This window comes from Crassostrea angulata, chromosome 1, assembly GCF_025612915.1.
Source record: "Crassostrea angulata isolate pt1a10 chromosome 1, ASM2561291v2, whole genome shotgun sequence".
NCBI lineage: Eukaryota > Metazoa > Mollusca > Bivalvia > Ostreida > Ostreidae > Magallana > Magallana angulata.
Genome location: NC_069111.1, coordinates 10,366,196 through 10,643,393, shown reverse-complemented (window position 1 = coordinate 10,643,393; position 277,198 = coordinate 10,366,196). Strand labels below are relative to the sequence as shown.

The following is a 277,198-nucleotide window of genomic DNA, read 5'->3' as shown; positions in this document are numbered from 1 at the left end:
GCCAATGGGAGAGAAAGATAGAACTCTATAATATTTCTAATTTAAAAAAAATAAACTTATAATTACTAATACATAGACTTGGTTCCCCCTAAAACTGGAACCCCCTAAAGTCCTTTAGTTTAGGAGAGAATTGATGAGTCTGTAAAATGTTAATTGTGTTTTTGATCACACGTGTAAACGATAGATGTTATTTTTTTCTGTACCTTGTTCTTTTTCTACTTTTATTTTTTTCTGGTTCATATTTTTTAAAATTTATATTTACATTCAAATTCATACGTTGTATACATACCCCGGTCCCTGTTTATGCTTATGTAGAATTCACAGAGAATAGGAACTGAATGGGAGGACTGCAATATCAGGGAAAATGGTGATTTCAGCTGTCATTGCAATTGTCTGTGATAACATTACGAATCAATTTTGAACCCTAAAACCCGATAACTTCATAAAACATGAGCGACACAAAATGGGCGTGTCTTACAGCATAACCGAAAAACGGTATCAGCTGCGCCGCGTAGCAATACAAATGTATATATATAGCATATGTGCTTCATGGAAAAAGTGGTTTTAAAAATGTTGTTTTAAAGAATAAAAATTTGAAATAATATAAATATAAGTATTAAGGAATCATTCTTTGAATAATATGAGGAGATAATTTCGGTCGGAGCGTGGTCAAATCTATCATTTATCTGTCTATTTATTGGATTTGACCACGCCCCGACCGAAATTATCACTTCATAATCCTTAAAGAATGATTCCTTATTCCTTAAATCAAGCCATTAATAATTTACAGTAGCGAATGTAAGGGGAGGAAAGCCCGCCCCCTAAAATTGTCAAAATATAGTTAAATCATTGTCCTTCTGGCAAAGAAAATTAGCGATTGAACAACTTGTGAGTCTTAATTATCAACTTTTTGGAAACTCGTGGGATTTCTTTACATTAGACTGATTTCAACAGTTTATAAATAGCCGTGTGTTTAATGATGTAATTGTAAAAAGATTTTGTAAACCGAATTGTTGAGCGCATCAAATACTAGTATTGTAACTAATTGAAAATAGCAGGCTATCGTGTTTGTGTATAAACATTGCCTCCTTTGTTGTTTATGATACATGTACGTCACTTTTTCCTCAACGAGTTTTTAAAAAATATTGTGAAAATTGATCTCCTTTGCTCATTCGGTAAATAATGTATTAAAAAGAACAAAAAATACATGTAAATTTGTTTAATACTTATTCATTCAAAGAGTATCGACAAATATTGTCAAAATGATATAGGGTATAAAATTTGAACACAATCGGTGACTTCAATGTTATTGTTAGACAAGGGTTTCCTGAAATAGTTAGGAGATTCGTCACTATGCATGGAGCTAAGGCCTGTGTCCGAATTGGAATCGTTTTCGTCCATACTTTTCGTACATGCAAAAGAACAATCTCCATTCGGGCTGGTCAAACTTCGTATATAGTCGCCACATTTTCGGGGGGTTTTGAACGCATAAATCTCCTTGTGAATCCGCGTTCGATGATTAATTCATCGTTGTCCAAAGAGTTCGTGGCGGGAAATTTGAAGATAGGACGGTTTTGTCGGAACCTCTCTCGATCGGTGGTTGGTTGAACCGAACTAGGAATCGTTTGAAGTTTTGTCTGTACCCACCCATGACTGAAAACGAATCTTCGATGTCGAACAATTTTTTCTTGGCATTCGTTTCTTTCGAGTCTTGTTCACAGCTTCCTTGCTCCTCCTTGTCTTGCCATTCCATAATGGCGCCGATGTTGACGTAGTCAGCCTCGCTATCGTTTTCCCGCCTTGGCAAAGGAATTCCCTGTAAAATAAAATGAAAAAATAGGTTCTGAGGCTATCGGTTGTTTTGTGGGATTTTTAAGAAACAAGAAATTAGGATTAATAATATAAATTGGACAAAAATCATGAACAAAAGAACGTAGTTATAATAAAACTGAACCTTGCACCTTTCATGTGAGCAACTTTGGTGGCTTTTTGTTCTTGGTACATCCTCATGTATTCGATGGACATGCTTATAAACAGAGCCTAAATGGCTAACGTCTTTATAATACTTTTTATAGATATATGCTGAGCAAACAAACTCCAAGATATTTGCGAATTTTTCTTTTTAGATTTACTCGCACTTTGTTTTCCTGTATTCCAGAAAATGTATCTACAGTATCTAATAGTTATAATGAATATCAAAAGCATTGCACAAGCCATTTGAATAAAACTGGCAACAACAGGATTCACATTTCTTGAAATGAATCCAAAGATGCACAATCTGACAAATTCAAAATCATCGATAACGGAATTCCATATCTCGGAGAAAATTCCTGATGACTCTGTTGGATCTTTCTTCTCGGATTTCCACAGTTTTCTTCTGATTCATCCGTTATTAACTTTTGCTGGATGTGATCTAAAAAATAAATCAACAATGTATTGTTATCAATTACGCGACAAAGCGAAAACCGGGGAGCGAATGGAAGTTCTAATTTTAATTACATTGATGTTACTATAAATTAATTTCATATTGTTTTACATGTACGTAAAATTTGGACAGTGTACCTTATGGATATATAGTACAATTCTTGGGACTGAAATTGATTCAGTATAACATATTACAATTTATTGTTTGGGGTTTGGGGCCTTAGAAAATAGGACAACTTTATCATGCAATGATGTCAGCAAAAAGTAGGTTTGTGTATCCACAACTGGTTCGTTATCAGAGCTTTGACACGTAATTTTCTTGTATAGATATAACACATTAACATTATTACTACAGTATATGCCTTGTTGTTTCTTTTAAGTATTCCAAGAAGGTTTGACAAAGACAGCAAGAAAATTCAATAACAAAATAATACTTACAGTATTTCCAGATCAAGTAGAATGACATTATGAGTACGAAACCTACTACTGAGACCACAATGGGTTTATGTATTTCGCTGATTTAGAACTTGTTCCTTTCAATTTGATTCCTCTAGCCATTCTTGTTTTTATCGCTTTGCAAATTTTCCGACCGAACATAGGAACCTGAATAAACCTAGAAACCAGACTATGCAATATGATTTGTCACCAATACAAACCGTACCCCATCACGTTTTCAAAGAATCCGAAATGTTTTCAAAAGAAAGCATGAGTGTGTACTCTGAATGAATATACACTACATCTTTTCCCCTAAGCAGATAAATATGTACAGTGATGTACATAATAACCCCGTAAAGAAATCTTTACATGCTTTGTTACATGAACTGAATGATTGAAAACCATATCATTGAAAAGAAATATTCTGTTGGATATTCCAGTTGTTATCTATGCGATGCTTTAATAATAATAATCATAATAACGAAATGAAACTATCTCACCCTCCCCCTTCCCTAAAAGTCACATTTTAAAGATATTTTTTATTAAGATTTCATTCTATTTATTCCAATGTAAAATGGGGGTCCGTTTTAAAAGAAATGAATTTTAGAATTAAGGAGTCTGGCACAGGAAACTAAGTGATGGAGTAAATGCGAGACCGAATCACCCCCCCCCCCCCCCCCCACCTCCCTTTAAGTTAATTGAGAATATCCTTTATTTAAAGCTGCAGGTCTGTAACTTCCTGTCTGAAAAAATTTGGATGCACGATCTGGTTTAAATCCTGCAATAACCAGCTATTATCCTACGCCACTTAGGAAAAAAATATATGTATATATCATGTTCATGAAAATACCCACAAAACAAAATCAAAGTATTACCGAAACAATTCTAGCTATATAAATACAATGATGGTATCTGAAATTAAAATACATTGATAATGATAAATCTTGAAAATCATGTATTTTGAAAATAATTATCATAACATCAATAACAAAGATAGGATTCTAACGTTACATGTGTAAAGTACATGTACATACGTAAAATTTTTACATGTGAACATTTCTCCTGGTCTGCGCGCTTAACGACCAAACAGTTATACATGTATACATGTAGTCGACCTAAAGGTTACATGTAGTTGACTTTACAGTTACATGTAATTGACTTTACAGTTACATGTAGTTGACTTTACAGTTACATGAAGTTGACTTTACAGTGACATGAAGTTAACTTGACGTACACTTACACGTACATGGAGGTGAGCTATGTCAGTTACATATGTAGCTGACCTATAACAGTTACATGTGGTTGACCTTACAGTTACATGTAGTTGACTTACGCCTCGAGCCATCATTCTGTGCTTGATTTGTGCCTCCTTTTTTCATTCAAAGTCTTCTTAAGGGGGCCATTGCCCTCCTAAAGAAGTTAACGCCCCTCCTTATCCATGATGTCTACAAATTCACGTACAAATTAATTAATATATAAGTAAATGGTGGTTTTAAAAAGACATACAGATGTACTAGAGAAAAAAAAGTAAATGAAGCAGAATCCCCCCAAGAGTTTTGTACATGAGCACACAGCATTCAGTAGGTATGAATTATATATAAGATACATGTTTTGTCAAATACTTGAAAAGATGACAAACAACAATGAAATTATGTACAAACCTTCTTTTTTTGATATTCTATGTTTGTGGCATTGAAAAATGCCGTAACAATATCCCGGTGGGCGATGGGATCAGCCTGAATAAAATTATATCAAAATTAGATAATAAAAAATAAGACAGCCTCCATGATTAATACAAAACAACAGCTAGAATCTACCCCGCCATGTGCTACATTGTAGAATTTCTTATACAATATAAAACGAGTATTCTAAATGACTTGTAACACAATGCTTTGGGAATGTATTTCTAATGATCAAATGAAATTTGAGAGTCAGTCGTTGAGTTATAAAAAAGATATAGGGCTCACAGTTCATTGTCATGTAAACAATTCAAGGCGTGTGCCCTGTTTTTGTTTAACTAGGTTCAATATACCAGTTAAAATCTTTTTCAAGCTGATTAGTCTATCTTCTTTTTCATTTCAAGCATCAATAAACAATTTCTAACGTTTAACACACTCACTATAGGCCCAAAATGGAATTTTTACAAAACCTTTGTACATATTTTTTTTTTACAAAAGCTATGTTTACATATAGTCTGTCCCAAGTTATTGCTTCCATCACTTTTTGATGATTTTTAATAAAAAATTCACACACACGTGAAAGAAGTACAGTTGAAATCAGTGAAATGGAAAATATTCAAGATACATGCATCTTCATTGACAAATTATCCCTTTTCACTCATAAAAGTTTAGAGGAACGAAAACAAATTTCTTACGGAGATCTATAATGGGAAATGTTTACTTCTTTTCTCCATTCGGAGGTACTCGGGACGTGTCGCACATTTGTAAACGTTATCATCCGGGCTTATTAAAATGGCTGATGCAATGCAAAATCTCCGTAGACTTTCTATTTTGGGATGTGTATTGAAACCTGAAGTGGTAGAGGGGGCGTTTCAAAACAGATAATCTGGACATTTTTCATATTAGTGAATGAACGTAGTTTGGGCACAAAGGTATTTATTATTATCGAAATATCAAGCGAAAAGTGGTGGAAGCAAAAACTCGGGACAGAGTATAGCAAAGAATTGAAAGCTCTGTAACTTGCTTAAAACTCAACGAATGACACTCACATTATAGTTGCCTATTAAACATGCCTTACTGAAGCATTGTAAACATTAAAATCGAAAAATGATTTTTGAACAAAATCGTGACCATGACCCTTTAAGGCCTTTTTAATCGACAACCAAAGTTTGAGAGTCATTCTTTGAGTTATTATTTAGTTACAGAGCTTACAATTCTTTCCTTTGTAAACAAAGCTTTTGTTTACAGTTTGAATGTTGAAGTGAAAATTCCAGTTTTAGACTTAAAAGGCATGTGTTAAACGTTAAAAATCATCTTTTTCAACCTGATTTGTCTATACCTTCTAATACATTTTAAGCATGAATAGACAGTCTTTACTGGTAATTTGAAGTATGTAAACAAAAACAGGACACAATACTCGTTTACATGAGAAAGAATTGAGAGCCATGTATCTTTCTTATAACTCTGCGACTGACTCTCAAATTTCAATTTATCATTAGAAATGCATTCCTAAAGCATTGTAATTAAATAATAAAATCAGAAATAAAATTTGACCAAAATCGTGACCATGCCCTTTTAAATAATTATCTAAATGTGAAATATGTAACACAGTCACGAGTGTGTTTTATCTAAAATCATATTTTACATACTTTTTATTTGTTTGCATTGTTATCCTTTTTAATTCACATTTTTCTTATCTTTTTCTACAAGTGAGTGAAAAATATGTTGATGCATTGAAATGACGTTGGTATAAACTAGAAATCTACATGCAGTTCGAAGAAAGTGAATGTACATGCACAGGAAATATAGAGATTGATAGTTGAGTGATGTTTTGTCGTAATTTGGGGTGGGGTTGGGGATAAATACGGAAAAAAAGACATTGCCGCGCCAAAGGGAAGTGGGGTGCCAAGTATAAGAAAACCCAGGTCTGACTTGTCCAACAAAGGCGCTCTCTATTTGAATCAGTGAGTATAGAAATGATTTTTTTTTAAAAAACAACGTTGACTATATCTTATAGATATGAATATTTTTTTTTTCACTGATTTAAATGACGAGCGCCTATGTTTTCAAACCGCATATATATACAGTCGTTTTACCGGTAACGAATATTTGCCAGTATCGAATAATTTTTAAAAAATAATTATTGGTGTAAAACCAAGTTAAGGTTTTAATAAATCCAAGCTAGGTAAGTATAATACAGAAATAAATATTCCATCAGTGTGTGGAGTTGTTTGATATTTGCACGATTATTTACCGTATTGATTACAAATTAAAAAGGTGACCCAGATATGAACTGCCGGAAGTGCAAGGCAGAAAAAACGAAAGTGTTTGTTATTGAATCCTTTTTAGTGGATAATTAGTAATTGTAATCCATTTAATGAGATTATGCATCATATCAATTAATAATTGAGTTTTGAATGAAATTACGACTTCAGATAGAACCACGTGTAGTTTTCCTAGTGTCGGTTCATTGCGACAGAAGTATTATTTGGCTGGATATATTGATAGATATACGGGCAAAACAAAGGCAAATGGCAACTACTTATATTTAATTACTATTATTATAAAGTGTTTTCATGAAAATTCAATTTCATAAAGTAACGCAAAATGAAAACTGTTCAAGTCTAGTTTCAATTTGACGGGAAAACGGTACGATAAAAATAACGATCACATTATTTGTTTAAATAACATATTTCCACAATTATTTTTCCTTCTTCATTCTATTGACATGTACCTCTAGTGCATTTTTGAAATTAATTCGCTCCAAATTATTCGGTCAGTAGTGATAGAGGGCGCTTGATTCGATACTGAAAAAACGTATTCGAAACTAGGAAAATGGAGGGGGTGTTGAAATTACTATCTCCGCAATTCATCCTTTATATTTTCAAAAGTTTGATACTACAGTTTAGAGGGACAAACAAACGTGATTTAAACAAAAAATAAAAACATTTGGAATTCCGATAATAATAGTCGCATGCACGACGAAACCGCATACTGGTTCGTTACCGGTAAAACGACTGTATAATAGATTTATATTCTTACAATAGCTTCGATGATAATTTCCTCCTCTGCTTCATCAAGGATGTCTTCAAACCAATCATCCTGAAAACGATTATAATTCATAAAACGCCATTTTGAATAAATCAACAAATTAACATGGAGAGTTATTACGAAACTGTATGAATTAACAGTGAATAAAAAACAACTTACCAAATTTGATACGATTAAGAATTCACGAACTGGTCTTGGCTACAAAAAAAAACGTGCATTGTACGTCAGTGTATCAACTGATTGAAAATACAGATAAACTTTCATTAATATTTCATAGTTTAAAACTAACTGGCGATTAATTGATTAATAATTGCTCAGAATAAATTAGGTTACTTACTGGCTCGTGAGGTGGGAATTGGGGTCTGGGGCTGATTAAGTACTGTAAAAAAGTACAGAAAAAACATGTTATGATTCAAAATCCCTACCTAAAATTAGAATTTGAATAAAAATAAATTAAAGTATTTACCTGTTCAATCTCGGCAGGAGTGTATTGATGGGGAGGAACGTAGTAGCTTACGTCCCAGTATGCCTACAAAGGTAAGATATCGCTTTTAACTTTCTTGCGTATTAAGGTATAGTACGATAGTATATTCAGATATACGTAGTATATTTGTAAACTGAAATACTCACATCGGGGTATTGATTTGTATGTCTAATGATAGGCCCAGCCATCGTGGAAATCTGCTGAAATCTGAATCTATACAATAAGTATGACGTCACAACACAATAAAGATCTGACGTCACTATGACAGTTTCATCTATCCAATCAGAAAGAGGGATTTGTCACGTGTCTGAGTAACAGACGCAGAGTACTATGGGTAATACACGCGCGGATCCAACAATTCTATTTAGGGAGTCCGAGGGATATCTAAGTTTACCAAGAGATGAAATGGGGGGGGGGGGGGGGGGGGGCTATATTTTGGGTAAAGAACTATATATGAAATAAGTCAAATTTGTCCACCAAAGTTCGCTATTTTTAAAATGATTCAGGTACATTAATTTGTTGTGTTATTTTATAAAAGAGATAGCATGAAAAATGTTTTTCACCTATCTATTTGACTTATATGCACTCACTGGCAGTATATGACGTCAGAAGTGACGCTATTTTTATAATTCAATCAAAATCAATCAAAAATTGACATTTTTCTGATCTTTTTTTTCCGAATAGGAAATATAGAGCGACTCTTTGAACAAGAACGAACTTTTTGTCGCTTATAAGTATTGGAGAGATACTTCGTTGGTGAAAATATTTTGTTTGTTCAAGCAGTCGCTCAATGTTTTCTTAAAAAAACTGCCTCAAAACAAGCCGTTTTATGCTAAAAATGAGAAAATGGCGGAAAAAAGGTAAACTTTATGATGTCATATTTTTAAATTGTAAGCACTAAAATAAAAATGAAAATTATGAAAAAACTTCAAATGTATATTTGTACAAATAAAATAAAGAATTACAGTAAAATGACAATGTTCATTTTAGGGGACCATTTTAGGCTCAAACCATATATAGTCCTTTACTATAGTATTATGTAAATGTAAGAAATTTAAATTGTCACGGAGATTAGAGGGGGAGGAGGGCCTGGGACCCCCTCTATATCCGCGCATGTAGTAATGCCTTCAAGATAATTAAATTTAAATTACATGTATATAATCTTAAAAAGCCATATTGAACATTTTATTTGAAGTAAAAATTTCAAATTTGAATTTTAAATTTTAAATTTTCTGTTTAAGTGCAGATAAATTAATAAAATAGTATTTGAACATTTTTCGATAACCCACAGAAATACTACAGAACAAGTTTTAAAAGGATATGATTTGTATTTATAGGAGTAGCTCTATAATCCAAGTAATACTATATTCAATATCACAGTTAAAGGACGCTGTAAATTAAACAATGCATGGATTTATTCCTCGTATGAATATTACAAGGTAATGCAAAAGTTTTGTATATCATTTATGAATTATTTCAATTCAATTTTATAGATGTGATTTTTAGACATTTTTACCGGATTTATTATTTTTTTTTTTTGTTAAAAAAATATTGAGTTTTAATTTTTTTTGGTAAATACAGCATTAAAACAATAAAATGACAAGAAGCATGTAAGGGCGATTTTATATCAGAAGTCTTCCTAACCATGTATGCATTATGCTAACACAATGCCCATCTCATATCTTTCACATATATTTGTCTATAGATATCAGGTTCTGGCTACAAAAGAACTTACGGCAAAGTCGTTCATATTATCCGTCTCAGGGATTGATCTTAAACGGAAAAAAAATATATATTTACAACTATTTTGACTGCCATAATCATAATTCACAGCCATTAGAATTAAACATTGGTTAGTTCGTGATTAATCATCATTCATTAATTTGGTCTTTTAAAGTCGTAAGTTCTTTTGTAAAACGCAGCCCTGGCTACAAACTCTGTTACCTCCACCGACACACGAAGACTGACACCACGCACGATACACGATACGTGTACGTTCTGTGTCAAAAATACACGTTTGTTCCTCACTAATTGCTTTGGGTCAGTATTTCCAATATAAATATCATACAGAAAGTTTTGTACTTTCTGTATATAAGAAATACTCTCCATGCATATGTTCCTATGTCGAACTTTGCATCCCTCATGAGGCATCATCAAGGCAATACTGATCTAGCTTGAAGATTATTCATTTATACATGAGAAAGCCTACACATAAACATCGATAATATTGGCGATTTGGTCTCAGAGAATAGGACAAGGAACCCAATTTTCTGTATATTTTCCTTTTACACTATATTATCCCTTGAACAAATCAATCATGTTTTGGTTTTAGGGGGAAAAAACACTCGAAAGAATAATGCATTTAATTTGGTTGTTCAAAATCGAGCAAATAATCCCAGAGAGATGGAATTGGAAATGGCGACATCGACAGCAGTAGGGAGCTTCCTTCCCGGGTGAGCTGAAAACCATTTAAAATATGTAGAACTAGTACTACATACATTTGTATTACAAATATTTTGATGAATCCACGGGTTTACTAAAAACATAGAAATTAGAGTTATCCCCCTTCACTTGTGTTGGCAAACTCGGAGTTACTGTGAGAAGTTACAATTTAATTAAAGTAGTCCGAGTATCGCACTACGTCATAATACGGATTTTACAATATTGGTTCGACTTTTACAAAGCGTTTTTGATACCCGGTGTTATATAGTGCCTTTTCCCCCTAGCCATCTTTCCCCCCGGAAAAATGGCTATATAGCAGTTCTTCCCCCCGGAAAAATGGCTATATAGCAGTTTTTCCCCCACGGAAAGCTGACTATATAGTGGGCTTTCCCCCTTTTTATAGCCAGATTACCCCCACGGAAAACCTACTATATAGTGGATTTTCCCCCATTTTTACTTTCCGGCCATGTTTATTGCGGACCACTCGTGACAATAATTTGCAATAACTGATATGATATTAATTTCTCACAAAAAAGGATAATTATGGCATTTATTAATACATAGAATAAAATACATGGTTTTTCAACCCCAAATATGAACTAAGGCATGCGCCTTCATAACATGCATGTGTCATCATCGTTTATTTCACCTGTTCTCACCCCTTTTTGGAACACCTTTTACACGAATTTCGGAATACCTCGAATCTTTTTCATCTAATCGATGCTTATCCACAGTTTTGACTTTGACGTTATGAATACGCTAGTTTGGAAATTTAATTTTCCAATGTATTACCATCAATGTATAAGCTTCTCCCAGGGAACTAACTGACCAATCTTGACTTAATTTTGTAGAGGAAGGGAATAAAAAGTGGAAATGTATTACTCCCTTCGTCCAAAAGGTTATCAATTTTAAATTAATACCGTTAGAATTGACGATCTTAAAAACAAATATATATTTCTTCTGCTAAATATCAAACGGGAGACAGGATGCAATGATATGATGAGAAACTGAAATGTTTTAGTTTTAGGGGTATTTTAATTATGTATTAAAAGCATATGTGAAGTTAGTGTTTACCATTTCGTTTTAAAGTTACGCATATTCATATTTTAAAGCACATTTCTACTAAACGCGAGATATTATGATTTAAACATTTTTAAAAAAAATGAAATGTCTTCACAACCAGAACAATGTCGGTATCTTTGCTGGTTACTTTGGAAAATGTGAAATGGATCCTGAACTAACTTTATGTTTATATTGTCACTCACTATTTGCTAATTTTTTCACTTTTAAGTTTGCAACGTGATTTATAAATATACAATTTTGAAAACGATGCCACATAAATCAAGATGTACGATTCCATTACCTAAATTTATACTATTTGTTTCATATTTTTGCAATAAAGATTTACTTGTGTACCATATTATTTCTTCGAACAATTAAACAAGGGTAATTAAAAATACAAAAAAAAAAAAAAACAACCTCAAAAAACAACCAAGACATATATTGTGGTGAGCTGATTTTTTTTAAAATATAAGCTTGTTTTTCTAATCAACTAACAAGTAAAAAAGTCGTATATGCGCCTAGGTTATTTATTTTTGATTTTTGGTTTCTTCTTTTATGAATAAACGTTCATTGATTTATATCATTAGTCATCTTATGAATTGATTAAATGTTTTGAAGAATAATGAATTTTACCCGCGTACCTTTTTAAAAAATTTTGTTTGTAAATTTAAAAAAAAAGCAGCAGAATTAAAGTAATTTTCAATCATTTTGATAAAGAAATATATGAGTGGTTGTGTATTTTTAAATGATGGTTTTACTTTTAAATGACCGTAAAAATATGTTCATGTGATCATCTATAGTTTTTGAGATATGGGGCCCTAAAAATACATATTCTTTATAATTGGATTTCAAACATCGGGCTCGAAAACAACAAAGGCTCCTACCCTGCATGGGGGCTAAAATTTTTGGTGTCATCTACTAGTGGTATACCACTATCACTGTGAAAATATGGTTAATTGGTCATCTCTAGAATTTGAGATTCGGGTCACCACTCATAGAACACTATTCAATCATTATAATGGGGTTTTAAACATCGGGCCCTGAAACATTAAGGGCCCCTACCCTGAGGGCTGAAATTTTCAGAGTCATCTTCAAGTAATAAACATTTGCCACTATAAAAAATATGGTGATATGGTCATCTCTACAAATGTAGTTTATGAGACATTGGACCCTATTATAATAGGATTTTAAAAATCGGGCTCTGAAACATCAGAAACAAAATTTCTCTAAAACAGAGGTTTAGCTGGATGAAATTTTCACAAACAGTCTGATAGATTTATCAAGAAATTCTTAAAACATTCTCGTTTAATACAATTTCAGAACACAGAATTATGAATATAAGTGTTTAACTTGTAAAACTTTTTTCAATAAACTACCTAAATTAAGTTTTATGTGTAATTCCATTACACACATGTTCAACTTTCAGCATCGTCTATAAAGATAATAAATCGGCAAAACGAAACTTAACCTGTACAGATGAATGCAGATATACATGTATGCAACATGGGAGTGTAGAAACATTGATTTTAATCCTTACTGGATTTCCATAAATATTTTTTATAAAATCTGAACCAAAAACGTGCGGGAGAAACCCTACTATGGGGGAAAAGCTACTATATAGTAGCTTTTCCCCCCGGGGGGAAAGGCTACTATATAGTAGGTTTTCCGGGGGGAAAAGCTACTATGGGGGAAAAACTGCTATACAACACCGGTATTGATTTTGCACTACATCGCTGTTGTAAACAATGGCAATTATAAGCAATTAGAACGGTAATATATGTATTCTATGAGAGATAGAAATGATTAATGTTGAGAAACGAATGAAAAACGAAGTTTCTGATTAACCAGGATCTCAGGTATGCTTATATCTTCTTGGTTTTGACCCCCCCCCCCCCACCGAATTTTTCTTTTTCTTTTACTAAAACCGGTTTAAATTTAGAGACAGAAGCTATTTCGAATTTAATCAATCGTCAGTTAATTAATGTTTTAAATAATATCTAACATTGTTGACAGATCTAGGTAGAAAACTGTAGCAGAATGTAATTTTTACGGATTTTTTCGTCAGGGTCTACTTGGTTTAGAGCTTATAGCGTGAAAAGTAGTGCGTCAACATATAATTTATTTTATCAAATCTTTTTTCTAAGATGTCAATCTATAGAATAAACACCATGAATTTAAGTTTGAGTCCATAAAATAGTAAAAAAAATTACCAAACGCGATACTAGCATTGCATTTTGTGTATTCTATTTTGATACATCAGGTCCATAAAGCGCTTACAAAAATTTTCACAAAATTATTGATGAGATATGGATTAAATAAATATTTATACTCTATTTTGTATGTTCAGTTCTAATTTACCCAAATTTTTAGGAAAAACGGACGTCTGGCAAATTTCATAATTGTCAATAATTTTCGCAAGGGGGTACACCCGTCTGAGAGGTGATAACAAACAAACTAGCATGTAAACATACATATTTTCTTTTGTATATGTATTGCTAGAATGTATATTTATCATTTAAAGCTAAGCTTTTAATGATTGAGCCCATTTAGTGCCGAGTATAGGACTACCTTAAGACAAATTTAGTTAAGCAGTGTAACTTGTGAACTTCACGTGAATTGCACGTGGATACGTGCTACAATATACATGTACAAATTATTTATTCTGAATTAAAATTCACTTCATATTCTCTTCTTACGTGAAATTATAATTCCATGCATCAACAAAAGACGATAAGCGAATAAGGCTGGCAATACCTTAAAGGGACATGGTCATGATTTTGGTCAAATTTTATTTATTTACAATGCTTTATGAATGCATATCTAATGATCAATTGAATCTTGAGAGTCAGTCGTAGAGATATAAGCAAGATCAGGGCTCGCAATTCTTTGTCATGTAAACAAGGCTCGTGCCTTGTTTTTGTTTACATAGGTTCAATATACCAGTAAAAAATCATTTCCTAACGTTTAACACATTATTTTTGGTCTAAAACTGGAATTTACATTTCAGTATTCAAAATGTAAACAAAAGCTTTGTTTACATAGCAAAGAATTATAAGCGCTGTAGTTCACTTTTCACACGACGACTGACACTCAAATTTTGATCAACCATTAATAATATAGAGCGCGACTAATCTTATTCGATACTGGTTTAACAAGATTAAATCTGTACATAAGGGGAAGTTTCCCCGGGAAGAGAGTTTTTTTAGGGGACTTCAATAAAATTTATGGAGCTTGGTGTCTTTTGGGGTTAAATCAATATAAAACAGGAATTTATAACGCAATAAAGCGCTCCCATAAAGTGCATGCGTTGCACGCGACACTCTGTAGTAAAATCACCGGTTTTCCCATAGAGCGTTGCAAATATATTAAGATCTATAAAGAGCGACGACTTCTAAAGCGATTTAATAAGATAAAATATGTACATACGGACAAGTTTCCCCGGGAAGAGGGTCTTCTTGGGTGCTTCAATATCAGAGAAAACGGGGCTTGGTTTCTTTTGGGAGAATAAAGCTAAAATAGGTCTTACGACGAAATAAAGCGCATTTTAAGCGTTGCAAAAAAATAAAAACAAAAAAAGCCAGGAGTATATTTAGAGCCACGAATCTTATTCTATAATGATTTAACAAGATTTAACCAGTACATAAGGGGGATTTTCCCCGGGATAAGGGTTTTCTTTGGAGGGGGGGGGGGGGCTTCAATATCAGAGAACACGGGGCTAGGTTTCTTTCTCAAGCTAAATACGGTCTTTAGACGGAATAAAGTGCATTTAAATTTTAAAAGCGTTGCACGCAACGCTTCACAGTAAAATCTTCTAAGAAGCCCTTCGGGCTTCACTTGATTTGATCACGTGACCAACCAAGTTCATATCCCGCTGAACTCATAAATTTGACAATCTAATCAGACGTGTTTTTTTCATCTTCGACAGAGAAAACTTAAAAGTTTTCATTTTTGCTAGCGCTCTCGAGCGCTAGCAACTACGTTAGTCTTTTTCACTGGAATACGCATGCTCGACTCCATAGTAGGGGATTCTGGGAATACTGTACTACTGTAGATAAACTGTACCATTAGAATTTCGTTTTATCATTTTCACATGAAGTTTTGTGTTTTATTGTACATGTCAAAAAGTAACAGTAGCTTATGTCTTATTATGCAAAGTTATTTTCAATATTAAAATGAATTGCTAGCTTTATCTTAAATTTCTTCAAGCTCGGAAAACAACTTCGGATATGTTTTCCGAGCTTGACGGATAGGCCCGAGAAGATACGATTGCTACAACAGTATCTTGAAAATTTTCACTTCGAAATTGAAATTACAATAGATACATAATGATTAAGGCACAGTCAATGAGCTATGCCATGCCTCTAGATTCACAGTTCTAAATTGAGACCCTACTCCAGTACAATTCCAGTACACCACTATGCTTCCTATTTAATTAATCGATTCAGAAATATAAACCAATGTTTTAGAAATCTGCTTCTGTGTTTTATGATGGCTACAGCGCTAGCTCACCAATCTTTTTAAAAGATAAGCTTGTTAGACTATATCTTGACCAGTTTCTATATACGAATAGGAAGTATGACACATCCAAGCTGTCTAAATATATTTATATATCCATTGATAATGTTCTTTGATGTTTATTTTGGTTAAAAGACGTGTCGTTAAAAAACAATCTGTTTCAATAAAATTTGACGTTTGTAAGAAGAGATAAGTAGCCGTGTCCGTGTAATTTTTGAACGTGCTTCGCGACTGTCAGGTATGCTTGAAGTCTGCATGTGCATGCTCAATGAAAGCATAATGAATGGAAACAAAGCAATTTGAAGCAAAATTATCAATGATAATTTGAACGAAATGACCGGTATTACAAAAATTTGTATTTGCTAACCCATATATAAGTAAAATATGTAATTTGTAAAAACATTTGGAATGCATCGACAATTTATTTGGTGCTGATATGTATAGTATAACAAAAAATACACAATGAATGTTAATCTCTTACATAAAATCCACTCGGAATGCAGTTTGCAAAAAGAGTTGATACATGTACATGTAATATAAAAAATTACTTCAAAGACCTCAAAAACCAAGGTCAGGTACCAAAGTTTGAGCTGACACAATAATAAAACAAATCTCTCTGTAAATAATTAAATGATGTGTATCTTTACATCATTACAAGAGCAGACAATAACACAATACTTAGTATTCTTAACAGGATGCAAAACGACAATCAATATTATAATCGCACTTACATAGAACTTTGAATAGTTTTATAAGTTTACATCATTACCAGCACTGACAATACGGTAAACCAACTATTATTAGCGTCGATTCTATTTCACGATATACCCGAGATGAACTGGTTTGTGGCGGCTAATTTTTGCGACCAAGCCTTATCCACACCTGTTTTTTATTACAAGTATATGGCAAATACTGATCCGTGTTAAGAAATATTCACGAAAACTAGGCTTCCATGAACCTCTCGAAAATTTCTTGGTGTGAATAGAAGTTGGTTGACAGTACCTGGATAAAAATACCAATATTCGTAAAAAGATGATAACAATTAAGCAACATCTGGTTTCGAATACAAACATTCGTAAAGATTTAAAACAATTTTTACACTTTAAAACAAAAACACACGGCTATAGTTTTCATAAATGGCAAGAACTTGTATACTGTGTTTAAATAAATAAAACTTTGCTTAAAAAGTTACTATTAACTCTAAAAATTACCCAGTATTCATGATTGTAGTAAATGTAGTCATACCTCAATATATGCAAATGTACATGAACATTATGGTAAAATGAAGTACAGGTACTGTGAGCAAGCTCCCAAATGATACCCTCCACTTAGAAAGTATAATAACTCAAGTATTTCTCTATTGGAAATAAATGGGTGCCCATATTTTTCTAGTGACCTTGAACTTGCAAAAACTACCAAAGGTCATAGTCAGAACATATTTTGAGGTCATCAGCTATTTTTTTTTTAAGTAAGAAGTTTCTAATCTTTTTCCATTACAAGATATGGTCTAGACATAATAGACAAAAATGTGGACTTTTCCTTCCATGACAAACTCTTATGTCATACGCAATATTTGTGCAAAGTAGAAATTTCCAATGTTCCTCCATAAAAAGATATGGAACTAACAAGAATTATGCATTTTTTCTTCCAGTGACCTTGAACTTGCCCAAATGACCTTGGTTCAGAATCATTTCACACCCTCTGGTCATAAGCAATCTTTGTTTGAAGTAGGAGCTTTTAATGTTCCTCCGTAAAAAAAGATATGGAACTAACAAGAATTATGATTTTTTCCTTCCAGTGACCTTGAACTTGCCCAAATGACCTTGGTTCAGAATCATTTCACACCCTCAGATCATAAGCAATCTTTGTGTGAAGTAGGAGCTTAAATGTTTCTCCATAAAAAAAGATATGGACCAGACATGATTGCTGTGATTCCTATATACCTCACAAACTTTGTTTGCGGGGAGCTTACCTGGTAATAATTCCTGTCATACATAAAATCATGGTAAAATTAATAATGCCATAAAATATATCTAACATTTAAATGTAAACACATGTACATTTGGTTAACAACAATTGTTAGCAAAAATATGGTAATGCTTCACGCATATTTACTCTAATAATCCACAACTTATTTTTCATTTTTAATATAATTTTGTATTAAAAAAATAGAACAAAAATGCTTTGCTGGATAAAATCTTACATCTAAAACTGATAATTCAATCATAAAATTATTAGTATAACCGGCAAAAAACAAAAAACAAAACCAAGTCTGACAATTTGGTAAAACAAATATTTTAAGTACATGTACTTTAATCCACTTTATTAAAAAAAAATAATGAAAGCAAATAGCTATAAACAATAAAATGTCTGTTAATTGTTAAATTTGAGATTTCTTTATAGTACCCAATAACACAGCCATATATATTTATCAAATGAAACTTAATAAAGTTGATGCTTTTTAAATGCACTTGTAATATATAATATAGAAATTTTAAAAATCAATTCGATTTTATTTGATATATTTGATACTATTTTAATAATAAAAAATTTCAAAATCAACTAATATTATGCACCATAAAGTAAAATCTATGAATTTGATTATCAATATGTACAAAAGTCTTTTGGGGTATTTAGCACCATGCCTGAGTAAAAACTATCAGCTGAACCAGCTAGTACAACAATGTATATTTCAATACCCAGCTTTACAGAAAAGAAACTTAATTTGTTTGACTTGGCTTTTGTTTATATCTTAACATAAAGTACCCTGATATCCGAAAAAACAAAATAAACACAAACAAAGGCAAAATATATGCCCAGTAGGGCAGATCAATTCCATAGAAACGGAGAACTTCATTGGATGGGATATGGGTGGAGTTACTGTATAAACAGGTTCCAAACTGGGACTCAGATGTTGTAGATCTGACTGCGCATCTGCATGTAACAGAGATAAAAAAAAAGTTTACAAATATTCTAAACAGGATGAGAATTAAATTAGTGTTTTCTCTTAACTGAAAGAAATTAAATCATTCAATAGTGGAACAAGTACAATCCATCTATGATTGAAGAAAACAGAAAAAGAAATTATTACAAAATAGTGTTTTTAAGCAGAAAAATACCACAATTTCCTCACTGTGAAGAATCTTTTTATGAGAATGTTTGAGACAACATTGCTTACCAGTAAATTATGCACTAGGATGCTTATTAAAAATCAAAGTACTGAAGTACTGAAAGCCGGGCTCTTTTTGTGTGTCTTTATGTATATTGTGTAGTAAAGACTGAAAATCTCTCTCTCTCTCTCTCTCATGCTTTTAATGTCGGCAAAGCGTCAGAGAGCGACCAAATTTTGTAAGCGGCTATAAACCAAAATATGTCTGTCTACTGTCTAGAAGAAAAAAGTTCAACGGTTGCTGCCTTGAAATTCATGTGCATCGTATGTGTCCAAAATGCATAGTCTTGTTTTAAAACATGTTATTAATAAGAAAACTAAAAAAGATAGACAATTCTCTTCAAATTAAAAATAAGAAACAAAATGCTAACACTTTTGACAAACAGTGGCTCTTTGTGTAACTATTTGGTGTAGCGGAAGCTTTTAGTTTGACGCTGTTTGGTTTTTTGTTTACTTTTGAAGTTGTGCCATTTATAGTAACATTGGCGATTTGCCCGCCTACAGCCAGAACTCTGCTTTCAGCAGAGCCGAGCTAATTATAATCATAACAAAGAACAACCAAGTAACCCTTAGAATACATGTAAGCCAAATTAATACCCAACCAAAACACCAGCTATTTGATTTTTCAATTTATCTTAGAAGCAATCTCAATACAATTTTTATATCCATCTTATCTTAAAAATCCTTTCAATACAAACCTAATGTCCGGTCCATCATTAAACTCCAGACACATCATTGCACTAAATGTATACTGTAAAAAAGACACATACTTTATCCAGTCCAGCCAGAAAGGGAGACTCCTTGTGTAAAATCCACCTACAAGTACAGATAATACAATCACATCTCAATCTAAACTTGGTGAGATTTGTTGGGAGTGAAAAATTTTGACTGACCCTGGATGAGATGTCGCATCAAAATTTTTCAGTCTCAACAAATCTTGCTGAGATTATTGTCAATCTTAAGATGGATGAAGTCATTTACACTGTAGTCTGTATAAAAGATTATATAGCATACCGAGTAACATGGTAGCCATGATGTAGATTGTTGCCTGCGTCATCCCTTTTCTGATGTCCATACTTGCTATTCCAATAAAAAGTCCTACACTCTGTGACGTAACAAAAACAAATAAAAATCTTCAACAAGTCAAACAAACATTTGGTAAACAATAATGTGTAAAATTTGTTTATAGATATGTAATTCACAGACAACATATTTTCAAATTAAAACAAAAATAAAAGTGGGTTCTATATCAGTTGAATTATGTTTTATAAAATCTCGGTTAGATCACCTGTCCAGTTATAGCATGTATGAACAATGTCCCCAGCGTGGCAAAGTAGGAAGAGACCCCATTGAGCCCCACTGACCAGTAGACGACCGTAATAAAGAACAGAGGCTGTACAAGAATGAGCACTAGTTCACTGGTCATCTTGGCCAGGTAGTAAGCGGAGAGGCGGGTACCATCCAGCGAGCCGCTCTTTGTTAATAACCAGTCTCTCTAGTGGAACTAAACAACAGAAGACACAGGTGATAGAATGGAAAATACTGCAACAATGCATGTACAAATATCGAACAATAACTGTCAAAGAATTGACTGTACAAGAACTAGGTACAATTTCAAACAGATTTTGCCCTGTTTTAGAGTGAATTTTAAAAATATACAAATTTGAAATGTAACGTTTATTTACACAAAAATACCCATGAAATAAGAATCTGTAAATAGTTACGTGATTATACTTTCACAAGGTTAATTGTGATGTCATAAACAGTGCATTTTCATAAAACTGAGCAGAAGACACAAGTTTCTTAGTGTTTTTTTGAATAGAAAAATATGTTCGCAGCCGTCGCCCACGATGAAACTCATATCATAACTTTATCATGTGATTTCACATAAAATATATCAATATCGTTGTGGGCAACGGCTGCGGACACATTTTCCTCTTCAAAAAACTATTAGAAAATGTGCCATTTTTCATCATTTTTGACTAAATCTTAGAAATATGCCAAAATGTCTAACTCTTTTTAAAAAACAAGATAAAACGTTTTAACCTGGTAGTTTATATACACACAAGTTCAAGATGGTATATGTGTATTTTTATGAGATTTAAACAACTTTTGAATTTTAGGGCAAATATTGAAAGAAACTGTACCTTCCTCTTTACGAACTCCACAAGAACAGGCAATTAATATTGTAAAAAATCATATACAAATGTACATAGTACATAAATTCTAGTAACTTGCATGCTTTTCACTGTTAATTATTAAACTTACACGCAGTGACTGTGTCAAATAGAGGTGTAAACCCCCAATGCATGGACATGTAGAATAACTACAATTAAAGAACATATATCAGGTATTCATCTTATGATATCAAAGACAATCAGTACTACTGCAGATTTCTAATTAAATGCAAGGAATTAATATCCGCATTAAATCACAAGAAACACCCCATGCAGAATTTAAAATCTCACTTTTATATCCTAAGAGTCAAGAACTACAAGAAAGTTGAATAATAGTTCAGTGTTATTGATTTTACGTTTTCAATTTGATGCGAAAAGGCATAATCGTAGAATTAAGTACCCGCATAAAATAAGGAATCTACAGTATATGTAGTGATATAAAATTTAAAACAAAAACTTCAAGAATAAAAACAATTGATGATGCATTGAAATACAATGTACTGTATATCCCTTTTTCTTCTTGTGTCACAAAATTTGTGAAAATGGGGAAAATATGTAGCATTTTTAATTTCCGTCAGTCAATTTTTACAATTTTAAAAGTTTCTTACAGAAAATAATACAAGATATAATTTCTGCTTATTCAATATTTTGCAATTTGAAAGGGATTGCAAAAAAGCGAAATTAGATCAACACAAAAATTACCATAGCAACGGTAAACTGGCAGAATTACTCTATAAAAGTTTTGATGTCCCAGTACACCTGTACTTACCACTCCCATTCTGTCTCGGAGAGTCTCCTCTGTCCGAGGCAGCTGGAACCAAATCAAGCTGACTATGGCGGTGAGCACCACTGTCTCAATCAGTTTGAATTTGCTGAACATCTGGGACTTTGAAGTTTTGAATGTTCTCAGTGTAAGCTGTTTGTACTGGGTCAGGAAGCCTGTCGGCCATTTTTTGTCATCGAGCGGAGTTCTGGAGGATGAGACATTATCAGCTTTGTCTAACTCCATCAAGCTGACGCGTACACTGTCTGCTGATGAAGAGATATAATACATACATGCATAACATAATAAATGAAATTCTTGGAAAACAAAGATTTCTAATATATGTATAACATTGGAATGTACGCACTTGCATATACTTGTTTGCATCATTTAAGCATATGTTCCAATTGGGAACCAAATTAAGATTTTATGAGTGACTTATCTGTGTCTACTAACTTATAGGATTTCTAAACAGCTTGTGCTGAATCAGACACCAAAATTTTTTTAAAACTTTGAGATGGTCTTGATATCTTTGAGACCTCCCCTGTAATCCAACCTGAGCCAGTTAGAAATCCTAGAAGTCAGTTGACAAAGTTAAGTAACCTGTATCAAAATGCAATTACATTGGTCCCTCTAATAAACCTCCATGACATTGACTTTATAGCATGGTAGAATAAGCGGTCATTTCTTTTTCTTGTTTTACAGCTATAAAGTCAGATACAATTTGAAACATGTAAACAATCCACATAGTGCCAATGTATTAGATTTTATTTAGCTTAATACATATCTACTTTACATTATATGTCAAACAGTATGTGAATAATCCTACCTTTGGAAATTTAAGACCTTAAATAGATATCAAGTACTTTTCTTTATGTAGCATGTAACATGAGATTGGTTTGGCTAATAAGCCGGGTGTAAATTTCTGTACACCTGAATTGAGCCAGAGGTAAATGACATAACATTCACATGCAGATTTATTTGGTTTACATAAGAAATAAATTTGTTATTCAGGTCCAACCAAGGGTCTTTGGGAATTTACCCTGGGTTGTGTTCCATACGCCCTTTGTCCTCAGGTTGTATGAAAAACAACCCGAAATAAATCTCCGTACACCCTTGATTGAACCTGGATAACTAATACATGTAGTACCTTCTGCATATACATGTAGGAGAAAACATTTCATGGGGGAAAGCCATGTATCAGCTCAAACACCCATACCATTGTAGGTTTGCTCCGTGATCTCTTGAGATGGTGCTGGGTCTGTCTCACCCTCTTTACAAACTTGTTCAGACTTCTTTAATTTAGATGACCAGTTGGAACTGGTCCTACAATTGACAAAATTAGTCAAAGAATGCTTTAGGTTTTTGTTTTTGGTAACATTTCTGATTGTAAATATACAAGAAAAGAGCATTCAGATATCCATACCTCATTTGATCCATTGCACTTATGATTTTTAACCTTGTTTTTTCATCTTCTTTCAATTTCTCCACTAATCAAGTAAAAATATATAATTTATTAATTTCATTATTTGTAGGAAATAAAAATAAGGAATACAATTTATATAAATAAATATGAGCTGCGATATCATTAGCAGTCACAAAGGCTTAGTTTTGTGGATTTTGTAGGTGCACCTTACCCTACTGTAACGTTTTAACTTCTTTCATATTGCATCTTACTTCAATATGCATTGGCTTATTAATAATCATACAGTCAGATGTTAAATAAAGTTTAAATCAGAACAATCTGCATACTGTAAGGAAACTTTTATTCGCATACTAAAAGAAAATTCTGCGTGATTCACAAGAGCCTTGTCATGGCGAATATTTCTCACCGAAAAACACTCATTCCTGAATGGCTATAAAATAATGACAAAGGTATAGATATGGATTGATCACGAAAATTAGTCGCTGCAAACGAGTTTATCTCCCCTAAATCACGAATTAAAGTTGCAGTGAATAAAAGCAGGTTCACAGTATTCATTCAATGACATATATATTATAGATACATGAACTTACATATGAAATCTGCTGGATTATAATGGGAAGCCATGGGAACTCCCGCTTTGTGGAAAAATTCCACCACTTTCTCTGTATCACCAAAGTATGCCAGCTGTAATAATACAAATCATACTTTACACACATACAACATAGACAAAAAAAAACACCCCCCCCCCAAAAAAAAATAAACAAAAAAAAAACACCAAACTAACAATAAACAAAATAAACAAACAAAAGTAATGTTTCCCTCCCTGTCTGAAATACAGTAAATTGACAGTAATTTAATTATAACTTATATCTAACTTGTTATCTTAGTATCTACAGTTTTCTAAGGTTTTTTTCCAAATTTTCATAAGATATTCACCAAAGCCACTTTTAAATCAACTTTTGCAAGCAGAAATAGCAATGTAAAAACAAATGCAAACAAAACTAGGTCTTTTAAGTGTTAAAGCTAGGGGCTGTGTCATAAATACTGTAGTTCTGACCACAAGTATTTGATAAAGCATTGCCCATGTGATAAAGCAAAGGTTTACCACAAGTATACTGTATACAGGGAAATATTTGCCTTCCTTTTATTTTTGCCCTCAATGTCAGTGGGCGAATTCAAGTCTGGGCAAATGCCATTTGCTCAAATTATATCTCTTTTAACACAACTGCATCTGGCCATGGGCAAATTCAAGCCGGGGCGAAGTTGTTTGAAAGTGTAGAGGGGCAAAAATAATAAGGGGCAAATAAAACCCTGTATACAGTAATATCTACTACACGTATGAGTTAAATGAATGTTAGAATGTTACCATGAGGATGATACAGGTATACATGTATTAGGTGCTGTTAAATCACATGCAGATTAAGCACACAACAAGGGGTCAATATCTACAACAGAAAAAAGCAGTACAAACTTGTAAGTTATCAAAATAAAAGAGAATATTTCACACAATGTTAGTGAAAAACTGACTGAAACAGTGACTCAAATCAAGCAAGGCAAGCAAAAAAAAAAATTAATACAAGTAAATATACATGTATATCACAAAAATTGTGCATTATTTGAGATTTCTGTAAAAAGAGCATTCACTCAGATTTCATGTAAAAATTTTTATTACATAGCAAAACCATAATTTAAGCACCTAACACAAGTCAAATAAAAAAAAAATGAGGACTCTTTTCAGGGTTAATTTTTTCATGTAAGACATCTTTGTCCGAGTATATATAACACATACAAAGTCTGTGATGATTTTAATCTAAGCAATGGTAAGCATTACAACATTCATACAAGCTTGGTTATTCATTTCAGAAAAAGAGAGATATGAATTTAATCAGTTTGCCTCCCTACCTCTCCATCAGAGATGAGCAGGAGTTTGTGGAACTGGTAGAAGATGAAGCTGGAGGGCTGGTGGATGGTGGCCACTACAGTTTTATTATGGTTCCTGGCGTAGGTCTGTAGCATCTCTATCAGACTGAATGCTGTACTGTAGTCAAGGCCAGACGTTGGCTCCTGTGAACAATGGCAAAGAACCATGGATAATCATCAAGAGGCAAGAAAAGAAAGCATATTTTTAAAACAGTCCAAGTACTGATGCCTATTTCCTTAATGTTATTATAGATTCTTTTTTATCTACATACAAACAAGAAATCAAAAGAATGTAGTACCGGTACATGTAATTAATTAAGCATGCACACATTACAGATATCATAAAGACTGCTAACACCATGGGAGTTTTCTTTAATGAATAATGAAATGTAATAAAAGGGGGCGTTTGTAAAGACTTTACTGTTATTGTTTGACACAAGGTGTTTGTTAGAGACTTTACTGTTATTCTTTGAGAGAAAATATGTGCTTGTTATAGACTTTACTGTTATTCTTTGAGAGGAGGTGTCTGTTATAGAGTTTATTGTTATTCTTTAACAGGAGGTGTCTGTTATAGAGTTTACTGTCATTCTTTGACAGGAGGTGTCTGTTATAGAGTTTACTGTTATTCTTTAACAGGAGGTGTCTGTTATAGAGTTTACTGTTAATCCTTAACAGGAGGTGTCTGGTATAGAGTTTACTGTTATTCTTTGACAGGAGATGTTTGTTATTGAGTTTACTGTTATTCTTTAACAGGAAGTGTCTGTTATAGAGTTTACTGTTAATCTTTAACAGGAGGTGTCTGGTATAGAGTTTACTGTTATTCTTTGACAGGAGATGTTTGTTATTGAGTTTACTGTTATTCTTTAACAGGAGGTGTCTGTTATAGGGTTTACTATTAATCTTTGTCAGGCAGTGCTTGTTATTGACTTTATTGTTATTCTTACATCCAACAGAATGGTGACTGGGTCTGTAATTAATTCACAGGCAATGCTGGCTCGCTTCTTCTCCCCACCAGACAGACCCCTCACCCACACATCTCCCATTACTGTCAAAGCAACAGATCACCGATACAAACGATAATATACTAGGTCTATTTTCCTCATACTGTGGATCATCATTGTTCGTGGGGACAAATGTTCATGGCTTTCGTGGGCAAGGATTGCATCCCCACGAATGTATTTTCAATCATTTGTTTAATATTCATTGAGATTATCTCGATTAAACTACCAACGAAATTTCATCCCCACAAACCAGGAAAATTTGGCTACCCGACCCCAATGAATAAATATGGTTCCACAGTATCTTATACACCAAAAGATTAGCATAATTTATTACATACACATTTAATAATGACATTTAGCTTTGGTGACTCATAACTTGGAATTTTTCATATTAAATATTAAATAATGAATTATTATTACAATCTAGTGAAAAAGATTTGATGATTATTTAATCTCCTTACTTGTGTCCACACATCTCGACAAATCCAAATCTTGAATGATTTCATTCACTTTCGAAGTGATCTGTGCGTTTGACATTTTTTCTGGTAAACGTATCCGTGCTGTAAACTGAAATAGAATAAAGCAAATTCTCTAGAAAAAACAAATAAGAAAAATAAGTTACATTTAAAAATTAATTTTTAGAGTAAAAAGGTTTAGAGGTATTTGTGGTATTTTTGGGCTGTGCAACCTGTCATATCTATTCACTAAAGAAGTTTCTTTTTTTGAAATAACATACAACCAACTTCTACTCTGAATTTTTTTATTCTATCTTGTTTGCATAAAGTCTATCAAATTATGCATCAGATTATCCATGTTTTGGTTAATTAATCCTTAAAAATTGGAAGAGTCACAATTCAAGAACTGTATAAACTGTTTACAGGGTTGTCTCTAAAAATTGAAGTAGAAGGAAGAAATAAACAAGTAGAAGGGGGATCGGGGGGGGGGGGGGGGGGGGGGGGGGTAGATTATAGCTAGATTGTGTTTGAAATGCAATTATAATAGCTGGGTAAGTAAGGCATTATAGGCAGGGGAATTCCCCACCCCTGGGTCTTAGAGACAACCCTGTATAAACTTTAATGCTCTTTTATTGTTATACAATATTCATGTAACTCAATCTTGCTTTAACAAAATGGTCTCAAATCATAAAATGGTAGAACATGTTGTAAATGACCTGCAAGGTTTCCTTGAGTGTAAGACTTGAGAAAAAAATGTCCTGTTGTAAAACATAGCAGATCTTTCTTCTGAGGTCTTTGGTTATATTATGTCCATTCACAGATATTGTTCCTGATGACAGAGGAGTTCTACCAGCTAAGGTATTCAGCAGTGTGGACTTTCCAGCACCTGTCGTTAATTAACATAACGAGACAAAAATTAGGACATTCTGACAACACTGTTATATATTGATCAATAACTGTTTTAAATTTTGACCTTCTTTGGCAACCAGCCTACAAAATAATCACCTGCATTCTATCTAAGTGTTTGTAAACCTTTCCATGTATCCTACTGAGTACTACTCAATATCCACATATGGGAATCTTACACAATTTTAACTTTATTAGTTTTTAGATTTTCTTTCTTTTGAATATTGTTATCTTTTATGGCATGCTTATAAATTATAATACTGTGGACTCATCATTGGTCGTGGGGGACCAAAGTTCGTGGCGTTTATGGGTAACCCTTGCCAATGAATTTAAATCCCCATGAACATATACACAACCATTTGTTTAATATTTATCAAAATTATCCCGATAACATTACCAACGAAATTACCTCCCCACAAACCAGGGAAATTTTGCTACCCATGAACATTGACCCCACAAATGAAAATGATTCCACAGTAAACCTTATCGCATGGAGTGTAAGGAAATTGCTAGAAGATTTTACAAATTGTATGAAATAAGTATAATGTGTATTAAATAAAAAAAATAACCTCTTACCACTTGGTCCCATGACAGCCAGTAGCTCTCCTGGGCAGGCCAAACCACTCACATTGTTCAAAACGAGTTTCTTGTCCACCTCCACACACAGATTCCTGAAATCTAGCTCCATAGTGCTGAGCCTGAGTCAGTGGCCAGATCTATCAATAGAAATTAATAGTAAGTTAAGCCAGTAAAGAGGAAAAAGCCTGTCAGGACTGTTTAACTTGCTTTGTCCTTTTAAAGGGGATATTGGTCACAATTTGAGCTGAAAACATCCCATTATTTTTCCATTATTTTCCCATTCACTATACATTTCAATATTGATTGAGTTGGATACATGTAATGCCAGGGTTTTTTTCTTATGCACAAGATGTCAATTGTTCTTTTAGTGTCCACTTGTCTAAAGATTCCTTTCAATATTTATAAGGTGGCTTTTCTCAGATTACCTCTATATAGCAAAACTAAATGTCTAATGCTTCTGAAGCCTTTTTAAAAATGCTATATAAAACGAACCAGTATCGTTACATAACTTATCTTCTTTTCTGCTAACCATCTGACATAGGAACATAATTATTTTTCTAAGTGTATTTGATATGTAAACACCATTACAAGGTGTTGAAAATAAATACATGTACCGGTGTATTAAATGCTTTACTCGAAATCAAAACCATCCACGCAATGCCATTTACCTGAAGCAAAAGTAAATTTACAATAAACTTATGCAATGGGATCTTTTATGTACTGTCTGTTTGTCCCAAGGCTCAAGGTGTAATGAAGTAAGTGCATCAGGTAGAGAAACATGACCATGAATACTGGACAAGTACATTGATTTAATTAGGTCTATCACCAAGGTTTAGCTCTAGGTCTGCACATTTACAATGAATACACAACAAATTAAAGTGAACATACATATCTGCATCTGTAATCAATCACTCAGGCATCAATTTAATACATTGTACAAATTCAAAAATATTCAAAAAGTTCAATGCAACATAGAATTAAACTAACCTTAGACAGGTAAGAAGACCACCATTGTGTTTGGTCAGGTAAACTAGAGTGGATGCTTCTGTCCACCAGCCCATACAATACCTGTACCTGTAAGAGCATAAAGAAAGCTGACCTTATCCATGGAAATATAGCACAATGACCATTGATGATCTCAAGGACCATTTCTATACAATGAACACTAATTTAGGATACTTCTAGGTTTAAATAGTGACCAACCATTTGATGTAAAATGAAAAGAAAACTGCAATCTACATTTTATGTCTCAATTTGTAATCAATTCATGCAATTTCATTTGTTACTGAGATATAGTCATGATAATAGATGAAAACATGAAATAAAGGGATTTTATTTAATGTATCAATAGTTCTTATTTTTAGAATGTTTAAATCAATTAAATATAATAAGAGTTTCATAATTCAAAGGATAAAATGACAATAACTGTATGTAGCATAATGGATAAAATCAATAAAGCTACCATGGTAATGTATTCACTGTTTTTCAGCTTAACCATATTTAATAACTTTACAAAATCAGTATCAATTATGTGGATCCTGTGTTATCCAGAACACGTGTGTAGGATTTGGGATCTTTATACCGTAGATTAATGAAAACAAAACCTTGCTTTTGTATAACAAATTGTATTACATGTATAACAAATGTAAACCAATATAGCAGTACAGTAAGTAAAAAAAGGAAGAGAGGAGAAGTGTGTGCTACCCATTCTCTCATCCTGTATTTATAGCAAGCAAAGCAAGCTCTAAGAACCACTGCCCGGGAAAGACTTAAACCTACAGGTTCATCAAGAATTGTTTTTGGGAGCATCCCATAATGTTTTCTGAAAGTGTAGAGCTCCCATAGTTCTATGCCAAAATTGAAAAATGACTGACATTTAACTCGTAATTTATGGTTCCTGGAGGTTTGAAGACACGTTTTGAGAGTGAGACCCAAGAGATTTTTTACATGCTTCCATTTGTTCGTATTGATCATGTCAATACGTAAACAAATGATTATAGAATATAGATTTTAACATATGACGTCACAGTGATCATGCACTATATTTTTCTTGATAAATTTAGAGGTGGATCAAACATCTGTAATGCCTTTACTAGCTATTACAGTATAAACTGTGATACCTGCCTCTGATGATTTTTTTTGGGCTTAGATGGAGAGAGTATGTATACAAGAAAGAGCAATACTTTACCTTCATATCGATCCAATTTTACCTAATTTTGCATACATGTACAGTAAATATAAGTAGGGAGGACATAAAAAATATGTAATTTTTTCAGACCGGGAACTACTGTGATTTGTTTCTGTGATAGATCCAGAAGTTCAGATGTCTGTGATAAGTCAAAGAAAATCCTAGCTGCAATAATGTAGCCCTCTCCAATTTTTTATACAGTGCAGTCGCCAATTCCGGGTCACGTCAGACTGTTTCTTGATATTTTGCAAAGCTGTTCTACTTAAATTGTATACTATATGTATATTGAAAGTACATTTTGTGAGCTAGCAAGCATTCATTATGTTTTTGAAAATAAATTCCTGGAAACAATATTTACAGAGGCATTTCAACAAGGCATGGTTTTCCCACTTTCGAATCATTTTCTCCATTTTCGGGTCATGTGACTTCAAAGCGTCATATTTACGTCGGTATTGTTGAGTAATCGTCGCAGAACAAAATTTTTATAAACTTGCAGCATATAAAAAATAATGCCGATCAGAAAATACATTTACAACTACTGATACTCAAGTAACAGGGACTAATTTCTAAATGTAAATGACAGTCGTGATTCAGAATGAAATGATCATCATTATGTCATCATTGTGACAAAAAGAAAAAAAAAAACTTAAGAAAATTCTTATCAATGGAATCTGACAGGGAACTTACGAAATCCCAGTGAAAAAATTTGACTCCTTACGAAGTTGCGCAGGATGGAAGTTTCTCTCTTGATAATTTTCAATTCTAGAAGATATAACTAGTGCTTCATCTCAGGCAACAGACTCCATTCTAAATTCTACTGGCGTGCGACCAGATCTCGCCGAGTACCATTTTTCACCAGTACATTGTGACGTCATTTTATCAACACATAAAATTATAGATGAAAAATGATGTTACAATGTACTGGCGAGAAATGGTACTCGCCGAGAACTGGTCACACGCCAGTACTGTATTTCAAACAAGGATGGTTTATCGAATAAGTCCAACAACTCTTACAGTTCTTAACACATATAAGAAGGAATAAAAATAAACAAGTTTTGTAAATCTGAAAAAAAAAATCCATGCTGTATCTTCTTCATGATAAATTATATTCCTCATCTGGAATTTGATTTTGAATAAAGTCCTTGATTTTAGATAAATGATATAAACAACGTCAGTTTTTTACATCACACTGTTGTTTTGATCTCGGCCCTGAAATCAGCCCTCGGATGTTATCGGCCCGCGCCCTTCGGGCTTGAGCCGATACCAACCGCTCGGGCTGATACCAGGGCCGAGATCAAAACAACAGTGTGATATTCTATTAGTATCTGATGTTTACTCCCCAAAAAAAAAATCGGGAGAGGGCTACATTATTGCTTATCTCAGCGAGATTCGTCGAGACTGAAAAATTCGGAAGAGACGTCCGTCAAAAATTTTTCAGTCTCGACGAATCTCGCTGAGATTACATTATTGCAGCTAAGAAAAGCCAACTTCTTTAGCCGATCTACAGAGTGACAGTTATCGAACTACACGCATAACTGATATGTGCGTTTGAAATATGTGTCTTAATTAAATGACTTACAAAACAGCTGCATCCAGAAACATAAAACAGAAATTTCTCTCATCTGAGAGGTATAGAATAGGGTACTTTTTATATCCTATAACCAGGCACCTTAACCAGGATGTGCGCATGCGTGAACCAACTTTCCATCGGGATCGGTAAACGATTGGGAGGAAATTCGAAAGCTATTTGGAGGAACTTCGAACTGATATATGTGCAATTTAAAAATGCGATTTTTATATGAAGAATATGATCAGAAGTGATAAAAATGTTATGTACATTAGATTTTACACCAAAAAATTAAATAAATAATTGAGAGAACAATCAAAATCAATGTTACAGGAAAACAACAGGCACTTAGCATCGGAAGGGGGGGGGGGATTGGAATGGGGGCAGGGACATGGGGACGGGACTGCCCCCCCTCCAGCACACGTTTTCTCGCAGCAAATATTTTTCTTGAATTTACTTATAAAAAAGTAAATTAACATACAGTTGCCCCCCCCCCCCCCATGTTTTTGGAACCATGTAAAATTTGAAATGAAAGAGAGGAAATAAACTGTGAAATTGAAGTTAAAGGTACACTTAGCCCCCTACCCCCACGGATTAGGATTTTCAATTATTTAAAAAGTATTTTTGAGTTGGGGTTTTTTTTTTCAAGGCAAGATTGGATGAGTCTGCCCTCAACCCACTTTGCTACGATGCTAGGTGCCTGAACAAAATATCATGGTTTCATTACATACATGTATGCTAGTATAAAGACTTTATGTAAACCAATATTATCTCGTGCATTGTTCCATTCACCAGGTTCTACAAACACCTTAGTCCAAAATAAATAAAAAATCCAAGACTAGGAGGGGAAGAAAGAAGAAATCTATTTTCCTTTTTTTTTTCACTCAGGAGCTATTTTGTTGGTAGGGGGGTATTAGGGGTGAACAGGTCACTGACCCCTTGTAGATCTACCCATGACCTATCACCAGAATCTGTGTGTCCATCACCAGAGTCTGTACACCCATAACCAGGGCTAGTATACCCATCACCAGGGTCTCCATACCTATCACCAGGGTCAGAGTACGTATCACCAGAGTCTGTGTGCCCATCACCAGAGTCTGTACACCCATAACCAGGGTCAGTATACCCATCACCAGGGTCTCCATACTTATCACCAGGGTCAGAGAACGTATCACCAGAGTCTGTGTGCTCATCACCAGGGTCTGTACACACATAACCAGGGCAAGTATACCCATCACAGGGTCTCCATACCTATCACAAGGGTCAGAGTACGTATCACCAGAGTCTGTGTGCCCTTCACCAGAGTCTGTACACCCATAACCAGGGCCAGTATACCCATCACCAGGGTCTCCATACCTATCACCAGGGTCAGAGTACGTATCACCAGAGTGTGTGTGCCCATCACCAGGGTCTGTATACCCAAAACAGGGCCAGTATACTCATCACCAGGGTCTCCATACCTATCACCAGGGTCAGAGTACGTGTCACCAGAGTCTGTGTGCCCATCACCAGAGTCTGTACACCCATAACAGGGCCAGTATACCCATCACCAGGGTCTCCATATCTATCACCAGGGTCAGAGTACGTGTCACCAGAGATTGTGTGCCCATCACCAGGGTCTGGATACCCATAACCAGGGTCAGTATACCCATCACCAGGGTCTTCATACCTATCACCAGGGTCAGAGTACGTATCACCGGAGTCTGTGTGCCCATCACCAGGGTCTGTAAACCCATAACCAGGGCCAGTATGCCCATCACCAGGGTCTCCATACCTATCAACAGGGTCAGAGTACGTATCACCAGAGTCTGTGTGCCCATCACCAGAGTCTGTACACCTATAACCAGGGCCAGTATACCCATCACAGGGTCTTCATACCTATCATCAGGGTCAGAGTACGTATCACCAGAGTCTGTGTGCCCATCACCAGAGTCTGTACACCCATAACCAGTGTCAGTATACCCATCACCAGGGTCATCATACCAATCACCAGGGTCAGAGTACGTATCACCAGAGTCAGTGTGCCCATCACCAGAGTCTGTAAATCCATAACCAGGGCCAGTATGCCCATCACCAGGGTCTAAATACTTATCACCAGGAATAGTTTACGAATCAATAGGGTCTGTGTGCCCATCATTAGGGTCAGTATATCTATCACAACAGTCAGTGCACTTATCATCAGGGTTTGTACATCCATTACCTTGATCAGTAGACTTTCACCAGGATAACTGTACCTATTACCTATCACCAGAGTTAGTTTACCTAACGGCCGTGTCAGTGTACGCATCCGTGGGTCTGAGGGCCCATCTCCAAGGTCAGTATACCTATCACAAGAGTCAGTACATTTATCACCAGTATATCTATCACATTCTCTATCACCAGGGTCAGTATACCTATCGACAGAGTCAGTGTACGTATCACAAGGGTCTGTAGCCAATCACAGGGGTCAGTATGTATCCATCACCAGAGTCGGTATACACAAAAGTGTAGATATTATAAGGTCAGCATACGTAACACCAGAATCTCAAAATCTATAACAAGGGTAAGTATAACCATCACCTGAGACAGTATACCTATCACAAGGGTCATGAGTGTACGTATCTAAAAAGTATGTGTGTTCTTCACCAGGGTCAGAATACCTATCACCAGGGTCACTCTACTTATCAACAGGGTCAGTATTACCTTACTCAGGTAATGGATATACAAACCCTAATGATAAGTGCACTGACTGTTGTGTTAGGTATACTGACCCTGGTGATGGGCACACAGACCCTATGGATGCGTACACTATCCTGGTGAAAAGTATTAAGACCCTGGTGAAGGGTAAACTGACCTTTGTTATGAATATACAGGCCATGATGATGGGCACACAGACCCTAGTACTACGAACACTGACCCTACTAAAAGGTATAATGACCCAGGTGATATGTTTACAGTTCTGGTGATACGTACTCTGACTCTGGTGATAGGCATTATGACCCTGGTGATAGGTATTGAGACCCTGGTGATGGGTATACTGACTTTGGCTATGGATGTACAGACCCTGGTCGTGAGCACACATGCTCTGGTGATACGTATTCTGACCCTGGTGATAGGTATTGAGACCCTGGTGATGGGTATGCTGACCCTGGTTATGGGTGTACATACCCTGGTGATGGGTATACTGACCCTGGTTATGGGTGTACATACCCTGGTGATGGGTATACTGACCCTGGTTATGGATGTACAGACTCTAGTGATATGCACTCTGATCCTGGTGATAGATATGAAGACCCTGGTGATGGGTATACTGACCCTGGTTATGGGTGTACAGACCCGGGTGATTGGTATACTGACCCTGGTGATGGGTGTACAGACCCCGTTGTTGGGCACACAAACTCTAGTGTAGGATACAATGACCCTGGTGATAGGTATGGAGACCCTGGTGATGGGTATACTGGCCCTGGATATATGTATACAGACCCTGGTGATAGGCACACAGACTCTGGTGATACGTACTCTGACCCTGGTGATAGGTATGGAGACCCTCGTGATGGGTATACTGACCCTGGTTATTGGCGTACAGACCCTGATGATGGGCACACAGACTCTGGTGATACGCGCTCTGACCCTGGTGATAGGTATGGAGACCCTCGTGATGGGTATACTAACCCTGGTTATGGGTGTACAGACTCTGGTGACTGACACACAGACTCTGGTGATACGTACTCTGACCTTGGAGACCCTGGTGATGTGTAACTGACCCTGGTAATGTGTATACAGACCCTGGTGATAGGCACACAGACTCTGGTGATACGTACTCTGACCCTGGTGATAGGTATGGAGAACCTGGTGATGGGTATACTGACCCTGGTTATGGGTGTACAGACCCTGGTGATGGGCACACAGATTCTGATGATACGTACTCTGACCCTGGTGATAGGTATTGAGACCCTGATGATGGGTATACTGGCCCTGGTTATGGGTGTACAGACTCTGGTGATGGGCACACAGATTCTGGTGATACGTACTCTGACCCTGGTGATAGGTATTGAGACCTTGGTGATGGGTATACTGACTTTGGTTACGGATGTACAGACCCTGGTGATGAGCACACAGACTCTGGTGATACGTACTCTGACCCTGGTGATAGGTATGAAGACCCTGGTGATGGGTATACTGACCCTGGTTATGGGTGTACATACCCTGGTGATGGGTATACTGACCCTGGTTATGGGTGTACAGACTCTGGTGATAGGCACACAGACTCTGGTGATACGTACTCTGACCCTGGTGATAGGTATGGAGACCCTGGTGATGGGTATACAGGCCTTGGTTATGGGTGTACAGACTCTGGTGATGGGCACGCTGATTCTGGTGATACGTACTCTGACCCTGGTGATAGGTATGGAGACCCTGGTGATGGGCATACTGGCCCTGATTATGAGTATACAGACCCTGATTATAGGCACACAAACTCTGGTCATACGTACTCTGACCCTGGTGATAGGTATGGAGACCCTGGTGATGGGTATACTGGCCCTGATTACGGGTGTACCGACTCTGGTGATGGGCACACAGACTCTGGTGATACGTACTCTGACCCTGGTGATAGGTATGGAGACCCTGGTGATGGGCATACTGGCCCTGATTATGAGTATACAGACTCTGGTGATGGGCACACAAACTCTGGTGATACGTACTCTGACCCTGGTGATAGGTATGGAGACCCTGGTGATGGGTATACTGACCCTGGTTATGGGTGTACAGACTCTGGTGATGGGCACACAGACTCTGGTGATACGTACTCTGACCCTGGTGATAGGTATGGAGACCCTGGTGATGGGTATACTGGCCCTGGTTATGGGTGTACAGACTCTGGTGATGGGCACACAGATTCTGGTGATACGTACTCTGACCCTGGTGATGGGTATGGAGACCCTGGTGATGGGTATACTGGCCCTGGTTATGGGTTAACAGACTCTGGTGATGGGCACACAAACTCTGATGATACGTACTCTGACCCTGATGATAGGTATGAAGACCCTGGTGATGGGTATACTGACCCTGGTTATGGGTGTACAGACTCTGGTGATGGGCACACAGACTCTGGTGATACGTACTCTGACCCTGGAGACCATGGTGATGGGTATACTGACCCTGGTTATGTGTATACAGACCCTGGTGATAGGTCATGGGTAGATCTACAAGGGGTCAGTGACCTGTTCACCCCTAATACCCCCCCCCCCCCCCAACAAAATAGCTCCTGAGTAAAAAAAAAAGGAAAATAGATTTCTCCTTTCTTCCCCTCCTAGTCTTGGATTTTTTTTTATTTATTTTGGACTAAGGTGTTTGTAGAACCTGGTGAATGGAGCAATGCACGAGATAATATTGGTTTACATAAAGTCTTTATACTGGCATACATGTATGTAATGAAACCATGATATTTTGTTCAGGCACCTAGCATCGTAGCAAAGTGGGCTGAGGGCAGACTCATCCAATCTTGCCTTGAAAAAAACCCCAACTCAAAAATACTTTTTAAATAATTGAAAATCCTAATCCGTGGGGGTAGGGGGCTAAGTGTACCTTTAACTTCAATTTCACAGTTTATTTCCTCTCTTTCATTTCAAATTTTACATGGTCCCATAAACATTGGGGGGGGGGGGGTGCAACTGTATGTTAATTTACTTTTTTATAAGTAAATTCAAGAAAAATGCTGCGAGAAAACGTGTGCTGGAGGGGGGGGGGGGGCAGTCCCGTCCCCATGTCCCTGCCCCCATTCCACCCCCCCCCTCCGATGCTAAGTGCCTGTTGTTTTCCTGTAACATTGATTTTGATTGTTCTCTCAATTATTTATTTAATTTTTTGGTGTAAAATCTAATGTACATAACATTTTTATCACTTCTGATCATATTTTTCATATAAAAATCGCATTTTAAAATTGCACATATATCAGTTCGAAGTTCCTCCAAATAGCTTTTTCAAGTCATGCTAGGCCTATATTGTACTAAAACTCTTTTGTCTAACCAAAGTCCAACCCGTACATATAAACAATTACATGTACATATTTCCTTTAACAATGTGTTTCAAACAGGGTGGAAATTTAACGAGGCCGAGTACAGAACGAGTACGCACGCTTTCGCGCAGCGTTTCATTTGTATTGTGACGTCATCTTTTTGCTTTGTTGACGCCATGGCGGGATAGTTTCAACTGCAGATATTCAGCGAAATTTGTCGAAAATAACTCGTTTGAAGAGTAAAATTAAAGTTATATTGTGGAATATAGATAAATGTCTCGAAGTATAAGCTATACTTGGGCTCGGGTCGAAAAGGTGAAGAGGGTTCAGCAAGCCTAGCCCTCTGTCACGTTTTCTTAACCCGCCTAGATATAGCTTAATTCATATATTTCAAGACAATAACCATATATTTTATATTAATGACCCTTAATATGTGATGTTATATATTTATTTATTACTTAAATATGTCTGAATGTTTTAATAATACCATATATATCACATTTTCCGCCTTTGTCAAATAAAAAATAGCCATTAACTGACAAATCTTGGAAATTGGGCATACAAAAATCAACTTTGATAAGACCCCTGGAACAAACCAGGAGGTAAACGTTTTTTTTTATTTGACCATTTGATGCCTTTTAGCAATAACTTTAATATGTAGAACAGAAAAAGAAATCCCTAGGGCAGAAGTTTAAAAAATGTGCAAATTTGGTACATTTCAAGCAAAATCCCATAGGGTCCTATGTTAAAAATTAACACACTTTGAGATGACCCCTTAAACAAACGGTGTGGTAAATGTCTTATTTTTTTATCTTAAAATAATAATTATATCAGTAGTAATTCTTGTAAAAAATTTCATTCAAAAATCTAGGGCAGAAAAAATTAGACCCGGCCTCGTTAAGGAAATTGTCATTTTTGAAATCTTAATTTGTTTGCTTTTTTCTTTGTTTTTGTATTTTTTTTCGGGGGGGGGGGTTCACAAGTGATGACGATCAAGAAATCTTTGACAACTAATGAAAATTGTGGAATGAACAAGTTTTATCTGTAAAAATATATACCAGAAAAGATCTCGTAATAACACGAAAATATCTTGTTACACTGAAATACATTCTTTATTCACTTGTATATGAGGTTCAACATAAGTATATATACAAACGAACACAAAAAAAAAACAACAAAAAAAAAAAAAAAAAAAAAAAACCGGGCAAGGATCACAAGTACAAAGTACTGTATTGGTATTAAAGATAAAAAAAAAAGTTGAGCAGTACAATGCAGTAGATTGTGTAGGTTTGTTAAAGTATATAGTAATTATTTGATTTTTTATTGTGAAAAAATACATATAAATTATAATTATGATATAAGTGTTTATCAGATCCAGACCTCATGTCGATTGGTTCACCCATTCAGTCTAATTTTTCTTTCCAGAAACGTTAATTCAGTTTTGATTATTTTAAAATATAAACGATCATTATTTATTAATTTCTACATAAACTGATTGGATTTTACATGTTATCTTATTTTAATAAGTGGAAAAAACTTCATGTTATTTTACTTGCCAAAGTTTAATATTTGTAAACATTATTCAGTGTCTTTGCCTGTGATAACACTACGTATTGATTTAATACTATACACCCCAATAAATTCGAATGAGATGTGATGGGGGCAAAAGCGACCGGGGGGGGGGGGGCTGCCCCCTTTTTTTCTCACAGCAACAATTTTTTTAAAATTTACATATAAAAGATTGAATTATCATGGAGTTGCCCCCCCCCCCCTTTTGGGAGTATGTAAAAAAAAATTAAACTTTCAAAAACGATGCTACGTGCCTGTATCTGGATAATATAGTATAATAATGACAATTTCTGTGACGGTGAACAATACACCCAAATACGATCCAACCTTATATAGGAGACAGGGGCTACCTATCAAACGCGATTCTTCTTGAATTATGACACGTATCTTTTTAATTATCACATATAGTGGTTATCAATAACACAGATCCGGATTGCACAACATTAATTAAGCATGAAATAATGGGAAAATGTCAAGAAACTGAATAATTTCGCCGTTTTGAAAAACATGCTGGAATGCACAACATCCGGATTCAACAAGTTTTATTGTGTACTTAGATTGTTACATAATGTTGTTAACATTTATTTACTTTCTCTTGGTTTTATTACGAAGACAAGTTAAAATGCAAATACTTGTACTTTAGTTTTAAATTACGACTTAATGTATCAACCAACACGTGCACATATTTATTATCTTAACAAACCGTGAAACTATCAAAAAGAATGTACAACCCACATTGCAATAAATTAACAACAACAAAAAACCAAACCCGTGGTAACAGGATGTACAAAACAGGGACTGGGGGGGGGGGGGGGGCAGTGTTGTAACAGACGTATCATTCTTCTGTAGAAGGATTTCACATTCTAATTGCTGGTGATAAAAACAAGGACCTCCAAAACATCTAGCAATTGAAAACAAAAAAAATTTACTTCATTGGAAATGCACACATTTTAGAATATAGAACAATGGAAAAAAATAACCAAAAAAAAAAGAAAAAAAAGAGAATTGCAATCTTTATGCAGTTTGTAATAAGGATTTGAAAGCATTTTCTATTCACATACATTATATGCTATAACATAGCTGTGGATTGTTTTCGCTCCAAAAACCCCAATTCCAGCAGGTAGTAATTCTCAGTCCTTTTCAATTTTTCATTGTTTTTTAAAGAGGAAAACCAAGTAAAATTGTAATTTCAAACTTTCAGAAGTCTCAGTTATAGAAGTAATAGGAAGGGCAGTGCAGTGTAAATATATGCATCCTTGTATAGAATGACAAACAAATTTCAACTTTTTAATGATGTTTATCGGATTTTTTTTTAACAGTTCATCATTGAATTAACTCTCATCAATGAGGTGTCATTGTACTAAAAAAACTGGTGAAAGCAGATCTCAATTGTCCTAATAGTAAACATGGCGAACAAATTAGCTTGTGTTGATAACAAACACGAAATATAACCGATAATTGAACTATATATGATATTTTTGATTAATATTTGCCCTGCACAAGTATAATAGTTGAATTTAGGTCAGAAATGCAAAATATGCAAACTTTAATGTAAATACGATTTATTAACGATTAAAGTCGTAATTGTCACTGGAAATGCATTAAAACCAGAGATTTGTAGCCATCTGCTTCCATGAGAGAGAGAGAGAGAGAGAGAGAGAGAGAGAGAGAGAGAGAGATTTTGCAGAGTACTTAAGTATTAAAATTACAAAATTTTAGAGCAATCAACTTATAACGCAAATAAAAAAAAAGTTATAGTAATGTCATCTTTCCAAAACTTTGCATACAAATAAACATACAATTTATGTCTTATTTAAAAGTAAAAAAGTAGGGGTCACATCACAAAAAATTTAGATTTAGCATGAAATAAGCTAAATTTGCCAAAATTGGGGTTAATTTTTTCTTAACTTCTATGAATTATAAGCTGAATTTGCCAAAATATATCGAAAGAAAAATCAAAATATTGCTTAAATAATTTTTAGAACAACATGAATGTATCGTAAAACACAAACTATCTAGAAGTTCGGTCTGCGCTGCGTATTATTCCCTAATATTCCCAAAGAACAAACGATCTGCCAACTTGGTGACATTAAACTCGTCAGAATTTTTTGATAATACTAGACTAATAATTCAAAAACTTTCTAGGCGGTTTTGTTTTTTTTCTTGAATAAACAAAAACCTAATCATTGCGTATGGATTTACATGTAGTCTACTTAAACTAGTTCCCAAACATTGTTTATGTTACGAAATAAAAAATGTTATTCACACATGTTGATAAAACACCGTGCTCTAAAATTATTCAACTATTAAATTGATTTTATTGTTAAAAATAAATTTTCAAGAGTTATTTGCATGGATTAAAGTTTAAACCGGTTTTAGAAAACAGCAGTTCTTGCTGTTATTAATGTACCCCCTCCATGATATGCAATTTATATCGATTTATTTTGATAAAATAATTAATTTCATCAATTAGAGAACGTAAATATAAAGCCCCTTTCACAATTGATGCACGAATATTTTACAACACTTTGAGATCGAAATATTTCGACCCCCGCACGAGCTGTCGCATACGTCGCATGCATTTTTGTGGTCGCATCAAGTCTCCTCAAAATAGTGGACATGCACACTATTCAGACGCGACCGAATGAATACTCAGACATGTAAGAACAACACAAAAAATAACGCTGTCATACAAGCATAACCGGTTTGTGAAATCAATCTCTTAAAAGATTGAAAATTTGCGTTTCTTATTAAAAGAATCAATGTCAATTCATTGATGTCGAGAAAAAAATCCTGATAAATTAATGCTTGGTTGTATGGTTTATTCGCAATAAAGGTAGAAAACAACATTTGTCGAAACGCAACCATATTCCATAGGTAGTGATCCCAATTTTCAGCCCCGCCCTAAAACAAAAACCAACATTGATAATTGAATTGTTGGAAGAAAAAGAGTTATTTTTCTATAAACATATGTACATGTAATTAGCTAGCAGTTTACAAAGCCAATGATACTAATTATAATCTGTGTGAAACATCCAAGGAACAAATATTGTCAATATGATGTACACAGTACTGTTAATTTACTGTTTTGGTCGTTTACTATTAGATAAATATTAAGTGCCACTAAGTGCATGCTTACTTCTGTCACAGCATATACCGAACTGTCCATTGGTGAGTTTACAGTACTGGGTCGCCGAGCAGTGGAATCTATGTGAACACGGTGGATGGATGTAACATCTAGCTGTAATCCATCAATAATAAGATCATCAGTTACCGCAAATACAATAGAGTCAGAGTTTACTCAGATATTACAATACTAAATGTACAGCAACCGACGGTTCAAATCCCAACATTCTAGTTTCATGTGATTGAAAATCATAAAAGTGAAAGGGAAATGTTGACATAATGAATTAAAGAATGATAATGGAAGAATTATAGGAAAAGTTGAAATAAAAAACAAAGTTTTTTTTTAATCAAACTTACCGGACACTATGGTTGCCATGGCGACCACGCAAAGAACGAGGATGAGAGCTACCAGTAACTTTCCCATGTCGCTGTCAATTTCTATGACGGTGAACAATACACCCCAAAAAACGGTCAGACCTTATATAGAAGACAGGAGCCCCCTATCGATTTACCAAAGTAGGCGGCATTTTCCTGTAGTGTATGACCCGTATCTTTTTTCATTACCATATATAATGACTATAAATGATACAAAAAACTACGTAGAAGCTCTAAATCGGCGTTAACTCCAGAAAAGTTTCAAGTAATGTTTGGACTTATTCTTGTCCAATCAGATAGTAGAAGAAGGCGGAGTTGACGAGAGAGAGAGAGAGAGAGAGAGAGAGAGAGAGAGAGAGAGAGAGAGAGAGAGAGTTATTTGACTAAATTATAAATGACGCTCTAAGCTCCTACCTGCATTGTCTTTCTTTTTCACCATATCTTAATTCAATTGCATTTCGAAATATTTATTGCCATACATATACATGTATGTATTTTTGGACTCCAGGAAAATTGTTTTGGTGTGTTACTTCATCCCTATGTATAGACACTGTTGTCTTTTAACGCAGAATCCTGTAAGGTAATCATTTTAAGAAACCACTTAATTAACAATGTCGTAATTAAAAAACTAGAATCCTGGTGTACAATCATTTTATAAAGCCATTAAAACAATGTTGTAAATAGAAAATGGAAATTTCGCGCTACCTGCATGGTGAGAAAACTATTGACTAGTAACTTCTTGTTATTGTTTTGTTAGTTTTGTCGTTTATTTAATTCAATTTAATTTTGATTTGATTTAAATTGTCAATGGATATTAACTATACAATATACTTGTAATTAACACTTCAATTTTTACAAGTGATCACAAAACAATTAAGTTATAAGTAATTGGGTTTTTTAATATGTAAGTGATGGCAATAAGACTATTTAATCCAACTATATTTGATTATCTTAGCTATAATATATTTAATACAAGATATTCAACGCATTGCTACATCAAAATAAAACGGAATGATATTAAGAAATATAAAAACAGTGACTAATAGATGGAATTATTATTCAGGCTCTTAATAGCGAGGAGAACAATGAATCCTATAATCCTAATTAGTTATTTGTTTTAACAACTGCATATCTTGATTTCATTTCGAGTTTGGTATTAACATGTACATCCTTTAAAAACAAATCATAAACTATTAACTAAAATAAGCTGAGCTTTAAGCAAAGTTATCTATTTGAATGGTGATGTCGGCGTTCCTTTTTACACGGCAAGAGGGCCATTTTGAATAAAAAAAAATGTTTAAAGGTAAAGGACTTCCCATTCTGTTTAAACGAAGGATTTTTCCTTATTAAGTTCAGTCAGTCTTTTGTCATACATGTTGTTTTACCTTATTTTCATAAATATTTTTTTTTTCAATTTTCTCTGCCAATGTTGAATAATTTGCTAAATGCAGATTGTTAGTAAGGTGGTTTGAGTATTTTATAAAGCAAGATTTCATAGCAAAATATACATTTCTTATCGAATATATCAAATGTTTCCTTCTGAAAAAAAGCCCCATAAACATTTCTGTTTAGTACTTTTATAAACAACACTTCATATCGAATGACCCATTTTTTTCTTGATTGTCTGTTGCAATCAGTCTAAATTCTTCCACATGTACAGTATTGCCACAATTGCCCAAATGAAAATATAATTTGACCTGACTACAAGTATGTGTATACTTATTTAGGAGGTAAATTACGTGACAACCAACCTAGGTGTTTTTTGACGTAATGATAATGAATAATCTTAACCAAATTATCAGTAAAGATACTCGATAGATTTGAAAACATTAATTATACCCTTCTGTGTACATTTGAAACCATTATAAAAATACATGAATTGTGTAATGTATTTTACGAACTGACACTTTGTTCTCTCAAAGTTCGGACAGTACAAGTCATTCAATATGGGGTGCTTTATGCAAAACTGGTAGCTGCAAAGGTCAAGGGTCAAGGTCATGTCTAAAAGAAAGTTTTAGTTAGCGAGGAAGACTTTTTCTATTCACGGTGACTTTGACCTTTGTCGTGATCTCAGTCTTGTGCATAGGGATGCCAACGTAATAATTTTGAGGTTGTTTTCCGCTTGAAGATTCACATAAAACATACTGATCTATGTCCACACAGTACATCTGTTACATTAAAAGTTTAAAATCGAAGATTTCCAAACTAATCTATAACAGGTTATCGATTTAAAATTTACAAGCTGCCGTGAGAACTTAAGTTTATTTTTTTTCCTCTCAAATTAACTACGCAATTTAGTTTGTAACAAAAAAGGAAATAACCAAACAAACAAACAGAGATGCTTTCGTGTGACAAAAATGTTAATCCTCTTGTCACTAGTATTTGATATCTTCTTAACTTAATCTGCAGGCAAAGTAAATAATTTTTGGACAATAAAAGTGTGAAATTATCGTAACAGCTATATGTGTGAATGTTCACTTTTCTGGCATGCCATTAATATTCCTTTGTCATAAAAAAAGCAATGCCTGTCAAAAAATAAGTAAAAGGGAGCATGATTTAAAATCTGGAGGAGTGCGGTTGGGCTAACTGTGCTGGAACCCCGCACGGTAGCATAGAGTGTTATGTTGGGCTAACTGTGCTGGATTTCCGCACGTTAGTGTCGATTTTGTGCACAAAATTATATCGGATTGGAATATCCGCACGTTCTTAAGTTGTTATCTCGGAACTCCGAGAATCTGTTTTCATTGGAATACCATATACCGTTATTTCATCAACTTAAATACAACTTGTTGAACTTTTGTTTCATTTAGGAGGTTTTTTTATTCAGCGTAAACTTGAGCGAGTGAAACAAATTGAGCTCTCCCCTGAATTCACCACATGGATTTTAAGAACTTTTACATTACAATTTACAGTTTACAATACAAGTCAAATAAAGATACATTCGTGAAAGTTGGGTAGTATTTTAAATAGAAAGCCGATTGGCATGCTACCGGGCTAACCGCAACTTCACGGAAAATTGGCGATAGGAACTTTACACTTAAAATTCATTGGTGAAAATTCTAATAGATACAGAGAACATCGCCATGTTAACATCCAAGACCGAATACCAATTTTGCCTTCATATCTTACCAGGTAAAGAGTCTTGGACAAACCAAATACTTGGGTTAAACAGCCACCTACGTGTGTGGCTAGTCAGGCCAAACTGAGTGCTGTATGTGCAGTCAAGTACAGTTAAGCTGCATCACAATTGACTGGATAACACCCTAATAAGATTTACTGGCTTTGTTTGATCTCTCAGTAAATTTAAATATCAGCTCTTTGTATTCTCGTTAGATTTATGTGTCACATCTAGCAGAAGTAGCGATGTTAACATGAACAAACCGGTCGTCACATTGCTTTGGAAGTTCTCTATCAAAAAAGTAAAAAATGTTGTATTTTCAATAAGACATATTTATTTATTATACTTTCATGTTAAATACTGAAATCTGATTGGTTTAGACGCAGTTGACAATCCGTTTTATTACCCTCAGCGTTAGCAACACACTTGGCAACGGGTAACACAACAAATTGTTACATAAGCGTAAATAATGCGCCAACGGTTCGCCGTAGCATTCACGTCATTTCTATTTAAAAGCAGTAAAATTTTCTCTAAAATTAAGACATTCAGTATGATAAAACAAATAGTGCCTGTTTGAGAAGGTAACAGTTGAAATTGACACACCGAGAAAACCTTTGTCAACCGACGCGAAGTGTATTACCCTCCCAAACAGACACTATTTATATAGTGTATGATGTTTTAAAATACCCATACATACAAAAGAACAACAAAGAATATCGATGAAACATTTAGATGAAACAGTTAAAAAAGCCTATTCGCGCCTTGGTATGCTGCGAAGACTCAAGTATATTCTTGATAGGAAATCTTTGCAAAAACAGTATTTTTCATTTGTAAGACCAGTCTTAGAATATGTAGACATTATATGGGACAACATACCAGAATACTTGGTCAATAAGATTGAAAGTATACAATTGGAAGCAGCCAGAATAGTTACGGGAGGGAATAGACTGGCATCCAGACATCTCAAATATAATGAAAACGGGATGGGAACCATTATCGAAACTTAGGGAAAATCATCGTCTTATTCAACTTCACAAAATATGGCTCCCAATTACTTATCTACTATCATCCAATCACAAAAAAACCTCACGGACATAACTACAACACAAGAACAACGCACCCACTGCGAGAAATCAACAAAAACTAAGCTTTATTTTAATCCATTCTTCCAAGCTACAATAAGACAATGGAATGCTTTACCCCAAAATGTGCAATCAAATCCTTCATTACATTGCTTTAAGACATACTTACATACCAGTAGGATGAAAATCCCAAATTATTTTTATTTAGGTACCATAATAGGCCAAAATCTTCACTCCAAACTAAGACTAGAATGTAGTGGTCTTAATCTTCATTTGTTTCAAAGAAAGGTAATCAAATTTGCGGCGAAGTTGAAAGTACTGACCATTTTTCATTACACTGTAATACATATTCCTGAGTTAGGATCAATACAATCCTGAAACTTCCATATTTTCTTAATGTTGAATTATTGTTATATGGTAACGCTAATTTATCTGAAAGTGAAAACAACATTTTTTACCTTGTCCAGAAATTTCTAGTTTAAAAGTAAAAGGTTCTGAGTTCACCTGTTGTTTCACTATAACTATTGTATTACATTAAATATTATATTTGTATGTACCTGTATGTTCACAGATATATAATGCTTATTAAGAGTTACTTAGAATCATTATGTTTTAATATTAATACATGTATAAGGACTGTAACCTTAGTCTGTTGGTTTGATATTATACTCAATTCCAGCTATTCTTTTCTCGCCTTTCGTTTTCTTTTTTTTCTTTCCCCTACATTTTCCCCTAATCAATGTTTATGTGCAATATTATTGTATTTGAAAATTTTACCCACCTCTCGTTTGTAAACTGACGAGAGCGAGATTAACATAAGCCTTTTGGCTTGTTTCTCAATCTTTTATGTACTGTCATTATAATATGTATGATGCAATTTACTAAATAAATGTTGTTTAAACTAAAGAATATCGATGTCATACAACTACCAATTTGTTGTAAAATAGTTTTTTTTTAAAATTATCTTTTCTTATAAAAACAATGAATGCATTGATGCCCTGGGGAAACACCGTTATGAAATTTTGCTTTATGTATATATGGTTTAATATTCTCAATATTTAAAGAAAACAATGCCCAAAACACAACCATACTGTATAGGTAGCATTCTGAATTTGCAGCCGTTTGGTCCTAAAACAAAAATGAACAAATTGAATTTTTGGAAGAAAGTGTGAGCAAAACATGGTAATTTTTTATAAGAAATTATTGTGTTTTATTTTATAAACCTATCTAATATAATCAGCTAAGATTTTATAAAACACAGTTCATTCTCGTACTAAGACACATGTCCTTTTAATTATCACATAAATGGATTACAAATGATACAGACCCGGATTGTATAGCATTATTATGCATGCAATAATAAAAACATGTCGAAGGTCTGAATAATTTAGCTGGATTTGACTATGTTGAAAAACCACATCATCCGGATTCATCAAGTTTTAATGTGTAATTAAATTGTTAACTTATATTGTTTATATGTTTTGTCTAAGTTCTTTCGCCTTAAAGAAAGAGGTATTAAAAATTTAAATACGTGAAATCTTTGGGTTTTTTTTAGAACACGGCCTCGAAAAAATACACATATGGCGTTAAAGGGGTATGTTCACGATTTTGGTCAAAATTATTTATCGATTTTTATGTTTACAATGCTTCATTAAGGCATTTTTAATAGGCAACCAAAATTTGAGAGTCATTTGTTGAGTCATAGGCAAGTTACAGAGCTTACTATTCCTCGCTATGTAAACAAAGCTTTTGTTTACATTTTGAATGTTGAAGTGAAAATTCCAGTTTTAGACCTCAAATGAATGTGTTAATCGTTAGGAACTTTTTATCTATGCTTCAAATGAATAGGAATATAGACAAATCATCTTGAAAAAGATTTTTTTACTGCTATATTTTACCTATGTAAACAAAAAACACGAACCTTGTTTACATGACGAAGAATTGAGAGCCCTGTATCTTGCTTAAAACTCACCGACTGGCACCTAAATTTCATTTGATCATTAGAAATGCATTCATAAAGCATTGTAAATAATAGAAAAATAAAATATGACCATGCCCCTTTAAAACGCAAAGTGGACCGAAAACCCTTGGCTAGCGGAGATGCTTTAAAATAACACTTACTGAATCACCTAATACTTTATATAAATGACAGAATCCGTGTGTATGCGGGGCTTTTCTTTCTACCTCAACTGACCCAAAAGTTTACGAGAGCTTTTCTGATCAAATTTTATCAGTTTTTAGGTTAAATGTCATTTTTCTCGGTTCGACTTCTTCTTGGGCTAATGTCAACAAAACTTAGTAAAAACACCCCAATAACAACGTATAGAAGAAACATTTAAATCAAATAGTCAAACCCTTTATCGACTCACTCAGGAAGCTCTCTCCTACAAAGTTTTAGGTTTCAATCTAAAGAATTTTTCTTTAAAACAATTAAAAGCGATTTCATTTCTAAATTAATTTTAAATTTATACGCATATTATTGAATATGTAGAATATAATATTTATACATGTAAACATGGAAAACAGTGTTATTGAATTATAGGACGAGAGCAACAAAAAGAATAAAATGTTTTGTAAAGAAATATTTTGTAGTTTGCTGCCACCATGAATATCCAGATACTGTGAAGGAAAACTCTGATTATTAATGTTTAAACAATAATCTCCACAACGCATACATGCTCCATTGTAACTAATGATAATACTGCATGCAGGGAAAAATTCGTGCCCGTTTTGTTTTCCCCCTCGTTGTCAGTGGGGTAATTTAAGCCTGCCAGTGGGCAAATTCCAATGTCTCAATTACATCTCTTTAATCCCAACTTTGTCTGGGCAAATTAAAGACGTGGCGAAACCGTTTGCAACCAAACACAGGCGAAAATAACCCTGTATACAGTATCTTCGATCTGAAAAAAAAATTAATATTGTTTATTAGATTAAAAAGTAGTGTCAACGTCTTTTCAATCATGTGTATTTTAATGTTTGTATGTATGGTGATGTGTGTTAATTAAACAAATGTTACTCAATTCATCATCTGGTGGGAGGTTGGAATAGGAAAGGTGGGTTATTGTTTGATTTGTAGAAATTAAACGGCTCTACTTATTTTTTATTTACGAGAAGGCTATAAACCGTCAATAGAACACAGTCTGCCCCCCCCCCCCCCCTTAAATTGGACAAATATGACATAATGATGTGTGGGTTTGTATGTCTATCTGTCGTTGAATATAGTCAAAAGTCATCATATACGAAGAAATGTCTGGTTAATTATTTCAGATAAAGTTTAAAGTTTGCAGAATTTTTATTTAGGTTTCTGTTTTACTGAAAAATTAACTGTGCTGGAACCCTGCACGTTAGCATAGAGTGTTATGTTGGACTAACTGTGCCGGAACCCCGCGCGTTAGTGGAGTGTGTGTGTGTGATATCGGGATAGCTGTGCTGGATTTCCGCACGTTAGTGTCGATTTTGTGCACAGAATTATATCGGACAGGAATATCTGTACGTTCTCAAGTTGTTTTCTTGGAACTCCGAGAATCGGTTTTCATTGGAATTGTTAACATCCAAGACCAAATACCAATTTTACCTTCATATCTAGCCAGGTAAGGAGCCTTGGACAAACCAAATACTTGGGTTAAACAGCCACCTTCGTGTGTGGCAGGTCAGGCCAAACTGAGTGCTGTATGTGCAGTGAAGTACAGTTAAGCTGCATCACAATTGACTGGATAACACCCTAGTAAGATTTTACTGGCTTTGTTTGATCTCTCAGTAAATTTAAATATCAGCTCTTTGTATTCTCGTTAGATTTATGTGTCACATCTAGCAGAAGTAGCGATGTTAACATGCACAAACCGGTCGTCACATTATGAATCATGTTGAGTAATATTTAAAGATAGAATAAATTTAGTCAAACTATGTATCAGTGATAGAAACATTTCTGGAAAATTTATGGATTAAAGTAATATTGAACTCTCGTCTCGTTCAACCAAACGCTCGGCTCTCGCCGTTAATCCCCGACAAGCAAGACTCTCTGCTTGTCGGAGATTTACGGAGAACTTTTTTTATCTCTGCCGTAAGAATACATAGAACTACAAAAAATATCTAAATTGTTCGTACCATTTAAAGTTTGACTATTTTCAAGGTAATTATAAATATATTTCCTTAAAAAACAATGCTTTAGCATACATTATTTCGAATTTATCAATTATTCTCAAGAACTAATTCTTGTCAGCGGCGATGATTTGTGCTTTGGTCCAAACACTGTTTCACTTTCGGTTTGTCAGTGTAACTGCATAGGAGAGTTGATTAAAATCAACTCCCAAATATAATTCATACATGTTGTTAAAACATCATGTTCTACAATTATTTAACAAGTAAACTGATTTGATCGTTAAAAACAAATTTTCAAGAGTCATTTTACCTGGTTTAAAAAAACAGCTGTTTTTCCTGTTATTAATGTACTAGTATCCCCTTCATTAAATTCTAACTATATCGATTCATTTCTATAAAGTAATTTATTTCATCAATTAGAGAATGTAAATATAAAGCCCCTTTCACAATTGATGCACGAATATTTTACAACACTTTGCATTTGTCGACCCCGCACGAGCTATCGCATACGTTGCATGCGTTTTTTGGTAGCATCAAGTCTCCTCAAAATAGTGGATATGCACACAATTCAGACGCAACCGAATGAATACTCAGACATGCAGGAACAACACAAAGAATAACGCTGTCGTTCAAAACTGTTTTGTGAAATCAATCTCTTTTTCAAGATTGAAAAATTGCGTTTCTTATTAAAGAAATCAATGTATTGATGTCGAGAAAAAAACCCTGATAAATCAATGCTTGATGTATGGTTTATTCGCAATAAATGTAGAAAACAACATTTGCCGAAACGCAACCATACTCCATCCCAATTTTCAGCCCCGCCCTAAAACAAAAACCAACATTGATAATTGAATTGTGGGAAAAAAGTGCAAGGAAAATACAATGAAATCATTTTGATAAAAAAAGAGGTTTTTTAAATAAACATATGTAATTAGCTAACAGTTTACAAAGCCAATAATACTAATAATAATCTGAATGAAACATCCAAGGAACAAATATTGTCAATATGATGTACAAAGTATTGTTAATTAACTGTTTTGGTCGTTTACTATTAGATAGATATAAAGTGCCACTAAGTGCTTACTTCTGTCACAGCATATACCGAACTGTCCATTGGTGAGTTTACAGTACTGGAACGCCGAGCAGTGGAACCTATGTGAACACGGTGGATGAATGTAACATCTAGCTGTAATCCACCAATAATAAGATCATCATGTACCGCGAGTACAACAGAGGGTCAGAGTTTACTCAGATATCACAATACTAAATGTACAACAACCGACGGTTCAAATCCCAACATTCTAGTTTCATGTGATTGAAAATCATAAAAGTGAAAGGGAAATGTTGACATAATGAATCAAAGAATGATAATGGAAGAATTATAGGAAAAGTTAAAATAAAAAACAAAGTTTTTTTTTAATCAAACTTACCGGACACTATGGTTGCCATGGCGACCACGCAAATAACAAGGATGAGAGCTACCAGTAACTTTCCCATGTCGCTGTCAATTTCTATGACGGTGAACAATACACCCCAAAAAACGGTCAGACCTTATATAGAAGACAGGAGCCCCCTATCAATTTACCAAAGTAGGCGGCATTTTCCTGTAGTGTATGACCCGTATCTTTTTCATTACCACATATCATGATTATAAATGATACAAAAAACTACGTAGAATCTCTAAATCGGCGTTAACTCCAGAAAAGTTTCAAGTAATGTTTTGACTTATTCTTGTCCAATCAGAAGGCGGAGTTGACGAGAGAGAGAGAGAGAGAGAGAGAGAGAGAGAGAGAGAGAGAGAGAGAGAGAGAGAGAGAGAGAGAGTTATTTGGACGCTCTAGGCTCCCGCCTGCATTGTTTTTCTTTTTCACCATATCTCAATTCATTTGCATTTCGAAATACTTATTGCCATACATATACATGTATGTATTTTTGGACTCGAGGTAAATTTTGGTTTGTTACTTCATCCCTATGTATAGACACTGTTGTCTTTTAACGCAGAATCCTGTAAGGTAATCATTTTAAGAAACCACTTAAGGTAGCTCTCGGGTTTACCTGCTTGTGAGAAAACCTACCTTGAAAATTTGTCAACGTGATCCATAGGTTTTACAGTTTTATTTCTAAAATTTATTTAAGATTCGTCTGCGCGGTAATAATGTTATTGTGTTTCAAATACAGTGTCATTAATAAAATCAAACAACGCCATTTCAATGAAATATATAGTAAAATGCACATTTTAACCGAGAAACGCATTACAAAACTATGCTCCAAACTTTTTAACGATTCAGACGAAATTAATCATACTCATCACAAAAACTGAGGAGATAATTATGAATCAATTCATAAAAAAATATCAGTATGTGTTCTCGGCCAATTTTTGGCAAAAAAACTTTAAAGATTTAAAAGATTTCTCAAAACCTTATATTTTCATTACGACGTTAGCCTGACGTCATCATTTCCTTACTTCTTAGAACACCAAAATTGAAATGCATTTATTGACAAGACTAGCTGTTTAACACATTTTAGAACATGTAAATGCTTATTAGACATTATTGTGAATGTTATCAAATGCAATTAATGTAAGGCTGTAAAGATACAGAAAATTGCTATTTTTGTTTTTATGAAACTCTGAGTCAATCAATGCAAAAATAAAATGCCAGGCAACTACTGACATTATAAGTAAGTAATCGAATAAAACAGTTATCTCAAGCCAAAAGAAATTTAAGAATTTAATCGGTAGTACAGATTACGGAAGTCATAATTGTAAAAAAAAAGCGAAGTAAATGCATACATTCTATTTTAAAACATGAATTTAAATGGAAGAGTTCTAACGCACACTCAATCTTTATCTTTATAGAACAAAATGTGACAATGTATGTGACATCTTTAAATTTTCAGCACTTGATATTATAAATCTTTGTATAAACAGTCATAAACTGCATATAAGCTTTTTAAAATATTTTCTTTTATACTTCTAAATATCTCATTTGTCATTAAAAATTTTTTTATGAATTCACTATGACGGTCAACTCTTTACGTCGATTCCTATTGTGACGTCAGCAAACCCGCGAGCTACGTTAATTAACAATGTCGTAATTAAAAAACTAGAATCCTGGTATACAATCATTTTATAAAGCCATTAAAACAATGTTGTAAATAGAAAATGGAAATTTCGCGCTACCTGCATGGTGAGAAAACTATTGACTAGTAACTTCTTGTTATTGTTTTGTTAGTTTTGTCGTTCATTTAATTCAATTTAATTTTGATTTGATTTAAATTGTCAATGGATATTTACAATACAATATACTTGTAATTAACATTTCAATTTTTACAAGTGATCACAAAACAAATAAGTTATATGTAATTGGGTTTTTAAATATGTAAGTGATGGCAATAAGACTATTTAATCCAACTATATTTGATTATCTTAGCCATAATATATTTAATACAAGATATTCAACGCATTAGTACATCAAAATAAAACGGAATGATATTAAGAAATATAAAAACAGTGACTAATAGATAGAATTATTATATTCAGGCTCTTAATAGCGAGGAGATCGATAAATCCCATAATCCTAACTGCATATCTTGATTTCATTTCGAGTTTGGTATTAACATGTTCATCCTTTAAAAACAAATAAAAAACTATTTTCTAAATTAAGCTGAGATTTAAGCAAAGTTATTTATTTGAATGGTGATGCAGGTACGTGTGGCATCGGGGGGGGGGGGGGGGGGGGGGGGGGGCAAGGTGGGACTTTTTCTCGCAGCAACTAATTTTTTTAAATTTACACATAACAAATTGAATTATAATGGAGTTGCCCCCCCCCCCCCCGCCCAAATATTTTGGGAGTATGCAAAAAATTGGTATGAAAATAAGGAAATTAGGAGTGAAATTGAAGTTTTTTTGCTTGTCAAGATTTTTTGGATGAGTCTGCCCCCCCCCCCCCCCTTAACACTTTCAAAAACGATGCTACGTGCCTGTGATGTCGGCGTCCTTTTTAAGCAAAGGACTCCCCATTCTGTTTAAACGAAGGACTTTTCCTAATAAAGTTCAGGAAGTCTTTTGTCATACATGTTGTTATACCTTATTTTCATAAATATTTTTTTTTTCAATTTTCTCTGCCAATGTTAAATAATTTGCTAAATGCAGATTGGTAGTAAGGCGGTTTTAAATATTTTATAAAGCAAGTTTTCATAGCAAAATATACATTTCTTATCGAATATATCAAATGTTTCCTTCTGAAAAAAAAAACATAAACATTTCTGTTTAGTATTTTTATAAACAACACTTCATATCGAATGACTCATTTTTTCCTTGATTGTTTTTTATTTATAAAAAAATTCGATTACTAATCAGTATTTTAACCCATGAAAAAAAATTATTTTCGAAATCAATTTTTTAAGCACTTGTAAGTAAACATTTCTAATCTACCGAATCAAATGTTTTTTCATAGTATAAAAACAATAATAATTCGTCATGATATTTTTTTATACAATTTTGTAAATATCTAAAACAGTTCTGGCATTTGATGTATGCAGATTGTTCGTTACCAGTTAAATTATTGATAACATTTTGTAGCTTTCTTGCCAATATAAATGCATATACTTTGTAGTCAGTGTTTGTCAAGCTAAGAGGTGTGTGAGTTTTTTTGTTTGTTTGTTTGTTTGTTTTTTTTTTCTTTTTAAAAAGTAAATTTATCTTCTTTCTTGAAAAAGACAGTAATTGGTTTTTTTTAATTTCGAGGGTTTTTACTGCAATATGTATTTGGGGGCCATCGTACCCATTACAAAGATAAAATCTTTGAGATCCACAACCAAAAAAAAAGAAAAAAGAAAAAATAACTGAAAAGAAATATCGATTCTATGTCTTATGGCTTCAAGGAGTTGCAATCAGTCTTAATTCTTTCACAGTGCCAATTGCCCAAATGAAAATATAATTTTACCTGATTACAAGTATTTGTATACTTATTTAGGTATAACATTCCTTTGAATGAGAGGTTATGTCTTTTGCGTAATAAAGGTCTCATTGGTGATGAATTTCATTATATTTTAGAATGTTCGGCACTAGAAGAAATAAGGAAAAAACAAATAACCACAAAATATTGGAAAAGACCATTTTTTTAAAAAGTTTTCTGAACTCATGACTAATTGCAATTGTAAATCGCTAAGAAAATTATGTGTATTTATTTCAAAAATTTTTGATGCTGTCAGCTCCTCTTAGTTGTTTTCCTATTATGATCCTTTATACTAAAATCTAACATAAGTAGTGATTCTATAGTCTGTTCTTTTTTATTTATATTTTTCCCTGTATGAAAATGTACCTGTTTGTCAGTACCTCTGACGATTTGTATTTGTATGTATTATATATATGTTCCTCTTGTACCAAATTATTTGGTTTGAGAGAATAAACTGAACTTTAGGAGGTAAATTACATGACAATCAACGTAGGTGTTTTTGACGTAGAGATAATGAATAATCTTAACCAAATCATCAGTAAAGGAATTCCGATAGATTAGAAGACATTAAATATACCCCCCTTCTGTGTACATTTGAAACCATCATAAAAAAAATACACGAATTGTGTAATGTATTTTAAGAAATGACATTGTTTCTTTCAAAGTTCGGACAGTACAAGTCATTCAAAATGGGGTGCTTTATGCAAAACCGGTAGGTGCAAAGGTCAAGGGTCAAGGTTATGTCTAAAAGAAAGTTTTAGTTAGCGAGGAAGACTTTTTCTATTCAAGGTGACTTTGACCTTTGTCGTGATCTCAGTCTTGTGCATAGGGATGCAAACGTAATAATTTTGAGGTTGTTTTCCGCTTGAAGATTCACATATAACATACTGATCTATGTCCACACAGTACATCTAATAGATGCAGAGAGCATCGCCATGTTAACATCCAAGACCAAATACCAATTTTACCTTCATATCTAGCCAGGTAAGGAGTCTTGGACAAACCAAATAACTGGGTTAAACAGCCACCTACGTGTGTGGCTAGTCAGGCCAAACTGAGTGCTGTATGTGCAGTCAAGTACAGTTAAGCTGCATCACAATTGACTGGATAACACCCTAATAAGATTTACTGGCTTTGTTTGATCTCTCAGTAAATTTAAATATCAGCTCTTTGTATTCTCGTTAGATTTATGTGTCACATCTAGCAGAAGTAGCGATGTTAACATGCACAAACCGGTCGTCACATTGCTTTGGAAGTTCTCTATCAAAAAAGTAAAAAAAGTTGTATTTTCAATCAGACATATTCATTTATTATACTTTCATGTTAAATACTGAAATCTGATTGGTTTAGACGCAGTTGACAATCCGGTCTGTTACTTTCAGCGTTAGCAACACACTTGGCAACGGGTAACACAACGAATTGTTACATGCGCGTAAATTATGCGCGTACAGTTCGCCGTAGAATTCAAGTCATTTCTATATAATAGCAGTATAATTTTCTCTAAAATTAAGACATTCAGTATAATGAAACAAAGAGTACCTGTTTGAGAAGGTAACAGTTAAAATTGTTACCCTCCCAAACAGACACTATTTATATAGTGTATGATGTTTTAAAATACCCATACAATTTATAGAAAACAACAGTGCCCAAAACACAATCACACTGCATAGGTAGCAATCTCAATATGCAGCCTTTTGGTCCTAAAACAAAACATAATTGAATTTTGGGAAGTTCAATTCAATTCAATTCAGTTTATTTCGCTCACACCATGGAATGGTACATGAGGTCAATCATTATATACAGTTCAAAAGTCAGAGGTACATTGTATAAATGAATAGATAAGTAGTAGATAAATAGTAAATAAGCTTAAATATACAATATATACAATGAAGATAGGAAAAAATATAATAATGGAGGACAGCCTATTATATCAAACTGTATATTTTGATAATAAAATAACATAAATTTTTCAGGTTTGTAGCATTAGAACAAGACATGAGTTCACAAAACTTAATAGTATTTGGCGCTGACCAGTATTTATCATCAAGATATTTACGTCTAAATGTCAATAGTTCTTTACAAAGTGTAAGCAAAACATGGTATTTTAATTTTGATAAAAAATTAATGTGTTTTATTTTATAAACTTATCTAATATAATTAGCTTACAGTTTATAAAACACAGTTCTTTCTCGTACTATGACACATGTCCTTTTAATTATCACATAAAGGGATTACAAATGATACAGACCCGGATTGTACAACATTTATTAAGCATGCAATAATAAAAACATGTCAAGGGCCTGAATAATTTAGCCGGATTTGACAATGCTGCAAAAACCACAACATCCGGATTCAACAAGTTTTAATGAGTAATTAAATTGTTAATTTATATTGTTTATATGTTTTGTGTAAGTTCCTTCGCCTTACAGAAAGAGGTTAAAATTTAAATACGTGAAATCTTTGTTTTTTTTAGAACACGGCCTCGAAGAAATATACTTATGGCGTTAAAATATTAACACTTAATCAATCACTTAATACTTAATACAAATGACAGAATCCGTGTGTATGCTGAACTTTTCCTTCTACTGAGCCAAAAGCTTACGAAAGCTTTTCTGATCATATTTTATTAGTTTTTAGGTTATGTCATTTTTCTCGGTTCGACTTCTTCTTGGGCCTATGTAATCAAAACTGAGTAAAAACACCCCAATTACAACGTAGGCTATAGAAGAAACTTATAAATTAAATAGTCAAACACTTTAACGACTTGCTGAGAAAGTTCTTTCCTGCAAATTTTTAGGTTTCAATCCAAAGAATTGTCTTTAAAACAATTAAAAGCGATTTCATTTTGTATTGGTTTTAAATTTATACGAATATTATTGAATATGTAGAATATAATATTTATACATGTTGCTGTACACATGGAAAACAGTGTTATTGCATTTTAGCACAGGAGCAACAAAAAAGAATAAAGTGTTTTGTAAAGAAATATTTCGTAGTATGCTGCCACCAAAAATATCCAGATACTGTGAAGGAAAACTCTGATAATTAATGTTTAAACAATAATCACCGCAACGCATACGTGCTCCCTTGTTACTAATGTCAATACTGCATGCAGGGAAATGTTCGTCCCCGTTTTATTTTCGCCCTCGTTGTCAGTGGGGTAATTTAAGACTAGACAAATTCCAATGTTCAATTACATCTCTTTAATCCTAACTTTGTCTGGGCAAATTAAAGACGTGGCGAAACCGTTTGCAACCAAACAAGGGCGATCATAATACGGGGCGAAAATAACCCTGTATACACTATCTCCGATCTGAAAAAAAAATCAATATTGTTTAATAGATTAAAAAGTAGTGTCAACGTCTTTTCAATCATGTGTATTTTAATGTTACGCGAAGCGGAGGTTGACAATGTTGTTTTTTTTAGTGTCATTTGCAACCCTCCCAAACAGGCACTATTATTTTAATATACTGAATGTCTTAATTTTAAAGAAAACTTTACTGCTTTTGTATAGAAATGACGTGAATTCTATGGCAAACCATACGCGCATAATTTACACGCATGTTATAATTTGTTGTGTTACCCGTTGCCAAGTGAGTTGCTTACGCTTAGGGTATTAGAACGGATTTAAACTGTGTCTTAACCAATCAGATACCAGTATTTAACATGAAAGTGTAATAAAATAGACTGTGTTTATTTTGTAGGTTTGTTTTTATTTCATTTTCATAAAGCCACAATCAGGTCTTTGCCTTCTGATTTGATTTGAATCACTCTTTCGTGAAATCATTTTTATTAAAAAAAAATGAAAAAAATTCGTTTTTTTTAAAAATAAAAACAATAAATGCATTAATGCCGTGAAGAAAAACGTAAAGAACTTATGCTTGATGTATAATTTATTCCCAAAAACAACCACTCCCAAAATCTATAAGTAGTAATCTCAATATTTGCGATCTGAAAAAAAAGTGGAAGAATGTGTAAAAAATACATAGCAAAAAAACTGTAATAAGAAAAAGAGACATTTTAAAAACGTTAATTGATTATAGTAATTAGCTAACAGTTTATAGAGCCAATCATATTATTATCTTAGAGCAGCAATTAATGGCAACCAAAGAGTCGATGATATGAAATATTGTGAGTATATTGTTCATTTACCCTTAGTATATAGTTTTAGTAAACGCTTACATTTGTCACAGCAATAACCCCACAGTCCGAGGACATAATCACAGTACTGCCACGGATGACAGTGAGAGGGCACGTGACACAGGTTGTAACATTTCTTCTTGTGGTAACCATAGGAAGCTGAAATTAACCAATTATTAGATCAACAAGAAATCAGGTTGACTCAAAGTATCATAATACTAAATATAGTTTAATAACATACATTTTAATTTAAAAGAAAAATCAGTTTAGTAGCATATGATGAAATAAATAGTTAAAGGAACAGTTGTTATGAAGTGAAGATTGTTAGATGTACCTACAGTCTAGTAATGGAAAAAAATGTAAAAGAAACAGTTTTCTTTAGCAATCTTACCGGAAACCATGGACGCCATGGCAACCAAGCAAAGAATGAGTGTGAGAGCTATCAGTAACTTGGCCATGCTGCTGTTAGTGTCTGCTCTGTATCGTAGGACTATACCACCAAAGACGCTCAAATCTTATATAGGAGACAAGGATCGTCCATTAACCAACCAAAAGAGACGGCATTTCCTTATGGTGTCATGTCAGACATGTCTTTATGATTTACTACATAATATCATTATAAATAATTAAACATTGATTGTTAATTAACTTAAAAAATAAACCTCTTTTAATCACTCAACTGCACGATTTCATATAGGTTGTGTAGGTTTAACTCTGGGACCGGGACATACATTTTTACTGGCATGTTTCATCGTTAGAGGTTTCTAACATCATCCATCTCATATGTTTGCTTAAGAAAAAATGGTAAATTAATTAATATAACTTGATTCTGATTGTTTCATAAATTTGTATCTTGTTATTTAGATATACGAATGTTACTTCATATAATTATAATTGTAAACGACAGGGGGTGGGATGGGGGTTGGGGGTGCTAAACGTCTGAACTTTTATTTTTATTTGTAAACGGGAGGAAATATTTATCGATATCATGTTGGGCGTACAAGAAAGATCGGTTGATGGGGGCATTTATATAGATAAATAAGGTTAATACATGAAGCTACATATTATTCGAATTTATGAATTTGCGATAGCCAACATAATATCGCTGTGCTGTAAATTTGCACCGTTATACAAAATTTTGACGTTTAAAAGTATTTTGTCAGCAAGTGAATTGACATACGTCAAAAATGTTATGCAGTGTTGGGAATTGTGTAAATAAGGGTGTATTAAAGTCTCTAAATTATTCATGTGCTCTTAATTGCCAAATAGTTTGCCGGAACTGTAAGTGCACTATCTGTTAACCCAAATTTAACCGTAAAGCTAAATTTTATTTGGCCATACATGTATTTTTTAAATATTGCTGTGGTGTAATGTTCAAATAAGTAATTTGTGCTCCTATATTTTAATTTACAATATTATCTTTAGTTTGAAATTATGGTGTTTTTTTTCACATGATCAAGATATTGTGGGTTAACAGCCAGAAGATATCGTCATATCGTCAAAGATAACTATATTCAGGTACGGCGGAAATAGCAGATTAATTGTTTCGAATAAAGAGGAAAATTGTTTAATTCAAATGATCAATATCTGTCTTAAAGTGATATGAAAAACTCCAAACTAATAAAAATGGCTTGTACATTGAAATTGTTAATGACAATGTTTTGACAGTTTATACTATCTACATTTTTTGTTACAAAATCAGCGATTCAGACGATAATTAAATAATAATTAAATATGTTGATGATGATAGACACTGTGTCCAAAAGACACCTTGTCAAGGCCGGGAACTATTCATCATGGTTCTGAATAAAATTAATTCAGCTGAAATCAAGGCTAATCGACAGGTGCTTGGTTCAATGTCATTCTTAATATAACTGCATGAATTCACATGTACTCTTATCGTTAGGGTGCAAGATATACTTCCATTTTAACACAGGGTCGATATACGACAGTTTTGCTGGGACAGTGTAACCTAATACACCTTTAATAGAACTTAAAACATCGTTTAAGGATTTGGGACCGGTTGATTACGCATCAAATGAATTTGATGTACAAGGCCGATAAAGTGTACAGCTGGACTGGCCAAAATGAGAACAGACCATCTTAATATATAAGTAGATAAATCTGGTTGCCAAGGGGAAAATAGTTTTATTCATTGGCCAGACATGTAAATGTTATGTATTTATATAGATAAAGAATGCCTGATTTTGTTTACTAATAAATCAAAACAAAAAAGTTGAAAAGACAGAAAAATTAATTTGGTATTCTATTATTTCAATAATGATTAATAAAAAATATATGTTGAAAAAAAGGTAATGTATAATGCATGTTATCGTGACAATAGGTAATTAACTTATTTCGTAAATTGTTTGATTTTTATATTTTTAAAAGCCCCAACTCATAAAAAAATTATAATTTTAATTTGGAAACGATGCATGCATATTAGAGGACGAGAGGGGTCAGTGACAAATTAAATTTTTAGAAATTTTTTGTTTTTGCTTTAATCATAATGTCTGCATTGTTTTACTTTGTATTCAGGGGCGGAGTCGGTATTGTAGCATTAATTTTCAGCCAACTGTCAGCTGCTAGAGCTCTGTAATGACTGCTTACTGTCGAAATGCTTTTGCGCATGTGCTAAAAATGAAATTAAAAAACTGGCATCGAATATTCAGTCATTTGACGCACACACACCGCATGCATGTGTGTGTGTCTTTGTTACATATCGTGTCTCTACTAATGCTTTGATTTCAAGTAACCTCTGGTTCAAAATATATATACACTGTATGTACATATATTTGTTTGTGCAAATTTAAAAAAATCTAGTATGGTGTTTAGCTCACCTAAAGTAAAAATCATGAGCGTGTGGTAAATCTCTATAAATCTTCTTCTCAGAAACTAATCAGTCATTAAGCTTAAATTTGTGTGGAAGCATCATCAGGTAAGTTATTTTCAAGTTTGTTCGAATCATGATCCCTAGAGGTCGGTGGGGTCACTATGGGGGGTTGAGTTTTTACATATAACTATATAGAGAAAAATCTTTAAAAAAAACTATTTGCCTAGAAAAACTGTAACTTTGGTGAAAGCAACCTTAGGTGGTGTAGATTCAAATTCGTTAAAATTAAAATCTTGAGAAGTAGGGTGGGGCCACATTGGGGATTCAATTTTACAAAGAAAAACATTTTAATTCACGAAAACTGAAATGGTATAATATATGGTTTTACTTATATGCAATCATTTTGACATATTGCTGATTTTCAAAATTGTTTAGACTTTGATCCATGAGCGATTCTTGAGCCTCACAAAGGGTCCAGAGTTTGATGTAGGTTTATATCCCATATATAAACAATTGTTTAGGATCTTGTTGAGAACTGCAATGCCCAACATGTGATATGACTATAAAATCATCCTGTTATATGATATTATATTATATATGATTATAAACATAAAAACATCAAAGTGACAATGGATTTTTATTGATACAAAATATACATGTATTAAACTACATTGCCCAGATATTTTGTATTATGACTCCATTAAGCTGATTTTATCATGCTTATTGATACTCAGATAAGCGATGTGGCCCATATGCCTCTTGTTACTGCTTCATTTATTAGGGTGTCAGCGTATCCGTTTGATTGATAATCTGTAAGATCCACAACACGAATCGGGACATTTCGATTCCATGCCTTATATGGTTTTAAAAAAATAGCAATAAGAAAATTTACGCATGTTACAAAAAGAAATAACGCTGCATATTCTTGTACAGAGTAAGTTGTCTACGCGAAATTTAAATCAATAATGTACAAAAATATCTTGACCAAACATCACCTGTTAAGTTCTCCTTTAGACTGGAAGACCTTAATTATACCATTCTTTGTACATTTGAAGCCGTCATAAAAAATACACGACCTGTGTTACGCATTTATAAGAAAAGACCTGGTTTTCTTTGCTCAGCTTTAAGCAGACATTTATTACAATTTTAGCAACATGTTGCATTCAATCTTGTTTCGCCCAAATGCAGGGTAAGTTTAATACTGTGTCAGATATAGAATGAAGATAGTCATTATTATTTGCCGTGAAAAAAGATAGAATATTAATATATTTGTATTTTATTTATATATGTAAATGCATTTGATCATTTATGAAAATACAGTTTATTTCCAAATGTTTTCTACATTTTGGGCCCTAAGGTTAAGAACAGAAGTTGAATCGCCTTAAATTTTAATATTTGCTATTTGCTCAAGTTTATAGAAATACAGAGTAAAAATGTAATTATACGACATGTCCTCTTTCACGTTCTTATGTACACTTAGATAAATATCGCAAAAAATATTCCGTTTAATCGTTAACATCTTCATATTATTTATAATTAGGTATAAATTCAATGTGTAGCCCAATAGTGCAACAACTTGTTTGCGAGTGCTCGGAGATCACGTGTGCTCGAGAACTGTAACGTGATTACCTGCTCTTTGCTCTAATGAACTCGACATTATACCCAAAGCATAAGACGAAATTTATTCTAATATCTGCACTCAAAACAACTTTCATTTTTAATGTTAATGATTTTAAAACCAATATATTCATTGTAAACTGTATCGAGAGGTTGTACGTGGCATTGTACTTAAAGAAACGCGTACGACAAGTGTATTCAATCAGTGTAACTAAATTTTCTTTCACAATAAAAGTTATAAAGAGTGTCGGTGGGTTTTTTTTTATCAAAAATAATAATATATATATTTCGAGAATAACAGATGTTAAAAATCTGAAATACATGTACACACGTATTATATTTGTCTATCGAGGTCCTTCGCAGGAATTAGACTGCAAAATACGTGAACTAATTGAAAGAACAATAAATCATTCAACTGTTTGTATCAATCTGACGTCAGACTTTCATACACATGCGGAGCTGTAGTAACCTTGTACATAAAAGCATCGGCTACTCCTTCTGAGCAATGCGCTGATCGACAACAACCACGCGCGAACATTCAATTACATAAAATGCAATGAAAGATTAGAAGAGAGAAAACAAAACTGTAAATTTCTTTCTTCACGTGCGTATGAAGGTGACGACAATAGCAGATAATTAAATAACATAACCGGTGTTATTACCTGATCTAGTAATGCCATGCAATTTAACCTATATATACGTTCTCGAGAATTATTTTCAAAATTAGCAATAACGGTTATATTCGTGGCCCCATTTAAAGAAATGTTTAAAAACAATGACTATACACACATATAAAAATGCAATATGTAATGATCCCTGTCAATATTATCTTATTATCACCCGTCTGTTGAAAACTGTGTTTAATTAAAACATTTATCCTCTATGATTCTGCACTATATCAACAATGTGCACACCAGGTCACGTGATCCTCACATCAGTGTTAGCTTGATGACGCGACCTCTAAATATAGAATGCTATATCAATATTCACCAGATTTTTTTCAGAGAAAAAAGCTATTACCATGCAGTTATATAGGACACATGACGTACCCTCTAAAAATTGATCCTTCGAAATAAACTAGAGCAAAGCTCATTTCAAGCAACGATAAGGCCTTTTAGTCGCAAATGAGCCTGCAATATGGCAAAAAAGATTAGATATTATTACGTTGATTCGATGTAAGGTGTATGGAAATACGGTATAATAATCTTCACAGTACACTGTATGTAAATTAATCATTATTTTATAAATATTTAAATATTATTATATATCACCATTTTTCACAAAATATTCTGACCACATTAATCTCACAAAGAAATTTTATTTTAAAAAAAACCCCAGTCATTTCCTATATACCGGTACTGGTAATTGAAAAAGTTGTTTTTGGACCTCTGATAATATTTCTCATGGTATTTCTTAAAGGTATTTAAAAATGAAGACAGAAAAATAATTTCTCTATTTATTCATGAAGTAGTTTGGATGTACTTCATATAGCAAACTCCTATCTTGTGCTATCTATACCTTGAACATTCATACAAGATAATCAAATATGAGAAATAATTAAGATACATAAATGACTTGCAGTTTGCATACATGTGACTGAAACTTGAGCACAATCTCAAATGTACATAAAGGTTCATTAACAACAATAACAATTAAACAAGGCTGTCCCACCCCTACGTTCCTTGAGCGTTTTGTTTGTATTGCCTCAGTGCCTGGAGAAACACTGTCTTGGTTTCTTCCATCATCTCACCAAACAATCTAAGATCTTCCTCCTTTGCCTTCAGTGTGCTCTGTAGAGCAGCTTTCAAGGCCTCATTTTCGTCCATTTGAATTTCCAAACTAAAAGAAGGAAAGAAATCAGGTAATCTGGTATTCGGTTTAATTTGTATCGATTCTGGTACGTTATCAATCAAGATTCACATATTCAGTTCTAATTTCAAAATATAATTCAAAAGATGCTGGTTATCATAAAGTGTCTCAGATCACTGGGAAACAGAGAATATCTTACTTCGTTTTGACCTCTTCATAATCCTCATGATCATTCTCTTCAGTCAGACCTGCTGAAAAACTGGCCGAGACATTTGTCATACTACCAGCTCGGCCTCCGAGAACTCGTTTCTTCCCTACTGCAGCTAAAAAAATTATTGATTACTCAATAAATATATTTGATATTGTAGAGAAAAATTTAAGACTATTCACTGAATTAAAAATCAGGAGACATTAATGAATATCTAAAACTTGATTCTTCTTACCACTCCCTCCTTTACTGGTAGGTCCATTCTCAATCTTATTTTTCCCTGCCTGTTTTTCAAGCAATGCATTTTTACGTCTTTGTTGAACTAGTTCATTTTGGCACTCCAAATACTTTTTAGAATCCTCTTCACATCTTCAAACAATGGCAACATTTAAAATCTTGCTTAATTTACCACTTAGATAACCAAAACTTTAAAAATCATACTATATTTTAAAATCATTTTCTCCTACAGTGGCACATGGTTATAATTTGCACTGGGGGCAAGTTATTTTGATTCTTTATAACTGTAAATTGTTACATCCAATAAGCATGTACTACATGTTTAACAATTTTAATAAAAAGGGAATTAAACTAAAATATCAGAAAGTGTACCAATTCATGATTGCTGTTTTTACTGTTTGTCAGACAATAGGTACCTGCTTTGAAGAACTCGCACGAGTTCTGAGAACTTGTCCCTCTCCACCTGAGCTACCTGGTACAGAGTCCTATATTCCTGACACTGAGACTGAAGTTCTGCCAATGCCTGCTTGTCTATATTATTTCTGGAGAATGAAAAAAACCCAGCATTAATTATTAAAAAAAAACAATGAAAAAAACTTTCTTTTCTACATTGATTCTATGGAAAAAGAACAAAAAGCACAGTTCAATAAAGAAATTTTTTGTGAGTTTATATTTTTTCTTGGAAAATCTATTAATTACATTCATTGTTATTATAACCTAAAAATTGTGAAAACATGATATGCAGGAATAAAGATAATTCTTATCTTAATGTTTAAAAAACCCCAACCCATTTGTGGTACTGATAGATCTGAATAGAGTTCTTGCTGACTTACACATGAAATGAAGGGGTCCTGACAGCCCCTGACCTGGACGCCCCCCTCACTGCCTCTTGTGTATTGTTGTCTGCTTTCCTTGATGGTGCACGAGCAGTATCCACAGTACTGGTTACAGAGGGGCACCTGTCCAGGGCACTGTTGATCACAGGAGGCCGATCACTCATCCTGTGAACAGAGACTTAAATGTGATTGCTGAATCCTACATGTAGTTCCTGAACCTTTGTCAGAATCCACTTTGGATCAATTATTTAAAAAAAATTCAATACAATACATGCAGTAACAAAACTAAACTTACGAAAGCAATAAAAGTAACCAGAATGTAATGAATGCTGAAGCTTTATCAAAAGTATGATTTTTTTTTACCTATAGTGATGAATTTTTTTTAATATGATCAAAGGAATATGATCTGGGTCAGTACCTGGAGGCTGATGGAGTGTTTGGATCCAGTTGGAAGTCCAGCTGGATGTCTCCACTTCCTGCAGTTTCTGGACGGATTTCATTGAGGGCTGGATGAGCGGATGAAGATGGACGGGAGTCTCTTTGAGAATTCAGTGCAGAGGAAGGAGGCCTTTGGCTTCCTGGCTGAAAGAGCATATTGGCAGACTCTAACTGGGCCCTCTGTAGATGCTGAAAAAGTAAAGAAGAGACATAATATGTGATATACCGGTAGGTATTTTATTAATTACACAATATCTTATTAACATGAATTGTGAAAGACTGTACTGAGAAGTATCAATCCATATAACAAGCCAATCTAAATCTAGCCGACATTAACCTTCTCTCACAACCTCCATTCAAGATACTTCCATTAGTTCAAGATTTGTATACGTTTTCACTGTTTACATAATTGCTATGAAGTAATGCATCAAAAAGTTCAAAATAGGGCTAAAATGTACACTGACATTGAGTTTGAGTTGCTGAATTTCATCTTCGAGTCTGTGAACTTTGGCCTCCTTCTCAGCTACAATAGACTTTAGCTGTTCCACCACATTATTGTCCTGTTGAGTCTTCATGGACATCTGTTTGAGTTCCTGCTGAGATTTATTCGAGGTTTCTTTCTGTTGGTTTGCTGTCTGCTCAAGTAGCTGCTGTAAGTGACTTTGTTGTTTCTTTATAAAAAAAAAACAGCAAGAAAATTTAATTAATTTAATTAATTTCTTATCCTTAATATCACATATTACAGCTATCGCGTCTATTAATTAAGTGTGCAAATATAATGAAATTGAAATAACTATTTTGTTTATATAATTTTTTTTTAACATTTAACAAATACATGTAAATAGCATTTACTTTATTAATGAATTTAAATAAACATTCATTTGGCACAGAAAAAAGCCTTGTGTTAGCACTCTGTATGTGTTACTATGGTAACTACCATTAAAGCCTCAATGAGCTCATCGTCATGGCGCCCTTTGTCAATCAGCGTCTTCATTTGCTCTTTGAAGCCTTTGTTTTGGTTTGCTAGCACACTATTTCTGCAAACAACACATTCAGAACACAAAAGAATTAAACACTGGATAAAGCAGTTAAAACAAATGGCTTGCATGTCCATGCTGATAAATTAAGCTGCTATACATTTACTCAATGTTATAATTTATTTCACTACATATAGATTGCATTAACAGAACATCTGACAGTTAATTTATCCCAAAGTTCATTCAAATCTGAATTCTAAGGGATTTTATCAATGTCCATTGAATATTATTGAGTGAAGCAATATCTCAATTGAAATTAAGCTGCACTGTTTTACAAGTTATTGATGCTTACAAAAACGGAAATTTATTGCCAAAAAAGCCTGTGAGTAGTGAGACATATGTAAAATGAAACTATCAATACCAAACAAGCTATACATATAACATTAGAGCTGCTTATAAAGACACACAGATAAACATTGATCTGTGGATACCATTAGAGCCTCAATCAATTCATCATCATGGGCACCCTTGTCAAGTAAAACTTTCATGTGACCCTTCAGTGCCTGCATTTCACTAGATATTATTTGATTTCTGAAAATGTCAATTTAAATATGATTGATCTTCTTTTTTTAACTCTTATTAGGATTTGCTTGTAAACGTATGTAATATATATTATCAATGAATAGCATATTTTGCATCAGATGTTTTACAAACATTCATTAGAAAAGAAAGTGAGGGGTTTATTTCAACGATAACAGCAATAAACTGGTCATTTATTCTGGCAATTTAAAATTTTTCCAATAAACAAGCATACATGACCTTAATTTTGTTGACATTTGCTTTGGCAATTTGGTACAGAGAGAGAGAGAGAGAGAGAGAGAGAGAGAGAGAGAGAGAGAGAGAGAGAGTTACGACATGAACGTTTGTGGCTGATATGTACTATTTTAAAACTTTCCAACAAAAGAGCATACATTGCCATAAAATAAATTGTCATATTCTGCTTTTGTAATTTGATATCAACTGCCAAATTGGACCAAACCCTGCAGCTGTATAGTATTAGAGAGCATGTATATCTGTATGTATACGTATATGTATACACATTTTACCTAGTTTTGGCTGCATCAAGCTTTTTCTTTAAAGCAGCATGATCTTCTTCTAATGCTTTGAGCTCATTTGCAGCTTTCTAAAAATACAAAAGAGGTATAGTGTTTCTTTAAAAGGGGTTCAAAACATTTAAAAAGTACTTTTTAACCTGAGTAATGCCATAACTTATTTTTCAAAACATTACAAAACTTTGTTTATGAAGTTTATACTAATCTATTAAGTCTGTTGTCATTTGCACACCTCTTGAGATTCTTTCCGTTCTTTCTCGATCTTCCTGAGCTGTTCGCGGTGCTTCTCAACAGCAGTTCTCTGTCGCGCGGAGCTATTCCCGGTACCCAACATTTCCGCCTCTAAATCATACTCCTTCTCTTTCTGTGGCTTCTTTACCGCAATCTCCGACTTCAATTCATCAACCTGTCAATAATTACACAATATTCGTTGTCCATTTATCCTCATGATCAGGCTTCGATATACATTGAACATTTTCTCATGTTTTCCATTATCATTTTAGATATAAAGTTTAAATAATTAATAAAATTTCCATTAATTCCAGATAAACTAATCTGAACAACTTTTAAAACAAAAGCGTTAGATCAGAGCATGTATAAAATAACCAAAAAAAGAGTATAGTCATGATCAGGATGACTTGCCTTTTTCTGGAGCATCATGATTTGTTGAGCCCGTCCTTTCCAGTTGGTCTGGTTGTTTAGAATGGACTGAATATTGACATTTTCTCCGACCTCCTGACTGAGCACCTACAAATAATTGTCATGAACAGTCACTGTATCATTACAGCACAATAGCTGAAAGGGAACTATTTTTATAACTGATCATAGAGTTATTCCCCTTATCTATCAATTCTAGTATACCAGCTAAAAAATCAATGTACAAACATTTATTTGATAAAACTATAACACATACCTTGTGAACCATTTTAAGTTCTTGTTTTAGTAAGGAAGTTTGGTTTCTGTATTCAGCCATTTTGTTCTCAGCATACTTTAGTTTGTCTTGTAAAGATTTAACATCCACATAGTCATCCTGCTACAAACACACAAACAACAAAACATCTTTGATTAAAACTGATTTGAATTTACCGTGACAATGCACCATGCTTTAAGTTATGAAGAGTTTAAACTGATGATAAATTGTAGAGTCTACTCTAACATTATTTCAATTTATTAGAATAATGATTACCTTTTCATCTAAAGTGGACCGACTTGTGGCTGAGCTCATCATTGATCGGGTATCCTCAGGAATCTTATTGATCTGAAATATACACATTCAAAATCATTGCAATTCTCTTCTCTATAATACTGGTACTTACAAGTGTCTGTTATGAGCTGAAAGTATATCAAGATGTGACACAGGATATAATGTTTTTATTTAACATGTATTAGAAAATAATTTCTTTTAACTTCTTTGTTCTTGGGGATCTCCCTCTCCCTACCTGATTCATGTTAAGTCAACGAAAACAAACAATTTGACCCTGAATTTAGTTTATACCTGAGTTTGTAGATCAATGCATTTTTTGCCATATTGCCTGGCTTTTGTTCTTTCAGATTCTAGTTCGGCATTCAGATCACGAACTTTTTTTGATAATTCTACAATTTTTGTAGCTGCTGTTTCATTAGTCACAGCTCCTGCAACTATAGCAAGAAAATGTGCGTTAATTACAAGTACAAACTTCATAATGCTGAAAGACTAAATTACAACCCACTTTGGATGAAATGATTACAGAAAAAATATTGAATGAACCTGTATTATTATTCTATCAACTAAATTACCTCTTGCTTGATCTTCATGCTTCTTCTTAATTTGACGAACTTCAAAGTCTTTTTCACTGAGAAGTTTGTACACTCTTGCATTTTCATCTTTAAGTTCCTATGAAAGTGAAAAGATTTAATGATATAAACTATAAGTTTTAACTTCTAATAAATTAATTTGATTCATGTGTCAGCTAACATGGTTAAGGAAATGTATCACATGTTAATAAACTGTAAGTAGTGCACTGGTATTTTTAATTTGATTTATATGAAAGGATGCAACATATTAAAACACTGATTTTACATCCATTGTAATTTATGTACCGGTATTTAAAAATCAGGGTTGGCCGGGAAATACCAGTGCTGGGAATTACCGGTGGTAAATACAGGTATTTCCCGTCCCGGTAAATACTACTGTTTTCCACTAAACTGGGAAATACTGGGAAATACTGGGAAATACAAATTTATAATCTTTATTTCTTTAGTTTGTTCAATGTAAAACTTATGTTTATGATAAAAGATATTAACAGTAAGCATCAAAAACCAATTTTATATTATATTTCCCCATTTCAATGTCAGTTTATAAATCTTAAATTCACCAGATCACCTATTCCAAAAGATTTCTATAGCTGCTAATGTACAAATTTTAGTTCAGTTTTTTTTAACTTCAAGTTTTGTGTTTTACAGATTTATAATTTAAAGCACAAAATAAACTGTTATAATTAGTGTAGGTGTTGCAAGTAAAAATTCAATAATCACACATGTTGTTTTAATAAATAATTACACTTGACAGTTTTGTGCTCCTGTTTTGGGGAGATATATACTATGAGTGGGGCTAATTGGCTTCTTCTTAGGTGTGTTGCATACTGAGGTAGTGACACAGTCACACTTTATTTTTCACAATTTTCTTGCCCCATTTTCATATTCACCAAATAACCAGAAAATGGAACCTTTGATATCATGTTTATGATAACTGTGTAGATGCACCTATACCTGATTAAAGCCTTAAAAACAAATTACAATGGTATATGAATGAACCATGTTTTGAGTATTCATAAGAGATAACCAATGCATTACTGACCAGTCAAAACTTGTTAAAATCAAAGACCATTATAAAATGTCATTGCTGACAAGGTGTACTATTGTCTACATCCCTACAGATTTAATTAAGACTAATGTCTTAAGTATGAAGTACTATAATATGTAGTTGTACTTTATTTCCCAGTATTTCCCGGGAAATACCAGTAATTCCCGGGAATTACCAGTATTTCCCACCGTCCTGGGAAATATGAGTATTTCCCACTTTTTTGCCAACCCTGTTAAAAATGCTTCCTTACTCTGATTTGGTCGTTGAGATGATTCACAAGTTCCTCTGAGACGAAAGAAGATTTAGGAACTGGATCAGCTAACTGTAAATGAAGTGTTTCAAACTTATATAACTGGTATTAGTCAAGTACATGTATAATTTTTGGGGTGCTGACTCTACCTCCTACTTCATACTATAGGGCAATATCAACATACATGTAAATGAATAATAATACAACTAATATTCAAAGCCTGTTTTACCATTTTGTTTTCTGATTGCATTAAAATTCATAAAATATTTATCTAAGCTGCAAATCAATTTGACTCACTGTTTAAGCAAAAAATATTTCCTGAATATTCAGTGCAAACTTTGGATGGTCATTGTTGGTTTTTAATTATAATATTCAAGTGTAACACCCTGTTAAGTTTTGTGTTGCAATTATGAAGCACACAAATATTGTGTTTTAAACTAGCTGCCCTAAGTGACCGAACTTACAAACATAAATTATGAAGGACTGTCATAAAATTTTGAAAAATAGCCTACATCCTTCTAAAATGTATTAGATTCAGTCTACTGTGGTTTCATTGATATTCAATGGTATCAATTTTTGTGGATAAAGTGAAAATCACAGTTTCAAGGATCGGTAAATTTGTAAAAAATGACCCTATCAATACCAAATGTTTATAGAAATTGCATTTCAATGAACACTTAATTTCATGAATCAACTTAATAAAAAAATCCACGAAAATTGTTGTTCAATGAATAATGATGAAACCACAGTATTCTTATATGGTATTGAGATATTAAGTTTGATCAGCATTCATCCAGTGAGTGTATCCATCTGTTACTGTATTATAATCACGTGACGTCAAAGACAAGACTCCTTACTACGATTTGAAAATGAAATAATCTAGCTCTTAGATACCTTGAGTTCCAAATTGTCTTCGACACCAAAGGCTATGGATGAACTAGTTCTACTGGTGAGACTCGATTTCTCCTTGGCCTTTTCTTCCTTTCTTTGTTTCCGTCTAAGTAATTTTTGTTGTTGCTGTTCTTGTAACAGTAAAAACTGCTGCTTAAGTGTTTCACTTGCGGCTTCTGTGGCCATATTTCAGAGACCAATCATAGAAAAAGCGCGTCTGTAGCAATCTGTAGAATAACAAAACGAGAAAATTCGAACGCGCATAGTCTCTAACTTAATGGTCATCTTCCTTATATTTGGAAAGTAATCAATAGTTTAAAACATGAACAATTTTCCTCAAAAGTATATGAGAATACTTACCATTTGAACCATACGATGAGATATTTGTGAGACAATAAGTATTAATTCCAATAGATCAGTCAGCTGTCTCTTTTCGCGTAGGTAGCAACAAAACGGAAACAAGGGAATGGCATGTTTAGAATCGCACCGACTTGATCATCGATTTGTGATTGGTCAATTTCATCTCTAAAACAATGCGGGAAATTTAAAATCTATTTTTTTAAATAATATATTTAACATCTTGAAAGTCATGAAAACAAACATCTAATTTTAAATCAAATTTCTATTTAAAAATGATACACAATATGTATAGCAATCATAGTATTTTTTTTCAAATCTTCACGTTTTTATAGTATTTTAAAATGTACCCCCCCCTTTTTATAAAAGTTCAATTTTGTGGTATGTTTGATCAATGTGAATGCCCTGGAAGAATTATGAATGCAATTCATGCTTTAGAAGTAATTTAAAATGCCCCATGCCATTTTAAAGTAAATTTTTTTTGTCTATTTGAGATCTTTTAATTTGTGACATTGTTTTTACTTCTCAGAAATAAGCGCCTTTGATTGAAAATGATTGAAATCAATGTGAACAATCCTGATAACAAAGACCCACGAATACAATCAATGCACACTTGTGTTTATAATTAAAGGTATTTTAAACGATTTCAATCAGTTCTGTACATAATTATGGAAGGGAATTACCGCCAAATTTCAATGTATTTTGCTTTTATTATCATTATGCTTACTTCTTTATTCTTCAGTACATTTACACTTGCATGTCACTTTATTGTTTTCATATTCATGCTTATCCAATTTCACTTTGATTCTTTTTGATCCTTCATTCTTTGCTTAATGCTATGTTGCAACATTCTCTTCTTCATGTTCATGATTTATATCAAAATAAACAAACCTACAATAAGCATGGCTGTGAATGATACATACACATTTTTATCACTTCGAAAATTTGTGTAAATAAGAAGCATACAATATTTATGTTTTGTATTTTGGAAGAAAAAAATATTCTATTTAGAACTTTACATAAATATTTTTATTCAGATTTGATTTAGATTTTAAACCAAAAACATATAAACAGTCATATCACATACCGTATTTTAATCTCTTTGCCTGGTTTGTTTTCGTTTACTCATGGTGTAATTAAGTCACTGATACTTTAGATTCGTTAATTTTACTGCGTATACGTATATTTACTTCTGCGATTCCCCCGTTCTGTCCCGAATCGCAAGAATATAAAATCGCATGCACCAAACTTTTTTTTCATATCACAAGTTCAAAACTTTTAGAAAAATAAGTGAGATTTTAAAACCTGTAGTTTTAATTTTTTAACCCGGAATTTCACGCGGATATTAATTCATCGCATTTAATCAGGGATACACAATACTGTAGCCTAACGAGAGATACATAGTGATTCATGCAAGTGATAATTTTCACACGAACTAGAGCACAGGAAAAGCTACTTCTAAGCATTTCGTACCCCCGTCCTTTTATTGTTTTTCAAAAACATCTTTAAATTTGGTTTATTTTATTTCTATTTCATTCACATGTTCCACGGGTACCTCTTGACAGAACCGTGCACCACCCACCTCTTTAAATTCAAATGAAAATAAAGTCCTGCCGACAAGTACTTACAATGTATGACATGTTCCTCTTCAAAAAATTAACCGTTCATGCAAATAATTTGCAAATAATTTGTTATACTGCATATATACACGGTACATTGCATTGCGGATCTATAATGAGATCAGATCCACCCCCAATGGAAAATTCACATTTATTTAATTAACCAATGAAATAATCAATACAAAATTATCTCTGAGACCCCCCCCCCCCCCCCCCCTATGATTTTTTTTAGAACCGCGCGGAGGCATTGTATATGTATACAAAAAAAACCAGTATCTTTTTGAGTCTGTGTATATCATGGCTTGTTAAAAGTTGACTATATGCCATTTCTTAGTTTCGTTTTAATAAATCTTTGGGAGCAGCAATTGTAGCGCACACACTGCCGCCTGGCGTCATAATGCAGCATTAAATTCATGCAACTTGTATTCGTCTTTATTCATAGTGCCTTATGGTTTGCGTGTTTGAATTCACGTTTGTAACAGAGATAGAAGAAAGAATTTACACGAATAAGAAGAGAATATTGCAACATAGAAATAAGCAAACAATAAAGAATCAAAGAGAATCAAATTGAAATTATATAAGCATGAATATGAAAACAATAAAGTCACATGGAAGTGTAAATGTACTGAAGAATAAAGAAGTAAGCATAATAAGAATAAAAGCAATATACATAGAATTTTGGCGGTAATTCCCTTCCATACATAATGAATCAAAGAGAATGTTTTATATATTGTAAACAGATTAGATATATAATCATTTCTTAAAATAAATGTTCATTGTTGTATTTTCCAAAGTATATGTAGCATATAGTTCCCATTTAAAGATTAGAATTCATATGTTTTTCACATCTGAATTTGATTGTAAGATCTTAATCAAACCTTTCCATTCAATGGTAAATTTTTATTTATTCAAGATTTGCTTTAAAAACACCTTGACAGTGTACTAACAATTTAAGTGAGAAAATCAAAGGATGTCTGATTTCAATTGAATTGACTCAGGCATCAATGTTACAGCTGATATACTGGAAGGGAAATAGTTTTATTTTTAAAGTTTTAAAAGAAATTATTGCCCTTTTCAAACAAAAAATTACAATGAATAAAGCTGAGATAAATCACACAATATTAAAAGTCTCCCTTCCATTATATATTTTAAAAAACTTAACATGAGATAGTACCGTGCAGTAAGCAATTTTTTTTGGCCTTACTGCAGATACTTTTCACTCAATTTCTGAACATCATATATTTTATATGTTAAATTACTGAAATTTACTGTCATTTAATATCTAAAAAATTTTTAAAGCTAAACAAGTAAAAAAAACACAGAAAATATTATTCATTCACTTTTCTAAGAAAGATAGCCATTAAATAATCGACATACAATTAAATACGACATCTAAAAAAACAATCTACATAATTTTTTATTTTGACACACTTATACAATTTTGTCATACAAAATGTTTAAGTCACTTAAAAGACAGAAATAAATAGTAACACTGACTAAAAAATTTTTATTTATGAAAAATATTTCCATAGGAGAAACATGATAATTAACGTCACAATCATTCCTCCATACAAAATGAATTTATCTTGGTAAGTTCTCCTTTCAATGAGTCTCATAACTGTATTTGACAATCCCAGGGTGTTGGCTAAATCTAGTATTTTTCTTTGTGCCCCTTTAAGTGTTAAGCGCTGGGACTTCAAGTTCTCAAGAACACTGTGCCCTGACAAAATCATGTTGTCCACCTCTCTGTTGGAGAATGCCATTCTGTCATGATGCTGTACAGCATGGTCTATTTGGATGGCTGTGTCTTGGTCATTGGCGGCAAATGTTCTTGACATTAGTTCCTCACGGTCTTGTTCCTGCTTCTCCAGCATATATCTGATAAAATGAAAATAAAAGTAAAATCAAGATGAGACTTAATACATACCCATTGTTAAATTGCTAATTTGCTACATTAAAGTTTACAGATGTAAAAGGGCCAAAATAAAACTATATATTGTTTGTTTCAGAGACATAAATAACAGAAATTAGCAACTCCGCCATTAGCGTGTTTTGTTGTTAAAAAATGGTACGGGACCAACCTTACTTTGAGAACTACATTTTAGTTAACAGAGATATTAATGATCTTAAACCAAAAATATATTGTTTTAATGAAAAGTGTGCATAGGTTTTAGACATTTTGGAAACAAAAAATTGAAAAATAAGATAAATATATAGAAAATATATTGGCCAGCTATAAAACATCTGCGAAATCTCGGACGACGGGTAGCCAACTGCCTCCTAAAACTCCTCTTTTAATATTGTTTATATGGCATAAACTCATAAAAATATAAATAAATATTTTGAATGTTTTGGTAATAGGCTTTAACTGTTTATATGTCGATATAATTGTTTTTTAGAAAGATATACTGATTTAAACTGGGAACACTTTACAATAGGGACCGCAAGATTTCAATCAGTTGCTAATCTCTGTTATTTATGTCTCTGGTTTGTTTGCAATTGCCTCTCGCCTCATTGAAATACTCCCTGCTGATAAAATGTCATTAGCAAAAAATAAAGAACTTTTTTCTATACGGAGATTTTTTTATATATATATGTTTTTTTTTTTTTACTAAATAATGAATTTGTAATTAGTTCAACTTCAAGTTTGAAAAAAAAATCCCTCTCCCTCTCCTGGGTCTAGTCTACCAACAGGAGGCAATTCAAAACCAACATTTTTAAAGGCTGGCTTAGCATTTAATTTGAATGCTGACTGCCTGCACAAATCTACATGTAATTCATACTGTTTTTAAAGCTATAAACATTTAACATTATAAATATTTGTAAAAATACTTAACCACCTTTAAAACATGCAATATAAAAACTAAAGTTCATTCGTATCATAATTAACTAACTTTATCTAACACAGTTTCCTCTTTAACATTTAACAATCAGTCCTGACTGTTTCTCGTGTTATATTTTAGAGTGAAAACAACTATCTTGACACCTTTTTTGTTGCAGCTGTCTGAGCCCGGCCTGGATATGTTGACAATCATATTTCAGCTGATCAACTCGTAATTTGGCACTTGCCCTCCTGGTAGGTTGTTCCTTGTTGACTAGAATCGTAAGTCGCTCACAGTTGCTGACTATGATGTCAATCTTGGCTTGAATTTCATTCTCAAACAAGTGAATTCCATCTTTGTCGGTATTCTTGGCTAGTTTCCCTAAATCTCCCTGCACTTCTTGGATAAGCTTGTTTGTGTTTGTGTATAATGACTCCATGGAACTAATTCTGATCAGTAAAATGAAATAAAGAATCAATCTTAACCTATAATTCCAACGAACAAAACATACGTGTCAAAAAACAAATGATGTCAAATCTTACAGCTGTCAGTCCAAAATTCACTTCCGCTCTGGTAGATTTTCCTTAAATTGTCCGTAAGATATTTCGTAATTATCAAAATCATTTTAATATTATGATACTTACACGGTATTCGTTATCATAGTCGAGAATCACATATTTTGTGTCTTAACCCTTTTTATCATTATTATTTTTTTTAGTATTATAAAACAAAGCTAACGTAAACATAGAAATGCATTCACCGCGCACCTGTTATGTTTATATTGAACTTCCTTGTTTACCTTACTGCCAACAGCACACTACACATAGAGTAAATGACATTCAAACATTTATAAAAGGTATTTCTTGAATTATGAGATTGTTCAAAATATGGATTAAATCTCATAGACAATATGTCATCGATTCTTTGTGAAAATTAAAAATAATTGTACAATATAGTTATTTAACGTTCATTAAAAATCAATATCTTCTAAAATAAAAATTAAGACTTTACTATTTTTTCATTTGCACCAAATCTGAAAATCTGATCGCTTGAAGTTTAGAATAAGTAATAGACCCTCTCCCCCTCCATATATGAAACAACAGATACAGATAAAGATCATTTATTTTTAATTCAGAGTTCAGGACAGACAAGTACATGACATATACATGTATTTATAATTACAAGAGCAAGACATGCCAATGAATAGTGTAAAAATTATTAATTAAAAGTAAAAATTACACAATTACACCAACATGTCCTATCCGATTTATATGTTTTGAATTTGCTATTTACTCCAGATATTGGTATGAAAAAAGAGTGATATGGTAGAAGATTGACGTTATGGATGTAATTAACCCTAGGGTGATTTACCTAGACAATTTGCGCAGTGATATCGGCTTGAAGAACCTCAAAGATAACATTTACAATTTGTTTGTCCATTACCTGGGAATAGACATTGCTCCCAATGACATCTTCATACACACCAACCATGGAAAAGATTCCTGGTACGCTTATGTCAATTGCCATGAGGAACATCAGGCAGAATATGTTCTTGATCAACTAAAATCTTGGGATTCAAGGCGTCGAACAAGATTCAATTACACCTCTATTTGTGCAGTTTCTCAGTCACTGGCATCAGGGTACAAAACTGAGACTGTACGGAAAAAGAAATCACGGAAGAAGCCAAAACACAAAGGTGGAGAGGATATTGACTACCAAAACTCATATCAAGAGGAAAATTTATTTAGTGCTCCTTTAAGTAATGGTTTTCAGAATTCAAAGAAAACTAAGGATCCAGTGCATGGAATTTATTTAGAAGGGGAGCAACTTGGGAACGAAACAAGAAACAAAGAATTTAAAAAGGGAGGTGGAGAATATATAAAGAATGTAATGAAGAAGCATGTTTCAAAATATGTGTGTGCATTTTTAAATAGTGGGGAAGAAGGGACACTGTACATTGGAGTCAATGACGATGGTAAGTCAAATTTAAACGAAAAGCCAGCTAGGGAAATGGACTGTGAAAACTAATTAATGTGTCTGGTTCATGATGTGATATGACATATTTCTTCAACAAGATTTTGTAATATTATTTAAGATTAACTAACGCTTTTATAAATCTTTTATTTGATTGATTTATCAAATTCCAGGTTATGTGGAGGGAATTCTTTGTCCGCAATCTTTGGAGGATGAAGTGAGGCTGCATATTGATGAAGCAATAAAGGCCATTAGCCCATCTGTGTTTACCAACATCTATACTGTCAAATTCACACCTGTATATTTTCAAGTAGGAGTTCCTAAAGGTAAACTGTTTTATTTATTTACAATTTCTCTCTGGGGAATGGATGGAATAAAATAATTATTAAGTATTGTGAAAGATGTGCGCAAAATTGTGACCAAGATTCTCCTATTGTGTTTTCCAAAGACAGCAAGATTATTTCAGCTAGAGTAAAGATAAGGATCCATGCTTTTAATTTCAGAGAATCACAAGGTCATAGAAATAATTGTCCATGGCACTGGAGACATAGATAGACTGTACCACTCTCCCCATGGGGTTTTCCTGAGAAGGGATGGAGGGGTGCAGAAACTGGGTGTGGCAGAAGTCCAGGAGTGGTCGGTTCAAGTAAGTACCGGTAATATGTGACGGTTAATTCCTGCCAAGGGAAGAGAGTGGGGTGTTCTTCAATGCAAAGATCAATGAATGTGATGGTCAAGCTGGTTTGAATACAAGCACCAGTTAGCTCAGTTTGTAGAGCACCCGACTACAGATTCAGAGGGCCCAGGTTCAAATCCCTCCCTGGTCCGTCATTATTTCTCCCATCCTATTACATTTCCATACTCTTTTTGTAGCATATAAGGCTGCAGGCTAAATATGACGGCATCTGCATGGCACCCACTATGAATATACTGTCTAATGTCATTAAAGATTATTTATTGAAATTCATAGCATTAAACTTGCTTATAAAGACATGGCAATTCCAACAACCCCCAAACGTCATTTGCGGGAAAGCATCTTAAAGTACCTGAAAGTGGTTTAGTTATGGATAATTTACATAAGCTTTATACATTTGTATTTTTTACAGTATATATTAATCTATATAATATTGAACCTGATAAGAGAAAGAGAAAATAAATATCTAAAATCAAACTACATATATAATCACAATTTTAAGAAAAAAATTACTCATGTTTTTCTTAATTCAGAAACACCAGAAAAAGATACAGATATTGGAGGAAAGACTAAAGAGACAAGAAGACATGTTTGAAGCTAGAATATCACATGAGGAGAAGGAGAAAAAGTCCAAAGTCTGTGTGGTTATGTAGCTCCATTAATCAGTCCATTTATATCACATCGGTGCCTTAAAATATGATGGATGTCATTCATGTTATGATTTTGCATATTACAATGATATGACATAAAACTTTTTTATGAATTACTGTTGAAATAATTTTATGCTCTTTTAAATCTAAAAGACAACCTTAACCAAATCAAATGTTCATTGAAATGGAATGCAATATCTTAGCAAGGATACATGTTGTTGCAGTGGATTTTGTACAGTGCATGTATAAGGTAATAATGAAGCTTGTCAATTAAGATATGATTTACAATAACCTAGAACAGTTTTAACAAGAGCTAATGGACTTTCTGTGGGATGTTGATATCTAGTTTGCTCATCAAAACAAGCTGTCAAACATTGACCTGCTTCTAAATTGCTAAGAGAAGCTGATTAATATTCATAGACTGTCAAAACCGGAAAGTTGTTTGCCAAGATCTGCTCTGCTGTGTGAAATTGACACTGTTTCAGCGAAATATACTTCTCTGGGTGAAGTCCAGCGAGTGTCATTGTGTTCAATATATTCATATTTATTAGCCAATGACTGGACAGCTAACCATGAATAGACCACGCCTTTGTCAAATCGGAGATTGTCACGTACTGCTCAAAGTCCAAGCTCTTGTTAAAACGGATCTAATTACAGTCTATAATGATGCTGCCATTTCTTTTATCTGATTTTTATATATGCACAGGTGTAGGATTTTTGAAGTTTTCAAGTGGGGGAGGGATGGGGTGTGCACCGAGTAATGATTTTGTTTGTTAAGGGTAAGGGGAGGGGGGAGGGATCCAAATTTAGACCATTTTTGATAGTTTTACTATGTGAATTAATAAATTTGAATTTAACCCTCCCCCTTGCTTGATCCACACATGAATCATTTGTGATCGATGAATATATGTGGAAAGATAAATTAACCGGTGCTTTTCATAATCATATGTAGTACATACATTTATGCAATAATACATGTATTATACCCTTTATTTTTTTGTCAGTGCTTCTTTTTTGCCTTTCCTTTAATATCAAAGAGTCAAATATGAGATGTTTTTATTGACTATAAATAATTGTGACTTTTATATGTAAGCATTCCCAAATCTTCTACCATATAAACAATTTTGGTTGTGATAATTACACTTATATAATGTTTGCTTTTTAAACATGTACATTCAATGTGGTTTTAATCATTATACAACACTAAGTATTAGCCCACTTTTGCTGTGATACACGACGTGTGATGTTTTATATTAGTATCCTGCACATTTGATTATAGACTCGCAAGATTTTACAAGGCTCAATTTTTTATGTATTTTTTTGGTGACATAATATATTTTTGGTATATTTTCAAGTTATGGTGTATTGTTAAGATTAAGGGTAACATCTGCTGTTTACTGTGTAATTTGTATATTATACATGTTGTATTTGTTATAATGCTCATATTGATGAAATCAATACATGTATTGCATTAGCAGCATTTTTAGACATTTTGATTTTTTTTTTCACACATCTTGAAATAAAAGACTTACTTAGTATACATTATTTTTTTGTTTGTGAAAAAAATGTTGAATATCAAGTCATAATTAAAACAATTGTCAATGAGTACGGTACTTTAAAAAATTTAGTATATGTACCAGCCTGGGAGTGCCAAATGACAATGTTCCACTCCTGACCTTAATTGGGACCTCAACAGGAATAGGACTCATCCATGCACTCCTTTAGGGATACCAATGTTGCTGTCTGTCCAGCAATGGGTTCTTAAGATATCAGTATTGAATGGACAATATTTGGTCTGCTAGCTGGCAGGCCCATTGTTTCAAATTTGAATATGATAAGATGGAGAAAGACTTTAAAAAATTAATTTATTATATAATATATTAAAAGTCCTGACAGGGTGTTTTCTCAAATGAAGAACGAAATTGGATTTCACAATATTAAAGAATGAAATAATTTTCTCATAATTATGATTTCATGTTTAAAAAAACACCCCCCTCTCTCTCTCTCTCTCTCTCTCTCTGCATTTTGTAGTGACTCAATTAACATATCAGTACATTCAAATACATCTCGAATTAAATTCTCTAATATAAAGTGAAAGATGACTCCATCAATCAAGGGGGCATAATCCATGCATACACCGCCATGTAGGCAAATCTGCCCTGCTTTTCTCGACATGCATGCTAATGTTTTGATGAACTTTGTATCTTAAATAATTGCCATAGAGGGTCCTTTAATTTTAGGCTCCATTATTTATCAGGAATGTCCTTCCATATGCAAAAGTTCTTCCTTGGAATGTCCTTCAGGAATGATAAAGTCAAACACAATTGGAGCGTTGGTTGGGAGATATCTCCTGGTGCATGTTGAGGCATTGATGAAGGTTGTATACCCATCAGAAGTCACACCATATCCTAAAGTGCCAAAAAAAATGATGTTCGAAAGGCAGCAAAACAAGGTATTCTTGCATATTGGCAGTCATAGACATAATTTAAATTAGAATGAATGCAAATTATATAAAAATTAAAAAACAACTTAAATTGTTTTTGAGCAAGAAATGACTGTTTAAAATCCCTCTCTTATAATTAATTTGGTATGTGAGAGATTCTCCTTATATAGAAGCTATGAATGCATGGTTAACAAGCATAAAAGGAGGAGACCTTCATGAGATTCATAAACAATAAGTCAATAAAATTGTGGTTTTAAATAACATTCTATTGATATTTTCTTACCCATTTAAAGATCTGCAAATAATAGTACACTAAGGCCAATGCGGTTTGCGTATTTGTACAGTGTACATGCACTAGCTGCTACATGAAAGAAATTAAATGTAATTAAATTGAAAACTAGCTCTTGATTTATTTAATAATCATATGCAGACCCTTAGAGCTCTCATTTTGTCAGATTACCCCCAGTACTATGAATTTCACCAGAGTAAGAACATATACTGTGAGGACCTGGAGTTCATACCTTCATGAATGTGTCCAAACACATGGAACTTGGGTTTGACGCGTTTCTGTACGGTATTTAGGAGCTCCACACAGCCGACATTGTTGTTACCTCCAGTCAGATCTCCATGACCTTAAATAACATCAAAGCAAACATGAGTTACAAACTGATTATGCATACCACTACAGTCCTCGCATTATAATATATACAGTTAACTGTAAACCAACTTTAATTTGTGAGTGAGAAATTTTTGCAAGGTTCACGAAAGCTTCGTCTTCAGGCTTGAAGGTCTGTAGACCATGCATATACTGATAACTCTTTACAAAGGCTTGAGGCAATTCATGAATTTGAACCATACAGTTTCAAGGACATTGTCGAGATCAAAAAGTTGACATATTAAGAATTATAATATGACCTACATTGTAGCTGCCATACAATTCCAGTGAGTGAAGCTCGATCTGTGATTAATAACAGCTAATATGATTGAAATGAACTTGAGATTTTGAGCAGAATACTTGAGTACTTACTTCACACAATCATTCTTACCAGAAAACTCTTAAAATATTACATTTGAATATGACCTTGACCTAGGTAATCCCACTTGAAGTAACTCATTATACACATTTTTGGGAGTTGATTTTAATCAACTCTCCTATGCAGTTACTCTGGCAAACCGAAACTGAAACAGTGTTTGGACCTAAGCACAAATCATCACCACTGACAAGAGTTTACTTAGTTCTTGAAAATAATCGATAAATTCGATGTAATGTACGCTGAAGCATTTTTTTTAAAGTGACCTGGTATCTCTTACTTGTCGGAGATTAACGGAGACAGCCGAGCATCTGGTTGAACGAGACTAGAGTTCATTATTGGTTGGATCCATACACTTTTTGAAATATTTTGAATACCGATACATAGTTTGATGAAATCAGTTCAATTTTTTAATATCACAACATGATTCATAAGAGGTTTTCTCGAAATTCTTGTCGGAAAAGTCCAAGAATCCATATTATAAAAATGTGCGTAATTCAAATAGAGATTATAAACTACTTGCCAAGCAAAATAACATATTGTTGATTTTAAGATAAATAATAATCGATAAAATCAACTCCCGTCAGTACTTTGATTCCTAATAAGAATGTGAGACTTGATAACGTACACATTATAAAACTAAGCGCAAGCTCCTGATACTATCTTACCACAGGGAGGGGAGTGAGATATTAAAATATCAGTCTCGTTTGGTATTTTGTCCCAAACATTTTTCAGTTCCTTTCCTCTACGCAATTGCAAAGCCATCCGCCTGAAGTGCTTTGGTGACCTGCAAATTCAGGTTTTTGTAATATGCATCTAAAGTACACAATTTGATGACCATAACAAGCATGCATTCATGTACCTTCATGAAGAGAGTCCTAAGATCCCAATTAAAGTCAATTCTCTACATGAAAATGAGAATTAAGATGCTGCCAATATCCACTGACAAAAGTTTGAAATTATCATTAATTTTTCATTAAATATACCTTTTACATGTATTTCTTAAACTTTCACTTTACCATTTTAATTACCATGGTAATCATTAATCTAACCACCAGTACATGAATGCATTCTACTGGGAATTAATCTTATACAATCAGCAAAACAAGCATTTTTTTTTTCTTTTTCGGATGGCTCATACAATTTTGAACCTTCAAATTTCAGGTAATGAAGTCAAAGATCTCAAACTACCAAAGGAGGAGGATGGTTAAAATTCTCCACAAATGTCAACCACCAAAACCATAGTACCCGGCCATGATTCGAAATCTCAGGAGCTGAGCATATATATAACCATGCACAATCAAAAGCATGCAGGCCCTTACCAACTGGGGGACCATGAGTCATAAGAATGTCAAGATCAGCAGGAATTGTCTGCCATTTCTTTAAAATGTCCTCCCCTCTCTTGAGGTTGAAGCCCCAGTCACAAAACACTGGCTGCCTGTAATGATTGTACAGTATTATATACATGAGAGAGGGATCGAAAGAAGCAAGATATACAGACAGAAAGAACAAGAGAGAGGAGACAGACAGGACTAATTTGCAATCAATTGCTGTAAATTCTCTCCTGCTTTACTTTTAGTAATAGCTAGGGTCTCAAATTAATTCTATTGAATTTCGAATTTTTCATACTTCCTCTTTTTAAATGATATGACTTTTAAATCATTCCAAATCAATCTACGCCATCATTACAGAGGAGGAAATCTTAAATTTGACATGCAAACTATTATTTAATATTTTAATGGCAATACCAATTTTTCTTATAGTTTTGCTGATTGTATAGAACTTGTTTCAAAATACTGTCAATTTTCCCTTTTAGTGAGAGTCTGTCGAGCGGCTGACGTACACATGCACGCATTGACTCGGTTAAAGTAAAAAGTCAAGAGTAATTTGAAATGAGCTCTATGTAATTCTCAAAACAAATGTAAAATACCTTTAAGTTAACGAATGCCACAACCAGTATAAACAATGAACGATTCAACATGTAACATTTAATTATGTCTGATAAATGAGAATTGTACAATCTTACACCTGCTTCTTCTAAACAGACTGATCGAGATAATGTTTCAATAATTGCATTGTGTGTTTATGATCGACTGTCACATACCATGGAGCACCATAAATCTTGATTCCGCAGACTGTTACCAGTGAATCTTCGAGGTAAATGGCACTTGTCAACATTTGCTTCACAGATTTAAGTCCCCTTTCACTCAAATAAGACTCGACGGTAGATTTCTGAACACCAAACGTTCTAAGGGATGCTTCAGTGATGTTGTCATCAAAGGTCAAATCATGGTTACCAGCTATGACTACTTTTACTTTATAAGGCAGAGCACCTGTTAAATTTAGAATAGAAATGAGATGTATGTGCTATTAAATATATATAAATAATTCATAAATTAAGTCATCACTCTATTACACTATCTGGAAGAAACGCATACATCTCATTTTTATTTGTGCAAAACGCATATATTAACTGTAAATAAAAATATTCATTTACTGACACGTCAAAATTATATTAAGAAAATAAGACAAGTTGTAAAACAGAATGAAATGATTGATAGAATAAAAATGATTGAATCTAAAAATTGGTTATCTTTCCCAAGTCCTTAATAAAAAAACAGTCTCAGTTCAATATCCTTTCTATATATTATCTAAAAAATGAAACAAAATGATATTCGATCAATGGTTGATCAAAATAAATTAATTTTTTCTCTGCCAGTACTTTTTTAAAACATGTCTTCACTTACCTAAATATGAGTTAAATTTCTGTATTTCATTCATATGTCCTTTTTGAGTAAAGTCTCCGGCATGCAACATTACATCCCCTGGGGGCATGTGTAGTTTGGACCCCTCAATCTTCCCATGCGTGTCGGAGATACAGACAAAGCGGATTTTGTCCTCAGATATGGCGGTACTTGGTGGGAAGGGATCACACCGATAGTATCTCTGGTGGACTCGGATCCTCTCCCACGCCTTGGACGGGTTCCCCGTATCCTTGTCAACTTCTATTTCCTGAGCTCCAGACATTGTGTTTATTCTTTTATTACGACTGAAAACAGATTAATTAACGTATAATTAATGATATGTATAAAACTATTATCACAAACATAATTAATAGACTTACAGTCTTAATTAATCTAAAAAGTGTCATAATTAATTACAGCATATAAGGAAATGTAAGATATTTTTAATACTGGTAATTAGTAAATAAATTATTATTTCCATGCAGCAGCCATCCTTATTTAATAACTTTATTTATTTAACAACGATTGATCAACAATTTCAACAAATTAACTCATATTAATATCTCTTGTTGGCACGGATGTTAGCCCTAGGGGGTCATTGATGTGGAAAGAAGCCAGAATACCCGGAGAGAACCCACGTGTCCAAGCAGGCGACCACCATACCCTTAATCACTGTAGTTCATAGAGATCAAATTTGGGTTGTGGCGAAGCGAGCTAGTGCATTGTCCACTACTCTACTTAATTGGACTGAGCCTTAGTAACACGATGACCAGCAGTTATCATATTATATATATATACCACATATACACATAATCTAAACCATAGCTGCTTTAATACACCAATATCTGCATGTGTATATAAGAGTGAAGGAATGTATGCTCTTGTGTACCATAAAAACCCATTGTCAATTTATAATACAAATATTTCATTAATTGGCACATTAGTTTTTCACTCAATATTACAGTAAAAATGGCATGTGTACAAATGATTCTAAAGAATTACTGAACGTATAAATGATTGTAAAAATAGGGATTGATACATCATATGGAAAATAACAATGCCTATATCATTCTTCAACAGGAAAAATTTCATTACAGGAAATGTTTACTGTTTTCTATCTTTTGTAAGATCTAGCTAATAAGAGCTGTATAAGAAACATTAATGAACATAAAAATCAAAATGTTAATTCTTTCTTTCACAAATGTACGAAAAGCCAGAAAGTAAAATAATTAATGATTTTATGTTATCTGGATATACAATACAGTATATCCACACGGTACATGTGGTCAAAGGCCGTGTACAAGGATGCAAGGCTTTTCGTGACCCGGACCTTTCGTGACTTGGTTCACAAGACGTTTCGTGACCCAGACCTTTCGGGTCCTGGATCTTTCGTGACCTACATTACGACGTTTAGGGACTTGATAAATATTTCTTTATTAAACCGTTGGGAAATACAAAACCTCGTTATCTTTTTATTATCATAACTCATATATAAAAAAAAAACATCGAAGAAACACAAAACCAAAACCATTATGCAATTGTGACAAAAAAAATTCACGTAACGTTATTCCGTGAATAAAAGCAGTTAAAAACAACTAACTACAAAGAGGATATATATAATTAATATAATAATTAAATATAAACACGAAGAAATAAGGTAGATTTGTAAACATATTAATTTATTTCCTATATAGAACAGTAATATAATTACGTATACACAATCAAAGGTACTGTACTTAAGCATGTGTTATCTTTTAATTGCTAAAACAACAAGATGACAGCGGGGTATTCCTAGTATACATGGAAGGGGCTACTAGGTGCTATTAGACGGTGTATTACCCGTACACATAGAAGGGGTGAGGTACTAATTATGAGGAGGTTAATGAAGAGACCTTGTTAACACATGGGCTTCCCAATGTCACTTTTTCTTGCGACTTCAAGAAGACAACAGCGAAGAAAACATGAATGGTAAGTAAAATATATTTTTTACATTATAAACACATATATTTAAAATAACAAAATTGTTATGTAACTGTTATTTGTTCATGCGCATGTGATTGATTTTGATGTGCATAATGTTTTGATGTGTAATGCTGATTTTGATTATGCATTATGTTTTGATATGTAGTGCTTATAGCTGTTTGTAGATGCAGTACTAGTATTGTTATTTCACATATTTAATTACCTCTAAATAATGTCATGTCTTACTGTTTCTATGCCTGTTATAGCTTTATTAAATATTAAATGATTACAACTTATCATTGAATTTGTTTCCTTCATAATGTTAAATAATGGCCAAGTCAATGATAAAGAAGGTAGGATGCCTGTCACAGTGGGTTTTTTAGTACATTGTACTATACTGACTTCGATGAGAAGAAGAAATATATAAATTATTGTCAAAAAAGACACCCAAGCAACAAGATACTAATTATATATGAGATATGATCCTAAATGCATAATATGCCCACCCAGCCTTAAAACATAAAACATGGGTTTATATGATTAACAATGACAATGAAGACAACTTCCTAATAAATATGATAAGGGTACAAGTCTTGAAATGTTAGAATTATACACACTATGTACAATGGTATCCATTATATAACGTTAATGAAAAGACACCGGAATACCATATTATCATCGACATGATAGAACTAATTTCATATTATGTTATAACTACAATGCTACAGTTTATTTAGATTTATTAATCAAATAATTTAACATCATATAAAAATGACGAATTAAACTTACTTTTTATCATCCATGAAAAAGTTTTACTTACTCACGATATCACGTACGTACGATCAATCCGCATTTCCTCTGATTTATTAGGAATTGATTAACTGTATTACATTATTAATTACGCAAAAAATAATCTTGGTCACGAAAAATCTTATAAGGTCTCGGAACGTCCGGGTCACGAACCGTCTTGGTCACGAAACGTCTAGAATTCGTGTACAACGTAACCACCTTAAACAACAAACGTGACATCACAGAACCGCATACATGTACTTACCAAACGAAGAACAATCAACAACTGACAACCAGTGTAGGACACATACTTAAACAAGTAGATCATATTCTTTTTATAAATATATCATCATGCTTATTGTTTATGGAAGGAGTTCAATATGGAATCTGGAATCCGTATTGTTTACACGTTACCCGGAAGCACATGACAGACGGTTGGATATTTTATTTCCGGATTAAGTTCCGCGTACTGTAAATAAACAAACGAAGCAAAATGACATTGGTATGATGTAACCATGGTAACTGAGAGAGGGGTATAATTTTTCTCAGAAAAGGTTTCACCTTTTGCAACTTTTATGCTATATAACGTGAGAGTACCCATTATTGCCGAAAAAGACACAAGTTTTCATATAAGCTGTCAATAAATTTCAATGCACTGTTCATTTATTTAATTTGAGCAATAATTTTTATTTTATTTTCATTAATGTACATGTTACATTTACATGTAGCCTTCATCACGGGAGGAAAAAATACATAATAAATGCAAGAAAATAACTGTAGGGTACCAAATTCCCATCTTGATCATGTTGATTGTAACCATTCTTGCTAGGTTAATTTCAAATGAAAATGTGTTTTTTTTAACATTTTGTGGTATTCTTTGCATGGCTGCAGGAGTTTTTCTCATGTGACTGCATGTGTACATATAACAATGAAATGAAAATGATCAATATTTCATATTTTTATTTAACTAAAATAAATAAACATACTTAGATAAAAGTTGATACAATTGCTTGTAATCAACTGACCAAATAATCACTTAAAATGTATACAACTGCAGTGCACTGCTGAAATAAAACATACATGTACGACGTACATTCTGCATACAACTTACAAGGCTGTTTCTCCCTATCACACATTAACATGTTAAAGATTTCACAATGTTGTAAATTCACACCAAAAAATGTTTATCATGTGTCCAAAGAGAGTATAAAATCAAAATCCGATACATTGTAAGTCCAATTACAATGTAATTCAAATTATGGTATCTCGGCAATGAGAGCAAATGGTAGAAAATAAACTGGGGGCAAAATTTTCATTTTTTTTTTTTTTTTTTTTTTTACAAACGGCTGTTGATTTCTTTGAAGAGAATTGAAAGTTAAAAATAGCTACATGTACACAACTCAACTGTACTGATTGTTCAAAGCATAAAAACATGTACATGATACATTGTATATCTGAAGATGATAAGGGCGGATCATAGAGAGAGAGAGTTGTCCTCAGTAACAATGATAAATATTCCTATAACTGGCAACAATGTCAATAGGTGGGAAGACAATCGGAAACTTAACAATTACAAGCTTATCCTACTGCTATGGGTGGCCTAAACAAGTGGTAAGACATCATTTAGTAACAACATGTACAAATTGAAATTCACACAACAGCAACTTTTTTAATAGTCTAAATTTTCACACACTAGCTTGTCCAAAGTGACATATACGCTTCGAGAGCATTCGATGAATCAAATCGTAATCAAATCAGTACAACAAAGCTTTAACAAGCTCACACAATAAAACAACTCCATCTACATAACTCTGACATACCCCGGTAGTTGAGGGACATTATCTAACATTTCATTTACTACGCAGTGAATAAAAGACAATATATATACATGTACAAGGCTAGATCTATAACAGGTTAAATAATAAATAGCAGCCACTGCATACATATATGTAAAAATAATAGATATAGCACCAATAAATCCATGAACTCAAATCAGGAATGAAGATGCAGGCAAAAAAAAAAGAAGAAGCAAATCTTCTTTTATAGATACAGTTACATGTTCATGCCTTGTAAATGTATTAAATCATATTAGTTACAGGCATTAATAAAATAAAAAGTACTGGCATCTATTCATAAAATATATATACTGACAACTGGCTCATTGCAGTCAAACTTAATGGTTAGTTTCAAATGAAAGTGCATTGTTAATGTCTTATTTGTTGTGGACTAGAAAAATGAAACAAAATCCAATATATAATATGGCCATGGTTAATTTAACACACTGATTTCATTCTGCAAATCATAAGATCACCTTTCTCTATGGATAAATTAAAGTTATACTCTTGTGTTTGTAATTTTTTAAATTTGACGCTTGTTGATTAACTTTTTAAATGTACATGTAACTAATGCGAAATTGATTCTATCTATGCCATACAAACTTATGCAGTTTCTTTTTTCCCTTCACTCTATATATGCATTTCATAAATACAATAATCTCTTGGTATACATGAATATCAAAGATCTATTTCTTAATCTAGCAAAAGTTTAATCTCATAAAACTGAACACATACGCAAAATTATATAAATGTATAAGATATAAATATAAAATGTGAAAAATAACTGGCCATTGTTAAAGAATATAGATATTAACAAAAACCATCAAACTGATCTCTTTTTCAAGTTCATTAAAAATACAAATTAAAACAATTATTCAAAGATGGCACAATAAAAATCTTTCCCAAGCACTAAAAAATATTTTGACCTTTAAGAAAAAAAATCCACAAAAATAAAAGGAAAAAATACTAGTGTATGAAGAGAACATCAAGCATGATAACAGATGACATATTTGCTTGGAAAAGAGAGATGCATGTACTTGTACGAAGGAAAATTAACGGTATCAAAAAAATTCATTCCACTATAGAAACAATAACATGCACAAGAACATAAAATCAAATGACTTATAATGTGTACACAATTCATGGCCACTGAATGTCAATGTTTTCGGGTTTCTCCAATGCTTCAAGGTACTGGGTATTACTTTTAATGGCTCCCTAGAAACAGGGGATCTACTGATGCCAGTTTCGCAGACAAAAAAGCGTGGATGCAGAAAAGTAGAGTGTGTAGACCAGAGCACTGGATTTCCTTCAAAAGAAATGTAAATGCCAGTTCATAACATGACAGTTTATACATGCTGCAACATTAAAAATGTAATTATGACGAAATGCATTAAAATCCCTACCAATATTACAAAACACAAAAATACCAATTAAATAGAATTCTTAATTTTCAATTCAGATCTATCAATATTATGTAGGAATTGTAAAGGAACTAATCTACATGTATTGTAAAATTTTGAACATAATATACAGTAACACTGTATATTGAAGCAGATTCATCAGCTAAATTTAATCAGATTGGTCTAAAAATTGAATAATATTTACCGGTATATACTACATGGAGCTTCATATTAGTGTGACACCATTTAATAAGAGATGGAAATTTATAAAAAAAAACTGTTAATCAGTAAATATCTTACCCTAGTTTCTACATTGTTTGGATTCTCTGCACTGTGAAAATGCAGTCTCAGTTTAGATCTGTTATCATCAGATGACCCTTTAAGTTGGGAGAATTTGTATGTCCACATATAACTCTACAGCAGATAAAATTTAACACAACTATTCTTGCATACATCATAAATATGATTATATATCTGAAAAACGATTGAGAGGTGTGAACCACAAACAGAAAAAGCAAGCTGCTTCTATACGAAAGGGCAATCTTTAAACAATTATGAAATTCTTGCAAACTTTTAAGGAACATTATTTCTGGATAGAAATCAACAACTCTTTTAATCAGAGAAAACAAATATTTTTCATGTGATCAATTACCTTTGTTGTGTTATCATACAATGAGAATCCAGACTCCAGATCCAGTGTCAATCCGGACAACATCCCCCTCCAGGTACACCCAAAGGTTTTACTCTACAAAATAACACACATACAATGTCAGAGCTGAATAGCATTCTGAAGAACCAGAATTGTTTCTTTGCTACTTGTCAAGATATACCGGTACACGCAACGGTACTGTAAATTCCTAATTAAACGCGAGGAGTTTATTTTCGCGTAAAATCGCGAGAAGCACCCTTCGCGGATTTAAAATTTCGCCATTATTTTCTGAGAGTTGAGAACTATAAGAAATAAATAGCAAAGTCCCACGTTCGCGATTTCATATTCTCGCGATTTGATAAAAACCAGCGGGGTCGCAGAATTAAGCACTCGCGTAATATAAGGAATTTACAGTATATATGTACCAGCATAATATGGATGCCACTAAGTTACATGACTGTACCCTTTACTTACATTGTTATCCTAAGAATGACATTTCATTTATAATGTTGGGGTGATATGGGCGTTTTCTCTTAAATATCTGCTGTCATAATTCTTCCCTTCATGCTGATAGTGCTGGTATATTTGTATATTTCTACAGGTATCTGCTTTTATTTTGATTTTTTCATGCTAATGACACCAGTGTAAATACATTTCTAGCTATAGTGTACTTGTTTTTGTTATGCTCACTTTCATGCTGGTAATGCTGCTGTGATTGTATTCTTCTACCTATATATTTATATATGCTGTTGCTATGCTCACCTTCATGCTGGTTATGCTGGTGTGGTTAGTCTTGTACCACGCTTTCTCCAGCTGGAGGAGGTCTGAGCGGCTCTCTGCACTCAGATAAAACTTCTCCCCTGTCCCACAGTGTATGGTACAACAGTGCTGTCGATCATCCAGCAGCTCTACATCCTGATTAATCAAACAGTTTAAACCTTATGTCCTAACTGATAAAATTTACATTGACACAGATGTGTAGTGAACTTCTGATTTACAAAACATATCTCTTTTGATTGAAAGATTTTAATACATGTGTTTCTATAACATGGATCAGAGTATGTGTACATTTTTAATTGAAGATCAGAAAAAGAAAACATCTGAGGATCTATGTTTAATTAGATTACTAATGAAGAGGCTAGAGTGATAATGGATATGGTAAACCTAAACTATTTTTTAAATGATAAATTTAAAACCATTGCAAAAGACCCGTACCTTCAGAACCTTGAACATGCACTCGTAAACCTTGAACACCGTGTCACAACGAACCCAATCTCTTGTCTGCATCTGTCAAAACATACAGACATTTTGTAAGTCAGTCTATAAAAGCATTCTATAAATAAATTTGCAACAAAAAGTTAAGATCAAATTCTTACTGGAGGGACATCAAATAGACATATTTCAGCTCCTTTAAGACAAAGAAATTTTGGTTTCCATGCTTGGAAATGTCGCATTGGAGATACTCTTTCTTGAGTCCATGTCATGTGTACAACCTGAAGAAATAACCAGCTAGCACTCGTCATGAACTACCCAAACCAGGGCTTTATAAATGATGTTAGTTAATCGCCGGTACACAAAAAAAGCTTTTTACTTTAAAAACATACACAACTTTGGTATGTTTATGCATTTAATACACATGTACTGTATTTCATGTTTATAGAGTAATTCATGCATTACACTCACCTGGTCTTCAGGAATCAACAACCTATTACTCATTTTGATCTGTAATGCAAATTATTGTCCGATTTATTGACATGCATTTAAAAATCTCTTGAAAATCCTAATTTTCAGTTCAGTTTATTTCACTCAACACCATATAATGGTACAAGAGGTACATAAGAAGAACAAACATATTTACATATATACAATATAGTTGTAAAGAATATGGTCAAAATGAATGACTTAATAACTCTAGAAAAATTCATGAACATATTAGTAATAATAATAATAAAGACCTCCTGACTTTCAAATATCCAAAATAAAATCTCAATGAGGGAAAAGTAAAACGTTAATGAATGGCGAGCAAAATTTAAGATCTCTCCTTTTCCAAATTTTGATGCTTTTTAATAGAACTACAAAAGTGTCTGCTTACCATATGACTAAGTAAAGCTGAAATGTTATTGGTTATTGCTCTGATCCAATCAGCCAATGATCTGCTGTCTTCACACAAGACAACCCCTGTTGAAGCTGAGTTCACCCCAACAACTTCAAAAGCATTCGTTCTGAAAAGATATGCAAGCATATTGATAAATACACCTGTAAATCATGTATATTTTTTTTTAATAACAATTGCTCTCAGTTTGAGAAAGTTTAATAGATTTATAAGCTAATAACAGCTAAATGTTTGGGAAGTGATTATTATGTAATGAAATATTTAAATTAGATAATAGTGGAAAATACATGCACATACAAGTACATGAGTTCCTTGTAATACATCCTATCTGAGCTTGTATCACATCATACCTGAGTTTGTCTGTCCCTGGGATGAATCTGGACAGGTAAGCAAACAGCAGGGGGATGGTAACACAGACCACCCACTGTCTCTCTAGGTCAGGCAAGGACGGAGATTGGGAACTCTGGGGTCAAATACAGGAAAACACATTATCAAAGAAGGCATAGGGTTTATCATTATTAACACATGGAGTGTTTCAATTAACTTTTAACAATTTTCTTTCCAGCCCCTACTATTTTACTTTGCTAGGGGCTGGCTTTAGTCAGACTGACTTTTAGGATATAAAACTTACTCCTGGGGAACTTGAACTGCTTTGTGACTCTAGAAAATAAAAATTCAAAAATTAAACTGTTAAATCAACACATGCACTGGCCCTGGTGTGTTGTAGCCGAAATAAGAATTTCAAGATGTCTGACTAGGATTCAATTGATTCTTAGTAGAAGAACTGTATGTTACCCCTTTTGAGGAAAAGTGCTGCTGGTTTGAAATATCTGACTGTTAGATAAACTGTTTGCCCTGCAGACTTCAATGTTTCAATCACAGCATCATGCTCCATTTTTTCACAAACTACATCATTGATCTGTAATGAAGAAACTTCCTTCTTAATTTTATTTTTATGCAAAAAAAACAAAGTGCTGTCAAAGCAGCAGTTGTAAAAATTGACCAATGAGTCTCAAATTCTTGGTAAGTACAAAGGAGTCTGGGATTAATCCAAAAAAAATGTGAAGAGCTATTAAGCTTTGAAGATCCTTTTCATGAATACCTTTAAGATGGCATCTCCTATTAGCAACTTGCCAGAGTTAGAAGCTGGTAAGTTGGGAGGCATTTTTGATATAAACACAGGCAGGCCACAGTCAGCCCCTCCCTTCAGACTGAGCCCCAACCCTCCTGTTTCATCTCTGCACAGACACACCTCCCGAATCTAGTAAAAGCAAACAGCCATCATGATTAACACATCATTTTTATTTGAAGTCTAAACCTTGTTTTTTAAATCAAATTGTGTATAACATGATGGTTTATATTTTCCATTAAAACACAAAGATATATACCCATCAGCTAAAATACTGAAAGTACATGTAAATGCACAACAGAATTTCAGATTTCAACAACATATGGAGCACCATACATGTACCAAACAAATACTAATAAATAGAGAGGTTAAGCATTTGAACGTGTACGTGTACAAGTACATGTAACTCGGGGAATACCCTAATTTATTGTGTATTACATCATAATTTCTGCATACCATGTAATTCTACAAGTTGTACAAAACGTACAGAATCAAAAGTACACCAAGGCGAATACTTGTAGCATTTTTCAAAAGAAATGCAGACTTTGTGTATATCAAAAGTTGTTTTATGTAAAGAAGACAATATGTTGAGAACGACTGTGTTTTTGGTGTCATCAAATTCACAGAATTATTTCATAAACAGTAAGAATAAACTAAACATTTAAAAAAATGTTTAATCTAATTATTTTACATGTTCATTTACAAGTGCATTTTTTTTTTAACATAAGCTAAATGTTGGTACATGTACGTGTACATGTAAAAATACTTTTAGCTCTACACGTACCCATAGACGTACAAGTTCAAATGCTCAACCTCTCTAATCACAGTACAACTACTCTGAATCAAATTAATAAGAAGCACCTGGCTAAGCATTTGGTCATTTCCATTGCTGTCAGTTGACACAATTTCCTCCCTAAGGACACTCAGTGTGTCTGTAGTGAGGACAAGTTTGGCTGTTCTAGGCTTTCCAACAGGGTCAAGAATAGTAACAAGGCCAGTCTTATCCTAGATTAAAAAAAGAACAATTTTATTTTAAAATAAGATACATTGCATCTAAACTTTTGTAAAACAGGGAGCCAAGCTATGTTTTTAACAGCTGTTTTCGAATATGATTGATGGATCATTTTTCAAAAACTAAAATTGAATTAGGTCAGGTGTTGGTTATTTAGTGTTGAATTAAAGCTATGGTCTGTCCCAAGTTATTGTTTCAGTCATAGTTGAATGATTTTTAACACATATCCGAGAAAGGAGTATAATAAAAGTGATTGAAGAGAAAATATCCCAAGATATCTTTGTTAACACATTAACATCATTTTTCACTCCAAAAAATTCACAGGAACGAAAACAGATTTCTTACACAGATTTATAATGGAATAGTTCACATTTTTTCTTTATTTGAAAGTCTCTTATGGAATATCTTACACAATTTTTCAACATAATCATCCAGATACTTTCTTGGCTTTTGCAATACGGTATATGATTAAACTTAATAAGTGTGATGGTCAGACCAGTTCGATCATCGGTGCATGATAGTTTAGTGGGAAGAGCATCTGACTTGAGAAATCAAAGACTTAAGGGTTCGCGTTCAAATCCCAGTCAGGTCCGTCGATATATCTCCTATTCAGTTACATTAGTTTTCATGGAGACAGAAAACTGAGAAATTTAATGATTAAGTTATAAAATTATACTGAATTTTCATGCTCTAACAGCACTATTGTAAACATATTACCTGTATTAGTGTATATATAAAATGTTTCACTGAGGTAATTCGAACTGCATTAAAAATGTCAAAGTATCAAATTTTAATACTGCGGTTGAATAAAAAGTTGATTATTTGCTTAAAATTCTCCTATACTTACTTCATTCATTGTTAGTCTACTTTCCTATATAAAACTCATAATCGATGTGCAGAGTGGAACAAGAACAAAATTAACTGTCCCTGTCAGATTTTGGCTATCGATTACAGTCTAACTCTTCTGTAATGAAGGTAGCTTTGGTCAAAATTAGATCTCGCAAAATCACGCGTTGGTTCTGTTTGGTTAGCAACCACGTTGTAACTATTGTAAGGGCTAAGGGCGACTGTGTTGTTGGGATACACACTGCAGATAAACTGAAGGAATAGAAACACGCAATGGAGGGTCTGCCGTTTCTTCCAGGGAATTCCTTCAGGGACCCAACTGTAAGTATCACTATTATTTTTTTTTATTTATTCACAAATTTTATCATAGAAAGAATTTTTCGGAAAATGCTGAAAATCGCTATGCTGCAGACAGTTTGGATACAAATCAAAGGTTGTCAAGAAAATGCACAGATCATATGTGTTGTTTTCAGTGTTACGTTTTCAAATGTATCATAATCAATTTCTTGGAAAGTGGTGTTACTTGCAATGGAATTATTTAGCCAGATTAAAAAAAAATTACATATCTTTTTTTACCATTGATAAATTAAAATGTTCATCAATTTTCATGAATACATGGTGATTTGTAGAAAAATAAGTACCACAGAAGCCATTCCTTAAACTATAAGAATGGTTATTCTATCCCCACACTACCAACATCTGGTATTGGAGGAGAACCCATCATGTACAACCAACTGAGTGAACAAGAGCTAGATGAGCTGGCCAACTTTAACCCAACTCTGACATATGGACAGGCAAAACAGGCTCCACCTGAGGATTTTGTACCAGCACACAAAGCTTGGGACAAGAAGGTATTTAGATAGAAAATTTCATTATTTTTTAAGTACTACTGTATAATTTATACAATTAATATATATATAGTACCTTTCTACTTTTAATTTTTCATTTTTTAAACATTCTTAACAAATTTTTTTTTTGATTAGGTGCTGCGGTTTAATGCTTACTTCAAGCAAACTGTACATGAGTCTCCTGCAGAATATTTCAGAGTCCGACCAGTAGATATCTATTATTACCTGGAAGATGACAGCATATCTGTAGTAGAGCCTCATGTAGAAAACAGCGGAATGCCACAAGGTATACATTATATCTTTATATTTAAAGAAAAGTGTAAGTTAACTGTATCATGTCTTATAGATTAGGCATTAACTCCAGCAATTATTAGTTAATTTTTGACAACAGAGAAATTAAGAAACAGAATATTTTTGTGACTATAGGAAAACTCATCAAGAGACAGAGACTTCCAAAGAATGACCAGGGAGACAACTGGCACTGGAAAGATCTGAACAATGGGAACAATGCCACCTTCTATGGAAAGGTTTTCCACATCGTAAACTGTGACAAATTTACAAAAGTAAGAACTTGTTCATTCTTTTACATATTGGGTTGATTGACAGCAATAATAATTTAAATTTAAATTTTTGGTAAAGATCAAGAAGTTTATTCAGGAGTAAAAACCTGTGACCTAGCTTTTTGTTACCATTTTAGAAAATGCCATTAATTGAGTTTTAGTAATGTATGTTTAAATTTGACATTGACAGGATTTCCTAGAGAGTGAAGGTTTGGAGGTGAACCCCTCAGAGGAAATGCCTACAGATCCTTACATCGAGAGGAGGAAGGATGCTGCAGCCCTCAGAACCTACCAAACTCCATCCGCTTTTGATAAAACCAAACAGTTTCTGGAGATGGACCGTAAAGTGCTTCGATTCTATTGCGTCTGGGATGACAGGGATAACATGTTTGGAGAAACACGCCCCTATGTCATTCATGTGAGTATCATTGCAAGTTATTACATACAAGCTAGTATTACGACAATGTTTTTTTTTCACAGTTCATTTGAAATATAATATACTTTCATCTTTGAAATGTGTTTGAAATTTTAGTATTACTTGGTGGATGATACTTTGGAAGTTAGGGAAGTGCACACACCCAATGATGGAAGAGATCCCTTCCCTGTCCTGATTGGAAGACACAAGGTCCCCAAAAACAGATACAATGTGGAGTCCTCCTTCCCAGCAGTAGTGGTGGAATTATCAGATAATGAAATCAAAGAATATTACACACCAAAAGACTTCAAATTAGGAGCAACTGTTCCAATCTATGGAAGAAAATTCCTTATTTATGATTGTGATAACTTCACAAAGGCTTTCTACTACCATCACTTTGGACAAACAGAATTCAACTCCTTGGATGTCAAAGAGAAACTTAGGGAACTGCCTAAAATGGTAAGTTATAATTGTTGACAGATTGTTTCTCCAGCAAAACTGATAGGGATAATTCTTTTATTAAAAATATGTTATTTTACAAGTCAATAACATAATATATCAAATTTTTCATGATAATCTTTAAAAAATAGTAGAAAGCTTAATTAATTTCCAGCTAAAATCATAAAGGGACTGTCATTTAAATATGTTCTCATACATGAAATCAAATTTTACAGGAGATTCCCCCATACAATCACTTTGGATCCCTTGAAGACTCCCTACAGTCCTGCCTGTCTCTGATTCCCCAGCCCCCCAAGAAAGACTTCATTAAGATGCTGGAGAATGACCACAAAGTCCTCCGATTTGAAGCAGTCATGGTAGGCAATTCATTGTCATTTCCCTCTGATTTTACTAAATTAATGACATCATTGTGCATGGAAAGTTAATCTTGATTATTGTGTTTTGTAATGTAGGATTCTGTCAGGCCTGAGGATAATGGACGTAGATTCATCTTATGCTACAGACTTGCTGATGACATGATGACCATCTATGAACCTCCTGTCAGGAACTCAGGTATCATTGGAGGAAAGTTCCTGGAAAGAACCAGGGTGGCAAAGCCCAGCTCTGCCCCTGACCAGCCCACATTCTATGGTCCTCAGGACTTCTACATCGGTGCTGTCGTTGATATCTTCAAGCATCGCTTTGTTATCATCAGTGCTGATGAGTATGTGCTGAAATATATGGAGGAGCACAAATCTCAGTTCCCGGGTATGTTCACTTCAAAACTACAACAGTTACCAGCCAGCGTAATTCTATGTGAATGCTACTGCAGCTCTATTGCTCACTCTATCAAATCGATCCTTATACACATACTCTTTACCTTGTTGTCTATCCATCACTACTTGACAATTTATTCTGAGTCCTAATTTTCTCTAGCACTGTCATCATTAGTAACCCTATGTATCATTGTGATTTCAGAGGCCACCATTCAGACACTCCGGGATCATCTGGGCCAAGCGAGAGCTCAGAAAGAAATGATCAAAGGTGGACCCATGAAAGTTAGGAGAAGGTAACTATTTATTCAAAATCTGCTGTAAAATTGAAAATCTTATTAAATTGATGTTTCAATATTTTGAAGATGTAAAATATGTATTGCAAAGAAAATGTCCATTAGCCATATGGAAATCATAATATATTATTTGTTTTGCAGTCCTGGAGATTTGGACATCCTTGTAAAACAAGTAAGAGCTCAATTGAAGAAGATTGCCATCACTGACAAAACTCGTGTGGATGAGATGTTCCTTCGCTACAACAAGGATCGCAGTGGATTCATTGATGCAGCCAACATGAGAAATTTATGTCGTAGCTTACAGTTGCCAGTGGATGATGATGTCATAGCAGCTGTAAGTATTAGTATACCATAGACCTCAATTATAGACAAAATTTAAAATCATTTTTGCATATTGTATAGTAAGATGCATTATTCATCTGTAATCTCTTTATCCTAATTATGCAATGAAATCTAAATTAAGACTGACAGGTGCACTTACAACTTGTATATCATGCACTCAAATCTTAAACCATTGAACTGGGTTATTTCCCTCTGCAGAGGATCATGTGTTAAACCATGGAAATGGGTTATTTCCCTTTGCAGAGGATCATGGATCCTTTATTAGAATGTAAACATGCATGTAACTTTAATGTAATGTTTCTCTTTGAACAGCTTATTGGACAGTGTACATCTGATCCTGAGGGAAAGATCAGCTTAGAGGACTTTAGAAGATTTGTGGAAAGTTCATGAAGAAAACATGTTAACTAACCTTTCTACTGTGATATGTGACAAATGAAACCTTTTTTAATCATTGCAATACAGATACAGATTCTGTCCAAACCATTCTTTGCTATATTGTACATAACTGTTAGATTTTACAAATCAGGATTTTAAATACTTTGTCGTATTATATCAAGAGTGGTTCAAAAGGTTAAAGTGTCTTACCTTTCTTAACCATATCTTTCACCAAAAGGGGAGATAAATATTGTTTCCTCATCTTAAGTTATTGTAAAACCAAATTGATGTGAATATTAAATATTAAAAAATTGTAAACTAAATGAGAGTGAGTTTTTATTGTTTATTGTGTTTTTGTAAAGCAGCTTTGAAGCAGAAGTCCACATTAACTGATTAATCATGATTTTTGTTCAATTAATTTTGGGAAAGTACATGTAATACATGTAGGTATCATTTTGTAATGTTTTTAATTTTTAATCCCTTTTTTTCTGGCGAGTTTTGTTTGTCCAGCAAATTTCATTATTATGGACAGTTTTTGTACTGAACTTTGGAGTACAAAGTCTGTCTTGGACAAAAACCAACATCTCGAGCTGATACCAGGGCAGAATTAAACACAACAGTGGGATATTATATTTGATTAATTTATTTATAGGATTCTAATGCTTGGGTATCGTTGTTTATTCTGCTGAGTATTGTAAAGGTCTATACTTTCTGTGTATCTAACACATATAGTCCGTTTGGGGGCCCAGGAAGGTCGCTGGCTGCAATAGATGACGTCACAATTATGGATATTCCTGTTGATTCACGGTGACTAGCAGATACAGTCGGTTTGTGGATGGGTCGCGGAAGGCTTCAGCAATGGTCTTGACCGCATCACGGTGCTCCATGCCCCGTAAACTCTGACCATTGACCTCCAGGATCGTGTGGCCACATTTCAAACGACCCGACTCGAATGCCGACCCTCCCCGCTAAAAGTAAATTAAAAATAATGGGTTTTTTTCCATTTTGCTTGACGTGTAGATGAAAAAGCATAGCAAGGAAGATGACAATCATTTGAAACCCATACAGTCCAGTCTACCGTAGATTTCTGATAATGCAAAGAAATTTCAATATGATTAATTTGACCAGTGAAAAAAATTAACTTTTTTACGAGTCGGAAACCATATGAATAACTTTTTTACGAGTCGGGGACCATATTAATATTTGATAAGGTACATTTTTCCATGCACATAAACTTAAACTTCCATAGCTTCCATAGAAAATATGATGGACAATTACAGTCTTTTAGAATGCGGAAGACGAAGACAAATCAACAACCTGTATGCTGATGACTGTGGGTTCCGGCTGCCGTGTGTTGATACCCCCTTCTATCGCTACTCCAAGAGTGGGCTTAGTTTTGTAGATAATGACGAATTCCAGGGCGACGTCTCCATACTTTATTTTGGCATCGGCTAAAATAGCTTCCTCCTGAGAATCAAACACCAACTCTTTTATATTACGAAATTTTTTGTTTTTAACTTTTATTATCAATAAAATGATTAAAATCGATATATACATATGTAAGCATACTAGCATTTATTAATTTTATAATGCTCCAAAATTCAATTAAAAACGTCACTGCTATCCTTCCTACATGTGTATATACATGTGCATAAAAGATAAAACGGGGAGAGTCCCTGAACTTTTGTAAAAGGCAACATAAAATAGATACCTGAAAAGTCATATCTTCACAAAAATAGAAATCTTTATCTTTTTGAAAAAAAGAAGAAGATTATTTTGCCATTAAACACCAAAAGATAAAACATCAAAACGTAAAAAAATGATTTTAAAATCTTAAAAAACCCAAACTGGATTCTGTTGCACGAACGTTCCGTTAACTTGACGCTCTATTAAATCCTAGTTAGCTAACAGACACTTAACAATATTTCTAGCAACCCAAAATTATCTCTTAGTTATGGAACTTGCCATTTAAAAAATTAAGAGCTAGCTACGGTTTTAACTAAGAGTTAATTTTACTGACGTTTGTGCATCGTATTCTTGCTTTTTTACTGTGGATAAAGAACTGTGCTTACTCTATACCACTATTTTTTGTGTAGATTTTTTTTAACAGTGCTAGAGAACAATCTTGTAAATAAATATTTAACCCACCTTTTCTTTTTCTTCAATGATGGCTAAATCCACAAAAGACAGATAGGAAGGGCGAGGGATTTTGAGAGGCGTGATGCTTAAACACCCGTCCATTACATGTAGCTATAATGGATAATATTGATCCCAGTCCATCTAAACGTAAACATTCAAATACTGGGAAAAACGGTTACTATGACAACTGTTAGCATAACCAATGTACACGTTTCCAATACTATAAACTACTTTCTCTGAAAGAACAATAACAACATTGATTTGTTTCCTTTTTATTTTGTAACAGTACACATTTTGAAGTCATGCTAAATCATAAAGGCAATATCACAAACTGTTTTAAAAGAGAGTACTAAATTAAATCAACAAACAAGTAATTAACTTATAAAAATACACAACAAAAATTTACAGCTGAAAATATTAACGGAATGGGTATTTTATTCAGGATTAATTAAATAAAAACAAAGATCGTGTCTCTTTGTAGAGGCTCAGGAGCGCGAGCGCGAGCCTTTACCGGCGCGCAGACACAGGCAGAACGTGAAGCTAAGTCCCAACAGCTGAAACAGAAAGGGTTCCGTATTATTTACGGATGAATACAGCAGTAAGAATTTATTTTATCTCAATAATCTTAAAATAGATAGATCGAGTGTTTTTTAATGCCTTTATCAGGCTTGTTATCGTTTAAGTCAGGCAAATATAAAGAAAAAGATGGCACTAAATTCTACAGCATTTTGGACATGTCGTCCTACCTGAAATAGGGCTACTCCGATACCGAGACCTCCCACTATGTCGATATTACCTTGGACCCACGACAGGAGTTTTGGAAAGCACCCCTATGACAAAAAAAGTCATATCGTAAACATAAAGCAAAACATAGTTTATAAACATAATTGTTATTTACGTTTGATTTGAATTGTAATGGTTGTGTTATTCAAACGATAAATCTTTAAAATTCGGTAAATATGTCGACTTTAATCATTTTGTGATTTCATCAATACAATAGTATTCGTCAAAAACCAATTTTCGAGGATTAATCTACACGATCCACAAAATTAAAAACTGTAAATCCTTATTTTACTTGAGAACTTAATTCAGCGATTCCACTGTTTTGTATCAGATCGATAGAATATAAAATCGTAATCACCAGTTTTTTGTTATAATTTCATATATTAGTTCAAAACTGTCTGAAAAATAAAAGCGAGACTTTAAAATCTGTGAAGGTTGCTTCTCGCGATTTTACGCGGAAATTAGATTCCTCGCGTTTTAATTAATAATCTACAGTATTCATTGGAGTGTGATTCAAAATAATAATGTATCAATTATTTCATGGAATCATTGGCCATGAATTTACGTGTCCATGAAATTGAGATTTTCACAAAAATCCGTGAAAATTTATTCTCTTGAATACCAATAAAACAACAGTAATCAACACGTGTATTTGATTTGATTGACGTCTGATTGACTAGGTGTGATACCTGTGTATACATGGTGCTGTTATTGATGACCTTGTTACAATCGTTCACCGTCATGTCCACACAACAAGAGATCGGCACGGCGGAGCTGGAGTTGAAGTATGTAGCGTTTTTCCAGTCTTCAGGCGAATTGAAACCACAACACTCAAACTGATGGACGGAAAAATTCACTATATACATGTATATATACTTTGAAAGATAATTGAAATTACCATGCCAAAGAGTTTGCCTGCTTTTTAATTATTTTTTTTTTAGAACAAATGATTGACAACATTTTGAAATCTGACATAGACATGTAGATGTATGAATGAAGAAGTTGTTCGAACCTCCATCTGCATTTTATCGACCGCCAGGGTAATCAGGTTGAACCCCTTCCTCCCATACTTAGTGTTCATCGTCTCCTCAACATGGCTCTTTAAATAAGTCTCCAGCTTCAATGGAAACATATTACAATATCATAATAATTTTATCCCATTCTATTTTGGTAAGTACCCTCTTTGACTCTCGCACTATTCTCCATTAAAAACAGTTGGGTGATTTCATAACTTTTGAAATTATGCAGGTAATCCCAATAAGAGTTCAAAAATCACTTCACAGAAAAATAGGGATTAAACACTGTATGCAATGCTGAGGATTTAAGCAAATGGGATTTTCAATCATATTTTTTGATGTTACTAAATAAAACTAGCTTATTTAAGAAATGAACTCGATGTCTACCCAAGTTATATGAGTGTATTCTGGGTTGGGGGAGTTTACGCGTAAACGGATTATAAAAAAGCATAAATTGGTCCAACCCAGGATATACTCGTATAACTTGTGTAGATATTGAGTTCATTTCTTATAATTTAATTTCCAGTAATTTACTGGTGTACAAATTGAGTGCGTTTTACTTAGAAAAATCATATTAATCTAAATCAAATTAAAAATCAAATCTGAATCAAAAACAAACGTAACGTTTTCAATAATCATTTTCTTTGATGCAATTTGATAAGATTAAGTAAAAAATCAGAGAAAAAATAGTGAATAATGTCTTACTTGTCCGTAGAAGACAAATCCCATGATACCGGCTACAGCTTGCACTAAAAACGTCATCAGGAGCACAACAAAATACTGAAATATACAACACATGTTACAGAAACTCAAAGCGTGTATTTTAAAAATAAAAAAAAAGACTTTAAAACATAAAGCCCCCCCCCACCCCCCCCCCCCACCCCCCCCCCCCAAAAAAAAATTTACACGAATTGAGAAAAACAACCGTACATTTTGTGGTCCTTTAATGAATTTTTGAAGTAAAACGTGATTTTTAATTACCAGCACCAGAAGACATTTATTCTCGGTGAGGGCGCCAAAGCAGCCGACCGTAGAGATCAGGATAACAGCGCCCCCTGCTGCCAGTAGTAGGTAGGCCCCTTTCTTCAACATACTGTCTCCTATAAGGGCCGACAAATCTTCACTGTTGAAGATCGTGTAGGCACCCATTGCAGCCACCGCAATACCGCAAAGCTGGGGATCAAAATGTATAATGTCGTCACCAAAGCAAGAAATCGTTTCATTATATTAGTTCTTTCCATATTTTTAATCGATTTGAACATATTACTTTGTTTGTACATAAATACAATTGGGATTGGGCACATGTTCCAAAACACAGACCGCCCTCTCCCAATTCCCATATTTTAATTTGCGTAATTATGTACATGTATTCTATTTCAGCATTATTGAATCTCCATGGACACTTTCGTTATCTGGGGAGGGGGTGGGGGCGAGGCCTTCTTTGGCAACTTTAACAAGTTTGAATTTTTCGGGAGAGACCTGCCTGATCATTCTGGGTCCCCAAATGATTTCTTTATACATGTAGGGTACAAAAAATTCTGTTATGTAGAGTACGTGGTTCCCGAAAGCATCTCTTTGCATTTTGGAAATGTTAAGCTGTTTTTTTTTTGTTTTTTTTGTTTTGTTTTTTTTTTGTTTTAGAGTTTATTGGTTTATTTGTGTCATGATGTTACTTTTCCTCTATATTCTTGGGGTGGGGTGGGTGGGTGGGGGTGGAATGGATTGTGATTAAATTCTATTTTCGTCGCTTCACCCAAATAAAAAGAATTTATAACATGCTTTCTTACCAGAAACAGGAAGTTAAATATAACCACCACGTATTTGACACACGATAATTTTGAAGCCATATTATGCAGTGTACTTCTCAGCAATCGTCTACAATTAAAGCGGCTGTAAAAAAAAATACAACATGAAGTATACTACTACAGTAATTGTGCCTTTAGAAAGAGAAGGGAGAAAATAAGTGAATCATACTCACATATATTCCTCTATAATTATGCTGTAAAATACTATTTAAAACTATTCAACATTATGTTAATGATTTTCCTAGGGTACGTTTTCTATTTAGAAATTGGTTACGTTTTCTCTTGGGTACGTTTTCTCCTGTCAGATACAATGAAAATTTTACTCCATAATTTAGCATAATAGTTATGTAATTACTATGGAATCATTTAAATTTGCGGGGGCAATTTTCGTGGATAGTAATTTTCTTAAAGTTTCGATGTGATGTAATTTCATGAATTGGTTTATGTACAATGAATAGTTTATATGTAAGGGATACCAAAAAAAAAAATCCACGAAAATTGAGCCACTACGAATGATAATCATTTCAAAGTTGATCAATACTATGTGGTTCCTGGTAAACTTTTATTACTTAAAAAAATCCAAAACAACTAAGTTCTTGAATGCGATATAATCGCACCTTGTTCATTACACACACACTACGCCGTACGGTTGAATTGGTACAGTAATTTAATCATTCCTGACCTCACTCGATCAACATACATTGCAGTCAGGATATTTGGGTGATGCATGCTTTTTATTGATCTAATTCTGTAGGTACACATTAATGACGTTCTCAATTTTCTCAAAATAAATTAAACTTTTACTAAAATACTGCGACAATCTATAATGTATAGGCCTAATTATACTAAAATACTGCGACAATCTATAATGTATAGGCCTAATTATAAATTTATTAAACTTTAATGAAGATACTTTTATCCCATATGGGCCATCAATCTACGCTGATTAAATTAAACTTTTACTAAAATACTGCGACAATCTATAATGTATAGGCCTAATTATAAATTTATTAAACTTTAATGAAGATACTTTTATCCCATATGGGCCATCAATCTACGCTGATTTATTTCAGTGCCATACCTGTTGATAGGCAGTTTTTTGCGGACTATAATACTCTAAAAAATCAATTAAGTTAACATTATGGCAAGTCTGAAAATTAATACATTCAACTTTAAAACTACTGTATACCAAATAACAAACCTTTTTTGAGTCGACGGATATGAAATAATTGTCCGTTGTAAATCAATGTTGAACGTACGCTTTAATTCTACAAAGGGGAGATAAATCTTTCAAACGAAGGCGGAGGAGTTATCGTTACGTAACGCATTCGCGTTTTAAATTTTCGCGCGGAAACTTCATAGAAATATGTCACGGTCAAGGACACTTGTAATCTGGGACGAAGACGTCCAGCTTACCACGATAAATGCAATCCCGAATAGCACACACTGAGCACGTGTTCTTCAATATCTAACTCTACTCTACTCCACAGATATTTTTTAACCCTGCCATCTCTTTGCCGACGAAAGCACGTGCATTGCAGTGTTATAATAATCTTGACCGAATTTACTCGGGTTAAAAACTTTAACTAGTAATTACTTTTTATGCAATGGCTACCGACGACCAGAACCAAATAAGACTGAAGTTAAACAAAGGCTCCATTCCTGCTTTGGGATTCGGAACGTATGCCCCAGGAGAGGTAATGATAGTTTATAACGTTATTGAATGAAAGAAATCAAAGCTGATTTGGGCTGTTGATCGAGGATTTTTCTGCAGAGATGATGACCTCTTTACAGAATTTGACATACCATATGCACAGTGTTTGCCTATTATTTAAGCTACATCGATCATGATCGATGATAGAAAATGCATGTTCATGAATAAATGAAACATAACAACTTTGTTTAGCAAAAATATGATAAATTGTATATAAATGATGCTGATAGAGTATAACAATTATTATATCCTATGCATAATAAGCCTATGTCATAGTTCAATGCTCACTGTAGTTGATAGCAGACTGGTTGCATTATAGTTTATGATAGGTCTGATATGCAATTAAAACACACACAAAGAAAAGCAACAATAGAAAGTGGCTGTCATTCAATTTGAAATCAATGCAACTACTGTAGATACCTTATATTTTACGCGAGTACTTAATTCCGGGGTTCAACTGTTTTCCATCAAATCGCGAGATCATAAAATCACGAATGCCGAAATTTTATCATAGTGTCATGTAGTTAACATATGTCTGAAAATTAAAAGCTAGATTTTGAACTTCGCTAGATGGGCTTCTTGCGATTTTACTCGAATATTAATTCCTCACGTTTATTTAGGAATTTACAGTATACAATGTAGAAAGACATACAGTGTCTGCAGACAGTGTGGTCATTTCAGCTATAATGAGAGATTTAATAAAAGACGGGCAAGGTTAATACTTGTACATGTAATGTGTGATTGTTTTCAGACAAGTTATTGACCTAGTTGTCATTATCAAATCTTAAATACTTAAACACAGGTGTCCTTAGATACACTTATGACAGTTAATACAGACAGTATTTACACAAGATTTATCTCATGGCTATATTGAGATCTAAAATAATTCAAAACATGTAGGTTGTCTGAGCAAAGATAATTTAAATATGTAGGATAAACAATATTTAAGTTTATACATGTTATAATTGTTTTGCAAAATCCCTGTTCGTCAGAAGTATAAGAGAATAATTAGAAACGTTATAACAAGACCTTGGACTTTCGGTTGGACGTAGCTTTCTATTTCTTGCGTCAAAACAAGTTAAAAATGACACGGTTTCAAGCGAAATATCATTATGCACTGTTTGCATAGTCTTGGCTCAAAAGCCAGACAAATATTGTTGATTTCAAAGAGCAAAGACTGAGTGGCCGGCAATGAAATAGACATGTCTACGTCACATTGCTGTTTGACACAAATAGCCAAAGTCCAAGCTCTTGTTAAAATGGTTCTATGAAGTCAGATTATTTCTGTAATTACATGTAGTCTTTTATTTGAACTTAATGAAATAAATCGAAAATAAATAACCCATTTTATTTATGCCCCTTTTGCCCTCATACATGTAATATATCGCCAGGGGATGGAGTTAATAACAATTTTAAGATAACAGTGTTAATTAGAAAGAGTTTATATTTCTAACTGTGTCTGGGTAAATACAAGACATGACCAAAACCATTTGAAAGTGTAGTTGGGCAAGACAAAAAATATGGAGCAGAATAACTCTGTATACATTAATGAGGTTTGAAAGTTTTGATTGACAGAGTGAAGATGATGTTTACAAAGCTGTTCAGGTGGCCATCAAGGCAGGGTATCGCCATTTAGACTGTGCAGCAATCTACAGGAATGAGAGAGCAGTCGGCCAAGCCATAAAGAAGACCATTGTGGAGGATAAAGTTACAAGGGAGGACCTGTTTATTGTTAGCAAGGTACAATAACATAAAAATGAATTTGAAAAAAAAAATATAATTTGGTAAACGTATGTGGTAGTGTGTCTCTAGATGACTGATTTACATGGATTTAGTCGTATGGGGAACCATTTATAAAAGTTAGTCCAGCTTTCAAAAGTTGAGACAGTAAAAGAGCACATGACTCAGTGGTTATGGGGGTTTAAGCCAGTAACCAAAAGGTCGCCGGTTCAAACTTTGCTGTGGTCACTTGATGTTGTGTTTTGTGCACTTAGACAAGGCACTTTATCTACATTGTCTCAGTCCACCCAGCTGAAATTGAGTACCAGCTTATGCTGGGGGTTAACCTGCTATGGAGTGGTGTCCCATCCAGGGGGAGTCAATGACTCTCATCCGCTTAGCACCACAGAAACCAAAGATAAGCATCGGCCCTATGCGCCTTAATGGCATTGAGAAGGATTTTACTTTTAACTAACAGACTTAAAAAATGTTTTGAAATGTTTTGAGTTGTAATTACCAGAACGATTTTATGTTCCAAATACTTCAGCTGTGGAACACTTGTCACAAACCGGATTTAGTGAGAGCCAGTCTGAAGAAGAGTCTTGAAGACCTGGGACTTCAGTACCTAGACTTGTATCTGATTCACTGGCCAATAGGTTTAAAGGTAAGTGGGTTCTTTTTTTTTAATCATTTAAAAAGTGAAGTTGTTACATAGATAGAATATATTTGAAATTTCATGTGGAATGTACAGGTACATTTGCACAGGGGGAATCAGCATCATGCACAATTGTTTGTTCTTTGGTCACTCACCAAATAAATATGTGGCGTGGTTGATTTGATCATCATACATGTTCTGTGATGTTGTTCTTCACTATTTTAACTGAATTTCATTTTTCTCAGGAAGGAGGGGACTTTATTCCTAAAGATGAAAAAGGCAATGTTTTATTTTCCGACGTTGACTTTGTTGACACTTGGCAGGTACTATATATGCATCCACTGATCAACCATTGTGTGTTAGAATATTGTAAAATTTACTTTGATACATGTATACATGTATTTTGCTCACAGATACTGGTAAATATTTTATGATATTTTTGTTTGGTTTCAGGCAATGGAGGACTGTGTTGATGAAGGACTAGTGAAATATATTGGTTTATCCAACTTTAATAGTGAACAAATTCAGAGAATTCTGGATGTAGCAAGAATAAAACCCGTGATAAATCAGGTATTACAATGTACTATGTTCACCTCCACTGTATAAGGCAGTGTTAAAACTTTTATTATTTAATAAGAACTGCAAATACAATTACGGTACATATTTTGGATCCAATTCTTTCAGGTTGAATGCCATATTTACCTTAGTCAAGAAAAACTGATTGAATTCTGCAAATCTAAAGGAATCATAGTTACTGCTTATTCTCCATTTGCTAGTCCTGGGCACAAGAAGTAAGATTGATACATATTTTATTAACTTTTTATTCTTTCAGTTACTGATATTGTTATTCTTAAAAGATATTACCATTAAACCTTTTATATCACTATATTACACAAGATGAACATTAATTAAGATTTGATATAAAATTTTGTTATTATTTGATCGTGGTGTTTTGAATAAGTGGTTGACATAAATGAAACGTTTTGATCTCGTTGCTTCAGGATGCCTTACACACCTTGCATGGAGGAGCCAACCATTGTCGAGATTGCTAAAAGCAAAGGAAAAAAACCGTCACAGGTAAGAACAATAATCAGATCTGACGGGTTGGATATTGATAAGGCCATGCGAGACATTGTTGTACGTAGTCACAATTTGAAATTTTATTTCTTCCAATCTTTTGCTCTCTTCGCATAACTTTTGAAGCTTTTGAGCTTTTTATCACACTTATAATTTGACAACCAACTTTTAAATTTTGGTTCACTGTTACAAAATACCTTAAAAGTTCTGCATTAATTGATGAATTCAAATACAGTTATTGTAATTGTAATAATTCCAAATACCAAAAATCATCTAATAATTATATTATTAGACTCAATATGAGGGACAATCAAATTAAAACTACTTGAAGAACCTATCTGCTCCCTGATTTTCAATATTTAGTTAAAACGTGTGATACTGCATATCTTTTCGACAGTCAAATGCATAATAATTGCAGTTGGAATGAAATGAGATAACAATTTTTTAAATCAGTTTTTTGTGTGAAATATGACTCAATATCAAACCTCAAACCATTTTAACATTCTAGGGGAATACACTGTACCAATGTTAGTCAATTTGTATAGAACTTCTCTCAGGAGACAACATTATTATTTCAGGTCATCATTAGATTTTTGCTGCAGAGGGGCCTCGTGGTGATTCCTAAATCAGTCAGTCCAAACAAAATTATTGAAAACTTCCAGGTAAAATCTCTGCATTGATACATGTACCAATAACTTGTAGCCTAATTGTGATGCAATTCTGTTGAGTTTTAACAACAATTTTAAGACCTAAATTTTTTTATTAATGAAAATTTTGCATCATTTCAGGTATTTGATTTTGAGTTGAGTGATGATGAAATGAAGAAGATTCTGGCTTTAAACAAAAATCACAGAACTAATACAGAGGACATGTAAGTATATGCATTTGATATATATACATGTATATCAAACATAGACACTGTGATTTGACAGCTATAATGAAATTAAATTTGTCTTAGCAATGTTCTTGTTTAAGCTTAAAAAAAAAAGCATTGAATTTCTGAACATGGATTATAAAAAAAAGCAGATTTTTCACACCTCAGCTGAAAAAAATTGAAACTTTTTTTTTCATTCATATAGCAAGTTTTAATAACAAATTTCATTGTCATTTTGTAGTTTTCTTCAATGTATTATTTTATGTAATGATATTAGGCACACATTTTATTAAAATGTGTAATGAAATCTGGTTGAAATGTAAAAAAAAAACAACCCAAAGTTTGAAATTTGAAAAAAAAAAAATTATAACCCAATTCTGCTCTACATGAACATCTATATATATAGATATTTTACTTGTACATTAATTTTTTTGTGTAATGGTAATCAGATTTTTGCTACATGTAAACATACATTGAATTGTTTGATTGTTTGTGTTCTCTTTTTCCAGAGCCTTGACACACAAATACTATCCATTCAGCATTGAATTCTGAAGTTGTCCACTACCAAGGATATTCCCTACCAGGTTCTATGCAAAATAATCAACCCTAGCAGGTCCATAATTTATAGATTCAAAATCAGTTCACACGCAGCAGTGTAAAGACAAATCTTTGGTCCACTTCCTTCCAATCATTTTGAATCTTTAATGTGATATTAATATTACTCAATCCGATTTTCCCAGTCTGTTTGTTTGCTTTTTTGAGTCATCACTTTTGGCTAAGTATGTGTGTCCTTTATTTACTGTTCGTAAGAGAGAAATTCATAGTTTCACATCTCTGACAGCTGAGAATTATTTTCATTATTAATGTGTACAATATGACAAAATATATTTTCTTTGTGATTGTTTGTCTATTTAAGAATATTGGTTTCCATACATTTTGAATGTAAATGGTCTTGTTGTTTTCATTCATGAAGCCCCAATATTAACATATGCATTTTGACAATTTTACACTATTTTGGAAATGTTTTTAACACTTGAATCAGGCTATTAGATGAATTTTAATTGACTTCAGTTTATTGGTAAATTATGGCCTTGGTCAGAGGTTGTGAAAGAGGAGGTTGAGAGTTTTCTAATATCAGCATTGACTTTGTTTTAAACAACAGCAAAAGATGTACCGGTAAACACATTTCTAAAGATCAACCAGAAGAGCACATATATAACATTAAAAGAAACAGAGATCTTTAACTTAATGATGCATAGTGTGTCATTGACAAATGGCATTAGCAATACTTTTCTGTATTGAAAGTAACAGTATTAATAGGTTAGTATATAATACTATGTGCTGTTATAAAGTGTATTGGTTTCATCATCTATACACGTCTTGTATTCTTTATGAAGTTATTTGTGAAGTTCAATATATCAAATATATTGAATTGTACATGTCAATTTACATGGAAATCTGTAGGAAGATTAAAAAAAAAAAGGTAAACTGAACTTCTGTTTCGGAAACAACTTGTTTTAACCACATGTTTAGTTGCTACTATAAATTTTAATTTTACTATGATTGTATATTGTGCCATATATTGTTGATTATTCCTTTTTAAAACCAGCAACACAACGATATATTTATGATCTGCAAGATAAAATACTAGCAGTTCATTGAATTTTAATTTTGTTGTGAAATGGACCTATTTCCCATGTTTCTGGACTTGACATGGCCATTCACTATTTTATGCCTTATTCATGCATTTGTAAACTGTGATGGCGTTGATACAGTTACATCCACATATAACAATCCCAAAATAAAGTTGATAAAAATTACAAACTATACAGGTATCTGCCCAAAAAGAATATTTTAGAAACTGCAGTACCTATGCATATTTCATTATGTGCGTTTTGAGCAATCAAAGATGACAATTGACATAGGAAACTTGTTTTATTTAAAAACCATCGGCCAGAAACACCATATGTACATGTATTTGTTAGCGGCTGTTAATAAAAAGCACTGGTGCTTGCGCATGTATTTTTTGATTTTTTTTTATCAACATATGAAGAATGCGTATACACGTATCTGTTGAATAAAAGAAAAATATATATAATCACTGTTGTTTTCTACTTTGTACATCTATTACAAATATTCATGGTGAAATGATATTACTTCATATACTTTATACAAGAGGAATTAAGAGACTTGCATTGTCTACAAAAAAAAATCGATGTTTACCGAACAGCTGGCTCTGTTGAGGCTGGAACGAGGTTGAAAAGTAACATTTTCTTCGTAAAACGTATTGAATGCAGTATATGACCGAATAGTGTAAAAGTTTAGACATTCAAAATGGCAAATAACCTTTATACTAAATGTCCCGAGTTTTTGCTTCCACCACTTTTCGCTTGATATTTCGATAATCATAAATACCTTTGTGCTCAAACTACGTTCATCCGCTATTAATATGGAAAATGTCCAGATTATCTGTTTTGAAACGCCCCCTCTACCGCTTCAGGTTTAAATAAACATCCGAAAGTAGAAAGTCTACGGTGATTTTGCATTGCATCAGCCATTAATAAGCCCGGATGATAACGTTGAAAAATTGCGCGAGGTATCTCGAGTACTTCCGAATGGAGAAAATATGTAAACATTTCCCATTATAAATCTCCGTAAGAAATTTGTTTTCGTTCCTGGGAACTTTTATGAGTGAAAAATGATAATTGATCAATGAAGATATATTAGATATATTCTTTTTTATCGATTTCAACTGTATTTCTTTCACAGGTATGTGTATTTTTATTAAAATCATCAAAAAGTGATGAAAGCAATAACTTGGGACAGACTATAACATGAGGTTTTTTTTTTAATTCTATGTCCCATTCTACCATAAATGTCGTGTTTCTGACGATCCTGACTAAGGATATTGCTTTACAAATTATCATTACAATCAGGTTCTTAATTGAAGTTTATTTTTAGAACGAGTGTCATGTTGTATATTTTGTATTTACACCCATCCAGTAAATTCAAAATTACAATATGACAAAAGTTTTCAACTGTATGGGAGATACAGGGTTGGGCGAAAGGCGAGATCAATAAACACTGTGTCGGATATATTATGCCAGTGCCAAGGTAGCATTTTAAAAATCGATAAATACCAAAGGATATATCATTGCCTAGAGAATACGAATATTTTCAATTTTTATGTTTAGTGCAGGCACGTAGCATCGTTTTTTAAAGTGGGGGGGGGGGGGGGGGGGGGGCAGACTCATCCAAAAAATCTTGACAAGCAAAAAAAGAAGAAAAAAGGAAAATTTTAAGTTTCCCAAAATCTTCAAAATCCTAATCCGGGGGGGGGGGGGGGGGGGGGGGCTGGCGTACTATATGATAATTTTATTTGTATAAAATGACATTTGAGAAGAGTATGGTGCTCGAAGGGGCCACTTCGACCTTCTGTAAAATTACCAAAAAATATGCCTCGGACCCCCCCCCCCCCCCCCACCCCACCTCAGCTTTCACTTTATACAGCTTATCTTATCTTTAAAATAAAGAGAGCTCTACAAACATAAAAAGGCGATGGCAAAAGTGCGAAATTAGAAAGGCGAGAGTGCACACTCTTCAAAATTCGCGCTTCGCCTTCGCACCTTCACATCTTCGCCATACTTCTATCCATATCTCTTTGATGATATTTTGTAATACAGTTTGCAAAAAAAAAAAGAGAGAAAAAAAACCCACACAATACCCCCCCCCCACAGTTTTTTAATTATACTCAGTTTGAAATGTTTTAACAAACGATAAGAAAATAAATATTGCTTTAAGAATTTAGTGGTATTGAACCCACAGCGTAAAAAAATATTTCAACACCATTATATTGAAATTTTAATATTAAGGTGGAATAACACACCTGGAAAAAGTCAATCAAATTAACATTGAATTATTTGATTATGAAAGATTTAACCATGAATACGTATGTATGTCAAATAAGCGAAACATGTCCAGTTTGGGGATAAAAAATGAGTATCTAAAAAATTAAATTCAGTAAATAACAACAAAAGCCCCTTCGGGATTCAAACTCGGGATGTACGGATCATAAGCCCGACACTTTATCAACTCGGCTATGGAGTAAGTGACATGTAATTGTCGATAAAATCCTTTCAATAAAACAAAATGTCGTTTCGATAAGAGGTCAGCCATTTTATGATGATGTGTTCTATAGTGTACATTGAAAATTATTTACATGCATTTAGTCCAACTGTTTAAAAAAAATATTCATTACCAATGCGCAAGACTCATGACTACCTATAAGCAAATTTACCAAAGCTCTCAAAATGTCACTATATTGAGTGCATGATAATATATTATATTGGCCACGAATTTACGGACTTCTATTATTTTTCTAAAACGTTCAATTATTGGGCTACAAAATAACATTTTAAAAGTATTGTGGGTCATCTCTCGACCTTTTGGTTGATTAAAATCGCTTTAAATTCTATTATATTAACGTCTTTCTTTTAACTAATTATTAAATTGATTATAAAAAGTTAGTAAAATTCACTAAATTACTGTTAACGTACATAAGTACCGTATTTTTCGGGGCATAGGCCGGTAATTTTTCTCTCCGATGAGCGAGCCCCGGCCTATCCCCCGGGATCGGCTATTCTTAGACTCAAAACAGTAAAATATAAAATACACTGTTTTTATCCGTTGTACCGTTGTAGCAGTTTATTATGAGGGTTGGTTTTTTTTCCATCCGTTTGAACTATTGTTCGATAGTTGTCCCGTTGATAATTTTTGTAATGACAATGTGAGTAATAAAATGTACAGTACTGTACGAGGTATTTCTTTACAATCCCAATCAAAAGAATTTTTTCCCACGTTCGTGTATGAACCCTGGAAACTATTATTGCGTAGTAAAAAAGAAAACGAAACCGGGTAGAATGTAATATGACAGAATTTTTGTGAATTCTTCATGTCTGCGTTCGTGGGAATCACTGGTATTGGGTGGAGAATAAATCAAATGCTTTGTGTTCTGTTGGATGAAATAACGGTATTCTGGTGTCGTGTGTATATACAAAGGTGTGAAACCCGTGACTAAAACACAGCCTGGGGGCACGTAGCCTAGTGTACACCGTTACACTTCATTGCATTAACTGTGTTTTTAACATTACAACTTCTCTGCATAACGGCAGTCACTATTTAATTAATTAATGGAAAGAACACAAATTAAATACATGTATTTTATGTTTGGTATTTCGTTTTCTCCAATCTCTACCCAGAGTTATCGTTCCTGCTTCGCTCCACTTATACCTCTGTTAACGTCTAAAAAGTAGTGCCACGAAAACATTGGTAATGGAGTATTACTCCGAGAAATAGTTCTTTGTTTGTTACCGTGATTTACCAATATTAAATAAGGAATAAGGAATCATTCTTTGAGTATTATGAGGTGATAATTTCGGTCGGGGCGTGGTCAAATCAAATAAAGCCCGAAGGGCTTTATGATAGATTTGACCACGCTCCGACCGAAATTATCACCTCATAATATTCAAAGAATGATTCCTTATTACTTATATTTATATTATTTCTAATGTGCACGATTAAAGATCTAATAATTATAACATTTTTACCGTTGTTTTAATTCGTATAATTATGCAAACCCCACTGGCGCCCCAGGAATACGTCATTTGACACTTGCATCACACGTGTGTTGTACATGAAAACTCACAGACATGTATTGAAGAGTCAAATTTGCAAATTTATTAAGTCGATACAACAAAATATCAAATCAAATATCATTTGATTTTTTAAAAAAATGTGTGTAGTTGCAAAATAGTAAATAACTAGAGTGTTTATTTCGTGATAGCGGAAGGTACTTTCCTCCTGCGCGGTAAGGCGGTCGATCTACACCTCAGTCGAGATTGTACTTGATGGTAATGGAACAGTTCTCAAAGCGGGAGTTATTCAAAACTCCAGATTTAATGCTCGAGTCGGACATGGTGGAACAATTAAGTTCATTTTTGACAGGTAAGTTGGAATTTTCAGAATTATAGGGAACGATTTGAAGATTCTGTGATTGTTGGCCGGAAATTACACATGAATCTTCAGATGGATCATTTATTTTGACACTTGCGGTGGTTATTGTAGATAAAGTTGCACTCGCACTTTTTTTTTGGGTAGAAGACAGTTCACGATTATAGCTACGTATGGAAGCTTCGTTGCGATGCCCGGAGAAGTACATGATGTGTCTTGCTTCAAATCCAGCGTCGTTCATGGCCTGAATTGCTGTCGCTCTTAGACAGTGAGCTGTGTAACGTTTGCACCCGGCGGCCTTGCAAATATCCGGAAGGAAATTAACATATGATCGCTTTTTCATGGGATCGGCTGTGTACCATATGTTGCAATCTTTCGGGTAAGAAATGGCATCTTTAACGCATTTATTGAAAAGATGAGACGCATTTGGGTCCGTTTTAGACAAGAAGAACTTCAACATCTTCACAGGACAAGTTTCGTTTCCAGTTTCATACATTCTTTTGTCGTTCAGTGCTTCTAGTTTGTGAATGCCACCTTGATAGTTTTTAGCTCACCTGAACCGAAGGTTCAAGTGAGCTTTTCTGATCACCTGTTGTCCGTCGTCCGTCCGTCCGTCCGTCTGTCTGTCCGTCCGTCTGTAAACTTTTCACATTTTTGACTTCTTCTCTAGAACCGCTGAGCCAAATTTGACCAAACTTGGTACAAAGCATCCTTATGAGAAGGGGAATCTAAATTGTTAAAATAAAGGTCACAACCCTTTTTAAAAGGGAGATAATTGCAAAACTGCGAAAATTGGGTGGGTGTCTTAAAAAATCTTCTTCTTAAGAACCACTACACCAGATATGCCAATATTTACACCAAAGCTTGTATATATAGTGAAGATTCTAAATTGTAAAAATCGCGATCCCCGGGTCAATACTGGGGTCCCAAGAGGGGTTCAAAGTTGATTAAAAACGACAAATTTAACATAGAAATATATGGGGGAAAATGTTTTTAAAAATGTATTCTCAAGGACTACAGTGCTAAAAATAGTGAGATTAATATACAAGTACCCTAAGATAGTGTAGATTCTAAATTGTGAAAACCGTGATCCCCGGACTAATACTACGTACGGCTCCAAAATATGTTCAAAGTTTAACATAGAATTATATAATGGGAAAGTGTTTAAACTCTTCTTTTTAAGAATTACAATGCTACAGTTTGTGAGATAACTGTGCAATCATTCTAAGATAGTGCAGATTCTAAATTGTGTAAATCATGTTTTATTAAAAGAAGTCTTAAAAAAAAAAGAAAAACGAAATTTCTATGATAAGTTTATCATAGTTAAATTATCTGGAAATACATGTGTATGTTTATCGACTAGTTTTTTTGTTTTTTTTTGGAATTTCAATCCCGACATCAATTACTCACATATCGGGATCCAAGTGATCGGGATCAAAGATCATAAATTCAAACAACTTCAAAAAGGTGTGGATCTTAGTTTTTACGAAGTTTTGATTCACAAACACACAGTTAGGAAAGATAAAGGAACAAAAGATAAAAAATGGTTATGGAAAAAAAGTAGGAATCATTGATAGACTTTAACAACTACTAGTATATATAGACTTTCCATGTTTTTTGAGTTTAGTCTATAAGACAGATGATCGATGAGAATGCAAAATCTAACATGCCAAATGTCCTCATCACACCTGCAATATTTTTATTTGATGAATCAATAAAGAAGCTTTTAATGGTTGAAATACAAAACAGATGCCAATATCATCTTTTAATTATTTAACGAATATTATTCAATTTTTTCAGTGAAATTGAATTTTTTTTTTACTGCAAATGGGTATTTTAGAGCTTAAAATTCAGTCTCAGTTGATGTGTAAAATAACTATGAATAAAAACATGCCAAAGATAAAATTGTTTCTTTTTATGTATTGTTTAATATATGGCAAAATCTTGAAATATATATGAGTTTTACAATATTTATTCAGAGTTCACTTCATAATAAACCCTTTCGAAATAAAATGATACAAGGACTATTGTTCAGGTGAGCGATTTGTGGCCCAAGGGCCTCTTGTTTTGTTTTGTTTCAAGCTTCAAACAAGCATATATGGAGCCTTCTTCGTCAACTTTGAAATCGAAGGAATCTACCCGAAGCTGATGATGGAATTCAAGACCACGAGACACAAAATGTATCGCGATGATGTACCACATTGCAAGTCGCAGATTGACTGGAGAAGAATATGCACTCTCCAGGTAAGCAGAAATTTCTGTAAATCTGATTTGTGAATGATCTCCTTATGAGTTGTAGGGCGAGAAGTTCCAGTGACCATTCTATGCTTCATGAGACCGGTCAAAAATTTATTTGCAGTTTTAAATGCTTTATAGTTTACAATGTCTATATTTCGACCGATGTCGGATAAATGCCTGTTTATGGCGGCTCTGATTGCTTTCATGGTATTTTTATGATATTCGGAGGTATGCTCCTTTTTCGGGTTTTGGGGTTTTGCTTCACAGTAAAAGCGACTGAGTTTTTTCGCCAGATCCTCCTCGCAAATCTCAGCCAGATCTAGAGGGACTCCAAACGTTTCAATATGCCAATCTGTAATAGAAAACGCACAATGATATCCATGTTTTGACAGTTATTTGAGAAAAAACTGTAACTGCATAATATGGGCTGTTTTTGTTTGCGTTTAATTGCTGCTTACTAATATTCACTTTTTTAAAAAAAAAGAAGCGTACCTGTAAGAATCTTTAAACCCCATTTGGTGCTTTGTTTTGTAGCCTTTGATTGTGTGAGTTCCTGAAATCCTTTAATTTCGTCGTCGGAAAGCTTAGCAAAACGAGTACTTGTTGGCGTTTCTGGGGCTGGCAACCCGGGATCATCGGATTTTTTCAAATCGGCAAATGTCTGTTGGGTTAATGTTATATCGAAGTCCGAAACGACCATTTCGGATAGAAAATTGTCAAAATCAGAATCAAAACCTTCTAATTTTAATTCTGGCAGGAGGGCTTCATAATTATCCCCACTAAATACTTCAAAATCGCCATATTTTAGCGCATCTGATATATCGTCGTTCATGGTGGCTGCATTCGATCGAAATAAAAAATGAAGTGATCAGCACACGATCATTATAAGAAATCTATTCATCAGCAGACGAGCCGTTTATATAAAATATTTAAATTGCATATTAAGATATTTTTCTATAAATTTTATTTTAAATGGTAACCTTTACATGCTCATTTTAATTTTCATTCATTTTGTGTGCGATAAGAAAACATTTCAAAACCACTACTTTTTAGCTCACCTGAACCGAAGGTTCAAGTGAGCTTTTCTGATCACCCGTTGTCCGTCGTCCGTCCGTCCGTCCGTCCGTCTGTCTGTCCGTCCGTCTGTAAACTTTTCACATTTTCAACTTCTTCTCAAAAACCACTGGGCCAAATTTAAGCAAATTTGGTACAAAGCATCCTTATGGAAAGGGGGTTATAAATTGTTAAAATAAAGGGCACAGCCCTTTTCAAAAGGGAGATAATTGCGAAATAGTAAGTTTAGGGTGCATGTCTTTAAAAATCTTCTTTTCAAGAACCACGGCACCAGAAATGCCAATATTTACACAAAAGCTTGTATATATAGTGAAGATTCTAAATTGTAAAAATCGTGACCCTCGAACCAAAACTGGGGCCCCAGGCGGGGTTCAAAGTTTAACATAGAAATACATAGGAAATTTTTTTTAAAATCTTCTTCTCAAGAACCACTGCACCAGAAATGCCAATATTTACACAAAAGCTTGTATATTTAGTGAAGATTTTAAATTGTAAAAATCGTGCCCCTCGGACCAAGACTGGGGCCCCAGGCGGGGTTCAAAGTTTAACATAGAAATACCTTAGGAAAATGTTTAAAAAATCTTCTTCTCAAGAACCACTGCACCAGAAATGCCAATATTTACACAAAAGCTTGTATGTATAATGAAGATTCTAAATTGTAGAAATCGTGACCCCCGGACCAAGACTGGGGCCCCAGGCGGGGTTCAAAGTTTAACATAGAAATACATAGGAAAAATGTTTAAAAATTTTCTTCTCAAGAACCACTTCACCAAAAATGCCAATACATACACAAAAGGTTGTATACATAGTGAAGATTGTAAAAATCGTGACCCCCGAACAAAAAGTCGGGCCCCAGTAGGGGTTTAGATTTTAACATATGTAGGAAAATGTTTGAAAATCTTCTTCTCAAGAACTATAGTGCAACTGTTTGGGATATTACTATGCATACATGTACATCCTTAAATAATGTAGATTCAAAAAATTGTAACTCCCGGACAATTGATGTGCACCAAGAGGGGTTCAAAATTTAAACATTTTAAAAAACATAAAGGAAAAGTTTAAAAATTTTCTTCTCAAGAACTACAATGTTTTAGTTTGTGGAATTTCTATGCATGCATCCTTCGATTATGTAGATTCCTAATTGGTAAAATCGTGACCCCCGGACCAATACTGGGGCCCCAAGATGGGGTCAAAATTTATCAAAGAAATATAAAAGTAACATGTTAAAAAATCTTCTTCTCGAGAACTACAATGCTTCAATTTGTGAGATTACTATCATGCATACAACCTTGGATAATGAAGGTTCGACAGTTTTAAAATAGTGACCCCTGGACTAATACTAGAGACCCAAGATGGGTGTAAAGTTAAATGTAGAAGTACTGGTATATATGGAAAATGTTTAAACATCTTCTTTTCGAGAACTACAATGCATCAATTTGTCAGATAACTACGTCAGCACCCTCAAATAGTGTAGATTCGAAATTATAAAAGCCGTGATCTCAATCTAATACTGGGGCCCCAAGAGTTGTTCAAAGTTTAGCATAGAAATATAGAGGGAAAATGTTGAAAAATCTTTTTCTAGGGAACTATAATGCTTCAGCTTGTGAGATAACTAGGCAAGCATCCTTAAATAATGTAGATTCCAAATAATTAAAACTTTAGCACTGGACTAATACTGTGGCCCCAAGAGGGGTTCAAAGTTTAACATAGAAAGATATATTGAAAATGTTTTTAAAAAGTTTTTCTCGAGAACTATAATGCTACAGTTTGTGAGATTACTATGAAAGGATCCTCAAATTGTGTAAACTCTAATGTAGTGGAACCAAGAGTTATCTTTCTTGTGTTCTGTACAGTCTGAGAGTTATTCTTCTTGAAGTGGAACTCTGCTATGTTCAGTTTTTCAGGTTGTGTACGTGCGGTCCCACCGCAGTGCTTCACATTTTCATTCCTATGTTACTATTTATGTTGTTCAAGCCAACCATAAACCTCGGACCATAACTGGGTCCCGAGAAAGGGGTTCAATGTTTAAAATAGAAAAAGCATATGCTACGAAATGTAATGTTACAAGGAACTGCTGTTCAGGTGAGCGATGTGGCCCATGGGCCTCTTGTTTTATTTAGCACATGCAATGTATTACTACGCGCGCCGTGCAGCCAATACCGTTTTTCGGTTTTGCTATAAGACACGCCCATTTTGTGTCACTCATATTTTTTGATGTTATTCGGTTTTAGGGTTCAAAATTGATTTGTAATGTTATCACAGACAAAGACAGTTGAAAATGTAAATATATCTTTTTATTTCAATATTTTTAGCGAGGCTTTAACATCGAAATGTAGACTGAATACATATAAAACTATAATTTATAATATCATGATTGAGAATGGGTTTTGCCAAGATTCTTGGCATTTAGACGTTAACAGAGGTGTTGTAGCGCAGCGTAATACGCCCTCTGGTGAGAGATTGCGTTTTCTCATTCATAGCGATTACGGGGGATAACTCTATTTGAATATGAAACCACGTGTTGAGCTAATGGACGCCATACCCAGTATTTACAAGTAGCTTTCAAAGTATAACTTGATTAAATGAGATTTAGCAATAAGGTATTAATAAAATATAAATGGTTTGGTAAAATAATTTTAATATTATACTTAGTTCTACCAGACAAAACCACGGAGGTTGGTGTTGCAATTAGATTTACAATATGTAAAATTACGATACATATAACGATACACCGACGAAAACGGAAGAGACCAAACAGCCACAAAACACAGATTGATTTTTAAAAAATGGCTTAAAATATATATGTTAAGCAAATTTAATAACTTTAATTACTCTTTTAACTTTCTACATCGATATTCTGAAAGTATATTCTTAATACGATGACTTCCTTAATAAGCGGTCATACTTTCACTATAGTAATCATCGATTGAAAATCGGCTTATCCCCCAATTCGGCTAGACTATGGATTTTTCTTGAATTTTGTCTAAAAATTAGCAATTCGGCCTATGCCCCATATCGACATATGCCCCGAAAAATACGGGGTACGTTAGCTAAAATAAACAGCCAAATCACCTCCTGTGAGACTTAGAGTCTGACATCATCATGATTATTTCGTGCAGTTCGAGATTTTTCTTAGGTCGCTATAGATTTCGACCAATCGATAATCAGGGCGTGTATAGATTACAGTCTGGCTGTTTCTATAGAGCTATGAATTAACTATAAGTTTCCGTAAGAAATAGAGGGAATATATATATATATATATATATATATATATATATATATATATATATATATATATATATATATATATATATATATATATATAAAGGCTCAAAATTCGAAAATTTTCGTTTTAGTAAGTAAGTAAGTAATTTATTTATTTATGGTGACGTACGTATACATTTCAAAGTGTAATATCAACAACAGTAAGCATAGATTTAACAACCGGCCCGTCGGGCCTATATGTCACTTCAAACACATTATGCATGAAAAAAGAAAAGAAAATAACACAGATTCAAGCGGATTGAAAATAAACATGTATAAGTATAAAGCTTCCTTTAGTACGCTTGAGTTTGCACAGTTTATATAATACAGTATATGTTTATTTTCTGAACAATAAAGATTGTCTTCTTGTAAAAGAATGATATAAGTATTTGGCAACCTGTCGAGGATAATTTGAATTTAGAACAATTATTTAGTGTATCTGTATCTGACAATTCTAGTAATGGATTAAATCCAGTATTTTCGAAAAGGATTCTTCTATAATCGTGATATAAAGGACAATGTAATAAAAATTGAATTTCGTTTTCTACACTATTTTTACAACAAAAAGTACAAATTATATATCTCTTTACAAAGCTCTTCCATTCCCCAAAGAAATTTCTCTTGTTTACAAATGGCCAAACTTGATGATTTCAATGAAAAACATTTATTTTTTATTTTTGAAAACCCCCCACCTTTTTTCACTCCTTTCATGCACTATTTTTATAAGCAAACTACCGCCTGCCAACTCGATTACCCAAACCAAACCCCCGACCTATTCCTTTATGTTGCAAGACGGGTCACTGTTACCCTACGTTGCATTCAATGTTTCTTTGACAATGCAGCTTGATAGATACTGGATACCTGGTAAGATAGTTGTAAAACGTTTTTAATGATGCGGTGTATCAATTTCAGTAATTAGCAAATATTAGAACCAAGCAAATTGTCATTTGAACATGTGTGTCTGTGTTGTGAATGCGTTTTCTATGGTTCTTGTTTTCTCCCATTTGTGTGTTCGATGTCTTTTCCATTAAATGGTTGGTTTTAAAAGGCGAATTATCTGTACTATATACTAAAGTTATGTAAAAGGGTTTCTATAATGTTAACATTCGAGTTAGTTTTTTGTTACATATTTGTAGAGAAAATCAAAATTATATGACATTTGTTATGATTATATGCTGTAGACATTTTTATTTTCGGGTAAGCAGTATGATGGAGAGAAAAAACCACGTTGTAAGATGTATTTAAAGATGCACAGTACATTTTTGTGAGATTTGATTTGATATTTTGGCACAGTTAAGTAAAAACAAACAACACTGATGATCGTTAATACATGCATATATGACGAAACAAAAAAGCGTCGACAATATTGTTAAAATGTTATCACAGAAAAGTTGTGGCGCTCGCGATGCTCAAGTTTTCAGGTGTACCGTATCCCGAGTCCGACTTGGTTAGAACTCTGTGCCGAGGAAAGATGTGTCCAAGGGAAATTGGCAATTTATCCGCCGGTAAGACACCAGGTGCCATATTGTTCGGATCAGTTGCCATTTCGTGTAGTTCGTTCATAATTTCCTGCACTGTTGCTTCGTCGTGGTCATGCAATTCGTTTTGGTCGTCCTGGAAAGCCAGGTTTTCATGACAGTTTTCCGTTAAAGAGCAACTGTGCATAGGATGCGAGTCTTTGATATGTTTATCTATGCTCTTTATCATGCAAGGTTCTTTCACCGTTGATTGTGATTTATTCAGTTTTGTTTTGTTCCCCAATAACCCCCGGATGAAACTTTCTATGCTGTATTTCCTTCCTCGAGTTTCTTCCTGCTTTGGAGTTTTTTTACTTATGCAATATCCTTCAAAGAAACTCTCAGCACTTAGTTTGCGTATTTTGAGCTTTCCAGCACTATATCCATTCCTGTAACTCTGAATGCTATCTATAACATCCCCTGTGCTGAACTTCCGCTTGTGGAGTCTACCATTTTCTCTTGGGGTCGAATTCATGATGTCTGGGAAAGATTTCACGTTTCTGTTCATTAAACAATTGACATTGATTTCATCCAAGCAAGTTATATTCTTTAATGACGAGGTTATGACGTCATTCAAAGAGCTACTGCTGCTCCCCGTTCGCCGGAAGCTGCCTCTCCCAGAATCCGCTGCCTCACTACCTGTACTCAGTTTCTTTCTAATATCATAAGACGCATCTTCATAAATTGGCACAGCATCATGCGACGCAGGGATGAAACAATTTTTCTTTGGTGCATCATTGTAACTATGCCTTCGAGATATTCCTTTTTCATTTGTATCTTGCGGAAAACAGTTCAATCCCGTTTTTCGGAATCTTTCTACAGTTTCTTTAACGGAGTCTGGTAAGACGTCACCTAAAGTCAGAGACATGACATCAGAAGCACACTTTTTCTTACTGTCCTCTCCAGAAAGTCCTTGGAGTGTTTCCTTTACAGACGGCATTTCCTTTCTTTCTATATTTAGTCCTTCGCCAATTGCAGTTACGCTTGTTTTGGGTGTCCCGGGTGAGGTAGCTACCCCCATATAGTGTAGATCACTTGAAGCAGATGGTGAAAATTTTAAACACATCCCCTCTTCAGAAATGCTTGGCAATTCTTTTGTAAAACCATCCCTGCCATTCAAAAAATATGTTTTCATGATTCCTTTGCCTTTGACGTTTGTTTCTCCTCTGTACAATATGTGATAACAACCAAACGTTTCCAGCTGGTCTCTTGTCATGGAACTTAAGTGGATCTTGAGAGCTAAAAAAGTAAGAAAACACTTGGTGTTCACGCACTAGAGTACATTTTGGCATGTTTTTAATTAATAAATTTAAAATAAATTTTCTTACGTAAACCAGTTGACTCCATGCGAGAGGCAGTGTTTACAGTATCACCAAAGAGACAATATCGTGGCATAGCAAGGCCGACAACTCCTGCGACAGCCGGACCAGAGTGGATTCCTTATAACGTGAAAGTAAGAATATAGTATTCGTTAGAAGCCTTATTAAATAACAAAATATACGATAAAAACTTTTTCCCTAAAGAGGTATAGCGCCTTTTCACATTTTTTCGCCTACACCTGTGTTTGGACGGAAAGTACCTGTTACTAAAAATAGCTTCAGGTACCTAGCTGTCGCAATATGATTTTCGAAACCTGGATACACTGTACTGATTTTATGACGGTGTCTGTAACAACTGATTAGTCATAAATTTGGGAAAATCTGTGTATAGCAGTAGTTGATATTCTGAACCGTGACAAGTTCAAGCAAAATGTAATGGATCTAAGTGTAAATAGAGTACCTGTATAGTGTTAATGAAGAGATCTGTTTATATTGAGTATGCTTAATATGACATACTCAGATTGAATTAAACAAAATAATATATTAATTTTAAAAAACCAGAAGATTAGATACATGTAACTTTATCTCTGTATTCTGTTCATGTTTCAATTTAAGTGGAAAAAAATCACTACTTAGTTCGATCCAGCAACCACAAAACCTCCGCGTTACCACTAGGCCACGCATCTAACATTTTCAGCAGATGCATTTTCAATATATATGGCTATATACATGATTGTATTAGAAAAGTCACTAATTGAAATATTTGTCTAATTTTCAGTACGAAGACCACGTTAAACCAAAATTAATTCAATGTAAACGTGTACTACATTACCTGTAGAACATAATTTTAATCGGATGTTTTTGGTTAAGAGTGGTTCAAATAGTCAATCCATTTTTTTTATCGTATACTAACTACTTTCCTATATATCCCTAACAAAACCTGAATATTTAATGATGCCGTGTAAAATAATTAAGATTCTTCTAGCATGGAAATTGTCTTATTTGCGTTTCTTTGAATATGTTTAATCTAAATATTGTATAATATTTAAAATGTCTGATATTTGCAAAAGTCCTATATTTGAAGCCAAATCGTATATTAAGTGCGCTATACCTCTTTTCTTCTCATTTAAGACACTGATTTCTTACCTATTCTTATTTTCACTTTTGCGTTCGGCTGATGTGGGATACAGAAAGTGCCTATAGAGGCCATGATATCCATTGCACAATCTGCTATCTCTTTGGAGTGTCGGTTTCCGTTCCGTTTTGGCAAACCACTTACCAACATGTATGCATCCCCTATTGTTTCAACCTGCAATATGGTTAAAATTCAGTTTGAATTAAGACGATTAAAAGAAACTAGACTTTTGTTGCAAAAGCAACAAAAAGGTCTTCCGTTTTGATATAAATGAATCAATTTAACAGTAGAGATTGCTTCTCTTACATAGAGAAAATAGTTGATATGATAATTATTGTGAATGATATATGCAGACGTTACTTCCATGTAAAACAACGAGATTGAAAAAGAAATCTCTGTGACGACCGGAAGTAAAGCCGAACTAAACAAAACAGGTTAAACATTTGTACAATCATAAGTCAATCTTTCTTCAAAGTTTGGTTGTTCACATTTCTGCCAAGTCTGAAATCTCTTTGAACAATAGTTTTGGAAACGGACGAACGGAAGTGATTAATAAAAAAAGCTGGTATTTTTCGTACATTTGCTTAGCGTACATCACTAAACGTTTATCAAGCTAGATGAAACACCCAAGAAATTCAGTTAAACTTGTTAAAAATATGATTTATTTGAATCTTTCCGGTGAAAACCGGAAGTGACAGTTGACAGAATAAAACCCGCTAAACATATCATCAATCAAATGTCTATCATTCATGAAAGCTTTGTGTCTCAATCACTTACAGTGACAAAAATCTTGCGGGCATCAAATTTGTAAAAAGGAAAGCTACATAGAGATATTTGAGATATCTCACCGGAAGTTAAAAATCTAACATTATAAAGATGACACATCTAAGATTGTATACTGATATATTCATTCCATGTAAAAGAAATACATAAAGAAAAAACATAATTTTTGTAGTGCTTCCGGTGACGACCGGAAGTTACGCCGAACAAAATAAAACAGTTTAAAAACATGTACGTATAAAGGTCTATCATCCCACAAAGTTTGATTGTTCAAGTCGACACCGTTTATGAGATCTCGTCGAAATAAGGTTTGTTGTCTCGGGACAGGAAACGGACAAACGGAAGTTCTCGATGTTAATTGTATTAAAGATTTCTTGTATACTTGCCTTTTGTACATTATTGTTCATCGAGTTCACTACAAATATCAACGGAAAACAGTTAAACTGATAAAAAGTTCGATTTGTTCGAACTCTTTTTGTGTGGACCGGAAGTGACGGAAGGAAATGAAACCGGTTAAACATATCTTCAATAAAATGTCTATCATCCATGAACGTTTTGTGCTTTGATCACTTATAGTTTCTGAGAACTCGTTTGTATAAAATGTGTTTTAAAAAAGCTTCCTGAGGTATTTGAGATATCTCACCGGAAGTAGAATTTTTTTGTTAAGTTAACATCGCATAGACAACCTATGCATAGATTTATAGTTATAAATTTATTTTATTAAAAAGGAATTTTATGCGAAAAAGAAGTTATTTTTGAAGTGCTTCCGGTGACGACCGGAAGTTACAACGAACAAAACAAAATAGTGTGAACACATCTACAGCTATATGTTTATCATCCCACAAAGTTTGGATGTTCAAGTCTTTACCGTTTCTGAGATCTCGTTGATACAAGCTTTTTCAACGCGGGACAGGAAACGGACAAAAGGAAGTGCTCAATCTTAATTGTATTTAATATTTCTTGTATACTTGCCTTTTGTACTTCGTTTCTCATCCAGAACACTACAAATATCAATGGAAAAAAGTTAAACTGATAAACAGTTCGATTTGTTTGAACTCTTCCTGTGTGGACCGGAAGTGACGGAAGACAAAACGAAACCGGTTAAACACATCTTCAATCAAATGTCTATCATCCATGAAAGTTTTGTGCTTTGATCACTTATAGGTTCTGAGATCTCGCGGGTACAAAATGTGTTTTAAAAAAACTACCCGAGATATTTGAGATATCTCACCAGAAGTAGAATTTTTTTGTTTATTTAACATCGCAGAGATGACATATGTAAGGATCTATACTAATATCTTTATTTTACGGAAAAAAATTAAATACGTAAAAACAAAAAAAATTGAAGTGCTTCCGGTGACGACCGGAAGTTACGCCGAACAAAACAAAAATGTTTAAACACATCTACAACTATAGGTCTATCATCCCTCAAAGATTGGATGTTCAAGTCTTTATCGTTTCTGACATCTCGATGTGACAAGCTTTTTGTCGCGGGACAGGAAACGGACGAACGGAAGTGAATTTAGAAAATCTATTTCAAAAAGCCTCTAAATGTTTATATTTTCAGTCATTCCTGAAAATTTTATAAGAATTCATCAATACATCTCTGAGAAATTCATAAGACAAAAAGGGGAAAAAAATAATAATAATAACTAGATTCGATCTCGTTGCGAGCAACGAGTGGGTCTTCCGTCCGATTTTTGAATAAATAAGATTAAACTTATCAATTCAAAGATAAAATAAAGATCTAAGCGAAAAAAAGAGAAAAAAATTTTGCGGCACTCAAGGTTTGAACCCGGGTCGCCTGGGCCATGTCCACGACTATAACGACTGAGCTACTCGGACTCCGCTTCAGAACTTTGACGCTTAATTTCTCGAGAATGCCTTCATCGATTTTAAAACTAATTACATATTCTTAATCAGTGAGAGGGTCACTATAAGGTGTAAAAATTTCAAAGAAAAATATTAAAAAATAAAAAAGTCGAAAAATTCAATTTTTCAAATTTCCTTCCGGTGACGACCGGAAGTGACGGCTGACATTCTCTTGACCGAGGTACATTAGAAAAACGGTAGATCTATCATCTCTGAAAATTTCAGCTCTATATCTTTGCTCGTTTTTTAGAAACCCGACAGACAAAATTGACTTTTTAAAATCGTAAACGGACGATAACTTCTGACCGGAAGTGTATTTTCAAAAAATAAAAATTATATATCAGGTTTAGATAAAAACACGTTTATATTGAAAATTTGAGCGAAATCGACCCTGCCATCTCCGAGAAATCGTCTGCACAAAATCGGTAAGAAAAAAAAAGAATAATAATAATAACTAGATTCGATCTCGTTGCGAGCAACGAGTGGGTCTTCCGTCCGATTTTTGAATAAATAAGATTAAACTCATCAATTCAAAGAGAAAATCGTAGATCTAAGCGAAAAAAAGAGAAAAAAATTTTGCGGCACTCGAGGCTTGAACCCGGGTCGCCTGGGCCATGTCCACGACTATAACGACTGAGCTACTCGGACTCCGCTTCAGAACTTTGACGCTTAATTTCTCGAGAATGCCTTGATCGATTTTAAAACTAATTACATATTCTTAATCAGTGAAAGGGTCACTATAAGGTGTAAAAATTTCAAAGAAAAATATTTAAAAATAAAAAAGTCGAAAAATTCAATTTTTCAAATTTCCTTCCGGTGACGACCGGAAGTGACGGCGGACATTCTCTTGACCGAGGTACATCAGAAAAACGGTAGATCTATCATCTCTGAAAATTTCAGCTCTATATCTTTGCTCGTTTTTGAGAAACCTGACAGACAAAATTGACTTTTTAAAATCGTAAACGGACGATAACTTCCGACCGGAAGTGTATTTTCAAAAAATAAAAATTATATATCAGCTTTAAATAAAAACACGTTTATATTGAAAATTTGAGCGAAATCGACCCTGCCATCTCCGAGAAATCGTCTGCACAAAATCGGTAAGAAAAAAAAAGAATAATAATAATAACTAGACACGATCTCGTTGCGAGCAACGAGGAGGTCTTCCGTCCGATTTTTAGAACAGGAAATGACCTTGCCTTTTATCTTCATCAACGAAATATATCAGGAAATGCAGATGTGATCTAAAAGAGCGATGGATAAGGATTATACACCTGTAGGATCCTTAATTAAGGTCTTCCGTTTCCAACGGAAGACCTTATAGTTTTCGTACGATTTCTTCTTATTATTATTTTTTTCCACAAATTTTGTGCACGCGATTTCTCGAAAACTATTCGACCGATTTCAATCATTTTTTCACAGAAGATGGGACTTGATGTAAACTTCATACATTTTTGAGATTTTTTCTGTCCTCACTTCCGGTACCGATTTATCGGCCATTTTGCACATTTTCACGACCTATTTTGTGCAGAGCTGATCTCAGAAACTATCAGAGATATGACTATGAAATTTTCAGGATAGGTAGTCTATAGTTTGAAGTTGTGCACTATTATGTTGTTTTACGCCAGTGGCGCCATTTCTTGGAGCTCGCCTGGGCTCGAAAATTGAGTACGAATTTTCATTCAAAATTTTCATACGTTTTCATCTGTATCTTTTTATCAGTTGGTATTTTGTTAAGACATATATAACAAAAGTAGTAGATAATTAAACGTTCTTTCCAACAAAATCAGGAAACAAGGGCTGGCCCCTTAAATTAGGGGCCAAGACACTCGTAAACTCTATTACAAATAACTTAAAAACGATCAAAATTATGTAATGCAAGATAGAAGCAAAGTTGTTGATTGTAGCAATATTTATCAGGTATAATCATTTTCACACCCATTTATGACGTAATTAGGGATTTTAAGGGGCCAAAGTACTTAAACTTTGATGCAATATATCTTGAGAAGGAGACATATTTTGTTAGGCAATGTAGAAAAGAAAATGTTTGCATTGATGATTCTAATCGATTCCACTAATCAAAACTCTAAAGTCTGCCCCCATTAAGGATCTAGAGGGCTGGCCCCTAAAATATTCAATCATTTGTATCTCAAAAATGAACAACAATTTTAGATGGGTGTAAGAACAAAAAATGTTAGTATTCGTGAGAACTTTCGATTGAACTCAAGAAAAAGGGACTGGCCCCTTAAATGAGGGGCCAAGACACTCGTAAACTGTATTACAGATAACTTGAAAACAATCAAGATTTCAAATATCTTTGGTACCTAGCCTTTTTACAAAATTGATACCAGCGAGATTTTAGTCACTGTAAGTGATTGAGACACAAACTTTTATAAATGATAGACAATCGATTGAAGATATATTTAACGGGTTTTCTTTTGTCAACCGTCACTTCCGGTACTCACCAGAAGAGTTCAAACAATTCATTTTTTTCACAAGATTATCTTTGGTGTTTCATCTGCTATGATTAACAGTAGTGTACACTAAACATATGTATAAAAAACCCTAGCTTTTATTTTCATAAACCTCTTTTGTTCGTCCGTTTTCGGTCTCGAGACAAAAACCCTAGATTCACCAAGATCGCAGATTTGGCAGAGAATATCGATATTTCATCGTATCATATGAAAACAAAATCGGACGGAAGACCTACTCGTTACTCGTAACGAGATCTAGTTTTAAGGACCAGTCCCATTTTATTTCATATTAAATAAGAGGTCTATTGACTTAATAACAGGTCTTATAACCTGTAATAAAAAGAAACCGAAGAAAAAAAGAGGGCCTTCCTTTGTAAACGGAAGACCCTAATAACAATAAGAATAGAAGGGTCTTCCGCTGAAGACGGAAGACCCTAATAATAAAAGACTGTATTTGTCTAAATCTTAATTGAAGAGTGTTTTTCAACTTGTACTACAGTCCAACAACCCTTTTATGTTGATTATTTTAGTTAGAAAATTAAATAAAAAGCAGAGAAAGAAATAGAGAGAAAGATCAAATCTTGGCTCCGGCGAGATTAGAACACACAGCCTTTGCAGGTGTCTCAAAACATGGCTGACGCGAAATAATTCCCGAATTTGTGTTTGAATTTGGGGCGTTTTCGCCCGGGAGAAGAGCTGAGTTTTTGTATGAGATGAAAAACAAAGTGTAAGATGTCTGACTATTTAGGTTTGGTAACAGTGCGAGGTCATTTGAAATATTGACGCGTGTTTTTGTCTGGAGGGGGGTGAAAAGACCCGAGCTTGATTTTCGTCGTAAATAAATCGAAAATAGAATTTTGAGGTGTGGATCTCGGATTCGTGTAACAACTATTAGGGGAAGTCCTAAAACAATGACTGATGCAGTTTACCCATGTATTTCAGTGTTGAGAATTTTTGTTCGTGTCGTTTGCTATTATGTTTGACTGTTTTATTTCAGCAGGATTGATAGAATCTTTATAAATGTAGAAATAACGAAATCAGTAACACGTAAATTTATTCGGTAAAAATTTGATGCAGTAATTTCCACAGTTCTAACATTCATAAGTGGTTCACACGTTATCGTAGATTCAGACTAAACGGAAAACAAGAAATATACATGCAACAGAAATATTACGCGGCTGCACAGGGGCCAAGCCAATTTCAACATTAATTTCAATGAAACCATAAATAAAGAAAGAGGTCGAACTCTGACCCAGATAGAAAACTACCAGCTCGCTTCAAAATCCTAAAAAATCAATTAATCTTTAAAACACTCGCAACGTGCATGTATTTTTCATAAAAGTAATGTCTGAGATACACTCCTGCCGAATTTTAAGTTGATGGGTCTTACAATAGCGGAGATATACGCATTATTCTCTCGAAGTCGCCAGTTTATTTTTACTCGGACATTTACCGGTCCAGAGCTCACGATGGGATTTTGCCTATGACAACAGCAGTATTGCAACAAGTCGAGAAACATTTGCAATAATCTTTTGAAATCAAACGCAATTTATGGATTTACTTTTTACTTTTAAAGTTTTCAGAAATAAGATATATAAAATGCCATAACATTTACATGCTAAACACTACATATGTATGATGAGAGAGAGAGAGAGAGAGAGAGAGAGAGAGAGAGAGAAAAAGAGAGAGAGAGAGAGAGAGAGAGAGAGAGAGAGATTAATTAGAAATCGATTTGATCAGAGACATAAATAACATTTATGTCTCTGATTTGACAAAGAAATTTATAATTGGTTTATCTGCTTTTTCATATCTATTATATTTCTTTTTGTCTCAAGTTTTTCTTTGCCGACAATAACTGCATAATAGAAAATTCTGGTAAGTCAGCAAATAAAATAACCTACATCATTAGAAATATAGTATGATTATTTATTCCCCATTTTCCCGAATCCAAACGATACCCAAGTGTTATGTCTAAATGACCAATGTTAAGCATTCAGTTAATAATAAAAATCGTTTTTTTTTAATCCCAGACAAATAGATTTGTTATTAAATCATTGAACAGTGTATTTCAAAAAATAACATCCGTAGATAATATCCCGTAACTAGAAAAAAATACGTATTTACTTTTTTGACGTCAAATATACATTAGCCTCTAGCCTCATTACTCCATGTTACCTGTAGTAGATCTTTTAGAGAGAGAGAGAGAGAGAGAGAGAGAGAGAGAGAGATTGATTTTAGTGTTCAGGAATTCAATATAAACGCAACATTTATCAATAAACGCATGTATACATGCATACATGTACATATCTAAATGTTTGAATAAATACAAAACAACCTTTCTTTTTAAGCCATGTGAAATACTAAAAACGTTGGTGCATTGCTAAATGTTGTGTGTATACAATCATTGAAATGGCGGCATTTCTTTGATGCCGGCAAAGCGATCCAGTGAACTCTAATGCGGTCGAACTGCAGGGGTGCTTCGGCGGCATGTCTTTGATGCCGGCAATGCGACAATCGTCCGAATTTAGCGAGCAGTTGACAGAAAAGAGCTCTGTATTTGTACTGAAAAAAGCCGCTATTATTTTTATTTATGAAAAAAAGAAAACGTAAACATTCAAATTCATCATTATAAAGATAAAATCGTTAAACAAAACACAGTTAAGCAAGAAAAAATAATCGGCACTCGGGGACTGAACCCGGGTCGCCTGGACACAAGTCCACCACTCTAACGACTGAGCTACGCGGACTCTCGCTTCAGAACTTTGGAGCCAAAAATCTCGAGAATGCATGGATCAATTTTAAAACAGATTTCATATTCAGAGGTTTTTAGAGTGTCTCTATCGAATAGTAACATAAAAAAAATTCAAGTTCAAAAAATTGAAAAATTAAGGTTTTTCATTTCCTTCCGCTGACGACCGGAAGTGACGGCGGACGTTCGGATATGCGTAGTACACTGCGGCCGTTCACTCTCTACGATCTCTGAAAATTTGAAAGTTCTATCTTAAATACTTTTGGAGAAAACTCGTGAACAAGCAAAAACATAAAATCTTTAATATCTCGGGACCGGAAGTGACGACCAAAAAAATCCCACGTACTTTTCTTACAAATGTTGTCATTAACAAGATCTGAAAGTTTTATCAAAATCGGCTGAAGCGTTTTCGAGAAAACGTGGGAGAAAAAAAAAATAATAATAACTAGACACGATCTCGTTGCGAGCAACGAGGAGGTCTTCCGTCCGATTTTTAGAAGAGGAAATGACCTTGCCTTTTATCTTCATCAACGAAACATATCAAGAAATGCAGATGTGATCTAAAAGAGCGATGGATGAAGGATTATACAACCCGTTGGATTCCTAATTTGAAGTACCAGCCCCATTTTATATCATATTAAATAAGAGATATTTTGACCTAATAACAGGTCTAATGACCTGTAATAAAAAGAAACCAAAGAAAAAAGGAGGGTCTTCCTTTGTAAACGGAAGACCCTAATAACAATAAGAATAGAAGGGTGTTCCGCTGAAGACGGAAGACCCTAATAATAAAAGACTGTTTTTGTCTAAATCTTAATTGAAGAGTGTTTTTCGACTTGTACTACAGTCCAACAACCCTTTTATGTTGAATATTTTAGTTAGAAAAAGAAATAAAAAGGAGAGAAAGTAATAGAGATGTGACGGTCAGACCAGTTCGAATACCGGCGCCAGATAGCTCAGTTGGTAGAGCACCTGACTAGAGATTCAGAGGGCCCGGGTTCGAAACCCGGTCTGGTCCGTCATTATTTCTCCCATCCCGTTACATTTGGCGTCGTGGACAGGATTCTTGTGATTTACGACAGTGTGCAGTATTATAGTGACCATGGAACAGCTCATATGAGGAATCTATTAGACAAAAAGGTCTTTCCCCGTCAACATCTACGATGAAAATGCCGCCAAAAGATGGCCTACTGCCTATACCGTAAATTGACCAATCAATCGACAGATTCACAAGTGTAAAAAATTAAGTATTATTACAGTTATTCAATTAGGATATAAACATAAAAATACTTTTTCATTCCCAAATTTTAACTTTTGTAGAAATTGTAAATGTGAATCTCGAACCCGATGTTAAATATACTTTGCCCTCTTACAGAGAGAAAGAGCAAATCTTGGCTCCGGCGAGATTAGAACACACAACCTTTGCAGGTGTCTCAAAACATGGCTGACGCGAAATAATTCCCGAATTTGTGTTTGAATTTGGGGCGTTTCCGCCCGGGAGAAGAGCTGAGTTTTTGTATGAGATGAAAAACAAAGTGTAAGATGTCTGACTATTTAGGTTTGGTAACAGTGTGAGGTCATTTGAAATATTGATGCGTGTTTGTGTCTGGAGGGGGGTGAAAAGACCCGAGCTTGATTTTCGTCGTAAATAAATCGAAAATAGAATTTTGAGGTGTGGATCTCGGATTCGGTTAACAACAATTTGGGGAAGTCCTAAAACAATGACTGATGCATTTTACCCATGTATTTCAGTGTTGATATTTTTTTTCGTGTCGTTTACTATAACAAAATCTTTATAAATGTAGAAATAACGAAATCAGTAACACGTAAAAATTTGAAGACAGTAATTTTCCACAGTTCTAACATTCATAAGTAGTTCACACGCTATCGTAGATACAGACTAAACGGAAAACAAGAAATATACATACAACAGAAATATTACGCGGCTGCTTACATCCCTTGTACTCTGTAAATTTTAAATCCCCGTACAGGCTATACTCACCGTTTGATCTCAGGAATTTCTTCTTAATTGTTCAATCCGCTGCATATTTGGCAGACAATAAGAATGGGGTCCGAGGTACATTTACATAAAATTTCATTAGGATAGAGTGAGGGGCTCTGGAGTTAAAAAAATTTTCTACAGTACATGTCAAGCACGCCAATCGAAACACAAATGCCCAAAAATTTATAACTCTCTTAAAAATGAAAGAATAGGTCTGGTCATTAGAACAGTAATCTAGAATTGAATTAGGTTGAAAATAAAGGCTCAGGATGAAAGATCCAGTAAAATCAGGCCAGAAAAACTAAATGATTTTGTGAATAGGAAGGGGGGGGGGTTGGGTTCGGTGCGTGTACAGTGTGTAAATTTAATTTCCACATATAAGCAATAAGCGCCGTTTAATCCAGGAATTTCTTCTTAATTGTTCAATCCGCTGCATATTTGACAGACAATAAGAATGGGGTCAGAGCTAAATTTTCACGAATTTTCATTAGGATTGAGTGAAGGGCTTGGGAGTCAGAATTTTTTTTTTACAGTACATGTCAAACACAACAACTAAAACTCAAATGCCAAAAGCTTCATAACTCTGTTAATAATGAACGAATTGGTCTGGTAATTAGTACAGTAATCTAGAATGGTAATTATTGGAAATTAAAGGCCAAGATCAAAGATCAAGTAAAATCGGGCCCTAAAAACTAAATGATTTTATGAATTTGGAGGGGGGGGGGGGTCGGTCGGTGACTTCTATATTAAACGTAGAATATTAAATTCTAAATATCACATATTCCAATATGTGGTATTAAATAAAATACATATGTTAGAACAATGTATAAGCGTTGTTTGAAAGATGTAACTATTGATTTTTTTTTTTTTTACATCTGTTTATTTTTAGGCTCAAACACTCATAAACGGGTGGTCAGTTTTCAAATCTTGTCGCAGTCACCCGTTCGTTTGTATAGTTACGAGTGTAAACTTCGGAGGTTTTTCTTAATCCCAGACAGGCAACAGATTTGTATCAGTATATAGACATACACAAAAAAGGAAAAAGTACACCATCTTTGATAAAAATGACTTTTTCGCGTTGACTTCCAATCAGTAAGAAGACAATCATTAAACAATGAATTTCAAATTATTTGAATCCATAGACATTATCCCGTAACCTGAAATAAATACAGGTATAATTTTTGGACGCCAATGTACATTTATCCTCTATCCAATTTACTGCATGTTACCTGTACTTAGTTCTTATGTACTTTAGAGAGAGAGAGAGAGAGAGAGAGAGAGAGAGAGAGAGAGAGAGAGAGAGAGAGAGAGAGATTTTCTAGTTTTTTGTAGTGTTTAGGGAATCAGTATATCAGCAACGTATGTCAATAAACGCATGCATACATGCAAGCGTGTATCTATATATGTGAACAAATACTAATCAGTCCTCCTTTTAAAGCCATGTAGAATAACGTTGGTGCATTGCTAAATGTTGTGTGCATACAGTCATTGAGATGGCGGCATTTCTTTGATGCCGGCAAAGCGACCCAGTGAACTCTAATGCGGTCGTACTGCAGGGGTGCTTCGGCGGCATGTCTTTGATGGCGGCGATGCGAACTGCTGACAAAAACGAGCTCTATATTTGTACTAAAAAACCTGTTATTATTTTTATTTATGATAAAAATAAAACGGAAAACAATAAAAACCATCACTTTAAAGGAAAAATCGTCAGACAAAACAAAATTAGGAAAGAAAAAATAATCGGCACTCGGGGATGGAACCCGGGTCGCCTGGGCACAAGTCCAACACTCTAACGACTGAGCTACGCGGACTCTCGCTTCAGAACTTTTGAACTCAAAATCTCAGGAATGCCCGGATCGATTTTAACACGAATTTCATATTCTGAAGTGTTTTAAGCGTCTCAATCGAATAAAAACATAAATAAAATTCAAATCTAAAAATTTGAAATATTAAGGTTTTTCATTTCCTTCCGGTGACGACCGGAAGTGACGGCGGACGTTCGGATGTACGAAGGGCACTGCGGCCGTTCACTCTCTACCTTCTCTGAAAATTTGAAGGTTCTATCGTAAATACTTTTTGAGAAAAATCGTGAACAAGCAAAAACATGAAATCTTAAATAACTCGGTACCGGAAGTGACGACCAAAAAAATCTCGTGTAATTTTCTTACAAATTTTGTCATGAATAAGATCTGAAAGTTTCATCAAAATCGGCTGAAGCACTTTTGAGAAAACGTGGGAGAAAAAAAAAAGAATAATAACTAGACGCGATCTCGTTGCGAGCAACGAGAGGTCTTCCGTTTGAATTCGCCTTTAAAACCTATTGGGATAGTGGGTTTTTTCCTTCATGTCTTATCACTACTTCAAATTCCATTTAATCCTCTGTAGAGATACAAATAGACATTTATTTATGCTGGAAATAAAATCGTTTCTATTGTATTTTAAAGATTAAAACGGAAATAAGAACATTTTTTTCGTAGAAAATCTTTAAATTCAAGTAGAATAAAGGAAGAAAAAACATTAGTATTTGGTGATTGAGTACGGATTGTCTTGGCACAAGTCCATCACACTAACAATTATGCCACGGGAAGTCTTGCTTCAGATGTTGGAGCCTGAAAATTTGAGATTGCCGAGATGGATTTTAAAATAAATTACATATACCGTATTTATTAAAGCGCGCTTATTGATAAATAACAGAAAACTATTTAAAAACAAAAAAGTTGAACAATTCATGTTTATAGTTCTTACCGATGACGAACGGATATGACGGCGGACGTTAATTTATGCGATGGACACTTCGGCTGAGATTAAAATCTGATTAGTTTAAAATGTTCAATACACATGAGCTGTTTCTGTAACACTTGAATAGGTATTTAATCTTCGTATCCTATTCATGCTACATTGTTTTTATAATGGTACATGAAATAATAAACTCGGTTCCGTAATTAATCATTTTATGAATTTGGCAACTATCATTCTTAGATCGATATGATGTCTAATTAAGCACATTATTGGTGAGCATGGCTGTGTTTTAACCCTAATTTTATAAATATATAGTAAACTGTACAACACGCTCAAGCTCCTATTTAACATACATTCTACAACTTTGAGGTAACACTAGTTTGAAAGATGAGAATAATGTCCTGGGCAGAAATATGTGAAGTAATGACACTAGTTATGTTTACCCGATCGGGAAAAAATAACTCTACTTCGAGATAAACGGGGTTAAAGTAGGGTGAGGCTCTTCAATTTACTTCGATATAAGCGGAGTATTCTAGATTTCCGTATTCGAGTTTTAAAACATTTACTTGGAGAAAACGGTCGGGCTCGGCAATCGACTTTGACATATTAAGAGTATTCATGTTATCCCTTGTTCACGATACCAATATTAACGTGTATATGCATCTTAACAATATAATAACCATGTGTTTTTGATGCTCTGTGGTATTTGGCGCTCATAGATATTTGCTTGTCAGCAACAAGTATGGAACATTTCAAGCATTATCATCATTTGGATAAATTGTGGCAACAACAGCATCATGATAACTAAAGTACGTGGACAATTTGTTAACGCCCACTTGCAAAGATCCAGATACATACACGTGGTCAAGAATTGTTGCCCCTTCTGTTGTATTGAAAGAAACAAGCTGCCTAAATCCCTGATTTTTCATGAACGATTGTATTGGTCCTGTCAAGTGTGCATCCTCATTGAAGTCCCCAATGCAAACAATGTTCCAGTTGTCTTTCCTATAATGTTCAAGTAACTTTTGAAGGCGCTGTAGAAACTTGCATGCAATGGTTGTGCCGGGGCGGTATAAGGTAAGAATTACTGTTTGAATGCTTTGTAAATTGACAGCAATACCTTCAATATTGTTCACAGGAAGAAGGTTAACTTTTTTATCATTTTCATTTTCTTTAATGTACACAGCAACTCCACCACCCTTTGCAACACGTTTGGTATGCAAATCTATAGACTGATCATCATATACATTTCCTCTCGCTTGAGAGTGGAAAGAAAATCCATCCAAAGAAAATTTGAAGAGATTTTCATTTGGTCTCAACCAGGTCTCAGTCAAACTGATTATATCTGCTTCTGTAAAACGTAAATCGTGCTGCAGATCTGAAAAGTGTGCTTTAAGACTCTGAATGTTGTGAAGTATAACTTTGGTACACAGAGATGACCTATCAAATCTATTTGGAAAGTTTAATTTATTCATACCAAAGAGGGCATTTTTTACTTCAGCATCGGCGTATACCTTTTTATGTAATGTACTGACATCGTTAGTTTCGATGAACAATCCGTCTTTGCATTTCACTCTTGTTAAGGCAACATATCCTTGACCTGCAGAAAATGTTCGGTCTAAATTGACAACGACTTTGTCAACCGTCATTCCTTGAACCTTGTGAGCTGTACATGCCCATGATAGTCGTAGAGGAAACTGATGTCTGATAAATGATCGTGATTTCTTTTCAACAACTTCCTCATGCACCCTCTCGATTAAAACAACATTTCCTTCTGGGGTTTTTCTCCCAGTTCTTTGTCCAACATTCATATTATCGAATAACACACCAACTGCAAGAACATGATCAACATTTCCATCTTTCAATAAAAAATGCAAAATTCTTCCCATGACACCGTTTACAAGTCCGTCCTCTACATTACAATTTCGAGTAAGCATTACCCGTGCATTCACCGCAACCAAAAGGGAGCTGGGCAAACCTTCTGTTTTTGATCTAGATATAGGCTTTTTTCTCAGAGTTAGTTTCCCTGTTGCTGTGTCTTTCTCGAAATCCTGAGCATCAATCTCAACAAAATTATCGCAACTGTTACGCAGCATTTTAAGATTGTAATTGTTTACTTCGTCGTTTGTAGCATATACATGTAACACATCCTCTGGCCCCTCCCTAACACACTCATGAAGCATGGACAAGGTTTCATTATTAAGTGGTTCCTGCAATTCTCGTGTACGTAGATAATTAAGAACTTCTGCAAATGGTATATCCTGTTTTTGTCTCATGATTTCTGATAACTCGACAACTTTGAACAATTCTTGCCAATGATCAACTGGATATGAAATATTGTCTTTGTAGAGTCTTTCATCTTTACGTTGTTTCACAGGAGGTAGTTGGTAAAAGTCACCTACCGCAATGACACTTACTCCCCCAAACGGCTCTTTGCTCTTTTTTATTTGTACAAGCCTTTCATGAATATAATACAGCAGTCTCTTGTAAACCATTGACACTTCATCAATTACCAGTACATTAAGATCTTGAAGCTGTATCCTTAATTCACTAAGAGTCTGTTCTTTTAATGGTTCATATGGTAGACGCATAAACTTTGGCATTGAAAACAGGTGATGAATTGTATTTCCACCAATGTTGAACGCAGCTGTTCCTGTGAAAGCAGTCAGCAGTACTGCTAAACTATCTGGCGTCGTCATGTTCTTTGCAAGCAAACGTGAAGCTTCATAATGAATAGCCTTGATAACATGACTTTTTCCGGTACCTGCACCACCTGTTATAAATATGTGAAAGGGGTCTGGGTTTTGTCCTGACGTTTTCTCTAGACACCAGTCTCTCACATAATAAAATATATTTCTCTGTGTCTCATTAAGGTTTTGGATTATATGCATGGCTTCTTCTCTGGGTTGGTTATTTTGTTGCACTTTGAACATGACATCAGCTGAATTTGCCTCGGTTTCCATATCTGGTATTTCATCGACATGATCATCCAACACATTTAGAGTACTTCTTTCATCCATACATTCCTTTCGTATTAGTTCAGTTTCTGGACATAAACTTGCCCATGCATCCTGCGGTTCCCCGATAGTGTCAAACGTTTCTTGTGCATTCGATATTATTTCTTCATTTTCCGCAAATTTTGCATGATTTCTATCGACCAATAGCTTGACTGCCTGTAAGTTCTGATCATTTTTAATTTTAACATGACCATTCTCATAAAATGTCTGATAGAGATCAAAAGCTGGCGGTTTTAATTGAGTTGCTTTCTCGTGAGGCAGGAAAAGCTGTAGGAGACACTGATAATATTTTTCAGACATTTTGTCAACCCTAAACCTTGGGTATCTGATAACAGCTGGTTTTGTTCTTGTTCTCTTTTGTATAAATCCCTTTAAATTCTGCAATTCGAATACATTTTCATTTGGAGTCTTCGGAACCTGCGATTTTGCAAGAACGCGGTATTCTGAACAGAATTCAGCCAAACACATGTCATGAAACATTGTTATGTTCGGTCGATTTTCATACCTTTCAACAATGTTTGTCATCCATATATCCTCCTCCTCCTCATTTTCCTCCTGATTTGTCTCTTCTTTCTTCTTATGTGTCTTTTGTTTTATCTGAGAAAGCGGTTTGCTTAAACGGGTTGGGTTTTCTCCAACTGGTACAAATACTACCTTCCTTGAACACTCTTTCATTTTCAAATTACAGACACGATACACAGCCTCTTGTGCACTCACTTCCCGGTGTTTCAAGTACGCAGAGCCAATTTTCTTCAATGTTTGGCGTGCTTCACAGTTCCCTTCTTCGGCTTCAATTTTCGTTTGTTTAAGCAACATACCCATTTCTCTTTCGGACTTTGAAATATAAGAAATGATATAAACTATGCAGCTAAATGGATCCAAAACAAATTGAATATCCATGTTTGCATCCCAGGACCTTAAAAGACACGAGTTGTACTGATTGGTCCAAAGCTCACATGGTTCTCTTTTTAGAACAATTGCCTTCTTTTTCGTAATCATGTTATATGCTGTTTCGTATTGTTCTTGCGTCAATCCCAATGCATTGAAAATATCCTCTACCGTCCTTGAAGAATTGTTGTCGAGTTGCATTTGATCCCAAACACGCATAAGCATATCTTTAGCAACGGTTTTCTGTGCCTCGCTTTTTGTTTCTGCTTCAATATTTTGATCAATTTCATCAGTTTCAGGTGAAGTGATGAATGTGCGCACGGAAGGCGGTCTAGGAAAATTAAACCTGCATTCTGAGCCTTTCTTTCTGCATGACTTTGAGTGTTTTTTACTGTGTTGTTGAACAGCTAGCACAATGTTTCTTAACTCAGCGTCTTCTTCCTCTGAAGGAACTGCGCAAGTAACATATTTATCAATGAAATTACAAACTGCCTTTTCGCCATCTTGATCAATTTTAGGAGAATTTTCAACCCAATATAAGCAATGCATGTGAGGTGATCCTCTTTGTTGAAACTCAACTCTCTGAAAAAAGTCTACAACTTTTCCAATCGGTTCCGATGGTGATAAAATGACATCTCTCTGAAACAAGTGGAACCTGTGCTCAAACATCCTCGCAACAGTAACTGGATTACTTCTCAGTACTTCATTTTTTTCAGACCAATCCAACAAATCTGGATCTCTGTGGTCATTCTGTTGTTGTAAAATTGTTCGAATAGCATCATTCCATCTGTGTTCTGCAGCAGAGAAAGAACAAAACCATGTAGGTATTCCCAACTGCCGAAGCATTGCGAAGAGATCTTTTTGGGCTGCAGACCAATATGCTGGTGTTCCACGAATAGGTTGCATAAACCGTAATGCCTCGTCGTTTCTTAAGAGCTTTGAAAGGGTGTCAGGGTCTTGTAACATGTCTGGTGTAACTAATTTCTCACCACCAATCTTTGTGACAGATTTTCGAATCGAGATTTGAGTTTTTTCAATAACTTGATTCAGTTCTGATAAATATTGGCTAAAGAAAATGTAACTTGTATCTTTAGCAAATCGGTTATCTGCATTCATTAACCGGTTGTTGAAATATCTAGATAACGTTATCCTTTCCGACCTTTCGTCATTCCACGAAAACTTTCCGCTAGGAAAAAGATTTGGAAAGGATTTAGCTTCGTTTCCTGGTTCTTGCAACATACGTACTGGATTCTTACCTTCACCAGGTGCAATACTGTATATGTCATCAAAATAATGATCCAAAACTTCCTGTGCAATATCTAATGGCTGTAAACAAGTATCAGTAGCTACTTGGTTTTCTTCATCATCTAGTTGTATTTCCTCAATGATGTCTGCAACTTCATCATAATCATTTTCTTTCCAATTCTTGTCTATTGTTACATTTGTATACCATTTGTTATTCTGTTTCAAATAGTCTAAGGCAGCAAAAATATGCTTCGGATCTACAAACTGATATTCAAAATATCCTTTGTAATTCAATTTCCTTTTCAATTTAACACGCAACAACAAATTTTCATCTTCCTTAAGTGGTAGACTTGTTACCTTTTTCATGTCTGATGGCACACACACAACTGGTCCATGAACATTCCTTTGACCACCATGAGGAAGCCCCATTACCTTCATAAAAGGTATTTGCAATGCAATTAGGTGTCTTTCGAGGCAATTCAAATCAGAGAGTTCCTTCGGAATATCTTCTAAAAACAAATTGTTCACTGTTGCCTCCGCTGGAATTTTCCCTTTAAGAATCTTCCTATGACAGGTAAAGCAAATCCACAATGATGATTTTGTACAATTTGGAAGGCAAACCTCTGAACACTGATGGAAATGCTTTTCCTGAATGCAAACCTCGGCTGCTAATGCTGCTTCTGTGTTCTTCTCATAAGTAATGGGATTGCATCTTTGGACTTGATTTTGAAATAAGAGTCGATTGCAAGAACAACATATGTAATCAATGCCTTCCTTTACTTTACACTTAAATAAGTTTGCTACTTCCTCTTCGTTCTCTAGTTTTTGACTTTTTGCTCTTCTTTGCTGTATTACTGCATCTTTTTTCTTTAATCTGACAGAAATACTTGATGCATACATTTCCTTACTATTGACTTTCGCTTTTGATCTGAAGGCTTCATCTGTTTCATACTTCACAGACCTTTTCCTTAGATTTCTTTTCCTGTATGATTCATCGGTATTGTATCTCCTAGTACTTGCAGAATTCACACGCTTTCTGTGAGCTTCATCATTATTGTAGATCTGCTTACTCCTATTCTTTACATTTTCTCTGTGTTTTTCATCTGATTGGTATTTAGTTTTACTTCTCTTCTTCATCTCTTCTCTATGCTTTGCATTAGTTTGATACTTCACTGTACTTCTCTTCTTCATCTCCTCTTTATGTAAAGGATCTGTTTTGTATTTCTCTTTACTTCTCATTTTAACATCTTCTCTATGTGAAGTGTTCCTCCTGTATTTCTCTGTACTCCTTGCTTTGAGATCTTCTCTATGTGCTGTGTCAGTATTATACTTGATTACACTTCTTCTTTTAAGATCATCTCTATGGGCATAATTATACCTGTACTTTGTTTTGCTTATCTCTTTCTTACCATCTCGAACTTTGTCATACAACTTCTTACTTCTATCTCTGTATTTGACATCAGATTTATACTTTTCCCTGTATTTTTCCTTCACAGTTAGTTTGTAATTCTTGTTTTCTCTATACTTGAGAGCTGCTGCAGCTAATTTCCTGTTTCGTAGTTCTTGGTTCTGTTTATATTTCTCTTTCTGTATATTTTTTCGCCTTTCATAACATGTTAACCTTGATGAAGTTTTTCCAATATTCCTCCTTTGCATGAAATTTTCTCTTGTGTCCCCACACATAAGACTTGTTTCATTACTATCAGAGTTGTCATGCATAGAAATCACAACATTGTAATGGTTTTCATGTAAATGATGCAAATAAATTGCTCCGTGTCTTTTATTCATACATTTGAAAACCATGTCTCCTGAAAACTTCAACCATCGACCTTCAGAATATGTGAAAATATCAACATTAAGGAAGTGTGCCATTGCCAAAATCTCTACTTCAGTTGCCCATGTCCCTTCATGTGTCATATGCGAAGCAGAAAGATGACTGTCAATAGATTCCTCTCCATTACGTAGAAATGTTTTGAATAACTCTTGATTTTCCATCATGTGTGTGCAAACAGCACTGCGAATGGTGCTATGAAAATCTTCAGAGTTAGACACACTGAATGAAACTGCTCTGAAGAAACAATTCCCATCTCCAATAATTTCTTTTTCTTTTTCAGGTGAAGTTAATTCTTTTCCTACATCTTGAGAGATACCTACATTTTCAGTGCACATTAAAGGAACATTCAGTTCTTCACACAGATCCCTTTTGACATCTTCATTTAGAGGGGTAAAAGTAAACTGTTCGATTTCACTACAAAAAATCACAAAATCATCATTCTGCAATTCTGTATTGTTTTCTTCTGATTCTCCTTCTGCAGCAGCGGTTGAAGCAAATGGTTCAAACTCACTCTCTGTGTTTGTCATACCTGAAGTTTTGCAATACACCCCAGTTAAATTACAAAGCACGTTCTTCGAGTATCCCATTGAGAAAGCCAAGGAATGAAGATGCATATAGACCTGGCCCATATCTGCTAAAAGAATTCTTGTGCTTTTGCCATTTTCATTTACCATTCCATCAATAGACCTTGAATGAGAATCAAACAAAAAAAAACCATGTTCAAATTTGCCAATTAAAAAAGAGTTTCCTCCATAACAAACAAAACAACCATCAGTCTCTCCAAGAGAAATTTCTAATGCTTCATTCAGTGGCAAGGCATTGAAATCTGTATAATTCAATTCATCACTAGGCAAAATCACAGTGGTCAGAGGCTCATCTGCTTTAAAAATATATGACATCTCGAAACATTCAAAGAGTTGTGGTAGTTCCTCTACCAACAAGTATCTATTATTTATTGATGAACATCTTTGCAGAAATGTGTAAAGTTCATTGCCTGTTATAAGTATTTTGTCCATGTCTTCTGATGTCCAATACATTGCATTTCTGAATTTGTGATAAGATATACTTGCCAGACAATTTGCAACACACTGAGTACCAGCATTTTCTCCGAACATTGTGTCTCCCTGATGAAATGACCCTTGAATTACTTTTTTTGAAACCAAACTAAAGTTTTCATTATGTGGAAATTTAGCTTTCTTAACACCAGCTAATTTATTGTCATTGAGCTTTACTTGCATGTAATTTCTTTGCGATGTAATAACATTCCTTTGCCTCTTTCTCCCTCTTACATCATTTTTATTGGCTTCAAGATCATTCTCATTTTCTATTTTATCACTTACACCCCTCTTTGTTCTTGTCTGTTCATTTTGATACATTATCACATTTATGGCATTCACACGGTTTTCATTTCTTTTTTCTTTAACCTCATTCTCATTCAGATTCCTTGATATCTCATTATTATTGTCATTCATATTCTCTGAAATCTTAATACATTGGTTCTCTAACATATTCTTCAATCTCTCATTGTTTTGCTCATCATATCTTTCCTGCGATATATCATTGTTCTGGTTCTCATTTATAGTTTCTAGTATCTTGTGTTCGTTCAGAATATGTTTTGGTTTTCGTTCAGTATCCGTTTTGTTTCTCGTTAAGGTTTCCTCATCTTTTAGCATACTGCTGGTCTCCTCCTCCCTGGAGGTATCCAGCTGCGCCTGACCTGCTGGACCAGACACGTGCACGGTGTCCGGTCCAGGTGCCCTCGGTGGAGCACAAACCCACGCTGGGGAGTCAGGGGACGGTGCCTTGTCCTGTTCACGGACAAACAGACGACTTCCCCGAGGAGATGGCAACCTCGGGGCAGGTGAGTGCATTCTCTCGCGAAGAGAGGCCTGCACTCTGGCCAGGGGTTTTTTACTATGAGGAAACCCCATGGAAACCTGCCCCAGAAAGTTCCTGGGGGGAGCAGAGATTGCTCCATCCATTCGTTTAATAGAAACGTTGGACTCAACAACCAGCTCATTGGGAGGAGTGTCTGGACACTGAGACTGCTGTCTCTTCTGCCTCATTCTCATTTTTTGTTTCTCCCTCTGCTTCCTGCCATCAAATGTTTTACGTTTTGGCATCTACAAAATGACAAAAAAAGTCTTTGTGGTTAGATAAGATTCTCTCTTCTGAAGTAGTATCATATCTTCCACCAAAACTGTTTACATTGACTGAAAGTATTTTTAAGACTTGACATAATTTTCTTTCTAAATATATTCTCACTAGGTTAAAGTTTAATAAATGAAAGAAAATTGTAAATTTAGACCATGAGAATTGTTTTCCAGAAGAAGTTCTTTTAAAAGATTTTAACAAAATATTCTAATGTAAAAAATTCGACCCCCCTCCATTGTGGCCCCACCCTAGTATATGGGATCATAATCTAAACAAACTTGAATGTACACAAACTGATGAAACTTCCTTATAAGTTTCAACTTTATTGAGGAAATGGTAATTGAGAAGAAGTTTTGTCCATACAACATAACCATATTAAGAATTTTAATTAATATAACACTTCAACATCTGCATTTTATCTGAAACAGACCCTTATTTCAATCTAATAACTACTTTTCTCTCTCTCTCTCTCTCTCTCTCTCTCTCTCTCTCTCTCTCTCTCTCTCAGAATAAATATAACTAATTTTTAATGTAAATTATCAATAAATGTAACTGTTTTAAGAAAAACAAGAGATGTTTGTGAAACACTTATGCCCCCCTCCCTTGGAAACATCCACAAAGAAAATGAACGTAAACTGCAAATAACTGGAAATTTTCTACGTCCAAGGGCGATAACTCTGTCGAAAATTACTTGATCACACCCAATATCGAACTTAACCTAGATATTATCATGATAAACCTGTATACCAAATTTCATTTCATATGTTCATCCTATGCAAAGAAAATGAACGGAAACTGTTGGTGGACCGACCGACTGACAGACAGCAGCAAAGCAATATGCCCTCCCTTCTTCGAAAGGGGGCATAATAATATATCATAAGTGTTGATGTCTAAAATACTGTGTTATTATATGAGGATAAAAGTGGATATTGTACAGGGTTTCAATCCTTACAAAAGGTAGCACCTTAAATCATCCACAAAATTATGCATGATTCAGACAGGTTTATTGTAAAACACAAAGGACAGCACAATTTGAAATAAAACCATGTTAAAGACTGTAAATAAAGACGCGTTTGTGTAAATATTGGCATTTCTGGTGCAGTAGTTCTTGAGAAAAATTTTTTTTAACATTTTTCTTGCATACTTTGAATCACGCGTGGGGCCCCAGTTTCGGTCCAAGGGTCACAATTTTTATAATTCAAAATATTTACTATATAAGCAAGCTTTTGTGTAAATATAAGCATTTTTGATGCAGTGGTTCTTGAGAAGAAGATTTTTAAACATTTTTCTATGTATCTCCATGTTCAACTTTGAACCCCATCTCCAGGGGCCCCAGTTTTGGTCAAAGGGTCACCATTTTTACAATTCAAAATTTTCACTATGTAAACAAGCTTTTGTTTAAATATTGGCATTTTTGGTGCAGTGGTTCTTGAGATGAAGATTTGTAAAGACACACACTCTATACACCCTGTTTTGCAATTATCTTCGTTTCCTTTTAAAATGGGCTTGCCTTTTTTTTTAAAAATTTAGAACCCCCTTCCCATAAGGATGCTTTCTACAAAGTTTAGTTTAATTTGGTAAATTTGGTTTTAGAGAAGAAGTCAAAAATGAGAAAAGTTTATAGAAGGACGGACAGACGGACGGATGATGGATGACGGACAACAGTTGATTACAAAAGCTCACTTGAATGTTCGGTTCAGGTGAGATAAAAATCTATTAAAATATATATTTTATTTCATCATCTAGAGTTAACTAATTGGTGATATTTAGAACAGAGTTATTGTTTGTGTTCAATCATTCTACATGTGGTTGAAAATGTTAACATTGGGGTGCTAAATAAAATCATAGCATCTTTGATGCTTTTGGTGTGCAATACTGTGTGTACAGTGCGTTTAAAAAAAAAAGAATGGGTGTATATTTTGTATAAAAAGTTAGTATATTGAGCCATTTTCAAGGAACAATGTGCATAAAATAGTATAGTTTTTCACTATTGATGCTATTACTAAGTCAGGAGTAGGTCGAAAATTAATCCTTAGCAGGATTGCTACTAAGCATGTTAATTGTTGCAAGAGCAGAAAAAAACCTATATTTTCTGTTTTTACATTTATTCCTAGTGCTAAATTTATCCATCAATTAATGAAAATGAAGTCTAATATCCATAAATGTCTAGATTTTATATTTGACTACAAGTACCTAGATTCTAGGAAACAGATATTGAATAAAGATGAGGCACGATTTTTACTGTGAAACTGGAATGGTCAAATAAAACAATGTGGTCTCAATTTAAATGATAATAACATTCCGTGGGCTCTCTCTCTCTCTCTCTCTTTCTCTCTCTCTCTCAATTAAATGAAAATGAAATTCAAAACTTAAAAAATAAATTCTGAATGTTGACATTGCTAGAGGGGAATAGATAATTCATCAAATTTTCACGATTTTTTTTTCTTCATGTATATAACTAAGACTAAAAAATTATCTTTATGAAATGAGTAACCAATTAACTCAATTGATGGCCAATAACTGTCAGCATTGAATGCGGCAAGAACAAATATTCAGCACTATCGTAAGTATACAATTGATCTATTAAAATTATTAGACATCTTTTTTTTCGAATTTTCTAATCTCAAGACATTCAAAGTAAATATCAACAATCAGCTCCATTTAAATGAAAAAAATATATATAAATTCCCTCAATCATATTTCCTGTATTTCTGTGTGAGAAGAAATTGGAGAATGTAACTTGAGTTTAGATTTTAACAAATTTTATTAAGTTGAATAAATATGGAATGGAAACCCTTAAAGATTCAAACTCATTATCTGCAGTTCACAAGCCTGGTACTTTAACCACTGAGCTATGATGATATACAAGCAAATAAATTGATACAAATTAACAATCTAACAAAACAATTACAAGTGAAAAGCTGTCAATGTGACAGCAAACCAGGTTTTCTTTTATGTGAACTGTATCCATAATCCAGTGAAATGGAGTACCCTATATGCAACATTTTGCCAAAAAATGACTAAGTTCAAAAGCTAGTATTTTTTTCCATAAATAATCAGAAACCAAAATCCTAGCAATATGCACAACTCTGATATATGTACAATTAATATGCAAAAGAACAACTTCCTTTCTTTAAAACTGTAGGAGGAGTTATCCATACAATGATATATGCAATATTTTGCCAAAAAATGACTAAGTTCAAAAGCTGGTATTTTTTTGATAAATTATCAGAAATCAAAATCCTAGCATTATGCACACCTCTAATATAAGTACAATTGATCCGCGGAAGAACAACTTCCTATCTTGAAAACTGTAGGAGGAGTTATCCGTACAATGAGGGTACCCTATATGCAATATTTTGCCAAAAAATGACTAAGTTCAAAAGCTGGTATTTTTTCGATAAACTATCCGAAATCAAAATCTGCTCAATATGCACACCTATGATATATCTACAATTGATCTGCAAAAGAACTTCCTATCTTGAGAACTGTAGGAGGAGTTATCCATACAATGAGGGTATTGGCAGCCGCCCGCCCGCCATTTTCACCATTTTAATAACCGGATTTTTCAGTTGGGAAACCCAGTTAAAAATGCCATCTTGTGACGAAGTGTCTTAAAAAGTTTAAGTCTTGATATGGTGAGGTACCTTAAAGCCAAAAACAGTTTCCATCTAAATTCAAATTCACAAAACCATGACTGTGTGGATGAAGTGAGTAGCTGTACCTACAGATACATAGTTTTACCCTGTGATAAACTGCCATCAATGTCACACCATGAAGAATCGGTATAAATAAGTCTTCTGATTATTAAAGATATGAACTAGACAGGAAATATCTATATATATTTACATTTTCCAGTGTCTTTGCCTGTGATAACAGTACGTATCAATTTTGTACTATATAACCCATACTACAAATGATGCCATATTGAGGCGCCAGGGGGGTTTGCAATTTTATATTTAAATATTTAATCGTATGATGGCTCAAAATTATATAAATATAAGTAATAAGGAATCATTCATTGAATATTATAAGGTGATAATTTCGATCGGGGCGTGATCAAATCTATCATAAAGCCCTTCGGATTTGATCACGCCCGACCAAAATTATGATTCACCTCATAATACTCAAAGAATGATTCCTTATTCCTTATTTAGCCACAAAATTTTAAACCTTACTTAAGGGTGAGATACACCTTCCCTCTAAGAAACAACAACTAACAAGGTTTGATGACCCTTAGCCTTTATATTATTCAAAGTGGAAGTCGGACACAGAGAAATTAACAGACAGACAGGCATCATTGCCATAGTATAATACTTACATTCACTTTCATTCCCCCTATTAAATTGCATTCATTGATTTAAGTGATATTTACGCAAAACAGAGAAGACCCAATCAGGTGACTGTAGAAATACATTCAGTCTTCCTTGAGTATTTCTTGAAGAACATCACTGACTCTCCTTGCAACCTCAAACTGGATCACGACCCGATATTAACTTATGCTTATTAATATTTCATTGATGTAATTTTTTTTAGAGCTAAATGAATTCAATTGATTAATTTCGTTGTATACCAAAAGTAAAATAATCAAATTACAAAATGAGAAATAAAATTGTGTTATTAAAATTCTAAATGCTGTGCACTATATTTGTAAGCATAATTCGACTGTTCCAATGGCTCTTCCGCTAATTGCGCATTACTCATCTAATAAGGCTGAGATTTTTAAAATAAATCATTTTTGCGGAAAGAGAATAAATGTTAACAAGAGGCCCATGGGCCACATCGCTCACCTGAAAAACCATTAGGTTTGATCAAATCAGCTTAATGGAGTCATAATACAAACTATCTGGACAATGTACAATAATGCATGTAGATCCTGTATAAATGAAATCCATTTTTCCCTCTGGATATTCTTGTTTATAATTATTAGTCCCTTTTCTAACAGGATGATTTTATAGTCATATCACATGTTGAGTATTGCAGTTCTCAAAAAGATCCTTAACAATTGTTTATATGTGATATAAAGCTAAATCAAACTCGGAACCTTCCAGTGAATTTTCCTGGAGCCAAAGCCATAACAATTATAAAGAATCATCTCGTTGATTAGTTTCTGAGAAGATTTTTAAAGATTTACTCTATACATTCCTATTTAAAACTCAATTTAAAACACCCACCCCCACCCCTTCCCCCAATGTGGCCCCACTCTACCCCCAGGGATCATGATTTTCACAACTTTGAATCTACATTACCTGAGGATACTTCCACACAATTCTCAGTTTTCCTGGCTGATTAGTTTCAGAGAAGAAGATTTTTAAAGATTTACTCTATATATTCCTATGTAAAACTTTGACCCCCCAAATTGTGACCCCACCCTACCCCCAGGGGTCATGATTTTCACAACTTTGAATCTACACTACCTAAGGATGCTTCCACACAAGTTTCAGCTTTCCTGGCTGATTAGTTTCTGAGAAGAAGATTTTTAAAGATTTACTCTATATATTCCTATGTAAAACTTTGACCCCCCATTGTGGCCCCACCCTACCCCTGGGGGTCATGATTTTCACAACTTTGAATCTACAATACCTGAGGATGCTTCCAAACAAGTTTCAATTTTCCTGGCTTTATGGTTGTTGAGAAGAAAATTTTTGAAAATTTCTCAAAATTTTTCATTAATTTCTAATTATCCCCCATTGTAAAAATGTGTAGCCCTTAATTTTCACAACTTTATATCCCCTTTGCGTAAGAATGATTTGTGCCAAGTTTGGTTGAAATTAGTCCAGTAGTTCTTGGAAAGATGTTGAAAATGTGAAAAGTTTATGGACAGACGGACGACAGACAAAATGTGATCAGAAAAGCTCACTTGAGCTTTCAGCTTAGGTGAGCTAAAAATTGTAAATATAAGCATTGAATCATTATTTTTTGAAAGATGTGGTTTCATAACTGCAAAGATGTGTCAATACAAATTTTCATATGATAACGCGATAAATGATTCAATGGTTAAATATCGCATGTGACAGTCATAGACGAGGATATAACAATTGGGAATAGATATAATTAAATCCTGTTATTAAACTAATATCTCCAACTGCATTGGAACAAAAATCATGAACCTTTCTGCGCGTCCAGCACAATCTCTTGATTTAGCCATATAATTTGAAAAAGCTGTATAGCTTTTTTAAGCTATTCATAATTGCTTGATAAAGCTTTTTATATGCAATTTTTCATGAAAATGTTTATTATAAGAAATTGACAAAAAATCACAATTAACTAAGTACTCATATTTGCACCATAACCATTAAATAAGAGGCCCAGGGGCCACATCGCTCACCTGAGCAACAATTGCCTTAATTCTGATCAAATTAGCATTACAGTATCAAAATATCTTGAAAACTAAGTACAGTAGATCTTGCTAAAAAAAATTGAAAATCTGCCAATTTTTATCCATCTCTCTTTTTTTTGGTAAATACCAAGCCCCTTTTGTTGTTGTACCTGTAAGAAGATTTTTCTCTATTCCTATATACCCCCACCCATTTTGTGGCCTCACTTTTCTCTAGGGAATCATGGTTTCATTAAACTTAAATCTGCATAACCTGTGCTTTCACACTTAGTACTGAGTTTTGGACCGAAAACTTTCCAAGAATATTTTTAAAGATTTTCTCAATATATTCCTATGTAAAAATCAAACCGCCATCACGGCCCCGCCCAACCACTAGGGACTGTGATTTTGCAAACTTGAATTTACACTACCTGAGGATGCCTCTACTCAAGTTAAAGCTTTTCTGGCCAAATAGTCTTCAAAAAGAAGATTTTTAAAAATTTTCTCCATATATTCCTATGTAAAAATCCATCCCCCATTGTGGCCTCACCCTACCCCCTGGACTATTATTTAAACAAACTTGAATCTATACGATCTAGGAATGCTTCCACTCAAATTTGGGCTTTCCTGGCCTAATAGTTTTGAGAAGAAGATTTTTAAAGATTTTCTCTGTATATAAAAATGTATTCCCCATTGTGGCCCCGCCCTAGCCCCAGGGACCATGATTTGAACAAACTTGAATCCACATCATCTGAGGATAGTTACAAGCCAATTTGAGCTTTCTTGGCCTAATAGTTTTTGAGAAAAAGATTTTTAAAGATTTTCTCTATATATTCCTATGTAAAACTTCATCCCCCTATTGTGGCCCCACCCTACCCCAAGGGACTATGATTTGAACAAATATGAATCTACACTACCTGAGGATGCATCCATTTTAATTTGAGCTTTTCTGGCCTGATAGTTTTTGAGAAGAAGATTTTTAAAGATTTTCTCTATATATTCCTATGTAAAACTTGATGGGGCTCTTGTGGCCCCTCCCTACCCCCGGGGACCATGATTTGAACAAACTTGAATCTACACTATGTGAGCATGCTTCCACTCAAATTTGAGCTTTTCTGGCCTAATAGTTTTTGAGAAGAAGATTTTTAAAGATTTTCCATGACTGATCTCCTTTATATGTCATTCACGAAGTAACTGAGTGGTCATGAATCAATTATACTCTGTCCCGAGTTTTTGCTTCCACCACTTTTTGCTTGATATTTCGATAATCATAAATACCTTTGTGCTCAAACTACGTTTATCCACTAATATGAAAAATGTCCAGATTATCTGTTTTGAAACGGCCCCTCTTCCGCTTCATGTTTCAATACACATCCCAAAATAAAAAGTATACGGGGATTTTGCATTGCATCAGCCATTGATAAGCCCAGATGATAACGTTGAAAAATTGCGCGAGGTATCCCGAGTATTTCCGATGTAAACATTTCCCATTATAAATCTCCCTAAGAAATTTGTTTTCGTTCCTGTGAACTTTTATAAGTGAAAAATGATAATTGTTCAATGAAGATATCTTGGATATATTCCCTTTCATCAATTTCAACCGTATTTCTTTCACAGGTATGTGTATTTTTATTAAAAATCATCAAAAAGTGATGGAAGCAATAACTTGGGACAGACTTTACCCCAACACCTTAAGGTGGAATAACACACCTGGAAAAGTCACTCGAATTAACAGTAAATTATTTGATTATGAAAGATATTACTGTACATATGTCAAATAAGAGAAAAAGTTCCAGTTTGGGGATAAAAAATAAACATCTAAAAATTCAATTCAGTCAGTAACAGCAAAAGCCCCCAATGGATTCGAACTTGGGATGTACGGATCACAAGCCTAACACTTTAACCACCTGGCAATGAAGTAAGGTGAATGTTTACGTTGATAAAATCCTTCTAATATAACGAAATGTCGTTTCGATCAGAGGTCAGCCATTTTGTGACGATGTGTTATTCCACCTTAAGAGCAAAGTCTCTTTAGACAATTTGATAAGCAATTTTTACATGCATTGTTTACAGAACAGTTAAAAGTTATAATTAATTGAAAACTATCACTGCACCAAAGTGCAATTTTTTGGATATGCTGAAAAATACACTTTTCAGAAAAATGTCTGACAAATAGCTAAAATAAAACAAGCTATTCTTAACAGCTTTAATAAAGCTATACAACTTTTTCAAGCTATATACAGCTATGTAGCTAAATCATAAGATTGTGTTGGACCTTTTCAGCTGATAGTGTAGGCCTGTAAAGTATTTTTTTTTTACAAAAAATTGTATAGAATCTATAAAACAGATAATAAACAAAAATCTTTAACTACAGTTTCACAATTTATTGCAACTTAATACAGCTAGGTTCTGCAACTTCAACCAGACATGAATTTAACGTTAGGCCTAACCATACTTGTGTCTTTGATGCAACTAAAGTACGCCGCTCAAAAGCTTAACATTGAAATCCAGCAATTACTATGTACAGCACATACTTACGGCGAATTCTTGAGCTGGGAACACGTTATAGAAGTTTTGTTAGACTTGTAACAGACAGTAAACACTTATAAGTTTTGCTGACTCCGAACTGTGTTGATCTTCCACTTGTGTAAACAAGCTGACGTCACAAATCGTTTTAAGTAAAGCGTACTGAAAATGTTTCGGATTAAGTATCGTCGCCTGTGTGTTAATTGAATTAAAAGAATAGTTTCCTTTTGTAAAAAGAGGGCAAAATAAATACATTAAGAAACTGTCAAGATCGTAAATTTGTTGGGAGGTGGTGTACATTTATTCACGGCCGGTGCCATAGTCGCAAACCACGGATTTTGTGTCCATTTTTTTGTTTTTGGAAATAGCCGGGCAAACGAAAAACAAAAAAAATACAGTTTCTTTATTAAAACAAATTAAATAATGAAGGAAGACTTCATAATTTTTGAAATATTATTTTCATATGTATTAATATAATTTTGTCAAGAGTAAGATCTGCAAATTTCATCAAAATCGGCTGTTCAAGCGTTTTTCTAAAAAACGTGACAGAAAAAAATATAATAATACCAGAGAGAGAGAGAGAGAGAGAGAGAGAGAGAGAGAGAGAGAGAGAGAGAGAGAGAGAGAGATTGTGGTGGTTTTTTTTTTATTATGTCCAGGAAATGAATATATATACGACATATGCCAATAAACGCATGTATACATGCATGTATGTTTATTTATATTTGTGAATAAATAGTAAACAGTCCTCATTTAGAATAATTGACACATGGCCTTATTTTTTAGCAGATCGTTTATATCCCGCAATTGCTTAATGTTTTGTGCATGTACAGTCATTGAATTGTCGCCATTTCTTCGATACCGACAAAGCAACCCAGCGAGCCCCAAGTCGGTGGTACTGCAGGGGTACTTCAGCGGCATGTCTTTGATGCCGGCAAAGCGACGAACGTGTAAATTTAGCGAGCTACTCAGAAGAAATTCCGGCCACTGTCACTTTCCCACGAACACACGTAGCTCTATAGTTTTACTGAAAAAAAGCCGCTATTATTTTTATTCATGACAAAAATAAAACGGAAAACATTCAAATCCATCATTTCAAAGATAAAATCATTAATCAAAACCCAAATATGAGAGAAAAAACATTCGGCACTCGGGGACTGAACCCGGGTCGCCTGGGCAGAAATCCACCACTCTAACGACTGAGCTACGCGGACCGTCGCTTCAAAACTTTGGAGCCCAAAATCTCAAAAATGCGTGGATCAATTTTATAACAAATTTCAAATTCAGACGTTTTGAGAGCGTCTCTATCGATTAAAAAAATAAAAAAATTCAACTTCAAAAAATTAAAAAATTAAGGTTTTTTCATTTCCTTCCGGTGACGACCGGAAGTGACGGCGGATGTTCGGATATGCAAAGGGCACTGCGGCCGTTCACTCTCTACCTTCTCAGAAAATTTGAAAGTCCTATCTTGAATACTTTTTGAGAAAAATTGTGAACAAGCAAAAACATAAAATCTTTAATATCTCGGTACCGGAAGTGACGACCAAAAAAATCTCGTGTAATTTTCTTACAAATTTTGTCATGAATAAGATCTGAAAGTTTCACGAAAATCAGCTGAAGCGTTTTTGAGAAATCGTGACAGAAAAAAAAAATAATAATAATAATAATAATAGAGGAAAAGAAACAAAGCAAAAACAATAAGGTCTTCCGTTTCCAACGGAAGACCTTAACTAGACACGATCTCGTTGCGAGCAACGAGGAGGTCTTCCGTCCGATTTTTAGAACAGGAAATGACCTTGCCTTTTATCATCATCAACGAAACATATCAGGAAATGCAGATGTGATCTAAAAGAGCGATGGATGAAGGATTATACACCTGTAGGATCCTTAATTTTAAGGACCAGTCCCATTTTATTTCATATTAAATAAGAGGTCTTTTGACTTAATAACAGGTCTAATAACCTGTAATAAAAAGAAACCGAAGAAAAAAAGAGGGCCTTCCTTTGTTAACGGAAGACCCTAATAACAATAAGAATAGAAGGGTCTTCCGCTGAAGACGGAAGACCCTAATAATAAAAGACTGTTTTTGTCTAAATCTTAATTGAAGAGTGTTTTTCAACTTGTACTACAGTCCAACAACCCTTTTATGTTGATTATTTTAGTTAGAAAATTAAATAAATAGCAGAGAAAGAAATAGAGAGAAAGAACAAATCTTGGCTCCGGCGAGATTAGAACACACAGCCTTTGCAGGTGTCTCAAAACATGGCTGACGCGAAATAATTCCCGAATTTGTGTTTGAATTTGGGGCGTTTTCGCCCGGGAGAAGAGCTGAGTTTTTGTATGAGATGAAAAACAAAGTGTAAGATGTCTGACTATTTAGGTTTGGTAACAGTGCGAGGTCATTTGAAATATTGACGCGTGTTTTTGTCTGGAGGGGGGTGAAAAGACCCGAGCTTGATTTTCGTCGTAAATAAATCGAAAATAGAATTTTGAGGTGTGGATCTCGGATTCGTGTAAAAACTATTAGGGGAAGTCCTAAAACAATGACTGATGCATTTTACCCATGTATTTCAGTGTTGAGAATTTTTGTTCGTGTCGTTTACTATTATGTTTGACTGTTTTATTTCAGCAGGATTGACAGAATCTTTATAAATGTAGAAATAACGAAATCAGTAACACGTAAATTTATTCGGTAAAAATTTGATGCAGTAATTTCCACAGTTCTAACATTCATAAGTAGTTCACACCCTATCATAGATTCAGACTAAACGGAAAAAAAGAAATATACATGCAACAGAAATATTACGTGGCTGCACAGGGGCCAAGTCCATTTCAACATTAATTTCAATGAAACCATAAATAAAGAAAGAGGTCGAACTCTGACCCAGATAGAAAACTACCAGCTCGCTTCAAAATCCTAAAAAATCAATTAATCCTTAAAACACTCGCAACGTGGATGTATTTTTCATAAAAGTAATGTCTGAGATACACTCCTGCCGAGTTTTAAGTTGATGGGTCTTACAATAGGGGAGATATACGCATTATTCTCTCGAAGTCGCCAGTTTATTTTTACTCGGACATTTACCGGTCCAGAGCTCACGATGGGATTTTGCCTATGACAACAGCAGTATTGCAACAAGTCGAGAAACATTTGCAATAATCTTTTAAAATCTTACATCAAACGCAATTTATGGATTTACTTTTTACTTTTAAAGTTTTCAGAAATAAAATATATAAAATGCCATAACATTTACATGCTAAACACTACATATGTATGATGAGAGAGAGAGAGAGAGAGAGAGAGAGAGAGAGAGAGAGAGAGAGAGAGATTAATCAGAAATCGATTTGATCAGAGACATAAATAACATTTACGTCTTTGATTTGATAAAGAAATTTATAATTGTTTTATCTGCTTTTTCATATGAATTATATTTCTTTTTGTCTCAAGTTTTTCTTTGCCGACAATAACTGCATAATAAAAAATTCTGGTAAGTCAGCAAATAAAATAACCTACATCATTAAAAATATAGTATGATTATTTATTCCCCATTTTCCCGAATCCAAACGATATCCAAGTGTTATGTCTAAATGACCAATGTTAAGCATTCAGTTGATAATAAAAATCGGTTTTTTTTAATCCCAGACAGTCAATAGATTTGTTATTAAATCATTGAACAGTGAATTTCAAAAAATAACATCCGTAGACAATATCCCGTAACTAGAAAAAAATACGTATTTACTTTTTTTGACGTCAAATGTACATTAGCCTCTAGCCTCATTACTCCATGTTACCTGTAGTAGATCTTTTAGAGAGAGAGAGAGAGAGAGAGAGAGAGAGAGAGATTGATTTTAGTGTTCAGGAATTCAATATAAACGCAACATTTATCAATAAACGCATGTATACATGCATACATGTACATATCTAAATGTTTGAATAAATACAAAACAACCTTTCTTTTTAAGCCATGTGAAATACTAAAAACGTTGGTGCATTGCTAAATGTTGTGTGTATACCACATTGAAATGGCGGCATTTCTTTGATGCCGGCAAAGCGATCCAGTGAACTCTAATGCGGTCGAACTGCAGGGGTGCTTCGGCGGCATGTCTTTGATGCTGGCAATGCAACAATCGTCCGAATTTAGCGAGCAGTTGACAGAAAAGAGCTCTATATTTGTACTGAAAAAAAGCCGCTATTGTTTTTATTTATGACAAAAAGAAAACGGAAAACATTCAAATCCATCATTATAAAGATAAAATCGTTAAACAAAACACAGTTAAGCAAGAACAAATAAAACGGCACTCGGGGACTGAACCCGGGTCGCCTGGACACAAGTCCACCACTCTAACGACTGAGCTACGCGGACTCTCGCTTCAGAACTTTGGAGCCCAAAATCTCGAGAATGCATGGATCGATTTTAAAACAGATTTCATATTCAGAGGTTTTTAGAGTGTCTCTATCGAATAGTAACATAAAAAAAATTCAAGTTCAAAAAATTGAAAAATTAAGGTTTTTCATTTCCTTCCGCTGACGACCGGAAGTGACGGCAGACGTTCGGATATGCGTAGTACACTGCGGCCGTTCACTCTCTACAATCTCTGAAAATTTGAAAATTCTATCTTAAATACTTTTGGAGAAAACTCGTGAACAAGCAAACACATAAAATCTTAAATATCTCGGGACCGGAAGTGACGACAAAAAAAACCCCACGTACTTTTCTTACAAATGTTGTCATAAACAAGATCTGAAAGTTTTATCAAAATCGACTGAAACGTTTTCGAGAAAACGTGGGAGAAAAAAAAAAAGAATAATAATAATAGAGGAAAAGAAACAAAGCAAAAACAATAAGGTCTTCCGTTTCCAACGGAAGACCTTAACTAGACATGATCTCGTTGCGAGCAACGAGGAGGTCTTCCGTCCGATTTTTAGAAGAGGAAATGACCTTGCTTTTTATCTTCATCAACAAATCATATCAGGAAATGCAGATGTGATCTAAAAGAGCGATGGATGAAGGATTATACACCCCGTTGGATCCCTTATTTAAAGGACCAGCCCCATTTTATTTCATATTAAATAAGAAGTCTTTTGACCTAATAACAGGTCTAATGACCTGTAATAAAAAGAAACCGAAGAAAAAAAAGAGGGTCTTCCTTTGTAAACGGAAGACCCTAATAACAATACGAATAGAAGGGTCTTCCGCTGAAGACGGAAGACCCTAATAATAAAAGACTGTTTTTGTCTAAATCTAAATTGAAGAGTGGTTTTCAACTTATACTACAATCCAACAACCCTTTTATGTTGAATATTTTAGTTAGAAAATTAAATAAAAAGGAGAGAAAGAAATAGAGAAAGAACAAATCTTGGCTCCGGCGAGAATAGAACACACAGCCTTTGCAGGTGTCTCAAAACATGGCTGACGCTAAATAATTCCCGAATTTGTCTTTGAATTTTGGGCGTTTCCGCCCGGCAGAGGAGCTGAGTTTTTGTATGAGATGAAAAACAACGTGTAAGATGTCTGACTATTCAGGTTTGGTAACAGTGCGAGGTCATTTGAAATATTGATGCGTGTTTGTGTCCGGAGGGGGGTAAAAAGACCCGAGCTTGATTTTCGTCTTAATAAATCGAAAATAGAATTTTGAGGTGTGGATCTCGGATTCGGTTAACAACAACTAGGGGAGGTCCTTAAACAATGACTGATGCATTTTACCCATGTATTTCAGTGTTGAGAATGTTTTTTCGTGTCGTTTACTATTATGTTTGACTGTTTTATTTCAGCAGGATTGATAAAATCTTTATAAATGTAGAAATAACGAAATCAGTAACAATTTGATGACAGTAATTTCCACAGTTCTAACATTCATAAGTAGTTCACACGCTATCGTAGATACAGACTAAACAGAAACCAAGAAATATACATGCAACAGAAATAATACGCGGCTGCTTACATCCCTTGTACTGTGTAAATTTTAAGTCCCCGTACAGGCTATAGTCGCCGTTTGATCTCAGGAATTTCTTCTTAATTGTTCAATCCGCTGCATATTTGGCAGAAAATAAGAATTGGGTCCGAGGTACATGTACACAAAATTTCATTAGGATTGAGTAAGGGGCTCGGGAGTTAGAATTTTTTTCTACAGTACATGTCCAGCAAGCCAATCAAAACTCGAATGCCAAAAAATTCATATCTTTCTTAAAAATGAACGAATAGGTCTGGTCATTAGTACAGTAATCTAGACTTGAAGTAGGTTGAAAAAAAAGGTTCAAGATGACAGATCCAGTAAAATCAGGCCAGAAAAACTAAATGATTTTGTGAAAACGAAAGGGGGGGGGGTCGGTGGGTGTACTGTGTAAATTTAATTTCCACGTATAGGCATTAAGCGCCGTTTAATTCAGGAATTTAGTCTTAATTGTTCAATCCGCTGCATATTTCACAGACAAACAGAATGGGGTCCGAGGTCCATTTTCACGAATTTTCATTAGGATTGAGTGAAGGGCTTGGGAGTTAGAATTTTTTTTAAAGTACATGTCAAACACGACAATTGAAACTCAAATGCCAAAACCTTCATAACTCTGTTATTAATGAACGAATTGGTCTGGTAATTAGTACAGTAATCTAGAATGGTATTTAGTTGAAATTAAAGGCCCAAGATCAAAGATCAAGTAAAATCGGGCCAGAAAAACTAAATGATTTTATGAATTGGGAGGGGGGGGGGGGGTCGGTCGGTGACTTCTATACTAAACGTAGAATATTAAATTCTAAATATCACATATTACACAATTTCTAAATAAAATACATATGTTAGAACAATGTATAAGCGTTGTTTGAAAGATGTAACTGTTGATTTTTTTTTTTACATCTATATATTCTTAGGCTCAAATACTCATAAACGGGTGGTCAGTTTTTAAACCTTGTCGCAGTCACCCGTTTGTTTGTATAGTTACGTGTATAAACTTCGGAGGTTTTTCTTAATCCCGACAGGCAACAGATTTGTATCAGTATGTAGACATGCACAAAAAAAGGAAAAAGTACACCATCTTTAATATAAATGACTTTTTAGGGTTGACTTTCAATCAGTAAGAAGACAATCATTAAACAATGAATTTCAAATTATTTGAATCCATAGACATTATCCCGTAACTTGATAAAAATATGTATAATTTTTGGACGCCAATGTACATTTAGTTTCTATCCAATTCACTGCATGTTACCTGTACTAGTTCTTATTCAAATGGTAAAACATTTGTACTTGAGAGAGAGAGAGAGAGAGAGAGAGAGAGAGAGAGAGAGAGAGAGAGAGAGAGAGAGAGAGAGAGAGAGATTACATAGTGTTTTGTAATGTTCAGGAAATCAATATATAAGCAAACTATGTCAATAAACGCTTGTATACATGCATGTGTGCATCTATATATGGGATTAAATACTAAGCAGTCCTCCTTTTTAAGCCGAGTAGAATAACGTGGGTGCATTACTAAATGTTGTGTGCATACAGTTGAGATGGCGGCATTTCTTTGATGCCGGCAAAGCGACCCAACGAACACTAATGCGGTCGAACTGCAGGGGCACTTCGGCGGCATGTCTTTGATGTCGGCAATGCGACGAGCGTCGGAATTTAGAGAGCTGCTGACAGAATTTGCTCTATATTTGTACTGAAAAAAAGCCGCTATTTTTTTTTTTTATCTATGACAAAAATAAAACGGAAAACATTCAAATCCATCATTTTAAAGATAAAACCATTAATCAAAACACAAATAAGAGAGAAAAAAGATTCGGCACTCAGGGACTGAACCCGGGTCGCCTGGGCACAAGTCCACCACTCTAACGACTGAGCTACGCGGACCCTCGCTTCAGAACTTTGGAGTCCAAAATCTCAAGAATGCGTGGATTGATTTTAAAACAAATTTCATATTCTGAAGTTTTGAGAGCGTCTTTATCGAATGAAAAAATAAAAAAAATTCAAATCCAAAAAATTGAAAAATTAAGGTTATTCATTTCCTTCCGATGACGACCGGAAGTGACGGCAGACGTTCGGATATGTGAGAGACACTGCGGCTAACGACTCACTACCACCACTGAAAATTTGAAAGTTTTATCTTTGATACTTTTTGAGAAAACGCGTGAACAAGTAAAAACATAAAATCTTTAATATCTCGGGACCGGAAGTGACGACCAAAAATTTGATCGATAAATTTCTTACAAATTTTGTGCTCAGTGAGATCTGAAAGTTTCATGAAAATCGGCTAAAGCCTTTTTGAGAAAACGTCAAAGAAAAAAAAATAATAATAATAGGGGAAAAGAAACAAAGCAATAACAATAAGGTCTTCCGTTGGAAACGGAAGACCTTAATAATAATAGAGGAAAAGAATCAAAGCAATAACAATAAGGTCTTCCGTTGAAAACGGAAGACCTTAATAAGAATAAGAAAAGTGAAAAAGAAACAATAGAATAATAGAAGGGTCTTCCGCTGAAGACGGAAGACCCTAATAACTAGACACGATCTCGTTGCGAGCAACGAGGAGGTCTTCCGATCGATTTTTAGAATGAAATATGACATCATCGAGTTTGATTTTCGACAGCAAACATGTTATGGAACAGGAGTGAAGTACTAATGCTTTATTGTATTGTTTTTGTATAAGTTCTCTTGCTTTTTTAACCTAATCTAGCTTTAATAACCTTTCACAAAATGGCTTTCATTATAGGGCTATAGATAAAAGATTTTAGAGCTCTTTGATCCCCTAATTAAAGGGGCAAGTCCCTTTTTCTTGGATTCAAATGAAAGGACATTTAATTCTGAACACATTTTGTCAGCAAGTGTTTAGAAAATGTTTGTCCCCTAAAAACCCTTAATTACGTAACACATGATGAAATCATTACATTGCTTGAATATATAACTATAAGATAAACACATTTGCTTCTATAACATTTCACAAAATATTTCTCAGTAAAGGGCTACAGATTAAAGACTTTAGAGCCCTTTGGTCCCCTTTTATTAGGGGCCAGCCCCTTTTTCTTGACATGGAATGAAAGGTCATTAAATTCTACACAAATTTTGTTCAACACATGTTTAGTTAATTCGTTACCGTTTTGGAGATAGATGAGAAAGAAGGTTTTAGGGGCCGGTCCCTTATCTCCTTTTAGGGGCCTTTCAACGAAATTCTGACGGTTGCAATTTGTTGAGAACATCATTTTGAACAACTTTTCTTTTATACTGCATTACAAAATATTTTTCCTTTCTGAGATAAGGGTGATCAAATTTTTTGACTTTTGGCCCCTAAAAACCCTTAATTACGTAACACATGATAAAATAATTACATTGCTTGAATACAGAACTATAAGATAAACACATTTGCTTCTTTACTATTTCACAAAATATCTCTCAGTAAAGGGCTACAGATTAAAGATTTTAGAGCCCTTTGGTCCCCTAATTTGAGGGGCCAGCCCCTTTTTCTTGATTTCAACTAAAAGGTCATTTAATTCTACACAAATTTTGTTCAACAAGTGTTTAGAATTTCGTTACCGTTTTGGAGATATATGAGAAAGAAGGTTTTAGGGGCCGGTCCCTTATCTTCTTTTAGGGGCCGTTCAACTAAATTTTGACGGTTGCAATTTGTTGAGAACATCATTTTGAACAACTTTTCTTTTATACTGCATTACAAAATATTTTTCCTTTCTGAGATATGGGTGATCGAATTTTTTGACTTTTGGCCCCTAAAAACCCTTAATTACGTAACACATGTTAAAATCATTACATTGCTTGAATACAGAACTATAAGATAAACACATTTGCTTCTATAATTTTTCACAAAATATCGCTCAGTAAAGGGCTACAGATTAAAGATTTTAGAGCCCTTTGGTCCCCTAATTTGAGGGGCCAGCCCCTTTTTCTTGATATCAAATAGAAGGTCATTTAATTCTACACAAATTTTGTTCAACAAGTGTTTAGAAAGTCGTTACCGTTTTGGAGATATATGAGAAAGAAGGTTTTAGGGGCCGGTCCCTTTTCTCCTTTTAGGGGCCGTTTAACGAAATTTTGACGGTTGCATTTTGTTAGGAACATAATTTTGAACAACTTTTCTTCTGTACTGCATTACAAAATATTTTTGCTTTGTGAGACATGGATGATCGAAATATTGGACTTTTGGCCCCTAAAAACCCCTAATTACGTAACATATGAGAAAATCCTTATACTGCTTGGCTTCATAACTGTATAATAAACATATTTGCTTCTATAATTTATTACAAAATATCCCTCGGTAAAGAGTTATGGTTATAAGACTTTAGAGCCCTCTAGGTCCCTTATTTGAGGGGCCAGCCCCTTTTTCTTGATATCAGCTGAAAGGTCTTGTAAATATAAACTTTTTTTACATTACATGTTTTAACAAAATATTTTCCAGAAAAGAGATAACGAGAGAAAAGCACAAAAATTCACGACGCTTTTTTAATGTCAATTTTCGAGCCGTAGCGAGCTTTGGCGCCAGTAGTGCTAAACATTCAAAACAACAATCATGCAAAACTTCAATCTTTCCTTTACCTACCGTAGAAATTTGAGCTTAATATCTCTTATAGTTTAGGAGAACAACAGAAGACAAAATACCCATATAAAAATTAGAAAAATCTCAATATCTCAAAAACGGATGTGACGTCATCAACACAAAAAAAATTTAATCAGGTTCAGACCAATATCTATTACATCTGAAATTTTCATTGAGATCGGCCGAGCCGTTTCTGAGAAATCGCGTGCACAAAAATAGGAAGAAAAAAAATAATAAGAAGAAGAAGAAGAATAGGGAAAAAGAAACAAAGCAATAACAATAAGGTCTTCCGTTGGAAACGGAAGACCTTAATAATAAGAATAAGAAAAGTGAAAAAGAAACAATAGAATAATAGAAGGGTCTTCCGCTGAAGACGGAAGACCCTAATAAAAAGAAACATTACAATCACTATAAGGTCTTCCGTTGGAAACGGAAGACCTTAATAATTCTGATTTCTTTTTTGTCCCCTTTAACTTCAAAACCATCAAAAATACTTTGCACCCGTTTTAAATTCAATTTGAAATATATAGTAACATTGAATAGGATTTTGATCTGTGATTATACATAATGATTGTCTTCATTTCAAGACTGAAATAAATTTAATACGATATAATCTGTTGCATTAATTACTGCTGCGTGCTTTTATCATGTCCACGATCTTTCTGTTTCAATGTTATAGTGCGCACCAATCGATCAGGATACACAACCATCATTTTTAATTAGAAAAGAAAACTAATTTACTGTAAAAGTTTACCTTGTAAACATCATATCTTGTGATGATGTCATCGAAGAGCGTATACAAACTGTTGAGCAAGTTGACCACCTGAGAAGTAGAAGTGTTTGTTTAAGAATGATGCTTCAAAACAAAATTTGAAAGGAAACATTTATTTACAATTTCCCGCGAGTCTGTTTACCTGTATTGGTGTACTTCCGGCACATATCGTTGTAAATCCGACAATATCGGAGAAATAAATCGTTGTTTCATCAAAATGTTCCGCTTCAATAGGCTTTCCTTTCTTTAAATCATCCGCAACAGATCTGTAACGTAACACAATTGTATAACAACCAATTGGTTTTTTTTCAAGCTCCTGTTTAATAGCAAACATTAAGAGGCGTCCATTCGGAACACTTCATGTTTCATAGTGTACTCACTGTGGGAGCATCCTGTACAGCAGGTTCTCGGTCTTTTTCTTCTCGGCGTCTAGCTCACTGGTCCTCTCCGCCACCAACTCCTCGAGATGATTGGCATGCTTTTCCAAAATGGCGATCATATTGTCGATCATAGTCATTCTGAAGCATTAAATAAGTATATACTTGTTTCATAAAACAACCAACAACAATTACTACGTGCCTGTATGACAGGTTCAGGGGAAAAAAACCCGTACTTTGATTTGTTTTGAACGTAAATGTCACTGCACATGTGCGGATTAACTCAAGCTCTTAGAGTAAACATCACTGTTTTAAAATGTCTTTAGTTCACGTAATACTGTATGTAAAATATGGAAGTTGTTTTAAAGGCGAGAAAACGGAACTGCATTGTTATTTTGGCACTGTTAGACTACAGCAATTCTTAAAATTACGAAATATCACAAACTAATGTAAAATTTTTAAAAATAATATCCACATACAAGACTGTATCAAAACAAACACAAAAAATACAATTTTTATCAACACTTACTTTGAAGGATTAATTCTAGCCAGAGTTTTCAGTATTCTCCCAGCAGAAGGTCTAACGAACACACTTTCATTCCAGCATTCATCAATCAAGGCGTGTAACTCTGGTGTTTGCTGGACTTCCACAGAGAGCTTTGGACGGAATGTTGGGGCTCCACACACCGGGTATCGCACCTTGTCTATTAATTCTGAGACGAGAATAAATATTTTTGTTACATGAAATAACAGTGAACAGTTTTTTTCTTATTTCCCCTTTCCGCTATCGGTCCGAAAAAAAACCACCATACGACAATATTGATTATTATACTTTCATATTAAATACTGAAATCTGATTGGCTTAGACGCAGTTCATAAACCGTTCTATCACCCTCAGCGTTAGCAACACACTTGGCAACGGGTAACACAAAAAAATGTTACATGCGAGTAAATTATGCGCGTAGGTTCGTCGTAGAATTCACGTCATTCATAAAGAAGTCAGTTATGCGTTTGAAGTAATGCGAATAAATAAAGACTTTATTAAAGCGTGCGCCCGAGTATGATTAATTCAAGAAAACAAACGACAATTTGGACGAAGGAAAAACATGTTCGCAAATGTGGAAGAGTCCCAAATAGCTAAATTGTTGGATGAGAAAGACTCTGTTAGTACTAAACGTACTAATATGTTTTACGGTGTGACCGTTGGGGCGAGCGCAGAAGGAACCACACATCTGTCATCATTGTTAAATGCAACCCGTGGACTTGCCCTAACCCAAAAAACTTTGGCTTTGTCTCGAAAACTATTACCACCGCAAGGAACCCGAAATTATCAAACTTTTATTCCAATGGCCCCTTCCTAGTCTTATACACTTAAACAAACTACCACTGAGCATTAATAAAATGTTAAACAGACTTACATTGTATTAAAATATTTTGAGAAACACAACGCCGTTTTTTTATGTAGATACAATTATGTTTTATCTTTTCTTTACCTTTTAATAATGATCATTAAAATCAGTAAAAACAAATTTTGTTTGTTATTCCTCATTTTGTTCCTTGTTGTAACCCGTGTTTTAATTATTTTCCTCAGTGACATTAATTTTGTTTTAAATCTTTTTAATTTTTGTACGCTATATAAGCGTTGTAGACATGTGCCCTCACCCCTTTCTTAGTGTGTGATATCCAATATTGTTATCCTTCATGTTAAATACTGAAATCTGATTGGTTAAGACGCAGTTAATAATATTTACTATTACCCCCAGCGTTAGCAACGCACTTGGCAACGGGTAACATTAAAAAATGTTACATGCGCGAAAATTATGCGCGTACGGTTCGCTGTAGAATTCACGTTATTCCTATATAAAAGCAGTAAAATTTTCTTAAAAATTTTAAAAAAGACATTCAGTATAACAAAATAAATAGTGCCTGTTTGGGAGGATAACAGTTGAAATTGACAACCCTCGAAAACCATTGTCAACCTCCGCTTCGCGTCGGTTGACAATGGTTTTCTCGGGGTGTCAATTTCAACTGTTACCCTCCCAAACAGGCACTATTTATATATTATTTGACCACATATGCAACTATATAACAAATACATGTACCGGTAGATATTTTAACAGTTCAATTCTTTTCATTTATCTATTCATTACAAAATGACGTGGCTGCACGTAGATCTAATAATGATTAGACTTTTCTTTCTTGATAATTTTTTGTCACCTACCTAACGTATGCATATATGATTGGATCAATATGACAATAAATTTAGCATGGAACTTGCATGTGTGTATTTACTAAGCCAAAAAAAAAAATCATCAAAACAAAACTAATCAGCCAAAGAGTCACCGTTAACACTGATACTGAGTACTTCCTACATGATCCAGTACATATGCTTGATCCACCTCTAAATGTATCGCGGGAAATTAAAACGCTAGATCTTTGTGACGTCATAGTTAACATTCTTTTGCGCTCGACAGTTTTCGTAAATTGTCGGACAAATTCGGAGAAGGAAATGACGTCATATGTCAGCAAAAGTTCAGTTTTTTTACGTAAGCTAATGTGTTGTTTACTGTAATGTTTTTAGAAGGATTTTTTTTATTGTTAAATGAAAATGATGTAAGCGATGTAGAGGTAAGAATTTTCCGTAGAAACACTTTCTGTTCCACCATGTTGCTATGCACCGCAAAGGATCACTGGGATAGTAGAACGTTTTCACGTGGCCTCATAAAATTTTCTTTGAACAATGTGAAGATTTCAACTCGAATTTCCTCCGTTCGTACACGTTGTCTATGGAGCTCGCTACGCGAGCGGCGCTTCGCGCCGCCTCGCTGCGCTCGCTAATATGTTTTACGGTATGACCGTTGGGGCGAGCGCAGAAGCAACCACACAAATGTCATCATTGTTAAATGCAACCCGTGGACTTGCCCTAACCAAAAAACTTTGGCTTTGTCTTGAAAACTTTTACCACCGCAAGGAACCCAAAGTTATCAAACTTTTATTCCAATGTTCTCTTCCTAGGCTTAAACACTTAAACAAACTACCACTGAGCATTAATAAAATGTTAAACAGACTTACATTGTATTAAAATATTTTGATAAACATAACGCCGTTTTTTTTTATGTAGATACAATTATGTTTTATCTTTTCTTTACCTTTTAATAATGATCATTAAAATCAGTAAAAATAAATTTTGTTTGTTATTTCTCATTTTGTTCCTTGCTGTGACCCGTGTTTTAATTATTTTCCTCAGTGACATTAATTTTGTTTTAAATCTTTTTTTTGTACGCTATATAAGCGTTGTAGACATGTGCCCTCACCCCTTTCTTCGTGTGTGATATCCAATATTATTTGACCACATATGCAACTATATAACAAATACATGTACCGGTAGATATTTTAACAGTTTAATTCTTTTCATTTATCTATTCATTACAAATTGACGTGGCTGCACGTAGATCTAATAATGATTAGACTTTTCATTCTTAATAATTTTTTGTCACCTACCTAACGTATGCATATATGATTGGATCAATATGACAATAAATTTAGCATGGAACTTGCATGTGTATTTACTAAGCAAAAAAAAAATCATCAAAACAAAACAAATCAGCCAAAAAGTCACCGTTAACACTGATACTGAGTACTTCCTACATGATCCAGTACATATGCTTGATCCACCTCTAAATGTATCGCGGGAAATTAAACCGCGAGATCTTTGTGACGTAATAGTTAACATTCTTTTGCGCTCGACAGTTTTCGTAAATTGTCGGACAAATTCGGAGAAGGAAATGACGTCATATGTCAGCAAAAGTTCAGTTTTTTTACGTAAGCTTATGTGTTGTTTACTGTAATGTTTTTAGAAGGATTTTTTTTTATTGTTAAATGAAAATGATGTATGCGATGTAGAGGTAAGAATTTTCGGTAGAAACACTTTCTGTTCCACCATGTTGCTATGCACCGCAAAGGATCACTGGGATAGTAGAACGTTTTCACGTGGCCTCATAAAATTTACTTTGAACAATGTGCAGATTTCAACTCGAATTTCCTCCGTTCGTACACGTTGTCTATGGAGCTCGCTACGCCAGCGGCGCTTCGCGCCGCCTCGCTGCGCTCGCTATTAAGAGGTCTGTCAATCTATTCCGCACCTTCCTGATTGAAAAAACAGGAAGCGGGGAAATCGAGGGTCTATTCAAGCAACTTAACGAGAATATTAAAACATTCAGTATAATGAAATAAATAGTGCCTGTTTGGGAGGGTAACAGTTGAAATTGACACCCCTCGAAAACCATTGTCAATCGCCGCATCGCGTCGGTTGACAATGGTTTCCTCGGGGTGTCAATTTCAACTGTTACCCTCCTAAACAGGCACTATGTACATAATAACTCCCTCACCGTGTATTCTTAGGAAAGGGTATTCTGTGTAAGGACCTGATCGAGTGAAGATCTCTTTAAGAATGATCCCCAGAGAAAAGATATCGACCTTTTGTTCGTCAATAGACTTCTCCAATCGAAGCAGTTCAGGCGCAGTCCATTGCAGTTCTGAAACAAAATTCAACAAATTGTATTTTCTATTATTTTATTGTTGTTATCGTGCAGTAAAGTTCAGCAGAACATTTTTTGCCCATTTGCAATTGATAAGAAAAACAAAAAAAGTATTATAATTATAAATGCCAGCAGTACGATGATGAAGTCTATTTGGAAGATACATCTAAAATACTACATGTACATACTGTCTGGGTTCTCATTCTCTTTATGACACTTGTCAGAATGACGTAGGCCTGGAACCCCAAAGTCCGCCAACTTGCACGTCCATCGGCTGTCCACCACGCAGTTAGAACTCTTCAAGTTTCCATGGTAATGAATTGAGCTCTTGTGAACAAAATCTAACCCCTAAATAAAAAATAAAAACATTCTGAGGAAATAAACTTCAATGTATGGATCTTTTTTGTGTGATATTATTGACATAATATTTTCAACAGGAATTAGGATGATTTTGTTTCCCCTAATTACCTTTGCTATATCCTGAGACAGCGCGAACATGAACATTCTATCTAGTTTGATGTTTTGATTCCAAATTACATCCTGTAAAATAAGATGTTTTGGATGAAACGCAAAATACCAACAATATATAAGAAACGACGTAAACCATTCAGAATAATTCATTTGTAATATAAGTACTTCTATATATCTAATAAAATTATGATAAAGTAGCTTTACCTGTAAACTCCCTTTGTGACAGTATTCCCACAGTAGAAGGATTCGACCGGGGTCTATACATGCTCCAACGAAAGCACAACAATTTTGGTGCTTCATCTCCATGAGCTGTTAAGGTGTAAATTTGACATAGAAATATCATAGTTCAATAAATTAGATTAATTTTTTTTTTGAGTTTCAAACACCATATTTACCTCCCCCCCCTTAAAAAAACCCAAAACCCAATAAGCTGTAATCAAATTTTAAAAACGCAATACAGACCTTTTATTTTGATAATTATTCATAGGGTAAATCAATAAATAAGTCATACATGAGTCTACATGACTTTAAAACTCACTCTGTTAAGTTCCTCCAACACTTGCTTTGGCATGTTGGTCGAGTTGATATTGCTCCTCGTGAGGCGCTTTACCGACACAAGGCTTCCTTCAATGAAGAAATTTAGTCTAAATTAAGTCTTGTCAAAATATATTTTCATAAAATTTCAAGAAACACAATGGAGATGAATTATTTTGACTATGAAAATAATTTTCAGAACAGACAATGATTTTACAATCCGTAATAATTTGGTACATGTATTCTAACCTCTTATGTGAGCCACAGAGCCGAATATGGCCCCCTGTTCCGGTTTACTGAGGAATGCTGGGGAATGATCAGGCGAGGTCTGAATGGCGTTCCGTAGTGGGCTCTCCGTTCTACTTGGACGAGATTTTCTTTTATTGCCGCTTCCTTTTCTTCTGGCAAGGTTTTTAAAACTTGACTGTAAAAAATATAAAAAGATTGTAAACCAAATGACAGAAAACTTATTTCCGCTCGTTTATTTTCGCCTAATTTTTATTTATAACATTTTGCATCATTTTAAAACTACTTATACCCAAAGTTTTGAATCGATTAGCTTAATTTTCGACCGTAATGACTGAGAGAAAATTGAACAAATTAAAACTGGCGAATTTTTCCTCCTCGTATCTGTGATAATCAATGTACAAACGTAATCTACTTCGTGTTGTCTTACCCTTACACTTCCGGTCAGCAACGCAGTGACAAAGTCAATCTCTTCAAACCGAACTTGCCAGATCATACTTTTTAATGTTTTAATCCTTCTGTATCGCCTTCAAATAAAATAAAAAGTGTTAAGCAACAGAATTTTTCTGAGAAAACACTAACAAAATGCCCAGAATAATTAGATTATATCTTTAATTGTATAAAATATTAGCTCTGACAAGATAGAATTCCGATAAATGTATGTATTTAAATATAAGCAAAGAAACGTTTGATGACTCGGCTAACGTTTTTTTTTTTTTGGTTAAAAACACTATGTTTGTTACCAATTACAATAACAATCATTCTTTTCTCATTAATTCTTAAGATTATGATCACATATCAAAGAAAACAGTGGACATGTGTGCATTGGAATCTTGATGATCAGACATACTGATTGGCTGTACCATCTTTGAAGTGTTCTGATCGTTTAAAATAATCCATGCAAAGCCAACGCCAAATGTACAAATAAAATCAAAGTACTGAAGTACTGAAAGCCGGGCTCCTTAGGTGTGTCTTTATGCATATTGTGTTTTAAAGACTGAATCTCTCTCTCTCTCTCTCTCTCTCTCTCTCTCTCTATCTCTCTCTCTCTCTCTCTCTCATGCTTTTAATGTCGGCAAAGCGTCAGAGAGCGATTAAATTTTGTAAGCGGCTATAAAAAAATATGTCTGTCTAGTAGAAAAAAGTTCAACCGTTGCTGCCTTGAATTTTGCAACAAGCGTTATATATTCAATCCTCATTTCTTCAACGCGCAGCAAAGTAGTTCATGAAAATTCATGCGCATTATATGTATCCAAAATACAAAGTCTTGTTTTTAAAACCCGTTATTAATAAGAAAGCTAAAAAAAAAAATAAACAATTCTCTCGATATTAAAAAAAATAGAAACAAAATGCCAACACTTTTGACAAAACGTGTCTCTTTGTGTAACTCTTTTGTATAGCGGAAGCTTTTACTTTGACGCTGTTTGGTTTTTTGTTTACTTTTGAAGTTGACGTGCTATTTATAGTAACATTGGCGATTTGCCTGCCTAAAGCCAGGACTCTGCTTTCAGCAGAGCCCGGCTAAAAACATAAATGGGCGATGTAATAGATATTTTCTGTAATTGTTACTTGGGTTAAAGTTGAGAGACAATTTGTCCTTACTTTAGGTTGCAATATAGAATCGTAGCCAGACTACGACAAATCAGAGCAATCAATTATCCATAAAAAAGTAAGTAAAATTACGGTAGTAATTATTATGGTTGAACAAAACATTACACAAAAGGATCAAAAGCAAATTTTCCATGTATGTTAAGGCCACACCTACTTAAAAGTCTAAGACAAGCTCGTGTAAGTCGGTTGAGTTTGTCCTCTCAATTTAGCTTCAGTTTCGTTCGATCATGAAATAATCCACCCAATGCCATCACCAAAAGTACAAAAAGACACCAAATAACATATCAAATAGTATGTATTATAGGTACTGTAGTTAGAGATGCCATGCAATTAGTCCTTACTTTAGAATGCAATATAGAATGGTAGCCACAACGACGACAAACACAACTCCACCAGCAGAGAAGACGTAGATAAATGTCCTGTCTGAAACAAAGAAGCAACCATTAACACAACGAAATTTGATCAACTTTACCCAATATAACATGAATGTATTTTATTGATATATAAATATTCTAATGTGCAAAACATCTATCACCTCTGGTTTTATACGTACCAAATGAGTACTGCTATGATATTATTTCATCTTCCATAAAAAAAAAATTGAGACATTTGCTCAACGATGGATCACTATAGGATCACTATCAAATTTAATAACACTGACGAAATTCCCAGGTATTCCCAGCGTCAATGACCTCCATGACTGGCGGAGAAGATGGCCGTAGGCAACCCGTTATTAACGACTATCAATACTTTGTCGCACAACTCCGTCAATAAGTGCACACAGACGATAAACCTCATGTTTAATCTGTTCTAACTATTCATTTACACAACTGAAGCTGATTTTTGTTTTTCGATACAAATAGAAGTGTAATGCCTACCTGGCTGTTCGTTTTGTTCTGGGCACTTCTTTCCATCGAAGCCACAGATTGGTTCGCCTGGAGGAGCGTATTTGATGCCCACTTTACCGTTTGGCCAGCGACTGAGATTTTCCTCAGTTTTATTGTTCTTTTCATTCAAAATAAAAATATTGTCAAATTGTCATATAAGTCTAGAGCTAAAAAGATCTGATAAAATAAAATGTTAAATGTATTGTTAACTCTTATCCCAAAGTGATTATTTAAAGTGCATGAAATAAGGTATAAAATGAAAATTAAGATTTAGAAAAGCTTTGAAACCAATAAACCCGCAGTATTACGGAGAAAATTGAAAGTAGGGAGTGGTACTTACTTCAAATTTGACTTCCATCAGTTTATTTTGATATCTGATGGTTATAATTCTCTCAAATGTGCCGTTTTCAGTCATGTCTAAGACTTGAAAGTTTAGATTTCTGTCTGCAAAGTTATCCAAGCTCAATTTTCCTGTTAATCCACCAACCTCCTCTGTAAAGAATTTTTTTTGTCATGAAACCCTTTTGGACATATGCCAGAAGTCTTACCTTATGTAGATCTAGATGGTAGAATTGTAGAACTCTTTTCGGACGTATGCTAGAATTTCTTGACACGTGCCTTGTGAGGAAAAATCAACTACTTCACCGTATATTCGGGAACTTTTTTTTTTCATTTATCTATTATTTCGGGGTTTTTTTGCGATGCTTTTAGTATGGAAGAAAAAAGGACGTGTAACTTATTGTGTTCCATAAAAAAATGGAGATCGCAAAAAGCATCTGGCACATACATAGTAATACACAAAAAATTACACATTGATTTTTACTTTGAAACTTTGCAATACACGATAATTCAAACACTGAAATTTTACGATAAATTACCTTCGGCTGTAAGTTTTGTAGCTTTCAAGAACATGTACTCTCCGTCATGGGGATTTTTATTTTCTTTCAATATCTTATTTGCAAGAATTGCCCAAACCACTGTAGCATCATAGAGGTACGGCGCATAGGCATCCGGCTAAAAAATGATATGAAATTAGTGGGAGCTCGTTAACATTGGAAAGGCAAATAGCATTAAATTTAAAAAAAATTGTATGTAACTTTACCCACTGATGGTTGTTGCTAACCGATTAATCGTTCTTAACGATTGTAACCAGTTACAGTTAAGGCCAAAAGGCGAGTAGGTGTAAATTATAATTACTATTTATCAACATTTCACTTCCAGATCATTAATCATTATTAAATGATATTAAAATAGATGCAGGTCTGCAGCTCCCGGTCTGAAAAAAAAAATCGGATGGACGACCTGGGAGCTACAGTGCCACCCATTGAAACAAGAGGCCCCTGGGCCATATTGCTCACCTGAGCAACACTAGACATTTTAAACTCAGCTTTACGGAGTAATATATCAAAAATATGGACAATGTAGTCTAACGGATCCTGTATTTTAAAAAAAAATCAATTTTCCCCTGAATATTCTGTTTATCATTGATCCCATTTGTCACAGTATAGTCGTTTCACATATTGAGCATTACAGTTCTCAAGAAAATCTAAATCAAATGGGATATAAACCGACATTAAAATTTTGAAGCCCAAGAATTGTCCAGAGGCCAAAGTCTAAAGAATTTTAAAGAGTCAAAAATATTTCAAAATGCTTGCATATAAGTAAAACCATATATTATAACATTTGAGGTTTGGTGAATTTGAAATGTTTTCCTTTGTAAAATTGGACCATGTAGCCAGCCCCATCCTACTCCTGATAAATATGATTTTAATAAATTTGAATCTACACTATCTAAGGTTGCTTTTACTAATGTTGCACCTTTTCTATGATTTTTTTTAAAAACAGATTTTTCTCAATATATATTCCATTGTAAAGATTTAGCCGATCCCCACTGTGCCCCTACTTTACCCCCGGGGATCATAATTTGACCAAACTTATCTATCTTATCTGATGATACTTCACACAAGTTACAGCTTTTCTGGCCAGTCGTGTTCTGAGTAGAAGATTTAAATTTCTGTTTATATTCCTTTGTAAAAATTTGACCCCCCCATTGTGGCCCCACTTTACCCCCAGGGACCATGATTTGAGCAAACTTGAATCTGCACTATTTGAGGATGCTTCAATGCAAGTTTCAGCTTTTCTGGCCAAATGGGTTTAGGGCAGAAAATTTTCAAAGATTAACTCAATATATTTCTATGTAAAACTTCGACCCCAATTGTGGCCCCACCTTACCCCCGGGGACCATGATTTGATCAAACTTGAATCTACACTTTCTAGGGATGGTTCTACACTAGTTTCAGCTTTTCTGTCCTATTAGTTTTTGAGAAGTTAATATTAAAAGTTTAACTCTATATGCTCCTTTGTAAAATTTAGACCCCCCATTGTGGCCCCACCTTACCCTCGGGGACCATGATTTGATCAAACTTGAATCTACACTTTCTAGGGATGCTTCCACACAATTCTCAGCTTTTCTGGCCGAAGGTTTTTGAAAAGTTAATTTTAAAAGTTTAACTCTATATACTCCTATGTAAAATTTAGAACCCCCCCCCCATTGTGGCCCCATCTTACCCCCGGGGACCATGCTTTAAACAAACTTGAATCTACTCTATCTGAGGATGCTTCCACACAAGTTGCAGCTATTCTGGCAAAATGGTTTTTGAGAAGACTTTTTAAGATTAACTCTATATACTCCTACATGTATGTAAAACTTCGATCCCCCATTGTGGCCCCACCTTACCCCTGGAGACCATGATTTGAACAAATTTGAATCTACATTATCTGAGGATGCTTCCAGACAAGTTTCAGCTTTTCTGGCCAAATGGTTTTTCAGAAGATATCAAAAGATAAACTCTACATACTCCTACATGTATGTCAATCTTCGACCCCCCATTGTGGGCCATCCTTACCTCCGGGGACCATGATTTGAATAAACCTTAATCTACATCATCTGAGGATGCTTCCACATACATGTAAGTTTCAGCTTTTCGGCGAAATGGGTTTTAAAAAGAAGAATAAAAAAAAAATCACCAAAATTTCAATAAATCCTAATTATTTCCCCTTAAAATAGGACGTGTCCCTTTATTTTAACAAACTTGAATTCCCTTTACCCAATGATGCTTTGTGCCAAGTTTAGTTAAAATTGGCCAAGTGTTCAGGAGAAGAAGTTGAAAATGTAAAACGTTTACAGACAGACAGATGTACAGACAGACGGACGAACTGACGCCGGACAAAAAGTGATCAGAAAAGCTCACTTGAGCTTTCAGCTCAAAAATGAGCTAAAAATTGTGTATTTATTGGGCACAAAAACATGGCGCTAATTTTGGATTTATTTACCTTATTAATTAGCTAATTCTGTGCCATTAATTAAATTCTTCATGCAATTTACTACTGATATCGTCTCTCTACTTGCCTCTGATAGTCTTTTAAACACATACAGCCCCATAAAGTGAACTGTGAAGTGGTGCAGTTTGTTTACATGTGTAAAAGGCGACCCTCGATCTTGACGTGAATATTTGATATGCTTATCCTGAAGAAATTCGAGATAAATCTTCTGATAAAAGCATGAACATAATATTACTTTTGCGCAATGTAGTTTGAATAGTTCTGTTTTAGCCAGTAAAAAGTGCTTATTTGTAAAAAAAAAAAAAATAAAAATAATAATAATAATAAAGATAACTAGACACAATCTCGTTGCGAGCAACGACGAGGTCTTTCGTCCGATTTTTAGAAGAGGAAATGCCCTTGCCTTTTATCTTCATCAACGAAAGATACCAGGAAATTTTTGCAGATGTGATCTAAAAGAGCGATGGATGAAGGATTATACACCCCGTTGGATCCCTAATTTAAAGGACCAGCCCCATTTTATTTCATATTAAATAAGAGGTCTTTTGACCTAATAACAGGTCTAATGACATGTAATAAAAAGAAACCGAAGAAAAAAACGAGGGTCTGCCTTTGTAAACGGAATACCCTAATAAGAATAAGAATAGAAGGGTCTTCCGCTGAAGACGGAAGACCCTAATAATAAAAGACTGTTTTTGTCTAAATCTTAATTGAAGAGTGTTTTTCAACTTATACTACAGTCCAACAACCCTTTTATGTTGAATATTTTAGTTAGAAAATTAAAAAAAAGGAGAGAAAAAACAAATCTTGGCTCCGGCGAGATAAGAACACACAGCCTTTGCAGGTGTCTCAAAACATGGCTGACGCAAATCATTCCCGAATTTGTCTTTGAATCGGTGCGTTTCCGCCCGGGAGAGGAGCTCAGTTTTTGTATGAGATGATAAACAACCTGTAAGATGTCTGACTATTCAGGTTTGGTAACAGTGCGAGGTCATTTAAAATATTGATGCGTGTTTGTGTCTGGAGGGGGGTGAAAAGACCCGAGCTTGATTTTCGTCTTAAATGAATCGAAAATAGAATTTAGAGGTGTGGATCTCGGATTCGGTTAACAACGATTAGGGGAAGTCCTAAAACAATGACTGATGCATTTAACCCATGTATTTCAGTGTTGAGAATATTTTTTCGTGTCGTTTACTATTATGTTTGACTGTTTTGTTTCAGCAGGATTGATAAAATCCTTATAAATGTAGAAATAACGAAATCAGTAACACGTAAATTTATTCGGTAAAAATTTGATGACAGTAATTTCCACAGTTCTAACATTCATGAGTAGTTCACACGCTATCGTAGATACAGACTAAACGGAAAACAAGAAATATACATGCAACAGAAATATTACGCGGCTGCTTACATCCCTTGTACTCTGTAAATTTTAAGTCCCCGTACAGGCTATACCCGCCGTTTGATCTCAGGAATTTCTTCTTAATTGTTCAGTCCGCTGCATATTTGGCAGACAATAAGAATGGGGTCCGAGGTACATTTACACAAAATTTCAATAGGATTGAGTAAGGGGCTCGGGAGTTAGAATTTTTTTCTACAGTACATGTCAAGCACGCCAATCGAAACTCGAATGTCCAAAAATTCATTTCTCTCTTAAAAATGAACGAATAGGTCTGGTCATTAGTACAGTAATCTAGACTTGAACTAGTTGAAAATAAAGGTTCAAGATTGAAGATCCAGTAAAATCAGGCCAGAAAAACCAAATGATTTTGTGAATAGGAAGGAAGGGGGGGGGGTGGTGGTGGGGTCGTTGGGTGTACTGTGTAAATTTAATTTCCACGTATAGGCAATAAGTGCCGTTTAATCTAAGGAATTTCGTCTTAATTGTTCAATCCGCTGCATATTTCACAAACAATAAGAATGGGGTCCGAGGTTCATTTTCACGAATTTTCATTAGGATTGAGTAAAGGGCTTGGGAGTTATAATTTTTTTTTTATAGTACATGTCAAACACGACAATTGAAACTCAAATGCCAAAAACTTCATTACTATTTTATTAATGAACGAATTGGTCTGGTAATTAGTACAGTAATCTAGAATGGTAATTAGTTGAAATTAAAGGCCCAAGATCAAAGATCAAGTAAAATTAGGCCAGAAAAACTAAATGATTTTATGAATTGGGAGGGGGGGGGGGGGTCGGTGGGTGACTTCTTTATTAAACATAGAATATTAAATTCTAAATATCACATATTACACAACTTCTAAATAAAATACATATGTTAGAACAATGTATAAGCGTTGTTTGAAAGATGTAACTATTGAATTTTTTTTTTACATCTATTTATTCTTAGGCTCAAACACTCATAAATGGGTGGTCAGTTTTTAAACCTTGTCGCAGTCACCCGTTCGTTTGTATAGTTACGTGTATAAACTTCGGAGGTTTTTCTTAATCCCAGACAGGCAACAGATTTGTATCTGTATATAGACATGCAAAAAAAAAAGGAAAAAGTACACCATTTTTAATAGAAATGACTTTTTAGCGTTGACTTCCAATCAGTAAGAAGACAATAATTAAACAATGAACTTCAAATTATTTGAATCCAAAGACATTATCCCGTAACTTGATATAAAATATGTATAATTTTTGGACGCCAATGTACATTTAGCTTCTATTCAATTTACTGCATGTTACCTGTTCTAGTTCTTATTCAAATGCTAAAACATTTGTACTTTAGAGAGAGAGAGAGAGAGATTACATAGTGTTTTATAATGTTCAGGAAATCAATCATTATGTATAAGCAGCCTATGTCAATAAACGCATGTATACATGCATGTGTGTATCTATATATGGGATTAGATACTAAGCAGTCCTCCTTTTTAAGCCGAGTAGAATAACGTGGGTGCATTGCTAAATGTTGTGTGCATACAGTTATTAAGATGGCGGCATTTCTTTGATGTCGGCAAAGCGACCCAGCGAACTCTAATGTGGTCAAACTGCAGGGTACTTCGGCGGCATGTCTTTGATGTCGGCGATGCGACGAGCGTCGGAATTTAGAGAGCTGCTGACAGAAAAGAGCTCTATATTTGTACTGAAAAAAGCCGCTATTTTTTTTTATTTATGACAAAAATAAAACGGAAAACATTCAAATCCATCATTTTAATGATAAAACCATTAATCAAAACACAACCAAGTAAGAAAAAAGATTCGGCCCTCAGGGACTGAACCCGGGTCGCCTGGGCACAAGTCCACCACTCTAACGACTGAGCTACGCGGACCCCCGCTTCAGAATTTTGGAGTCCAAAATCTCAAGAATGCGTGGATCGATTTTAAAACGAATTTCATATTCAGAAGTTTTGAGAGCGTCTCTATCGTATGAAAAAATAAAAAAAATTCAAATCCAAAAAAATAAAAAATTAAGGTTTTTCATTTCCTTCCGGTGACGACCGGAAGTGACGGCGGACGTTTGGATATGCGAAGGGCACTGCGGCCGTTCACTCTCTACGTTTTCTGAAATTTGAAAGTCCTATCTTGAATACTTATTCAGAAAAATTGTGAACAAGCAAAAACATAAAATCTTTAATATCTCGGTACCGGAAGTGACGACCAAAAAAATCTCGTGTAATTTTCTTACAAATTTTGTCATGAATAAAATCTGAAAGTTTCATGAAAATCGGCTGAAGCGTTTTTGAGAAAACGTGACAGAAAAAAAAAATAATAACTAGACGCTCGTTGCGAGCTACAAGAGGTCTACCGTTTAAAACACCTTAAAAGGGCTATCGGGACATTTTTTTTAATTTCTCAACACTTTCTCAAATTCCAGTAAGCCTCTCTAAGGATTTCAACAGACATATCTTCATATTAGGAAAAGGCGATGTTACTTTGATTTTTGATAAAATTCAAACAAAAATAATTAATGTCCATTATTTCAGAGACAACATTTTGAATCGAAGCACAATTAAGGAAGAAAAAAGAGTCGGCACTCGGGGATTGAACCCATGCCGCTTGGACAAAAGTCTACTATTCTAATGTGGATCGATTTTTAAACAAAAATACATATTCTGCATTAATTAAAGCGTCTGCATTGTAATATGGCAGAAAAATATATTTAAAACAAGAAAAAATGAAAAATAAAAATGTTTCTGCTTTCTTCCGGTGCCGACTGGAAGTGACGGCGGACGTTCGGATTTGCGAAGTGCACTGCAGCTGAAGAATAACAATCATCACTGAAATTTTGATACAGTGAGAGAGAAGTAGGCAGTAAGATTACTGAATTTTAAATCCAATAATATTCCCAAAAATTGACTTATATTGCCTGACATTTACTGTACATTAACTGTACCTCACTGTACCTTTCACTGACTACCACTGTACCCCACTATACAGTCCTACTGAAGCACTGTACCCTCACTGTATGGCACTGTACATAGAACTGACGAGCACTGTACCCCACTGTACGCCACTGTACCATTGATTTGAAAATTAAAATCTTTCTCAAAATCTTTAGTATGAATTTTTTCTTTAATATTTACTTTTCTAATATATGTATAGCATTAAACATTAGGTACATAGAGAAGAATGCATCAGGTCGTTAAATTTATTTAATGCTCTCTAATTTACTAATTTTCATCTTTTTTTAATGTTAGGATCACAAAATAATGATGTGTTCTTTAAGACATTTTTCCTATCTAGAAGATGAAAAATCTAAATTTTACATGCTGAACCTGATTTTAAAAAAAGTGCATGAATTTCATACATGTATAATTAATATGTTAATTTTGTAAACTGGCCGCCATAAGCATATAAAAATACATCTCCCTCACCAGCAAAGATACAAAACAAAGACCGTACCGCAGAACATTAACTGACAAGACTGGAAATATACAGCTAACGTCACCTGTTACAGTCAAAACATTTGAAATGGGACGGAACAAATTGACGCGGTCGTCTGAAAAAACACTGGATTGAAACTGTTGTTATAAGAAGCGTATTTTCAATCCACCTCAGCATTTTTAATTTGCTAAAAACATTTTATTTCATCAATAATAGTAATTTTATCAATAGTAATCGGATCCCCATCCGAGAGAGATTATACGCAGGGCAAAGCATATTCTCCGATGACTCGTCAAAAGTCTGAAACCAAGTGGGAGCGATTTTAAAACGGGGTTTATTCCCAGGGGATACTAAATAATTCAAATTCCGAATTAATAAATTAATACATATATTATACCCGGATGAAAATTTTCGCTAGGCTAATTTATACGGATATGCACGTTCATTGTTTATCTAGCTATACATTAGAGAGAGAGAGAGAGAGAGAGAGAGAGAGAGAGAGAGAGAGAGAGAGAGAGAGAGAGAGAGAGAGATGAGTTAATCAAAAATCGATTCGGTAAAGAAATTGTTAATTTTTTTTTCTGCTTCTTTGATACATCGATTATTTTTCTTTTTGTCTCAAGTTTATCTTCGCCGACTTATTTGAACAATGTGTGATAAAATTTTTTTGCAAAGTCGGAAAATAAAATAACTTACATCTAACAAATGTAGCATGGTTGATTATCCCCTCTTTTCCCGAATCCACTCGATACCCGTTTTGCACACATTTGATAATTGGGTAAAGAACAATAGTGGTGATTTGTGTTGTGATAGCAATTATAGTCTGCTTTCGGTCAAAGATTTTACCTGGATTTTATCAGCGCCTTAACGATAGAACAAGAAGAATATACATTTAGATATATTGTTCTGTTTTATAAATATTTTTTGTAGTCGTATGTATTCCTACGCCAGAGTTCAATATAGTCTCGTTCAACTCGACGCTCGGCTGTCTCCGTAAATCCTTGTCGGAGATTTACGGTGTCAACCGTGCGTTTGGTTGAACGAGACTAGAGTTCAATATTGCTTGGATCCATACATTTTTCGAGAAATATTTCTATTACTGATACAAAGTTTGATTGAATTAATTTTATCTTTACATATTATTTAACATGATTCAAATTAGGGGTTTCTCGACATTCTTGTCGAAAAAGTCCAAAAATTCATATTATAAAAATGTGCGGTATTCAAATTAGAAACTACATGTACTTGTCAAGCAAAGTAACATATCATTGATTTTAAAATAAATAAACATCGACAAAATCAACTCCCGTTAGTTCTTCAGTACTTTGATTTAATATTGATGTGATATACCTCAATCTGAAAAAGGTTGAAAATGCATGAATTAAGTCTTCATTTGATAGGTTTTGTGAAGTAATCTTTACAGTTTTTGAAGCATATAAAATTGCCGATTTATCATTATACAGTTTGTCTATTTCTTCGATTATTCAAGCCACAATATAAATGAAAAATATTTAGCAGCGTTTTCACTAGACATATTTCCTCCATTTATGTCAGCAAAAGCAATAACTAAATATTAACATATGGTATTTTCTCTTCAAACATGTGCTTCCTATAGGCAGTAATTTAAGCAAAGGCGCTACATATTTGCAATATTCATGTTTAAAAAAATAATAAAATTGTTCATGACCAAATTGATGTTTAAAATCAAATTCATTAATATGGATGTCAATTATTATGTAAAACTGATTTTATGCAAGTAATATTGTAACATAAAATAAATGTAAATATCAGTTGCGAGTAGATATGTTTTATTTATTTTATTGTCAATTGCCCTCGCAGGAATTGTAATATAGACTATAGCAATTAAGCAATTATCTCAGCTGGTCAAATTCCCGTTTCGAACACATTTTTTTCGATACCTAATTTACAAATGTGTGCAAAACGGGAACAAACCCCCAGTGTTATGTCTAAACGATCAGTGTTAAGCAATCAGTTAATAAGATAGGAAATTTATGAATTATTAACCCCGCTGCTTAATCACTAATCCCGCTTTTGGGCGAACATGTACATGTTTGTAGACTTTTGTAAATAAATATAAACTTTATAAGACTGATTTTTAATGATTATAATCCCAATCCACCCTGCCGTAATGATTTTTTAAAATCAAAAGTGAATAATCAGACTCTTTGTTTTAACAGTGTATTTCAACAATCAGTGTTTACATCTGTTAATACATAGGCCCAAACACAGATACAAGGGTGATCAGTTTTCACATCGAATCGCAGACACCCGGTCGTTAGAGAGAGAGAGAGAGAGAGAGAGAGAGAGAGAGAGAGAGAGAGAGAGAGAGAGAGAGATATTTCAGAGTGTTTTATAGTGTTCAGGAAATCAAGATATAATTTTAAATCCATGTAGAATAACGTTGGTACATTGCTAAATGTTGTGTGCATACAATCATGGAGATGGCGGCATTTCCTTGATGCCGGCAAAGTGACCCAGTGAACTCTAATGCGGTCGTACTGCAGGGGCTTCGGCGGCATGTCTTTGATGCCGGCGATGCGACGAGCGTCTGAATTAAGCAAACTACTGACAGAAACGAGCTCTACATTTGTACTAAAAAAGCTGTTATTACTTTTTATTTATGATAAAAATAAAACGGAAAACAATAAAAACCCTCATTTTAAAGATAAAATCGTTAAACAAAACAAAATTAGGGAAGAAAAAATAATCGGCACTCGGGGACGGAACCCGGGTCGACTGGGCACAAGTCTAACACTCTAACGAATGAGCTACGCGGACTCTCGCTTTACAACTTTTGAGCTCAAAATCTCGGGAATACTTTGGTCGATTTTAAAACAAATTTCATATTCTGAAGTGTTTTAGGCGTCTCTATCGAATAAAAACATATATAAATTTCAAGTTAAAAAAATTTAAAAATTTAGGTTTTTCATTTCCTTCCGGCGACGACCGGAAGTGACGGCGGACGTTCGGATGTGCAAAGGGCACTGCGGCCGTTCACTCTCTACCATCCCTGAAAATTTGAAGGTTCTATATTAAATACTTTTTGAGAAAAATTGTGAACAAGCAAAAACGTAAAATCTTTAATATCTCGGTACCGGAAGTGGCGACCAAAAAAAAAAACCTCTCGTATTTTTTTTTTTTTTTTACAAATTTTGTCATGAATAAGATCTGAAAGTTTCATGAAAATCGGCTGAAGCATTTTTGAGAAAACGTGACAGAAAAAAACCCCAGTAATAATAATAGTGAAAAAGAAACAAAGCAATAACAAGAAGGTCTTCCGTTGGAAACGGAAGACCTTAATAATAATAGAGGAAAAGAAACAAAGCAAAAACAATAAGTTAAAAATTTGTGTTTTTTGATATGATTAACAGTTAATCGGCCAGAACAAATTGGGATTAACCTATTTGCAATTCTGCAACCGGTTGCCACCACTAATTTAAACTACACAAAATTAATGTGTTTTACTCACTGTGGTGTAGTTTCCTGGCGGTTCTGGTAAATTCCAGTTTGGATCTTTCTTTGAACCAAATTTTCTTGTAATATCTTTGAATAAATCCCAACGTTTTTTTTCTAAGGGTTTTATCATGACCTACAATATGCGGCATACTTTTTTAACATCCACTAAACTACGAAACTAAATCAATTTTAAAGTATACTGTTAGAATTAAAGCATTAATAAATTGCTTACATGCAAAACTGGTTCGAATGCATCCTTCGCTATACTATCGTATGAATCATTTTTTCTCCATACCAAATCAGAAAACACATCTGTCTTCATTCTGTCGTATGTGTAAAGCTAGAAATAATAATGTTGAGTTAGAATAATATTTAAAAAAACAAGAAGAAGAACTCGAATGTCTTTACAGTTCTATAAACCATGATTTCTTTAAAACTTAAATAATATTCCATTACGTAAGAAACATAATTAGAATAATTAGAATCAGCAAACACTCTTGCATACAAATGTGTGAGTCATCTTCATAGAAAATAAAGGAATCACAATTGTACAAATAGAGAGCTATTTGCTTGCATGTTTACATAAGCAAATGTTAAGAACGAAAACAACGTTTAACTTACAAACACTTTTTTTTATATAGGTAAACAGATTGATTAAGGTGATGTTTGGATCAATAGTACAATTGTAACAGTTTTAACATAAAGAATAATTCACTGGACTAGTACATGTATGATTATTTAAAATAAATAAAATACATTCAAATAAATCGAGTTTACTTGTGTGTCTTTCTTATTTGACAAACTAAATATGTATACATTTTTAAATTATGCAATATTTTCATTATGATGATGAAGATTTATTTTTAAATACAACATATTTAAAATTAAACAAAGACTAACTGTGATTAGTTTTTTTTTAATTTCAAAATTACAATATATATGTAATATTGTTGAATTGAATTTTGATGGCGAAATAAGAAGTAAAAATCTTACATCTCCATGGATACAGATAAAAGCATAGTCTCCATCACTCATTCCAAGTCTATGGGCTACCAGCATATATTTCCGCATATCCAACCAAGGTAGGGCCATAACAACAACTGTAGGAAAACACAAGGTGTGGAAAAATAATACTCCAAACTACTAATATTGACATTGAAATATTGCAAATGAACTTCCTTGAATATCAATGACAATAGATTTGCAAGAACACGTAAGGTATTCGACGCAAGAATGGAAATCCTTGTCGTTCAAGGAATAAAGGAATAGGAACAACCATATGCCAGAACAAGAGGAAATATTGTGGGGAAAAGAAGTATTGAGCAGCTGTTCAGCTCCTCTGTTGCAGATCCTTACAAAAACTGTTTTTCTACGCATGTTAAGTGTTGTCTTCGTGGATGTGACAAACACTGTAAACTTCTGGGTGAGCAGTTTATTCTCAACTCCGACGATCAGGGAAAATTCATTCAGTTCGTGGGAAGACAAAGCAAAACCTACCAGGGAGGACTACGACAGGTGCAGCAGAGCAATGAGAACATCAAACATTGCTATACGTCAGGAAAAACTTTCATACCAATAACTTTTATTAAAAGTTTAAATATATATTGTACATTTGTATGCGTACGCGGATACACAGATTTTTACCGGAGAGGTGGGGGTCCGAGAGATATTCATTTCCATAAACCACTAGATCTCTAGGTCCGCGCAAGGGTTGTGTAAATTTTATGATTTCTCGATAATCTTTTCCCATTATCTAAGGTCATGGTAATATCCTAATATGATTTATAATGTTTAATTACAGGTGAAAGTAGCCTATATACTATTTTCGACCTAAAAGCATAGGGCAACACTGGAATCTTTAACCGACGACCTATGTCCGGTCCTGAGATAAAATATGATACCCAAGCACTTGGAATTAACAAATTTAAGTCTATGACGAAGAAGATGTATTCAGCTGGAGGCTTAAAGGACAACTTCACAAATCACTCGGGGAAAAGAACATGCGCAACACAGATGTATTTATCTGGACGAACAAGAAATAATGTCGCGTACATACAAGAAAAATACAAGAAAAAGTGAGCTCTGTCCTAGGTCCACCAGCTATTGAAAAAGTTAAACCAGAGTCACCGCCTTCCACAACTACCGATACTAATGCTGAGAATGTGTCTCTTATGGCAGTGAGTGTTGATGTTGAAAAGCCGATATGTTTTGAACCCCAACAAAGTCAAAATGCTTTAAAAGAAATAACCGAGAATTTTTTAACATATTTCAAAAATTGCCAAATTGATTTGTGTATTTGTTAAATTTCTGTCTTATCTTAGCACATAAAATTTAATGCTTGGTATTGTTATTTTCAATGCACATAATGCTGCTGGAACTTTGCCTAAGAATACAGAAATTCTATTTTTTTAGTGTCACTGTGAAAGTTATTGTACAGTATTGTGGAAGTTTTTGTACAGTACTATGAAAGTTATTGTACGGTACTATGGAAGTTAATGTACAGTATTGTGGAAGTTATTGTACAATATTGTGGAAGTTAATGTATGGTTTAGCCCGCTTATTAGAAGTAATTGAATGTTGGAAGTATGCCAAAGGTCCTCTGTCTGATTGAACGAATTGGCAACATCAAAGAAACAAGTACCGCACCATGACACAATAACAACTAAACATTTACCACTTGCAAAGAAATCAAAGTTACTTATCATAGAGCTAAAATTGGAAGAAGAAAAACGTACGAAAACAAAATTCTTAGAACTTACTTCGCGAGTACTTTTGAATTTGACGGAAGATTTTCTCTATTTCTTTATCGTCTATGTCGTTGGACACTTGGAAAGTGTTGACAATGGTGTACCAATCCATATCTTTGTTTCCGTAGGTTTTATATTCACCTAAAGCTTCTGCCACTGCCCTGTAGGGATCTCTAATGTCATGAACAACAGAAAACTGCGACCATTTAAAAAGAGACTGCAAATGGAACATCACATTGGCTAAAAAAAGAATGACCAAATAAATAAACATTTTTTTTATGATTTAATGTTTAAATCTATTTTTCAAAAAGGTTTAAGGTGCATGAAAAGTTATCATGAAACACATTTCTAAAAAGAATTTTAGAAACCCAAAACTTCAGCCCATGAAACGTTTACTGTAAAAGTGTTTATCAAAATAATTGAAGCGTAACACTCACGAAATCGATTCAAAGGTCCTAAAAACCGCACTAAAGTTGAGTACATTGTCTTGTCTTGAAAAGCTAAATCTTGAGACACCCATCCAAACACTGGAGTGTTCCAATGCGACGCCAGAAGAGCAACTCCATCCATCCCTAAAATAGATATATCACAAAATGTCATGGTCATTTTTCCAAAATTTGCCTCATTTGAAAATTTGACAAGTAACGGTATATATTTCAACTTTTTGTGCAGAGCCAATCTATATAATATATTAAATTTACGTTTGCAAATATTCTTCCTTTCATATTTACATTTGCAAGGTTGCTTCCTTATATAAACCTAAAGGAAAGCGAAAACGTTTAATTCCGTAAACACTTTTTATGACGTCACACAAGGATAACCGCACGCGCCTTTTGTTTGACGGTTGCAATATTGTAAACGTTAAAGCATCGTTATATTGATTATTCTGAACGATTTGCCATTCTCAAACGTAAATATAAGTAATAAACAGCACGATTTGCCATTCTCAAACGTAAATATAAGTAATAAACAGCAATGTTAAAAAGTCTGAACTTGGTGGGTAAGTGATCTAATATTCTGGATTTGATTACAGGATTTGATCAGGTGACCAACCAAGTTCATATCCAGGTAAACTTTTTTAATTGCTGTTATTTCTTAAATGAACGTACAGAATAGCAAAAACGTTCGGTTCTGTGTGAACATATTAGTAACATCACAATGATAACACGCTTCTCGTTAGAAAGTTGCATTATTGTACATGTAAGCATTGATCACGGTTATGTTAACAATTCGGAACAAGTTGCCTTTCTCAAACGTAAATATAAGTAAATAACAGCAATTTAAAAACGTTCGACGGATATGAACTTGGTTGCTGCGTGATCAAATCTTCTGAGAAGCCCTTCGTGCTTCACAGGGATTGATCACGTGACCAACAAAGTTCAGATCCCAATGAACTTTTTAACTTGTTGTTTCTTCCTTAAAAGACTTACGCTGAACAGAGCTGGAGATTTCAAATTACAACTATTTGCAATAAACGTATAAGAAACAAATAGCAATTCTCTTGAATAAATCTTGATTGGTCACGTAATTAAATCTTTTAAAATCTTAAAGGCTTATATCAAGATTTGATCACAAATCAACAAATTTCATATCCCCGTGTAATTTTTAAGTTATTCAAATGGCTTCTCAAAACATCGTCGTTGTCTGTATTGCATCTGTAAAATATGCAAGGAAAGCCCTAATTCATCAACAATGTATGCAATCAAATTGATTTCAATTCATTTTTAAATTTCCACCTACTGATTATTTTCTCCCCACTCTCTACGGAATCTTGATGGTCAACAAATTAACCATCAGATCTACCATAAAAACTTTCAGGTTTTTTTCCTAAAGAAAAATCCATACATTTTACATTTGAATTTGGGTTTTTTCCTGTATTTCTATACAGAAATCTTTTTCTAAAGGAGATTAATACAGTCTAAAAATTGCCACGAGCATCGAGCCCTCATGAAAAATCCGATTTTTTTTTATACTTGAAATTCCGAATCACATTGACGCGGTCTATTTGGTTTTATTTCTGCAGTGCTTGTAACGTAATTTATTGCTGAAATCGATATAAATGAATTGTTAGCAACACTATCTGGCTTATACATACTCAAGAAAATAATCAAATGCATAACAACTACGAATAGGTTTGATAAAAGTACCATGGAAAAGAATAAAACTTTTATATCTTCAAAATTAAATTCTCGACATCTGCTGAAATTATGAATATTATTTATCCTAAAATATATGGACAGGCCAATCAAGAGCATATGATTCAACAGCTTACTTTTGGAAAGTGTAAAAATATATATAAACGTTATTTTAAAAAAAATAATGATTTAAATTAAAGGTTGAACTCTATGATTTTTTTTTCATTACTTGAGGTTAAATTGAGTCAAGGAAAGTACTCATATTCCTCCTTAAATTTCTTGCTTTTAGAGTTTTTGATTAACGTTTCTTCTTTTTCTTTTTTTTTTAATCCAAAAAAGTAAACAAAAGACAATGTTGTTTTCATTTAAGAAACTTCTACTGCTATCTTTCAGGATCCTATACAAATTCAATTTAAGATTTATCTTAGCTCAAACTCATGGAATAAATAATATTTAATCAGGAAGAAAACAATGGTCGTTCGTAGCAATAAAAACCCATCAATAATTCATCGGTACAGACTTTATATTTTGCTGATAAATAATACAGAATAGTCAACCTTACTTTAACCATTTGTGGTTAAAACAACCTGACTATAATGTAGATTTTTATGCTTGGTTTAGTGCTTATCAGATTGTAGTGGAACCAATAATCATTTAGTACACATTTACATTTATTATTAAAATCTCCATACAAGTGACTCTGCATTCCCTCGGGCTATTTGACTGTTCAGCCCTTAAGCATTAGCACGCAAGACCTATTGTTTTTGTGGTATGGTGTGAATATGTAAATATATTTGAATGGTATACGTAAATGTGCATACTCTGTGGTATTTAAGTTGTGTTGCAAGAGTTAGTAAGATAATTCAATCAAAATACAAAAATGAATTTGATTTAAAAAAAACCAGTTGTGAATCATTATGTAAATTGATTAGACAGACTATGACCAGTTTGTACGAAAAAATAAAAGAACATTTGTCACAATGATATAGTATGAACAAAGATTTCACAACTTTTGATGGTTAACAACAGTATTTTGCAATTTAAAGATAAATTAGATTTACATTTTGAAGACAAGAAGGTATCATTCCATGCACTGTTTTCTGATTTATTAAAGGCATTTGAATAAAGTTTGTACCTACCGACTGAACATGGCGGACCGAGAAAGAGGTGCGGATCAAACTTGGATTTAGCGTCCACGGCAGCGGCTAATGCACTCTTTGCGTTGCAGTCTGTATCGTACCATCGGACTCTAATAGAGGAAAACAAAACTTCTTATAAACTTTTAATTTGATCAATAAACAGATGTGAACTGATTCAATTATATCATGCTATTTTTAAACATTCCTTCCTCCCGAAATGAAAAACATTTTAAAATGAAAATAATAGTACATGCATTTTATTAAAACTTAACGATATGCTTTGTAAAAGATTTATTTATAAGTATAATGTAATTTTCATTTACGGTGTAAATGACATAAATTTAATATCATTTAAAATCTATTTTTATCTGGTTTCAAAGAAACGTATGTCTCATGTCTTGTTTAGATGATTGATAATCAAAATACACATATGCTTTATACAAGAGGTCAACCAAGTCTTCTATTCAAGTAAACCGTAAACATATTTATGTTTACAAAAATTATTACATAACATGCCAAATTTTAAGAACAATAAACAATTTTTGGATGTTTACTTTCACGTTCTGCGGGATTTTCTTGCCCTCAATACCTTAATTAACAGTTTGTATTCACAGTTCCTGTAGGATAGAATCCCAAACTAAAGGCAAAGTACTAATATCATATACAGGTCAATGCATTGAAATTTGACTTCTTCCTTTCTCTTAGTTTATTGGGTATGTCATGAATTTAGCCGAAATGTTCAAATTGTTTCTTTATTTTAAAAATAGATTATCACCTACATAAGGTATTTATAAAGAATTAAAATCTTAATATCAGCAGTCAAATTTGAAAGAGGATTCAGAGCTAACTTTTTGTCATATAAGTTGCTGAATAGAAAATTTCCTATTTATAACAAATTGAGATCTGTGAAAAAAACTTAAATCTTTTATAATAGACTCACGGATTGTAAATAAAGAGGTCAAATATAAATGATGATCTTCCCAATTTACAACTCAGGAAATGGTGCTACATATGAACGTTTTATCGTGCTTGTTCAATAGACGTAAGTAAGTAAATATATAGTTTATTATAGTGACATGTGTATATAATAATTACAAAATTTATTTTACAAATATAATGCTAATACATTTCTCTGCAGCGATATGTTTCAATCCTTAGGGTAAGTACACCACATCTAAACATTGTCAATTTTGAACTGATAGGTTTTGAGGGAACTAGCGTATTATATTTTTGGACAGAGTAACTAGATTTAAAAATGATTTATGTTCGAAGTTTTGGTACATCTTGAAAAATGTTGAGCCATTTATTAATTGCTAATATTTAAAGTGCAATATATTAGAATGAACTTAGTTTAGCATTGTAAACAATGAATTAAAAAAAAAGAAGAAAAGTTGAAATTTAGCGGATCAAATCGTAACCATGTCCCTTTTGATAAGATATATGTAATAGAATTATTTTTTTTAGTATCGACGTTTTATCCCTTTGATACACGTATGTATGCAAAGTTTATTTTAGTCTGTATATAAGTCTATGATACGCAAATATTATCAACAATGGCGTCAATATTGTCATCAGAATCATTATGATTTAGGACCTTGTATTATCAATAAATTATTGCAATGGCGATATTCATAGGATATTCAGAATAAATCGTGTCATAACCTATAACAAATTTATTATAATCAAACAAGATAATTCACTTTTTCGAATAACAGTAACAATTTTAGACACACAGTTTGTAAATAAAACGATGTTTTTCTCTCAAAAACTAAACATTGTGACTTTTTATTGGAATTGAGATAGAGGTCCATGTAACAGTATATTATTATGAAACCAAGGACACACATACATGTAAGGCTACCTCTAAAAGAAACACAAACATTTGTTTTTCATATCCCGACCGACTGACTAAAACGTTTTCGATAATTTTTTTAATACCAATATGGGCATTTGTTTTTTTCATTTCGCGCAACCTAAAAAAAAAATAAATTCCAACTTACAGACCAGTAGTTAAGAATGCTAAGTAAGGAGAAGGCAAACATTTCTTTATTTTAAAGTGATCCTAAAGGCAATTTATTGGTAGTAATATAACAAATCGAAAACTTAAGCTATAGGCTTTAGTATGTTTCAAAGGTCTTGATGTTTCTTCGCGTGTATATAAGGTATTGCGATGTCTGTTGCTTGGGTTATCTGCCCCACTCAATAAGACTCTAATCAACTGATTAAGCCGTAATTGACGATGCATAGAGGTGTACGGTGTGTGTTTTCCATAGCCCCAGGCCAATGTGCAGTCTGATTAATGGCTTCGTGAACATGGTACAACTAATTAACATATCACCTGCAAACCTATTGTACAAAACAGAAGTGTAAGATTGTTCGTGAACTGAAAAAAGAAGACATTTTTATTCAAATATCTCTTCTTGTATTTACTTTTACAATGAAGGAAGAAAATAAACGTGACGTGTATTTATATTTATACTTGTGTGTCTCAGTACACGTGTAACGCTATTTTTGTTGTTGGCTTTTTTTAATCTGTTAATCTATTGATATTATTCATTGGCAGAAAATGGTGGCATTTAATATCTGTTGAAGTGGTGGAATGGGGGGGGGGGGATTTTGGTCATGCCTACCACCTCCCAAATGTACTATAATTTATTCATGTATATTGATGGACACAAACTGAGAGGCAGTGCCTACAAAATCATAGAACTCGAAGATCATATCAAGCTTGTTAGCTTAAATGCATGTCCTCGTGTTTTACTTAATCTGTATTGTTTTGACTTTGTCATGAGTTTTGGAAGGTTTTCGATGAAATGAAAATTAATTGCAGAAATGGTAGATGAAATTGTAATATGAATTGCAATTAAGTTGACATTTTGTGAGAAATGAGTTAATGCTGACACTATTCTATTTTGTTTGGCAGTTTCATTTTGGAAAACAATTAGCTAACAAATTGTTTTGAAAATAAAAGTTAAAGAAGGCCAATTTTTTCAATTTATGATAATTTTCTTTACTTTATATCTTATTCATTAGTCCTAAAAACCTTTTTCAAATACCCTTCCTTAAAAATATCTGACACTTTTTTCATTCCGTACGTGTTAATAAGAAGACAGCTTCTTTAAAGTCTTTTGGAAATACTTAGGAGACTTTGTTATTAGATCAATAAATCACGGATACAATCTAGGGGAGTTATCTGTTACACAAAAGCAGGGTATAATCACCTGCATACCAAAAGATGGAAAAAGTAAATTTTACATGAAAAATTGGAGGCCAATCTCTTTATTAAATGTAGTTTATAAAATAGGGTCAGGCTGCATTGCTCAAAGAATGAAAACAATAATCAGTTCAATTATCAGTACCGATCAAAATGGCTTTGTTCCGGGAAGATATATAGGTGAAAATACTCGTCTTGTTTATGATTTAATGCAATATACTGAGAATAATGACATTCCTGGATTACTGTTAATGATTGATTTTGAAAAGGCATTTGACTCTGTCTCATGGAAATTTATTGATAAAACGCTTCAATTCTTTAACTTTGGTCCATTGCTCAGAAAATGGATATCAGTTTTTCAACAAAACACCTCCTCCTCTGTATCACAAGCAGGTCACTTATCCAACTTTTTTAAATTAGAGCGTGGTTGTCGTCAGGGTGATCCAATTTCATCATATATCTTTTTACTATGTGCTGAAGTACTAGCCATTAAATTAAAAAATAATAAAGGTATAAATGGTATTAACATAGATAATTCAGAATTTTTGTTATCACAATATGCAGACGATACCCTTCTTATACTAGATGGCAGTGAGAGGTCTCTCAGAGAAGCAATTAGAGAGTTAAATAACTTTTATCAAATTTCTGGTCTCAAAATAAATATATCAAAAACTCAACTTGTCTGGATTGGTAGTAAAAAATACTCTTCTAATATAATATGTGAGGAAATGAACTTTCAATGGACAAGCACCTTTAAACTTTTAGGTATATATTTTGATGTGGACTTAACAAATATACCAAAACTTAATTATGACAAGAAATTAGTAAAAATCAAGCATATCATCAATCAATGGAGTAAACGACGACTTACTCCACTAGGCAGAATAACTCTTATAAAATCATTGCTTATTGCACAATTAAATCACCTCTTCATTTCTCTACCCTCCCCATCAAATACTTTCATGAAAAATCTGAATGAAACTCTTTTTAATTTTTTATGGCATTCCAAAGTAGATTAACTTAAAAGAAAGCAAGTAGTGCAAGACTATATTAATGGAGGTTTAAAAATGCTTGATATTAACAATTACAATCTGGGATTAAAATCATCATGGATAAAAAGAATTCTTTATTCCCAAGAAACAAAATGGAAAGTGCTGCTTGGCAAAACTGTATCTATAGAAAAAATATTAAAAACTGGATCAGACTATATTAATGTTGTTAAGAAGGAAATAAAAAATCCTTTCTGGAAAGATACATTTACTGTCTTTCAAATAATTCAAGAAAAATTAGAAGTTCAATCATGGGATGAATTTATTACTCAGCCTATTTGGAACAACCCGAAAATCAAAATTGAAAATAAAACAGTTTTCTATACAAACTGGTTTGATAAGAACATAGTATACATAGCAGATTTGCTTGATGAAAATGGAAATTTTTATTCTTTACAAGATTTACAAAAAAAAATTAAGATAAAAACAAATTTTCTGAATTATGCATCACTTAGAAATTCAATTAAAGCAAGTCTCTCAAGCTCAAAAATTCAAATTGGAACAAATAGCCCTAGACCGTTTCTTCCTCATAATATTAAAACATTTTGTAACAACAAAAAAGGAACAAAACATATCTACAATATTCTTACTACAGAAAAAATTACTCCTCTTGGAAAAGTAAAATGGGGAAAGTTTTTTGAAATTTTAGACCTTCAGTGGGAAAATATCTTCACATTTCCTTTTTTATACACCAAGGATTCTAAATTGCAATGGTTGCAATTTAGAATAAATCAGTATATTTTGACAACAAACTCATTTTTATTTAAAATAGGTAAAACCGACACAAAATTGTGTTCTTTATGTCAAAGTAATGAAGAAACTATCGTGCATCTGTTTTGGGACTGTTTACATGTCCAAAATCTTTTAAGCCACTTTATATCAATATGTGACGGAAAAGGTTTACATATTACATTAGAAAAAAAATCATTTATATTAGGAACCCCTAATTCAATTTATTTGGGTATAATTTTTCTTATAATCAAATCTTATATATACAGGAAAAGATGTCTACAGGAAAACTTATCAATCCATGAACTTCTGATTGATCTCAAAACCCATTTAACTACACTTAAATACACTGCAACAAAACAAGGCAAATACAATAATTTCTTAAACCAATGGACTGACTGGCTTTTTCTCATGTACATGTAGATCCTGACCATTGACATATTTACATAAGGCACGATTTATATATACCTTGTCTGAATACAACAACTCGGTAGTAAATATTTTGATTACAACTAATTATTAATAAAATATTTCTGACATGATGCATGTTTCCTCATAACTCCCCCACTCTCTCCCCCCACTCTCCATTTCCTACTGTCCCTCATTTTCTCTCCCTTAAATTTGATGAAATTGATCTTGTCAACAGACTTTTCAATTGTGCTAAATATACTTACATGTATATATATATTGTATGATATATTGTATGTGCAAATGAAATTAATATCAATAAAAAAAAAAAAAAAAAAAAAAAAAAAAAGAAGACAGCTTCTCAAGGTTTTTAATTTCCTATTTACTTCTATACTACTATATTAAAATAATAGACTCGAATTTTTGGTTTTTAATACCGAAAAATCGGAAGAATACTGTCTTTTGTTTTATATATTTTAAACATAATTGGTACTTGAAGATTACCAATTTGTTTTTATTTTTTCTCAGTTAAGCTTCGCTAATTAACAATCAACGAAAATTCCTAAAAAAAATTCCCGGAAATCACCTGGATTTTTTTGATTTTACATTCTTGCTCCTGCGCAATACATTCACGCTAACGGGATCTTTAGTTTATGTTTCCACAATATCACATCTGCATGAATAAACTCAGAAATGATAATACAAATACGGGTAAATTTTTATTGGACTTTTGTGATACATTCTGTTCATATATAGTAATGATTTCTTATGAGAGAAAGTATAAAACAACAGATATACATTTCATCTAAGTACTTACTTTTGTCTTCGTGATGACAAAAAATATTTGATTACATGCAAAAAAGTTACATTATAATTGTTAGGAGAGTCAAGATAGAATATGTTTTATCGTAAAAATGAATAATGTCATATGGACCTAGTTTTACAAAGAAAATACGTGTACGTTGGTAAAAAGGTGTTGAATTCTTCCATTCTGTGGATTAAAATTTTTAGTTGAAAGGTATTTGCAGTCTCAGAAAGGTTTGTTGTTATGAATTTGACTGTCATTTTCAAGGCAACTTCATTAACTAGCGATTCTGCAATTTTCTGCTACATTACGGGTATCAGGGAGGCATTATAACTGTGGTGAAGGCCTTTCCCGAGACACAGATTATTCAAACTTAGGAAAGTGTATTGAAATTAATAGCATTATTGTAGGCTTATATATAGTTTTGTTATGTAAATGTCAATAATTAGGTGTGTCGATGTACCTATTTCGTAAATGTACGATACGCAATGTCAACCCGTGCACGCGCGGGTCAAAGTCTAGTACTTTATGGTTGAGTTGTGGAGAGGCTGGAGTAGGTCTGGATCATTATCCATAGGTATAGCAGAAAGGGCCATTTTTAATGCCCTAACACTAGAGTAGGCACTAAGGCCATAATATTCTTTTTTCGGAGCCATCCATGCTATTCGGAATTCGTTTTTGGCAGAAAATACAAAAATAAAACACATTCCATATATCAGAAAGAATGACCATATCAGCAGAGGTAAACGCCATTGTAAAATCATCATGGTTCACTTTCAAATGTTGACTATGTCATCTTCAGACAGAAAGAGAGAAAATAACTTTCTACAACAATACGTTATCGTTGATATCCATTTCACAAAATCCACTGATCTTACATTATGTATTTAATCCACACGAGCTTGACTTAATAATTTAACAATGAATTAAGTACAATGTTTGTAAAATTTCACAAAATGCCACAGAAAAATGCCACAGAAAAAGCGACCAAAATATCTCTTCTAAAAAGTCTGATGAACTATCTCCCATATTGTCTTTTTGTGACGTCACGCCCAATGAAATATTGTTTTAACATATTTGTCATAATATCTGTTCATACCTCTTTTTGAGAGCGTTTTTCACACAAGCTGTAACATATTAATCATTCTCCGAGACGGTTTAATGAAAGTGTCAGTGCTAAATTTACTATTGATACATACAATATGTTTTTTTGCAAATAGGATTTTTTCTTAGTATATATAATATCTTCATTTAAAATTATGTAAGATGTATTAAGTACATGCTATTGATTTACAACATGTCTCTCTATCTATCGTGCTTAAAAAAATAATGCCTCGAACTCAAAACTATATTAGGATTTAAAAGAAACATTTGCATTCAAGAAGGAAACACAGAACACGGTACTCTAAAACGGCTGCATTTATTATGGACGTACCCCTATTTCCAAACAAATCAGCGACCAACTTTAAATATGCAAAATTATTTGACACAATGATTCTAGATTGAGGCGGTTTTTCACCGCTATAAATAGTTTGCTTGAATTTGCAAATACATGACATCGAAAAGCTGTTCTTTTAGGTAGAAAATAATTATCACATTTGGAGAATAAACTAAGACAAGCTAAGTGTGTCCTAAAAATACGGCTCTGGTCTGAAAGAGAGTCCGTGCAACACAGAACACCACCTGCAATACTGTTGGGCTAGAAAAAGAAGAGACTTAATGCATCTTTCCTTACAACTTATCCCTGCAATATATTGCAAACAAAAGTGTCTATTATTTAGACGTCTAACTGCTGAGTTTATCTACTGACTTACCATTTTCTTAATGACCCTTACCAAAGAAATAGGGTGAGGTGTGTCAAATTCACATGTAGACCAAGAGTTGCCATATGTGTCTGTACACAAAGATCAGCATTTCAATTTTTGGGATGAAAAAGGTGTTTGACAAAAAATTAGCGTCAGGTTAAGTAAAAACATCTGAAGCAAAGAATGCTAAAGATTACGAAATAGGTTAAAAAAGTTCCAAAGTAACAAACTGTTTATATCGCCATAAATTGCAGGTTTAAAGAAGAAATAATGATACAACAATTTTCTTGTTTGAAATATAATGTAGTAATGTAAGCTGAAGTCACCACAAAACAATTTATTAATTATATTTTTTAACTTACCTGTGTTGCGTAAAAGACCAACACAGTTATAGTTTATTACATTTTGACTTCGACGATGAATTGTAAGTTTGTGTTGAACGTTTAGTGCCTTTTCAACTAAAAAATGTTACAGAAGTTTTATTTTTCCGAATTAAATCAGCAAAAGCCATAATTATCAATAAAGTCTTGTATGACATGGTTGCAGGTTTTTATAAATTGATGTAACTAATTTGAATTCGGCTAACTTGATGTAATTATGTTTTCAAAGTATTATTTCATGAGATTGCGTTAATATAGTACTATTTTTACACTTGCAAATGTTTCCCTTATATAACACTGTTTGCGCTATCATTCCTGCATAATATCATTATGAGTCAAGAGGTCAAAGTAGTGCATGAATAATCTAAGTCACTACTTTTACAATGTGCTCAAACTAACCGACTTGTGCTGAAACACACCCATTAGATATAGTAAGTAATGATACCACAATTTAGGCATAAAAAAATAAACGTATCTCTATTTTGTTATACGAAGTTTTATTCATTCATTTTCCTAAAAGAACATTACTTGCAGGGGATACATGAGTCATGTAAGATAGGCTTGTAAACAGAATATTGTTTATGAATCGACCTCGTAACGAGGCGTTCTTGAAAATTACAACCGCAATTTGTCAAAGGAGTCAATTAAGTTAAAATTCATTTCTGACTTTATTAAAAGCCTCGATTACCTTTCGTGTTTAGTCCATTCACGGATCACGGTCAAATTTAACTCCTTGCGCTTCTCTGTCCGTTTTGTTCTGTAAAAAGAACTTAAGTTAGAATTCCTTTCCTCTATCATGTCGGAGGGAAATCATTAAGCTCTTGAATCTGATTCTGCGATAAAGTTTCCCCTGAAAATGCCTAAGTAGACTCTAACCCAACTTTCAATCGCTTTGTTTTCAAATTTCCAACCGCTCTGCGACTTCAACAGAAGTGACACTATTCCACCAAGCTTTGACCTTTTTTAAACTGTACAAGTGAATTTTCTCTTTCACTTTATTATAATAAACACAGTGTTGTTTTGTCAAACAAGTGTCATATCTATTTATCATAATGATAAATTACTTGCAACATTGTTGTACTATTATTTGTTACGTCATCTTAATCTTTCTAGGTCGTCATGAAAAATAAAGTATGGGGCATTGTTATTGTCATAATTTGCAACAAATGTAAATATAACTAGATGAGATCTCGTTACGAGTAACGAGTAGGTCTTCCGTTAAATTTTTTAAACGATACCATTAAAATATCAATGAAATTTCAGAATTTTCACTCAACCCCTCCCTTTCAGATAATGTATATGATTGTCAATATCCTTTCAAATGCTAGACAAAGTTTTTTGCTTTTTCACATACAGCACATTAAAGATTTAAGATTTTAGTCCCCTAAAATCCTTAATTACGTCATCAATGGGTGTGGCAATAAGTTTTACAAACTAATATTATTACGATCAACAACTTTGCTTCTATAATGCTTTACACAATCTTGATCGTTTTTAAGGTATGTTTAAGAGACTTTACGAGTCTTTTGGTCCATAATTTAAGGGACCAGCCCCTTTTTCTTCAATGAGTTCATTAAAAAGGACCCACGAAATACAATCATTTTTGGTTCTTACAACTTTCGAAAATTGTTCTTCATTTTTGAGATTCAATTGCTTGAATATTTTAAGGGCTAGCCCTCTAGCTCCCTAATGGGGACAGACAATGGTGCTTTCATTCATGGAATCGATTAAAATCATAAATGCAAACATTTTCTCTTCTACAATGCTTAACAAAATATGTCTCCTTTTCTAGATATATTGCGTCAAAGTTTAAGTACTTTGGCGCCTAAAAATCCCTAATTACGCAATAAATTCTGATACTATATATAGTAGATATAGTGATGATCAACAACTTTGCTTCTATAATGCATTACAAATTCTTTATCGTTTTTAAGTTATTTGTAATAGAGTTTACGAGTGTCTCGGCCCCTAATTCAAGGGGCCAGTCCCTTTTTCTTGATTTCTTTGAAAAGGTCTCATGATTACAAATATTTTTTGTTCTTACACCCATCTAAAATTGTTGTTCATTTTTGAGATAAAAATGTTTGAATATTTTAGGGGCCAGCCCTGTAGATCCCTTAAGGGGACAGATATTGGTGTTTTTATAAGTGGAATCGATTTAATGCAAACATTCTCTTTTCCATGATGTCTAACAAAATATGTCTACTTCTCTAGATATATTGCTTCAAAGTTTAAGTACTTTGAACCCTAAAAATCCCTTATTACGTAATTAAGGGGTGTGGCAATGATTTTTTAAAAATAGATATTGGTATTATCAACAACTTTGCTTCTATAATACATTACAATATCTTTATTGTTTTTAAGTTATTTGTAATAAAGTTTACGAGTCTCTTGGCTCCTAAAAAAAGGGGCCAGCCCCTTTTTCTTGATTTTGTTGGAAAAAACTTTTGATTAGCTACTACTTTTGATATATATTTTTTAACAAAATATCAACTTATAAAAAGATACAGATCAAAACGTATGAACATTTTAAATGAAAATTCGTACCCAATTTTCGTGCCCAGGCGAGCTCCAAGAAATGGCGCAACAGGCGTTAAACAACTACATGCTGCACAACTTTAAACTATAGTCTACCTATCCTGAAAATTTCATATTCATATCTCTAATGGTTTCCGAGTTTATAGCTGCACAAAATGGGTCGTCAAAAATTACAAAATGGCCGATGATTCGGTACCGGAAGTGACTACGGAAAAAGTAAGAAAAATAGATCAAGTTTAGATCACCCCCAAACATCTGTGAAAAAATGGTCGAAATCGGTCGAATAGATTTTGAGAAATCTCGTGCACAAAATTTGGGGAAAAAAATAAGAAGAAGAAACAGAAGGAAAACAATAAGGTCTTCCGTTGGAAACGGAAGACCTAAAAAAATAAGGTACCCGAAGGGCTTCATGGACGATTTGATCACATACCAACCCGTATTTATATCCCGATATACATCCAAAAATGATACCTTATTTATGGAAGAGAAAAACGGGCAAAACTTTACCTTAATTTAATGCATCTCTCATATGTTTCCCTGTTAATGATTTGTGAACAGACAGATGAGTATACTGAAATGCGACTTTAAAGCTATGCTTTGGTACTGATTGTAGAGTAATATTGTTATCAAAAGCCAGACATGTTTTAAATGTATTATAATGATAGAACTTTGGTCAGGTAAAACTATGAGACAGGGAAAAAGTTCCTTTATAGACAGTTTCCAGGCGGAAAAAGTTATTACCTGGTATGTAACCAGACATCTGAAGGAGATAAAGGTAATATACCAGTATTGCTTAAAAAATTCAGGTGTTATAAAATCTCATGTCTTAACAATTATTGAAACATCATCACCCAGAAAAATCCCATTATCGCATACGTTTGGATAGCATACTTAAAATAAAATCACAGTAGTTTTAAAAACCGAACAATTTCGATCACGGACATTCGTGCAAAGTTTAAGAATAAAAATTCTTAGAATTGCAGTCCTTTATATTTGAACATTGATTAAAGAATATCTTAAAAGACTATTGTCGTAAGAATCTTTAAAAAACCTAATTCCTTTGGATTTTTATGTAAAAATTCTAACTTTTTAAGTACTGTTCTCAGAAAAGGTAGGTTAGGTGCTAGAATATTTCTTAACAAACAAACAGAACAGATAACCGAAATCAAAGAAAAGTTTTACAGAACCACTGACTGGAGAAAATATATACATGCATTCTCCAGACATTTCGATTCCATTTTTAATGCATTTTCTTTGTCCGTAAGAGAAGACTTTCAGAAGAAATGTACTTACGAAACTTTGTGATCCGAGAGAATGGTTGTATCGGACTCCTGCCATCTTCTGATTGCGGTCAAAGCTGCTTTTAAGGCGTGAACACTTGACGCAGCGCTTAATCCATAATACTCCTTCTTGGGGGCCATCCAGGCTATCCGAAACTCCTTTTTGGCTGTGACCATAACCAACAGACAAACTGTTATTAAATGTTTCATCCCACTTTCTGATGTGGTCTAATATTCAATCCACATAACCTTAAACGCTGTATATATAGTGACAGTTTCTGAAAGCTAGAGGAATTTTCCACCAGGCAGTCATGCGTCTCTCGCAAAGGTAATGAATTTTTTTTAAACAAGTGAACTGAATGCATGTTGATAAATCACCAGGTGATTCAAAAGAAGCGTTTACCCTTGTAACGTGCTTATAAAAACAAAACTAGTTGAGTAGTTAAGCAAGTAATGCATAGAAAAATAGTCTGAACAACAGACACGATTGGTTATATTACTCAAAGATATGGTATAATTAAAATATTTGTACTAAAAATTGTTCTTTGGTAGAGCTCCTCTTCGCTACAAAAGCTCCTACATGTAGAAATGTTTTCTTCACTGGCATCCATCTCTCTCAAAACGATAACTGCTGAATCTAAACAAAAGGTGCTAGTCAAATTGTGGGATCAATTAAAATGGATTGTTCTGTTAATTATTGTAATCTTTAGCAAACTAAAATGATGAGAATCAATGAGAAAGCACTAAAGACCAATAAAACGTTCAAAACAAAAGGGCAATATAAATGTGTTTGTTTCACCGGGCTTCGTGTATTTTTTTGTTTTTTGTTTTTGTCTTTCCAACTAATTCTAAACGATATTTAGTTTGCAATTATTATTTGAAGTCAGACAATAAAAAATTTTGTATTAATTTTCATTTTGAATTTTTTTTTTAAATCAGAGATTCAATATTTTCAATAAGGTTATATAGGAAATTGTAAACTCTAGTATCTTGCACAAATGCCTGGTAAGAGAGTTATATAGAGGAAAAAGTTATATAAAATTGAGGAATGTGTCGTCTGACCTTAAGAACAAAAGCAAATCTTAATGAAATGCTTTACAAAATTCATAACTATCCTGACCTCTTCTCTACAATTCACAGATTCAAGGATTTATGCGAAACACTTCTTTAATCAAATTACCAAAATCGTCTTAAATACAACCCCCGTCCCCCGAGTGCCGAATATTTTCCTTCTTCTTCATTAACGTGCAAAAAGAAAAAAAACTTAACCAGTTATTTTTGAATTAGACAAATTTAATGAAACTAATTGAAACAAAGCATTGACACATGCATATATTTGCATGTAAATCTACAACAAAAATCACTCATTCTCGAGTTTCTAAACTGAATATGTACACGGTAACAAATAAAATCAAAGTACTAAAGTACTGACGGGAGTTGATTTTATCGATTATTATTAATTTTAAAATCAACGATATGTTATTTTGCATGGCAAGCAGTTTTTAATCTGTATTTAAATTACGCACATTTTTATAATTTGAATTCTCGAACCTTTCCGACAAGAATTTCGAGAAAACCCCATATAAATCATGTTGTGTAATATTTAAAGATAGAATTAATTCCATCAATCTATGTATCAGTAATCAAAATATTTCTCAGAATTGTACACATGTCTGAATCCAAGCAATATTGAATCGAGACGCACGGCTGTCTCCGTTAATTTCTGACTACCAAGCGAGACTCTCTTCTTGTTGGAGATGTACGGAGAGAACAGAACATATGGTTGAACGATACTACATTGAACTCCGGCGTAGGAATACATACGACTACCAAAATATCGTACTATTTAAAATCTGACTATTTATATGCTGTTAATGTTTCCTTGAAAAACAATGGTTAAGAAAACACTACACCGAATTTTTATCTATTATTTTGAAGATCTTAGTCTTGTCAGTAGAGATGATTTGGGCTTAGGTCCAAATAATGTTTCGCTTTCGGTTTCAGTAACTACATTGGAGAGTTGAATAAAATCAACTCACAAAAATAAACGCAAACGATTAAATTTCTTGGAAGAAAATGTACAGCGGTGGTTGATTATTGTAAAATTATGTAAGTTTTTATATAAAAAGTATTTTTTCTTTCATTCTACTGCAAAATGACATGGATATTTGTATTCACTACAGAGCTTTATAAGGCAATTGGGTCTTACTGACGTTAAACGCAAGGGAAGTAAGCCGCGTAAGTCGACGTTCCTTTTCCCCACTGGGTGATTTTGGTCGACTGTGGTCCTGATATTTTGCATAAAATTAAAAAAAAACCAATGCCATGAACTGATTCCCGTATATAACTCAAAGTACTCAGGATATCGTTTTATATGACCCTGAAAGTTGCACAGTGTATTTTTGTAAGATTTAATTTGATATTTTGGCACAATTAAGTACAAAACAAACAAAATTTATGATCGTTCATGCATGTATATATATGACGAGACAAAAAAGCGTCGGCAATATTGTTAAAATGCTGACTTATCACAGAAAAGTTGTTGCGCTCGCGATGCTCAAGTTCTCAGTTGTATCGTATCCAGAGTCCGACTTGGCTAGAACTCTGTGCCGAGGAAAGATGTGTCTAAGGGATATTGGCAATTTATCCACCGGTAAGACACCAGGCGCCAGATTGTTTGGATCAGTTGCCATTTCGTGTAGTTCGTTCACAATTTCCTGCACTGTTGCTTCGTCGTGTTTATGTAATTCGTTTTGGTCGCCCTGGAAAGCCAGGTTTTCATGACAGTTTTCTGTTAAAGAGCAACTGTTCACAGGACGCGATTCTTTGGTGTGTTTTTCTATGTTCTTTATCATGCAAGGTTCTTTCACCGTTGATTGTGATTTATTCATTTTTGTTTTGTTCCCCAGTAACCCCCGGATGAAACTTTCTATGCTGTATTTCCTTCCGTGAGTTTCTTCCTGCTTTGGAGTTTTCTTACTTATGCTATATCCTTCAAAGAAACTCTCAGCACTTAGTTTGCGTATTTTGAGCTTTCCGGCACTATATCCATTCCTGTAACTCTGAATGCTATCTATAACATCCCCTGTGCTGAACTTCCGCTTGTGGACTTTACCATTTTCTCTTGGGGTCGAATTCATCATGTCTGGGGAAGATTTCACGTTTCTGTTCATTAAACAATTGACATTGATTTCATCCAAGCAAGTTTTGTTCTTTGATGACGAGGTTATGACGTCATTCAAAGAGCTGCTGCTGCTACCCGTTCGCCGGAAGCTTCCTATCCCGGAATCTGTCGCCTGACTACCTGTGCTCAGTTTCTTTCTAATATCATCAGACTCATGTTCATAAATTGGCACAGCATCATGCGACGGAGGGATGAAACAATTTTTCTTTGGTGCATCATTGTAACTATGCCTTCGAGATATTCCTTTTTCATTTGTATCCTGCGGAAAACAGTTCAATCCTGTTTTTCGGAATCTTTCTACAGTTTTTATAACAGAGTCTGGTAAGACGTCACCTAAATTCAGAGACATGACATCAGAAGCAAACTTTTTCTTACTGTCTTCTCCAGAAAATCCTTGGAGTGTATCATTCACAGACGGCATTTCCTTTCCCTCTATAATTAGTCCTTCGCCAATTGCAGTTACGCTTGTTTTGGGTGTCCCGGGTGAGGTAGCTACCCCCATATAGTGTAGATCACTTGTAGCAGATGGTGAAAATTTTAAACACATCCCCTCTTCAGAAATGCTTGGCAATTCTTTTGTAAAACCATCCCTGCCATTCAAAAAATATGTTTTCATGATTCCTTTGCCTTTGACGTTTGTTTCTCCTCTGTACAATATGTGATAACAACCAAACGTTTCCAGCTGGTCTCTTGTCATGGAACTTAGGTGGATCTTAAGAGCTAAAAAAGTAAGAAAACACTTGGTGATCACGCACTAGAGTACATTTTGGCATGTTTTTAATTAATAATTTTAAAATAAATTTTCTTACGTAAACCAGTTGACTCCATGCGAGAGGCAGTGTTTACAGTATCACCAAAGAGACAATATCGTGGCATAGCAAGGCCGACAACTCCTGCGACAGCCGGACCAGAGTGGATTCCTTATAACGTGAAAGTAAGAATATAGTATTCGTTAGAAGCCTTATTAAATAACAAAATATATACGATAAAAACTTTTCCCCTAAAGAGGTATAGCGCCTTTTCACATTTTTTCGCCTACACCTGTGTTTGGACGGAAAGTACCTGTTAATAAAAATAGCTTCGGGTACCTAGCTGTCGCAATATGATTTTCGAAACCTGGATATACTGTTTTGATTTTATAACGGTGTTTGTAACAACTGATTGGTCATAAATTTGGGAAAATCTGTGTATAGCAGTAGTTGATATACTGAACCTTGACAAGTTCAAGCAAAATGCAATGGATCTAAGTGTAAAAAGAGTACCTGTATAGTGTTAATGAAGAGATCTGTTTATATTGAGTATACTCAATATGACATACTCAGATTGAATTAAACAAAATAATTTTAAAAAACCAGAAGATTAGATACGTGTAACTTAATCTCTGTATTCTGTTCATGTTTCAATTTAAGTGGAAAAAATCACTACTTAGTTCGATCCAGCAACCACAAAACCTCCGTGTTACCACTAGGCCACGCATCTAACATTTTCAGCACATGCATTTTCAATATATATGGCTATATACATGATTGTATTAGAAAAGACACTAATTGAAATATTTGTCTAATTTTCAGTACGAAGACCACGTTAAACCAAAATTAATTCAATGTAAACGTGTACTACAATACCTGTAGAACATAATTTTAATCGGATGTTTTTGGTTAAGAGTGGTTCAAATAGTCAAATATCCATTTTTTTTAATCGTAAACTAACTTCTTTCCTATATATCCCTAACAAAACCTGAATATTTTAATGATGCCGTGTAAGATAATTAAAACTCTTCTAGCATGGAAATTCTCGTATTTGCGTTTCTTTGAATATGTTTAAACTAAATATTGCTTAATATTATAAATGTCTGATATTTGCAAAAGTCCTATAGTTGAAGCCAAATCGTATATTAAGTGCGCTATACCTCTTTTCTTCTCATTAAAGACACAGATTTCTTACCTATTCTTATTTTCACTTTTGCGTTTGGCTGATGTGGGATACAGAAAGTGCCTATCGAGGCCATGATATCCATTGCGCAATCTGCTATCTCTTTGGAGTGTCGGTTTCCGTTCCGTTTTGGCAAACCACTTACCAACATGTATGCATCCCCTATTGTTTCAACCTGCAATATGATTAAAATTCAGTTTGAATTAAGACGATTAAAAGAAATAATTCTGATTTCTTTTTTGTCCCCTTTAACTTCAAAACCATCAAAAATACTTTGCACCCGTTTTAAATTCAATTTGAAATATATAGTAACATTGAATAGGATTTCGATCTGTGATTATACATAATGATTGTCTTCAATTCAAGACTGAAATAAATTTAATACGATTTAATCTGTTGCATTAATTACTGCTGCGTGCTTTTATCATGTCCACGATCTCTCTCAACGTTATAGTACGCACCAATCGATTAGGATACACAACCATCATTTTTAATTAGAAAAGAAAACTAATTTACTGTAAACGTTTACCTTGTAAACATCGTATCTTGTGATGATATCATCGAAGAGCGTATACAAACTGTTGAGCAAGTTGACCACCTGAGAAGTAGAAGTGTTTGTTTAAGAATGATGCTTCAAAATTTTTGTTGAAAGGAAACATTTATTTACAATTTCCCGCGAGTTTGTTTACCTGTATTGGTGTACTTCCAGCACATATCGTTGTAAATCCGACAATATCGGAGAAATAAATCGTTGTTTCGTCAAAATGTTCTGCTTCAATAGGCTTTCCTTTCTTTAAATCATCCGCAACAGACCTATAAAGTAGCACAATTGTATAACAACCAATTGGGGGTTTAATTCAAGCTCCTGTTTAATAGCAAAAAAAGAGGCGTCCATTCAAAACACTTCATGTTTCATGGTGTACTCACTGTGGAAGCATCCTGTACAGCAGGTTCTCGGTCTTTTTCTTCTCGGCGTCTAGCTCACTGGTCCTCTCCGCCACCAACTCCTCGAGATGATTGGCATGCTTTTCCAAAATGGCAATCATATTGTCGATCATAGTCATTCTGAAGCATTAAATAAGTACATACTTGTTTGATAAAAAACCCAACAACAATTACGACATGCCTGTATGACATGTTCAGGGAAAAAACCCCGTACTTTGATTTGTTTTGAACATAAATGTCACTGCACATTATGATTAACTCAAGCTCTTAGAGTAAACATCACTGTTTTAAAATGTCTTGAACACGTAATACTGTATGTAAAATTTGGAAGTTGTTTTAAAGGCGAGAAAACAGAACTGCATTGTTATTTTGGTACTGTTAGACTACAGCAATTCTTATAATTACGAAATATCACAAACAAATGTAATTTTTAAAAAAATAATATCCACTGCCGCCAGTAAACATTAAACCACAAGACTGTATCAAAACAAACACAACAACAAACAAAAATACAATTTTCATCAACACTCACTTTGAAGGATTAATTCTAGCCAGAGTTTTCAGTATTCTCCCGGCAGAAGGTCTAACGAACACACTTTCATTCCAGCATTCATCAATCAAGGCGTGTAACTCTGGTGTTTGCTGGACCTCCAAAGAGAGCTTTGGACGGAATGTTGGGGCTCCACACACCGGGTATCGAACCTTGTCTATTAATTCTGAGACAAGAATAAATATTTTTGTTAAATGAAATACCAGTGAACAGTTTCTTCTTATTTCCCCTTTCCGCTATCGGTCCGAAAAAACCCCACCATATGACAATATTGAATAACGCCCTCACCGTGTATTCTTAGGAAAGGGTATTCTGTGTAAGGACCTGATCGAGTGAAGATCTCTTTAAGAATGATCCCCAGAGAAAAGATATCGACCTTTTGTTTGTCAATCGACTTCTCCAATCGAAGCAGTTCAGGCGCAGTCCATTGCAGTTCTGAAACAAAATTCAACAAATTGTATTTTCTATTATTTTATTGTTTTTATCGTGCAGTACAGTTCAGCAGAACATTTTTTGCCCATTTGCAATTGATAAGAAAAACGAAAAAAGTATTATAATTATAAATGCCAACAGAACGATGATGAAGTCTATTTGGAAGATACATCTAAAATACTACATGTACATACTGTCTGGGTTCTCATCCTCTTTATGACACTTGTCAGAATGACGTAGGCTTGGAACCCCAAAGTCCGCCAACTTGCACGTCCATCGGCTGTCCACCACGCAGTTAGAACTCTTCAAGTTTCCATGGTAATGAATTGAGCTCTTGTGAACAAAATCTAACCCCTAAATAAAAAATAAAAACATTCTGAGGAAATAAACTTCAATTTATGGATCTTTTTTGTGTGATATTATTGATATAATATTATCAACATGAATTAGGATGATTTCGTTCCCCCTAATTACCTTTGCTATATCCTGAGACAGCGCGAACATGAACATTCTATCTAGTTTGATGTTTTGATTCCAAATTACATCCTGTAAAATAAGATGTTTTGGATGAAACGCAAAATACCAACAATATATAAGAAACGACGTAAACCATTCAGAATAATTCATTTGTAATAGAAGTACTTCTATATATCTAATAAAATTATGATAAAGTAGCTTTACCTGTAAACTCCCTTTGTGACAGTATTCCCACAGTAGAAGGATTCGACCGGGGTCTATACATGCTCCAACGAAAGCACAACAATTTTGGTGCTTCATCTCCATGAGCTGTTAAGGTGTAAATTTGACATAGAAATATCATAGTTCAATAAATTAGATTAATTTTTTTTTGAGTTTCAAACGCCATATTAAACCCGCCCCCTAAAAAACCAAAACCCAAAAAGCTGTAATCAAATTTTAAAAACCCAATACAGACCTTTTATTTTGATAATCATTCATAGGGGAAATCAATGAATGTCATATATGAGTCTACATGACTTTAAAACTCACTCTGTTAAGTTCCTCCAACACTTGCTTTGGCATGTTGGTCGAGTTGATATTGCTCCTCGTGAGGCGCTTTACCGACACAAGGCTTCCTTCAATGAAGAAATTTAGTCTTAATTAAGTCTTGTCAAAATATATTTTCATAAAATTTCAAGAAACCCAATGGAGATGAATTATTTTGACTATGAAAATAATTTTCAGAACAGACAATGATTTTACAATCCGTAATAATTTGGTACATGTATTCTAACCTCTTATGTGAGCCACAGAGCCGAATATGGCCCCCTGTTCCGGTTTACTGAGGAATGCCGGGGAGTGATCAGGCGAGGTCTGAATGGCGTTCCGTAGTGGGCTCTCCGTTCTACTTGGACGAGATTTTCTTTTATTGCCGCTTCCTTTTCTTCTGGCAAGGTTTTTAAAACTTGACTGTAAAATATATAAAAAGATTGTAAACCATTGTTATTTATAACATTTTGCATCATTTTAAAACTACTTAAACCCAAAGTTTTGAATCGATTAGCTTATTTTCGACCGTAAAGACTGAAAGCAAATTGAACAAATTAAAACTGGCGAATTTTTCCTCCTCGTATCTGTGAAAATCAATGTACAAACGTAATCTACTTTGTGTTGTCTTACCCTTACACTTCCGGTCAGCAACGCAGTGACAAAGTCAATCTCTTCAAACCGAACTTGCCAGATCATACTTTTTAATGTTTTAATCCTTCTGTATCGCCTTCAAATAAAATAAAAAGTGTTATGCAACAGAATTTTTCTGAGAAAACACTAACAAAATGCCCAGAATAATTAGATTACTAGTATATCTTTAATTGTATAAAACATTAGTTCTGACAAGATAGAATTCCGATAAATGTATGTATTTAAATACAAGCAAAGAAACGTTTGATGACTCAGCTAACGTTTTTTTTTGGTTAAAAACACTATGTTTGTTACCAATTGCAATAACAATCATTCTTTTCTCATTAATTCTTTAGATTATGATCACATATTAAAGAAAACATTGGACATGTGTGCATTGGAATCTTGATGATCAAACATACGGATTGGCTGTACCATCTTTGAAGTGTTCTGATCGTTTAAGATAATCCATGCAAAGCCAACACCAAATGTACAAATAAAACTAGATGCTGTCATTAGACAGTAATACCCGCACCAAGTGTTTGCCCCTAAATAACACTGTTTTGTACCAGTTTAATTAAAAATGAAGGCCACATGCAAGCTCCGGTAATACATTTAAAAATTATAATTTTCATAACTGAAGGATGAGATCCCTTCCCATATGATAATATGAGCAGCAGTTTATGTGCAATTTGGGGTTTAACTGTTTGCAGTGAATTTTCAGTTAATCAATAATCTTAACATTTCATGTCATAGAAAGTAATATGGTCTATATAATTATTACAAACAAAATTAAAAATTAAATTATGCCCCCTCCCCATGGAGGTTGCCGGTTTTAGATTTGCTTCTGTATGCTTACATGTACATCATCATGTGCACAGATTTAGAGAAGGGGTGGGAGTGAGGGGTCCAACCCCCCCCCCCCCCCCATGAAAATACATTTATATCAATAGTAAATTAAAATTACCAAAAATACACCTTGGACCCCAATGCTCTTACAGACATGTAAACGCTCTAAACCACTGCACTTCAATTTTAGGTAACATTATTTGGGGGGTAAATATTTAATTAATATTTAATATACTTTATTGTTTATCTCAGTAGGAAGTATACATCACAATATGCAGGTGTCCTGCACAACCTTAACGCTGTTTTTTACCTAATAAAATGGTGCAAGTGGATTTGAAGAATAGGTCATAAAAATACATGCATGTTATAAATATATATACATGTTATACTTTATTGTTTATCTCAGTAGGAAGTATACATCACAATATGCAGGTGTCCTGCACAACCTTAACGCTGTTATTTACCTAATAAAATGGTGCAAGTGGATTTGAAGAATAGGTCATAAGAATACATGCATGTTATAAATAACTAATCTTTGTCTGATGTTACGTACGCAACACAGGCCTGCAGGTCTCATTAGCGGGTACTAGTTTTACCCAGCTCTTCGATTAGATGGCCGGTTTACGTGTATACATACATGTATGCGTTTTCCATATACAGAAAAGGATTAGTTAAAATCAGCTAAAGGAATTCATTTTGTGTTTTAATTGGATTATCATTATGATGTTGACTAATATTGGTAAGCATAATACATGTAGTAGCAGTAGCACAATATAATGAGATGCCAGCATACATAAGTTCTACTTTCACTGTCTAAATGTGATCTCCCTTTGACAGCATACTGTATCATCATCTTTTAATAATTAAATAAGCTTTTCATCGTTATCTATCCTATCGCATTTCTAAAGTTTCTGTCATTTTAATTGCAAAAGTTATTTTTTTCATTTAAATGTCAGACTTGCACTATTGAGTTGACCATATTGACCCTGTATCAATAATTTCGTTTTAAATTTGTGTATTACAGTTAGTGAGTGTAGACACTTATCATTTTTATATGATTTATAATAGGAAGGAAGGAGTATTTCTTTCTTAATGTATTATAATGCATCAAATACAATGTAGGTCATGACCTTATGGGACTGTTCTGACCCCACGAAACAGGAAAATACAAAATATCTTGTAATGTCATTATGATGCATCATATGGTGTAAAGTACATTAATGATCCCCAGGTATTGTCTTTAACACCCCCCCCCCCCCGCCTTTATGAAATAGGAAATGATGATACACTGAATATTTTGCTAACTACTGAGATCTAAGATCCTCATCCCTAAACCATATAATTTATTCTTGCTCTTTGTGTCATTGCGCGTAAAATTGTATATAGATTATGCCCCCTTGAAGACATTCTAGAACTAGAAATAATAAAGTATTTTATCTTATTCATATGTAGTGTTTAATCCATGTGGGTAATTCCTAGCCTAATGATGACACGGCTTTGTTTAGGAGACTTTACAATTGCCCCAAATAGGCGAATACACATGCATATAACATTTTGTTTATAAATCTTAAAAATTGAATTAGGCAATTTCCAAAATGTTAATGTGCATCAGGAGAGAAAAAGCAATCAAGAAATGATTTAAAATTTGCTACTGTACACATGTAAGAATGTATTAAGAAGACTGAATCTTTAGAACCAGGTTAGATGGGGGGGGGGGGGGGAGTTGTGAATGTGGAGTATAAACATTTATAATTTGAATCATTTATTGTTATTAATTTTTACTTGTCAATGGATACTAGTTAGTTATTGATCCCAAGGTAGAAATATGACCTCTGATCATATCTCAATAGATCATTTGTCAATTATGCAAGGTGTAATGTAATTTTTTTTAAGAATAACATTTTTTAACAGTTTATAAAAGTTTTTAGACACCCAAATTATATTTTTGATTTTAATAGATCATTCGACAATTAAGGGGGGGGGGGCAGTTTATATTTGAATTTGTTTGGGGGTGGGAGTTCCAAGTCATATATTTGACAATTTTTTAATGTAATTTAAAATAAGACTAAGCCATACTACAGTCATGAACATGTATAGTATAGAACAAAACACAAACTAATAAATGTAAATATACATAGGAAGTATAACAAAACATAGATGATTGATCTATATCTGGGTTCTTAAATTGAATCATATATCATGTACATATTATATTATTGTTTCTTTGTTCAAGACATTTCAGATGGTATGTAGGTCATGATCACAAGTGCTCTTCCTGAAATTAACAGATATCATAAAAACCATTGAGATCCCCACCTTAATCCAAAGATATTTTTCCTCCTTAAGTCATGTCGCATCAGATCATTATGGCATGTAAGTCATGACCCTAAGGGGTCATCCTGAACCCCTTAGAATCAGAAATTGTCAATTATCTTTAAATTATTGATGTTTGATGATCCTATCTCTATTTAATCTTTATTATTAAGTTCCCCGAATGAAATTTGGAGACTTATTGATTTTGTACGGTTCTTAATACATGTATTATTATTCTTCGTCTTCTTCTTTCCCGCTTTGAACTTGTTTCTCAGAGATGGCTGAACAGAATTGTACAAAACTCTAGGATACGATAGACCTGCATATCTAGTTGTGCACCCTGGTTTGATTGTTCTCATTTTGGGTTAGACAACCACTTTTTTTTGGGGGGGGGGGGGAGGGGGGTGTCAAAAGGGGAAGGGATCTAACATTGAACCTTGTAGGAATATTCGTAGACTCTATTGTAAATGGTAACTTGAAAACGGACAAAGATTATAATAAAGGGTTTTCATAATCATATATTGACTGTTACTGGCAATGTATAGGGGTTATTAGATCTGACCCCTGGGGGTCATCCCCACCCCCAGGAATTTGAAATTACCATATATCTCAGAAACTGTTATAATCATGACCCCTAAACCATATATATTCATGTTTCTGATGTTAAGGGGCATCAAATGTTATGTAGGTCATGGGCCCTCTGGGTGGTCCTGACCCCCTCAAACAGCAAGTCCCTTAATATCTTCAAAACAGTTGAGATCCCCACCCTTAAACCATATATATTCTTGTTTCTTGTGTCAAGGGGCATCAAACGGTATGTAGGTCATGGGCCCCGGGGGTGGTCATGACCCCCCTTGAACAGGAAGTGCACGAATATCTCGAAAACGGTTGAGATCCCCCCTTAACCATATATATCCTTGATCCTTACAGGGCATTAAAAGGTATGTAGGTAATGGGCCGGCCTCAGGGTTAAATTTAATTTTTCAAAACTGTAATGCACATCTATGGAACAGTTCCTATGATATCCCAAGATATGATGTGTCTATCCATTAAATCATAAAAGGAGTTCTAGGATCTATGCTTTTTTGAAGTGATAAACGTCAATTTTCTGCTACTTTTTGACTCCCTGGATGAAATTTAATTTTTTAAAACCTTACTGCACATCTATAGAACAGTCCCTATCATATCCCAAGATATGAAGTGTCTATCCATTAAATCATAAGAGAAGCTCTTGGATCTATGGTTTTTTTTAGTGATAAACGTCAATTTTCTGCTATTATTTGACTCCCTGGATGAAATTTAACTTTTTAAAACCTTATTGCACATCTATAGGACAGCCCAAATTATATCCTAAGAGATGACGTAGCTACTCCAAAAGTTGTAAGAGGAGTTCTGGGAACCATACTTTTTTTTTGCCAAAAAACGTCATTTTTTGTTGCCCACTGATCCCCTTAATAAAAAAAAAAATTCTGGAACCTGATCACACTTCAATATGACACCCCCAATCATATTCTAGAAGATCATTTGGCTAGTGCCCAAAAAAATGACGTTTTTGAAACCAGTTTTTTTTGTAAAAAAAAACACGTCATTTTTCAGCCATTAAATGACCCCTAGGACAAAATTGAAAATTCCGAAACCTTATTGCGCATCTATAGGATACCCGAAAACATATTCCAAGAGATGATTTGTCTACTGTTGAAAATGTAGGAGGAGTTCGAGGAAGAAGTTTTTTTTGTGAAAAAATGTCATTTTTTACCAATTATTTGACCCCCAGGACTAACAGAGAATTTTTAAAACCTTTTTACAAAACAACTTGATACCCCAAATTAAACTCCAAGAGTTGAGTTTGCTGGTTTATAAGATGTAAGAGCAGTTTGAGAAAGTAAAACGTGACAGACGGACGGACGGACGGACGGAACAGGGTAACAACAATATACCCGAACTTTCTTTAGAAAGTGCGGGTATAATCAAAGTACTGAAGTACTGAAAGCCGGGCTCCTTTGATGTGTCTTTATGCATATTGTGTTTTAAAGACTGAAAATCTCTCTCTCTCTCTCTCTCTCTCTCTCTCTCTCTCTCTCATGCTTTTAATGGCGGCAAAGCGTCAGAGAGCGATTAAATTTTATATGCTGCTATAAAAAATATGTCTGTTTAGTAGAAAAAAGTTCAACCGTTGCTGCCTTGAATTTTGCAACAAGCGTTATATATTCAATTCTCATTTCTTCAACGCGCAGCAAAGTAGTTCATGGAAATTCATGCGCATTATATGTATCCAAAATACATAGTCTTGTTTATAAAACACGTTGTTAAAGGGACTTGGACACGATTTAAGATCAAAAATTTTATTTTATTTTTTATGTATAAAATGGTTTACTAGTGCATTTTAAATGATGGACCAAAATATTGAATGTTTAAGTCAAGTTACAAGCGATCGAGATACAGAGGTCAGAATTGGTTGTTAAGTAAACAAAGCTCGAGTCTTAAAGTTGTTTGCAAAAAAATTGTAATGTAGAGAATTATCATTTCAAATGACATGTAAAAACAATTTAAACTAATTCAGTATCTTCATTGATACTATTATCAACAAAACAAAGATACATTTGATTGAATCTTGCACTGATACAACACATATGTAAAAATGACAATATTCGAGCTTTGTTTACAAAACAAAGAATTATGAACTCCGTATCTTGCTTATAACTTGATATTTGACTTTCAAATTTTGACATAGCATTATAAACTTCTATATTTATAAGTTTAAAACATTGAAAATGGAAAAATAAAATTTGAAAATTTTAAGTCAAATCGTGTCCAAGTCCCTTTAATAAGAAAGCTAAAAAAATAGACAATTCTCTCGATATTAAAAAAAATAGAAACAAAATGCCAACACTTTTGATGAAACGTGGCTCTTTGTGTAACTCTTTTGTATAGCGGAAGCTTTTACTTTGACGATGTTTGTTTTTGTGTTTACTTTTGAAGTTGTGCTATTTATAGTAACACTGGCGATTTTCCTGCCTAAAGCCGGGACTCTGCTTTCAGCAGAGCCCGGCTAAACACATAAATGGGCGATGTAATAGATATTTTCCGTAATTATTACTAATGGGTTAAAGTTGAGAGACAATTTGTCCTTACTTTAGGTTGCCATATAGAATCGTAGCCAGACTACGACAAATTAGAGCAATCAATTATCCATAAAAAAGTAAGTAAAATTACGGTAGTAATTATTATGGTTGAACAAAACATTACACAAAAGGATCAAAAGCAAATTTTCCATATATGTTAAGGCCACAACTTCTTAAAAGTCTAAGACAAGCTCGTGTAAGTCGGTTGAGTTTGTCCTCTCAATTTAGCTTCAGTTTCGTTCGATCATGAAATAATCCACCCAATGCCATCACCAAAAGTACAAAAAGACACCAAATAACATATCAAATAGTATGCATTATAGGTACTGGAGTTAGAGATGACATGCAATTAGTCCTTACTTTAGGATGCAATATAGAATGGTAGCCACAACAACGACAAACACAACTCCACCAGCAGAGAAGACGTAGATAAATGTCCTGTCTGAAACAAAGAAACAACCATTAACACAACAAAATTTGATCAACTTTACCCAATATAACATTAATGGATTTTATTGATATATAGATATTCCAATGTGCAAAACATCTATCACCTCTGGTTTATGTACCAAATGAGTACTCCTATGATATTAATTCATCTTCCATGAAAACAGATTGAGACGTTTGCTTAACGATGGATCACTATCAAATTTAGTAACACTGACGAAATTCCCAGGTATTCCCAGCGTCAATGACCTCCATGACTGGCGGAGAAGATGGCCGTAGGCAACCCGTTATTAACGACTATCAATACTCTGTCGCACAACTCCGTCAATAAGTGCACACAGACGATAAACCTCATGTTTAATCTGTTCTAACTATTCATTTACACAACTGAAGCTGATATTTGTTTTTCGATACAAATAGAAGTGTAATGCCTACCTGGCTGTTCGTTTTGTTCTGGGCACTTCTTTCCATCGAAGCCACAGATTGGTTCGTCTGGAGGAGCGTATTTGATGCCCACTTTACCGTTTGGCCAGCGACTGAGAGTTTCCTCAGTTTTATTGTTCTTTTCATTCAAAATAAAAATATTGTCAAATTGTCATATAAGTCTAGAGCTAAAAAGATCTGATAAAATAAAATGTTAAAAATATTGTTAACTCTTATCCCAAAATGATTATTTAAAGTGCATCAAATAAAGTATAAAATGAAAATTAATATTTAGAAAAACTTTGAAACCGATAAACCTGCAGTATTACGGAGAAAATTGAAAGTAGGGAGTGGTACTTACTTCAAATTGGACTTCCATCAGTTTATTTTGATATCTGATGGTTAGAATTCTCTCAAATGTGCCGTTTTCAGTCATGTCTAAGACTTGAAAGTTTAGATTTCTGTCTGCAAAGTTATCCAAGCTCACTTTTCCTGTTAATCCATCAACATCCTCTGTAAAGAAATTTTTGTCATGAAAGCCTTTTGGACATATGCGAGAAGTCTTAACTTATGTAGATCTAGATGGCAGAATTCTAGAATTCTTTTCGGACGTATGCTAGAATTTCTTGACACGTGCCTTGTGAGGAAAAATCAAATACTTCACTGTATATTCGGGAACCTTTTATTTTCATTTATCTATTATTTCGTTTTTTTTTTGCGATGCTTTTAGTATGGAAGAAAAAAGGACGTGTAACTTATTGTGTTCCATAAAAAATGGAGATCGCAAAAAGCATCTGGCACATACATAGTAATACATAAAATATTACACATTGATTTTTACTTTGTAAACTTTGCAACACTCGATAATTCAAACACTTAAATTTTACGATAAATTACCTTCGGCTGTAAGTTTTGTAGCTTTCAAGAACATGTACTCTCCGTCATGGGGATTTTTATTTTCTTTCAATATCTTATCTGCAAGAATTGCCCAAACCAGTGTAGCATCATAGAGGTACGGTGCATAAGCATCCGGCTAAAAAATGATATGAAATTAGTGGGAAGTCGTTGGCATTGGAACGGCAAATAGCATTAAATTAAAAAAAAATTGTATGTAACTTTACCCACTGATGGTTGTTGCTAACCGATTAATCGTTCTTAACGATTGTAACCAGTTACAGTTAAGGCCAAAAGGCGAGTAGGTGTAAATTATAATTATTATTAATCAACATTTCACTTCCAGATCATTAATCATTATTAAATGATAATAAAATAGCTGCAGGTCTGCAGCTCCCAGTCTGAAAAAAAAATCGGATGGACGACCTGGGAGCTACAGTGCCACCCATTGAAACAAGAGGCCCATGGGCCACATTGCTCACCTGAGCAACAATAGACATTATCAACTCAGCTTTACGGAGTAATATACCAAAAAATATGGACAATGTAGTCTAACGGATCCTGTATTTTAAAAAAAATCAATTTTTCCCTGAATATTCTGTTTATCTTTGACCCCATTTTTCACAGCATAGTCATTTCACATATTGAACATTACAGTTCTCAAGAAAATCTAAATCAAATATAAACCGACATCAAAATTCTGAAGCACAAGAATTGTCCAGAGGCCAAAGTTTAAACAATTTTGAAGAGTCAAAAATATGTCAAGTAAAACCATATATTATGACATTTGAGGTTTGGTGAATTTAAAATGTTTTCCTTTGTAAAATTGGACCCCCCCCCCAATGTAGCCAGCCCCATCCTACTCCTGCTAAATATGATTTTAATAAATTTAAATCTACACTATCTAAGGTTGCTTTTACTAATGTTGCACCTTTTCCATGATTTTTTTTCTTAAAACAGATTTTACTCAATATATTCCATTGAAAATATCTAACCGATCCCCATTGTGCCCCTTACTCTACCCTTATCTGATGATACTTCACACAAGTTACAGCTTTTCTGGCCAAATGGTTTTTGGGTAGAAAATTTTCAAAGAATAACTCAATATATTTCTATGTAAAACTTCGACCCCAGTTCTGGCCCCACCTTAACCTCGGGGACCATGATTTTAATAAATTTGAATGGACACTATCTGAGGATGGTTCTACACTAGTTTCAGCTTTTCTGTCTTATTATTAGTTTTTGAGAAGTTAATTTTAAAAGGGTGACTCTATATACTCCTTTGTAAAAATTTAGACCCCCAATTTAGACCCCCCCCCATTTGTGGCCCCATCTTACCCCCAGGGACCATAATTTGATTAAACTTGAATCAACACTTTCTAGGGATGCTTCCACACAAATCTCAGCTTTTCTGGCCGAATGGTTTTTGAAAAGTTAATTTTAAAAGTTTAACTCTATATACTCCTATGTAAAAATTTAGACCCCCCCCCCATTGTGGCGCCATCTTACCCCCGAGGACCATGATTTTAAGAAACTTGAATCTACACTAACTGAGGATGCTTCCACACAAGTTTCAGCTTTTCTGGCCTAATGGTTTTTGATATTTGAGAAGAAGATTTTAAAAGATTAACTCTATATACTCCTATGTAAAAAATTCGACCCCCATTGTGGCGCCATCTTACCCCCGGGGACAATGATTTGAACAAACTTGAATCTACGCTATCTGAGGATGCTTCCACTTAAATTTCAGCTATTCTGACAAAATTGTTTTTTAGAAGAAGATTTTTTAAGATTAACTCTATATACTCCTACATGTATGTAAAACTTCGACCCCCCATTGTGGCCCCACCTTACCCCCCCCCCCCCCCGGGGACCATGATATGAACAAACTTGAATCTACATTATCTGAGCATGCTTCCACACAAGTTTCAGCTTTTCTGGCCTAATGGTTTTTCAGAAGATATTTAAAGATAAATTCTATATACTCCTACATGTATGTAAATCTTCGACCCCATTGTGGGCCAACCTTACCCCCGGGGACCATGGTTTGAATAAACCTTAATCTACATTATCTGAGGATGCTTCCACATAAGTTTCAGCTTTTTCGGCCAAATGGGTTTTAAAAAGAAGATTTTAAAAAAAATATCACCAAAATCTCAATAAATCCTAATTATTTCCCCTTAAAATAGGACGTGTCCCTTAATTTTAACAAACTTGAATTCCGTTTACCCAATGATGCTTTGTGCCAAGTTTAGTAAAAATTGGTCAAGTGGTTCAGGAGAAGAAGTTGAAAATGTAAAAAGTTTACAGACAGACAGATGTACAGACAGACGGACGGACGGACTTACGCCGGACAAAAAGTGATAAAAAAAGCTCACTTGAGTTTTCAGCTCAAAAATGAGCTAAACTAAACATTTTGTATTTATTGGGCACAAAAACATGGCGCTAATTTTGGATTAATTCACTTTATTTATTAGCTAATTCTGTGCCATTGATTAAATTCTTCATGTAATTTACTACTGATATCGTCTCTTTACTTGCCTCTGGTAGTCTTTTAAACACATACAGCCCCATAAAGTGAACTGTGAAGTGGTGCAGTTTGTTTACATGTGTAAAAGGCGACCCTCGATCTTGACGTGAATATTTAATATACTTATGCTTATCCGGAGAAATTCGAGATAAATCTTCTGATAAAAGCATGAACACAATATTACTTTTGCGCAATGTAGTTTGAATAGTTCTGTTTTAGCCAGTAAAAAGTACTAACTTGTAAAAAAAAATAAAAAAAAAAAAAAAAAAAAAAAAAATAAAGATCACAAATTTGTGTTTTTTTTATATGATTTATGATTAACATTTATTCGGCCAGAAGAAATTGGGATTAACCGATTTGCAATTCTGCAACTTGTTGCCATCACTAATTTAAACTACACAAAATTAATGTGTTTTACTCACTGTTGTGTAGTTTCCTGGCGGTTCTGGTAAATTCCAGTTTGGATCTTTCTTTGAACTAAATTTTCCTGCATATTCTTTGAATAAAACCCAATGTTTTTTTTCTAAGGGTTTCATCATGACCTAAAATATGCGGCATACTTTTTTAACATCCATTAAACTACGAAACTAAATCAATTTAAATTTTAAATTATACTGTCTTTGTTAGAATTAAAGCATTAATAAATGGCTTACATGAAAAACTGGTTCGAATGCATCCTTCGCTATACTATCGTATGAATCATTTTTTCTCCATACCAAATCGGAAAACACATCTGTCTTCATTCTGTCGTATGTGTAAAGCTAGAAATAATAATGTTGAGTTAGAATAATATTTAAAAAAAACAATAATTAAGAAATCGAAGGTCTTTACAGTTCTATAAACCATGATTTCTTTAAAACTTAAATAATATTCCATTACCTAAGAAACATAATTAGAATAATTAGAATCAGCAAAAACCATTGCATACAAATGTGTGAGTCATCTTCATAGAAAATAAAGGAATTACAATTGTACAAATAGAGAGCTATTTGCTTGCATGTTTACATAAGCAAATGTTACGTACGAAAACAACGTTTAACTTACAAACACTTTTTTTTATATAGGTAAACAGATTGATAAAGGTGATGTTTGAATCAATTGTACAATTGTAACAGTTTTAACATAAAGAATAATTCACTGGACTAGTATGATTACTTAAAAAAAATAAAATACATTCAAATAAATCGAGTTTACTTGTGTGTCTTTCTTATTTGACAAACTAAATATGTATACATTTTTGAATTATGCAATATTTTCATTATGGTTAATGTTTATTGCCTTTATCATAGATATTATGTTTTTATATACTGTACATGTATAATATTGAATTATTTCAAAATTACATTTAACTAAAGTTCATCAAAATAAACTTATTTTCAGGAGAACTAACCTTTCATATTACATGCTTACCTTTTACAAAATATTTAAAATTAAACAAGACTAACTGTGATTAGTTTTTTTAATTTCAAAACTACAACATATATGTAATATTGTTGAATTGAATTTTGATGGCGAAATAAGAAGTAAAAATCTTACATCTCCATGGATACAGATAAAAGCGTATTCTCCATTGCTCATTCCAAGTCTATGGGCTACCAGCATATATCTCCGCATATCCAACCAAGGTAGAGCCATAACAACAACTGTAGGAAAAACACAAGGTGTTGAAAAATAATACTCAAAACTACTAACATTGACATTGAAATATTGCAAATGAACTTCCTTGAATATCAATGACAATAGATTTGCACGAACACGTAAGGTATTCGACGCCAGAATGGAAATCCTTGTCGTTCAAGGAATAAAGAAATAGGAACAACCATATGACAGAACAAGTGGAAATATTGTGGGAAAAAGAAGTATTGAGCAGCTGTTCAGCTCCTCTGTTGCAGATCCTTACAAAAAACTGATTTACTACACATGTTAAGTGTTGTCTTCGTGGATGTGACAAACACTGTAAACTTATGGGTGAGCAGTTTATTCTCAACTCCGACGATCAGGGAAAATTCATTCAGTTCGTGGGAAGACAAAGCAAAACCTACCAGGGAGGACTACGACAGGTGCAGCAGAGCAATGAGAACATCAAACATTGCTATACGTCAGGAAAAACTTTCATACCAATAACCTTTATTAAAAGTTTAAATATATATTGTACATTTGTATGCGTACGCGGATACACAGATTTTTACCGGGGAGGTGGGGGTCCGAGAGATATTCATTTCCATAAACCCCCTTCCCCACTAGATCACTAGGTCCGCGCAAAGTTTGTGTAAATTTTATGATTTCTCGATAATCTTTTCCCATTATCTAAGGTCATGGTAATATCCTAATATGATTTATAATGTTTAATTACAGGTGAAAGTAGCCTATATACTATTTTCGACCTAAAAGCATAGGGCAACACTGGAATCTTTTACCGACGACCTATGCCCGGTCCTGAGATAAAATATGATACCCAAGCACTTGGAATTAACAAATTTAAGTCTATGACGAAGAAAATGTATTCAGCTGGAGGCTTAAAGGACAACTTCAGAAATCACTCGGGGAAAAGAACATGCGCAACACAGATGTATTTATCTGGACGAACAAGAAATAATGTCGCGTACATACAAGAAAAATACAAGAAAAAGTGAGCTCTGTCCTAGGTCCACCAGCTATTGAAAAAGTTAAACCAGAGTCACCGCCTTCCACAACTACCGATACTAATGCTGAGAATGTGTCTCTTATGGCAGTGAGTGTTGATGTTGAAAAGCCGATATGTTTTGAACCCCAACAAAGTCAAAATGCTTTAAAAGAAATAACCGAAAATTTTTTAACATGTTTCAAAAATTGCCAAATTGATTTGTGTATTTGTTAAATTTCTGTCTTATCTTAGCACATAAAATTTAATGCTTGGTATTGTTATTTTCAATGCACATAATGGTGCTGGAACTTTGCTGAGCATACAGAAATTCTATTTTTTTTAATGTCACTGTGAAAGTTATTGTACAGTATTGTGGAAGTTTTTGTACAGTACTATGAAAGTTATTGTACGGTACTATGGAAATTACTGTACAGTATTGTGGAAGTTATTGTACATTATTGTGGAAGTTATTGTATGGTTTAGCCCGCTTACTAGAAGTAATTGTATGTTGGAAGTATGCCAAAGGTCCTCTGTCTGATTGAACGAATTGGCAACATCAAAGAAACAAGTACCGCACCATGACACAATTACAACTAAACATTTACCACTTGCAAAGAAATCAAAGTTACTTATCATAGAGCTAAAATTGGAAGAAAAAAACGTACTAAAACACTTAGAACTTACTTCGCGAGTACTTTTGAATTTGACGGAAGATTTCCTCTATTTGTTTATCGTCCATGTCGTTGGACACTTTGAAAGTGTTGACAATGTTGTACCAATCCATATCTTTGTTTCCGTAAGTTTTATATTCATATAAAGCTTCTGACACTGCCCTGTAGGGATCTCTAATGTCATGAACAACAGAAAACTGCGACCATTTAAAAAGAGACTGCAAATGGAACATCACATTGGCTAAAAAAAGAATGACCAAATAAAGAAACATTTTTTTTATGATTTAATGTTTAAATCTATTTTTCAAAAAGGTTAAAGGTGCATGAAAAGTTATCATGAAACACATTTCTTAAAAAAATTTTTAGAAACCCAAAACTTCAGCCCATGAAACGTTAACTGTAAAAGTGTTTATCAAAATAATTGAAGCGTAACACTCACGAAATCGATTCAAAGGTCCTAAAAACCGCACTAAAGTTGAGTACATTGTCTTGTCCTGAAAAGCTAAATCTTGAGACACCCATCCAAACACCGGAGTGTTCCAATGCGACGCCAGAAGAGCAACTCCTTTCATCCCTAAAATAGATATATCACAAAATGTCATGGTCATTTTTCCAAAATTTGCCTCATTTGAAAATTTGACAAGTAGTGGTATATATTTCAACTTTTTGTGCAGAGCCAATCTATATAATATATTAAATTTACGTTTGCAAATATTCTTCCTTATATATTTACATTTGCAAGGTTGCTTCCTTATATAAACCTAAAGGAAAGCGAAAACGTTTAATTCCGTAAACACTTTTTATGACGTCACACAATGATAACCGCACGCGCCTTTTGTTTGACGGTTGCAATATTGTAAACGTTAAAGCATTGTTATATTGATTATTCTGAACGATTTGCCATTCTCAAACGTAAATATAAGTAATAAACAGCACGATTTGCCATTCTCAAACGTAAATATAAGTAATAAACAGCAATGTTAAAAAGTCTGAACTTGGTGGGTAAGTGATCTAATATTCTGGATTTGATCACAGGATTTGATTAGGTGACCAACCAAGTTCATATCCAGGTAAACTTTTTTAATTGCTGTTATTTCTTAAATGAACGTACAGAATAGCAAAAACGTTCGGTTCTGTGTGAACATTTTAGTAACATCACAATGATAACACGCTTCTCGTTAGAATGTTGCATTATTGTACAGTCATTTCATGCATATCTTTTACAATTTTATGCTATGCTATGTTATGCGATTTTAATGATATGCTATGAGATTGGTATGCTATGCTATGAGATTTGTGTGCTATGCTATGAGAAATTGAAATGAAGAGTTTATTGATATGGTATGCTATGCTATGCTATGGTATGCTATGAGATTTGAACAAAAACGCCTCCATACACAGAAGAGTTCAACACATTTCGAAGTAAAATAATAAGAAGCCAATGTTTACCACAAATCTATCACGTGGACATTGATTTTTTCAAATAAAAACATTTAAAAGCGAGTTAAAATAATGTTGTATGCTATCCTATGGTATGCTATGGTATGATATGACGAATGCGATTCTATGAGATTGTATGCTATGGTATGAGATTCCAATGCTATGGTATGAAATTTCAATGCTATACTATGAGATTTCAAAGCTATTCTATGCTATGATGTATGTTGTAAAAGATGTGCTTGAACCGACTGTAAGCATTGATCACGGTTATGTTAACAATTCGGAACAAGTTGCCTTTCTCAAACGTAAATATAAGTAAAAAACAGCAATTTAAAAACGTTCGACGGATATGAACTTGGTTGCTGCGTGATCAAATCTTCTGAGAAGCCCTTCGTGCTTCACAGGGATTGATCACGTGACCAACAAAGTTCAGATCCCAATGAACTTTTTAACTTGTTGTTTATTCCTTAAAACACTTACGCTGAACAGAGCTGGAGATTTTAAATGACAACTATTTGCAATAAACGTATAAGAAACAAATAGCAATTCTCTTGAATAAATCTTGATTGGTCACGTAATTAAATCTTTTAAAATCTTAAAGGCTTATATCAAGATTTGATCACAAATCAACAAAGAGCTAGAGCCACGAAGCATCAAAAAATGCCCTATCATTAAAAATTACCATATGTTGGTAAAATATAGGGTAGGATCTTAGCTTTTCATAACTCTTTTTCTTTTTTCGATATCTATCATACTTTTTTATAAACGGAGTTTACAATATGGCATTGTTTTGATGAAAAATGTAGGACAGACGTCATTTTTGTTAAGTAACGTCATGAAATGATAAAACTACGTATGACTTGAATCTAATAAAATAAACAAAAAAACATAAATAAAATTATCATGTAGACATTATAATTAATTATGAAAATAAATTTATTGATGAAAATAGCATGAAAAGCTTATTTACAATATAGTTTAAAACATATTACAGGGACCAGTGCTGAAGGTTAATATAACGGCGGTACATTTATATATGTCAGTGTCTTAAAAGTTCTTTTTTCTGCAATTTGAAACTGCATGAAGTAATGCTGATGATGCGCAATGTATAACTGAGGATTAATCATTGAATTCTACCAATGTAATCACAAATTATTAAAAATAAATATATAGATATGTCAGAGATACGGTAATTGAATTTAATAGAGATATATGTAATCTCGAATTTTGATGCATTACTGTAACAGTCTGTGTACATTATTCTACATGATTATTTTACTTGTTTCAAGGCTTCGATATTTTCACCCAATCCTGGCGCTTTACAGCAGTTAGATGCCAGGGTTCAGTTCTTTGAAATGTTTAATTTTCCCAGTTTCCCGTGGGCTCACCGTGCGTTCATGTGCGCTCTCCGCTCCGCTCCGTTCCCGCTCATCGTGCACAAATCGCCCACCGTGCGTTCACAAAGATTTCGCCTTGCATGCGCTCACTGCGTTCGTTCAGTGTTCACTTATTATTTAGTCAGATAATATTATATTTAGGATTATAACAATACAAACATGTAGTTTATTGTTATTATTTCCTGATTACCAACGAAACACAATGTAACAATACCGCCCGGGGCACTCCGAATAAATCGTTCATCTTGCGTTCACATAGAGTACATATATCGTTCAACGTTCACTTTGCGCTCTGCGTTCGCTTCAGTTCACCGTTCATAAGCGCTATCCAAATTCGGCTCAGCGTGCACTCGCCGTTCGTTTTGAGCGCAATCACTGTGCGCTCATCTTTCACGAACTGTTCAAGTGAAAAATAAAACCTTTTAGCGACTGTGTTTATGTAATGGATGTACTAGTATGCCGAAAGCAGTTCTGTATGAAATAATATAAAACAGTTTCGAGGCCCGTTATAGGGCCGAGAACAGTGATATTTTTTCGTACAGAAGTGTTTGAGGCATATATAGCCATTGAATATCATTGTTGATTCCTGAGACAGCCTGATTTTTAAGAATAACAGTGTTGTAACCACTGATAATGGTTTGATATCAGGAAGCTCTCTAATATATCGGACTGTCACAAGTAAAATTTTTGACTGCTGGAACAAAGGAATGACATTACAGCAGTGTTTTAATTTTTATTAATTAAATGAAAAAAGAATATCGATTTCTTTAAAAATATTCTTATGAGTTAATTATTCCTTATAAATGCCATAATGTCTATTCATTTACATTTCATTTTTTCTAGTGATATTCATGTCCTTTGAGAATTGTTACAAGTGATAAGCTATCCGTAAATGTCTTGAGAATTAATATCATATTTCAGAGAGAGAGAATGAGAGAGAGAGAGAGAGAGAGAGAGAGAATGTGGGTTTACTATTTCGGAGCGAAGATAGGTTAAAATGAACATTTTTATTTAAAACATCAAGCAGTAGCACATAAATAATGTTGTAAAATTGTCTTGAAAAGTCGAGTTCATAGCAAGCCTGTAGAATTTGTGTTATCATATCTATAGATTTGTAGTGAACTCGGCCGTAAAATAGATTTTTTTCAGAGGGTAGGGAAGGGGGGGGGGGGAGGTGAATGGAAACAAATACTGTTTTAAATCTCTCTGTACTCATCGCTGTTTTTTTTTTTTAAAGAAAGGGCCCGGCAATCTGATTTTTTTCTATATTCCATACAAGAAAAACTTTGATTAGATTTAATACGCATAAAATAATCAAAGATGATTTCAATCGAGAATTTTATAGGCAAAAGTAAGTCACCGATGTACACACATTTAGGGTGATTTTTTATTTTATTGGACAAATTATCAACAAAGACATCGCAATTAGGATTAGACTTCTATATAGAGCACGTGCTGTTAATGTATTCTAAGCTGTGTATACCAAAAGCCGTCTTCATCGAAACGGACACAATCGATCTTTTAAGAAAGGAGTGTAACTGCAAGTAACGGTTCACCGGAAATACATTGACCACGCGACAAATCAACACTGATCAACAGGTGGCTGATAAAGATATGCATTTGCAAAAATTTTTTTATGCAAGGGACGAATGGCTTAATATTCAATTACAGCTGTACTTACGAATTAAATAATCAAGTTTTTTGACGGAATAAATTAAGTTTATCATATATGTACATGTTTTCATGTGATGTCGACTGTCTTTCTCCCGCGGTATTCAGGAACACGTACTTGTGTGAAAAAAACTCTTGCATCTTTCCTTTCGTTTAATGCATTTCACCGTTTGACAAAAAACCCACAACTAGCTACGTATACATGCTATCGCTTATTCTACATAAAGGTATAGGAATATTTATTTACTTACGTACGTACAATGTTAACTTTGCCAATTAATTTTTTTTCTGTATATAGCAATGTTCATGTATCTCATATTCTACTGCAACTGAATAATACCGTTGTACATAGAAATAATGCTTTTTAAAAATGCAGACTTTACTGGTCAATTCTATTGGCAAAATACTGAAAGAACTCAAGATTCCATGTACAGATTCAACTGACGTCGCAAACGTCAAACTATGACGTCATTGATGATGCACGATGTAAGCATGAATACACAGTATAAAATTACTAGATAAAACATGTTAAAGTTCAGATTATATGCATTTCTTCCTCAAATATTTAATAAAATGATGATTTTGTAAATAATCATAAATAATTCTTTATCATTATTAATTAAGTTCTGCTATATCAATAAAAAGGAAGCAAATAATTACCCTAAAATAGAGTGGTCAGTGTTATTTTCTGTTATTAAAATTTTCAAAACTTGTAAAATACACATTGGCCACACTTGAGTACCTCTACGAAATTTTGTAGGCGGAAGCATTTATGCAATATCTCTCAGTTTTAAAAGTTTCAAAGAGGTACTCAAGTGTGGCCACATTCAAATTTGGGAAATACTGCAGTAAAATCTACAATTTTCAGCTATTTTTAACGATCATAGTATGTTTGATGATGCGCATGTGCTAAACGGTGGGGCCGAAGTGAAAAAAATTCATATGCATAGAAGCAGAATATTGTGCCCTACATTATAAGTAATTACAATTTGTATTGTTTCAAACTTGAGTTTTGTGAAAATTTTAAGGCACATTTTGATGCCTCGTGGCTCTAGCTCTTTCATATTCCCGTGTACTTTTTAAGTTATTCAAATGGCTTCTAAAAACATCGTCGTTGTCTGTATTGCATCTGTAAAATATGCAAGCAAAGCCCTAATTCATCAACAATGTATGCAATCAAATTGATTTCAATTCATTTTTAAATTTCCACCTACTGAATATTTTCTCTCACTCTCTACGGAATCTTGATGGTCAACAAATTAACCATAAGATCTACCATAAAAACTTTCAGATATTTTTTCTAAAGAAAAATCCATACATTTTACATTTGAATTTGGGTATTTTCCTGTATTTCTATACAGAAATCTTTTTCTAAAGGAGATTAATAGTCTAAAAATTGCCACGAGCATCGAGCCCTCATGAAAAATCCGATTTTTTGATACTTGAAATTCCGAATCACATTGACGCGGTCTATTTGGTTTTATTTCTGCAGTGCTTGTAACGTTCGTACCTCCAACTACCCAGAGAACGTAATTTATTGCTGAAATCGATATAAATGAATTGTTAGCAACATTATCTGGCTTATACATACTCAAGAAAATAACAATCAAATGCATAACAACTACGAATAGGTTTGATAAAAGTACCATGGAAAAGAATAAAACTTTTATATCTTCAAAATTAAATTCTCGACATCTGCTGAAATTATGAATATCATTTATCTTAAAATATATGCACAGGCCAATCAAGAGCATATGATTCACCAGCTTACTTTTGGAAAGTGTAAAAAAATATATAAACGTCATTTTAAAAAAAAAAATACTGATTTAAATCAAAGGTTGAATTCTATGATTTTTTTTCATTACTTGAGGTTAAATTGAGTCAAGGAAAGTACTCATATTTCTCCTTAAATTTCTTGCTTTGAGACTTTTTGATAAACGTTTCTTCTTTTTCTTTTTTTTTTAATCCAAAAAAGTAAACAAAAGACAATGTTGTTTTCATTAAAGAAACTTCTACCGCTATCTTTCAGGATCCTATATAAATTCAATTTAAGATTTATCTTAGCTCAAACTCATGGAATAAATAATCTTTAATCAGGAATAAAACAATGGTCCTTCGTAGCAATAAAAACCCATCAATAATTCATCGGTACAGACTTTATATTTTGCTGATAAATAATACAGAATAGTCAACCTTACTATAACCATTTGTAGTTAAAAAAACCTGACTATAATGTAGATTTTTATGTTAGGTTTAGTGCTTATCAGATTGTAGTGGAACCAATAATCATGTTGTACACATTTACATTTATTATTTAAATCTCCATACAAGTGACTCTGCATTCCCTCGGGCTATTTGACTGTTCAGCCCTTGGGCATTAGCATGCAAGACCTATTGTTTTTGTGGCATGGTATGAATATGTAAATATATTTGTATGGTATACGTAAATGTGCATACTCTGTGGTATTTAAGTTGTGTTGCAAGAGTAAGTAAGATAATTCAATCAAAATACAAAAATGAATTTGATTTTAAAAAACCCAGTTGTGAAGCATTATGTAAATTGATTAGACAGACTATGACCAGTTTGTACGAAAAAATAAAAGAACAATTGTCACAATGATATAGTATAAACAAATATTTCACAACTTTTGATGGTTAACAACAGTATTTTGCAATCTAAAAATAAATTAGATTTACATTTTGAAGACGAGAAGGTATCATTGCATGCACTGTTTTCTGATTTATTAAAGGCATTTGAATAAAGTTTGTACCTACCGACTGAACATGGCGGACCGAGAAAGAGGTGCGGATCAAACTTGGATTTAGCGTCCACGGCAGCGGCTAATGCACTCTTTGCGTTGCAGTCTGTATCGTACCATCGGACTCTAATAGAGGAAAACAAAACTTCTTATAAACTTTTAATTTGATCAATAAACAGATGTGAACTGATTCAATTATATCATGCAATTTTTAAACATTCCTTCCTCCCAAAATGAAAAACATTTTAAAATGAAAATAGTAGTATATGCATTTTATTAAAACTTAACGATATGCTTTGTAAAAGATTTATTTATAAGTATAATGTAATTTTCATTTACGGTGTAAATGACATAAATTTAATATCATTTAAAATCTATTTTTATCTGGTTTCAAAGAAACGTATGTCTCATGTCTTGTTTAGATGATTGATAATCAAAATACACATATGCTTTATACAAGAGGTCAACAAAGTCTTCTATACAAGTAAACCGTAAACATATTTATGTTTACAAAAATTATTACATAACATGCCAAATTTTAAGAACAATAAACAATTTTTGGATGGTTATTTTCACGTTCTGCAGGATTTTCTTGCTCTCAATACCTTCATTAACAGTTTGTATTCACAGTTCTTGTAGGATAGAATCCAAAACTAAAGGCAAAGTACTAATATCATATACAGGTCAATGCATTGAAATTTGACTTCTTCCTTTCTCTTAGTTTATTGGGTATGTCATGATTTTAGCCGAAATGTTCAAATTGTTTCTTTATTTTAAAAATAGATTATCACTTAAATAAGGTATTTAAAAAGAATTAAAATCTTAATATCAGCAGTCAAATTTGAAAGAGGATTCAGAGCTAACTTTTTGTCATATAAATTGCTGAATAGAATATTTCCTATTTATAACAAATTGAGATCTGTGACAAAAACTCAAATCTTTTATAATAGACTCACGGATTGTAAATAAAGAGGTCTAATATAAATGATGATCTTCCCAATTTACAACTCAGGAAATGGCGCTACATGTGAACGTTTTATCGTGCTTGTTCTATAGAAGTAAGTAAGTAAATATATAGTTTATTACAGTGACATGTGTATATAATAATTACAAAATTTATTTTACAAATATAATGCAAATACACTTCTCTGTAGCGATATGATTCAATCCTTAGGGCAAGTACACCACATTTAAACATTGTCAATTTTGAACCGATAGGTTTTGAGTGAACTAGCGTATTATATTTTTGGACAGAGTAACTAGATTTAAAAATGATTTATGTTCGAAGTTTTGGTACATCTTGAAAAATGTTGAGCCATTCATTAATTGCTAATATTTTAAGTGCAATCTATTAGAATTAACTTAATTTAGCATTGTAAACAATGAATTAAAAAAAAGAAGAAAAGTTGAAATTTCGCGGATCAAATCGTAACCATGTCCCTTTTGATAAGGTATATGTAATAGAATTATTTTTTAGGATCGACGTTTTATCCCTTTGATACATGTATGTATGCAAAGTTTATTTTAGTCTGTATATTAGTCTATGATATGCAAATATTATCAACAATAGCGTCAATATTGTCATCAGAATCATTATGATTTACGACCTTGTATTATCAATAAATTATTGCAATGGCGATATCCATAGGCTATTCAGAATACATGTAACACGTGTCATGACCAAAAACAAATTTATTATAACCAAACAAGATAAATCACTTTTTCGAATAACAGTAACCATTGTAAACACACAGTTTGTAAATAAAACGATTTTTTTCTCTCAAAAACTAAACATTGTGACTTTTTATTGGAATTGAGATAGAGGCCCATGTAACAGTATAAAATTATGAAACCAAGGACACACATAAGGCTACCTCTAAAAGAAACACAAACATTTGTTTGTCATATCCCGACCGACTGACTAAAACGTTTTCAATAATTTTTTTAATACCAATATGGGCATTTGTGTTTTTCATTTCGCGCAACCTGAAAAAAAAAATAAATTCCGACTTACAGACCAGTAGTTAAGAATGCTAAGTAAGGAGAAGGCAAACATTTCTTTATTTTAAAGTGACCCTAAAGGCAATTTATTGGTAGCAATATAACAAATCGAAAACTTAAGATATAGGCTTCAGAATGTTTCAAATGTCTTGATGTTTCTATGCGTGTATATAAGATTTTGCGATGTCTGTTCTTGGGTTATCTGCCCCACTCAATTAGACTGTAATCAGCTGATTAAGCCGTGATTGACGATGCATAGAGGTGTACGGTGTGTGTTTTCCATAGCCCCAGGCCAATGTGCAGTCTGATTAATGGCTTCGTGAACATGGTCCAACTAATTAACATATCACCTGCAAACCTATTGTACAGAACATAAGTGTAAGATTGTTCGCAAACTAAAAAAAAGAAGACATTTTTATTCAAATATCTCTTCTTGTATTTACTTTTACAATGAAGGAAGAAAAAAAACCGTGCCGTGTATTTATATTTATACTTGTGTGTCTCAGTACACGTGTAACGCTATTTCTTTTTTGGCTTTTTTTAATCTGTTAATCTATTGATTTTATTTATTGGCAGAAAATGGTGGCATTTAATATCCGTTGAAGTGGTGGAGTGGGGGGGGGGGGGGCTCTTGGTCATGCCTACCACCTCCCAAATGTACTATAATTTATGCATGTATATTGATGGTCACAAACTGTGAGGCAGTGTCTACAAAATCATAGAACTCGAAGATCATATCAAGCTTGTTAGCTTAAATGCATGTCCTCGTGTTTTACTTAATCTGTATTGTTTTGACTTTGTCATGAGTTTTAGAAGGTTTTCGATGAAATGAAAATTCATTGCAGAAATGGTAAATGAAATTGTAATATGAATTGCAAATTAAGTTGACATTGTGTGAGAAATGAGTTAATGCTGACACTATTCTATTTTGTTTGGCAGTTTCATTTTGAAAAACAATTAGCTAACAAATTGTTTTGAAAATAAAAGTTAAAGAAGGCCAATTTTTTCAATTTATGATAATTTTCTTTACTTTATATCCATAATTGATTTCAAATATCTTGATTATATATATATATATATATATATATATATATATATATATATATATATATATATATATATATATATATATATATATATATCTATAAAGTACTAGGTAAATCATACGTAACTTATTCATTAGTCCTAAAAACCTTTTTCAAATACCCTTCCTTAAAAATATCTGACACTTTTTTCATTCTGTGCGTGATAATAATAAGACAGCTTCTCAAGGTTTTTAATTTCCTATTTACTTACTTTATGGTTGAGTTGTGGAGAGGCTGGAGTAGGTCTGGATCATTATTCATACGTATAGCAGAAAGGGCCATTTTTAATGCCCCAACACTAGAGTAGGCACTAAAGCCATAATATTCTTTTTTCGGAGCCATCCATGCTATTCGAAACTCGTTTTTGGTAGAAAATACAGAAATAAAACACATTCCATATATCAGAAAGAATGACCACATCAGCAGAGGTAAACGCCATTGTAAAATCATCATGGTTCACTTTCAAATGTTGACTATGTCATCTTCAGACAGAAAGAGAGAAAATAACTTTCTACAACAATACGTAATCGTTGTTATCCATTTCACAAAATCCACTGATCTTACATAATGTATTCAATTCACAAGAACTTGACTTAATAATTAAACAATGAATTAAGTACAATGTTTTGTAAAATTTCACAAAATGCCACAGAAAAAAGCGACCAAAATATCTCTTCTAAAAGGTCTGATGAACTATCTCCCATATTGTCTTTTTGTGACGTCACGCCCGAGGGCACCAATGAAATATTGTTTAACATATTTGTCATAATATCTGTTCATGCCTCTTTTGGAGAGCGTTTTTCACACAAGCTGTAACATATTAATCATTCTCCGAGACAGTTTAATGAGAGTGTCAGTGCTAAATTTACTATTGATACATACAACATGGTTTTTTGCAAATAGGATTTTTTCTTAGTATATATAATATCTTCATTAAAAATGATGTAAGATGTATAAAGTACATGCTATTCATTTACAAAAGCGGGCTAATAATCCGATGTCTCTCTATCTGTCGTGCTTAAAAAAAATAATGCATCGAACTCAAAACTATATTAGGATTTAAAAGAAACATTTGCATTCAAGAAGGAAACATAGAACAAGTTACTCTAAAACGGTTGCATTTATAATGGACGTACCCCTATTTCCAAACAAATCAGCGACCAACTTTAAATATGCAAAATTATTTGACACAATGATTCTAGATTGAGGCGGTCTTTCACCGCTATAAATAGTTTGCTTGAATTTGCAAATACATGACATCGAAAAGCTGTTCTTTTAGGAAGAAAATAATTATCACATTTGGAGAATAAACTAAGACAAGCTAAGTGTGTCCTAAAAACACGGCTCTGGTCTGAAAGAGAGTCCGTGCAACACAGAACACCACCTGCAATACTGTTGGTCTAGAAAAAGAAGAGACAAAAAAGTATCTTTCCTTACAACTTATCCCTGCAATATATTGCAAACAAAAGTGTCTATCATTTAGACGTCTAACTGCTGAGTTTATCTACTGACTTGCCATTTTCTTAATGACCCTTACCAGAGAAATAGGTTGAGGTGTGTCAAATTCACATGTAGACCAAGAGTTGCCATATGTGCCTGTACACAAAGATCAGCATTTCAATTTTTGGGATGAAAAGGGTGTTTGAAAAAAAATTAGCGTCAGGTAAAGTAAAAACATCTGAAGCAAAGAATGCTAAAGATTACGAAATAGGTTAAAAAAGTTCCAAAGTAACAAACTGTTTATATCGCCATAAATTGCAGGTTTAAAAGAAGAAATAATGATACAACAATTTACTTGTTTGAAATATAATGTAGTAATGTAAGCTGAAGTCACCACAAAACAATTTATTAATCATATTTTTGCGGTATTTTATGAATTTTTTTTAACTTACCTGTCTTGGGTACAAGACCAACACAGATATAGTTTATTATATTTTGACTTCGACGATGAATTGTAAGTTTATGTTGAACGTTTAGTGCGTTTTCAATCAAAAAATTTTATTTTTCCGAATTAAATCAATACGTACGACTACAAATATATCGCACTTTTTAAAATCTGACTATTTATATGCTATTAATATGTTTCCTTGAAAAACAACAGTTAAGCAAACACTACACCGAATTTTTATCTATTATTTTCAAGATCTAAGTCTTGTCAGTAGAGATGATTTGTGCTTAGGTCCAAATAATGTTTTGCTTTCGATTTGCCAGAGAAACTGCATTGGAGAGTTGAATAAAATCAACTCCCAAAAATAAACGCAAACGATTAAATTTCTTGAAAGAAAATGTACAGCGGCGGTTGAGTATTGTATAATTATGTAAGTTTTTATATAAAAAGTATTTTTCTTTAATTCTACTGCAAAATGACATGGATATTTGTATTCACTACAGAGCTTTATAAGGCAATTGGGTCTTACTGACGTTAAACGCAAGGGAAGTAAGCCGCGTAAGTCGATGTTCCTTTTCCCCACTGGGTGATTTTGGTCGACTGTGGTCCTGATATTTTGCATAAAATTAAAAAAAACCAATGCCATGAACTGATTCCCGTATATGACTAAAAATACAGTTTTATCGTTTTATATGACCTTTAAAGATGCACAGTGCATATTTGTAAGATTTAATTTGATATTTTGGCACAGTTAAGTACAAAACAAACAAAATTTATGATCGTTCATGCATGCATACATATGACGAGACAAAAAAGCGTCGGCAATATTGTTAAACTGCTGACTTATCACAGAAAAGTTGTTGCGCTCGCGATGCTCAAGTTCTCAGTTGTACCGTATCCCGAGTCCGACTTGGCTAGAACTCTGTGCCGAGGAAAGATGTGTCTAAGGGAAATTGGCAATTTATCCACCGGTAAGACACCAGGCGCCATATTGTTTGGATCAGTTGCCATTTCGTGTAGTTCGTTCACAATTTCCTGCACTGTTGCTTCGTCGTGTTTATGTAATTCGTTTTGGTCGCCCTGGAAAGCCAGGTTTTCATGACAGTTTTCTGTTAAAGAGCAACTGTTCACAGGACGCGAGTCTTTGGTGTGTTTTTCTATGCTCTTTATCATGCAAGGTTCTTTCACCGTTGATTGTGATTTATTCAGTTTTGTTTTGTTCCCCAATAACCCCCGGATAAAACTTTCTATGCTGTATTTCCTTCCTCGAGTTTCTTCCTGCTTTGGAGTTTTTTTACTTATGCAATATCCTTCAAAGAAACTCTCAGCACTTAGTTTTCTTATTTTGAGCTTTCCATCACTATATCCATTCCTGTAACTCTGAATGCTATCTATAACATCCCCTGTGCTGAACTTCCGCTTGTGGACTTTACCATTTTCTCTTGGGGTCGAATTCATCATGTCTGGGAAAGATTTCACGTTTCTGTTCATTAAACAATTGACATTGATTTCATCCAAGCAAGTTATGTTCTTTAATGACGAGGTTATGACGTCATTCAAAGAGCTGCTGCTGCTACCCGTTCGCCGGAAGCTCCCTATCCCGGAATCTGTCGCCTGACTACCTGTGCTTAGTTTCTTTCTAATATCATCAGACCCATGTTCATAAATTGGCACAGCATCATGCGACGCAGGGATGAAACAATTTTTCTTTGCTGCATCATTGTAACTATGCCTTCGAGATATTCCTTTTTCATTTGTATCCTGCGGAAAACAGTTCAATCCTGTTTTTCGGAATCTTTCTACAGTTTTTATAACGGAGTCTGGTAAGACGTCACCTAAATTCAGAGACATGACATCAGAAGCACATTTTTTCTTACTGTCTTCTCCAGAAAAACCTTGGAGTGTTTCATTCACAGACGGCATTTCCTTTCTCTCTATAATTAGTCCTTCGCCAATTGCAGTTACGCTTGTTTTGGGTGTCCCGGGTGAGGTAGCTACCCCCATATTGTGTAGATCACTCGTAGCAGATGGCGAAAATTTTAAACACTTCCCTTCTTCAGTAATGCTTGGCAATTCTTTTGTAAAACCATCCCTGCCATTCAAAAAATATGTTTTCATGATTCCTTTGCCTTTGACGTTGATTTCTCCTCTGTATAATAGGTGATAACAACCAAATGTTTCCAGCTGGTCTCTTGTCATGGAACTTAAGTGGATCTTTAGAGCTAAAAAAGTAAGAAAGCACTTTGGTAATCACGCACTAGTGCACATTTCGGCATGTTTTTCTATCTTTAGAACAAATTTATAAACTTAAAATAAATTTTCTTACGTAAACCAGTTGACTCCATGCGAGAGGCAGTGTTCACAGTATCACCAAAGAGGCAATATCGTGGCATAGCAAGGCCGACAACTCCTGCGACAACCGGACCAGAGTGGATTCCTAAAACATGAAAGTAAGAATGTTTTTGTTAAAAGCCATATGAAAGAACAAAATATACGATAACCCCCCCCCCCCCCAATTTTTTTATTTAAACTATTTTTTACCTATTCTTATTTTCACTTTTGTGTTTGGCTGATGTGGGATACAGAAAGTGCCTATCGAGGCCATGATATCCATTGCACAATCTGCTATCTCTTTTGAGTGTAGGTTTCCGTTCCGTTTTGGCAAACCACTTACCAACATGTATGCATCCCCTATTGTTTCAACCTGCAATATGGTTAAATTTCAGTTTGATTTAAGATGATTAATAGAAATAATTCTGATTTCTTTTTAAAGGGACTTGGACACGATTTGAGATCAAAAATTTTATTTTTATTTTTTATGTATAGAATGGTTTATTGGTATATTATAAATGATTAACCAAAATATTAAATGTTAAAGTCAAGTTACAAGCGAGAAACAGATGTAAGAATTGATAGTTATTCAAACAAAGCTCGAGTCTTATTGCTGTTTACAAAAAATGTAGAATATTACCATTTCTTAGAGAAAATGGCATGTAAAAAACATTTCAACTATTCAATATCTTCTTAAAACTATTATCAACAAAAGAAAGTTACATTTGATTGAAAACACCAATGCAACGAATACGTAAAAAATGACAATATTCAAGAATTGTTTACATAACAAAGAATTATAAACTCTGTATCTTGCTTATAACTTGATATTTGAGTTTCAAATTTTGACAGAGCATTACGAACTGCTATACATTTATCAGTATAAACATTGAAAATGGAAAAATAAAATTTGAAAATTTAAAAGTCAAATCGTGTCCAAATCCCATTAACTTCAAATCCATCAGAAATAGTCTGCACCCGTTTTAAATTCAATTTGAAATATATAGTAAGTATAGTAGAAAGCTAATTTACTGTAAAAGTTTACCTTGTAAACATCGTATCTTGTGATGATGTCATCGAAGAGCGTGTACAAACTGTTGAGGAAGTTGACCACCTGAGAAGTAGAAATATTTGTTTAAGAATGATGCTTCAACACAAAATTTGAAAGGAAACATATATTTACAATTTCCTGCGAGTGTGTTTACCTGTATTGGTGTACTTCCGGCACATATTGTCGTAAATCCGACAATATCGGAGAAATAAATCGTTGTTTCGTCAAAATGTTCTGCTTCAATAGGCTTTCCTTTCTTTAAATCATCCGCAACAGACCTTTAAAGTAACACAATTGTATAACAACCAATTGGGGTTTTATTCAAGCTCCTGTTTAATAGCAAAAAATTAAGAGGGGTCCATTCGGAACACTTCATGTTTCATGTGTACTCACTGTGGCAGCATCCTGTACAGCAGGTTCTCGGTCTTTTTCTTCTCGGCGTCTAGTTCACTGGTCCTCTCCGCCACCAACTCCTCGAGATGATTGGCATGCTTCTCCAAAATAGCGATCATATTGTCGATCATAGTCATTCTGAAGCAGACCAACATAAAACATAAAACAACCAACATCAATAACTATATGCCTGTATGACGTGTTCAGGGGAAAACCCCTTACTTTGATTGTTTTGAACTTACTTTGTTTATGTTACGGCATATGTTGATCAACTGAAGCTCTTAGAGTAAACATTACTGTAAGTTATAGAATGTCTGGATCACATTATACCATATGTAACATTTGGAATTTCTTTTATGGTGAGAAAACAGTTTACATTGTTATTTGTCACTGTTCTGCGGCAAAACTTATTATACGTAATATCATTTTTTTAAATAAGAATAAAAATTTGCATACAATTGTAATTATGGTGCTATTTTACAGCATCTCTAGAATACCAATATTAATCGACTCTCTGCCATTGTACATGATTATCAACTGCTGTCAGTAAACATTAAACTACACGACCGTATCAAAACAAAATCAAAAAGTACAATTGTCATAAACACTTACTTAGAAGGATTAATTCTAGCCAGAGTTTTCAGTATTCTCCCAGCAGAAGGTCTAACGAACACACTTTCATTCCAGCATTCATCAATCAAGGCGTGTAACTCTGGTGTTTGCTGGACCTCCACAGAGAGCTTTGGACGGAATGTTGGGGCTCCACACACCGGGTATCGAACCTTGTCTATTATTTCTGAGACGAGAGAAAAAAATACTTTTGTCACACGAAATATATAGTTAGCAGTTTCTTCTTATCCTCCACCATCGGTCCAAAAATTTAAAAAAAAAAAAAATACCCACCTTACGACAATATTAAATAACTCTCTCACCGTGTATTCTTAGGAAAGGGTATTCTGTGTAGGGACCTGATCGAGTGAAGATCTCTTTAAGGATAATCCCAAGAGAAAAAATATCGACCTTTTGCTTGTCAATCGACTTCTCCGATCGAAGCAGTTCAGGCGCAGTCCATTGCAGTTCTGTAACAAAATTAAAAAAATGTATTTTCTATTATTTTATTGTTGTGATCGTGCAGTACAGTTCAGAATATGAAACCCATTTGCAATTGATATCAAAAACAAAAAGTATTATAATCATGAATGCCAATAGTACGGTGATGAGGAAGGCTATTTTGAAGGTACATTTAGAATATACTTACTGTCTGGGTTCTCATCCTCTTTATGACACTTGTCAGAATGACGTAGGCTTGGAACCCCAAAGTCCGCCAACTTGCACGTCCATCGGCTGTCCACAACGCAGTTAGAACTCTTCAAGTTTCCATGGTAATGAATTGAGCTCTTGTGAACGAAATCTAACCCCTTAAATAAAAAATAAAAACATTCTGAGGAAATAAACTTAAATTTATGGATCATTTTTTGTGTGATGTTATAAAATTATTGACATAATTTTATTGACATGAATTTGAATGAGTTTGTCCCCCATGATTACCTTTGCTATATCCTGAGACAGCGCAAACATGAACATTCTGTCTAGTTTGATGTTTTGATTCCAAATTACATCCTGTAAAATAATGTTTTAGATGTAACAAAAAAAAATCAACAATACATGCATATAAAAGACGACGTTAACCATTCAGAATAACTCATTTATAATAAATGTACTTCTATATAATTATTTAATAATATTATGAAAAAGTAGTTTTACCTGTAAACTCCCTTTGTGACAGTATTCCCACAGTAGAAGGATTCGACCAGGGTCTATACAGGCTCCAACAAAAGCACAACAATTCTGGTGCTTCATCTCCATGAGCTGTTAAGGTGTAAATTTGACACAGAAATATCAAAGTTCAATAAAAAGAAAATGAATTTCTTAAATTCTCAAACAACGTATTTGATCCCACTCAGCACTAAAAAAACCCCAGACCCAATCAAATAAAAAATAACTCCGATACAAACCTTTGATTTGACTTTTAATTTTTAGACGGTTAATTAATAAAATAAGTCATTTCCTAATGAATTTAAAATTGTACAATTAGAGATATGAACTCACTCTGTTAAGTTCCTCCAATACTTGCTTTGGCATGTTGGTTAAGTTGATATTGCTCCTCGTGAGGCGCTTTACCGACACAAGGCTTCCTTCAACAGTGAAACACAGACTAGATATTTTTAGTCTTAAAACAGGTTTTCTCAAAATATAATTTAAATTTATACTCAAGAAACACGATGAAGTTGAACAATTCTGATACATGATACATGATTATACGTGTACACTTACCTCTTATGTAAGCCACAGAGCCGAACATGGCCCCCTGTTCCGGTTTACTGAGGAATGCCGGGGAGTGATCAGGCGAGGTCTGAATGGCGTTCCGTAGTGGGCTCTCCGTTCTACTTGGACGAGATTTTCTTTTATTCCCGCTTCCTTTTCTTCTGGCAAGGTTTTTAAAACTTGACTGTTAGAAATTTAAAAAGATGGTAATCTAAATGACAGAAAACGTATTTCCGCTAGTTTATTTTCGCTTTATCTTAATTTATAGGATTTGCATCATTTTGAAACTCTCATCAACACAAGTTGTACATGGAAGTTTTAAATCGATTATCTTATTTTCGACCGTAAAAACTGAGAGCAAATTGAACAAATTAAAACTGGCGAATTTTTCCTTTCAAGGAAAATAACACTAGTCCTTTAATGTATTCGAAAAATTCAGCACAAATCACAATTTTGTCTCGTGTTTTGATTCTACATGTTTGATAATCAATGTAAAAACGTAATCTACTTTGTGTTGTCTTACCCTTACACTTCCGGTAAGCAACGCTGTAACAAAGTCAATCTCCTCAAACCGAACTTGCCAGATCATACTTTTTAATGTTTTAATCCTTCTGTATCGCCTTCAAATGAAATAAAATAAGTTAAGCAACAGAAAATTTTCTGAGAAAACACAGACAAAATGCTAAGAATTATTAGATTACATCTTGTACCAAATATTTGTAAAAAGAAAATATAAAATTTCGATAAACTTATGTATTTCAATACTTGCATACAACCGTTTGATGACTTAGCTAACTTGTTTGTTCAAAACATTCATCTTTTCCAGATAGATATTGCTACAATTAACAACTTTGCTTCTATAATGGATTACAAAATCTTTATCGTTTATTTTTAAGTTATTTGTAATAGAGTTTAAGAGTGCCTTGGCCCCTAATTTAAGAGGCCAGTCCCTTTTTCCTGATTTCTTTGAAAAGGTCTTAAGAATACTAACATATATTGTTCTTACACTCATCTAAAATTGTTGATCACTTTTGAGATACAAATGATTGACTATTTTAGGGGCCAGCCCTCTAGATCCCTAATGGGGACAAAAATTCGTGTTTTGATATATGGAATCAATTTAAATCATTAATTCAAACATTTTCTCTTCTATGATGTCTAACAAAATATTTCCGCTTCTCTAGATATATTGCATCAAAGTTTAAGTACTTTGGTCCCTAGAAGTGCCTTATTACGTAATAAATGGGCGTGGCAATATTTTTTTCTAATAGATGTTGGTACAATCAACAACTTTGCTTCTATAATGCATTACAAAATCTTTATCGTTTTTAAGTTATTTGTAAAAGAGTTTAAGAGTGTCTTGGCCCCTAAATAAAGGAGCCAGCCCCTTTTTCTTGATTTCGTTGGAAAGAACTTTTAATTCTCTACCACTTTTGTTATATATGTCTTGTGAAAATTTTGAATGAAATTTTGTACCCAGTTTTCGTGCCCAGGCGAGCTCCAAGAAATGGCGCAACAGGCATAAAACAACTACATGCTGCACAACTTCAAAATATAGTCTATTTATCCCGAAAATTTCATATTCATATCTCTTATGGTTTCCGAGTTTATAGCTGCACAAAATGGGTCGTAAAAAATTACAAAATGGCCGACAATTCGGTACCGGAAGTGACTACGAAAAAAATAAGAAATATATATAAAGTTTAGATCACGCCCAAACATCTGTGAAAAAATGGTTGAGATCGGTCGAATAGATTTCGAAAAATTCGTGCACAAAATTTGGAAAGTCCTTACTTTAGGATGCAATATAGAATAGTAGCCTTGACGACCACTAATTAAAGCAATCAATTATTAAAAAAAAGTGAGTAAAATTACGTTGAACAAAACATTGCACAAGAGGAATAGCCAATTTTCCAATATATATTAAGGTTACAACAACTACTTGGAAGTCTACGAGACCAATAAGTGAAGTCAGTTGAGTTCTTCCTCTCAATGTAGCTTCACTTTCGATTGATCAAGAAATAATCCATGCAATGTTAACACCACAAGTACAAAAAGACACCAAAGAACATATTAAAAGTGTTTTATTAAGGCAGATTGAGTTTGAGATGACATGCAATTAGTCCTTACTTTAGGATGCAATATAGAATGGTAGCCACAACGATGACAAACACAACTCCACCAGCAGAGAAGACGTAGATAAATGTCCTGTCTGAAACAAAGAAACAACCATAAACACAATGAAATTTGATTAGTTGATCAATCCTTTGCGTTCCTCGCAAATGTTCATACATGTACTTCGAAGTTGTGTACAATTTAAATGAGCTTGTGGCTCAAAGTTTAAATAAAGAAATCGAAAAAAATAATACATTGTAATATTAATTTTGCCATATATATATATATATATATATATATATATATATATATATATATATATATATATATATATATATCCAAGAAAAACCTAAGTGTTCGTTGAAATATATATTAAACTTAAATAAATGAAAACACAAAGATCGAGTAAAACATAAGCGCTTTCATTTTCTTCAAATGTTTTACAATGCTGTATTGTAAAACATCTGAAGAAAATGAAAGCGCTTATGTTTTACTCGATCTTTGTGTTTTCATATATATATATATATATATATATATATATATATATATATATATATATATATATATATATATATATATATATATATATATATATATATATATATATATTTATATAAAATACCACAGTGTTCGGTTTCATTTAATGAAAATTATTAAATGACTGACATTTTATTCTGTATTCTCTCTCTATCTATCTCTATCTCTCTATCTATCTATATGCAAAACTTCTATTCCCTCTGGTTTATGTACAAAATGAATGCTGCTATGATATTTATCCATCTTTTGACAAAACAACAGATCGAAACGTTTGCTTAACGATGGATCACTATCGACTTCAGTATTACTGACGAAATTTCCCGGTATCTCCAGCTTCAGTGAACCCTTGACTGGTGGAGAAGATGCCATAGGCACCCCTGTTATTAATGACTTATCAATACTTTGTCGCACAACTCCGTCAATAAGTGCAAACGTAGGATACGCCTCATGTTTAATCTGTTCTAACTATTCATTTACACAACTGAAGCTGATTTTTGCTTTCGATACTAACAGAAGTGTAATGCTTACCTGGCTGTTCGTCTTGTTCTGGGCACTTCTTTCCATCGAAGCCACAGATTGGTTCGTCTGGAGGAGCGTATTTGATGCCCACTTTACCGTTTGGCCAGCGACTGAGATTTTCCTCAGTTTTATTGTTCTTTTCATTGAAAAAAAATATTGTCATTGCTGCATAAGTAGAAAGCTAAAAAGATCTGGTAAAAAATTAAAGCTTTAAATATATTGTTACCTCTCATCCAAAAATGACTATTTAAAGTGCGTCAAATACAATTTTGGAAAATTGAGAAAAGGGAACGGTACTTACATCAAATTTGACTTGCATCATTTTATTTTGATATTTGATAGTCAGTATGCTCTCAAATGTGCCATTTTCAGTCATGTCCAGGACTTGAAAGTTTAAATTTCTGTCTCCATGGTTATCTAAATTCACTTTTCCTGTCAATCCATCAACCTCCTCTGTAAAGATTTTTTTGTTATGAAGTATAAAAGTACATAATTATGTAAAAAGTAATCAACCGAAAATATACCTTAGTGTAAGCACGCTTTGTTTGACGACAAGAATCATTCACTCTGTGTTACTCGAGAAAAGTGCCACGCAGAAATAAAATGCCGAGCAAAAACTGCCGGGTTTGCAATTCAAAAACAACTATGGGAAATTGTACAATTGTGGGAGAAGTACTGCAAAATAGATCTAGTACATTATTCGGCAAAAAGCCTTTATCGAGGATTTTGTACGTTCGTTTCTATGGTTTCCTCATAATACACTTTCCGAAATAATCGAAAATCACATAACTGTCTTTGCAGAAAAACTTTTTATCTGACTGGGTAGATGATACAAGCGTTCTTGTAATGGACGGCATCTACATATATATAGAGAAAAGTAGTTCTTAAACTCAACATTGAGATGCTTTTCAATGCATAAAGGTCGCCCACTCATAAAACCCATGATGGTCAATAGTAGCGATGGGTATATCGTAAGTGTTATGGGGCCATTTTTTGCGATGCATACATGTTAAATAACATGTTAAATACGAATGCAGCAGGAATCGTAGATAGGCTAAATAAAAATGATATATCTATTCTTGATCGTGGGTTTTGCAATGCTGTTGAAACAATTTCAGTCTTGGGGTTTAAGTGTGCGATGCCAGCATTTCTAAACAAAAAGATGAAACAGCATACCACAGAAGAAGCCAATAGCTCAAGCTTGTTACAAAAACTACGCTAGGTGGTAGAGTCTGTAAACAGTCGATTTAAACGTTTAAAGTTTCTTTCCAAACTTCTCTATAGATAATGAACTAAAAAGCGTCCTCGATGCTTCCAGTCCAGACAACGACGATGTTTTTCTTTTATTAATCCCTTCATATAATGAGTGCTATGCACAACAAACTGACAATTTAGTGTGTGTGGCCTTAAAGAACTGGAACGGAAATCGATAAGTCTTTTGTAAAGACTAAAACCAATACCTGTCCAAAAGGTCAATTCAATTCTAATAGACAATTAATCCTTGCCGGTAGTTCGGAAACTTCTTATTTCTTGTTTATTGGTGATTTATTTGCATTGAAGAAACAACGGAGGTGTCACTTATTGTGGTCCATAAAATAATCGAGATAGCGAAAAATATTTGACACAAAGTAAAACATATAAATATTACCCATTGGATTTACTCTGTAAAACTTCCCAACACGTGGAAATACAAACACTTAAGTTTTACGATAGATTACCTTCGTCTGTGAGTGTTGTAGCTTTCAAGAACATGTACTCTCCGTCATGGGGATTTTTATTTTCTTTCAATATCTTATCTGCAAGAATTGCCCAAACCAGTGTAGCATCATATAGGTACGGCGCATAGGCATCCGGCTAAAATATTATATGAAATTAGTCGGGACTCGTTGGAATTCGAATGGCAATATGCAATTTGAATTTGAAAAAAGGAAATTGTATAGAACTTAAATTAGTGATAGTAATTGCTAATCAGTTAATTTGTTGTAACGATGGTAACCGGTTACAATTATGGCCCTAGGGATGAGTGACTCGTACATGTAGGTGTAAATTATAATTACTTTTTATCGACATTTCACTTCCATATCATTAATAATTATCAATTGATAATAAGATGTGATGTTGAGTACCATTACAATTATCTATATCTAATATTCAATATGTACTATATTTAACATCTTTCTCATTCAACATGCAGTTATCAAATCATATAGCAAATGCATGAATTTGACTATGTCATGACACACAGTTTAACGAGATATATAGATCTTGTCAGATGCAAAGTTTTTTCCTTGCAGATCACATATTAATCTTGAATGTAAGTAAAACGAAAATTGACTACGAAACTGTTGTATGTCATAGAAAAGTTCTTGAAAATGTGCATGCTGGCTTGTCGGCAGTTTTAGATCTATTTTTAGGTAAAAACAATAAAAAAAATTGAGATAAATCTTATAAAACCACCAACAGATTGTTCCTTTTGCGTCATGTGGTTTTGATAGTTTTTTTTTTTTAGCCTGTTAATAGTGTTAATTGGTTAAAAAAATTATAACAAAAACTATACATTTATGTTTTTTGATATGATTAACGGTTAATCGACCAAACAAATTGGGATTAACCGAATTGCATTTCTGCAATCGGTTGCCATCAATAATAATTTATCTACATATACGTGTTTTACTCACGGGGATGTATTCTTCTGGCGGTTCTGGTAAATTCCAGTTTGGATCTGTCCTGGAAGTTAAATCTGATGCAACATTTTTGAATAGATCCCAATACGTTTTCTCTAAGGGTTTCATCATGACCTACAATATGCGGCATACTATTTTTACATCCACCATTTAACTGCCAAACTTAATCAATTTCAAAATATGCCCTCTTCGTTGAAATAAAAGCATTAATTAATGACTTACATGAAAAACTGGTTCGAATGCATCCTTTGCTATACTATCATATGAATCATTTTTTCGCCATACCAAATCGGAAAACACATCTGTCTCCATCCTATCATATGTGTAAAGCTAGAAATGATAAGGTTGAATCATATAGCACTCAACGCTTAAAATTCAAAAAAAATTATGAAGAACTCGAAGGTGCTTACAGTTCTATAAACATCGATTTCTTAAAAACTTGAATAATATTCTATTACGTAAGAAATATAATTAGAATCAGCAAAAACTATTGCATATAAATGTGTGAGTCATCTTCATAGAAAATAAAGAAATCACAATTGTACACATAGAGAGCTACTTTTATTAAGTTGCGTTTGACATAATAAACAGTTAAGAAGTAAAACAACGTTTATCGTACGACATTATATTTAATTATAAGTAAACAGATTGATTATGGGTATATTTGGATCAATGAAACAATTCTAACAATTTTTTCAAAATGTGGAATAATTGAATAGATTAGTACATGTGTATAAATAATTTTAAAAAAATCAAATACATTCAAATAAATCGAGTTTACTTTTTGGGTTTTTTTTTATTAAAAACTACAACAAATTAAAAATATGTATACAGTTTTAGATTTTGTAGTATTTTCATTATGAATAAAATATATTGCCTATATCATAGATATTTTGTTTTTATATACTGTATAATATTGAGTTACTTCATAACCACACATAAATTCATAAAAAGCCACTTATATTCAGAAGAAATAACTCCTCATATTTTATGTTTACCTTTTACGAAATTTTTAAAATTAAAGAAGCCGTTACGCTTAATTCTTGTTTAAATGTTTCAAAATTTGAATGTAATAGTTTTGAAATGAATTTTGATGGCTAAATAAGAAGTAAAAATCTTACATCTCCATGAATACAGAGAAAAGCATATTCTCCATTGCTCATTCCAAGTCTATGGGCTACCAGCATATATTTCCGCATATCCAACCAAGGTAGGGCCATAACAACAACTGTAAGATTAACACACTGTGTGGAAAAATAATACCCGAGCCCACTAACAAATAGTCACATTTTAAGTGAACCTTTTTTAATAGTAATAATTGCAAATAAAGCTGTAAAGTAATATTCAGAAAAGTTTGCAAGGTCATTATTATCTTTCACTAAGTCAATTGATTTAATTGCGTATTTTCGGTATTATGTAAGTAAAGTACATTTAGTCCGAGGAGAACCGGTAAATTAGTTACATATAATACAGAGAATATTGTGGTATTCTTTGTTAATTATGCATAAGATATAAAATAATGGCCTATGAAATTATTGCTCATTCCTTTCTAAATATACTTTGTAGTAAATCATTATGGAATTATTTAATCATGTTTTAAACAAAGAATAACTTAATTTTGATTTGTTTAGATTTAAAGAGATTTTTTTTTAAACAGTTAAGTTTAAGTGAATAAATTTTATGCACTTTATATCTAAATTGAAGGTAATTTGAAGGCGTTTATAAAAATTTAAACTAACATTTAGGAGATCCACTGTTCTTATAAGTGATTAAAAGGTGTGAAAGAATTATCATGACCATTTCCATTCCTAGTTCTGCTTTTAATAGTGAACTTCATATGAAATCGAGAAAAAAAAGAGCGAGCTAGTTTGAGGTCAGCAAGTGTTAGCTTTAAGTTTTTAGAGAAACATGCTTAAGGGTAGAGATCACTTTATGAAAAATTTATGCTGCTTGTTTACATGGTAGCATTACACGACTGGCAATATTTACTCCATTCTAAAAAGCCAATCTGAACAGAACATGAATTATTCAATACACAATTAAAGATTCAATCAACGAGTTGCTAGCAATCATCAGACTGGTGTCTTAGTTTTCAAACAAACTATTAATTAAAAACAACGTAATCATTGAATTCATCAAAGATAAATAACATTTAGCTAAGACTTTGGTTTCTAACGAATGTGGTTGCATCTTTATTGGAACACTCACAAATAAATCTTTTCAAATAGCAAATAAATCAAATTTATGTATCATACAGCTAAAATTGAAAAAAATGCGTTCGAAAACAAAATTCAAAATAATTTCAAAATAACTTACTTCGCGAGTACTTTTTAATTTGACGGAAGATTTCCTCTATTTGTTTATCGCTCATGTCGTTGGACACCTTGAAAGAGTTGACAATTTTATACCAATTCATCGATGAATCCATGTTTTCGATAGATTTCTTCTCATATAAGGCCTCGGCCACTGCCTTGTATGGATCTCTCTTGTCATAAACCACAGAAAACTGTGACCATTTAAAGAGGGACTGCAGATGGAACATCACATTTGCTATAAAAAGGACGACCAAATACAGAAACATTTCTTTTGATAATATAATCTCATGGTTTTTTTTTTAAAAAATCTAATTTTCAAAAAAGAGTAAAAAATAACACTCACGAAATCGATTCAATGGTCCTAAAAACCGCACTAAAGTTGAGTACATTTTCTTGTCTTGAAATTCTTCTTCTTGTGACACCCACCCAAACACTGGGGTTTTCCAATGCGAGGCCAGGAGAGCAACTCCTTTCATCCCTAAAACAGATATGTCACTAAATGTCATGGACATTTTACCTAAATTTGCATCATTTTCGGACAAGTATCGGTATATTTTTCAACTTTTTATGCAAAGCATATCTGTATGATACAGTTAGACCTACGATGAAAAGAATTGGGGATTTTTTTTTTGAAAAATTTGACTATTTGTAATAAACGTATAGAAATAAATAGCATTGCATTGAGATAAAAACTGGATTTGTCGAGTAACTACATCTAAATTGGTTGAAAACCAAAGGGCATCTATTAAGATATGATCCCGAATCAGCAAATTTTACATCCAAATTGAACTTTTTGAGACATTTGATCGCGTAAATTTCATTTCTTTTCTTAAAATGTAAAATTTATTCTCTATAATAGCATACGTATCACGTTACAAGCGAAACAGCTACCAGGGGCTATTTGACTGTTAAGTTCTTTCATATTCTTATATTTATTTATAATATGCAAATTATGGACCAAATATACACGTATTGGCCCTATTCAAATATTAAGTGATTAAATATACTTTAAAGGTTTTTATAGGATGCTTGGTTCAAGGACCATAAAAACTATCATATCATTGAGAAGTTCATTCTTTAAAATGTCTTTGTTGTCTCTATTGCATCTGTAAAATATGCAAGGAATGCCCTGATTCATCAACACCATGCTATAACAAAAATGCATGCAATTAGATTGATTTCAATGAATAGATACATTTTTATTTTTCCATCTACTGAGTACTATGTCCCTATTCTTTAGGGACGCTGGATGGTCAACACATTAACCATCAGGTCTACCAGAAACTTTCAGATATGATTTGTTTACCTACAATTGATTATTTATTAAAGAAAAATCTAAATATGGGTATTTTCGGTATTTTTATAATGAGAATTTTCTCTAAAGTAAATCATTTCAGTCTAAAAGTCTAAAAAAAAAATGGCCATGACCACCGGTCCTTCTTAAGAGATCCGATTTTGATGATACTGAAAAAAAGCGAATCATATTGTCGCGGTTTATTTGGGGTTTTTTTCTGCAATGCTTGTACCCTTCATATATCAATAAACTACCCATAGAAAGTATTTATTGCTGAAATCATCGATGTGAGTGAATTGTTAGCATCAGTATCTGGCTGATACATATTCAATAAAATAACATTCAGCTACATAACAACTAAAATGCGTTTGAAAAGGAACGAATAAAACTTTTATATCATTAATTTCAAATCTATGACATCTGATATAATGCGTATTATTTATCTTGAAGTATCTGTGAAGACCAAACAAGGACATATGATCCACAAGTTTACTTTTGAAAGTGTAAAAAAATATATAGGAATTACTCTTATTCCTGCTTAAATTTCTTGCTATGAGAGTTTTGATAAATGTACCTTTATTTCATTGTTTAATTATTTAGAATTTGTCTTTTTTTTATCCAAATAAGTAAACAAAAGACGAAGTTGGTATCATTAAAAAAAACTACTATTGTTGCCTTTCATGATCACATTTAAATTCAAAATTCACCTTAGCTTAAACTCAAGGAATTAATAATTTATAACCGGAAATAAAACAATAAACTTAGGTAGCAATTGAAAAAAAACCACCGACAATTTGTCGCTACGTACGCAGAATTTATATGTTGCTGACAATACATAATAGGCAACCTTATCATTACAGTTTCTGGTGAAAACATGAACTTGACTATTATATAGATTAGTATGTTACGTTTAGTGCTTATCAGATTGTAGTGGAACCAATAATAAACATCCATTATTTGAATATGCATACAGGTGACTCCTTCGGGCTATTTGACTGTTAAGCCTGTGGGCATTAGCATACAAGACGTTTAGTTTTTGCTGCATTGTATGAATATGTACATATATGCATGACATACATTCATTTGCATACTCTGTGGTGTTTAAGTTGTGTTGAAATAATTAGAAAGACAATTCAATCAAGATACAAAAAATCAATGTGATTAAAAACAGATGGAAACATTAAATAAATTGTTTAGACAGACAATGACCAATTTGTGTGAGAAAATAAAAGAATATGTGTCAAATTGGTAAAGTATGTACACAGATTTCGAAATTTCTGGTGGTAAACGACAGAATTTCACAATTCAAAGATAAATTTAATTTATATCTGAAAGAAAAGGAAGTATAATTTGATGTACTGTTTTCTGATTTATCAAAGGCCTGAAGTTTGTACCTACCGACTGAACATGGCGGACCGAGAAAGAGGTGCGGATCAAACTTGGATTTAGCGTCCACGGCAGCGGCTAATGCACTCTTTGCGTTGCAGTCTGTATCGTACCATCGGACTCTGATAGAGAAAAATAATACGTATTAAAAACGTTAAATTTGATCAATAAAAAGTGACTGTTGTGAACTGATTCAACTATACATTGCAATGTTTGGATATTCCTCCCTGCCACAACAAAAAACATTTTAAAATGAATATCAATGTATATGCATTTCATTTAAACTTAACGAAATGCTTTGTGAATTTATTTACTAGCACAATGTACTTTCAGTTAATATCTTAATGAATAAATTTAACATCAGTTAAAATCTGGTTTTATCTGGTTTTATAGAAACTTGTGTCCCATGTCTTGTTTGGATGATTGATAATCAAAATACACCTATGCATTATACAAGAGACCAACGACGTCTTCCATACAAGTAAACTGTCAACATATTTATGTTTACAATAATAATTACATAACAAACCAAATCTTAAATACAATTAATAATTTCGGGATGTTTACTTTCACGTTCTGCAAGATGTTTTTGCCATCATTCCCATAATCAAAAGTTATTATTTTCAGTTCTTGTGGTATAGTAGAGACAAAAACTAGGAACATATACTGGTCAATGCATTGAGATTAGACGAATTTCTCTCATAGCCATCTTACTTTCTCTTAGGTTATTGGATATGGTCATTATTTAAACTTAAATGTCAAAAATTATTTTTTATTTAAAAAATAAATAATTGTTTAAGTAAGGTACTTAAGGTAAAAGAATTAGAATCTTAATATCATCAGCCACATTTGAAAGAGGACATCCTGAGCTCACTTTTTAAATAAAAATTACTGAATAGAAAATAACTTATTTTTACTAAAATTAAATGTGACAAAAGCTAAAAACATTTTTAATTGACTTAAATAAGATGAACGATTGATATCTAAACGATGATCTTATACAACCTAAGAAATGGCGCTCTATGTGCTGCGTATCTTGCTTGTTATATTTGAATTGTTAATATATAAAGAGCGATCCATAAGAAAAATCTTGAAGAGCATTGTAAACAATAAATTGAAAAAGAAAGAAGAAAACTAGAAAATCCGCAGATTAAATCATGTCTCTTTTGATAAGATTCATGAAATAGAAGTACTTTTATGATCAACGTTTTATTCCTTTGATAACATTTGGTGATAACGAACTTTGTTCGCAATCAGTGTTCAAAAGTCAAAAGTATGTATGCATAGTTTACTGTAGTCTATGGTACGCATGTATTACTAACAATGTCGTGAATGTTGTCATCAGAATATTTATGATTTACCCCCTAGTATTATTAATTAATCATTAAAACGGCGATATCTATAGAATATTCAGAATAACATGTGTCATGACCTAAAACAAATTTATCAAATCCAAACAAGATAATTCGTTTTTTGTTTGCTAATTACACACAAATCAAAAATAAATTAAAACAGAATTTCTTATCATTTACTTAACATTGTGACTTTTTATTGAAATTTCGATAAAGGTCTCTATAAAAGTATATTACTATAGAACCAAGAGCACCCAAGACCAAGATTATTTGTTTGTCCTTCCTTGACCGACTGACAAAAACTTTTTCGACAATTTTTTTAAAAACAACATCAGCATTTTTTTTATTTCGTGCAACTTGAAAAAGATTTAGTTCTTAACTTATAGACCGCTAGTTAAAAACACTAAGCAGGGAGAAGGCAAACATCTATTTATTTTCAAGTAATCCCAAAGGCAGGTTATTGGTAGCAATATAGAAACACTATACTAAAGCTATGTGCTTTAATATATTTAAAGGAGTTATCCTAATCTTGATGTTGCTATGCGTATGTATTAGGTATTGTGATGTTTATCGCTTGGTTTATCTGCCCCACTCAATTAGACTCTAATCAGCTGATTAAGCCGTAATTGACGATGCATGGATGTGTACGGTGTGTGTTTTCCATAGCCCCGGGCCACCGTGCAGTCTGATTAATGCCTTCGTGAACATGACATGGTCCAACTAATTAACATGTCACCTGCAAGCCTATTGTACAAAACAGAAGTGTAAGGTTGTTTGCGAACTAAAAAAGAAGACATTTCTAATCGAATATCTCTTCTTGTATTTACTTTCTACAACGAAAGAAGAATATAAAAGTGATGTGTATTTATATCTATATTTGTTTTTCGGTACATGTGTAACGCTAATTTTGTTGCGTTCTTTTTTTTTTTAGCTGAAAACCCATTGATTTTACAAATGTTAAGGATGAGGACAATATGAAATTCCTTTTGCTATTTACGTGCAAAAAATGATCGCATTAAATATACGTTGAAGGAATGGGGGGGGGGGGGGGGGCTCCAGGTCTTGCCTACCACCATCCACATGTGCTATAATTGATGTATGTATAAGGAGGGATACAAACTTTGCACTGCGTGACAGTGCCTACGAATCAAAGAACTCGTAAAACATATAAAGGTTTTTAGCATATATACACGTCGTCATGTTTTACTTAATCTGCATTGTTTTGCCTTTATCATGCGTTTTGGAAGGTTTTCGATGAAATGAAAATTTATTGCAGAAATGGTAGATGAAATTATAATATGAATTGCAAATTAAGTTGACATTTCGTGAGAAATGTGTTAATGCTTTCACTCTCTTATTTTGTTTGACAGTTTCATTTTAGAAAAAAAAAATAATCTAAAAAATGTATGAAGAATAAAAGCTAAAGTAAGCTAATTTTATCAATTTATGATAATTTTCTTCACTTTACCCTCAGAATGAATTTCAAATATATCGACCAAGAGAAGTTACAAGAAAATATAGGTATTTAATGCTCACTGCTTCGTCAACTATACAATAACAGAAAACTTATCATATATATAATTTTTTATATTAAGTAGGTAAATATAACTTATTCATTAGTCCCTAAAGCATTTTTCTAAATACCCTACCTTTTAATTCCAACATTATTTTTTATTCCGTGTATGATAATAAGAAGACATCTTAAATCCTATCTACTTACTTTATGGTAGAGTTGTGGAGAGACTGGATTCGGTTTGTGGGATTCGTACGTATAGCAGTAAGGGCGATTTTTAATGCCCCAACACTAGAGTATGCACTAAGGTTATAATATTCTTTTTTCGGAGCCATCCATGCTATTCGGAACTCGGTTTTTGTAGAAAATACAAAAATAAAACACATTCCATATATCAGGAAGAATGACCACATCACCATAGGTAAACGCCATTGTAAAATCATCATGGTTCACTTCCAAATGTTGACTATGTCAACTTCAGACAGTGAAAAAGTAACTTTCTACAACAATAAGGTCATAAGTCATTGTTGATTACCATTTCACAAAATCCACAGACCTTTTCATTATGTTTTAAATCCACACGAACTCGACTGAATAATTAAACAATGGATTAAGTACAATGTTGTGTAAAATCCCACAAAATGCCAGAGAAAAAATCGACCAAAATATCTCTCCTAAAAAGTCTCATGGACTATCTCCCATATTGTCTTTTTGTGACGTCATGCCCGAGGGCACCAATGAAATATTGTTTAACATATTTGTCTTAGTATCTGTTCATGCATCATTTGGAGAGCGCTTTTCACACAAGCTGTAGAGAATATTAATCATTCTCCGAGACAGTTTGATGAGAGCGTCAGCGCTAAATTTACTATTGATACAAACAACCTAATTTTGCAAAGGGAGACTTTTCTAAGTATAAACAATTTTTTTATTGTACGATGTACAAAGTCGAGCCATCGATATACAATAGCATGATAAAACTCCGATGCCTCTCGAATTAAAGTTGTGCTTATAGAAAAAAAGTAAAATTAATCTTACGATATGCGACAAAAACTTTTTTGTTTATTAATCTGAAATACATGCATATTTGATAAATAGGACCACGGATTGCAACTTGTACCTATTGATAATCTTCTAAAACTTACTTTAGTATATTCCAATAGCCATAGGTAACACAAGATTGCTGAAGAAGCTTTTAAAAAATGTATATTGTTTTCTGGAAAAAGTTTGATGTGGAATTAACCTTTTCCTTTATCATATAATTTACGAAGAAATATTATAAAAATACATGTTTTCATAATTCATAAAAGGTTACAAATGTAACAAAACAAGTGTCAATCATTCTCAATACTTTCAAAAACTTTTATAATATACATAACCTTTTAATCAATGAATTGCATCACCCATAACCCCTCATCATAGTATTGCAAATGTGCGTGGTGAAGATTGTTGATAGATAAAACCCCAAAGCAACACCAATCTTACTGATCAATATTTCCCATCGTAGGAAAAAAAAAGAATAAGTTAATACCACGCATTTCGAAACTCATTGCCTCAACTCAAAACTACTTTGAGACTTAAAGGAATCACTGGCATTCAAGAAAGGAACATTAAAATAATTCCCTAAGACCGGTTGCAATTATTATGGACGTACCCCTCTTTCCAAACAAATCTGCGTCCAACTTGATAAACACATAGTTTCTAGAGTGAGGCTGTCTTTGCGCTGCCTTAAATACTGTGCATGAATTTGAAAAAAAAAACATGATATAAAACATCTGTTCTTTTAGGAAGAACATTAGAATCACTTTTTGAGAGTAAAGATCAACGTGTCCTGAAAACAAAGTTATCGTCTGAAAGAGAGTCCGTGCTTGGAAAAACACAAAACACCCCTGCAAAACTGAGAGGCAGGTAAAGTAAAAAATCAGTAGCAAAGAAGTCTTACGAAATAAAGTTCAAAACTTACCAAATGTTTATTGCGCCATACATTACAAAATTGAAAGATGTTACACTAATTTAATTTGTTTGGAATATAATGTAGTAATGAAGATTGAAGTCACCACAAAGCCATTTATAAAATATATTTTTGCGTTATTAAAAAAATGTTAACTTACCTGTGTAATTACGTAAAACACCAAAACAATTATAGTTTATTACATTTGAGCCTTCGACGATGAATGTTAAGTTAATGTTAAACATTTAATGCGTTTTCAGCAACCAATATTTACATTAACTTTCTTTCGCCTATTATATTGCATTGATTGATTTTAGTTATATTTCCGCATAACACAGGAGACCAAATCACCAAATCTGGTGAGTATGAATACATTCGATCTTCCTTCAGTATTACACGAAGAACCCACGCTCCTTCAAACCGGATCACGACATGATATTATACTTACGCTGAATAATATTTCATTTATGTAAATATTGTTTTCCATGCAGTTGAATGAATTCAATCGATTAACATCTTAGTATACATGTACCAAAAGAAAATATATCAAATTAGAGAATGAAAAATAAATTGTGTTATTAGAATTTAAAACGTTGTGCATTATTTTTGTCAGCATAATTCGGCTGTTCTGATGATTCCTCCGTTAATTGCACATTACTCATTGAATCAGGCAGAGCTATTTAAAAATAAATCATGTTTGCAAAAGAGAATAAATGTTAAAAAGCGCGCGTTCTTCAATTTGTGTGCACATACCGTTGCAATAATGAGACCACATCTTTCAAAAAATAATGATACAGTTCTTAAATATATATTACAGCAAACACAATATCAATAGAACGTATACCAAAATTATATTGCATTTAGGTACTAAATATTACAGTAACAGAATTTAATCAAAGTACTGAAAGTACTGGAAAGCGCTAAGCCGGGAAGAAGCTGTTAAATCATACCGAATGTTATGAAAATACATGTTAAGAATCATATTTGAATCGGGGTTTGTTCGTTATTGCAAAATTTTCACGTACTCAGGATTAAAATGATATAGAATTTGGATATGCCATAGTTATAGAATACACAAATCTTTTTAATGATTAATGCATGCTGTCGTGTTACAGTGAAAACAGAATGCTGATGACTTTAAAAAAAATCATAACCACAGCATTTAATGTAAGCAATTAATGTAAGTGTTTCTCTATTTTTGAAGCATAAAATGTTTTATCAATTTGACTGTAAATCAAAGTTTCCAATTTACAAATTATAATAATCTGCCTTAAAGCATGTTTACAAAGATCATGCTTGATTTTAAAATTTTAGAACAAATGTATCTGCATGCAGGATAACTTGAAGATATTAAGTTTTCCCTACTGCATAATTTTGAGTTCTCCCGAGTACGACTTCTCCAGGGTACGACTTCTTTAGCATCCGCCAGTAGGTGGCGGTATTTCGGAAATGCGAAAACGAAAGTGGAAGTAGGATAAGAAATCTGGCGACAAAAAAGAGCTGCAGCTATGCTTAGCGCTTTAAAAAATGAGTCTATCATTCCTCATATAATACATATCTTCTTACAAACATTTAAATTACATATGTATCTTATAAAACGAATTATCAATATATTGACTATGCACAGATATAACAGTAGTAACAGTGATGGTGTTTCGATAGAATTTATGTACACAAGATATATAGTGCACCAGACCTGCATAAATTTATACATTTGTCGCTGTTAGTCAAACGATAAAACAAGCAGGCTCTCTCCACACAATTTATCTTAAATAAATTTCGGAGAATAATAGCGAGCGAAGCGAGCTCTACCGGCAAGGCGTGTGTGAATAGAAAATTCGGACTATTTGCACATTCATTCAACGGATTTTTTTGGCGTCAGTAAATCGGACCAGTAATGCCTTGTTTTAATCGTCCCAGTAGTTCCCTGTAATTATGGTTTCCCATTTCACACTCTCACGAGAACAAGATAAAAGACTATGTACATGTACATGCATTGTAAATAACACAACGCCAATTTCCATTACTTTTAAGACTAACGGAGTTATCGTCCTTTCGAGTGACGTCACAATGGATTTCTTGCACATTGATCCGACAGAATTTTTCGGCGTCAGTAAATTTCGACCCACAATGCAATTCCTCAATGTCGGCCGATCTCACTAGACTGGATACCATCTCGTGAGAATCAAAGTAAAACTTTTGAGAAACAGATAAATTGCGTAATTTCCAGAACATCATGCTTTTTAAGTAAACAAAACAATATTTTTCGCGTAGTTTTTTCTAGTGTGTTTTCAAAGAGACAGACTACACTTGACCGACATGAACTTTGACGTCACAATAAGGGGAAACTACTCTAAGTAGTTATTGTAAATCTAAATACCAAAATCTTCTCGAAATCTTGCAGAGCTAACGAATCGGGACATTTCTTCAGAGATAGGAAACAGCTGTAACTTGCTCTCATTTGGATGAATGCTCACATTTATTTTATTCACTATATTTACGGTAATTTCCAGGAACGTTTTTTTTAATGGGGCGTGGCAACATCATTCAAAAAATCTTCACAAGCGAAAAGAAAAATTAAATTTTCAAAATCAGGAAAATTCTAATCGGGGTGAGGAATGGGGAGTGCGTGGTATGCCTTTAGCTCTTTAGCTGCTCAAAGGTGTCTTTATTTTCACTACTATGTACGGTATTACATGCTCCGGGGGGATCCATTTTCCTTATGTGATCAACAATTTTTTTTTATATGTAAATTTGTTTTTATTTTTAAACGGGGGAGGGGGGATTCTGTGATAAGTCAATTTTTATTTGTAAGTTTAAGAAAAATGTCTGCTGCAAGAAAAGAGGAAATAAACTGCAATGTACATTATGTTAAAATCTTTATTATTCAACAACATTTTATCTCAGATAAATTCTATACTGGCGTGCGACCAGTATATAAACAAACTGATTAAAATCAGATTTTTGATCCGCTCCGACAAATTCTGATGTCGCTACACTTTGTTCAGCGACTCTCAGAATTTCGGAGCGTTATTAAGATTTGATTTTAATCAGATTGGTATATAAATAAATAAAAAATCTTATGAATTATGAATAATGAAAATTTACTGGAAAATAGGTATATTTATTTTATTTTGCATTCTTCATTTACTTTACGTCACTACTTTTATTTTTATTGATTTATCATAATTCATTTTTGATCACCTGCTGCGCTCGCCCCAACGGTCGCACCGTAAAACATATTATTTATTTGTAAAAAAAATCTTATGATAAAAAGGAGAAGGTTAATTCGTCAATCATTATGCTTCTGAGCGTTCTCAAAATATATAAAGTGTTTGTTTTTGTTTCTAAATGGATGACCTTGATACAATTACAAACAATAACATCTAACCTCATTTTTTAAAATTAATTAATACGAAGTCTCTATGCAGTATACTCCAAAACTGATGCAAAAGTTTAAATGTCAAAATTCTAATTTTGAAAATGAATAATACTCATTTTCTATCCGTAAGATCAACACAGAGATTGGAGACTCAAGTACAAATCAGCAGGCATGTTCACGAAGGTATCTTAGGACTAAGTACATCTAAGGATACATGTACGTCTTCGTCTTGAGTCTGTTTCTCAAAGCTCTCCTAAATTTAGGAAAAAGCCATAACTTTGTCCTAACTTTAGGACATTACTTACCTTGTCCTAAGACCATCCTAAAGCTATAAAATAATGTTTTGGGATATTTTGGCCTTATTTGGACTGTTGTGAAGCTTTTTCGTAAGACCGGTAGAATAAAGCAATATTTTCCATAGTTCCAGCATTTCCGACAATCATCTAATTATTCCTAATCCTGGAGGGGGAGGGAAGCATATTCATTATTCTATCATGTACGTTCATTTTATCAATATAATTTGAAGAGAGACTTGAACACTCCCCGCCCCACCGTGTCACAGTTGCTACATGCTTACCTGGTGGCTAACAAATTAAGCAAAATTTTTTTCCACAAATACTGTCTCTGTTTGACAAATGAAAATTATTGGCTTATTTTTGATATCTGCAATGTATACTAAGTAAGTTACATTCATTGTTTTGATTACTTTTGGATAAGATTACTCAAATTTATTTAGCTAAAAAGTAAAACATCGGTTTATTTAAGCTCTACGTGATCATTTGAATTTTTCTCACTTCATTCTGAAAATAATTTTTGAAAAAAATGTTGAAAATTGATCAAAATGTCAAAAATCAAAATGCAATGTTGAACAAACTGTATTTATGAATTTTCTAGATATACGATTACAACTTATTTCTTATTTACTATCGTGTATTCTATATATAGCAGATTAAAGGGAAATTAGTTGTTTCTACATGTAACGTTAAATTTTATCAAAAGCTCATCTTTATGTATAACAAATACTTGAATGAAAGATTATCAAATGTTAATTTACATTCAAAGAATGGACACGTGTTTTTTTAAATAATTACTTGCTTGTAAGCCAACGCTGTCCTGATATTATTTTCATCGAAAAGTAATTCGGATTTCTGGGGGTGCTGTTTAATTTGTTTTTTTAATTTTTTTTTTTATCTTATTTGTTTGTGAGGTTTTTTTAGTTGTTTTTTTTTTGTATTTTTGTTGTTATTGTTCACTGATATATATTTGAATAGATGTAAATTTTTAAAAATTTATACGTCAAAATTACTAGTTTAAGAATGGTTGTAGAATGTTAGGATATCCTAGGCATAACTTAAGACGTTCCTAAGTTACCGTCGAGCTACATCTTAAGACGTGTCCTAAGTTGATCTTAGGATGTTCCTAATTTTTTCCTAAGTCATATCTGATGAACACACTTAGGTCATATCTTAAGAAACTTTCGTGAACATGCCTGCAGAGTGTTATGCATATGTTTACAACAAAAGTATCTTTCAAAATTTATTTTTAAGTATGCTTACAAATGTATAATTAATCTTTTATAAGAATCTTATTTTTCAATAACTTATTTTTCAAATTTTTTTATATCTCGAACCTGTTTTCTTTGTTTTTTATACCGTTTGTTTCATCAATAAATTAAAAAACCCAGACTTTTTAAAAAATCTTTGATAATATCCCAATAACGATTGAAACACTATCACGGGAGTCATTTCTTACGCAAAAATTCAAAGTATTTTTATTCTTGTATGACATGGTTGCAGGGGTTTATTAATAGATGTAAAATATTTCAATTCGAGATCTTGAGATATGTTTCTTAAATATAACTTTATGAGACATTTGTGTTAATAGAGTAAATGTAAAAATATGAATTTTTTTTTTCAATTTTCAGATCCTTAGAGATATGTAAATATACATGTGTGTGTATTGAAGAATTCGCGATTGATTTAAAATTCAGTACCATGAGATATTTAAAACATGGACAAAAAATAATTACTTTAGCTTAATGCATCTCTCATTTGTTTCCCTGCTAATGTTTTGTGAACAGACAAATGTGTTTACTGTTAATCGACTTTCAAGGTATTCTTTGTTACTGATTGTAGATTAATATTGTATTAAAAAATCAGACTCGTTTTAATGTCTCTAAAGTAAATGATGGAATTTTGTTCAAGTAAAACTATGAGACAGCAAACAAACTTCTTAAGTCTGTTTCTCGAAGCTCCCCTAAATTTAGGACATCGCCATAAGTTCATCCTAACTTGAGGACCGCATACACCATATCATCCTATCTTTATTTTAAAGATGGCGGGAGCGAATGTTTTGATGCACATCGCTCACAGAAATTGTGAAAGATATTCAGAGACATTGATAACCCTCTTGATTACTTAAATGATGATGCTATCGTCAGTAAGTACCGACTTTCACGTCCTCTAGGGCTCGTTTCATACAGAGGCCTACATTTTGGGCCTAACTTAAGTCTAGTTCGAGGACTTACACCAAAGCTTATTTCATAAAGCGTCGTAACTAGAGGTGTTAACTTTAGACTATAGCTTTAGCATAAGTCCTTGACAACGCAGCACTGCACATGCATAAAATTGTTTCTATTACTCTGTTATGTATAGGTGTAAGTAGCATGTGAAAATATGATCAGTTTTAGAGGAATTAGCAATTGTAATAATTGTCATTTAAAAATATTTAAGATTTGTTAAATTCTTAGTTCACACAAAGGTTAAAATTATTAAATAAATAATATTCCTTTTCCTTCAACAATTTACACACGGAATACACACAGGCACCAGGCATCAGGGGGGCAGGGGGGTGCCCCCCCCCCCCTTTTACTAGCAGCAACTAGTTTTCTTAAATTTACATATAAAAAATCAAATCATCATGGAGTCCCCCCCCCCCCCTCACTTTTTGGGGAATATGTAAAATTCAAAATACCTTTTTTTTTTGCTTGTTTTTTTTTTACTTGTCAAGATTTTTTGGATGAGTCTGCTCCCCCCCCCCCCCCCCCAAACCACTTTCAAAAACGATGCAACGTGCCTGATACATAATTATACAAGTAGATAAAACAAGATGGAAACCAAAAAATGGTGAAGTGTATATGATTTTCTGGAATACCAGCGCAAGGAGTATTATTTAGTGTCAAATACACATGGACATCTTAGATAAATTGTCCGTATAATACATGTACATGTACATGTATAATATTTAATTTAAAGCGGGCTTACTCGGTTTTATTTTGGTTGAAGTACATGACTTGTATAATGTGCCCAATAGAATAATCAATATAATATCGTTTAAGTAATTAAGTAGTCCAAAATATATGTTATTTTATTACTTTAATCATATTGAAAATTTTGAATTTACTGAGTCGGTGTAAATTTACAAGTTGTCATATTGATATGTTCATCCAATTTTCTGACCTTTGTCACTCTTTGTCATTGTGCATTTCAGTTGAAATGAATTTTAGGGGATATAAAACAAAATTAGTGCATTTTTGTTTTCAATCATTTTGCGATGATTTGTATTTTAGCGCAATATGATGTATTTTATACTTATACATGTATTATGATAAGTT

At 33.6% G+C, this 277,198-nt stretch overlaps 14 protein-coding genes and 3 long non-coding RNA genes across 25 annotated transcripts; 3 read left to right on the top strand and 14 right to left on the bottom strand.

The window, feature by feature from the left end:
• Positions 1 to 3,561: 3,561 nt before the first annotated feature.
• Positions 3,562 to 8,261, bottom strand: LOC128177348 (uncharacterized). Its single transcript, XM_052844040.1, has 7 exons — positions 8,220 to 8,261; positions 8,056 to 8,118; positions 7,927 to 7,968; positions 7,749 to 7,787; positions 7,581 to 7,640; positions 4,521 to 4,595; positions 3,562 to 4,304 (listed from the first exon to the last, which is right to left on the bottom strand). Exons 1-7 carry the CDS (start codon positions 8,259 to 8,261, stop codon positions 4,239 to 4,241), a joined length of 387 nt encoding a protein of 128 aa, XP_052700000.1. The 3' UTR covers positions 3,562 to 4,238.
• Positions 8,262 to 16,494: 8,233 nt separating this feature from the next.
• Positions 16,495 to 32,463, bottom strand: LOC128156830 (uncharacterized). Its single transcript, XM_052819142.1, is given in 17 exon segments — positions 16,495 to 19,026; positions 19,960 to 20,077; positions 20,276 to 20,366; positions 20,550 to 20,714; positions 20,716 to 20,765; positions 21,530 to 21,587; positions 22,208 to 22,470; positions 23,421 to 23,527; positions 23,628 to 23,691; positions 24,218 to 24,311; positions 25,530 to 25,691; positions 26,492 to 26,592; positions 27,010 to 27,115; positions 27,720 to 27,889; positions 28,486 to 28,625; positions 29,476 to 29,562; positions 32,256 to 32,463. Coding segments are annotated over 15 exon segments (1,875 nt in total). The 5' UTR covers positions 28,598 to 28,625; positions 29,476 to 29,562; positions 32,256 to 32,463; the 3' UTR covers positions 16,495 to 18,812.
• Positions 32,464 to 42,612: 10,149 nt separating this feature from the next.
• On the bottom strand, positions 42,613 to 43,400 carry LOC128172949 (uncharacterized). Its single transcript, XR_008242394.1, has 3 exons — positions 43,291 to 43,400; positions 42,947 to 43,048; positions 42,613 to 42,711 (listed from the first exon to the last, which is right to left on the bottom strand). It is a non-coding gene; the product is annotated as an uncharacterized LOC128172949 (long non-coding RNA).
• An 8,942-nt stretch (positions 43,401 to 52,342) lies between these two features.
• LOC128175828 (uncharacterized) lies at positions 52,343 to 53,150 on the bottom strand. The gene is made up of 3 exons (XR_008242727.1): positions 53,037 to 53,150; positions 52,691 to 52,792; positions 52,343 to 52,429 (listed from the first exon to the last, which is right to left on the bottom strand). It is a non-coding gene; the product is annotated as an uncharacterized LOC128175828 (long non-coding RNA).
• Positions 53,151 to 60,420: 7,270 nt separating this feature from the next.
• LOC128173199 (uncharacterized) lies at positions 60,421 to 61,191 on the bottom strand. Its single transcript, XR_008242446.1, has 3 exons — positions 61,096 to 61,191; positions 60,747 to 60,863; positions 60,421 to 60,515 (listed from the first exon to the last, which is right to left on the bottom strand). It is a non-coding gene; the product is annotated as an uncharacterized LOC128173199 (long non-coding RNA).
• Positions 61,192 to 66,596: 5,405 nt separating this feature from the next.
• Positions 66,597 to 75,274, bottom strand: LOC128162197 (coiled-coil domain-containing protein 13-like). 3 transcript variants are annotated; one of them, XM_052825386.1, is made up of 18 exons: positions 75,115 to 75,274; positions 74,758 to 74,981; positions 73,864 to 73,935; positions 72,548 to 72,644; positions 72,267 to 72,409; positions 71,958 to 72,029; positions 71,685 to 71,804; positions 71,414 to 71,518; positions 71,004 to 71,177; positions 70,766 to 70,842; positions 70,151 to 70,250; positions 69,147 to 69,353; positions 68,663 to 68,871; positions 68,242 to 68,409; positions 67,825 to 67,950; positions 67,407 to 67,540; positions 67,163 to 67,286; positions 66,597 to 66,993 (listed from the first exon to the last, which is right to left on the bottom strand). In XM_052825386.1, the coding sequence occupies exons 2-18, from the start codon at positions 74,938 to 74,940 to the stop codon at positions 66,828 to 66,830; spliced, it is 2,277 nt and encodes a 758-aa protein (XP_052681346.1). In that variant the 5' UTR covers positions 74,941 to 74,981; positions 75,115 to 75,274; the 3' UTR covers positions 66,597 to 66,827. The 3 variants fall into 3 exon arrangements, with proteins under 3 accessions (XP_052681346.1, XP_052681341.1, XP_052681350.1); XM_052825381.1 differs by lacking the exon at positions 70,151 to 70,250 and adding an exon at positions 69,620 to 69,719; XM_052825390.1 differs by lacking the exon at positions 70,151 to 70,250 and adding an exon at positions 69,620 to 69,719 and having other exon boundaries at positions 71,685 to 71,801.
• A 2,943-nt stretch (positions 75,275 to 78,217) lies between these two features.
• On the bottom strand, positions 78,218 to 80,228 carry LOC128176203 (Golgi SNAP receptor complex member 2-like). 2 transcript variants are annotated; one of them, XM_052842350.1, is made up of 3 exons: positions 80,197 to 80,228; positions 79,717 to 80,001; positions 78,218 to 78,608 (listed from the first exon to the last, which is right to left on the bottom strand). In XM_052842350.1, the coding sequence occupies exons 1-3, from the start codon at positions 80,211 to 80,213 to the stop codon at positions 78,242 to 78,244; spliced, it is 669 nt and encodes a 222-aa protein (XP_052698310.1). In that variant the 5' UTR covers positions 80,214 to 80,228; the 3' UTR covers positions 78,218 to 78,241. The 2 variants fall into 2 exon arrangements, with proteins under 2 accessions (XP_052698310.1, XP_052698320.1); XM_052842360.1 differs by having other exon boundaries at positions 80,095 to 80,226.
• Positions 80,229 to 80,294: 66 nt separating this feature from the next.
• LOC128176172 (uncharacterized) lies at positions 80,295 to 84,408 on the top strand. The gene is made up of 5 exons (XM_052842291.1): positions 80,295 to 80,408; positions 80,851 to 81,527; positions 81,700 to 81,852; positions 82,030 to 82,172; positions 82,754 to 84,408. Exons 2-5 carry the CDS (start codon positions 80,894 to 80,896, stop codon positions 82,871 to 82,873), a joined length of 1,050 nt encoding a protein of 349 aa, XP_052698251.1. The 5' UTR covers positions 80,295 to 80,408; positions 80,851 to 80,893; the 3' UTR covers positions 82,874 to 84,408.
• Positions 84,409 to 84,721: 313 nt separating this feature from the next.
• On the bottom strand, positions 84,722 to 92,648 carry LOC128176180 (metallophosphoesterase MPPED2-like). Of its 5 annotated transcripts, none has more exons than XM_052842332.1 (6): positions 92,105 to 92,648; positions 89,092 to 89,393; positions 88,449 to 88,677; positions 87,013 to 87,131; positions 85,835 to 85,945; positions 84,722 to 85,278 (listed from the first exon to the last, which is right to left on the bottom strand). In XM_052842332.1, exons 2-6 carry the CDS (start codon positions 89,369 to 89,371, stop codon positions 85,124 to 85,126), a joined length of 894 nt encoding a protein of 297 aa, XP_052698292.1. In that variant the 5' UTR covers positions 89,372 to 89,393; positions 92,105 to 92,648; the 3' UTR covers positions 84,722 to 85,123. The 5 variants fall into 5 exon arrangements, with proteins under 5 accessions (XP_052698292.1, XP_052698281.1, XP_052698300.1 ...); XM_052842321.1 differs by lacking the exon at positions 92,105 to 92,648 and adding an exon at positions 91,840 to 92,038; XM_052842340.1 differs by lacking the exon at positions 92,105 to 92,648 and adding an exon at positions 91,871 to 92,036.
• A 136-nt stretch (positions 92,649 to 92,784) lies between these two features.
• Positions 92,785 to 100,952, bottom strand: LOC128176167 (gamma-1-syntrophin-like). Its single transcript, XM_052842278.1, has 14 exons — positions 100,825 to 100,952; positions 99,827 to 99,970; positions 98,939 to 99,097; positions 98,632 to 98,755; positions 98,468 to 98,496; positions 98,187 to 98,299; positions 97,816 to 97,945; positions 97,407 to 97,445; positions 97,100 to 97,216; positions 96,939 to 97,010; positions 96,486 to 96,638; positions 95,727 to 95,819; positions 95,375 to 95,488; positions 92,785 to 94,980 (listed from the first exon to the last, which is right to left on the bottom strand). Exons 1-14 carry the CDS (start codon positions 100,831 to 100,833, stop codon positions 94,879 to 94,881), a joined length of 1,398 nt encoding a protein of 465 aa, XP_052698238.1. The 5' UTR covers positions 100,834 to 100,952; the 3' UTR covers positions 92,785 to 94,878.
• A 30-nt stretch (positions 100,953 to 100,982) lies between these two features.
• LOC128181967 (EF-hand domain-containing protein 1-like) lies at positions 100,983 to 105,193 on the top strand. Its single transcript, XM_052850555.1, has 11 exons — positions 100,983 to 101,144; positions 101,453 to 101,674; positions 101,807 to 101,957; positions 102,098 to 102,234; positions 102,422 to 102,649; positions 102,764 to 103,105; positions 103,321 to 103,461; positions 103,558 to 103,852; positions 104,063 to 104,153; positions 104,295 to 104,487; positions 104,808 to 105,193. Exons 1-11 carry the CDS (start codon positions 101,097 to 101,099, stop codon positions 104,883 to 104,885), a joined length of 1,926 nt encoding a protein of 641 aa, XP_052706515.1. The 5' UTR covers positions 100,983 to 101,096; the 3' UTR covers positions 104,886 to 105,193.
• A 95-nt stretch (positions 105,194 to 105,288) lies between these two features.
• LOC128181985 (CD151 antigen-like) lies at positions 105,289 to 111,879 on the bottom strand. Its single transcript, XM_052850574.1, has 9 exons — positions 111,815 to 111,879; positions 110,596 to 110,698; positions 109,790 to 109,981; positions 109,514 to 109,588; positions 108,805 to 108,909; positions 108,482 to 108,628; positions 107,756 to 107,839; positions 106,188 to 106,337; positions 105,289 to 105,838 (listed from the first exon to the last, which is right to left on the bottom strand). The coding sequence occupies exons 2-9, from the start codon at positions 110,653 to 110,655 to the stop codon at positions 105,653 to 105,655; spliced, it is 999 nt and encodes a 332-aa protein (XP_052706534.1). The 5' UTR covers positions 110,656 to 110,698; positions 111,815 to 111,879; the 3' UTR covers positions 105,289 to 105,652.
• Positions 111,880 to 112,014: 135 nt separating this feature from the next.
• Positions 112,015 to 118,750, top strand: LOC128181978 (1,5-anhydro-D-fructose reductase-like). The gene is made up of 10 exons (XM_052850564.1): positions 112,015 to 112,310; positions 113,903 to 114,067; positions 114,594 to 114,710; positions 114,947 to 115,024; positions 115,155 to 115,271; positions 115,386 to 115,492; positions 115,703 to 115,778; positions 116,357 to 116,440; positions 116,567 to 116,649; positions 117,162 to 118,750. The coding sequence occupies exons 1-10, from the start codon at positions 112,221 to 112,223 to the stop codon at positions 117,202 to 117,204; spliced, it is 960 nt and encodes a 319-aa protein (XP_052706524.1). The 5' UTR covers positions 112,015 to 112,220; the 3' UTR covers positions 117,205 to 118,750.
• A 5,593-nt stretch (positions 118,751 to 124,343) lies between these two features.
• On the bottom strand, positions 124,344 to 125,662 carry LOC128177296 (uncharacterized). Its single transcript, XM_052843959.1, has 3 exons — positions 125,392 to 125,662; positions 125,043 to 125,251; positions 124,344 to 124,349 (listed from the first exon to the last, which is right to left on the bottom strand). Exons 1-3 carry the CDS (start codon positions 125,597 to 125,599, stop codon positions 124,344 to 124,346), a joined length of 423 nt encoding a protein of 140 aa, XP_052699919.1. The 5' UTR covers positions 125,600 to 125,662.
• Positions 125,663 to 129,328: 3,666 nt separating this feature from the next.
• On the bottom strand, positions 129,329 to 213,952 carry LOC128155421 (atrial natriuretic peptide receptor 2-like). The gene is made up of 25 exons (XM_052817124.1): positions 213,657 to 213,952; positions 201,436 to 201,545; positions 198,599 to 198,733; positions 198,174 to 198,401; positions 196,408 to 196,514; positions 195,647 to 195,754; positions 195,428 to 195,547; positions 184,644 to 184,779; positions 184,106 to 184,257; positions 183,757 to 183,883; positions 183,220 to 183,301; positions 181,698 to 181,794; positions 181,271 to 181,445; positions 181,026 to 181,111; positions 180,692 to 180,796; positions 180,485 to 180,556; positions 180,205 to 180,364; positions 179,867 to 180,013; positions 176,008 to 176,191; positions 175,482 to 175,619; positions 175,244 to 175,367; positions 175,084 to 175,152; positions 133,220 to 133,382; positions 132,083 to 132,193; positions 129,329 to 131,993 (listed from the first exon to the last, which is right to left on the bottom strand). Exons 1-25 carry the CDS (start codon positions 213,851 to 213,853, stop codon positions 130,618 to 130,620), a joined length of 4,509 nt encoding a protein of 1,502 aa, XP_052673084.1. The 5' UTR covers positions 213,854 to 213,952; the 3' UTR covers positions 129,329 to 130,617.
• A 2,012-nt stretch (positions 213,953 to 215,964) lies between these two features.
• On the bottom strand, positions 215,965 to 247,233 carry LOC128190050 (atrial natriuretic peptide receptor 2-like). Of its 2 annotated transcripts, XM_052861949.1 has the most exons (25): positions 246,761 to 247,233; positions 243,480 to 243,589; positions 236,636 to 236,770; positions 236,210 to 236,437; positions 234,439 to 234,545; positions 233,556 to 233,663; positions 233,325 to 233,444; positions 230,376 to 230,511; positions 229,840 to 229,991; positions 229,491 to 229,617; positions 228,969 to 229,050; positions 222,325 to 222,421; positions 221,940 to 222,114; positions 221,695 to 221,780; positions 221,368 to 221,472; positions 221,161 to 221,232; positions 220,881 to 221,040; positions 220,543 to 220,689; positions 220,237 to 220,420; positions 219,687 to 219,824; positions 219,449 to 219,572; positions 219,289 to 219,357; positions 218,772 to 218,934; positions 217,637 to 217,747; positions 215,965 to 217,547 (listed from the first exon to the last, which is right to left on the bottom strand). In XM_052861949.1, the coding sequence occupies exons 1-25, from the start codon at positions 247,000 to 247,002 to the stop codon at positions 216,172 to 216,174; spliced, it is 4,554 nt and encodes a 1,517-aa protein (XP_052717909.1). In that variant the 5' UTR covers positions 247,003 to 247,233; the 3' UTR covers positions 215,965 to 216,171. The 2 variants fall into 2 exon arrangements, with proteins under 2 accessions (XP_052717909.1, XP_052717915.1); XM_052861955.1 differs by lacking the exons at positions 243,480 to 243,589; positions 246,761 to 247,233 and having other exon boundaries at positions 236,210 to 236,414; positions 236,636 to 236,710.
• Positions 247,234 to 249,150: 1,917 nt separating this feature from the next.
• On the bottom strand, positions 249,151 to 268,946 carry LOC128190048 (atrial natriuretic peptide receptor 2-like). Its single transcript, XM_052861932.1, has 25 exons — positions 268,460 to 268,946; positions 265,400 to 265,509; positions 263,051 to 263,185; positions 262,709 to 262,942; positions 261,514 to 261,620; positions 260,615 to 260,722; positions 260,387 to 260,506; positions 259,427 to 259,562; positions 258,010 to 258,161; positions 257,718 to 257,844; positions 256,668 to 256,749; positions 255,061 to 255,157; positions 254,547 to 254,721; positions 254,322 to 254,407; positions 253,977 to 254,081; positions 253,761 to 253,832; positions 253,471 to 253,630; positions 253,145 to 253,291; positions 252,825 to 253,008; positions 252,213 to 252,350; positions 251,974 to 252,097; positions 251,814 to 251,882; positions 250,979 to 251,141; positions 250,764 to 250,874; positions 249,151 to 250,659 (listed from the first exon to the last, which is right to left on the bottom strand). The coding sequence occupies exons 1-25, from the start codon at positions 268,696 to 268,698 to the stop codon at positions 249,284 to 249,286; spliced, it is 4,557 nt and encodes a 1,518-aa protein (XP_052717892.1). The 5' UTR covers positions 268,699 to 268,946; the 3' UTR covers positions 249,151 to 249,283.
• Positions 268,947 to 277,198: the final 8,252 nt, after the last annotated feature.

What these genes read in the sequence shown, in the direction of transcription:
- LOC128176167 (XM_052842278.1), bottom strand. An exon ending in TGTTGATTCCTGAAGACCAG is followed by an intron (nt 97,217 to 97,406) that starts GTGAGTGTAATG and finishes TTATTTCTTCAG; the next exon opens with GTTGTACACATGACATGGAC. An exon ending in GCATGTTCAAGGTTCTGAAG is followed by an intron (nt 96,639 to 96,938) that starts GTACGGGTCTTT and finishes TTGATTAATCAG; the next exon opens with GATGTAGAGCTGCTGGATGA.
- LOC128181985 (XM_052850574.1), bottom strand. Translation starts at nt 110,655, where the DNA reads ATGGCTTCAAAATTATCGTGTGTCAAATACGTGGTGGTTATATTTAAC. An exon ending in TATTTAACTTCCTGTTTCTG is followed by an intron (nt 109,982 to 110,595) that starts GTAAGAAAGCAT and finishes TTTGATCCCCAG; the next exon opens with CTTTGCGGTATTGCGGTGGC. An exon ending in GATTTGTCTTCTACGGACAA is followed by an intron (nt 108,910 to 109,513) that starts GTAAGACATTAT and finishes TTTCCATTGAAG; the next exon opens with CTGGAGACTTATTTAAAGAG.
- LOC128162197 (XM_052825386.1), bottom strand. Translation starts at nt 74,940, where the DNA reads ATGGCCACAGAAGCCGCAAGTGAAACACTTAAGCAGCAGTTTTTACTG. An exon ending in AAGACAATTTGGAACTCAAG is followed by an intron (nt 73,936 to 74,757) that starts GTATCTAAGAGC and finishes CTTCATTTACAG; the next exon opens with TTAGCTGATCCAGTTCCTAA. An exon ending in CTTGATGCAGCCAAAACTAG is followed by an intron (nt 70,251 to 70,765) that starts GTAAAATGTGTA and finishes TGACATTTTCAG; the next exon opens with AAATCAAATAATATCTAGTG.
- LOC128177296 (XM_052843959.1), bottom strand. Translation starts at nt 125,599, where the DNA reads ATGGTCGTTTCGGACTTCGATATAACATTAACCCAACAGACATTTGCC. An exon ending in GGGTTTAAAGATTCTTACAG is followed by an intron (nt 125,252 to 125,391) that starts GTACGCTTCTTT and finishes TTTCTATTACAG; the next exon opens with ATTGGCATATTGAAACGTTT.
- LOC128190048 (XM_052861932.1), bottom strand. Translation starts at nt 268,698, where the DNA reads ATGATGATTTTACAATGGCGTTTACCTATGGTGATGTGGTCATTCTTC. An exon ending in CATTCGAACCAGTTTTTCAT is followed by an intron (nt 260,507 to 260,614) that starts GTAAGTCATTAA and finishes CGCATATTGTAG; the next exon opens with GTCATGATGAAACCCTTAGA. An exon ending in TGATGCAAGTCAAATTTGAT is followed by an intron (nt 257,845 to 258,009) that starts GTAAGTACCGTT and finishes TTCAATGAAAAG; the next exon opens with AACAATAAAACTGAGGAAAA.
- LOC128176180 (XM_052842303.1), bottom strand. Translation starts at nt 90,370, where the DNA reads ATGTACCGTGTGGATATACT. An exon ending in ATGTACCGTGTGGATATACT is followed by an intron (nt 89,394 to 90,350) that starts GTATTGTATATC and finishes ATCTGTTTTCAG; the next exon opens with TCGTAATAAAAGAATAAACA. An exon ending in AAGATTTATGGTGCTCCATG is followed by an intron (nt 87,132 to 88,448) that starts GTATGTGACAGT and finishes CTGAATTTGCAG; the next exon opens with GTCACCAAAGCACTTCAGGC.
- LOC128155421 (XM_052817124.1), bottom strand. Translation starts at nt 213,853, where the DNA reads ATGAAACATTTAATAACAGTTTGTCTGTTGGTTATGGTCACAGCCAAA. An exon ending in TACAAAACTTACAGCCGAAG is followed by an intron (nt 184,258 to 184,643) that starts GTAATTTATCGT and finishes AATTCTTTACAG; the next exon opens with AGGAGGTTGGTGGATTAACA. An exon ending in CAAGATATGATGTTTACAAG is followed by an intron (nt 133,383 to 175,083) that starts GTAAACTTTTAC and finishes ACCATATTGCAG; the next exon opens with GTTGAAACAATAGGGGATGC.
- LOC128181967 (XM_052850555.1), top strand. Translation starts at nt 101,097, where the DNA reads ATGGAGGGTCTGCCGTTTCTTCCAGGGAATTCCTTCAGGGACCCAACT. An exon ending in TTAGGGAACTGCCTAAAATG is followed by an intron (nt 103,106 to 103,320) that starts GTAAGTTATAAT and finishes CAAATTTTACAG; the next exon opens with GAGATTCCCCCATACAATCA. An exon ending in TCCGATTTGAAGCAGTCATG is followed by an intron (nt 103,462 to 103,557) that starts GTAGGCAATTCA and finishes TTTGTAATGTAG; the next exon opens with GATTCTGTCAGGCCTGAGGA.
- LOC128177348 (XM_052844040.1), bottom strand. Translation starts at nt 8,261, where the DNA reads ATGGCTGGGCCTATCATTAGACATACAAATCAATACCCCGAT. An exon ending in AATTCCCACCTCACGAGCCA is followed by an intron (nt 7,788 to 7,926) that starts GTAAGTAACCTA and finishes TTTTTTTTGTAG; the next exon opens with CCAAGACCAGTTCGTGAATT. An exon ending in TAGAATATCAAAAAAAGAAG is followed by an intron (nt 4,305 to 4,520) that starts GTTTGTACATAA and finishes GTGAATTTGTAG; the next exon opens with ACATCATGGATAAGGAGGGG.
- LOC128176172 (XM_052842291.1), top strand. Translation starts at nt 80,894, where the DNA reads ATGGATGTAATTAACCCTAGGGTGATTTACCTAGACAATTTGCGCAGT. An exon ending in TCAAGTAGGAGTTCCTAAAG is followed by an intron (nt 81,853 to 82,029) that starts GTAAACTGTTTT and finishes TTTTAATTTCAG; the next exon opens with AGAATCACAAGGTCATAGAA. An exon ending in TCCAGGAGTGGTCGGTTCAA is followed by an intron (nt 82,173 to 82,753) that starts GTAAGTACCGGT and finishes TTCTTAATTCAG; the next exon opens with AAACACCAGAAAAAGATACA.
- LOC128181978 (XM_052850564.1), top strand. Translation starts at nt 112,221, where the DNA reads ATGGCTACCGACGACCAGAACCAAATAAGACTGAAGTTAAACAAAGGC. An exon ending in TAAAACCCGTGATAAATCAG is followed by an intron (nt 115,272 to 115,385) that starts GTATTACAATGT and finishes CAATTCTTTCAG; the next exon opens with GTTGAATGCCATATTTACCT. An exon ending in AAGGAAAAAAACCGTCACAG is followed by an intron (nt 115,779 to 116,356) that starts GTAAGAACAATA and finishes TTATTATTTCAG; the next exon opens with GTCATCATTAGATTTTTGCT.
- LOC128190050 (XM_052861949.1), bottom strand. Translation starts at nt 247,002, where the DNA reads ATGATGATTTTACAATGGCGTTTACCTCTGCTGATGTGGTCATTCTTT. An exon ending in TACAAAACTTACAGCCGAAG is followed by an intron (nt 229,992 to 230,375) that starts GTAATTTATCGT and finishes ATTTCTTTACAG; the next exon opens with AGGATGTTGATGGATTAACA. An exon ending in GCTAGAATTAATCCTTCAAA is followed by an intron (nt 219,825 to 220,236) that starts GTGAGTGTTGAT and finishes TTAATGCTTCAG; the next exon opens with AATGACTATGATCGACAATA.
- LOC128176203 (XM_052842350.1), bottom strand. An exon ending in AGACAGCTGCAACAAAAAAG is followed by an intron (nt 78,609 to 79,716) that starts GTGTCAAGATAG and finishes TCATTTTATCAG; the next exon opens with ATATATGCTGGAGAAGCAGG.